Source organism: Mustela erminea, chromosome 5 (assembly GCF_009829155.1).
Source record: "Mustela erminea isolate mMusErm1 chromosome 5, mMusErm1.Pri, whole genome shotgun sequence".
Taxonomy (NCBI): domain Eukaryota; kingdom Metazoa; phylum Chordata; class Mammalia; order Carnivora; family Mustelidae; genus Mustela; species Mustela erminea.
In genome coordinates, this window is record NC_045618.1 from 44,491,532 (window position 1) to 44,735,324 (window position 243,793).

Consider the following 243,793-nt stretch of genomic DNA (forward strand, 5'->3'; position numbering starts at 1 on the left):
TTACTGGTGGACCTTCAAGCACTCTGTCTAACTAGTTCTTAGAACCAGTCTGGAGCCTGGAAACCTTCAGATACAAAGAACGATTAGAGCAGCTGGAGAAGGTTAGCCTGCAAAAGTAAATGTTAAGGGAAAACGAAAGCTGACCTCACATAGAGACAGCCCACCAAATTCATATGTCCAATTTCAGAAAAGATGCTCTTTTTAAATCTCCCATGATTTTTTATTTCCACAATTTCTGATAATTTCCTTTTTACGTCCTTATGTTGTTTCATTTATTCCTAGTTTTCTCATAATCCCTGGTTTGTTTTGTGAATACGAAACAAAGGATTCTTTGAAAGAACATACTTTGTTTTCTGTCAACCCACTGTGTTTTGGGGGGGTTTCTTGGGGCTTTTTTAAAACCAGAGAATGGCCTCTTTTTTTTTCTCTTTTCCTATAGATTGTTCTACTGCTTTCATTTGTTTGAGGTGATTTCATTCTTTTTTGTTTTTTTGATGGGCAGCAAAACAAAGTTTATTGACAGTATAAAGTTGCCAAAGAGGGAGGAGACCCAAGAGGGTTGCCCATGATTTCACTTTTTGATTCTTGATTTTGTTGCCAGTATTTCTTAGAAGTATTTTCCTTCAAATGTTTTAGAAAGTTGGTTTGAGGGTTTATTTTAGTGAAAATTTATTTCCTTTGTCCTTTTCTTTCTTGTCCTTCTCCTCTATTCCTTTCTTCCCCCCTCCCCTCCCTGTGTAGTTGTTTACTTTTCTTCTATCTGGTTTCTATGCCTCCCTGTCCAAAGCAAGCTAAAACAGTTGAGTTCTGGCCTCCTGACCCACAGCCATACATCTGCCAACTGCTTGGTTTGGTTGCCTCCTAGGTATTTGGCTTGCACGGAGAGCATTTATTCTTCAGTACCTTCACAGAAGCCATACTTCGGGTGGCCTCTTCCTGGTTCCACACTATTGGAAGGCTACCAGAAACTTAGTTCTTGCTCTCTGCATGGCTCTGTGCTTCTGTTCTATTTTTCATCCAACGAGAGGTACAGAAGAGTACATAAAATATATATGTACAATTTTTAAAAGCATGATAAAGTGAGCACCCATTGTAACCATGACTAGCTATGTCTTTTACACTTTCCTCTTGCTGTCATATGCTTGGAGTAGTGGGGTTCCCAGGATGGGAACCAACAATACCATCTTGACAGAATGCACCTGTCCACTCTAACTGCAGGTGGTGCTCCAGAAACCTCTGTGAGTTTCAGTGCCAAACTCCCGAATCTTAGGATACCCCGATTTCTTCCGGTTGGCAGCTTTGTTAGCAGCCCCAACACTTATATTTAGCCCCAGTATCTCCTGACTAGGTGTGGTTACCATTATTGCCTTTTAAATAATTAAACAATTAACTTAAGATGTTTACAGCTTCTTCTCCTGACAATATCTTGTCAATTCAAATCTGTGAACTCTCTATGTATGCATTCCACCTGCAAGGGAACACAGGGTCATTATAAACATTGAGTATATTGCTCCTGTACTTAAGGACTAGAAGCTTTCAAAAAATGTGCCTGTGGGGGGGGGGGGGGTACCAGGAATGGATAAATGTTTAATTATCTTCAAAATTAACATTGCCATTAATTGTTCAGTTAGGATTGTATACATTTTACATATTGCAGCAATTTGACGTTAGATTTCTTATTTCACAAGACTTTCTGATTGTCTACAGATGTCAGAAATCATAGCTAATTATAAATTATATTAATTTTGTCTTAAAAATTTTCAAGTGCAAAACAATTTTTTAATGTTTTCAGCAAAAAGAAAAATTGTTTTTAATAAGTCCACATGTAACTTAATGTTTGATGTGGCGTGGCTCTGGACCTCCAGAAGTAAGAGATTTTTTTTTTTTTTTCAGAAGAGATTTTAAAAGGGCCTTAGGGAAATGGAAGGAGCTGAAATGAGGCACAAAGAAAGGAAATGGCAAGAGGGAGTGAGTCCTAGGGACCAAGAAGATGCCTACTCAGCGGCTGCTGTGTGCCAGCGCTGTTCCAAGAGCTGATGATCCAGAAGTAAAAATCACGACTCTCTAAGGAGGGCACAGTCTGGTAAGTTCAATGAAACGAAGTGTTAAGTGTTATTAAGGAGGTGTGCGCGCTGACGGGTCAAAAAGGTGTGGCGAGTACTCCCATTTAGATGCCAACTGGGAAGGCTTCTCTGAGGAGGTGACACTTGATCGGAGCAGAGGTAGAGGGAAGAAAAGCTGTGTGGGGTAAGATGAAGAAACACTGAGACAACGCAAAGAGAGAAAGGGAAAAGAGGAGGAAAGGCTCGATGCGATCGACGCTCCGGCATCCGGCGTCGACTGCTAAGGTCTGCGCGCGGTACCGCCCCCTCCCTTCTATCTAGTCCCCTCCCCTCGCCGCGCCTCCCCCGCCCGCCGGCCTGCGAGAGCTCTGAAGCTGCCGGCTGTCGGTGGACGCCATGTACCGGCTCCTGTCAGCCTTGACGGCCCGGGCCGCGACCCCCGGGGGTTGGGCCTGGGGCTGCGGAAGGCGCGGAGCCCACCAGCGCGCCGGGCTGCCGCCGCTCGGCCCCGGCTGGGTCGGTGGCCTCGGGCTGGGGCTGGGGCTGGCACTCGGGGTGAAGCTGGCGGGCGGGCTGAGGGGCGCGGCCCCCGCGCAGTCCCCGGCGGCCCCCGACCCCGAGGGATCGCCCCAGGCCGAACCGCTGCCGCCACAGGAGCAGCCCCTCGCTCCGTGGTCTGCACAGACCCCGATGTCGCCCCCATCCCGGCGCTTCGCCAGAGCCATCGACAGCAGCCGCGATCTGCTGCACCGGATCAAGGTGCGGAGACGCGGGCGTAGGCGGCCGGGAAACCGGCGCTCCACCGCCCGCGACCCCTCGGAATGAAGCCCCTTGGTGATCATCTCCCGGGCCCGAGCGGACCCCATCCCAGGCGGTGGGATGCCCGCGGCCGGCTTCCGAGAAGGACTTCCCGTTCCCTGGCTCCCCGGCCGTGGTCAGAAGCTCCTGCGGGTTGCCCAAGTTGGGGCGGAGGTCACACCGCCCGCCCGGGGAACCTCCCCTACGCCCTCAGTGCAGACCAGGCACGCCCCTCACCGTTAGAGCCGGGGCTGGCGGAGCCGAGGTGGGCGGGGCCCGGGCCGAGGGGCAGGGCCCTGACGGAGGGGCGGGGCCTCGGAAAGGCCCCGGAGCTGCGCGGGGTGCGCTGTGCGAGGCGTTTCGGCTTGTGTTTGAACTGTGTCCTTTCCCCTTCGCTTTTAGGATGAAGTGGGCGCCCCCGGCATAGTGGTTGGAGTCTCTGTAGATGGAAAAGAAGTCTGGTCAGAAGGTGGGCTCAGAAAACCGTTACTTACTGGCTTGTTTTGTGCCAGCTGATGAATGAAATTTTGATTTCATGAAATGAAGTGAAATTTACTGCTAGGTGTAGATCCCATGAAATGTTCAGTTTTTATAAAGCCGTACTTATTGTAGACAAAACATGTCTAACAGTCAAGAATCGGGCTTTCTCACAGTCTTAAATGTGACTCTTGAAGTCTTAAAGATGGCTTGTTTCTAAGGCTGGATTTATTGTTCTGAAACTTGTAGATAGAGCAATCTGTTACCTGCATATTTGTAGGTAACTCTTTCTTCTGGATAAAACGTCAGAAGTTTGTTTTCTTTTTTTAATTAACAGTTTCATTAACAGGTTATTGAGTCCCCTATTCTGTAAAATCCACTGTACCAAGAACTAGGGCCATTCATGATTCCTTGTCTAAAGGAGTTTATGATCTCCTTTATTACTTTTTTTTTCTTTTTTCTTTTTTTTTTTTTTTAAGCCGGGCAGAGGTGTTAGCTATTTTTTTCGAACAAAAGCTAGAAGCTTTGGGAAAGAGATTTTTAATCATTTTATGATAATTTTATCAAAGTGTATTTTATAATTTGATTTACTTACCCATTGCACATAAATTGGTCCAACTGGTCATCCCAGGTTTTTAGGAACCCTACTTTTAGGAAGTGTTTCAGACATCATGTAAAGGAATTAGTACTTTTAGAAGGTTTAAGAGCAATAATGTTTTGAATTTAAAGAAAAATGATTCTTCCCCCAAGTATAGCCTAGTCAGCATACCCAATTTATGGGAAATGCTGTAATCAAAAATTACATAAATGTCAGCTTTATGGGTGAGGGCTTTTTTCCCCTGCAAATATTTTTCAGCATAATCTATATTTATAGTTTAAAAACAATTATTACATATCTTTTCATTCTTTTTAGATCTCAGGTCTTATCGATTGGATTTTCACAATTTCAGCCTCCAGAAGATGAAACCAGACTTTTAAAAAAAAGTCTCTAGGAGGTTTGAATTACTAGTACTTTTTTTTTCCTGGTTTGCAGCTGAGGTAAACTGATGGTTACCAAGATTGGGTTTGCAGGACACCTTTTCACATTACCTTTTATTGGGTGGTTATTTTAAGGAATCTAGTGGAAACTCAAGAATCAAAGTAAATATAACCTGAAGAGCAATGATTTTTTTTTAAAGAACATAGAATAACTTATGTTAAATGTGGGATGACTAAATTGTCTAGATAAACTAAGAAAAATTAATATCTGAACCAAATGGAAAATTACTATTGTGCACAGAGTGCAATTTCAATTTAGTTATAAGATTAAGTTGTTAGGCTTACTGTTGCCAGCATTACTAAGACTTTCACCCACTCTTAATTAGCTTATAAAAGTGAAGTATCTTTTTCTTTAGATAAATACATGGGTTGTTCTAAGATAGAATTATTTCAGTTTTTGAGGACTTCTTTGACCATGAAGCCTGTTATTAGTGAATTTTTGCTTTTCTTTTTCTAAAGGCTTAGGTTATGCTGATGTTGAGAACCGTGTACCATGCAAGCCAGAGACCGTTATGAGAATTGCCAGTATCAGCAAAAGCCTCACCATGGTTGCTCTTGCCAAACTGTGGGAAGCTGGGAAACTGGATCTTGATATGCCAGTACAACATTATGTTCCTGAATTCCCAGAAAAAGAATATGAAGGTGAAAAGGTAATGAAACTCACAGTTCATTTTACTAACCACATGTTAAATTGTTTAAAAGGTTTCATAAGATTCTTTGGTTTGTTTTTAACTATTGTTAATGGATTAAAGGGGTTTCTTAATTCAAGTGATAATCTATTGGGTATTTTTCTGAAACTTAAAGCTGAAGATGTGTATATGACATGTTTTTCAGTAACAGTTTAAAATGGAAAATATTACTGAGGCATTATTCCAAGGCCACTAATTTCTTATTTTTTTAAAGATTTTATTAACTTATTTGAAAGAGAGAGAGAAAGAGAGCAAAAACAGGGAGAGATGGGGAGAGGGAGAAGCAGTCTCCCAGCTGAGCAGAGAGCCTGACGTGGGGCTCCATCCAGGGACTTGAGGATCGTGACCGAAGCCAAAGGCAGACACTTAACCCACTGAGCCACCCAGGCGCCCCTGCTAACTTTTTATTTTACAGTTTAATATTGTAATTGAATTTCCATGTTTTTATGATTAGGTTTCTGTCACAACAAGATTACTGATTTCCCATTTAAGTGGAATTCGTCATTATGAAAAGGACATGAAAAAGGTGAAAGAAGAGAAAGCTTACAAAGCCTTGAAGATGATGAAAGGGACAGTAGAATCTGACCAAGAAAAAGAGTTCAAAGAAAAAGGAGGCAAATGCAGTGAAAAGAATGACTTTGTTAAAGCTAAGATAGAGCAAGATACTGATGCCAAAGGCCGGAACTTAAAACCTGGCAAGAAAAAGAATGATTTTGAACAAGGCGAATTGTATTTGAAAGAAAAGTTTGAGAATTCAATTGAATCACTAAGATTATTTAAAAATGACCCTTTGTTCTTTAAACCTGGTGAGTGTTAATTCCTTCTCTTAACAAAGTCATCATTACTGAAGTATTAATTTTCAGAAAATCTGAAATGATCCCATCCTGAGGGCATTGGATGTGGTTGATGGTTGTAGCATGGATTTTGTTGTCAGCCCAGTGTGTGCCTTCGTGTCTAATTCTTGACGAAGCCTAGCATCCAGGTAGCTAGTTGTTTAGATTTAGAGCCTCAAATTGATTTAGTGGATTTTTCCGGATCAAGCTATTTGTGGAAAATTATGGAGAAATGTAATAATTGTTCTTCAAATAAAATCTGGACCAAAGAGGGCATGATAAAATATTGCTAATATGTCAGTATTTAGTTAGTGATCAATTTAGTATTTAAATTTTTCAACTTATTTTGTGCCTTCGTTCCTTAAACAAATTGGTTTTCGTCAACTAATTTTATTTCCCAAAAAACTGATCTATAAAAATAATTTTTTAAATGTATTTTTTGATACAATGCCTATCAAAACCACTTAATGTCTTTCAATTTACCATAGGTCTATGTACTTGTATTCCTTTTTTTTTTTTTTTAAGATTTTATGTTTTGTTTTGTTTTGTTTGACAGAGACACAACGAGAGAGGGAACACAAGCAGGGGGAGTGGGAGAGGGAGAACAGGCTTCCCTGCAGAGCAGAGAGCCCGATGTGGGGCTCCATCCCATCACCCTGGGATCATGACCTGAGCCGAAGGCAGATACTTAATGACTGAGCCACCCACAGGCCCCTCCATTTTCATTTTAAAAGTTTTTTTTTTTTTTTACCATGAATAGATATAGATATAATTAAAAAGGGCAAAGAAATATATTTATGGATTTGTCTTAAAATATAAGGTTCCAGTTATTAGTACAGATCATACACTCTATGTGTCTAGAATCCCAAATGATACAAAGGTATTTATTTGAAACAGTAGCTGTATTTGAGTATGTATTTGTATTTTAATATTTATTTGAAATTGTTTTTATACTTACATATACTTTATTAAAATAGGAATGTGCACAACTAATTTATGCCTTGAACAGTGAGTTTAAGATATATTAAGAACAAAATCATCAACTCAAGAAATCAAATTTGCTTTTCTTTCCCTTCCTGTTTTAGTACCTTTTTGAAGGATTTTAATTTAGTTTTGAGATAGGATTGATTTGCTTATTTCATTATCATGGAAAGGAGTAGAGTCATATGCTGATCATCATTAAATCATGAAATAAGCAGGGTCATTGCAAAGTTGACTATATTTGTTACTATATCATCCGTGATCTATTTCTGAATGCTGAAGTAAAAAGATAAAGGTATGTCAATTTTCAGTGGGAAATATTTTACATGTTTTTAAATAATAATGAACCATTTTCTTTTCTTCCCCCCTTTGCAATGATGTCTCAAGGTAGTCAGTTTTTGTATTCAACTTTTGGCTATACCCTACTGGCAGCCATAGTAGAAAGAGCTTCAGGATATAAATATTTGGACTATATGCAGAAAATATTCCATGACTTGGATATGCTGACAACTGTGCAGGAAGAAAATGAGCCAGTGATTTACAATAGAGCAAGGTAAATGATACCTTTGGTGTGTCTCACTATATCACATTTTAACACTGTGCTATTCATTAAAAGTCAGACTTTCATTGTCTCCATTCCAAAAATCATACTCCACATTTTGAGAGCTTTTCTACATGTCTGTTTTTCCATCTATAAAGTAAGGGAAATTGAATGTATTTGCTGCAAAGTATTCCAGGATCCTTGAATGAGAGACAGCAATAATAATTTAAACTCATGCATAATTAAACCAAAATTGCTCCTATCGTGTGTATTTATCTATAATTTGCTCTCCCATCATCCCTTTTTTTATGTTGTAACTAATATTTTGTTTATCTGTTACTATTTTTAACTTTTTAAAATTTTGAAATGTTTTAACCCTTAAAGATAAATTATAAAACTAAATACAAAGAATTCCCATATACCCTTCATCCAGAATCCCCAAATGTTATCCTTTTACCACATTTGCTTTATCTGTTATTTTTTTCTCAACCATTTGGAAATAAGTTGCAGACAGACCTTTCACCCATAAATAATTAAATATGTTTTTTTTTTTTTTAAAAAGGACATTCAGGAAACTAATATCAGCACAGTACTATATCAATTCTATAGACCCTATTCAAATTTTGCCAGTTCTTCCACTAATGTCCTTTATAGCAAAAGAAAAGGGAGAGAAGAAAAATTTCTGCTTCAGGATGTAGTCCAGGATCATACATTACATTTTGTTGTCATGTCTCTCAGAAGTCACATGAAGTCGTTTTGTCCCATTATTGGTGGTGGTGATTTAATGGCTTTGTTGAAGTGGTACCTGCTGGGTTTTCTCCCTGTAAAAGTTTAAGTCGTTTCTTTGAAATATAGCAAATTAAATTTGATCATAATTTTTTCTAAATTATGATTTGTAAAGGGGGCATTGGGAGAGAATTTTGAGACTAATGACTACTATGAGTTTTATGGCTATGTTTTCCATTTTACTCATTATTATTTGGTTCACTAGAAAGGTAAGGTTTTTAACAAATCAACTGTTACTTTTACTTTGCATATTTTTCTTAGTACATGCTTTGCAGATGGCTTAATGGTACTTGAAATAGATGAAATTGTGGGATTATTTTAGCTTTATCTTATCCCTATATTAGGTTTGTTCAGTCTTCTGTTATATTTAGTTAAGTTACCATTTTTAAATTACAAGTATATTTAAAAGGATTAAATATGCATTGCAAATCAGCCTGAAGGAGGTTTTTTTGGACTTAAAAGAAATTAGGTTAGCAGCAAGCAATGAATTTTAATTTTAAAATGGCCTGTAGTTCTCAGCCACTTCAATTAGTGTTTATTATTTTGGGATCCAACATTACATTGTACTGGAAAGCATAAGAAAAACTGACAAATACTGGAGATTGCCAATTGAGTATAAAAAAAAAATTCTTTAGTAAAGATGGTGTGGATGCATGATTTTTTTTTAAATCATTTTTTTTAGATTTTTATATTCCATTGTCATACAACACATTTTTTTTTTAAGACCTTATTTATTTATTTGACAGACAGATCACAAGTAGGCAGAGAGGCAGGCAGAGAGAGAGGGGGAAGCAGACTCCCTGCTGAGCAGAGAGCCTGACATGGGGCTCTATCCCAGGACCCTGAGATCATGACCTGAGCCTAAATCAGAGGCTTTAACCCACTGAGGCCCCCAGGCGCCCCAGGATGCATGATTTTATTTTGATTTAAATCTAGATGTTTGATAATGAATGCTTACACTTATATGTAAGGGAGAGAAGAACATTAGGTATCATCACTGAGCTGTTTTCTAAACTGAAAATTAAGACTCTGTGAATGTACAGAACTGCAAAGCAGTTTGCTTTTTTCCTAATGAGTAATTTATGACTTGCAAAAACATCAAAATATGGCATATGATGGTGAGTTCATTTCATTCTATTGCCCATTCTTTGAAGAAAAAAAAAGTGGGTTTTCTTTTCTTCTGTTAAAGGTTCCTATCAGCTCTGAGTTTGTTAGATTTGGAAGTATCGAATGGTGCTAAAGGGGTAGTTGATTCATATTAGTTATATTAAATGGGCTGCTGAAAAGGGCACTAAAAAAAGAAAGAATGTTTCACAGGAAAATGGTCTGTCCACTCACTTCACCTTTATTTTACTTGATGCAGTATCTACTTGGGACTCTAAAACTCTACTTTGATTCTTTTTTTGTTAATAATTATTTTAAAAGAACTTAAAGGCACCAGCTTTTTAAGGGAGTTCAGGGAGTAAAAGGAAACTTCAAAGACAAGTATTAAAAAAAAAAAAAACTTAAAGTAAAGCTTAGTAAATGCATATGTTTCTATTCGTTTATGTTTGTCATTTTGCAGGAAATAAAATTTCCAGCAAAAGTTTGCAGCTTTGTTAGTGTTTACTCACTCCTTCATAATAATTATAAATTAAATATATTTATATTATCCTAACCTAGGCTTTTTAGAGTTATTGTAACCCAAGAGTAAATACTTAGCATCTTTTTGCTCCTGTGTGTGTGTGTGTGTGTGTGTGTGTGTGTGTGTGTGTGTGTGTTCAAAACAATCAGTCCTAGTGTCTGTCACCTTTTTAAGATATTTCCCTAGAATCCTACCCCAAAATACTACTTATATTTCTTTGGCCAGAATTTTAGCAACAGGCCACACTTAGCTGTAAGAGATACAGAGAAATTAGTTTTTAGCAGGGTACATTGTCCTGAATAAAACTGGAACTTTCTTAAATGGAAGACTAGGAATATTGACTTAGTATACACAAATAAATATACTGATTCTATATAACAAGTATGTTCTGTATAGGCAAGTAAACTAAAATAACCCTTGAAGCAAATGCCCATGGGGAGTGGACTGATTGTTCTTGACACTGAAAGACATTCTGTTGATAGGGGAATCCCTAATCAATGCATTAGCTTATTTTTAGACTCTGTTCATATTCCCTGATTTTAGCACAATACTTGCAACAAAAATGTCTTTTATAATTGGATGGGACCAAAAGCAAATACAATGGATATTTTCTGAAGTATTTGCTGTGTTTTGGCACTATAGATATGGTCTTTACTTTCTATTATTACCTTTGTGATTATTATTATTATTTTTATTTGTGAAAGTGTTTTCTAAAATTAAGCATTTTTTAAAAGATTTTATTTATTTGACAGAGAGGGAAAAAGCAGGGGGAGTGGGAGAAGCAGGCTCCCACTGAATAGGGAGCCTGATGGGGGCTTGATCTCAGGACCATTGAATCATGACCCAAGCTGAACGCAGATGCTTACTTAACCAGCTGAGCCACCCAGGCATCCTAAGCACTGTTTTTCATGAAGCTCTTTTCTATGCCATAAGCTGATAGACTCTATAGTAATAGGCTTCAAATGTTAATGCTAAATGTTAAATTGGGATTGGTTTTTATTATATGCATTTTAAATTCTGTGGGTTTTTAAACTTCTCATAATAATAAAACACAAACCAGTACATAATTATTACTGAAGGCATTTAAGAAGCATTGCAGAAATAAAAGTATTCTGAATTTCTAAGTTTGTAGTTGTAGATATTTGTAGTTATTCAGTGCTCTAGTGCAGAATCTAGAGATTCTTAAATAAATAAGAGGCTCTTTGTTATCTGGCAGTTTTGCAGTTACAGAGATGTCTCAGTAACTTACTCAAGAACTCGTATCTATATTGCATCCTTTTTACGGCAGAAATTCCTTAACAGTTTGGAATAGTAAACTTATCTTTTAGTTGAACAAAATTATTTCCATGAAAAGCCATTAATTGTCCTCTGTGAAAAGGAATCAAGAGATTACAGCCTAGAATTTGTTTACTTAAAAATATAGAGTTCTAGACTGAAGTCTAGAATTCTCCACATTTTTATTCCTCAAGGGAAGAATGACTAAGAATCCTGATTTCCAGCCTTGACATAAGTGGTTTGGAATGCTTTACTGTTAAAGTTATACAAAGCTGATTATTAGTGAAAATATACAGGTAGTTCTCTCCTAGTTTGCAGGCTCAGAGTTCACTGTAAGAAATGTATTTGTCAGCAGGAAAATGTATTTTTATTATGTGGTTTCTTTTAGATTCAGTTGGCTGGAATTAGAAGTATAATCAGAATGGAGCACCTGGGTGGCTCAGTCAGTAAACTCCCAACTCTTGATTTTGGTTCAGGTCGTGATCTCAGGGTTGTGAGATTGAGCCTATCATAGGGCTGTGCATTGGGCGTATAGCCTGCTGAAGATTCGCTCTCCCTCTCAAAGAAAAAAAAAAAAGTGTAATCAGAGTTCAGAAAGAAAGTAATGAGGACCTAAAATATAGGAGAGGTCATAGGAATGAAGGAAAGGGAAAAGGTAAGTCACAAAGCGAAGATTAAATAATAGGATTTAGTATCCTGATGGATATGAGAGTTGAGGGCAAGAGAGACAACAAAGGTTGTAATTTTTTTTTTTAAGATTTTATTTACGTATTGCCAGAGGGAGAGAGAGACAGAGCATAAACAGAGGGAGCAGCAGACTGAGAGAGAAGCTTGCTTCCTGCTGAGCAAGGAGCCCAATGTGGGACCAGATCCCAGGACCTGGGATCATGACCCAAGCCAGAGGCAAACACTTAACCAACTGAGCCACCCAGGTGCCCCTCAACCAAGGTTTTAAATAATGGAGAGGAGAAGTAAGAGAAGAACATTTGGAAGAGATTAGTTTTAGACATGTTTGTTTTGAGGGGTGCCTGGATGGCTTAGTCAGTTGGGCCTCTGACTCTGTCTCAGCTCAGGTCTTGATCTTGGGGTCATGAGTCCAAGGCTCCCAGCATGGAGCCTACTTTAAAAAAGAAAAAAAAAGTTTATTTTGAGAAATGAGAAGAGCACACACATTAAGTCATTGGTTTGGGGTTTTTTTTTTTTAAGATTTTATTTATTTATTTGACAGAGATCACAAGCAGGCAGAGAGACAGGCAGAGGGAGAGGGAGGAAGCAGGCTCCCCTCTGAGCAGGGAGCCTGATGCAGGGCTCCATCCCAGGACCCTGAGATCATGACCTGAGCTAAAGGCAGAGGCTTTAACCCACTGAGCCACACAGGGGCCCTTAGTCATTGGTTTTCATGAGAGCATATTTAGATTCTCTGTGGGCTTCTTTTTTTTCTTTTTAATCTTCAAAGCACATGCCTTTGGCCACCCTTGGTTCACCCAGTATTATGACTTGGACTTTTAGGGGACATGGAAGATTCTTGAAGGAAGAAAGGAGTAAGTTTTCAAATTATATATGCCCACAGACCTCCAAAGTTATGAATTTTGAGGGAAGGGTACATGTTGAGAGAGGAGGCCCACAGGTGATTCTGAAAAACAGCTGTCCTGCCCTTCTCCATACCAGATTTGAGAATTACTAATGCTAGTAGAGAATCTGATCGGGAAGAAGGGTTGTGGTACTAATGCAGACCTAAAGGTTTCTCTGTAGAAGGGAAGACCTGGGCACATGGGGCTGCAGTGATTAGGGGGATGTAGGAAATCATAGGTTTGAGATCTAGAAGAGAGAGCTCAGAGCTGCAGACTAGCCAAGATTGGGTATCAAGGAAGTGCTGGTTAACAGTGCTGCAGGAGGGAAATAGGATATCGACTATACAAGAGAATTAGAAGAACCTTGAAAATCCAGAAGAAAGCTGTTTAGTGATGGTGGGCCAGAAGCCAGATTTTAAGGAGTTGAGTAGGACTAGAGAGGGTGAGTGCCTGGAAAACAGAAGGTCTGAGCTGTGTAGTTTGGCAGTAAATGATGAGGGAGAAAGGAATGGCAGCTGGAAGATATAACAAGGATAAAAAGATAAAAGTTGTTTTTCCTGGGACACCTGGGTGGCTCAGTTGGTTAAGCTGCTGTCTTCAGCTCAGGTCCTGATCCCAGGGTCCTAGGATCGAGTCCCACATCAGGCTCCTTGATCAGTGGGGAGCCTGCTTCTCTCTCTACCTCTACCTTCCACCCTGCCTGCTTGTGTTCTCTCTCTCTCCCTGACAAATAAATAAATAAATTTTTTAAAAAGTTGTTTTTCCCTTAGGATACAGAAAACAGCATTTTTTAAACTGAAGTGAAGGAGTCAAAGTCAAAGCTTCTAGCATGGCACAGAAAGTCCTTTGTGACCTGTCCCCTCTCCGCTCTTCCAGCATCACCTTCTACCACTTACCCCACAAGCTCTCTGCTGTAGCCAAATGGAACTGCTTTGCTCCCCAGCTTGGCCTTTGTAATCAGCCATTTGAACAAGGCTCACTCTCACTAGCGCTCAGGACTCCTCCCATCCATCTTGGTAGTCACCCTACAACCTGTTCCTTGAAATGTGGTCCAGGCTCCAACAGTTTTGACATTACCTGGGAGCTTGTTAAAATTGCAGAATTTTGTGACCCCTTCACAGACCAGCTAAATCAGAATCTTCATTTTAACAGGATACCCAGGTGATTCATATAGTGCTTTGAGTTTAGAACTGTCTGACAAGTCTCATAGTGCCTTGAAAGCAGCTACAGAGTATTTTTTACCTCCTTTAGTCTCTCCAGTGCCTTGCAAGTTGTCTCCATTAACTATTTGGCCAACAAATGATGCTTTCATGTGTTGAATATTTTTTTTGTTTTTTTAAATTTTTTTTAAAAAATTTATTTACTTAAGAGAGAGAGAGAGAGCACAAGCTGGGGAAGAGGGCAAAGGGACTCCCCACTGAGTGCAGAACCTGCCACCACTGGGCTTGATCCCAGGACCCTAAGATCATGACCTGAACTGAAGTCAGATGCTTGCACCAGGCACCCCTAAACATGTTTAATGAGCACTTAGTGGGTGGCAGGTGCTGTTCTAGGTAGGGGAATCATCAAGGAGCAATACTGGTAAGGCTCCAGCCCTTATGACTCTTACATTCTATGGGAAGAGACAAACATGTAGACGAAGAATTTCAGATACTGATATGAAGAAAATAAAACGAAGCAATGTTATATAGAGTAATAGGGAGAGAATGTTGGGGATCTATTTAAAATACATTTTAGACATGGCTGATAAGGAAATCCAAATTGCCTTGTTGCAAATACAGAAATAAGTCTGACATAAAAAGAAGCAAGGCAAGATGTTGTAAGTGATGAGAACATGGAAGTAAGTAGGGGCTAAATTGCATTGGACAGTGACTCTCAATGCCATTAGACACCCCCCCTTATTTGTCTTTTTTTTTTTTTAGATTTTATTTATCAGAGAGAGAGGGGGGAGAGAGCGAGCACAGGCAGACAGAATGGCAGGCAGAGGCAGAGGGAGAAGCAGGCTCCCTGCCGAGCAAAGAGCCTGATGTGGGACTCGATCCCAGGACACTGGGATCATGACCTGAGCCGAAGGCAGCTGCTTAACCAACTGAGCCACCCAGGCGTCCCACCCCCACCTTATTTGAACAAGTATTTTATACCTCCTTTAGTTTCCTGAAATGATCTATATGGTTATATGATCTATAACCTATACTCACTACTCCTTTTTTTCTCTTTTTTAGAGATTTTATTTGACAGGGAACACAAGCAGGGGGTGTAGGAGAGGGAACAGTAGGCTTCCCACTGAGCAGGAAGTCTGATGTGGGGCTCGATCCCAGGACCCTGGGATAATGACCTGAGCCAAAGGCCAATGCTCAACGACTGAGCCACCCAGGCGCCCCCATATACTCACTACTCTTTTTTTTTTTTTTTAAAGATTTTATTTATTTATTTGACAGAGAGAGATCACAAGTAGGCAGAAGGCAGGCAGAGAGAGAGAGAGGAGGAAGCAGGCTCCCTGCTGAGCAGAGAGCCCGATGCAGGACTTGATCCCAGGACCCTGAGACCATGACCTGAGCCGAAGGCAGCGGCTTAACCCACTGAGCCACCCAGGCACCCTATACTCACTACTCTTAACTAAAATAAAAAATAAGGGGCATCAGGGTGGCTCAGTCAGGTAAGCGTCTACCTTCAGCTCAGGTCATGATTGCAGGGTCCTGGAATCGAGCCCTATTCCCTGCTTAGCAGGGAGTCTGCTTCTCCTTCTCCCTTTGCCTCCTGCTCATGCTTTGTCTCTGTATCTTACTTTCTCTGTAAAATAAATAAATAAAACCATTTTTTTAAATATGTAAAATAAATAAAAGAAATATAATTTATAATTATAGAAATTTTGATATATAAGGTTTACTCACAACATTAGAAGACATGATAAAGTCAGATACAACCTAAGACATAAAAGCATCATAGATGTAACAACTGTAAATGCAGACCAATATGGGTGTGTCATATTGGTGCCTTTGGTGGCTACCTCTGGCTAAAGCTGTGAGCGAAATCCAGTGCAGTCTTTCTTCGGTTTTCACCATGGTTACTTTCAAGAAAGTTAATGTAGAATAAAAATGTCCAAAGACTACTTTGTGTTTATAAATAAGATGGAGAGGGTTCTAATCTCAGCTCATTATAAACAGAATCTTTACTTAAATGATTACCGGTAGGATAATTGAAGGTCTTCCACCATAAGGGAGAATATACACTACTGTGTGGGACTTTTCCACACGTCGTAGGACATTAGGACCCTTGAGCCCCCCGCCCACTAAATGTTAGTAAGAGCTTTCTAGTAATTGTGACATCTAAAAAAAGGCCTCCAAAAATTTCCCTTAAGGAGTTGGTACTGCTTCTGTTGAGGACTGTTGATTGTATTGTAGGCCATCATAAGAAGTTCAGGTTTTGTAATTACACTGGTAATCATTGGAAGGTTTCAAACAGATGGAAGAAGGGTAAGACAAAATCTCAGGCTTCCACATGGAGAATGGACTGGAAGGAGATAAAATAATCTATGAAGTATAACTGGCGAAACAAGGTTGTACAGGAAAAAAGGCAGTCAGGGATTCAGGTAGTAGAATTAGTCATAAAAACAATGGGAAATTTTCTTAAGTGACTGGAGAGAAGGAAAAAAGAATGCATAATAATGTAAATGCATTTTATTTTTTTTCTTTAAAGATTTTTCTTTATTTATTCGACAGACTGAGATCACAAGTAGGCAGAGAGGCAGGCAGAGAGAGAGAGGAGGAAGCAGGCTCCCCACTGTGCAGAGAGCCTGATGCGGGGCTAGATCCCAGGACCCTGAGATCATGAACTGAGCCGAAGGCAGAGGCCCAACCCACTGAGCCACCCAGGCACCCCCATAAATGCATTTTAAGGTAAAGATGGGAGTTTGAGGCCATCTAAGTTGTCTAAAGTACTCTGGAATCTTCACAGTAAAACAAAGAATATAGTCGTCTGCCGGCTGGCCAGAGGTGGGGCTGAGGACTGGAAGAGATTGGGACTAGCTGTTGTGAGGAATAACCAGGAAAAGAATGAGATTTGGTAGCAGCAGTGAAGACCCTTACCAAGTGTGAATCGATACCAGTCAGCTTTGTAATGTGAATATCTGCAGCTTTTCTCCCCAGATAAAGAACCAAAGAAAGGGGTACGTAGATTTATTCAGGATTGGCAGATTGGTGTTCTGTCAGGTTGGGTTGGAAGAGTGGGGAACCCAAAGGTGCTAGTGAGACCACAGCTGAAACTGTTCAGGCTAGAACAGAAAGTTCGGTGAAATTAGGAACTAGAAGACCTAGGAAATTGGGAAGAGTTAAGGGGAATAGATGGGGGTCACAATGAGGGCACAGAGCAGGCTCAGTTGGAGAGTTGGCTGGATTGGATAACCTTAGTTCTAGGAAGAAATGTCTGAGTTTGAGACCTTACCCATACAGTGGGTGAAAGTGATGGTGAGATTCAGTCTGACAGTGCTTACGAACAGCCATGGTGGGATGAAGATGAAGATCCTTACGGATGAGAGAGCACTCTGAAAACCTCAGGACACATTTTATTAAGAATCTTGAAAGAAAGGATTCTCTTAAGCTACATTTCATTTTTGGTTTAATTATTTTGTGATTTCATTTCATTTACATAATACTAGAATAGACACTTTATGAAGTCAGGCAGTTTGTCTCTCTTGTTTAACACTTTATTCCAGCATTTCAAGCAGTGCCTCCCACACAAGAAGTGCTCTACCAGTAATTGTCGAATGCATGAGTAAGTAACAGCTGTCCTTTATTAGGTAGCTACCAGAAATATGTAACGTGATTGATACATGTTTTCCCATCTCTGCAAAGAAAATATTTTTGTCACCGCTTCCCAAATTAGGATGCAGAAGCAGAGAGGCAGCAGACCACCTGGGTTCAAATCCAGGTCTGCCACTTACAAGCTGTGTAGTCTGGGACAAGTTATTTCTACTGTCTGTGCCTCAGTTTTCTTTTCTTATTTTTTTTTTAAAGATTTTATTTATTTATCAGAGAGAGAGGGGGGGGGAGAGAGCGAGCACAGACAGAATGGCAGGCAGAGGCAGAGGGAGAAGCAGGCTCCCTGCTGAGCAAGAGGCCCGATGTGGGACTCGATCCCAGGACGCTGGGATCATGACCTGAGCCGAAGGCAGCTGCTTAACCAACTGAGCCACCCAGGCGTCCCTGTGCCTCAGTTTTCTATCTGTGAAATAGGAATTATAGTGGTACCTACCTGTGAACCTTGTTACAAGAATACATTAGTTCATACTGATACAGTTCTTAGAACAATGTCTGGCACGGAGTAAGAATTTTCAAGTGTTAATCAGATAAAACCAGCATATTTTACTAGCTAGTAAGGGTATGCTGCCGTTCAAACAGGTTTGCAAGCTCCAGCTTCTCTCAGTACACCAAGAAAGTCCACGTCACATCATGACACATCGTATTCCTATGGCATTTTTAACCAGGAGGTATAGTTTCCTTACAAATATTAATCTTAAGCGTCTCAGTGTGTACTCTTTTCGTTATAAAACTCACATGCAACATATGACTCACTGAGCCCAAGGACTATAAATATCTACCAGACAGTAGTGTTTCCGCATATGTACCAGGCAAATGTATCATATGTAATATTAATTCATTTTTATAGGGATTGAAAGTTTGATACACTCAAAATGGGCAAGCCATGCCAGTAGATAAAAAAACAACAACCGCTTTCTATGCTTTATTTACTCAATTATCGATGTTTTATTAGAATCTGAATCAGACTGAAAATGAATATTTTCTCAGAATGTATGATCAGTACATTGAAACAACCTGTCTCATGTACATATCTTCCCATTCGTCCTCATATGTAAAGTTCATAATAGACTATTAAGTTTTTAATGACCATTCTTATTTCATTTTAGATTTTATGTTTACAATAAAAAGAGACGTCTTGTCAACACACCATACGTGGATAACTCCTATAAATGGGCTGGTGGTGGATTTCTGTCTACAGTGGGTGACCTTCTGAAATTTGGGAATGCAATGCTGTATGGTTACCAAGTCGGGCTTTTTAAGAACTCCCATGAAAATCTTTTACCTGGATATCTCAAGCCAGAAACAATGGTTATGATTTGGACACCAGTCCCTAACACAGAGATGTCCTGGGATAAAGAGGGTAAATACGCAATGGCGTGGGGCGTTGTGGAAAAGAAGCAAACATACGGTTCTTGTAGAAAGCAGCGGCATTACGCCTCACACACCGGAGGTGCGGTGGGTGCCAGCAGTGTCCTGCTGGTCCTTCCCGAAGAACTGGATGCAGAACCTATAAATAATAAGGTTCCCCCAAGAGGAATAGTCGTTTCTATCATATGTAACATGCAGTCTGTTGGCCTCAATAGCACTGCTTTAAAGATTGCTCTGGAATTTGATAAAGACAGAGCTGACGTATCTTAACAGGTGCAAAAGGAGCTGTTTTGTTCTTGTTCTTGCTGTTGTTCGAAACATTCAAATCCCAAAATACATGAGATTTTTAAAAATAGATTTGTAATAGAGTATAATTGAATGCAGAGAATTATGTACTTCTAATTGCTTAATTTTGTAATTGTCTTTTATTGTAGGATTAGTTCTTTATACTCAGGGAAGTAACTATATTATTTTTACTTTTCAAAAAAAGTGTTAATTCTTGAAATAAAATATTCTGATAAAAATAGATTTTTTGAATGTGTAATATTAATAAAATCTCATTCAACAGGGAACTTTAAATATTACTATTTTAATATGACAGCAGAAACAAGTTAATGAGAAATGTATATTAGTTATGTATTGCAGCTTCAAAGAACAAAAAATTATCTCATGGTTTCCAAGGCTCAGTAGCTTGACTAGGTGAATCTGATACCATTCTCTAATGAGGTTGCAGACAAGATGTTGTGATCGTCTAAAGGCTTCTCTGAGGCTGGAGGACATGCTTCTAAAGTGGCTTACTCACTTGACTGGTGGCAAGTATCAGTCCTCTGGCTTGTGAGTAGCAAGAGGTCTCAGTTTCCCTCCATGTGGGCCTATCTGTAGGACTGCTTCAGTACCTCAGTGTCACGTTAATTGGCTTTTCCCAGAGCGAGTGATTCAAGAGACAGTGAGAAAGGGAGGGAGGCCAGGAAGGAGAGCCATGAGCCAGGCAGAAGCCAATGTTTTTGATAACCTAGCCTCAGAGATTACTGGGGATCATTGGGGGTCATCTACCATGGTCTGACCTCTGGTCCCTAGTGATTAATGTCCTTCCTACCTCCTCCCAAGTTTTCCAGAAATTTCATTCCATTATAGTATCAGCTCAAAACTATCACGGAAGTCTAGGTGTAGATGAGGTTCCTGGGGGTAGTTCCATAAGTATAGTTCCTCTTTATCTGAAGACCTGTGAACTAAAGACAAGTTACCTGCTCCCACATGGGCAATATACAGCAGGCAGCATACAATGGCACAACATAATGCAGTTACTGCTATGGACCCTATGGGAGGAAATGGAAGAGACATTCTTGCAATTCTGAAATCCAACCAAACACAGGTTGGCAGCTCCTTGATTGGTACTCAGGGCCTGGGGATAATTCTTGGCTCTTGGGCTATATTCTCCGGCTCACAGTTCTACCCTCTGACTTATTATTTTTTTATGAAAGGTATCAGGTGTTTGTAGCTGAGTGGTTTTCCCAGCCTGCTTTCTGCTTCTATAAATTTGGAGGTTCAAAGGCCTCTTTTGTATTCTGTCTCTCCTTTCAGTTTGAGTAGTGTTCCTGCCCATACAATTTGTTTAAACTTGGTAAGTATCCTACAGATCCCACTGGGGTCCATGTTAGTAAACAAAAGGCATACCACCAAATGTCTTCAAAGAAGGCCCTTCTGTAACTTAGGATTCTGCTGAGACAATTGGAGAAAAAAAGTTGTTTCTAATAAACCCTGTTGTTTATATAGCTCTCTGAGACATCATCTTGGTTCTTTTCAGCAGTCAAATGATTTTAGTCAGACCCTTGGTTTCATTTAAAAATTTTTTAAATATTTATTTATTTTATAGAAAGCAAGCATGTGTGAGTACAGGGAAGGGCAGTGGGAGAGAGAAACTTAAGCAGCCTCCTCACTGAGCTTGGAGCCCAACGTGGGGCTGATCTCACCGCCCTGAGATCATGACCTGAGTCAGATGTTTAACCAACTGTGCCACCCAAGCACCCCTTCAGCTTCATTTTAGAAAATGTTTTCCTGGAAGTGCCCTCAATTTTATCTTTGCCCTGAAGCCATTTTGGTTTCATTCACCATCCGGAGATTCTGGGAATTTTCTAAACCATCCAGTATTCTTTTTGTCTAGTAGTCCTTCCTTTAGCTTATATCTCTCATGTATTTTGATATAAGCAGTAGGAAGAAGCTAGGAGACACATTCAACACTGGACATCTCAGCTGGATCACCCAGTTCATTGGGCACAAGTTTTACTTTTCCTGTCCCTGCAGGCAACAGTGTTGCTAAACTTTCTAACACTACAAAATTCCTTTTCCTCCAATTTCCAGTAAGATCTTCCTTACTCTCATTTAAGTCCACACCTGCAGCCTCTGGAAAGGCCATCATACTTCTGAACAGTTTCTTCAAGGCTCCTGGGGCTTTCACTAAGACTTCAAAAGACTTCACTCCAACTTCTAACCACTGCTCTGTTCCAAAATCACTCCCATATTTTAGGTTTTGGTTAGAACCTCACTCTACTTCCAGGTAACAAATCTGTAATGTAAAAAATACATATTTCAGATATAATTCAAAACTCATATACCTTAAAGTGTACAACTCAGTAGTTTTTAGTATAGCCACAAGGTGTATATCCATCCCAAAAAAACCAATATTCTACCCATTAGTCTTGCTTCCTGTTCCTTTCCTCTGGAAACCACCAGCCTACTTTCTGTCTCTTTGGATTTACCTATTATGGACATTTTGTATCAACAGAATCCTACAGTATGTGGCCCTTTGTGTCTGGCTTCTTTCATTTGGTATAGTGTGCATCAGTAATCTATTGTGTAACAAATTATCCCATTCACAATTTCTGTGTTTCATAAGTTTGGAAGCAGCTTAGCTGAATTGCTCTAACTCAAGGTCTCTCCGAGATTTGCAGACAGAGTGTCAATCATCTAAAGGCTGGAAGATCTTATTTTAATATGGTTCACCCAAGGGCTATAGGTAAGAGGCCTCCATTGCTGACTTAATGACTGTCCTATAACTTTCTCCAAATTGAGTAATTGAAGAGAGAACAAGGCAAATATCACAATGTCTTCTGTAATTTAGCCTTGAAAGTCATACACCATCACTTACACGAAATTCTTGTGATCACACAGACCTGCGCTGATTCAGTGTACGAGACTGGCTCCACAGATGGCTTGCTAGAGTGTTGACATCTGAGGAAATTTTGTTGTAACAGCCTTGGATGAGTGTAGTGGAGATTACACTGAATTCAGGAAAATTCAAGAAGAAACCAAAGTTTTTCTACACTCTACTAAAGGAGGGGTTTTCTATATTTCTGAACCCTAAACCTGTTCTTCACTTTCTGCTTTGATCTATAAGGGTAGATGGATGGGCAATTCTGAGTTGGTTGAAGTATAGAGAAAGCAGCTCCCTAAAACAGATCTGCTTCATCTCCTCTGATTTCTTTCTGGCTTCTGATCTCTATGTCTTCTATTTGTATTTGTCAAAGTTTTCCATCTGTGCCATTTTTTTTTATTAAAGATTTTATTTATTTATTTGACAGAGATCTCAAGTAGTAGAGAGGCAGGCAGAGAGAGAGAAAGAGAAAGAGGAGGAAGCAGGCTCCCCACTGAGCAGAGAGCATGATGCAGGGCTTGATCCCAGAACCCTGAGATCATGACCTTAGCCAAAGGCAGAGGCCTCAACCCACTGAACCACCCAGGCACCCCTCATCTGTGCCATTTTTTATAAACATAAAAAGGTCATTCCTCCCTTTAATTTATTAGATTTAATTTAATATTTAAATTTTAAAATATGTTTTGACTAAAAATAAAAATGTTTCTGATAGTGAAAGAACCATGGTTCTAATTTGATCATGTGATATCAGTATAAGCTTTGAACTTTTGTGTAGACCACAGAGTGAACTTCTTGGAAGCTCCAGAGAGGGGATCTTTAAATTGGGAGAAAAGGATGAGGCAAGAGCATGATCTAGGTGTTGGGGAGAAGTGCACTGTGACTAAATTATAGGTGTGGGAGAGTCCACAGAATGTGAAGATCCCCATGAATTTAGTGAATGTGTATTATGAACAAGGCACTTGCCTTCATTGTTTTTCATCTTTTTTAGGATTCTTGAAGCTCTGAGAAGAGATGGGAACTTTTTCAGAAAATAAGATGATATGCAAATGTCAGGGATTTACAGACCCTAGATTAGGAATTCCCGTTTCAGGTATTTCTGCCGTGATAACTTCTTTTCTCACTTAATATTGTGAGAAATTGTATTGATAAATTCACATATCGCTCAAAGTAGTATCTCGGTGTGGCTGATCCTTAATATTAGGGGAAAGAACTTGGCACAAGTTTCTTGTGTTTGGATTTGGGGGGGGGGGTTGTTTTGTTTTGTTTTTTTACCCCTGTAATTTACAAGTTGCGTAGGCTGTCATTAGCTACAAATGATTTGCTTTACCTTCCTGTATCAGACTGTTCTTTTATATTTTGTGAAATTAAAAAGAAAATGCCAGAAAGCACAAAAGATTCACATGGCAGATGCTCAATATAGTCTCAATACCCTAAAATGTTAACATTTAGTTACATTTCTTCATTAAAAAATAATAAATATAACATAAGAGATAAAGCTTAAGACCCCTTTCACTGCCACCCAAAGTTCCAGTCCCTTTTGCCTTTTAGGCAACGGCTATCAGGAGTTGGCATATACCCTTCCAATTCCCTGTTTAATTCTCTCATAGCCATGTATGTATCCATATCTAATAATAGTATTAATTTGTATTATTTATAGCCATACAAATAGCATCATAGTATACATGCTTTCTACATTCCCTTTTTAAGTTTAACATTATTTTGTGGTCTGGTCAGTGTATTTTAGCTGCTATAAAATACTACGTTTATGACTATTTTATACTGTTTTCTTATTGACAATTTTTTTTAATAGGCATTGCTGTAAGGAACATCCTTTTTTTGGTTGAACCATATGAAATTGTTTTTTTAGGTCAAAAATATTTGAGTAGGGACAATTTTTTGTGGTTGAACATAATTCTGTTGTTGTATGCCAACAGTAACTTTTAATTTTGGACTATACGGTGAATGGGAAATGGTACCTGATTGTTTCTACTTGCATTTACCTATTGGTAAAGTTAGACTGTTTTCATATGCTCATTAGCCATTTTGATTTCTTCTAATGTAGATTTCCCACCTATATTCTGTGCTCATCTGGAATAGGGGAAATGAATACAGCATTTCTTTAAGTATTTATTGTGGACATGTTAATGGACCAGGAAATGAGTAACCTCGAAGTTCTCCCAAAGTGTGGTAGTTTTCCAATGGCCATAAATTCCCCTTGTTCCATTGTGTGTACTCCTTTGTAATGTGCTTTTACCTTTCTTCCGAGCCAAAGATGGAATCTATTTCTCTACTCTCTTCAATCTAGGCTGGCCTTGTGACTTGCTTTGACCTATAGAATGTGGTGGAAATAATGTTGTGTAAGTTCTAGACGTAGTCTTTAAGAGCCCTTCCAGCTTCTCCCCTGAGAATACTGCCCCAAAACCTTGTTTAAAAAAAAAAAACAAAGCCAGATTAGTTTACTGGGGCATGGGAGGCCACACAAAGGAGAACCGAGATGCCCTAGCTGACAGCCAGCACCCACTGCCAGACCTGTGACTAAAGCCGTGTAGACCTTACAGTCCAGTAAGCCTCTTGCTCAATGCGGCTGCTTGAGTGAGCCCAAGTGAAACCAACCCACAGAATCATGAGAAAAAATAAATCACCATTAGTTTAAGTCATTAAATCTGGGGGTGGCTTGCTTTGTAGCAGTAGTTAACATAACTGTGCTCACAAGTACCTGGTTGGCTCACTTGGTAGAGTGTGTGACTCTTGGTCTCAGTGATGTGAGCTTGAACCCCATGTTGAGTGTAGAAACTATTTAAAAGTAAAATCTCTTTTATAAAATAATTGTGTGGTAGCGAGATGGGTAAATAATTTGGGAGAGAAAAAGAGAACTTCGAAGTACTTGATTTTTAATGGTATCCTTTTTTATTTAAAAAAATGTTATTAACCAAGTGCTTATTATGTGTTACACATTGTGCTAAGCACTTTGTATATTATCTAATTTTATCTTCAAAACAACCATATTAAGTAGAAGTTATTCTTTATGATTTTATTTATTTATTTGAGAGGGAGAGAGAGAACAAGAAGCGGAAGGTCAGAGGGAGAAGTAGACTCCCTGCCCAGCGGGAGCCCGAAGCAGATTCAATCCTGGGACTCTAGAGTCATGACCTGAGCCGAAGGCAGTCACTTAACCAACTGAGCTACCCAGGCGCCCAAGTAGAAATTATTCTTATCTTGCTGGAGGTCATACAACCATTAGCCATTGGAATGGATTAAAGAATGAATAACCTCATATTTTCAGAATCTCTGTTTTCAAATCTGGGATAGCATTTTAAAATTTGGTTTTCTGTGATAGGCAGAACAGTGGCCCCCTACAGATGTCCTAATCCCCAGAACCTGTGAATAGGTTACCTTACTTAGCAAAAGGAACACTGCAGATGTCATTAAAGTGAAGATCCTGGATAGGGAGATTGTCCTGGATTTTCTGGGTAAGCCCAATGTAATCACAAGCGTCCTTGTAAGAGGAAAGTAGGGGTACCTGGGTGGCTTAGTTGGTTGGGCATCTGACTGTATTTTGGCTCAGGTCGTGATCTCAAGGTCCTGGGGTTGACCCCCAGGTCAGGCTCTGTGCTGAGTGGGGAGTCTGAAGGATTTCTCGCCCTCTTCTCCTGCCCCTCCCCCTGCTCACACGTGCAATCTCTCTCTCAAAAATAAGTAAATCTTTAAAAAAAAATAAAAGGAGGAAGATAGAGTCAGAAGAGATGTGAAGACACTAGAGGTAGGACGATGTGGTCCACAGACCAAGGGATGCAGGCAGCTTCTATAAACTGAGAAAGAAAGGAACTAGATCTTCTCCTAGAGCCCCCAGAAGGAGCATAGCCACACCAACACCTTGATTTTTAGCCATTTTGGACTTAAAAAAAGAGAAAAATCATATATATGTGTTGTATCTAGAATATATAATAATTCTTTTTTTTGAATATGTAAGAATTCTTATGATTCAATAAAACCCAACCCTATTAAAAATGGGCAAAGGATCTGAGTAGACATTTCTCCAGAGAAGAAATATGAATAGCCAGTAAACACATAAAAAGATAATCAACATAATTAATCATCAGGGAAAGGAAAATCAAAATCAAAGTGAAATAGCTCTTCACCCATACCAAAATGGCTATGATCCAAAAGACTGACAGGACCAACTGTTGGTAGAGGGGCACCTGGGTGGCTCAGTGGGTTAAACCTCTATCTTCCGCTCGGGTCGTGATTTCAGGGTCCTGGGATCGAACCCCGCATCGGGCTCTCTGCTCAGCAGGAAGCCTGCTTCTCCCTCTCTCTCTGCCTACTTGTGACCTCTGTCTGTCAAATAAATAAAATAAAATAAAAAAAACTGTTGGTGACGAAGTGGAAAAATTGTAACCCTTGCGTATTACTAGTCAGAATGTAAGATGGTGCAGCCTCTTTGGAAAATAGGCAATTCCTCAAAAAGTTAAACACAGGATTATTATAACCTCGCAATTCTACTTCTAGGTGTATTACCCAAGAGAATTTAAAATGTCTACATAAAAAAGTGTTTGGGGGGTGCCTGGGTGGCTCAGTGGATTAAGACTCTGCCTTCAGCTCAGGTCATGATCTCAGGGCCCTGGGATTGAGCCCCACATCAGGCTCTCTGCTCAGCAGGTTGTCTGTTTCCCCCTTCTCTCTGTCTCTCTGCCTACTTGTGATCTGTGTGTCAAATAAATTAAAAAAAAGTTAAGAAAAAAGTGTACATACACATTTGAAGTAGCCAGAAAGTGAAAACTCACTGTCCATCAACTGATGGGTAAATAAAATGTATATTCTTATGACAGATATTATTCAGTCATAAAAAGGAATGAAGTGTGATGGCCATCTTAAATATTATGCTAAGTCAAAGAAGCCAGACACAAAAGGACACATATTACATGACCCCATTTACATAAAATGTCCAGAATAGGCAAACTGATGGAGACAGAAAGCCTATTAGTGGTTGCTAGGAGCTGGGAAGAGGAAAGGGGAGAGAATGCTAATGAATATGGAGTTTCCTTATGAAGTAATGAAAACAGTCTGGGATTACAGTAGTGATGGTTTACACAACCTGTGAGTATACTAAAAACCACTGCATTTTACATTGTAAAAGGTTGAATTTTATGACACCTACATTATATGAATAAGAACAAGAGCAGGAATAAGAACAAGATCAAGAACAAGAAGAATCTTTACTGATGATTTCCAGGAACACCAGGTAAGAAAACCATTTGTCATCTGATCAGGCCAGAAGCCAAGAATTCCATTTTCATTTTCAGTTATCTTTATGTAACCGGATTTTCTACTTATAGACATAGAAGTTTTCCTTTAAAAAGATGTTTACAGGGGCGCCTGGGTGGCTCAGTGGGTTAGGGCCCCTGCCTTCGGCTCAGGTCATGATCTCAGGGTCCTGGGATCGAGCCCCGCATTGGGCTCTCTGCCAACAGGGAGCCTGATTCCTCCTCTCTCTCTCTCTCTGCCTGCCTCTCTGCAGGCTTGTGATCTCTGTCTGTCAAATAAATAAATAAATAAATAAATAAATAAAAAGATGTTTACACCTGGGGTGCCTGGCTGGCTTGGCTGGTGGAGCATGCGACTCTTGATCTAAGGGTTTTAGGTTCAAACCCCACGTTAGGCATTATACTTAAAAAGAAATGTTTACATTAAAAAACAAAGTCAATATAAATAATAGTATTAAAGAAAAACAATCAGTAAATAACAAAGTATGTGGCAGATTTCGAAGTTTATAAGTCCTTGTGTACTATTATTTTTCAAGCCCAGTAATACTGTTTAGATTAATAATGGAAAAAAGCTCAATACATCATTCACTTCCCAGTGCCAAGTATCTCTGTAACTTAATCCTTAGCTATGTTCTTCCAAGTGCAATCCTTTCAGTAACCTCTCCAAGGAAATTTTCAGGTTATTTGCCCTCTAAGTTAGTTATCATAGGTTTTGCTCCTTTCCATATCCATAGCCTGCCATCCCCACTGGTTCTTCTTGGGGCCAAGGTTCCTAAACTATGCAAGCTAAAGTGAGTTGGGGCACCATAGCAAAAACACTGATCCTTGATACCTTTTATATACGACGCCTAATTCCAGTCCCAGGTAGTTCTGTTACATTACATGGTACCACGTTCCTTTTGATGATGTCATATCTTTGTGAAGCTGGGTTTGGGGACATTGCTGTGATAAAAAACAAGTACACCAGAGCCACTCAACACACATCTGTAGTCAGGAGTGCTCATGTGTCTGGACCAGAGAATTCCATGTCATATGCCATTCTCAGCCAGTATATCCTGGCTACTCCCAATGCCTCCTCTCAAGTTGCCTACCCCAAAAGGTGCTTCCTACCATTCAGACCCCAGCTGCAGTTATCTACTAAATTATGCAATATGTTAAGGCCACATAAATCCAAGGCATTACACTGTAATTACTGTGTAATTATACTGATTGTTAACTGCATTAAATATGTACTTCTGGACATGTGTTTCCATAGTTACAATGGCAAAACTGTATTTAGAATTACCAAATAATGGACTTCTTTCCATTTTTTAATTATTTAACCCATTCACAGCAATTTGGAAAAGGTCTGATAATCAAATATTTATAGTTTCTACTCCTGAAATGAGACAGATCAGAATACACTTTTTTAAATGCTTATAACGAATCCACACACACAGTATATATAAACATATAGCATATTCACACACACTAAAGATAAAAAGGGGAATTTGCCCATAATCAAAACTTTATTGAAAAACTGACACCAAAATAGGAGATCACTGTTGTAAACCTTACAAAATTAAACATAATTACATTATCTTGGTAGATTAACTGGAATTACTGAACTGATAAGGCTTTCTGCGATAGAACACAAATTCAAGAGGTTGTGTGGATCATTAGTGTTGCTTTCTTCTAAATGAACACCCTGCAAAGGAATCATGAGAACATGTTAAACACAAGTGTACACCATCTCTGCTATAGTTTTAATGACAAAAAGTATGTTTTCGGTAAAAAAAACAAAACGAAGTTTTAGGAATATTAGAACAATATTCACATATAGGTTATTTATCCTTTTATGCCAGAAATTTACTATAATAAGTCTTGTATATTTGAATTTATTCTGATGTGACTATAACTGTTATTCCTGCTTCTCAAATGCTGTATTAGAGTCTATAAACCATGAGCCTAAATTCAACAGTTAAAACTTTAATGCAAGCTGTCAGGAAATGTAATCTTAATTTTTAGGAATTATTCTGAATTACTTTCCTAAGAAACTGATTTTGATTAGAATTCTCTTCAAATCTATTAGGAAAACTCTAATACCCTATTAGTCATCCATGGGCACAAAACTCCAAGACACAAATGCTAAAAACATCTTGCAAGTATGCTTTTGAGAGCAATGCTGCACTTAAATATCATATGCCAACTCTGTACTTACATCTCACCAGGACACACAAAACAGATCTTGGATTCACTGCCAAATCTACTTATAACTCTTCTGGTGAGAACAACATGGAATTTACAACACCCCTAAAATTCACAAGCAAACTTCAAGTATCATTATGAATCATTATAAATCTATAAGTACTACTATGGAAAACAATATACATAATTACTATTTTTTTCTTAATGCACAAAAGTGAAAGAGGAATTAAAATGGGATTTTTAGAGGCACCTAGCTGGCTCAGTCCGTAGAGCATGCGACTCCTGATCTTGGGGTTTTAAGTTTGAGCCTCGCGTTGAGTGTAGAGATTACTTAAAAATAAAATCTTTTTAAAAAATAAATAAAATGGGAATTTTATTTAACAATTAAGTAGATGCTCTGACAAATCAAACTGCTGGCATTTTGATTGATACCTGTTATCTGTTGCCTAGCTAGCAATGATAAAAACTCTTTAGCCAAATGTGTGAAATACATATAAAGCAAAATATTTACAAGAGAATTTTAAAAATTTATGGGTTTGGGGGCGCCTGGGTGGCTCAGTGGGTTAAAGCCTCTGCTTTCAGCTCAGGTCATGATCCCAGGGTCCTGGGATCGAGCCCCACATCGGGCTCTCTGCTCAGCAGGGAGCCTGCTTCCCCCGTCTCTCTCTGCCTCTCTGCCTAATTGTGATCTCTCTCTGTCAAATAAATAAATAAAATCTTAAAAAAACAAAAACAAAAACAAAAAATTTAAAAATTTATGGGTTTGAAAATCCATTATGTCCTATTGTATGTACTTATTCTTTTGCTCCATTTGGGCTTACATTTAATATTCCAAATTAAGCGAACTAAATAACTACAGAGAATTAGGTGTTCCAAACTAAGAAAAACAATAGTTCAATGCTTTGCGAAATTAAAGGCATAAACTTACCCATCTGAGCAGAGCACTCTTTACTGAAAGCATACAACTAAAGATAAAATTCTTTTGGTACTAATGAATTTAAGATTTCTTTTAAACTGGCTTTTAATAAAGGCAGATATTTAAAATAATAAAACCTCAGCACTGGGTTAGAAAATGCCAAATGAATACCCTCTGTGAGTCTGGCCTTTCCTCCCGTTGGCTGGCACAGCACTGTTGAACAGCCTACACAAAGAACCACCGTCTGAGCATGGCTGAAAACCGTGGTAATCTTGTAGCAACCTAGAAAAAGGGCAATGTTAAAAGTGAGAAGCAGAAGAAAATAAAGCCTATTGTTCACCAGAGTTCTAGCAGAGACCTTGTAAAAGATGAAGAACTTGAGTGCTGTGCAATAGCAAGCCACATATTTAACTTAAACTTTTCCAGTCATCACATTAAGAAAAAAGTTTTAAAAGAGCCAACAGGTGAAGTTAATAGTACTTTATTGAACTCAGTATTTCCAAAGTATTATTACCATTTCAGCATGTAAGCAATATGGTTTTTATGTGTGTGATATTAAAATTGGTATTAAAAATCCTGTGTATATTTTATACTTAAAAAGTATTTCCCACTGTGACAAGCCACATTTCAAGTGCTCAGTAGCTACATACAGCTAATGGCCACACACTGGGCAGCACAGCTTAACAGTAAAGCATCAACATACTTTTCACTGCATCATGAAAAAACTGATGATCAGAACAGTTTAATGACTTAGTAAGTCGAATGTCACCTCCCCTTTGGAGTCTCATCCTCTACCACCACCCCCTCCCACCCACGAAGTTTCTACAATGGTTTGGGTAGTTCCTTAGGAAAATGTCCCTTTTGACATTTCCAATTCTGTGATCCCACTTCTACTCAACACAAAGTCCTAACATTTGTAGCTATCTAAACATAACACACCACACTACCAATTCCTTTAGAAATTTTCCTTGGGAAAGGAATTAAGATTTGAAATTTTACCTGGGCATTTTACATCCATAAAATAGGAATTTGGGCTTTGCACTAGCCGTTTCTTTTTATGTTTTTTCTTCTCCTCTTCCAAGGACGGGTGTAGTAAATCTCTAGCCAACTGAATAAAAAAGCATATTATTATCGCTAGAAGGAATCCACAGTTCTGGCAGATTTAACCGTGTGTGAAAGATACATGCAAAACAAGGAATACCAGTCATACTCGGCAGATGCGACACGCCAGATGTTATTTATTCAGCCTGTTCAGCAACTTTAATCAGTACTTTTTACAATGCTCGTGTTCTCCAAGTCCCGGTAAAGGAACTCTATGACGATCAAGCAGCATATGGTACGGTTAATCCCGCTCTTCTTTATTCAGCGGAGTACTAGTCTCCGATAAACACACTGTGGTGCTAAGAACTTGACCCCAACCCTGCGCCAGCCGAGAGCAGAAATCGCTGAGGCAGACCCGAGAGTGCCAGCGCTGGGGTGATTTTCTGCCCCCTGCCCCCGGGGTTCAACATCTGATCTGACAGGAACTCTGCGTGGCTGAAGCGTGACTGTCCTGACGGAGTTAACGTGCCAGGCAACTGCGAAAACAGTTTTTTAAAAAGGAAACCAGCCGAAAACCGCTTCCGAGAGGGGGCGAGAACCAACCAGCGCAAGAAAAGCAAAAAGACTCCAAAGACTGCAGTCTCACGGGCGCCCACCAAAACCCAAAATTGATATTTTGGGTGTCACCCGAGGAGCTGCCCCCTCCTAGTCACTGAGTCCAGACTTGAGCCCAGGGCGGCCCCGGGTCCTCTCCGCTCCACGCCCAGAATAGGGCCCGACACGCCGCGCTGCCCGGGCAAGTCCCAACAAGTCCGCCACGCGCGGAGGAGCTGCGCGGCTCGTAGCTACCGAGCCGTGTTCGACAGAGACCTCTCCCCCGGCCCGCCGAGGCGCCGGGCTAACCCACCCGCGGGACCCCCCGACACAGAAGCCCGAAACAAACGGAAAGCCAGAAAGTAAACAACTCACAGGCATGTTGAACCTTTCGCAATCCCGGCCAGTCCAGATCTCTAAGGCGACACCTCTAGCGAGCAGCACGCGATCTGGAGAGCGGCATCAACTTCCGGGATAGAGGAGGCGGGGCGGGCGGGCCCGTCCGCTCTAGGCGCTCCTCTCGGTGGTGGGGTCGGCCTTGGCCGTGGCCGGAGATTCCCGGCCGCGGGGGTACGTGAGGGTCGCCTAGTTACGAAAGCCTGGACCGCGCGCGGCTACGGGGCTCCCGGGAGAGGGCCGCTGGCCCCAGGGCTCTGCCTCGGACAAGTGGTGCCCGGGGCGAGGCTTAGGCGGTGTGGCCGGACTGGGAAGCCGCCTGGGGCTTAGGTTGCGGAGAACGGATTGCCCTTGGCCACCCCAGCCCGGCGGCGTAGCGGAACCCGGGGGGACCCCCAGCTCTGCGACGGTTCTGCGGAGCCGCAGGTGTCCGCTCGTTTGTTGAAACTGTAGCATTAATCAAAACTATTAATCCGTGTCCGCGAAATTATGAAAGTTTTGTATACTTGTACATCCAGCTTTCAAGGATCGGTTAAGTTCGGGGAAGGCGGCTCTGCCTTGGATTTGCATCGTCCTAAGAAAGTTTTAAGCACCGGATTCGCTACCGAGCTTAGTTCACCGCTCGACTCCTTCATGCCTCTGAAAATTATACTTTACAGAGCGGACAACTCTGGCCTGAAAAAAAGGCACGGAGAGCCACACTTGAAAATATTTTTGATGAGGACGAGCTTGAGGGATGGGTGTGAGGGAATATGATCAAAGGCTAGGAAACCAGGCTCTCTCTGACAAATAAATAAATAAATAAAACCTTTAGACAAAGCGTAAGAGACTCTTAATCTCAGAAAACAAACTGAGATTTGCTGGAATGGAGGGGAATGGGAGAGATGGAGAGGCTGGGTGATGGACCCTGGGGAGGGTATGTGCTATGGTGAGCCCTGTGAATTGTGTAAGACTGATGAATCACAGACCTGCACCCCTGAAACAAATAATACATTTGATGTTAATTTTTAAAAAATAATAAAAGCTAGGAAACCAGGGAAATGCTTGACCAGAAGAATGTCCTAGATAACATTCTCCATCACCTTTTATTTCACACATTTTGGGAAATGCAGAAAAAAATGAAGAAAATTAAAATTACTATCCAGAGATAAACACTTTTGACAATTTAACCTATAACCTTCCAAACATTTTTTATTTACTTGCATATAGGTTTGTTGGGAGTTTGGGTTTTATATATCATCTTGTACATATTCTTTTGTAGACTTGATTCCCCCCACCCCACTACTTCTAATGAACCATGTTATTATGTATTTTCCTAGATTATGACTTTTAATGAGCACAGAGAATTCATTCTATGAATATATATCCTCCTTTCATCTGTACACTAAAGTGGACATTGGGTTTGGGTTTTTTAATATTTTGTATTTTAAATATGACAAAATATTAAATATTTGAAGATAAGTATATGGAATAATACAATAGTGTGTCAGAATAATGACCCCCCTCCAAAGACTTCAATGGCCTAATCCCCAGGACCTATACATGGCAACTGGAATTAGGGTTGTTAATTAGCTAGTTAGGAGTATTATCTGGGGAGGCCCAGATCACAAGGGTGATCTCAAAGTAATCAGAAGGGTCCTTAAAAGTGGAAGAGGAAGACAGAAAATGAAGACTTAGAGAAAAAGATTCAGGGATGAAAGAAAGGTCTGAGAGATGCTGTGTTGCTGGATGTGAAGATGGAAGAAGTGGGGCCAGAGCCATAGAACGTGGGCAGCCTGTAGAAGCTAGAAATGGACTCTGACCTGGAGTTTCCTGAAGAAACACCATCCTTCCAGCCCCTCAGTTGTAACCCAGAAGAACCCAGGTCAGACTTTGAACTGTAGAACTGTGAGATGAGAAATTTGTTGTTTTAAGCTGCTAAATTTGTGGTAATTTGTTACAGTTGGAAACAAATGCAATAATGAAAACCCATGTAGCCAGTCCCCAACTCTGTCAAGTCTGACCATTCAATACTGCCTCTCTCAAGGATTTGTCATTTTAAAAATAATACTGTAGTAAATACTCTTGTCAGTAAGTCTCTAGGCACACCCTTGATTATTTCCTTAAGATAAATTCCTAGAGGGGGCTCAGTCGGTAAAGGGTCTGCCTTCCACTCAGGTCATGATCCCAGGGTTCTGGGATTCAGTCCTGCATCAGGCACCCTGCTCAGTGGAGAGAATGCTTCTTCCTCTTCCACTGCCCTCTCCTCTGCTTGTGCTAGCTCTCTCTCTCGCTCTCCCTCTTTAAAAAGAGATAAATTCTCCCTCTAAAAAAAAAACTTTAAAAAAAGATAAATTCCTGAGTCAATAGTTATGTATATTTTAGGTTTTATAATATAAACTGACAAATTACACTCCAGAAAAATCAAACCAATTTACATTCTAATTGTTGTTATTGTTGTTTTAAATTGTATTTATTTGTCAGAGATGGGGGGGTGGAGAGAGCAAGCACAAGCAGGGCTAGCAGCAGGCAAAGGGAGGAAAAAAGCTCCCCTCTGAGCAAGAAGTCTGATGAGGGACTCCATGCAAGGAGTCCAGAATAACGACTGGGGCAGAAGGCATACACCCAATCCACCGAGCCACCCAGGCACTCTTATCTTTCAGTTGTAAAAGTTTGAGAATGCCCTCTTTCTTTGTACCTTTGACAATAGTGATATTATGTTGTTCCTGACGTCAGTCAGTCCTGAAGAACTGTATGGTATTTTATCATATTTTACTGTTATTTTAATTAATATTTTTCATGAATTTATTAGCGCCCAGCATATTTCTATTGAGATGATAATCCATTACTTCCTTATGTATCCTCATTGGTTTTTTTTTTAATTAGGTAGGCTGCACGCCCAATGTGGGGCTTGAAATCAAGACCCTAAGATTAAGAGTCACATACTCTACCGAATTAGCCAGTCAGGCATCAGCCCCCAGTTATGTATTCTTTCATATTAAGGCCATTAACCCGTAATCACATATGCTGCAAATATTTTTTCCCAACTTGTTATTTCCTATTAACTGTATCCTATTAATTTATGGGGTGATTTTAAAACTATACAGAATTTTTAAATTTCACATACATATATTTCAGACCTATTGGTGTTTCCTTTTTTGCATTTGTGTTTTGACAAGCCTTTGTCACCTTAGCATCCGCTAAACTTTCTGCGCATTCTTTTGTTAGGATATTTATCCTTTAACTTCTTGGTACTTGATGCGTAGTCTCAGAACACTTTCCAATGATCACGCTTAATTACTGCTTCAGTTCCTTACTGATGCCCAGGGCGGTGTCGAAACGCTCAACTTCTAGGACGCTATACCAGCAGAAGGAATAAAACTGAAGGTCAGGGAGACCTGGGCTCTATAACTCTGCCTCCTCCAAAGCTCAGTGTCACCTACAATGTCCTCAGGTCCTTGCAATGCTGGCGGAAAAACGGACCTGGAGTCACTTTGCCTTAGGCAGCCCGCTTTCAGGGATCTCGTGGAAGGATCTCGCGGAAGGATCTCCCACTGGCGCCCCCACGAACCATGAAGTGCCCGCGGGAGTTCTGTGTGCTGCTGAGAACTTCCCCGCTGTTCTATCTGGCCACGTGTGAGAAGGTACATTGTTATCTCCAGGTGTGCACCAGCCGCCTTCACCTGCGAAGTGTGCAGCCATCTCTGCTCTCTTCCGCCTTCATCAACTTCAGACATTGGGAAAGCTCACAGGTGTTCCAGCTAAGCCAGGAGCTTAACTGGTGCTAAATTTCAGGCTCACCCAAACCTGTTCTAAATAGCTCAGAGACCTATTTGCCTCTGGGCTGACGTGCCTACCTCAGGCTTGTGCCTTTCTTCTCCCAGAAAGGTGGTTGGAAATTTAGTTGTAAGAAATTCAGGGTGTGGGGTGGAGCCCCAAAGATAACTTTTTGCACTCCTGCCTCAGTATTGTTCTGAGAGACTCAGAGAAATCTGTGTCATCAGCAAACTGTATAACAAGGCTGCATTCTTTTTCTCTCCTCTGTGGTTCATTTGTTTGTTGTCAAGAATCAAAGCATGTGTGGCTTATTCTCACGTTCCTGAAATCAACGGCAACTGCTGAAAGCCCGCCTCTTCTCTGCTCCCTAGTTCTCCGCAAGGTCACAACCTTTGTCCCAAAAGCTGCGTTGTCAGGTTGAAATCCATCTGTCACTCATGAGGATGTCTGACACACTCAGGTAAACTCCCATCTATAAGGGGTAAGAGTCTCAGGTGTAAACGCTGTTGTCCTGTTTTTTTCTTTTCCATGCCAACTTAATTTCTGACTGAAGCTGAGCCAACTGGGGTGGTACTTTAGGCTGGATGTTTGTGCCCCCCGAAATCCGTATGTTGACTCTTAACCCTCCAGGGTGATGGTATTGAGCAGTGAGGCTTCTGAGAGGTGGTTAGATCCTCAGGGTAGAGCCCTCATGAGTGAAATTAGTGCCATTATGGAAAAGGCCCCAGAGTGCTTCCTCACTCCTTCTACCCTTTAAGGATACAGTGATAAGACTTCTATCTGTGAGTTAGGAAGTGGGCTCCAAATGGGCCCACACTATTGATCTTGGACTTGCCACCCTCCAGAACTGTAAGAAATAAATGTTTGTATTTAAGTCACTCGGTCTATAGTGTTTTGTTAAAATAGCCTGGACACACGAAGCAGGCTGGCCTGGTGGAAAATGTCCCCTCATTCTTGGAGACTGTGCTGGGTTTTCTCCATGTGTCCCTCACCTGATCTGCTCTCCATCTGTCCTTCATCCTTCTCTGTGCCCACAAGGCTGATCTCGACGGGCTGCATCTGCTGAGTTCTCTTGTCCTCTGGTTTCTAATTGAGTTGGCCCAATGAGGTGCATCAGTAGGAAATCACAAAGTGGGTGAGGAGAAATAGTGGGGTATTTACTCCCCTGGTTCTATCCTTGGTGGGCCGTTTTCTTCCATATGGCCATGTTACTCTGAAGGAAACAGTTGCTTCTGGTGTCCCTTTCCTACAGCTCGTAAGGGATTCCAGTCAGTACTTCCTCCCCTTTTGGTTCTTTTGCTTGAGGGGTGGTATTGCATGGTTTTTGTTGATTTTTGTTAACTGTGCTCAGCCTTGTAAATATACCTACGTGAAGCTATCTTCCGTCATCTCTTTTGAGTGGGCCGTTTGCAATCTGCCAGTATCCTGACATGAGGATCCCCTGCCAGGATGTGCTCCTCTTTAGCCTGCAAGGCTTTGTAGATTTGTAGATGGGCTCTGTCTGCCCTTCAGCCATCAACCCAACCAGGTCACTGCAGGGATGTCCATTATCCCTGACTACAGAATCCTTCATGTGTAACAGGTTGTGGCTTGAGATGAAAATGGGAATCTTGAGACAGCCTAGAGTCCTAGCCATGAAGATCTTTTGCCACATTACAGACAGCATTGGGACCACCTAGGAACTTGTTGGAAATGCAGACTTGGGCCCCAACCCCAGACCTCCTGAGTCACAATCTACGTTTTAACAAGAGCCTCTGGCAATATCATTCACATCTCAGTGTGAGAAACACTGTCCTAGGGGCGCCTGGGTGGCTCAGTCTGTTAAGCGTCTTCGGCTCAGGTCATGATCCCAGAGTCCTGGGACCAAATTCCACACCCGGCTCTTTGCTCAGCCAGGGAGCCTGCTTCTCCCTCTCCTTCCCCTCCCCGTGCTGTGCTCTCTTCTGCTCTCTCTCTCTCATTCTCTCAAATAAATAAATCTTAAAAAACAAAGAAGGTTTTAAGAAAAAATAGAAAGAAAGAAACACTGCCCTAGATTTACCATCCCAGCATTCGCAGCATTCTCTCTGGAGTCTTCTTACTTTTCTGTGTGACTATAAGGAAGTCAGAACCTAGATTCCACGACTCCAGGTAACAAATCAAAGATGATTCTCTAAATTGGAACAGGGAACCCCCCCGCTTCTCCAGGATGTTTTGTCCATTTCAGCAAATCTTATTCTCTCTTACTATGTTGAGGAAACCTTTAAGTCAATGATACTCAAACTTGGTTACACATTAGAATCCCTAGAGGAGCATTCTAGGTTAGTTTTAAAGCATTTAGGGGTGGTACCCAGGTGGTAGGGTTTGTTTGTTTCTAGGGGGAATGGGGCAGGGAGGGGCAAAAGGAGAGAGAGAGAGAGAATCTTAAGCAGGCTCCAAACTTACCACGGAGCCTGACGTGGGGCTCAGTCTCACAACCCTGAGATCATGACCTGACCCCAATCAAGAGTTGGATGCTCAACCTACTGAGCCATCCAGGCGTCCCAGGCTGCAGTAGTTTCTAAAACTCCCCAGGTGATTCTACGGGAGGCAAGATTGAAAGCTACTATTCTCAGTTCCTCAGAGCGCTCAACTGTTTCAAAAGCAAAGCCCAGGGGTGCCTGGGTGGCTCAGTGGTTTAAGCCTCTGCCTTCGGCTCGGGTCATGATCCCAGGGTCCTGGGATCAAGCCCTGAGTCGGGCTCTCTGCTCAGCGGGGAGCGTGCTTCCCTCTCTCTCTCTCTGCCTGCCTCTCTGCCTGCCTGTGATCTGTCTGTCAAATAAATAAATAAAATCTTAAAAAAAAAAAAAAAAAAGCAAAGCCCACAAGAACTATAGGCAACTCCTCCTGAAAGGTGGGGGGGTGGGGTGGGGGTAAAAACCATTGCTGTTCAGCTTGTCCAGAGCAGGTAGCCAGATGGGGTGTCCCAGCACTGCACTGCCTGCCTTGAGGATCAGGTGGCAGGTCTCCTGGTCTCTCCAGCTGCTGCTTCCTATAAACGCTCTCAGAGCCTGCCTGAGTCTCTAGGGAAGACAGTGAGCTATTCAGAGGCCAGAGGCCAGGTGCTCTTTCAAACTTTCTTGTCTCTCCACAGCATCCAGTGAAGACATTTTACAAAGATGCTGAGGTCAGCAAAAATGTATGCAAATGCAATTGCTCCCTTTACTGCAGCACTTACCACCTACATTAATCCTTTCTCAATAACCACTGCTGTCTCTGGTGGTTTTTCTTTGCATGTTCTTGTACTACAAATTCATGATCCTTATGTCCATGTTTCTTTGGGTTCTCTTCCCTAAAAGTCCGTAGGCTTCTTAAAATCAGGATGTGTTCATTCCCCAACTTGCCTAAGTAGGAGAGCAGGTGCAGAAATCTGTCCCCTGAGCCCCATACTCAGTGTAACTGGTGTTATGGTCTTTCTTTGAGAACTAACTAGTCTGCCTCTGATTTATCCAGAACTTTGCTTTTCCTGTGAGAACTTTCTAGGTCCTTCTCGAGGCATGCCTTTTGTTTTCCCTCTGCCTCCAGTTAATGTGATGGAAAGACTGAAGGACCACAGAGTCCTGGCTAAGCCCCAGTTTACTTGTTTCTAAAACTGGAAAAACAAGTCTAAGTCATTATAGGGTTAATGGGATATTATAGTGAGCTCTTCCCTTGGAAAACATGTTCAAGCAAAATAAATGAAAATCATTCTGTTTTCCCATTAGATAAAAGCTGATTAAAAGGCTAGTGGGTCAGCAGGCTCAGAGTATTTAGAAGAACGGTGCTCTATTTATTCACATTTTACAACGTATTTACGATTTGTAGAATGTCTGCTATATACAAAGTGGAAGAAATGTAAGCCCTGTTACCTGGGAGCACAGAAATCTTTTAAGTCTAATAACCACTTAACCTTTGTAAGCTCTTTCCCCATCTGTTAAATGAAAATAATATGCATGTCTATTTCATAAGGTTATATGAATGCATAATGAGATACTGCTTATAAAGGGCATAGTATTCTACAGATGTTCAGTAAGTGCCAGCTGTAATTCCTAGAGCTTGTTGATGATAAAGAAAACAGTTGGCTCTGGGAATCTTGGGCTGCTGGTGATTTCCTTCATGGTGACTTGTAAAATGCAAGGTTTATAGAATAGTTCTGACTTAGGGAAGATCATGAATTTGTTCCATCTGCAGAAAAGACTTGCTGGAGTCTTACCTCTTTTTTTTTTTTTTAAGATTTTTTTATTTATTTGACAGAAAGAGACACAGCAAGAGAGGGAGTACAAGCAGGGGAAGTGGGAGAGGGAGAAGCAGGCTTTCCATTGAGGAGGGAGCCCCATGAGGGGCTCTATCCCAGGACCCTGGGATCATCAGATGCGTATCAGCCGAGCCACCCAGGCGCCCCTGGAGTCTTACCTTTGAATAAAAAACGAAGAGATTGTTCTTTCAAAGTCCAATAGGTGGCACAAGGAGCCACTTGTCATGCAGGACAAGCACTGGCCAGTAGAGAGTTTTATCTTCCCTTTTCCAAAGGCCTTAGTCCTGGCTCTGTCCCTCTAGTCTGTTATTCAGTCACTCCCTAAGCAGCTGTGCATAATAGACTCCAAGTATACAGACAGGGGTTATTGTGAGTTTTTCTAAAGGAAAAATACATATAAGACTGAGTCTGATCTCCAAATATTTTCCCTTAAAAAAATCCATTCTTCTGAAACTAGTTAACTGTATTAAACTATTTAAGTTCCAGATTGCCACTAGGTGAAAGTTAAATACCATTGGCTCTACATATATTTTTCATAGAGATACTTAGTCCAAAAATCTAGTAGAATTGTGCCAGCTTTGTGGTCCTTATGTAGCATAGACTCTAAAGCAGTGGGACACAAGGAGCTAGGGGAGAGTTGGATTGCTGATCTGTAGTGTTTGCTGACTTCATAAATGTTTGCACCATGGTCAATTTCAAGTACTAAAGTGAAAGGACTTCATACAGAGTGGAGAAGAGAGGGACACAATCCTCTTGATCAGATAATGCCAGAGTCTTATTTTAGGAATATTTCCAGTAATCAAACTGCTAATAAAATATCCATATTGACGCTTTGGCATATCCTTTTCTCTTACATCAAAAGCAGGAATGAAAAATGGGAGGGGCACCTGGGTGGCATAGTGGGTTAAGTGACCAACTCTTGGCTTCAGCTTAGATCATGATCTCGGGGTTGTGGGATTGAGCCCCAAGTCATGCTTGAGTTTCTCTCTCCTTCGTCCTCTGCCCCTCCCCCCTGCATGCTCTCTTTCTCTGTGAAATAAGTAAATAAATCTTTTTTAAGATTTTATTTATTTATTTGATAGAGATCACAATTAGGCAGAGAGGCAGACAGAGAGAGGAAGGCAAGCAGGCTCCCCGCTGAGCAGAGAGCCTGACATGGCGCTCAATCCCAGGACCCTGGGATCCTGACCCGTGCTGAAGGCAGAGGCTTTAACCCACTGAGCCACCCAGAGGCTTTAACCCACTGAGCCACCCCTAAATAAATCTTTTTTAAAAACGGGAGAAAGAATGGGCTATTAGAAAACCCACAAACTGGATGGTTGGCCTTGAATAAAGAAGAGTTGACTGACTTGATCGTTTTATCCACCTGAACACAGCCCATTACTCAGAACAAGAGCTCTACAAGCCATTGCTCTCAAGCTTGCTAATACTGTAGTAATATATTAAATATGGAATTTCAGCTTAGGAAGGGACAATGCATTTCTCTTTTCGACAGCTTTAATTGTTCCTTCTATCATGTCGAAGTCAGCTTGCTTTTAAATTCACCTATTGAATTTCTGGCCTAGGAAGGGGACATAAAAAACGCATGTCATTCATTTTCCAACCGACAGCCTTGAGCTAATTGAGGACAGGGTTTCACCCCTTCTTAGAATTTACTTCTCTAGGATGCATATCATAGTATTCACAGTTTCTCATCACCCTTTTTATATTTCTTTGGACATGCTCCAATTTGCCCACATCCCTCTTAAAATAGGCCCAGTGACCAAACACATTGCCAGCTCTGAATCACAGGGAACTGGTACTTGCCTTGTTCTGATCATCACATGTGTATCAGTTCAGCCCCATATCCCATATGCTTTTTTGGCAATGTGATGGCATCCCACTGTTGATTTACATAACCTTGTAGCTGACTAACACCCTAAGTCTTTTCAAGTGTTACTAAACCTCATATTTCTCATGCTCTAATTGCATTTTAAGAGATCTACATCCAGTGAATATTCTAAAAACCAGTGAATTGCACTCTTTGTCAGTGGGTTGTATGATATGTGAATATCAATAAAGCTGTTAAAAAGTATAAGTGCAGGAAAGAAAAGCCAATGTGTTTTATCAAATAACCACGAAATCTTGCCAAACACAGTATTTCACATAATCATTACAACAATCCTTTGGCGTTCTGGAGGAACTAAGATCCTTGTGTAAGTGGGGGAGCAGGGATTTGAACCTAGATCTCCTCAAGATACCCATGCTCCTTCCACCACACTGCTTCCAGTCACCCTGCTACGTGCTAGGCACCGTGATCGGTGCCCAGTTGAAGTTAGAGGAAGGAGGTCTTCCAGGCAAGCAGGACCGCAGGACCGTAGGGACCCGCAGAGGGCTAGCAGTTGACAGGGTGATTTAGAGAGATTCAGGCACGAAAAGGAAGGTGTCCCATAAGTGAAGCAAATATGATTGCTGAAAGTGGGGGTGGTAGAGCTGGGGGAGGTGTTGGCAATAACTGTGTGATTAACCCAGAGTGGCAGTGTGGGTCACACAGGACAGATTGCGGGTAATAGGGTCTCAGCTTGATCTGTGTTTCCAGTGGGTTACCAAGGAAGAATAGCTGTATGCACATGGGAGTACTGATTTTGAAGGGGTCAGGGTCCTGGCAGGGTTATGGCGGCAGAGACTGAAGCCTATGGCATACAGGAGTCAGGTCCTACGACACAGAATCAAACTGACTCAATCCCGGGATGAGGCTGAAGCCCAGAGTCCAGAACCAGAGCATTTGATGAAGCAGGATAAGTCCCAGAGTGACCTGACATTGTCCCCTGAACTTCTGTACCAAGGCTCCTTGAAACCTTCAGCTAGAGGAAGGATTTGCCACTGAATCTGGGGCAGAGCCAAAGCTATGGGCAAATGTCCAGTGGCCCAGAATGGGGACTGACAGAACGTTAAAGCGATCAGTGCCTATCCGGTGTTTGTTTTGTTTTGTTTTGTTTTTTCCCTGAAACATGCATGACCAACGACAGCTGCAGTTACACAAACCCCTGCAGACGTATTCAGGGTTAAAACATTCTGGGTGGGCTTTTCAGATGCCACTTTCTTCCCTACTATACAAGAAAGGGTATCAGGAAGTGACAAAAATGTATTTCAGGAGTAGCCGTGAATCTGTCCCATCCATTTCTGTCATCAGCAAACATGGCTGGTGTGCATGTCCGGTTAGGGCAGCCAGTGTGATGGGCTCTCCTGGGTGGGCAGCAGCAGGCAGACCCTGCCTGTGCAGCCAGAGTCTCTGGCTTAGCCTCTTTCTCTCTCTGCCACCCACTCTGCAGCCAAGCCTCCTTGGGTTTCACGTAACAGATATATCTTCAGCTTGCCTGCACTCAAATGGAAAGAGTGCTGGAGGTGGGCCAGGGCAGGAAGGGCAGCAGGGCCTCAGGGTGGGGGTGGGGGGCCAGAACAAAACCCTCAGAGGCCCCGGGAGTGGAGACAATTCTTATCTTGCCACCTCCCTTTTCCTCTTAGGGGCGACCTGGTTTCTCATCTCTCTATTTCCCTTCCACTCTTTTAACCTGCTCTCCCAAACCCCAGTTTTTCTGCTTCTCAGGACACATAGTGACAGTGGCCATGCTAGTCCCTCATTGTATGCTGTCCTCATCCCAGGGCCAGTAGTGACCAACCAGAAGACCTGGGTCCCAGTTCCAGATGTGCTGGCGAGGGAAGCTGGTTGTCTCAGCTTGGGTCAGGAGTGTGGGTTCCAGTAGTCTCTGGGCACTTGGAATGATAGTGACTCCTAGGGCCTACCCCAGTGGAAGAGAGTTGTGGGAGCTCTTAGGAAAGGAGGCATGGTTTGGACAGAGACTCCATAAGGTTGTCTACTCCCTCCAAACCATTGTCACTACTGCCTTTAGCAAGGCAGCTGGTGGTCTAAGTCCTCTCCTCAGGCTGCCTTGCTATTGCTCTGTCTTCTCCCTGAAGCAACAGGTTATTTGCTAGATGAGATCTGTTGACTAAAAACACTTTCTCCACAAACTTCAGTATTGAAGTTTGTATTCAGCAATGAATACATATGCAGTAACATTTTTTTCATGTAGAATAATCAAATCTAGAGACCACGTTCAAGGAGAGATACCACTTTTTTTTAAAGATTTTATTTCTTTATTTGAGAGAGAGAGAAAGGGAGAGCACAGAGGGAGAATAAGAGGGAGATGCAGTCTCCCCACCAAGCAGAGAGCCTGATGTGGGGCTTGATCCCAGGACCCTGAGATCACGACCCAAGCCAAAGTCAGATGCTCAACCGACTGAGCCACCCAGGTGCCCCGAGAGACACTATTTTTAAAAAGATAATTATTTTAGAGATAGAGAACAAAAATGTGGGCAGAACAAAGGAAAGAGACCAGCAGATTCCAGGCTGAGCATGGAACCTGATGCAGGGCTTGATCCCACGACCCGAGATCATGACCTGAGCCAAAATCAAGAGTCCGATGCCCAACCAACTGAGCCACCCAGGCACACACACACACACCCCTTTTTTTTTAGAGAGAGAGACGGCAGCGAAGGGGCAGAGGGAGAGGGGAAGAGAGAATCTTAAGCAGTTTCCACCCTCAGGTTAACCAAATGAGCCACCCAGACACCCCCAATGGAATACCATTTTAAAGACATCCCAAGTACATTGGAAATGAGCCCACTTATAAGGATCCACACTGCCTGGCAATGTATTTTTACAACCAGCCAAGTGCCTTTTTTTTTTTTTTAATATTTTACTTATTTATTTGACAGAGATCACAAGTAGGCAGAGAGGCAGGCAGAGAGAAAGGAGGAAGCAGGCTCCCCACGGAGTGGAGAGCCCGATGTGGGGCTTGATCCCAGGACCCTGAGATCATGACCCAAGCCGAAGGCAGAGGCTTTAACCCACTGAGCCACCCAGGCACCCGCCATCCAAGTGCCTTTTAAAACAGTCCTCATGTTATGTCTGAATGAGAACTATCTTACTTATACTTCAAGTCTCTAAAGAATAAAATCTGCAAGCAGGGGCTAGGAGCAGAAGATTTTGAGTTTCTAACCTAAGCAGGTTCCTGCTTCATATTTCCTAAGCCGGCATTGAGAGGAACTCTTGGGTAAGCAGTTAAATCTGATGGCTATCCTTGAAGGCTCTGCGAGCAACCAAGACTTCTGACCCTATAATCTCCAGTGGTGATGACAGTGATATTATCTGAACACTTATCTCTTGTCAGGTACTGTGCTAAGCACTTTACATGGATTTACCTCAGATAATCTTTACAACATCTGTAGGAGATAAATAGTAGTGGTATTCCCATTTCATAGATAAGGAAACTAAGGCACAGAGCTTGTTAAGTACCATTCCCAAGACCTCATGAATGCTAACTTGCAGAACTAAGATGTAAACCTAGGTTTGGCTGAAGCTCAAGAATTTTGATCTTAACCAATATAATATACTTAGAAATTCAGATAAGAAATCTTTTTTAAAAAATAATTTGAGGGTAGGGCACCTGAGTGGCTCAGTCACTTAAGCATCCAGCTCTTGGTTTTGGCTTGGGTCATAGTCTAAGGGGTCATGGATTGAGCCCTGATTCTCCATCTCCCTCTCCCTTTACCCCTCTTCCCCCATCTTTCTTTCTAAAAAAAGTTATTTGAGGGGTGCTTGGCTGGCTCAGTCCATTAAGCATCTGACTCTTAATCTCAGCTCAGGTCTTGATCTCAGGGTCATGAGTTCAAGCCTCGCACTGGGCTCCATTTTGGCACGGTGCCTACTTTAAAAAAAATTATTTGAAAATGAAGCACCCTAAGAAAGAAAGAGGAAGGGAGGAAGGAAGGAAGGAGCCCCCTAGTTTTCCATCATTTTCATTACTCCTTAGGTCTTTTCATTTTTCACTGTATTTGATTAAGTGAATTTTTGTGTATCCTATAAAGAAGGCACTGATGTCAGAAGGGATGTAAAGATGACTAAGACCCTCTTGGGATTTTCAAGGAGTTTAAGGTCATCTAATAATAAGGAAAGGGCTGCATAAACATAATTTCAATGTATGATACACCATCCTAGAAACATGAAGTCTAGAGGAGATTAAGGGAAGGAGCAATCATGTTTGCTTACTGTATAAAAGTAGTGATTTAGGGTACCTCAGTGGCTCAATTTGTTAAGCGACTGCCTTCAACTCTGGTCATGATCCCAGAGTCCCAGGATTGAATCCTGCATCGGGCTCCCTGCTCAGCAGGGAGTCTGCTTCTCCCTCTGACCCACTCCCTCTCATGCTCACTCTCACTCTCTCTCTCTCTCTCTCTCAAATAAATAAAATCTTTTTAAAAGTTATGATTTGTTGCACATGAATATTGTTAGATGAATTGTAGAAGAGAGACAGAATCCCATGTTAACCAAAGTAACCAAATTTAACCAAAGTAACAATTAACCATTTAACCAAAGTAACAATTCTGAAGTGTGCTGCTTAACAAGACTAGGGTGACTTCTGGTAAATCATGCAGTTATGTCTTAAGGAAACCATGGAATGTCACCCTTATAAATAAGACCATGACTTTAAAGGAAGAAATGCATCCTCGATGGCTTGATCCTTGTTGCATATTTTCAGTAAACACCTCTAATGTGAGCTGTCAGCCAGCAAACCAAGGCAGGGAGAAGAAGAAGAGGGGGAGGGGAGATCTTTGGAAAGAGCTCTTTATTCAATGTGACCCTTTAGATCTCAAGAATCTTTCTAGAATGGTCCCAGAAATAAATGGATACACCTATTTCGGGACTTTGATTGCAGAAACTGGTCTATCATCTGCCACCAGCTGGGCCCAGTGGGTCTTGGTGCTGCTTGCTATCCAGGAATCTGAGATGTGCACTGATTCTTTGCCCTGTGCTCCACTCCCATTGCCAACCCTGCTTTCTTTTCAGGTAATGCAAGCCCAGCTGTGCCTCTCTGTCCCCCCTGAAGTGTGTAGCTTCACCATGGCAGTGTAAAGCAGGATGCACTCCAGACTTTGGAAAAAATAGCTATAGTGCTCCTTTTCATTTATGTACGACTTTACATTACAAAGCCCGTCACAATCATCATTAATTAGACCTGCCACTCATGGCCCTCTGAGGTAGGACTGAGTTAGTCTGCTTTTTTTACTCCTGACAAAAGAGACAGAAAGGCTTAGGGATTTGCTGAAGTGAAGTGGTTCAATCAAGGAAGCTTGGCCCAATTCTTTTTTCTAGTTCATTCCTTTTTGCCTGGAAAGAGGCCTTCACGGTGCCCAGCTCTTAATTCCAAGCAGCTTAAGGAAGTCAACTGGGAAGAGCTTCTTGGCAGGGAAATGGCAGCAATCTAGAGCAGAGCAGCAGTGTGGGGCTTGAATTATTTGAAGACAGCCAAGTCATATTCTTCTGGTCCCACTGGATGTTAGATATGTGAGTACATGCACACACACGCACACGCACAATTTCTCCCATTAGGCCAGGGAGCCGGGCCAAGACACGGGGACATAGTTGGAACATTGCTTTTGAGTAATGCTACATCTGACCTGCTGACAAAGCAGCCCACACACCACCCATGTTTGAACCCTCTGTTACCGATCCTTTGTATTATGATTTTAAACAAACTCAGAATCAAACCTATTCCGAGAGCAGGCCTAGTGCCATAATTTGTGGGGGTTGAGGTGAAAAAAAAAGTGAAAATAAACAATAACAAGAAATAACAAACACAAAGAAAAGAGTGAAAATGGGGTGCCTGGGTGGCTCAGTCAGTTAAGGTCTGCCTTCAATTCTGGTCATGATCTCAGGGTCCTGGGATCGAGTCCTGCATCTGGCTCTCTGCTCAGTGGGGAGTCTGCTTTTCCCTCTGTCTCTGCTGCTCCCTCTGCTTGTGTTCTCTCTCTATCTCTCTGTCAAATAAATAAATAAAATCCTAAAAAAACAAATAAACCAACAAACTGAAAACAGGCCCACATATCTTGTGTCTAAATATTTAAAAATTGTAAGCGAAGATAACAAATTTCCTGCCTTGACAGATACATGTTTATAATGGCCTAAAGAATGATAAGAAATTTAGAATATTTTGGTTCCGCAGAACTCCCTAGCAGAATGTGGTGATTCAGGGAGCGCAGTCCCAGTCTGCCCTGATGCCCTGCTTTCCCACCTCCAGGCAGGACATGATCACTAAGGGCCTCATACACAAACAGTGAGGATGCCAGACCATGTGTTCAAGTTCTGGCCATGTTAGCACCCCCTTTTGGCCATTGCTTATGCCTGTGGGGCCACACCAATGGCACAGTGAGGAAAAGAGCCCCCTACCATTCCTGGAAGCAGGGTTTTTGGCAGGGAATTCTGAGGTCTAGGTACCTAGAGTAGGTTCTAGAAAGTGAGCATGGCTCTGAATGAATACACCCACCTAGCCTGTGGATTCTTCACCCAGTGGGGAGTAGTGACCAGAAGAGGGCAAGAGTAGAGCTCTTTAAAGAACTGGCCCCAGGGGAGGGGCCCGTCTTGCTTAGACATAAGAGCAAGTAATATCTGGCTAAATAATAAAGAAACCAAAAGTGTGAGTTAATATTGGAGTCTGCACAAATCTGGATACCATAAGAAATTGCTACCTCAACTATAAAACACACGGGCATGAACTGCTTCAAGTGTTTTGCTTGCTCTCCTCCCACAAATAATTTATTCTGGGCAGTAGGCATAGTCTCCAGTAGGTATAGGGCCAGAAATCAAATGAATAAACTCCATAATCAAATATTTTACTGGAGAGGTTGTGCTCCCTTGAGAACCCAGATACCAAAGCTCTAGGTGGTAATCCTGGCTTGGGTGACCTTTTTGTTGCCTCCCCAAAATGACCAAGTAGAAAGAAGAAGAGCAGTGACTTCCCGGGCCCTGGGTGTGTGCTGCCCTGCTCTTGGGTCAGCCAAGGTTGCAAAGAGCTATGGGACCAAACCAATCCCTCCATCTGCCTGATTTCCCTCAGAATCAGAGTCATGATCTCAGTCTTGGCTTGACATACAGAAAAGTTAAAATTATGAGTTTCTTTGTTAACTCGTATTTCGACTTCATTTAATGATCTACAACATTTAATTAAAAGAAAACTGCTCATAAAAAAATATTTTTAGTCTTCAATTCTCAAGGCAAAAGAGGTAAAGAGTAGAATGTATAAGATGTATACTTTGATGATAGTTTGTTGTTGTTGTTGTGTATTTCAATGGTAAGAGCATTGGATTCTGGATTCTTGGCTCAGATAAAGGCTTTAGTTCAGCCTTCTTTGACATCATCGTTCCTACCGTGTGAAAGACCTATTTCCGTAATGATGTTTGGATGTTGGTTACATAAATAAATTCCTTAAAATTTTTTAACGGAGGTAAAAACACAGCCCCAGTCAGAAATAAGAAGTTAATTCAAACCATCGGGTGGTGGTCACTTCTGGGGTGTGGACAGACAGATTGTCCTCTGGCTCTCCCAGCCTTCTCCCCCACAGATACACTTTGTTCAGACAGAGCCACTCTGTGAGCCAGGGACAATTCATGATGCTTATGCTGACCTCATTTCTGGTTGTCACTTGACAACTTGACCCATCTATTACTAGATGATCCAACTGTTATGGCATTACCACCCAAAGTACCCACCTTCCTGCAGGCATTGCAGGCATGCCCTCAGCCTCCCCACCAGTTCCAACTCCCATGGCATTGTGATTGATCCTCCTTAACCAACCCATTCAAGTGAATTATATGTCCAAGTAAGTGACTTAAGGCCAGTCAAAAGATCTTGCTGGGATGGTCCTGTCCGTCTCTCTAATAAGAAGCATAGCTCTCAGATGATGCTGATGACCATAAAGCTTGATGTCCAGGATGCTCTTTATCTAGAAATCTGGGAATGGGGCATTCTAATACACTGGGGAATCTGCTGAATTATAGACTACCAGTTTTGAAAGAAAAATAAACTAATTAGGAAACAACTGCAAATTAACACAACAGTGCATTACTGACTTATCATAATTTTACCCAGCATTGTAATTATGTTCACATGTGCCCCATCTCTCATGCAGGCTTCTTGAGGGATGGTCTGTACCAATTTCATCTTTGTTCCCTTTATAGTACCTATGGATCGCTTTATGTATTGTAGGTGCTAAAAAAAAGATTTTTATTAAGTGAATGAAAATATAGAACACAAATTATAATTTGCCAACACTGAATCCTTCTCTGATGACTCAGGCCTTCCAGGGTTCAGGCTTATTATTACATGTTTTATCTCTGGCAATATTTAATACAGGCCAAGTGGCTGACAGGGGAATTCGACAATAGCTGGAAGACAGGACTTGGTGTCTACTGATTTATTCCATTTCTAAGTCTATGTGCATGTATTTAAAAGTAAAACAGAAGTGATCCCACTTATTATTCCCTGAAAGAAAAGCCACATCACACAGAAGATTACAAATAAAGAGTGTTAACTAGCTTCTGCTTTTAAACCTTCACCAGGTCAAGGAATTTATCTTTGAGATTTTTGTAAAGGTAGGATGTCATTAGTACCATTAATGTATTGTAGCTGTTATTTTATTAAAGTCTAATCATCAGATTATAATTTACTAATGAATGCAAACATATTTATTGCTATGCACCTAGTATATGCCAAACCCTGTGTTAGTCATTAGGGACACAATATGAATATAATTTATACCCTCAAGAAATTTAAATAATTTATCTTTAAGAGCATTTTATTATACAGATTATTTTACAGAACTTTAGATGTCACTGTAGAAAATTAGCCTGGCTGTGATGTGACCCTCTAACATGTCCCATAACTCACTCAAAATACAGAATAATACAAAAGAAAAAAAGCAAATGTTAGCTGAATTACTTGACAGTAGCCTTTTTTTTTTTTTCCTGAAAAACTCTGCCTCCAGAATGTTCATTTAAGAATCTAGTTTTTTGGGGTGCCTGGGTGGCTCAGTGGGTTAAGCCTCTGCCTTCGGCTCAGGTCATGATCTCGGGGTCCTGGGATCGAGTCCCGCATCGGGCTCTCTGCTCGGCGGGAAGCCTGCTTCCCTCTCTCTCTCTCTGCCTGCTTCTCCATCTACTTGTGATTTCTCTCTGTCAAATAAATAAATAAAATCTTTAAAAAAAAAAAGAATCTAGTTCTTTGCACTTTTTGAATACTGGGTAAATTTCCTTCTGGACATAAGGCGATTTTCATTTCCATTCAGAACCATGTCTGTCCCCTAGGACTTGGGGGCAAGGCAGCTGCCCCAGGGTAGGAGAAAGGAGCCATCCCATCAGCCCTGCCCCCTGGCCAGTCTCTCAGTAGGTGGGTGCAGTCGTGAGAAATGACAGGAGGGAGCCCTGCCCTGGGATTCAGGAGAAACCAGTTCAGTTTGTCAGCTTCCTGTAAACATGCTGATTTTCATCATGACAGTAGGAATTTACGTTATTCACTCTTCATATCTGGTACTAAGGGTTTAGATGCAATCTAAACCAACATATATTTTGCTAAACACAGGTCCCAGAAGGTGTTCCAACAAAAAGTGCCTCAGAGCACAAGTGTGAGGAAGGCCGCGCTTTGCAGCCAGTTTGAAGAGTCAGTCACAGAACACATCAGCATATTAAGGACTCAGAGAAACCATATCATCAAAACACTGTGAGAGCAGCATCTCTTGAAAGCATTTGGCCCTGAAACCCATCCTTCTGACTTCACCAGCTGATGAACACTGGGTACTCCGAGGCACAAACTTTGGAAACAATAAATGATCTCATATATTCATTGGTTTTATAGCATCTTAAAACAGAAAATAGTTTTAGAAATAGTCAGTCAGTGGCCAAATTAGGTCCCTTTCATTTGTCAACTTCTTACATTCCATATGCCAATAACTCCAGTGAATGAAATTCTATTGCGAGGAGGGCTCCAAAGAGCATCAGTAATTGAGATCTACAGATTTTCGCTAAGCTCCAGAGTTTCCACTTTGGGTTAAATTCTTGGTTGAGGTTATTCTTGATTAAACAAAACTAATGGTGCATATCTATAGGCTAGGGAGATGTTACTGAGCAGAGAATTATCGACAATTCAAGAAACTAATGAGAAGGGGGAAAAGTGAAACAAACAGCAGAGTCCAAAGCCCAAGTAATTATCTCCTGGGTAACTAAGAGTAAATTCCTTTTTTTTTTTTTTTCTATTCTGATACTGAGTTCAAGGCAATCCTTTGATTTTTTTTTTTTTTTAACAAGTATTGAGTCATTTATTCCTTTGGTTTCAGGATTAAGAAAAGAGAACTGATATTTGCTATACCAGCCTCAAAGTCCAGTGTTCTAGATAGTGTCTCCTTAATGCTTACTTAAAAATAGTCTTACAATCACTTCGTAATGGACTTTGCCTTGAGTTTAAAGGACAAAGATAGTTTTAGGCTTTGCTTTCTTTTCCTGCTGTTTGGTCGTAAAGAATTCTGTAAGTTGGTAGCTAAGTAAACAACTGTAGGCTCCTAGCGGTGAATTGGGTGTCCCACAGTCCCAACTATAGTGTAGCCTAACCCCAAAGCAATTAAAGAACCAAGCAATTTGCATTCTTTTTCTACAAAACTACTCTTGAGTAGCAGATGGCAAACACAAATGTTTTGCTCTAGAGACATATGGAAACCTCTCTGTTTCATAAAAGCCTCAATGAATATTAAACGCTGAATGATGCCATTCATTGCAGAAATAAGATGTTGTGATAATCTCCCAAACAGGCCTAATTAGGCCATATAGCTACTTGAGTTTCAGAGAGTAATACGTGGGAAATTACTATGTGATTAGGATTTCATTAGCAGTTTTTCTTAATCTGAATATTCATCCTGGCCCCAAAGAATCACCTATTCATCCTTATTTCTAAAGCATTCTGTTGTATTGCAACCATCACTGATAATTGTAAATCTTAAAAATGAGTAATCAAAGACTTCTGCTTGATTTCATATTAACTGCTTCAGTTCTGTCTGAACAGTGATAGCAAGGAATTCCAGGAGAGATCGGGTGTTCTGTCATAGGTTCTGGAGCGTTCGACATGTTCCCTAATTAACTTCGTTTAAGAAGACTTGCTGCTGTTAAATTAGGGGAAAAAAAGGAAGTCTATGTGTAAGGTTGTTCAGGAAATGATTATCCATATTGGTAGGAATTGGAGGCAGGAATATGACTGGATATGGCTGAAAATACAAAGCAGAGTCTCATTTTTCTCCTAAACTTTTAGATTGGCACTGTCATAAATTGTTGTTGCCATCACAGAGAGGACTGAAAGGTTGTACTCCTTGGAAAGAGAGAAGTACCGGTAACTGAGTCATAGGGCGAACTAAATTCTCTTTGGAACAAGGAACTAGGTATCTTGGGCTCCTTTCCCAGCACCACGCCCTGCCTGGCCTCCAAGAGACCTGCTAGGCCTTGAGGCTGTTGATAAATCCCCTTGATTCACCAGGGTGTTTGGTCGGCCTTGGAGGGTCACCTGTTATGGGGTTTGGATTCAAGAGCCAAAGTATTCCACAGACAGAAAGGGATTATCTAACCCAGCCCCCCCTCACTTTACAGATGAGGAAATTGAGGCATAGAAAGGTTGTTGTCCTTGTTTAAGGTCACAGAGCAGAGCTAGTTAGTGGCAGAGCTGGGAACAGAACTCAAGTCACCTGGTGCTTAGTTCAATCCTCTTTCCATTACAAAACCCCAGAACTTAGAAAGTTTGAGCCTGAGATGCCTGGGTGGCTCAGTAGATTGAGTGTCCGACTCTTGATTTCAGCTCAGGTCATGACCTCAGGGTTGTGAGAGTGAGCCACTGTCGGGCTCCTTGCTCAACAGGGAGTTTGGTTGAGATTCTCTCTCTCCCTCTGTCCACCCCCCCCCCCAGTCTCTCTCTCTCAAATAAATACAATAATCTTTTAAAAAAGAAAAAAGAAAGGTCAAGGCTGGCAAAATGGTTAACCTTTGCTGCTTGCTTTGAGTTGAGAAAGAGTAGAGAGGAGCCAGGTGGCTAAGTGCCTATGTTAATCTAGATTTGGATCACCTATCCCCTCTTTAGGCAAACATTTATTTGCTTCTTGCCTCTTTTTTCTGGCTCAAAATCAATCCACCTGTTTAAGAGAACAAGTCAGAATTTTCCTGGATTTCAGCTCCATTACTTCTCTAGAAATTCCATCATAACCAATCACTTAACAGTACTCAGTGCACATATCAATGTGCATTTGACACTGAAACAGTTGGTAGTATTCATTTGTTGCTTCTGTAGTCTTGTCTCCTGTTTCCTCTGTTTCTCACGGAGCCCATGACTTACGTTGAGCTTGACCCTCTGCTCAGCCCCACCCCGGTTTGTCTAGGCCAGTCTCTTGGACGCTAGGATTGTTCCCTGGCAGGGCAGTCAGGTCCCAGGGAACTTGATTTTAGGGGATTTTTAAAAAAACTTTTGAGGATGAGGATTCTCTACATTCTGCTTTGTTGAATGTGGAAGCAAGGAGTTTGGGGAGTTTCAAGACGACATCTTGCAACCACATTGGGCTGGCCTGTTGAAATATGTGTTACTTTGAGGAAGCATTGCTTGGAAGATGAGAGAGAGAAAACCCAGGTCCCAGACACGTCATTTGAGCTGCGGGATGACTCACCTGTCATTAGTTTTATATCTAATTATTTCAGTATGTGATTCAGTAACTATTTCCATTATTTAAGCCATGCAGTGTTCTATTATTTATTGCCATAAGCATCTCGGATCTGTCATGATACTGATTGTGAGTTTCAGTGTATCTTCATTTTGCCATCGAATCAGAGTCCATTTTAAAGTTGGTCCTAAAATGCTTTCTTAAATTACTCAAGCTTACAAGGAACTCTACCCAAATGCACAAGATTTGGTGTATATGTCTTTTTTTTTTTTTAAAGATTTTATTTATTTGTTAGAGAGAGAGAGCAAGAGCGAGCACAGGCAGACAGAGTGGAAGGCAGAGTCAGAGGAGAAGCAGGCTCCCTGCGGAGCAAGGAGCCCAATGTGGGACTCGATCCCAGGATGCTGGGATCATGACCTGAGCCAAAGGCAGCTGCTCAACCAACTGAGCCACCCAGGCGTCCCTGTATATGTCTTATTTGACACAAAATCTTGCATAGCAATGTCTAGATTAGTGAAAGGAATGGATTTTACTAAAATATTTCATCAATTTTGTAAAATATTTTATTGTCAGAAACTTTATATCAGAGAAAGAAATAATGTAAGAGGTTTTTTTTTTTGTTGTTGTTGTTGTTTTTGTTTTTTTAAAGATTTTATCCATTCCCTTGACAGAGACAGATCAGAAGTAGGCAGAGAGGAAGGCAGAGAGAGGAGGAAGCAGGCTCCCCGCCAAGCAGAGAGCCCGATGTGGGACTCGATCCCAGGACCCTGAGATCATGACCCAAGTCGAAGGCAGAGGCTTTAACCCACTGAGCCACCCAGGTGCCCCTGTAAGAGGTTTTTGAATGGATTCTTTAAAGCCCACCCTCTAGTTGAGTACAATATTGATCCCAATTCTCTATGCAGGCTAAGCCTGACTTCCCCTTTCTGTCAGCTGGACCCCACCCAGAAATGGAGCCACTCAGAATTGTGGCAAAGCGGGTGGCTTCCTCTGCATTCTAGATGATTAGGTATTCACTCCTGACACTCAAGAAAGAGTTTTACTTTCATCTGGGCATAACCATGGTCCTTGCCCATATTCTAAGGCCTATGCCCTTAGAATATGGCCTCCCATTCAGTCATGTTCATTAACTCATCCCCCCTACACCTCTGTTATACACCTACTGACTCTGTTCTAAGAAGCTAGGTTTGTTGAAATGTGTTAATCAAGCAGATACCGTACTTTCAGGCAGCAATTTTTGGTATTATATCATTTTTATCTAACTTTTGCGTCTAGTCATGGTATGCAAAATATTTAATAATCTATTTGGCATGAGCATTTGATCAATCAGGTTGGAAGCCTGACCAATCAGAATGTATGCCCAAATAATAAAAATGGACACCCAACCAATCAAAATGGATGCCTGACCAGTCTGAATTAAAAGCCAACCAATCAGAATGAATACTTGACCCATCCGGATAAATGAAGTGTATACAACCAAATGCTTGTCTTCCATTTATCATTGAACTTTTCACTTGTGGATTCTCCTCTCAATTAACTGGGAAGCAAACTGAGGGCAGGAATCACATGATAGATCACTTAGTATTTTCCAAGTGGCCTTGCTGAGCTGGTTTCATAGTGAGCTTAATGGATATTTGTTTGAGTGGACATTATTTATCCTGTGATTACTCAGAAAAGATCAGTGGGTGGGAAGAGTACAGTTTGTCTCTCTCTGATGAAGGTGATTATAGAGTTATCCTACTGGAATATCACTAAACAAATAGCATGTTTTTGGATAACACACAGGTGATAAGAGAAATTGGTATTTTTGAGGGATTATCATTCAATATGATCTTGACAAGCTAGAGAAGTAAGATATAATCACACTGACCTCTTAAACACAACAATGTATAGTATACTTACAGAATGAATAACATTAATACAAGATAGCATACAACCAGAAAGGTATTTGTGAGGTCAAAAATACCTAGGTCTTACAGCGAATAATAAACTAAAGGTGTCCCAGCTAGTTAAAAAATTAGAAAACTGGCATGATAGTCAGATCCAGATAGTTTATTCATTTATTTGACAACTTAATTGAGTACCTGCTCAATTACGGCATCATGCTAGGCATGCTGGGGGCACAGTGAGAAATTAGCAATGTCCTTTCCCTCAAAGAGCTCAAGTTTTAAGGGAGAAGACAAAGAAGTACACAAAGTATTGGATAACAGAGAACTTTATTCGATGGCTGAGTCATCAGTCAGTGAAAATAATCACCATAAAGGACATCTTTGTAGCCCACCGGGGCAGCTGTGCTCAACAGATGGCAGAGGACCAGAATGCAAGAGTATTTAGACAGAAGTGTCAACACTGACGGGTGCAGGCTGATGACCAGAAGCTGCTTTGCCCCTAATTTTTCAGGACCATGTAAGCTCCTGATTCTTATACGGTGCAGTTAAGAGAAAAGCCCCCAGTAATGATAGATACCAGTTTTGCCAGCCCTTGACACGTAGGGGTCTCAGCCAAATTTAATTTCATGTAAGCAGTTAAGAAAGGTAACTTTCCTTACACGCAAGTTTTACAGACCAATTTAAAACAGTTGAAGAATGCTGGAATTAATTTGAAAATTTTCCTAGCGAACACACCAACCCTCAAGAATATGTATAGATTCTTGGGGGGGGGGTCTTTGGTCCCCAAATGAATAAACTATAAGAAGTGAATAATCCCTTGGCATCGTGCAACATGGGCAAAGGCAAGGCAGCTCAAGGACAGAGTAAACGTGCCGAGGAGGACAGGGAAAGAAAAAACAGGAAAATGAACTAAATCTCTGATCAAAACCAGTCTGAAACTCACACAGACCTCCTACCATTCAGACCTCCTTTCAGCATCTTTACCCCACCTCCTTAGAAAATTCACAGGGAAGAACTCAGATTGAGCCAGCCTGGTCTTATGTCCATCTCTTTGGCTGGAGGAGTGAAGTACCATGATTCACAGCCATCAGAGGGAAAGGAGGAGCTTTCCAAAAGCAGGAAGAAAGCGTGCTGACCTGACAAAAATCACAGAGGGTGAGCTCCTTGGACATCCAGATTTCTGTAAGTCAAGCTGCTATACCCACATTAACCTTATCAAAGGCTTCAATAATCATTTACGGAATCAGATTGAATGTGTTAGTCTTCCTAGTGCTCTGTAGTGATGTAGCATTTCAAAGATGGGTTTGGGCAACTGGCAAAAAACATTAATGTGGTTTCCTCAGAGCACAGTAGCACGGATTTTTAGAAAGAGGGTCCTCCAATGCCATTTGGAGAAAGAAAAGAAGGTGGCAACCAGCAACCTGTTCCATGTGATACCCTCAGCTCTACAGATATATTTATTGTCCAATCCTTTGAGCAAAGTACCTTGACTTAGTAGTATTGTTACTACCACCAAATCTGTATTCTAAGAACATTGCTGTATAAATATAAAAATATTTATACAATATTTTTATACAATATTCATACAATATTTAAATATAAAAATAATCTATAAAGGGGAAAATTTGGATTCTTCTTGAAATAGTGTCCATATATCAAAATTCTTAAACTATGATGCACAGACTTACCGCCTAGAAAGTCCCAAAGTTATATACACTTGGTAGCAAAGAAAAACCAGGGAAGTGAAAATAAGACAGAGTTGGGTTTTTTCCTTTAAATTCCCATCAATTAACAAAATTCCCCTAAGGAAATTTAGGGACTTTAAAATTCCTAACTAACTTCTTTCTGAAGTTCTGTACCACATCAGTGTGTTCTTACTCATTCTGAAAACGAATGCCAACAGTTGCATGCAGATAGTGGGACTGAAATATATTTTAATCAATACACATTTTAATTTTTTTTTTTTTTTTGACAGACAGAGATCAGAAGTAAGCGGGGGGGGGGGGGGGGGGGGGGGGGGGGCGGGGGGAAGCAGGCTCCCTTCCGAGCAGAGAGCCTGATGCAGGGCTTGATCCCAGGATGCTGGGATCATGACCTGAGCGGAAGGCAGAGGCGTTAACCTAACACTGAGCCACCCAGGTGCCCCAATACACATTTTATAAAAGAAAGATTTCACTGGTCTTGGAAAATTTTTTCTCCCTTCTTTTCCAGAATGAAGGTGAAGGTATAGAACTGAACTAACTGTTCATGGTTGTTCAGCCCCAGTTGAGGCCAAATTCACAGACTTGTCCAAGAATTGGCTGGGGCAAAGAGGCAGAGGAAGGGGCCCTTCTCTTGAGGGGACAGAAAATGACATTGACATCCTTAGGAGCTTTGTTCCCATCTGTGGGCTTTAGGAATTAGTTATTAGATTAGCAGCAACTCTCTGGGTACTGTGTTATCAATAAGTGTGAGTAAATCACACATTTCCTCTTCTTTCCACATAAAAGGTGAAGGCCAGTACTAAGACCAAATGAATATTCTGACACAAGACCAAGAATGGAATATCACTGGCACCATACATGAAGTCACAAGGCACTCAAGATGTGTTTCAGAAAGTTTGTCTTGTTTAACTAACTGTCCCAAGTTTTTTCCTTGTTCCACTAATGGTTGAGCCCATTGCCTCCCTTAATACCCTCCTCCAACCTTTCAGAAAGTTTTTACTTAGATCTAAGGTAAATGCCTAGGCTGGTGGTTCTCAAATATTTTGACTTCAGGACCCCTTTGTCCTCTTAAAAATTATTGAGGAACCTGAAGAGCTTTTGTTCATGTGGGTCTTATCAATCGATATTTGGCATATTAAAAACTAAAACTGAGAAGGGAGAAGAGATGAGAGACAGAGCCATGACTGGATAGAGCTTCTGGTTCTAGACGTGTGTGGCCATTCCTGGCCCTTTGGCTTTATTTGAACCATGAAACCTCCTCCCTTCTAAGAGAACTTGATCTGGATGGGTTTCTGTCACTAGCAAATGAAAAAGGGCTGACCACTATATCCACAAAACAAAGAATAGTCTAAACCAGTAAATAAAGTTGTAAAGTGAGTATAACAGAATGCACCCTCCCCTGCCTTGTCATCCATTGAGAGCCTCCAGAGGGTTTAAGAAGGTAACCTTCACCACTAACATTTCTACAATGCCTATGGATTTCAAAGTGCTTTCATTTTAAGCATCTCATTTCATTTTCTCTACAACCTTAGGAAGTAGCTTGCTTTTTACCCATTTTACAGATGAGAAAACTGGGTTGCAGTTTTATGAGAGGGAGCAGTTAAGCCGCCGAACCAAAATCCAGATCTTGTTCTTTAGATTCCCACAGTCATAGTTCCTGCCTCACATAATGCATGCCACTTTATAGGACACAGTCTTGTAGCGCAAGTTTTAATATTTAAAAATCCCAGATTTTTATCCACCGTCTTACTGGGGGGAGGGGAGTGGTCTGCATAACAGATCCTCTAAAATACCAATCCTATTTGTCTCTGGTCTGTATGGTGTGAAGAGAACATGACTGGGGTTCAAGTTAGAACGGCACTCATTCTTTTCGAGATCTGTAACTGAGGGGCTGAGGAAGGGGGCACAGAGGTGGTGCCGGGCAGGAACTGCAGGCGAAGCCAGATAACGCACCCTGCAGATAATCCACAGGCTGCGCCACAGCCGCGTGAAGCAAAGAAAGCATCTCTGCTCCGGGTCCGGGCGGAAGAGATGCGGTAGTCCTGGGACTCAGATTCAGAGGTCTGGAATTGAAAGGCGCCCACACACAAAGAAACCGTGAAGTTGAGTTCCGGCGGCAAGACACGCAGAGTTCGAAATCGAGCCTTCCTTCCCGGCCGGGGTGGAAACGTCTAATCACCCACTCCCCCAGCACCCAGCGGATCTTCTTTTATCCCCTGGGGTTGCTCGGACAGCCGGTGCCGGGCACGCCCGAGGCTCCTCCAAGGAACTACAAGTCCCATCTAACCCCGGGACGCGGGCGATGATGACGAAGCCCCAGCCGATTGGCCGCGCGGGGCGGGGCGCGCAGGCCTTCTTCAAGGGAAGGGGCGGGTCGCAGGGCGGGGCGAGCGGCGGTGGCGAGGCGGACACGCCCCCTCGTCCGCGGCCCCCTCCCCGCCTCTCTCCGCCGCTTCTCTCGCTCCCCGGTCAGAGGGCCGGAGCGAGAAGATGGCGAAGACGTACGATTATCTGTTCAAGCTGCTGCTGATCGGCGACTCGGGGGTAGGCAAGACTTGCCTCCTATTCCGCTTCTCCGAGGACGCCTTCAACACCACCTTCATCTCCACCATCGGTGAGGGAGGGGCCGCGGCTGGGGACGGGGAGTGAGAGACATGGGGGGCGGGTGCAAGCGGGCCGGGGAGAGGGCTGGAGGAGAGCTTGGGAGCCCCAGGGAGGGGACCCCGGGGACGGCACGGTGGCTAGGGCAGTAGGAGAGAGTGAAGGAGTGAGGGAGAGGGGCGGGCGGGGACGTGAGGTTGGGGGGGGGCGGTGAAGAGGGAACTTGGGGGCAAAGAAAGGGGAAGGGGAACCAGAGCAACAAGGACTAGGGGTATTGGGGGAAGTGAGAGGGTTGGGGGAGTGACAGGGAAGGGTCTTAGCGGGACAAAGTGGGGGGCGGGAGACACGAAATCTCATAGAGAAAGAGAAGGGGATAGTGGGTGTGAAATGGATTAAAAGACAGGAAAGAGGAAGGAAATGCGAAGGGGGAAATGAAGCTTCGGGAGGAATGGGAGGGACGTGAAGTAAAAGAACAGAGGACACAAGGGACAAGAGGCGAGAACCCAACAATCGGAAGGGAATTCAGAGGAATGAGCTATCTGGAGGTGAGGGATGAGGGGCACTGGCCGCAAGAGGTCTGGATCTCTTGTCATGGAGGGGGTGCAGAACAAATATTGCAGGATGGGGAGAAGAGTTCAGAGGATCAGAGGTCAGAGCGAGGACAGGTGGTGGAGAAAGTAAAGGAAAGCTGGGTGTGAGATAGAAAGGAAAAGGAGAAGCAGAATATACAGTTCAGAGGTTAAGCAGAGAAGACAGAGAAAATGGGAAAGGGAGAGGAAGTGGAAAACGTGGGACACCGGACTTTCTCCAGTACCTGGGAACCCTGGTTACCATTTTCTCTCTCCCTTTCCTTTGGCTCAAGTGCAGGAAAAAGATCAAAACGTGACTAATGGTGGAATAATGCCTACAGAGTGTAAAGTGTTCTGTGAGCATTAACCGGTGTTAGGAGAATTGGCGACTCTTGGGAATGGTGTGATCAGGAAAATATGGTTCACTCCCTTACTACCATCTCCTGAGAAGCAACACTTCTCAACTTTGTAAATTCTTGGGCTTGAATGTTTAATAACTTCTCAGCGGAGGAATTGATCTTACATTCTGCCTGACTCCCTATGCGTTTTGCCTTGGTTTTAATTATTACTTGCTGGATGAATCACAACACAACAGTGTACCCCCAATTACTTTGAATTGATTAATCGTTTTACCTGATCTTGGCCGGGAGCTGTCTTTTCTACTTTTGTCCTGGCTGACTTTGTGTTCAGGTAAGGAGATAAGTAACTTACCATAAACTGAAGAGCAAATCAAGGCTGGTTTTAAACTGCCTATGCAAGTGACCTTAACATCATTTTCTTTGTTAAATAGCTGCAGTTAATTAAATACCTTAAGAATCTTATCTTTCAGTTGTCTGGGTGATGTTTGTAGTTTCTAATAGTAGCTCACTTAAGCACCTTTCACATGGTTCTTATAGCATATTTCACTGTGAATTTTTGGGATTATTATGGTGCTATGGTAACAATTGTATTTGAATACTGTGTGTCTTAAGGATAATTTACCATTTTAAAAAAAGAATATTTAGGTATGGAGCGCTCTTAAAATTGAAAACTAGGGAAGTCTATGGTTGGTTGGTTTGTTCTGGCCTCTTTCTTACAGACTGAGTGCTCTGAAACCTCCCCGGTGTTATGCTGTCTGGGCTTAGGGAAGTTTGAGTTGCAAGTTCTTGGCAGTCATTCTTGAGTGGGACTTTTTCTTTTCTGAGGAAGCAGATTTTAAATGTCATGTCTCAAGTATATTCCTAAGAGATTTGGTGGGAGCTGTCACAGCAACTAAAGGACGTTAGTTTTGGATGCTGGTACTAATTTCAAAACCCCGAATAAACCTTTTACATTGTTGAATGCATAGTGCAGTCCAGATGGCAAAGGACAATTTCTAACAAGTTGAGTGGGTAGCCTTTTGTCGTTTCTCTCTGTGTGTGACCCTCCCAGAAGCATTCTCCTGTGTCAAAAGTGAGTGAGTCTCAATGATGCGGTTTCTCTTAAGCTCCTTGGTTGACTTTCAGTCATTTGAAATAGCTTTATTAGCCCCCACCCCTTTTGCCTTAATTTTTGTCCCATATTTCCTGTAAGGGTATCTGCTTCCTTTTGTGATAGTAGCTTTTAACAATTACTTTTCTTGGGGCGCCTGGGTGGCTCAGTGGGTCGGGCCTCTACCTTTGGCTCAGCTAATGGTCCCAGAGTTATGGGATCGAGTCCCACATCAGGCTCGCTGCTCAGTGGGGGGCCTGATTTCCCCCCCCACCCCCTGCCTGCCTCTCTGCCTACTTGTGATCTCTCTCTGTCAAATAAATAAATAAAATCTTTAAAAAAAATACTTTTCTTGCAGTTGGCTTAGAATCTTTTTTGTGTGGATTTTTTTTTTTTTTAATTGAAATTGGTTCTGTAAAGGGTTGCAGCTATGAAGGCAGGAAAACCAGTGTCCTGAAACTGTGTTGAACAGAAGGCAGACATTAGTCGGAATGAGTCTCAAATGTGATCTTGGTCTTCATATTTTCTGTGAGGTGGATGTGGTTAAAAGAGGCTATGAGCTGCATTTTCAGTTGACATGGAGGAGGGGAAAGAGCCCTCAGAGGGGAAAGGAGCCACAGAGCCTGACAGGAAGTGGTATCGCACTGCCTTCAAACAGCAGAAATTTTTTTTTACCTGAAACCTAATGCTTTGCATTTGAAATTAAGCTGGGAAAAGAAGGTGAATATTAACAACATGCTCATGAACAAAGTTCTACACATTCTTCACTAACCGCACACGTAGGCATGGAGTGTCCACATCTTTAGCAGCAATATCCACTCCCTGCCCCCCTCTCCCCCATCCAGTGGTCATCTGAAATTGTTGAGGTAAGAGTTGGGACTTAAGAGTCCCAGTCATAATTATTTTTTGAGATACCTAGGTGTATAAGTTCTGGGCTTTTCTGACTGGATTTTTGACAGGGTCTGCCACAGCCTTGCTGACTAAACTTGATAAGGTCAACATCACAGGAAAAACTCATTGCTTAATACCTGATGTTTGTGTGTGTGTGATTTGGTAAATATGCATGTGTGCTTGTGTCGTCCCATGCAGATACGTGTTTAGTTTTGATACTGCTTTGTCAAAGTTCAAGTCATTGTTTAAAAAGGCATTTGCCATCTTTAGATGGTCTTTGATAGTGGTTAGGCCATCATGAAAGGAAGGAGACAGTCATTTTGATTACAGATAATGGCTCTCTCCCAAGTACTTTCTTCTCACTTCTTTAAGGTTCTGCTACCTTCTCTGAGATCCCAGCTCTCCTCATTTCCTTTCTGCTTTTGGGGTTGGTGGAAGGTGCATTGTCTTCCACCTGACCCTTTGTGAATCTTTCAGTTTATCAGTGGGATAATACTCGTTAACTACTGAGTAGGGAGGGTATATCCATTTGAAATTATAGGCCCGGGGTGCCTGGGTGGCTCAGTGGGTTAAAGCCTCTGCCTTCAGCTCAGGTCATGATCTAAGAGTCCTGGGATCGAGCCCCACATCTGGCTCTCTGCTCAGCGGGGAGCCTGCTTCCTCTTCTCCCTCTCTGCCTGCCTCTCTGCCTATTTGTAATCTCTGTCTGTCAAATAAATAAATAAAATCTTAAAAAAAAATACATAACCTCTTAACATGAAAAATACATGTTTCCAAAACAAAAATAATTAAAAAAAAAAAAAAGAAAGAAAGAAATTACAGGCCCAGTGCCTACGACCAACCAGCCTTCCAGTTCAGAGGTTTGAGAACTGAAAGAAGTTTTTCTGTTTCTTTCTTTCTGTTAAGATTTATTTATCTATTTGAGAGAGAGAGAGACAGCAGAGTGAGAGAGAACACCAGTGGGGTGGGTGTGGGGGGATAGTGGTGGGAGGGATAGAGGGGGAGGGAGAAGATAGATAGAGGATAGAGGGAGAGGGAGAAGCTGACTCCCCACTGAGCAGGGAGACTGATGGAGGACTGGATCCCAGGGTCCTGGGATCATGATCTGAGCCTAAGGCAGAAGCTCAGTCAACTGAACCACCAAGGCGCCCCTGAAAAAAGTTTTTTGATGAGCTCCCCCAAGCCTCCTGCATAATCATAATTAATCTTTTAAATGTCTGTAAGATGTGAAGTTAAGACAACTAGGAAACAGTAATACAGTCACCTGTGCATTATATTTCCTGTGGGACGTGGGTACAGTTTACTGTTGATAGGAGGCCATACAGACACCTTGGAATGGCCTGTACTGTGCAAGGTGCTGCTAGAACAGAAGAGAAAACCCAGCCCTGTCCTTTAACTGGACAGTGTGAGCGTCATTCCTTTGCTGTCTCTCCCCACCCCTCCCCCCTCTTCCTGTCAGGGTATTTCCTGAGTGGTTTCATTATTTAGTATGGTCGTAGTTTGACAGTAGAAGAGTTGGAGATTATCAACTTTCTAGCCCTGCCCCAATTTTGTAAGTAGGAAAGCTAAGTTTGAATTGACAGTGTCAGGATCACACAGCTGGTTGTTGCAGAACTTCCCATGAAGCCCCTAATTCAAGTCTGCGCGACTTCTCACTGCTGCTATTTCTGATCAGTCTGTCAGTCTGATCGTCTCCATAAATCCAAGTCACCACCTTTCCCCGGGGAGGAATTAGGTTTTGCACTTACACTTTTCTGTGAGGATTTCTCCTAGGATAACTCTGCATATGATAGCCCTCTTTTGCCTGTTTCTTTTGTGTCCCTAGTTACAGGTTGGGAGATCAAAGTGCATCCTGTCATTAAAATTCCTTCCACGTGCAAAATAGCTAATGAAATCATGTTAATAGCAGTATGCTGGTTAATTGTTGCCGCCTGGTCTCATCAGAGCACTTTTAGATATTTTATTCTGTAACGTTGCATTTTTTTCTTGGATTCACTTTTCCTAAAATCAGGGGTTGGCAAAGAATGGCCCTGGGGCCAAATGTGGCCTGTAGTTTTTGTGCCCATTGACAAGCGAAGAATGCTTGCTAACATTTCTAAGTGGTTGTTAAAATGTAAAACAAGGACTATGCAACAGAGACCATATGTGTCCTACAGAGCTTAAAAATATGTACTCACTGTTCCTTTACAGAAAAAGTTTGTCGACCCTAACCTAAAATTAAAAAACTTTTTTGGGTGGGTAACAATTCAAGGCTGTTATCAAGAATTACTGACTGAAAAACAAACTTTGTCATATTTACATTTTTATCCAAAATGTCATCAACATTTGACTAAGCATCAGCCAAATATGTAGAGTAAGTGGATTTTAATTTTCATACTTGTTTTCCTTGGTTTCAGCCTCTCACACAGAAATATGCAAGGAACATGCAACTTCAAATTGAACATTTTGTACATAAAGCCTAATTTTAATGTCATTGTGTTCTCTTGAAGCTGTCAGGAGATTTTCCATCCAAGCCGTAGCTTTCCTGACAATACTGTTTCAGAAAAAGTAGAGCTTAATGCTTGATAATAAAGGGTTAAACCTAACCTCCTCAATTCCTGTTCTAGTGAGGGAGAAAAGCCATTCAGCAAATAAAAAGTGGGTGTGGGGAAACTGAGTCTTGGACACAATATGGATATGTTTTAAGACTAAGCGTACTTTACAAAAAAGAGTTTTGCCAGCTGTTCTGCCTGGCAGCAAATCAGGGGGAAGCTTTGTTTTGGACCCACTGAGAAAGCTGTGGGGAAATAGGTTTGGATATTGTCTTCAAGGGAAATAAGCCTAGCCTTTGAAACCCAGAAAAAAATTAGCAGTTGATTTTTGAGTTAAATCCGATAACTGCATTTGAAAAGAACCATGGAACCAGAAGCAGAAGACCTCCGGGGAGCTGCTGGCACGGCCTGAGGCTGGGTCTTGTTGAGGCCTGCCTGCCTGCCCGCACGTGGAGCCATTCTGGGGACCAGCTCTCTTGTGTGTATTAGAAGTGGGAGGATTCTGCAGGAAAGAGATTTCATGCAGAATGAGGAGAGGCTTGGAGTGGGGATGGGGAAGTAGATTTCAGGTGGCGATTAATACTGTGGAGCCTAACATAATAGGGAGCTTCTGAAATGTAAGTAGCCATTGAAGTGGACTGTTTCACGTCTGGTGTTAGGGAGAGAGCATGGTGAATTAAGGGGAGTAGTGGGTCTGCAGTCAGTTTACGTCCTGGCATCTGCCATTCCTAGTTTTCTGGCCTTGGTGAGTCACTTGTCCTTCTAGAGCCTTAGTTCCTTCATCTCTAATAGAGTCTAATATTATACCAACTTTTCAGGGTTGCTGTGAATTCCCTAGGGCAGAAATCAAGCCTTATTTACCTTTTAAGTCTCCAAGGCCCATGTTAAATGACTTTTTTTTTTTTTTCATCAGCTGGATGAATGAATGGCTTGGTGGATAAATTGTGAAAGCCCTATATGAGCTATAAAGCATTGCTTGAATTTTGGTTATTATTCTCTTTCATAGTATTATAATTAGATTATGTCTGAGATACGATCAGAATGCTTAATTGGAATTCTTACCACAAGAATGGTATTTTCCCCAGTATAAAGTGTTATATATCTTTCTATTATCTGTTTTAAAGGGATGTTTTAGAATAGGTAAGATATCACTTATCTTTCAGTCTTCATAATAAGCTGTTTGACACCCGGCTTCCAATCCCCCACTGACATAAATACCAAATAGAAAATGAGTGAAATCACTGGGTTTGCTTTAGAAGAGCCATTTCAGCTTTGTCTCTGCCCATTAGCTTCAAACAATGCAACAGATGCCTGTTAACAGTTTCATGCCCAGTTTTAATTAGCAGATGGAGCTCTGTTTGTGTCTGTATTCTGCCCAGTGCTTGTTTGAGTGACAGGGTAGTGAGTGGATTGGAACTGGGCTGGGCATTTGGGTTGAATAAAGCCAAATTCTGTTTTTAAAGAGATGAATATAAACATTTATTGTATAGAACTTCTTGTGTATCTCACTAGAATGGCACAGGGTCTAGAGTAAAATGAATGTTTCCAGTTATGTTTTCTGCTCTTATTACCATTCTAAAATTACATAAGGTAGAAAAAAATGACCACTTTATGGCTTAGATGAAGGGCTTTACTGTCATGAAGTGGCTTTCTTTGAAGACCCATTTCAGTATTTCAATATTGGGCAGAGTATGTTGAGAAATATGCAAAGCTGGGATGAAACAGACTTCAGCATGAATGTGAGCATGGGCAGGAGTGGTGGCGGCCACCCTCTGCGCTGTGTGGTGTAGAGCACCGAGCTAGGGAGACCCCGGGGGAGACCAGGGGCTGACGGGTCCCTGACCTCTGCCTTGCTAAGGGAGGGAAAGGGCAGGAGAGGGCGGGTGGCTTTGCCCTACACATCGGCCATCTCTTCTTGCAAGGGAATAGGTTTTGCTGTCAATCATGTGAGGGCTAAATTTCAGTATTAAAAATACTGTCCGGGGATGATAATTAGATGTGTTGTATCTGGAGATGTGTCCTTATCCTCTGTTCATTTTGTGTTTGGGGATTTTTCTTATTTTGTGTTGAATTAATAGGAACCTTAAAGAAAGTAGGTACCTGATTGTCTTTAGAGGAAAAAATGTCTGCTTTTTTTTTTTTTTTTCCTTTAAAGTTACTAAGTTACTTGGGACTTCCTTTGAGAAGCCACATAAAGTGGTGGGGCAATTGGAAACTGTTCTCTGCAGCAGACCTGTTACTTGGCAGTGATGAAATATCTCTTTTCTCGTTGTCGTACCTATAGCATTCTGCATCAGTGTGATTGGGTGCTTTGGTATTTACCTTTTGCTGAACCATTGGACATTTTCCAAGTAGCTCTCATCTTCCTCAGCCCTGAATGTTAATTCTCAATTCCCGGGAGAAAATGCTAAAGCTCTCTATGTCCTCACGTTCATCAAATTTAGGCTTGCTGTCCCTAAGAGAGAGGCTAGGACAGCTCTAGTTGCACCCAGTGACAGCATTGCAGGACTTTAGAGCGCTTGGTTTGCAAAAGTCCGGTTAGGGATGGAATCCCACCTCATCACGATTGAGGAAAACCAACTGCAAAGCAATTAAGCAATATGTCGTGTTGCATAGCTTTCTTCTGGCAGAGCTAGGACTGGCACGACTTCCCCACATCATGTTGTGATTTTGCATATTTTGGCAAAGAACTTGGCAGTGATTATTTTAATAACTTATAGATGTTTTCCTGATATACGAAGTAGAGGGACACTCTCATACCCAGTCATGTTTTGACATGAAATATCGGGTGATCTATTTAAAAGTTGAATTGTAAGAGTCTGTTTCTTATGGCCCTATGCAAAATTTTTCTGGAATAGGTATTACAAAATATTCCAATCTCATACACAAAAATACACAAGCTCCATCACAAAAAAATAAATAAAAGGGTTTGTATTGTGAGCAGTCAGTGACTAACCCTACTGTAATTTGTATGTTGCCTGTGAATTTGGATGGGGTAACTTTATGGTTTTCAACAAGGAATTTTTTACTTTTTCTTTTCTAAAGGTCTCTGAATAAAATCTTGAGATGGAATGGAAAACAATTTTTTATTGAAAGTTAACTCTTTCAGTTTTGGAATGATTCAGACTACTATCTCAGTTCAGACTCCACTAATACTTCACCCTTATCAGTTTTTTGGGGGAGAAGGGTTGGATTGGGAAGGGGAAAAGAATGAAAATAACAGGGGCGCCTGGGTGGCTCATTGGGTTGAGCCTCTGCCTTCAGCTTGGGTCGTGATCTTGGGGTCCTGGGATTGAGCCTCGAGTCGGGCTCTCTGCTTAGCGGGGGGCCTGCTTCCCCATCTCTCTCTGCCTGCCTCTCTGCCTACTTGTGATCTCTCTCTCTCCCTGTCAAATAAATAAATAAAATCTTAAAAAAAAAAAAAAGTTACCCAAGAATGAAAATAATATTCTACCCTCCACCCCTGTCCATTTCTTTGGCTACTCCTTCAGTCTCTTGCTTTTCTTAGTAGTTGGAGAAACTATTGGGAAAGGAGTTAGAAACCTCTGCCTGTGAGAGTGTGAGGACTGGGGCACCTGGTTGGCTCAGCCGATGGAGTGTGTAACTCTTGATCTCGGGGTTGTAAGTTTGAGCCCCACACTGGGGAGAGATTACTTAAAAATCTTTAAGAAAAGAAGTAAATAAAAGGGTGTGAGGATTAGTAGTGACTTTTGACTTCATTGCTGTCTACATTGTTTAGAACTAGTTAGTAAAAATTTGGTGCTTGTTTCAGTCACAAACAGTAACAAACAGTGACAGATGAGGTTGTTGTCCACAAAAAAATAATTTGAGTGCATTTCCCGTTTTGTCTACTTACTATTGTTTTGAAAATTTCCAGTCTTACAGAAGCATGAAAAAATTGGTGGGACTGGCAAAATCTCTTACTTCCAGAAAATTCCACCATAATCAAATTTTAAAACATGCGTACATAATATCAGTTGTGTCTCTATCTTTGCCCTTCAACCTTCAGCTTTGACAAATACCATTACATCTGAAATTTGTATTGTGATCTAGAATATGATTTACCACAATTTTTTGTTCAAATCATCTATTATTGCCAAATATGTAATACTGTGAAAAACAATTGGTGTGTGTTTGCAATCAGCCCTGTTTAAGCACTTCCCAAGGAGTGAGACTGGGCCTGTTTTCTCATTGTGAAAAGCAGATACAGGCTTCGATGGTTTTCATACTCTCTTCTGGCTGCAGCATTCTACGAATCTATGAAATCAAGTAGTGTGTGTAAAGAAAGAGGGTTTGTCCTTTATTTCTTCAGTTAACCACTATGGGCAAGGGTTCTTTCTGCAGGTGAACACTAGTGTCTTGATGTCATGAAGTCAGAAGGAAGAAATAGTAGCCCTAGTTAATTCCAGCCAAGCCTGTGTTGATCTTGTAAATCAAAGGTTTTGTAGTCCTAAAGAGATTGCTTAATGAATTTGAATCCTGTGCTCAAAAAAATGCTTGGGTTCAGGGCACCAGGGTGACTCAGTTGATTAAGTGTCTGGCTCCTGGTTTCTGCTCAGGTTGTGACCTCAGGGTCATGAGATCGAGCCCCATCTCAGATTCTACACTGAGCCAGGACCCTGCTTAAGATTCTCTCTCACCCTCTCCCTCTGCCCCTCCCTCTTCTAAAAAATGCTTTGGTTTGAATAATAAAGCTGAATGTCACCAAAAATATAATCACATGAGAAGTTGGAAAAATACTTCTTTGAGAAGAGATGCATAAAGTATTTTCAACTTATCTCATTTTCTTTACATAAAACATGGTGAGGTAGGTGAAAAATAATCCAAAAAGATAAGAAGCTTTTTGCTGCTTAGGTTTGCTGGTACTGAACTTCCATTTGACAGATAAGGGACAGAGGCGTGGAGACATGGAAATGGCTCTAGGTCACACACAGCCAGACCTTAAGCAGCAGGTTTTGGATTTCAAGTCTCCTTTCTCTTACATTTCATCTGCTTTTACTTCTCTTGCTATGAAAATACATATAGTATAAAATCTGGACATAGCCAACATCTGTAGAAAATTCAGGGATTGAACCAGAGATATAGGGTCCAAGCACATCTCTAGAGTCCTTGATTAACGGAATGCTTTTGGTCAAACCTTTTAGCTCCTTCTCATGATCTTTACTTTCTTACCAGTTAAAAAGAGAGGCTAGGGGTGGGGCGAGGTTGCTTGTGAAGTGCAGAGTGGGAACTGCAGAGATTTTGTTAGTCATTTCCCAATGTAAGAAGTCTTTTTCATTTTCTCTAAATTCACTCATTTAGCAACATTGTTTCATCCACAAAATTTTGAGAGGGGAAAGAGTAACAAGTATCCAGGCAATTTAACACAATGATGAAGAGGGCTCCAAAGGGGTAAAAAAAAAAAAAAAAAAAAAAAAAAGGTTGTGAAAGCTTGGAGGTGAGGTAGAGGAAAGTTTCTAGGAGGAAATGGCATTTAAGCTAAAATCAGAACCTGGAGGAGGACTTAGTTGGGTAGAATGAGAGTGTGGGGGGACGGAGGGCTCCTCCCGCAGGTGCACCAGACAGCACAGCCCTCTGGAGGAACTCAAGACATCCTGTTTAGCTGAAGCCTCAAGTGAAATGGGAGGTGAAGTTGAAGGTAATTAAAGGGCAGGTTGTAATGGGCTTTCAGACCTGCTCAAGAGTCTGGACTCTGTCCTGAGAAGGGCAGGAGCCACTGAGAATTAGATTAGCAGACAGTATCTGTTGCCTTCTACGTCACTTGGACCCTTATGTTCACCAAGTGCTTTCACTTATATTTCTGTTTAAACTGCTCAGTAATGAAATCTATGGCTAGACATTGCTATCTCCCTGTTCTGGAAGCTCAGGTCCTGAGAGAGTAATTGACTTGATCCAACAAGTAAATCTTAGAGGAGCCCTGACCTTACTTTTGTCTACATCAACCTGCTCTTCCCAGAACAGGTTCTGGAGTTTTCCATGGGAGGGACTGTACTGGCACTGAGGCTGGAGTAACAACCATGTAAAGTGACTTGAGAAGTGTGTTGCATGGAAAGATGAAATCATCTTCTCCCCAGAGAAGTTCTTATACAGCTCACGCCAACATGCTTCACCTTGCCTGTTGACCCTGGGAGGTCAGTGGACCTGTGGCTTGGGGTTGTCTCCTGGCCTCTAACCCCGTCCCTTAGGAAGCAGTCAGATATGTGCACAGCAGAATGGAGGCAGGAAGGGACAGAGTTTAATTATGAATCCAACTCTCTCATGAAAAGGGAACTAATTGTAATGGCAACGCAGCACTGCCTCTCCACATGGGGCCATTGGTTGTTACACTTGTATGTTGTTGGCCTTAGACTATAATGTGCTAGGAATAGCTGCTTTAATTGTAAGCTTCTTTCCTTTGGCAAAGTTTAAACTTTGTGCTAGCCTGTCCTGTTCTTTTCTGCAGGGTGAAATCATCTCTACTCTGGGTTTTGTTTGTAAAGCCCTGTTTGGCAGTTTTCCTCAGAATCACAGGGCATTGTAGACTGGACTAACACCTGATTGGTTTGCTAGCCCTGAGTTTCCAGAATGCTGCTGTGAGCCAAAAAGGAGAAAGGCTGGAGCAGCTAAACCTGATAAAACAAAGTCCCATCTGCTAAAGCTCATGAAGTTGCCTGCTAGGGGAGGCCCTTGGTCTCTCATTTTAGCTTTGCATTCTGGGTTTTTACAGTGGTCATTTGTTTCTCTGAGAGATTAGGAGCAGAGCTGAGGTCCTCTGAGAGGCAGGCCACCAACATCTAAGAGGAAAAAGTGGCAGTATGCCACTTGCAGCAGGGATACTCATTATAGGAGTGTGGGCAGCTCAGTAGTAAACTTTCTGGGCTTCCATTTCTTCAAAGCAAAATTAGAGTGTTGTGAGCAATACACTCTAAAGACCCTTCTAGAAAAAAAAGATCCTGAGCGATAACCAAAGGATTCACTGACAAAAGGAAAAATAGACTTAACACAAAAGAACATGGTATGGATAAAAGAACTTGGGCTTCTGAGACAAGTTCAAGTTCAAGTCCTGTTTGAGAGCCTTGGGCAAATGATTTAAGCATTTTCTTTATTGATAAAGGAAGGATAGTAACTCCATTTCAGGATTTTGGTTTCATTTTATTTTGAGAATCAAATGCACCATCATGTGTATATTATCTTCGGCATATGGGACACACACACGAAAAGGCATGTGCAGGAGTGAACTCATTCCCAGTTCAGTGAGGTAGGCCCAGACAGCTGTGAGGGAGGACCTTGGCAATCCCTGGGACTTCATTGTTAGAGCACTTGCTTTTAAAAGAGCTAACGTTTATTGAGTGCTTACTATATATACTAGGTACAGTTCTGGGCATTTTACATGGCTTACCATTTTTCATGGATTGATCCAATTCGTTCACGAGACTACCTCTTAGGTACATTCTGTTATTCCCATTTTCCAGAAGAGGTATGGAGTCACAAAATGGTTGAACAGCTTCTCAAGGGCACGTAGCTGGTGAGTAGTGAAACCAACCCAGATCTGAATCCAGGCAGTCTTATTCCAGAAACTGTTTTTAACCACTGTGCTTTTCTACACCACCAGTGACTCAGAAATATTAAAAAAAAAAAAAAAAATTAGTTATCTTCAAGGATGCAGTGTGGTGCCAGGTGTCCTGACCAGCTGGGCGGTATCACCAAGTCTTTTGACCTCCTTGGTATCAGTTTTCCTTTTGCCAAGAGGATGGCTGTGAGGTGCTGTAGTGACAGTGCTATAGTACAGTGCTTAGCACAGGGGCTAGTGTGCAGCGCAGCTCAGTAGTTGGTGAGGGGTTTTGTTTTCTCCAGGTAATTTAAGAGGCACTTGTTAGAGTGAGTTCCATAAAATTTATGAATGGGAACATTTTCGTTACTTTATGGGGTGTGCTTTTTCTAGAAAATTCATACTGAAAGTTGTGGCCCACATGGATTTTACAAAGCCAGAATTAGAAATATTTGTCTTGAACCTCCTTCTCAAAGTGAAGGGAATTGTCCCTGGCCTTGGCTGGCTTTAAGAAGGTGTCCAGGAGCAGCCCTTGACCTCAGGGGCAACATGTCAGTGTAATGTAAGGAATAAATCTTGTGCAGCCTTCTGGCTACTGCAGACTCCCAGGGCATCTTGAATTCTTCCTTGGGGCGAGAACAAAAACAAAAACAAGACACAGTGCTCAGTACCCTGTCTAGGAGGGACAAATGTTTCAATTTAAATATTCCAGCTCAATGTCCTCTGTTAGGGCCCTGAATTTTAAGTACAGCGAGTTTCTGAGTAAAGTCTCCTGAATTTTAATGAGTTTGTTTGCATACATGAATTTGAACAATACATTAAATCTTGAAACACCGTAGCTGATTTTAATGGAGTAAATTACCCAACTTGAAAGTTAGTTGATAGGCTTTTCTTTACCAAATAATCAAGATGATGATGCTTTAATCTCAAAAAAGTCATTAATCACATTTTTACAATAGCGATACATGCCATTAATTTTTTTTAATCATTGAACTATCTCATCAAGAGAATTAGGGGAATAAATGTGTCAGTATGAGTGTAAAGCATGATTTTCCCCCCTTGTGATAGTTAGTACTTAACAAATGATTACATGGACATGGTAAGCATAAATTTGAAATTGGGTTTGGTTTTGTACAGTACTTGCTTTGGAGCAGGAAGGTGAGGTGAGATGCTCTTGGCTAGCTTGAAAGTGGTTTTTTGTTTGTTTGTTTTTAAAGATTTTATTTACTTATTTGACAGAGAGAGAGAGATCACAAGTAGGCAAAGAGGCAGAGAGAGAGAGGGAATCAGGCTCCCTGCTGAGCAGAGAGCCCGCTGCAGCACTGGATCCCAGGACCCTGAGATCATGACTGAGCCGAAGGCAGAGGCTTAACCCATGAGCCACCCAGGCGCCCCTTAAAAGTGTTTTCAAACATTAAAAATATACATATAAGGCTGGTACAGGAGGTGGCGGGGTCCACATGATGAAGGGCCTCGAGGGCTAAAGTAAGGAGCATAGATTTTTTTTTTTAAAGATTTTATTTATTTATTTATTTGACAGACAGAGATCACAAGTAGGCAGAGAGGCAGACAGAGAGAGAGGAGGAAGCAGGCTCCCTGCTGAGCAGAGAGCCTGATGCGGGGCTCCATCCCAGGACCATGGGATCATGACCTGAGCCGAAGGCAGAGGCTTTAACCCACTGAGTCACTCAGGTGCCCTAGGAGCATAGATTTTATTCTGACTCTAGTTGAAAGAACATAGGCAGAGTGATGTGCATATAGTTTGTAATTTTAAAAGCTGCCATGGTTTTAAGAAAGTTCATTTTGGGGGCACCTGGCTGGCTCAGTCAGTGGAGCTCATGTGACTCTTGATCTTGGGGTTGCAAGTTTGAGCTCCTCCTTAGGTATAGAGATTACTTAAAAAGAAAATCCTTTAAAAAAAAAAAAAAAGTTTGGGGCGCCTGGGTGATTCAGTGGGTTGGGCCGCTGCCTTCGGCTCAGGTCATGATCTCCGGGTCCTGGGATCGAGCCCCGTGTCGGGCTTGCTGCTCGGCGGGGAGCCTGCTTCCCCTCCTCTCTCTGCCTGCCTCTCTGCCTACTTGTGATCTCTGTCTGTCAAATAAATAAAGAAAATCTTTAAATAAATAAATAAATAAATACATAATTTAGAAAGTTCATTTTGAGGCTTAATGGCACTGAAAAACCATGCTATTCTAGTCCATTCCATAACGTAATGTTGCGTCCAGAAGAGTATCTTGTTAACAACCTCTAGATGGCCAGAGGCTTACCCTATAGTAAAGCGTAAAGGTTGTGATGGTGGGTTCGGCTAATGCTCCAGGCAATGAAATTTGCCAGATGGTGGAAAGAGTACAAGCATTCAGATCATCACTTCTGATTGTGACCTTCTGGAGGACAGCAACCGTGATATGCCCCTTCAGAGCTCATTTTTCTGATGCTCAGGCACACAGGATTTGTTTGTGAACTAAGTCAACTAACACTATCCATTTCCTTCTGAGGAATGGATCTTGGGCTCTGGCAATAGTGCTGTCTCATCCATTAGCACATCCATCCGCTTCAAAGGATGTGTAATTATCACCTGTTACTGCTTATGGTCTTTTTCTAGATGCAAGAGCGAGAAAATCAACCTATTTCTCTTTTACCCAGAGAGCAAATGCCTGCTAACTTCATTTATGATCAGGCATATGTGCATACTCTCTTGCACATGGAAGGCCCTCAGGGAATGTTTGCTGAGTGAATGTCCAATTGATGGCCGATGCCCTCTCCCCAAGTCCCAGCTGCCCATGGCTACCTCACATCTCTTTTGTAGTTTCCAGGAAAGATCCCACCACCCCCAAACAGGAGTGTCCTCAACCTTTTTTCTTGCCATCTCTAATTTCTGGGTAATCTTCCCTCGCTTCCTTTCCCCTTCTCTCCAAAGAGGCAGTGTTGACCTGTTGGTTGATTTCTTGTAATACCTTCCCTCTCTCTTGGGACTGCCCCCCCCCCATTATCACTTTCTCTCTTACATCCTGTTTTTTTCTTTCTCTTCCTCTGTTGAAATTGTCCCCATTCTAATAAGGAGACCTTATAAATGCATGACTTTCTCAAGTCACCCATCTATCTCTCTCCTTTCCATTGTTGTTTGACTCCTTTAAAGAGACGTCTTGTGCGTGGGGGTTGGGGGGGTGGACATTGGGGACGGTATGTGCTATGGTGAGTGCTCTGAATTGTGTAAGACTGATGATTCATACACCTGTACCCCTGGAACAAATAGTACATTATATGTTAATTTAAAAAAGAGAGAGAGAGAGAGAGGTCTTGTCCCCTGCACTTTTTTCTGTATCCTCATGCATTAACACCTTGAAATCTGCTCCACCAGCTTCAACACTGTGTCTAGGTCATCCTGTCATCCTAATTGAACAGGCCAGTGGGCCTTTCTCCAAGCTTGACCCCCTTGGCTTCTCAGCAGCATTTGACACTGTTTATTACTTGCTCCTTGAAGCTCATTCTTCTACCAGCTTCCAGGAATTGTCTGCTCCAGTTTGCTTCCTACTCTTCTAACTGTGCCTTCTGTTTCCATTGGTAGCCTCATTTGGCCTTTTAGTTGAAGTCATTGGCCAAGTGTCTGTTCTCGATTTTTTTCCTTTTTTCTCTTAGAATTTAGGCATTTTAATTTGTAATCATGCTCATCTGTGTGATTACTGCACGAAGTTCTGTCTTCCTGCCACATTGTCTCTCTCTGAGTGCAGGTAGCGGCTCTGTTGTTTTTCACCTGTCCCTACCGCCTAGTACAGTGCTTGGCTTGTAGAGTTAAAAAATCCCCAAGTGATGAAGGTGGTAGGCTTGCCCCCTTCTAAGTCTTCCAGGTAGGACTCCCCAGCTTCATATCTCATTACATCCCCAGCCTCTCCCAACCTGCTGTGCTGCCTGTTCTACCCCAAAATGAAGTCATTTCCTCTTCCTATCTCATACCCTTTCATGAATTTTCATGTGTCGGTTAACACTACCATCAGCTTTGTTTTGTCTTGTTTTCATTTATCTAGGCTCAAAAATCTTGCATATAAGTTGTTTCCAACCCCTTTCCATTATTTCTTCTACCACCCTCATATAAGGCCCTCCATGCCTGGACTTTGCAGTGTCCCCCAGGTGGCTTGGACACTTCCAGACTCGCTTGGACAATACCCCTGCCTCCCATTCTACCTGTGCACTTAGATCAATTTCACTGTAGAGCATAGCTCTAGATATTAATCATACTAATAATCCCTTACCTCTCCTCTTAAAAGTCTTATTTTTCACTTTGCCTAATTGAATGCATCTTTCTCAGTCTGTCCTTCAACATTCCCTGTAGTGAGGTATCAGCTTGTATTTCCTTCTGTTTCTTATGGGAGTCCTACACTCAAACCCAGGGCCTCCTAAACTGGTGTACCAGCAGGCTGTGGCCAAGCTTTCACTTGACCAGTATAGGTTTCCTAGCTGTCCTTTTGTGAGAAGGAACGCCATTTTTCAGTTCCGGAAAAGACGTACATCCTACGTTTTTGGAATTCAAATGTTCTTTTACTTGTAAAATGCTGGTGATAATAGATGGTCATTATTTATCTCATTATCTTTTGCAAATTAAAAAGATAAATTGCAATGAAATTCTTGCAATTTTGTTTTTCTGAGGGAGAAAATGCTATTTCTAGCTCAGTTTTCTCTCCAAGCAGATTTTATGGGATAACAGTTCCTAGTTTAGTAGAGCCCTTCTTTCAACTTTTCCATTCCCCCTACCACCACCATCTTTTTTTCTTTCCAGTTCACAAATTTTACCAGTTCACAAAGTTCAAAAGTCTAGGAATCACTGCTCTACCCTGAATGGGTTGTTTCATGAACACACTTCTTATCTGCCTGTTGACGTCCTACCTTTCCTTCTTTGTTTTTGTTTTTGTTTTTGGGTGTTTTTTTTTTGTAATGCATAAGCAGGTTTTCTGACTTTATTTATTTTTATTTTTTTATTTTTTATAAACATATAATATCTTTTTATCCCCAGGGGTACAGGTCTGTGAATCGCCAGGTTTACACACTTCACAGCACTCACCATAGCACATACCCTCCCCCATGTCCATAACCCCACCCCCCCTTCTCCCAACCTCCCTCCCCCAGCAACCCTCAGTTTGTTTTGTGAGATTAAGAGTAATTTATGGTTTGTCTCCCTCCCAATCCCATCTTGTTTCATTTATTCTTCTCCTACCCCCTTAACCCCCCATGTTGCATCTCCACTTCCTCATATCAAGGTCCACCTTTCCTTCCTGATGCTCCTCAGGATGTTCCTTTCATGGGACACCATGTCAGAGCCTTGTCCCCGCCCTCCCCCCACTGGAAGATGCTTTCTCTTTCCTCAGAGGTACTTTGTACCCTGTAGCACTTCGGACTTTTGCATGACATCTTCCATGTTCTTCCTGTGTTCAAGTAGAACTGGCCTCCTCTGCATCCCCACCTCCCCACTCCCACGATAACTTTCTTTAGGACAGAAGCTTATTTTTTCTCTGTGTTGTTTGCATTGCTAGATGTTGTAGTTGGCTCATAATTGGACAAATCATCCTAGGACTCCAGTTCCGTGATAATTCTTTTGAGCAAAAGAATTATCACGGAACTGAAGTCCTAGGATGATAGTGATGAAGGGATTAGGTAAAGCTCACATCTTCGGGGGGAAAGGATCTTTTAAAAAAGTTTTAGTTCAGACTTTTTTTTTTTTTTTTAATGACTCTGAAATTAAAATCATAGTTGCTTACTAAAACATGTTGAGAATTATTGCCCATTTATCTTTACCAACCTGGGGTTGACCCCACGACCCTGAGATCAAGACCTGAGCTGAGATCAAGAGTTGGATGCTCAGCTGACTGAGACACCCAGGCGCCCCTGCCCATTTATCTTTTAAAGACAAAACCATCTTAGACTGTAGCTCTAGTTATCTCAAGCATTGGATCAAGGTCTCCTGTGGTTGCGGTGGTTAAAGTGAGAAATTACACATTTGACATCTTCTGTGAAACCTGTGAAATCTTTGTTGTAACGTTGATTTAGATTTCATTTCAACAGAAGAGGTCCTGAATATATTCTTTCCCCTAGGTGATAGGCCAGTTTCTTGGCCTCTAGCCTTCTCTAGAGTTTATCAGCACTCTGTGAACTCAGGCCTGATCTAGATAACGAGGCTTTCTCTGTGTCTGTGAGTAAGCCATCTATGAGCCATATATGAGCCTGTCACTTTCAGTTTTCTTTAAGACAATTTTTAAAAAGTGAATTAGCTTTTTCTTCCCACTTTGTCTGCTTCTACCCACTGTCCCCCTCTTAGATCTTTGGTTACTGAGTTTGAATTATGCAAAAGCATACCTAGATGAGAAATCGGACAGTGGCCAGGCCTCCTTAGTATATGTTTGAGGCAACCTTCAGTGCAAAACACCTTCCACCTTTGGGTCCTTGACCTGGTGAGGTTGGAACGGTGTCTCACCATTTCCCACAGAGGCACTGAGATCATTTTCGACTTGGAGAAAATGGCAGGATTTCTGACATAGAGGACCTTGGCAGGAGAAGGAAGAGCTTGCCACTACCTCTTTGGGCGCCCCTTTTTTACTAAAGAAAGGCTGGAGGAGGGTAGCCAGGGGCACTGGCAGTGGTGGCAGCCACAGCTGCAGTCAGTGACCACTGGGCCAGATCGTGGCTGCCTTTTTTTAAGCTCTGCTGGTTTTCTATCATGAGTAACTGGTATGTAAATAAAAGATGAGAAATTGAGTTGTCTCTTGGGGAGAATGAAAGTTTAACATCATGCCACAGGCATTTTCTCGCAGCGTACTAACAGTACTATGTGGTATGGTTCTAATTAACTCTGAAGGGCCAGGCCTTGACTCAACCTAAGGAAAGTTCTTTTGCCAAAAGATACTGCTGCGTGGTGACCCACTGGAGCCCTTGCAGTATTAGAGGATAAAAGCAGAAACAGAGGTTGGGGGAGGACTCTGTGGTTTGTTGGAGATGGGTGTCTTATCTGCAAAAGCCCAAGTAAAAGACAATGATCAACTCTACTTTCATTGGCTTAAGTGTTTTACTTTAAAATCTCTTTTGGCTTCTCCAGCCTACCTTTTCTTTTTTGACTGGGGACCAGTAATTCAATATCCTTTGTACATCAGAAGTATAGAAATTGCTGAGATTGTGGGGAAATGATGACACTACAGTGAAGCTCTTGCCTCTTTATGTGTTGAGAAGTTGGGAGATTATTGTCTCACCTACTGGAATATTATAATTGTGCTCTGTTCCAGGCTGTATACACTCACTGTATCTCTCACTGACATGCTGATTTTACCCTGTAGTATCTTAACTCTGTTGGCTATTTGAACAGGAAAGAATGTGTAAGACCTTAGGGAGAGGCTTAATTTGAAATTTTCTTTATAAAACTTCTTGATACTGTGTTTGGCAAATACTTCCTTAAAATATGTCTTTTAAAAAAAATATTTATTTATTTGACGGAGACACAGCAAGAAAGGGAACACTAAGCAGGGAGAGTGGGAGAGGGAAAAGCAGGCTTTCTGCAGAGTAGGGAGCCCGATGTGGGTCTTGATCCCAGGATCCCAGGATCATGACCCAAGCCGAAGGCAGACCCCCAGTGACTGAGCCAACTAGGCGCCCTGTCTTTTTTTTTTTTTTTCTTTCTAAGATTTATTTGAGAGAGAGATAAAGCGAGAGAGCATGCAGGGAGGGGTGAGGGAGAGAAAAACTCAGGCAGACATCCCCCTGAGTGCAGAGCCTGATGAGGGGCTCAGCGCTATGACCCTGAGATCATGACCTGATCTGAAGCCAAGAGTCAGACGCTCAACCAACTGTGCCCCCAGGCACCCCTAAATATCTTCTTAAAAGTAAAAATGAGAGTGGTAGAGTTCAAAATTAACCTCCACTTAAATCCAGTTATGGTTTTGGTGATTTTTTTGCCAAGCACCACATTTTCCTTCATATTGCTTCATATTGACTGACCATATCCCTCATATATATCCTGTCCGGAGGTGAAATTCCCCTATTAACGGCATCCCTAGGAGCCCTGTCTTCCCAGCGCAATACATTGTGGCCCTGCCTGAGTTGGTATAAAAACATCCTTGGTGTGTAACAAGCAGTGCATGCAGAAGTAGTTCACAGCAAAAAAAAACCCAGACAGCAACAAAAGCTTGGTACCCAGGTTGCTGTTGGATAGGTTACCGTGTTTGTCATTTTTAAACCCCCAGGTTGTGAGATAAGTTAAGGGAGGGATTTCACCAGCCCCTTTTCTGTTTCAGTTCATGTTCATCGTTGACTCATACTTATTCTAGTCAAACCCCATTTTGCTTGGAAATTTTTTATATTAGAAAATGTCACTTTCAACTAGGGGAGGGGAAATTCTGATTGAGCCTCAGAAGTGATTTAGCACTACTTTTGACTCAAGAAAAAAATTAGGGAATCCTTACAAAGAAAAGTGTTGTAAAGTACAAAGTGATTCTTACAAATAGGGCAAAGAAAAGTCATTTCTGAGCTTTACTGGGTGAAGGAGGGGGGGTGGGGATCAGGGAAATTATTACAATTTTTTTTGTTATTATTAAATTATTTCAAAATTTTTCTACATGGTGGGGAGATAGCCTTCCCCGTGGACTTCCTCACATTTCCCTATTCACTAAAACAGCTCTAGTGAATTGCCTCCCAATTGGTGTATGAATAGGAAGAAAGACACCAGAACTCTTAAACTTGATCTTGAAAGGCCCGTCTTCACATATAATCATCCACAGATGTCTGTATGTGATTATATATTCCCGTAGAGAAGGAATGATAAATGTAAATGAGAACCATGATATAATTTTGCCTTGCTTGCTTGCACATTTTCAGAATATAATTAAAAGCACATGCCACTGTCAGTAGTTAACTATGAGGTTTATGTTAGGTTTTTGTAAGATTCTGGCAGAAACATAAAGCATGTTTTAGCATCTAAGTCTTCCCTCTCTCCTCTGTCCCTCCCTCCCCACTCTTCTTACCTCCCTTCCTTTTTCTTCCCCTTCTCCCCTTTGAAATCAAAAGGGAACTCTCTAGGTTCTAACTTACATCTCTTCAAAACTAGAGATCATTTAACCTTTAAGGCACAGATTTAAAAATTATTCATTTTCTGCTTCTAGTGGTACCTGCCATTGTAACTAAGTTGTACTAGATAATTGCTTTCTGACTTCTTTCTTCAAGTAAAATCCGTTGAGGATAAATGTCTTGTAGGCACTATTTCACTACCCAAAACAAGTGGCTTGTGGGAAGGGAGGTAGAGGTGAAGTTATGGGAGCAATCATGATATTAATTAGGTTGCTGGATTTAGTAAATCATGGTCCTCCAAATAATGCCAAATGCCCAGAAAAGCCACTGAACCGCCTAAAGAATTTCTGGTTCATTTAGTCCCTCAATTTATGCTTAAACCTGTGACTTGTGTCTCTTTTAAATTCAGTAGGCTGTGCATTTATGACTTTAGATGATGCAGCTTTCACTTTAAAAATAATGATAAAAGCTTAAGTTGTAAATTTAAATTGTAATATGGACACTAAAAAAAAAAAAAAAAGAAAAGAAAAGAAAAAAAAAAGAAAAAAGAAACCCATAAAAAAATAAAACAATTTTCTCTGGTTAAGGGCAATTCTTACATGAGTTCTTCTCAACTGCTTTTGTTTGTGAGTATGAAAACTTGAATGAGTAAATTTTGTCTTCCAAGTAACTTTCTACATTTTCCACTTATTCTTATCTCTATGTCTCATCTGCTCTTAAGAACAAAATAAAAAGTGGCTTCCTTTTCTGCACCAACTTTGTCAAATGTAGAAATTTCCAGTGCTTAAAAATTCAGACTGGTCATTCTTTCCACGGTGTTACAGCCTGGGAGGTAAAGGGTCTGTCTGATGTAACTCCCCAAGAGCTTAATTTCAGTTTGAAATAGGAATTCTGCAGTGGTGTTGAATTCCTTAGAAATGGGTGTGCTCAGTTTCTGACTCTTTCCAAAGCTTGTGCATCTGACAATGGATGTGGCCCCAGGCGGGGTCTCCTGCCTCCAATTTCAGTTCAGCGGTTCATTTCTCTTTTCTTGTGTAACCCTTGTGATGCGAGTTTCTGCTTTTGAGAGTTCACCTTTCTGGTTTTTCCCTCCTAATTTAACAACTGTGTGTAGGGGTGGGTTTTTTGTTTTTTATTTTTTTCCTAAAGGAAAAATATTTTTATTTTTATTTTTATTTTTTATTTTATTATTTTTTAAAGATTTTATTTATTTATTTTTTTGTCAGAGAGAAAGCGAGAGCGCAAGCGCACAGGCAGACAGAGTGGTAGAGGGAGAAGCGGGCTCCCTACGGAACAAGGAGCCTGATGTGGGACTCGATCCCAGGACGCTAGGATCATGACCTGAGACAAAGGCAGCTGCTCAACGAACTGAGCCACCCAGGCGTCCCGGAAAAATATTTTTAATGAAATACATAGTATTTATATGTATTTTTCTTGTTTAATAATTAAGTTCTTTCAAATTGAACAGGGTATCTAAAGCTCTTCTGTCCTTGTAACTTATGTCTCATTGTCACAGAGTCAGTCATCACAACTGCCTTTTCTATAGTTTCCTTATACCTGCCGTTGCTGTTTATGACCAAATACAACCAAATACCACGTTTGCCCCAAACCAGCAGCTGGGTCTCAGGGAATCTGGAAGTTGAAGACTGGTGTCTGCATAATTCAGTTCCAGGGCCCTTCCTCTTGCATACACATCTCTCCTCCATGCCTTGATTTGGACATTTGCCTTCCTCCATCCAGAACTCATTTTCCTCTTGTGTAATATGGACACATTAGCCCCCCAGGCAGGCTTGTTATGAGAGTAGTGATAAAATACAGTAAGTTTGCCTAGCACAGTGCCTGGCACTAAGTGGACTCTTGAGAAGTGATAGCTGTTTTTATTAGTGATGACCTATATCATTATGGTTGTCAACATCATTATCTATTGAGGGGGCGAGGGGTCTCAGGAGAGATTCTTGAGGGGTATTAGTTGATTCCATTATACAGAGTTATCTAATCTGATGCTCATTTTGCTTGACATTTTGTTCTTTGGTACAATTTGTGCTGTAGCCATTCTGGACTGATTTAAACCGAAGTCCATGATTTTGTAGTCAATCATTTCCCCATTTAAAAGGTTCAGTCCCATTCCATTCAATTGGAATGAGGTCAATTACCAATCAGGATTGAACTCTTCTACTTTTTTGTGATGGGCCTTTCTCTCTTTTGCTTCTTGGCCTGAGGCCGATGGATTTGAAGCATCTCAGGTGATGGAGGAAGCAAAACCTCTGGCAAAGTTATGCTAAAAAAATCGGGCATATGGCCCAGGCAGTATTTCCATTATTAGAATTCTCCTTTTTCTCCTTTAAGGATTGCTTGGCTCCCTGCTCCTTTGTATGTTTCTTTAACCACAAAACAGAAAGAACAACACGCATACACTCTCTTTTTAATGGCTTCTTACATTTAACACATTTTTCAGTCCTTAGTGGGCCCTGAAGTTGTCTTTTGTTTTTTTCTCTTTCTGTCATTAAAAAGTGAAGCTAGAGTGGCCTCTCCTTATCAGCAATGGATTTTTTTAAAAAGTAAGAAAGAGGGCACCTGGGTGGCTCAGTGGCTGGGGCCTCTGCCTTTGGCTCAGGTCATGATCTCAGGGTCCAGGGAAGAGCCCTGCATCGGGCTTTCTGCTCAGCCCTGCCTCTTTGCCTACTTGTGATCTCTCTCTCTCTCTGTCAAATAAATAAATAAAATCTTAAAAAAAAAAAAAAAGAAAGAAAGAAAGAGCATGTGACCTTTGGTTGACTTCCAGAATGATCTTTAGGCCAGCATTTTTCAGTATGGGTTGTAACCATTATTGGGTCATGAAGTCAGTTTAGTGTGTCCAGACCAACTTTTTTAATTTTTTAATGGAGGGGAAGAGAATAGACCAGAACACAAGAGAACAGAAAATATAAGAGTCCCTTGTATGTATAAAAATAACAAGGGATGAAAGTCAGCTGCCGTTTTTGAAACTTTTGTTTCAGTTATATAACATGTATAACATGCACACGTATGCATATATGTGTAACGTGCTGTGATGTAAAAAGTATTTCTCAAAAAAAAGTATTTCTCAATTGTGGGTCAAAAAGGCTAGAAATCTGGGGCGCCTGGCTGGCACAGTTGGTTAAGGCAGCCAGCTCAGGATTCTGGCTTCGGTGGTGAGCTCAGTGCTGTGAGATCTAATACCACATAGGCTCTGGGCTCAGCATGTAGTGGGCTTGAGATTCTGTCCTTCTCCTCTCCCTTTGGCCCCCTCCTCTGGCCCCCCTTCTGCCCACACTCTCTCTGGGGGGAAAAAAAAAAAAAAGGCTAGGAAGCCACTGCTCTGGTTGCATTTGTCACTGAAGAGTTAAAAAACAGGATTTTTTTTTTTTTGAAACAGCAATTATCTGGAGGCTGTTTAATTGGATAAAACCCCTTTTTCCCATGAAAGAAAACTGGGCCTTTTAACTATCAAGGCTTTTATTGATGGAGGGCTTTGGCTGATGGTTTGACTTGCTCTGTTTTTGTTAGGGTCTTTCGGGTAATGAGCCTGTTGTCTCTCTCCTCTTTTGGTGTCCTGCTTTCTCTTCTCTAAGTGGCCTCTGGAAGCCATTCTGGCTGGTGGAGCAATGGCAGAAGTTCTTATACAGCAGAGACTTCTGTGACATATGGTTTTGTGATTGTTGCCAGAGTTTGAAGAAAATTGTGGTTGGGGGAGAAAGTAAAACTCTCTAACCAAGATAAAATATCCAATTCTTTCTTCCCCCTGGTGGTAGCACTTGTATTATTGTTCCTCCTGATTTAATTACAGAATTGGTTTTTATTTACTTGCATGTGGATTTTTAAAAATCACCTATGCCCCTAAACCTATCTAAATTAACATGTTACTTTAAGAATTAGAATTAAGACAATGTTAACAGAACTTTTAAAATTTTTTTTAAAGATTTATTTATTTATTTATTTATCTCTGTGTGTGTGTGTGTGTGTGTGTGTGTGAGAGAGAGAGAGAGAGAGAGAGAGAGAGTTTGTGTGTGTGTGAGTGAGCCCAGGAGAGAGAGAGAGAGAGAGAGAGAGAGAGAGTGAGTTTGTGTGTGTGTGAGTGAGCCCAGGCAGGCAGAGTGGAAGGCAGAGGCAGAGGAAGAAGAAGCACGTTCCCTGCCGAGTCAGGAGCCGGAAGTGGGATTTGATTCCAGGATGCTGGGATCATGACCTGAGCCAAAGTCAGCCACTTAACCTACTGAGCCACACAGGCATTCTGGTAACAGAACTTTTAATTCAATCCTGTATCTCTAGAAGAGACTGCCTTGTTGTCTTTTTTCCCATTCTAAAATGAAAAGACATCTATGTTATGTTGTGATTTGTTCTTTTAACAATAATGAAAATATTTTAGTGTATGTGTGTGTGTTTGTCTTTTCTTTAGCGCCTAAAATTATCCAAATATGTAACTTAATTTGTCAGTCATTAAGATGGCATTCCAAGAGGAATAGTTTGGAGATGTGTGAACCTGATTGTATTCAGAAGTTATTAATCAATGTCAAGGAGTATTTTTTGAGTACCTGTAGTGTACTCAGCAAAAAAGAGGGAGGTTCCGAAAGAATTGCTATTAAGTAGAGGTTGAGGCTCCTGCCTCATAAGGACTTACCTCTCATTCACCCTGTAAACATCTTACTCTGCTGTATCACTGGGCTCATTTGTCTGCCTAAATCTAATTGGGAAGGCGAAACGTGTCCTGTGAAATAAAAAGAACAGTTAAATGCCATCTCCAATGGTACTTATTCTAAATTCTCTAGGAATTTGGGGCAGAGAGTGAGCAGAGTCAGTTACGATAGCTGGAAGACAGAGAAAGTAGAGTTACTGAGTCTTGAGCCGTTGCCAATGGGAAGGATGGAGAATATTCCAGACAGTGGGGGAATCCAGACAAATGCTTAGAGGTGGGGAATATCAGAGTGGAGCATGAAGGAGGCACTTCTGAGCGTGTGTTCTGAGGAATTGGGAGAAGTAAGGCTGGGTATGTTGGGTGGAGATCTGTATTTTAAGGTGGATGGATAATTTTAGCATTTCATAAGCTGAAAAGGTACCCCACATCCTGAGGGTGCTTACAGTCTACTTTGGGAGAAGGGAGGGATTATAAATAGAGATGAGGCTTCCCTGTAAGTGCAGTGCTGGAAGCCAGTCCTGAGATGGAATTATTATAAGTAGGAAGCTTGGAGTCACCCTGTCCAAAGGCACCCTTGAGCTATATTGGGACTGCTTGGGCTTGGGGCTTGGCAACATTGCTGACTCAGTGACAGACTTCCTTTTTGGAACAGGCCTGACTCCTGGCTTGCCAGCGTATGACACTCAGAGTTCCCCAGGTCATCCTATCCCCAACTGCCCAGTTGACTGTCTGCAAGATCGCAATAGCCAGGGCTGCCTCCCCCTCCAGCTGGGGGTCCTGCCGCATTCCTAGACGGGTTCCCTGAGGGCTTCTCCTTGAACACCAGGGCATGGTTGCAGATCGATGCAGGTGCTTGCCCTCTGCCCCAGGCCCACAGATTAATGGTGGCAATTTTTTCCTCAAAGCACTTATTGAAAATAATTAATAACATTATCTCATGGTAACAGGAAATCATGTTTGATTATCATTCAACTTGCTGTTACTTGGCTCCCAGGTCTCTGGCATGTAATAGTAACACATTTCATTCATGCAGCTAAGGGTTAACCGTATCCTTGGTTAGCTTTCCTTCAGCTCTATTCCTCCCTCTTTGCCTGCCCAGGCTCCTGGGTTAGGTGGCTTCAGACTGGGTTTAGACAGAGACACTGTCAGGAGATGTGAGGGGAGGAAACAAGGAGACACTAGGGTATTTCTCCTTTTGCCTTTGTGCCTCGGGTAGCTTCTTTAGGAGAGGAAGCTACTGTTTCTCTGGGACTCCCGTTTTCACTGGACAGGACCACCCTCTTATTGGGCAACACCTTCTCCTCCTTTTGCCTTTCCAGCTTAGTCCTGGTACTGGCTTCCTGCTGTTGCTAAACCCTTGACCATTTCCTCTGGTTCTCAGCAACTTCATGGCTTGTTGTCATCAATTCCCTGCATTAAATTCTTTATGTAGTAAATACTTGGAAGTGGTTTCTTTTTCCTGATTGGACTATAACGTATACACTGCTCCAAAAAATAAGTTTTTCTTCTATCTTTTACAGTGTTTTTTTTCTTTTATTCTCCTGTGGTGCAGCCTCAGAAATAGGTTTAAAATAACCCATTTCATTATCCAACTGTCTCCTGATGAAGCAGTGTGATGTAGTGAAATAGCACTGAGCTTGGCGCTTCAGTGATGTCACAGAACTGCCTATGACCGTTAAAATTTTTATGAACACTTGTAGTTATTTCCATCATAGTTTCTTTCTCATTATAAACTCAGAGTTGGAAGTCCAACCACAATTAGATAGAGACGAGTTATGTAAAGCATTCCTCTCATGTTGGAAGACATTAATGTGCATTTAAAAGTTATCCTCCAAGTGGCCAGGAAGTACATTTGACCACTGATAATACCCCAGGCATCCCAAACTTTTTTGGTTCTTCCTAGCTTTCCTGCAGAACCACGAGCACGTTCCCTAGGGCAGCATACGTGTCACAGCCCCTATCTTAGAGACTAACATGAGATGGATTTCAGTCATAAGAGCAGACAATTGCCTCTTCTCTTTTCTTCTGAACTCCCCTTATTTGGTACCTTGCCTTGGGGGAAAGATTTAATTTAATTCAAAATAGACTTGCAGTGATGGTGTCTTTTCCAGTTTGGAAGATGCCAGGATGATCAGATCTTTTTCAGATTAATCCAGAATAAGAATTTTTAATGCAGTGACTGCACTGTGCATACTCCAAGGACTCAAAGATTGAATATCTGATGTTCAGGTCTCCTCAGAGTAGACCTGTTTTTTCTTTCCTGATACGGAGAAGACCTGGAAATGGGTTCAGCTTTCAGTTCTCTGTTGGAAACTGGCTCCTCCCCAGTCCTTTGTAATCTGAGTTAGTAGCACATGGTGGGGAGGGCCTCTGGAAGGTGAACCCCCTGTTCTCACCACTTGAGCCACAGAATTCTCGTCCTTAGCATAGTGGATGGCCCAATGAAGGGAGCTGGCCAGACCTAGCTCTGCCACTCACCAGCTTGTCATCTTAGACAAGTTACATGACCTCTTTGAGCCTCAGCTTCCTTCTGGGTGAAATGGAGGGAATGGTAGCTATTTCCTGGAGTTATACTTGGCACATAGTAAGTTCATAGTAAATGGTGGCTCTTTAATGTGATCTCATGGTGCATATCAGACAAAGGACTTTGGAGTCAGGAACTCAAGATTACAGCAGATCTGCAGAGGTTTGCTGAGCTCCCAAGCCTTTGCCAATATAAATTAATACTGGCAGAGTTTTTAATACTACCATTCCTTGTGAATATTATGTTTGCTCATTATGATTTTCAGCTCGTGTTTAAAGTTCTTAGAGTTCAGAGAAAATTTCAAACTTGACCAAGACGATAGTATCAATACTGGAGTATTGGCAGGGAATGTGAAGGTGATGGTATAGTGAGTATCTTTTTTTCCTTTTAAAGTTTACTTTTTTATTTATTTAAGTCATCTCTCTGCCCAGCATGGGGTTCGGATTCACCGCCCCTAGGTCAAGAGTCACCCACTCTGCTGACCGACCGAGCCAGCCAGGTGCCCCCTCCTTTTTCTTTTAAATTGTCTTGAAACCTTAAGTCAAATTGGTTTCTAAACAGTGAAAACTTGCCTTACCGTGTTTGCCATTTGTGATAGACAAATGCTACTTGTTTACTTTCAGCCTTTGGGGAGATAATTACACGCTTGCTTATGGAAGTGACAGAATTGAAGCAGGCAGTTCCCTATCTTAGGAAATCGTGTATTCTGTAGGTTCATCATCTGTCGTTGGTTCCTGCTCCTGAGGAGCAGGCCTTAGAATGTTACCTTTTACAAAAGACAGAAGTGAAGCATAGGATTTTCCGGTAAGAGAGTGTAATGACCAGTCATGGCCTAGGAACTCTTTCAGGCCTGTAACTTCATCTCTGTATTTCTCAGGGCCTGCAAAGAGTCAAGCTCATGTCAGGCTCAAGACTTCTTATCAAATTACATATTGAGGGGCGCCTGGGTGGCTCAGTGGGTTAAGGCCACTGCCTTCGGCTCAGGTCATGATCCCAGCATCCTGGGATCGAGCCCCACATCGGGCTTCCTGCTCAGCAGGGAGCCTGCTTTCTCCTCTCTCTCTGCCTGCCTCTCTGCCTACTTGTGATCTCTGCCTGTCAAATAAATAAATAAATAATCTTAAAAAAAATTACATATTGAAATTTGTCCTTTCATTAATTAACTTGATTTCCATTTGACTAAGCTAAACTTCACTGTGTGTCATATGTGGCTGAACACTCCTTCGTGGATCTTTGTGTAGCTAATCAGTTTTCTGTTTTGTAATTTGAGTAATAGACTGTACTCATACATAGAATTGGAATTGGTTGCACAGTTGAAAAAGGGCCAAATCTGACATTTCTCTGCCCTTTGTATCGTAATATCCAAACGTGGACTCTAGCCTTGAGGCCCATAAAGGCATATCTGAAGTAGATTAAATATCAGTTTTTCTGAATGTACCGGTTTTTTTGTTTTTTTTTTTTTTTTTTTTTTTTGCTTTCTTCTGTTACTTTCAGAAATTCATGCAAAGAATTGCACTCCAATGGTTATGATTTCTTCTTTTCTCAAAATGGCCAGTGACATTTTCCCTCATGCTCCTCAATCTGCTGACAGACTGTTTGGGGTTAGAAATACATAGTCATTGTGTATCATGTTTCTTATTTCTTAAGTCCTTTGTCGTACGCATTTCCTGATCTAATGGCAACGCTGCCCAAACTGGGCGTACTCACATTGTAACCACCAGATGTGGAAATCCTGCCCCAGGCTTGCCTGAGGACATCCTTGAAATGACAGTGTGTCTGTAAAGTGATCATGTGAGTGGGGAGTTCTGTTTTTGCTTTTCATAGTGATAACTGAGGGTTACAGTTAGGGTGCTGCCGGGGTACTTTTGGCTCTGCCAAACACTGGGTAGATGTTGGCAAATACCACCTTGTCATTTGCAGAGGTAAAATTTCCACCTCAGTGGTCAAGTGGATTATGTTTAGCTTTTTCTCAACTTTTTATATATGACAACAGTCTGGCTCAGTCTATATGCCATACACCCAAAGGCTGGAATTCTCTATCCACTATATCCCTGTATTTACTTTAAAATAATCTGTATACACCTGCCTTTTTTTTTTTTTTTCTAAACCACAGTGTAATGTGGGGCCTCATGAGTAGAAAGATGAGTTAAAAATACACAAAGCAGGGACGCTGGGTGGTTCAGTGGGTTAAAGCCTCTCCCTTCAGCTCAGGTCATGATCCTAGGGTCCTGGGATCAAGCCCCGCATCGCTCTCTGCTCAGCAGGGAGCCTGCTTCCCCCTCTCTCTCTGGCTGCCTCTCTGCCTACTTGTGATCTCTGTCTGTCAAATAAATAAATAAAATCTTTTTAAAAATATATACAAAGCAGATTATTCACCAAGGCCACTTTTGCCCTTGTGTGTGTGTGTGTGTGTGTGTGTGTGTGTATGGGAATTTGCCTTGAGCCTCAACTGAGCAGCTTTTAAAGTCCAATGAGCTCACTTTTATTAATGCTAGCTCTGTTGCCCTCTCCTGTTTTACAGCTGATTAGATTAATTGAATATGATTAATAAATTACAGTACGGCAGACTCAAAATTATCTGCGTTAATTAAGGACAAGGATAGCATGGGAAAATGAAATCTTCAGATGTCTTTCTTCTTGGCTTTGTTTCTGCAGATGCCACAAAGACACATCACGTGAAAGCAAGCTCACATTTCCTTATCCCTTTCATTGTCTTCCCATACATTCTTTTGCAGGTGACAGCAAATAAACTGAAACTGAAGAAATTAGGGAAAGAGAGACAGATTTGTCCAGTCTCCTTGGTAGATAATGGTTACAGTCTTTAGTCTCCATCTTTCAGATGGAGTATGTGAATTAGTTATTTGGTGTGCTTTTTAAAATACCTTTCCCCCCCCCAGAGAAATGGCATATACTCATTTTACTTATTTAATCTAGAATTTGAAGTATAGTCCTAGTGAGTACTACTTCAGCTATAGCATGTGGAATTTTTTTTTTTTTCAAATTACTGAATGTTATAGACCTAGTTCATTTATATCTCGTTCCTTTTGTAATGTTATAATGTAACTGCTTTCCAAGTTTCTTTATATGTTCACAATGACCAAGGGTTACTTTTAATATATTAAAATATAGTACTCTTAATATATAATATATCTATATATACTTTAAAAATATTCCTTCATGGTGAAAAAGACTCAGCCTTTAGTGGCTACTCTAGTCTTGGGAAGTAGAGGGTGGGGATGTGGGAGGTGTGTGTGTTATTTTCAAGAAAGTGTACACTCAGGGGTGCCTGGTGGTTCAGTGGATTGAGCCTCCATCTGACTCTTGATCTCAGTTCAGTTTTTGATTTCACAGTCGTGAGTTTGAGTCCACAGTGGGCTCCATGCTGGGTGGGGAGCCTACTTAAAAAAAGAAGAAGAAGAATAAAAAGAAGAAATCACTCACTCTTCGGTATTCTGTAGTGGGAAGTAAGGGTCATTGCCCTCCAGGACCCAAGATCAGGCTGAAGACTGCCAACCGTCTTTTATATCTTACTTGCATGCCTGTCATTTGGGGCAGCCTCCTGCTTATGACCTGTTAAAAAACATATTTTGTATTGGTAACTTTGAAAAACTTGCCTGAGAAAGATAGGTGCTAACATTCAATGATCCTTAATGCGTTCCTCCAGGATTGGGAAAGAGTAGTCTATTTTGGAAGAAGTGGGTAAAGATAAAGACAAACATAAGTGAATAATTCTTTTATTCAAGATTGAGGGCTACAGAGTGGAAACTGTGCAGTTAGTTTTCTTGCTCTGATGCCTGGGTCCTTTTTTTAGTTATTGGGGATGGGGGTGGAGAGCCTTGAAAGGGGTGTTCCGCTTTGAAATCGGTTTAATAAAAATAAGCTGATAAAGTATAATTTGAAATTTTTTTGTCAATTTTAGGAAAATTATTTCATGTGGTACTGGGTGATTCTCTGAGCCATTTAGGTATCAGGATAGCTTTTTAGAAATGATCTCTTGTCCATATTGTTTAGGTTTTCTTTCCTCCTAACCCCAAATACTGGGATTTGGAAATAGGGAGCATAATGATCAAATGAGAAGTCTGAGGGTAGCATATTTTGATAGCCAACTCATTTTATGCTTTGATAGAGTTATCATTCTTTGTCTTTTTAAAAAACGATTTTTTAAAAAAGATTTTATTTATTTGACAGAGATCACAAGTGGGCAGAGAGGCAGGCAGAGAGAGAGAGAGAGAGGAAGGGAAGCAGGCTCCCTGATGAGCAGAGAGCCCGATGTGGGGCTCAATCCCAGGACCCTGGGATCATGACCTGAGCTGAAGGCAGAGGCCTTAACCCACTGAGCCACCCAGGCGCCCCCAAAAATGATTATTTATTTATTTAAGAACGAGAGAAAGAGTATGAGCAGGAGGTAGAGGAGGAGGGAGAAAAGAATCTGAAGCGGACTGTGTGCTAAGCCCAGAGCCTCCTGCAGGTTTTGATTCCACAGCTGTGAGATCATGATCTGAGCTGAAACCAAGAGTCAGACGGTTAACTGACTGAGCCACCCAGACGCCCCTCATTCTTTTGTATTTGAAAGTTAAAGTGGCAGTAGGTGGGGGAAGAGGGAAACAAAAGAAAATATGATGTATTCTGTCCTTCATCAGTCCAGACTGCATCCTGTAGATCTGAAACGTGAGTAAGAGAGGATCTGGATTTACCAACCCAGTTGGTACTGGGTGTTGGTATCATTGTATTCTGTTAAAAGCCAACCCAAAAAAGTAATAGGTGACTATTATATATATATATATATATATAATTAAATTATATAATGATATATAATTATATTAATTATATATAATTATATATTATATATAATAAATATATAAATAATAAATATAATAATTATTATATAATAATTAAGACATTTTACTTACTTTAGAGAGTGATAAACATTCTGCCACCTATTATATAATAATTATTATTATATAATAATTATATAATATATAATTGTTTAGATTTTCTTTCCTCCTAACCCCAAATACTGGGATTTGGAAATAGGGAGCATAATAATCAAATGAGAAGTCTGAGGGTAGCATATTTTGATATATAATTATTATATAATAGGTGGCAGAATGTTTATCACTCTCTAAAGTAAGTAAAATGTCTTAAGTATGTAGAGGTGGATAGCCATTTATATATATATAAATATATAAAAATATATTAATATAATTAAATAATATAATATATAATAATTATTATATATTATATAATAATTATATAATATATAATGTAATTATATATATATATATGATAGCATTGTGGGCCCATGGAAGTCTTCCTTTACATGTAGGGTTACAGTGCTGTGAACTTTAAACTTTGGTATTGTGAGGGAGTGTGTTTACAAATCCGGGTGATATAATCATTTGTAGAAGTTTTTCATCTTTGACTGGGAAAAACTATATTCTGTTCCTTCCATTTTTATTGATCTTTGTGTCATCCTTTTACTTGCATATACTCCCATCTGTTTGTTTTAACCTTACTCATTAGCAGTAGCTTATTATAATTACCCATCTGTCACCCTGGCTACAGTGAGCTGTAAATGCTGCTTAATTTTACTATACTTTTGTGGCATTGATGCTGGTTTTGATCAAGAAAAGGCTTTTTTGCTAACTAGACTCAGCATTATGAGTTTGCAGTTATGTTTTTTTACTTTATAATCTCTGATCACTTTTCTTTTATCTTGAGAACAATCAGTGGGAGAAGGTGGGAAGGGGTGAGGTAGGTGCTGCAGGAAAGAGATTATGACTTTTGATGATTCTTCAGCCTACCGTAATTTGGTATAGACGCTTACCCACTTGCTCCCCCATTAAAAAAGAAAAGTTGGTTTGTATTAACTTGGTGAGGAAAATTACTCATTTTGCGTTTTGGACCAATATCAGCTGAAATCTTTTGTAAATAAGTGATTTGGAAATTTTCCTGAAAAATAACAAAATTATAGCTAAAGTTTATTTCAGCCCTAGTTGTTAACTGATATATTACATCGATAAAATCTTTTTTGTTTTTCTTAAGAACTCATTCTCAAAGGAAAAAAAAAATACGTCATTTGTTTTTAGTTAGTTGCAACACATAATGTTGTTACTTAGTTATATTATTTTAATGTATTATTTTCTTTTTAACTTTCGTTTGCCTCCAAGTGAATGGAAAATATTATACAGTCAATACTTGGAAAGAGCCAAAGGATCAGTTTTACTGCATTTTTGGTGCAACATCATTGGAATGTAGTTGTAATTTTTTCCAGTGATAATTCCAGTGATTTGGCGGTAGAGTTTTCCCACAGCAACAGTGTGTCAAATCAGGGATTTGCTTTTCTGTTTTCATTTTCTGAATAACCACAGTATTCCCTCACCCTAAATGAAACAGACCTGACCCTGAGTTGTCAGAGACAAACAAGGAAATTCCAGGTTTAGGAAAGTGATAGTGACTCAGACTGGTGGGGGTTGCCTGCTACAGAGGTACACTTTCTCAGAAACAGTGGCTGGAGCAGAGGAGATGTGGCTGCTTTCATTTATTTGGGAGCAGTTTGGTTCTTGAGATGGTCATGAATTAATAATGGGGAAAGGAATGGAAATCTCCGAGGCATTCTGAACTTTTATTTTTCAAGAAAGCTTAATTCATATATTAGGCTCTTTATGAAAAGAGGTTTTTTTGAATGTAAAACATCTGTTCATTGAAGACCTCTAAAACCCACATTTTAACAACTTCAAGCACATTGCTACTTCCAGATTGAGTAACACTTAAAACACATTTCCTTTTGAAAATGCAAGATTTGCAAAAGGGACTTGTCATGCATTCATTTGGCCATTCTCAAGTGGTGAACTGAATGCTGGATAAGCTCTGCTGGCCCCTTAATCAGATTTAAAATTCTTGTCCTTCCTAGGTGTTCCTGCATACTTCATCTGAGTGATAGCTGTCTTTTTGCACCTCATTTGCTATTTCCGGGTTGTTGTTTTTTTTTCCTCTTGATATTTTTGTAGTTCTAGCATTGAAAACTTTTTGTCATTCAACACATAGCTTATTTTTAGCAGTTATCATTTGGTACATAATGAGTTGGTTTTTTACCTTTTATTTCCCAAAGACATTTTAAGGGTTAATTAGATCTTTATAATTTAATCTATAAAGTCCTTTGAGACCTTACTTAAAACTGTTCTTATCTGCACTGTTTTTGTATCTGCCGCACGTACATTTATGGCTCAAAAAGGTAAATTCTTCCTTATTTCTAAAATTAGTTTATGAGTTAATCTTTTGTTGGTATGATTAGATTGTATAGGTACAGCTGTCTTAACGCCAAGAATGCCAAGAGGTGACTTTAATTCGGCAACAAGTAGAAGCTTTTTCTTGTTTTAGATTTTATTTATTTGTCAGAGAGAAAGCATAAGCAGAGGGAGCAGCAGGCTGTCCACTGAGCAAGGAGGCCTATGAAGGCTGGGTCCCAGGGCCCTGGGATCATGACCTGAGCCAAAGGCATTAACCCATGCTTAACAGACTGAGCCACCCAGGTGTCCTGACATGTAGAAACTTTTAAAACAATGTAAAGATGTGTAGCTTTTTCTGTAGGAAGGAGTACTGTCTGTCGCTATTGATTTATACCATAAATGAGGTTTAAGTTATTGCTTCCTATTCACAGAATAGAGGAACTAAAGAAATCTGAAAACTTCTTTCTTCTTTTTGGTATAGTAGGTGTCTTTTTAAAAGGGCAGATTATATTCACAGACCACTATGTTCATTTAAACTGTTGTTAAATGCCTTCAGAGCTTACTTTTAATGTTTTTTTTTTCTGCTAAACTTTAAACTTTCTGATTTTCAGAAAGGAAACCACATTATAAATTTGAATATAAACAAAACAAAAAATTAAATGATTCTGAATATAGGCGGCAAAATTGGTACTTGGTGAACATGCTTTTATGAACTTACAGAATGTGTATTTACAAAAGAACAATGCCTTGAACTCCTCTCTTTCATTCTTTTCTTTTCTTTTTTATTTTTTTTGGAGGCGGGGGTGGGGGTGGGAGTGGGGGCGTTGAGGGGGTAGGGCCTGCAGTGGGAGGTGGAAGAGAGAATCTTAAGCAGGCTCCACCCCCATCACAAAGCCTGAAGCTGGCGATCTCAGGACCCAGAGATCATGACCTGAGCTGAAATCAAGAGTCAGACACTTAACCGACTGAGCTGCCCTGGGGCCCCGATCTAAGTTACATTTTTTTTTTTTAAAGATTTTATTTATTTATTTGACAGAGAGAGATCACAAGCAGGCAGAGAGGCATGCAGGGAGAGAGGAGGAAGCAGGCTCCCTGCTGAGCAGAGAGTCCAATGCAGGGCTCGATCCCAGGACCCTGAGATCATGACCTGAGCCGAAGGCAGCGGCTTAACCCCACTGAGCCACCCAGGCGCCCCCTAAGTTACATTTTCTTAACTTTGTTTCTACTTCAACACATTTTCTCCAAGTCCTTTATTTTGGGGGAAAAAAAATTTTTGAAGCTTCAATCTGTGACTCTTATTTTTTCCCATTTCAGTACTCTGTTTTTCTAATTAGAGATTTTAGCTAATTGTCCTAAAGTCAGGTACTCCAAAACCCATGTTTAAAAGTCCACATTTAAAAATCCACATTTTTAAAAATTTTATTTATTTATTTGACAGCGATCACAAGTAGGCAGAGAAGCAGGCAGAGAGAGATGAAGGGAAGCAGGCTCCCCACTGAGCAGAGAACCCGATGTGGGGCTCGATCCTAGGACCCTGGGATCACGACCTGAGCCGAAGGCAGGGGCTTAACCCACTGAGCCACCCAGGTGCCCCTAAAAGTCCACATTTAAAAGTAAACCTCGGTGTTTAAAAGTCCCCCCCCCCAAAAAAAAAGCCTAAGTAAAATGAAGTTGTCAAAGTTGCAAAATAGCAGTATCCATCTATACTGCATCTTCATCATGAATAATAAAAATCTCAAGTAAGGAAGTGAAGGTAGCATTTCTCTGAAGTAGATTTCAATATTTAGGACAGTTTTTTCTATTTCTGGAATACCTCTGACATGTAAATAGACCAACCACATAACCCATATTCTCATAGTTTGGGATCACAAATGTTTCTAAATGTACTTTTGAAGCAAAGTATATTTTTCCCCTTTTAATTGTGAAAGTGCAGTGTTGGACTTCTGCTTCTTAAAGTGGGTCAGAGGGGATAGATACCCTGTGTTTTTTGCTGTTGATACATGGCTCCATGAGTAATCCCAGCATTAGAATTTTGCATTGCTATCATTCACTGAAATGCTAAGTGTCCCAGAAATTTGACTTTTTTTCCCCATGGATATTTTGGCTGCAGCCCAAGTGGACTGATTATAAATGCACTTGAGTGGGAGCCAGGTGTGAAACATGTCAGTAAAAGGTCTCTGCTGTTCTCTCCCTGCCCTCCCCTCTCCGATTGTCCTGGGTCAGCCTACTTCACCAAGTAACCCAAGACCGTTGTAAGGTAGAAGAGAGAGCTCTGTGTGTTCTAAGCTACAGGACCCACAGGGCAAAAATGCATCCAGATCACTGCAAGGTCAGGACGACTAGCTGGCTCCAGAGTTGTTGAGGCCTGGAGCCGATGTCCTTCTTCATACTCTTTCCACACTCCCGCACAAACCCAGAACAACCTCCCTAGGCTCTGAAAAAAGAGAAGGTTGTTAGTAAATAAACATCTGTTGGCTGACTAATTGACATCAGTGTAAAATAATTTTGTCCTTCTGTTCCCTCCCTGTGTTAAATTATATCTAATTTGTGGAATGAAAGGGGGCCCAGTACTGCTCATTCCAACCTTCTTTGCCCTACTAGGTCTGTTAATTATGGACGTGGGTCAAGTTCAAAGGTTCCTTCCCTCTGTTCTGCAGGCCAGGCCCTCCCTTCTTGGCTGCTTCCAACCACACTGCTGGTTTCTGAGAAATATCTGATAAGCAATGCTTTAGGCGAGCTCACGCCACATCTCCCTAGAGCCTCGCTGCCGGCTCTTGTTAATGTGGGTCACCCTGGACAATGCAGAGGCCTCAAGTACAACTTTACCTACTCCTCAGAGGTACGGGGCACAGCTCCCTACCCGAGTTCTGAGGGTGGAGGGAGGATATCCTCTTCCTTCTCCCACTGGAATGGAAAATCAGATTTCCTTTGTTCTTCTCCTAGAGTGCCACTCCCAACAGTGACCAAATGTGTATTCTTTCATTATTCTTAGCCCAAACAGAACCTTCTTTTTCCTCCAGGCTGGGAAGGAAATGCCCCTGAACTCCCTGCATAAAATCGGAGCGGCCAACACTCCTTGCTACCCCAAGCCCCTAATCTGCCCCCTCACTTTCTGAACTTGATCCAGTCTCGCTATCGCCCACACCTGGTCACTAAGGCTCACAGGCCCTCTGTATACTGAGTAGCACGGTATGGAGTGGTGCCTGCCACCCACTCCCTCCACCACTGCTAGCTCCCACTATGTTTTTAAAGTTGCCTTTCATGTCTAAATTTGGTTAGATTTTTCTGCTATCATTAATGAATATCTTCAGATACCACTTTTTTTCAAATAACTACTTATTGCTTCTTAAAAATTAGTAAGAATTTCAGGCATACAGAGTATACCTACTATAAAACACTCCCATATTCAGATACCACCATGCAGTTTTAGAAATAATAAATGATTGAATTGAAGTCCCTCTGAACCTCTCTTTAATCACCTCTTCTACCATTTCTCTTCACAGGTAACAGCTATATGGATTTTGTTGGGTCATTCTCATATGTTTTTATACTTTAATTACACATGGATGTATGTATAAATGATACGTTCTATAGTTTTGGGTACTTTTGAAATTATATAGGAATGGTTTGACTCTGGGAAATTTTGCAGTTGGCTTTTTTCACTTCATATTATGTTTTTAGATTCAGTCATGTTGATACATGTGACTCTTGGTCACTGTTCCTGGATATCCCCTGTATACCAAGGTGTTCTCTCACTGGGGGCCATTTCCGTTGTTGCTAACCTTTTGCTATTGACCCTTAAAGAGCAGGCCTCCCCAGGGAGATACGGACATTCTTGCACACATCTCTTTAGAAGGCCTTTGGAAGGATCTTTAAATGACAAGTTTGATTTTAGACTCTTTTGAGTTAGTCTTTGTGAATCTGGGTAAGTTGCTGTGGCTCCCTGGGCCTCAGTTTGCTTGGGCACACAGGGCGGACTAAACTAAAGAACCTCTAAGTTTCTTTCCAAGCCTAGAATTCTTTCTGGCTTCTCTCCCTCCTTACAGAGTATAGTATGTATCAGTGATGATACATAACTGCTTAGCATGAGAATCAGTTCAGGGGAAGGGGGAAAAAAAAAACTCTTGTGTGTCTGTGTGCATGTATTTAAATTCAAAATGAAAATGACTTTGAGTCCCTTGGGAATGTTTTCTTACCATGTAGATTTCCTATTCTATTGACTAGATAAATATTAATGACAAAACTGGCACTGCTTTAAAGCCATCAAGAAGTTAATGGTCGGGCTTATTCTAGTAAACATGGAAACAGTGTTGGAGTCTTGTCTCCTGAGAGTAGATGTTGGGCTGTGTTGCCAGCTGGGCAGGCCGAGGGATTGCTCATGAGTTGGGATGACTCAGGGTCGTCATTTTGAACATGAATTATTGTATTATGTGCTGCCAAGAAATGATGCTTTCTAAAAGACTGTTGAAATATAAAGGGCTTTTTTTTACTCTAAGCGTAATGCCCTTCAGAAGCTATATTTTTGAGATCGTATGGTCTTTTTAAATTAAAAAAAAAAAAAAAGTTGCTCCCTTCCTGCCAGAATGAGCTGCGGTTCTTGCTGCTGTTGATCTGACAGCCCCCTCCTTCTTTGCAGTCTCTCATCACCTGAGGCTAGGATACAGGCCAGTGCTTTGGAACTAGAGTCTCAGGGACTCTCAGGCTGTGAAGATCGTGGATTAGTGCAGAGATGTCGTGGCAACTACCTGGGTTGCTCATTGTCCTTTTTTTCCTTCATATTGTCTGTTAGTGGCTGAACGCTAGATGAAGTACTAGAGTTATTATCAAACCTGGTAACCTACACATCAGGCTGTTATGATTTGTCCATTTCCTATAGCTGTGAACACAAAATTTTACTAATTGATAGATTGGAGTATCATTCTAACAGATATCGTGATCAATTCAACAACTTTTCCATTCTCTCCTATTTTTAGGGAGGAGTTTAGCTTAATCCAATCTTGGTGACTGCCCGTGGCCGAGGCTGGTTCCGGAACTCAGCATTAGCCTCTAGAACATGACATTCTCATAGCTATAGTTCTAGAAGTGAAACATGAAGGAAAGGTCGCTGGAGGTTTTGGGGAAACATTTCCTCACTTTGAAGTGAGAGGCACAGGAAGATGATCTCTTTTCTTCTCGGCATTGCTCTTGTGGTCAGGAACCATTACCAGTCAGGGGATGAAACTGACACTCCCAAGAGGGCAGAGCCAAAGGAGGTACAGAGAAATGAGCCGGAACTACTGGACTGAGCCATCCCTGAACCTCAACTCATCACTGGGCTTATTATATGAGTCAACAAATTACCTTAAGCTAGTTTGATTTGAGGTTTCTATTATTTGCAGCAGAGAGCATCCTAATTGATATAATTACATTACTGTATTATGGCTGGTTATTCTAATTCTGGAGTAGTCTCAGGAAGTTATCTTTAAAGTGAATATTAATCCACCTGTAGTCTACTGCTGTTATTGTCAAACTAATTATAAGATCTTGATTTTCATATTGTAATAGATTTCTTAGCATCCTTACTATTGTTACTACAGTATGCTAAGAAAACTTTGAACTTTCAAGTTGTTCTTAGTTCTCCCCATACTTAGTAGAATGTGATCTTTACTTACTTATTACTTAGATGAGAGTATTTAACCTTTTATTATCTACTGTATATGTGTTTCTGAATGGAGTCAAACTATCAAAGAGAGGATGGACCCTTTGCTTGATTTGAGAGTAATTCAGAGCAATATGGTAACAAAACCAAATAACACAGGATTAAGCCAGGACTTGTCATGTCAGGGATGGACGTGGCCAAGGAAAGAGCTGAGGGAGGAAATGGGGGAGGACCCATGGGTGGAGTGTCATCTTCAGGGAAGGCTGCTGCATGAGGTAGCCAGGCATGTGCAGAGGGGAAGAGGTGGGGGGGCAGTTGGAGAGAGGCTCTGAGGGTGGCAGGGTCAGGAGAGCAGTGCCTCACAAAGGCTGTATTGCCAGGCAGAGGAAATTGACCCCACACCTTAATAGTGAGGTGCCATTACCTCAGAGATGGTTGACAGTTACCCTCACAGTGGCATGGAGAGGAGTTAGACCAGGGAGAGAGGCTGGCACCGAGTCCTGGGAAGCTGTTACCGTAATTCATGCGTCAGGTGACAAGAGCTATAGGATAATAGCATCTGAATATGTAATATCTTACATTGATACGGAATTTCAGAGTTCCCAGAGCACATTCAAACATGTTATTTAATTAAGTCCCCTCACCCTTTTTTTCTGGATGAAGATACAGAGGTTCAGAGCAGTTAAGAACCTCCCAAAAGGTGTCAGTGACAGAACCCAACCTATAGTCTAGGTCTTTGGACTTTCAGGTCTATTGCTTTTCAATAATAATATAAACGACATTTTCTATTATTAGTGAACTTCTAGTTGTGCTAATTTGGCTCTGCTCTGTGCATTTGTCTATCAGCTGGCTCCTGACAGCAGTGTAAACAGAAGCTAAATACCACTGGTCCCAACTCTTCTAAACACTGAACACCTCTGAATAGTGAAAAGATGGTGAAGTGTTACAGATAATGGTAGAACCTCCTCAGATTACAGAAAGGTGATTCTTCTAACAAGTACAGAAAACAAAAGGCTGGATCGGGAGAAAGTTTCCTAAATGTTTTAAAGGAATGGAGAGTGACTGAGATTTTAGTGAGCCTCCAAGTGGCAGTTTTTTTGGGTACTCTCAATATTTATATGTAGAAACATTGTAGTAACATAGCTGTTGAAGGCTTTTCTCCTCCCAGCATAACTGCATTTAATGTCTAAGTCAATTTAGAAGATACGTAATTGACACGTTTTCTTGAAATATCATGGAAACTGCTTTTAAGGGGTTCTGAACAGAATGCAAAAGAATAGAAAACTCTGAAAGCTGAGTGGCCAGATGATAAAGATTTAGCAAACTGCATCCAGGTTGTATTCATTAACTTGTTCCTTCAAAGAGTAGCCGCTTATTCCTGATAAGTGCGGAGCATTCTGATATTTGTCAAGGACTTTGTGGTTCTTTGTAATTGAAATTTCTAATAAGTTTCGAACTACCATAGTGCAGGGTTGGGGGGGTGGATGGGTAAGAGAGGGTTGGACTTTTAACTGCCAGGGCCCCCAAACGTCTTTTACATGGAACCTGTCTGGCCCACCTGAGTGCTACTTACAGGTTAGAATCACCTGGAGAGCTTTTAAAAATTACCAATGCATAGATCCTACCCCACCTTTTTTTTTTTTTTTTTCCTTTTTAAAGATTTTCGTCCTTTATTTGAGATAGAGTGAGCACATAAGCAGGGGATAGAGGGGGAAAGAAGCAGGCTCTCTGTTGAGCAGGAAGCCCGATTTGGGTCTCAATCCCAGGACCCTGAGATCATGACCTGAGCCGAAGGCAGATGTTTAACATGCTGAGCCACCCTGGTGCCCCAGATCCTACCTACCCTTGACCAACGAAGTCAGAATCTCAGAATTTGGGGAAAGGAACAGACCTAGTCATAAATAGTTTTTAAAGTTCTCCAGGTAATCCTATAGTTCAGCTATTTCAGCTCCAGCCTGTAAGCAGCAGGAAATGTTTATCAAATTGTACATAGGATACTTGGTAGCTGTATAAAATAAATATGTAGGTTTTCCCGTCTTTGAGCTAAATAGGCCAGTTTGGGGCCTTAGGGTTTTGTTTTTCTCCTTAGCCACTTTTAAAGAATACATGGCAGGAAATGGAGGAAGACATTCTAAAGAGGTCTCATGGCATTTTTTAGGGAAGACTGGGGCAGGAAGGGTAGGAATCATTGTTTGTATATATTTCAGGAAGCCGAGAATATGGCATGTTCTCAGTCTATCTAAATTATGTCACTTCGAGGGATGTGATCCATTTGTATCAAAATAATGAGGCATATAATACATTGCATTTAACATGTGTGGGAATTCTTCGCAGAGTAATTAGAATTCCTTTCTTCAGCCTGTATTCAGAGGAAACATACCATTCACACCCTCTCTGTGTTCACATTTTCCAGTGCGTTGGAGAGCTTTTTTTTTCAATAGAAATCTTTGTCCTTTTCCTAATAAGACTTGGATTATAGTTGGAGAAATTTAGCATTTCTTTTTCTTTTTCTGGCAGGAATTGATTTTAAAATCAGAACGATAGAACTGGATGGAAAGAAAATTAAGCTTCAGATATGGTAAGTAAAAAAAAAAAATATACACAGAGTTTCTACCTTATTTGGAATGGAAAGTGGGAATTAAAATGTGAATTGTGGTAAGTTAGTGGTAAACTGTGAGAGCTAAAACATCTTTTCTTTACCACAACCAAGGGGGAGTGGGTGAGTATTGAAAGGTATCTCCACCAAGAATGGGAAGGTAAGGAATGGTCTTAAACCTGGAAGAGATCTGAGAACTCATTCTTCCCAGACACTAATTTTGTAGGAAGGAAAGAAAATCTAAAGAGTGTACACACTTTTTCACTGTACTTGTTGCAGCTTTGAAATCAGATAAGGCAAAAGTTGTCACATGGTAGGAACCCTAAGCAGGTTCTTTTTAAGTACAGATCTAGATTCTAGGTTTTGCCTCTCAGCTGAGGGCTTGGGCCAATTGCTTCCCTTTTTAGGTCCTGTTTTTCCTCATTGGTTAATTGGTTGGTGAGCCTGAAGATATCCAAGAGCCCCTGTAGATCTAACATTTTATTATTTGCTTTCATGTTGCTTCTCTTTAAATTAAAAAAAAAAATGAGGACCACTGAACCCATCTAATATGTGATGATGACAGCAGTAGTCAAAGCTTAGAAATTCAGAGCAGGCTAGATTAAGAAGCAGGCAGGGCAAAATAGTAAAATAATATATATCAGCTTTTTCCTTAGGCCATTCTTCTTTGAATCTCAGAACCAGGGTATAACTAGAGCATCATGTTGAAATCCACTGGTCCTTCTTTAAAGAGGAAGAACCTAGACTTAAGAGTGGTTAAGTCCATCTGAGGAATTCTGTCTGGGTTACTGATAAAGCTGAGACAACTCCCCAGATCTGGAGCATCTTGACAGCTTTACATATCAGCCCAGGATAATAGTTCCTTGTATATTCATTGGGAAACATAGTGAAGGTTACTGCAGGTTGCCCTTTTCATCTATTGATATTTCGTTAAGAGACCAAATATTTTGAAGATCTAAAGAAAAAGTCTAAGGGAGAAGCAAAGAGAATTTCTGACTCAATGCTGAACGGTCCTGACCATGAATAAGAATTGAATAAGAGTTGTTATTAGGAGCCTGTGGGTAGTCAGCTAATTAGAACCAAATGTAATATCAGAGCATTCTTAGCAGCAGACTCCATTCAGTCTTCACGACCTGTATTTAGTATGGCAGGGGTTTCTCCTCTGTCCTCACTGCAGAGCTGATTCTAAATCCAGTAGTGTGTGAGACCAAAATATGGTTAACTGGCTCCAAGATGCTTGGCTTCTGTTTTCCGCATGGTGTGTTTGCCATATACCAAGCAGGTGCTCTGGGTATCTAATCCTGATCAGTGAGAGAATGGCAGAAGATGACTGTGGTGGGAAGCCTGGAGTTGCCCTAAACCTCTGAGACCGAGGATGCTTGAGGTTCATTCAAGGGGCTGAGCCATTTAACGGTTCAGTGGTAGACCATAGCCCAGCGGAGCCTGTTGCCTCTTCTACAGAATGAGGATAAGTGTCTTACTGCTACACTGGGCTATGGTGGGTCTCACATGAGCACAGACAAATGTATTTTCTAAGGTATAAATAAACATTAAGGTATTAATGTTTTTAATTTGCTGTATTTCCCTTGGGCCTCCATCTCTTATTTGGGTTGGTATACCAACGTGTATTTCCACAAACGCCTCTCTTTTGTGGAATTAAGTTGTACAGTTTCGTTTGCCTTAGTAGCACAGGGAGAGAATTAGTTCTGGTGGTGCATAGCAAATTTAGAAATACTGATTTTCCCAGATATCAAGGAAATTTGACTCCCTTTATAGGGATCACTTCAAGCAAAGTATGAGAAATTTTGAATTTTTCAGAATGAATTTTAAGAGAATGCCACCAACCAGAAAGCAAGAATACATGAACGTGTATATAATCTTGAGGTGGTGTTCATATCTTAAAGTGTTCAGAAACATTTTCAGCCATTCTGTGTGAAACTCCAGGCTCCCATTTAATCCCAGGCTCTACAGCTGACAAAGTTCTTGAGGAGATCCATTTTAGTGTGCTCTGCTGAGCAGAATTCACACAGTAGTAAGTGCAACCCCATTGCTTGCTTTGTACAGAAATCAGACTCTGTACAGAAATCAGAGAGCAAAATGCCTTAATCATCGGGCATTTACAAAAAGGATTATAACAACTTGCAGGGGTCCAAGAATTTAGAACTATTCTCTGTTCTCTCCCACATGTATTTGACTAATAGAACATGCCAGTTCCTAGCAGGGCCATGTATTTTCTCGTTGCTGCTTTTATCATCAAGGTCCAAGTTTCCCACCAAAGTCATTGTGAGCTCCTGACAGGCCTCTGTGGCCACCTCCGCCTCTAGCTCACAGACACACAGCATGTTCCCTATGCGGCTCTTTTGCCTTGCCCTTGAAACCATTGCCTTTGTGAGCCGCCCAGAATTCTCTCTACAGCTTAAGGTCTCTCCTCAGCAATGCTGGTGACAATTCTAAAACCACTTTCTCCTTTGTTTCAAATTTTAGGGACACAGCAGGTCAGGAAAGATTTCGAACCATCACAACGGCATACTATAGAGGAGCCATGGTGAGTGTGTTTGAGAGTTTTTATAACTCTTCAGGTGAGAGTAAAACATGCATATTCATTTCTCAGGGTTTTAAGATCCAAGCTACAATCTAGCATAATGCGGGAGATAGGTTTTGGGATGTGAAAACAAGACATTTAAAGGGTTTTTCTATGCTCTCTGTTCAGTAACTGCATGCTTTGACACTGGTCTTCGTAATATTCATCAGGTTATTAGTTTATAGATGTTTTGGAACTCCTCCACACATTCTGAGCAGTTGTATATCTTAGTGGAAGCTGGGAGACCAGTTAAAGGCAATGACGGTAATTCAGGCTAATAGACGAGAATAGGAATAAGACCGGGCTTAGGAGTTGAGGGGTCAGAATCGGGAGATCGTGTGGTTTTCGGGCCTATAACAGGTTTTAGTGACCCTGGCTGTGAGGAGGTAAGTCTCAGGGTCTGCTTGGGCTGGCTGGCAGGGTTGTATCACCCTTTATCAAAACAAGGGTATAAGGAGGAAGACAGGATTTAGAGGGGACAAAGACAGCCTTGTGTTTTACTTAGTTGAGTTTTTGGTGACCACACGGGACATTTGGGAGCTGCTATCTGGTCATTGGTCTCCAAAACACATCTGACCGTGTTTTCTTCGGCTTCGTCTTGTGCCGTTTTGCCATTGGATCTATGAACTCTTACCAGGCTGCCTCTTTCACTCAGTCCAGTGGGTTCTGGGCCATTCTCGTCAGCAGGGTACTTAACATTTCTGCTGTGTGCCAGGCACTGTGGGCTTTCCCTCTTCACCGCAGCCTCAGCCCTATGGCCCAGTTCAAGTCTACTCAGACCTCAGGTCTTGGCTTTACTGTCATTTTCTCAGGGAAGCCTTCCCTGACCACCTCATCCCTTAGCCAGATTAGCCACATCTGTACTCAAAATTCCCCATACTACTTCATAGCAACTGTCAAAGTTGTAACTAATTGTGTAATTATTGGTTTATTGTTTTCTTTGCTAGCTGGCCATAAGAGGAAAGGGCCTTGTCTATCTTGTCAACTACTGGTAACACAAAGTATAAGATCAGGCACGTAGTGAGGGCTCACTAAATATTTGTTGAATGGACAGACAGATGGGTAGATCTAGCACTTAATACAGGAGGGTGGTCTGGTGATACAGATTTTGGAATCGTTACCATGTAAGTGTCAGTTGATACATTTAGGAGATAAACTGTTTAGAAATACCAGACATGGGGTGCCTGGGTTGCTCAGTGGGTTAAGCCTCTGCCTTCGGCTCAGGTCATGGTCTCAGGTCCTGGGATCGAGCCCAGCATTGGGCTCTCTGCTCACCAGGGAGCCTGCTTCCCCCTGACCTCTGCCTGCTGCTCTGCCTACTTGTGATCTCTCTCTCTCTCTGTCAAATAAATAAAGTCTTTAAAAAAAAAAACCAGACATGAGGATCTTTAAAAATACAGTGACAATGCCTTTCAATAAACCCGTATAACAAATGTATTATGTTTTAAGTGTCTGCAATTTATGTAGACGGATAGTGATATTTTGATCAGCCCATATTTGAAGAAATGATTTTATTTTTTAAGTATAAAAAGAAATAACTTTATTTTTTTACTTTATTTTTTTAAATATTTTATTTATTTATTTGACAGAGAGAGAGAGAGAGATCACACAAGTAGGCAGAGAGGCAGGCACAGAGAGGGGGAAGCAGGCTCCCCGCTGAGCAGAGAGCCCAATGTGGGATTCGATCCCAGGACCCTGAGATTATGACCTGAGCCAAAGGCAGAGGCTTAACCCACTGAGCCACCCAGGTGCCCCCAAAAGAAATAATTTTAAAACAGTATAGTTACGATCTTAGTATAGGAGTAAGAAGCAAGACATTTCTACTTGCAATAATAAAGTACACAACAGAAGTGATTACCTTTTTCTCTAGTCACTATCTCTGTTTTAACTGAAACACTCCTTTAGCTCCATTGGGTACTGATTCTTACAATGTGCAGTCAGGTAGAAAGGGTGTATCACCCTCACCATAATCACTAATTCATTAAAAGTAAACTGTAGAAAAAATGTTTACATACTATTCACACAGTGAGACAGTAGAATTTGTTTTTCCTTCTTTGTACTTTAAAATTTTAATTATAAATCTCTTAATTAAAAAGACAAAGGACAAAGAAAAGTTTTCTGGAGGGTAGGAGTACACTGACACTGTATTCTATAACTTTAAATGTATGACGTACTCAATAAAGGTTTTTCTTACAGGGAATTATGCTGGTCTATGACATCACAAATGAAAAGTCCTTTGACAATATTAAAAATTGGATAAGAAACATTGAAGAGGTATGTATGAAGGAGAATGATGATACAAGAGAGGAGTCCTTCTGGGTGCTTGCGGAGGACTCCTTCTTTCTCTGGAAGAGGCAGCTAAGCTGCTGAGAAGTACACCAGGGGCAGCTGAGGCTCCCTTGCTCTGAGGAGCACAGCCAGAGTGATCTCTGGTGCCACAGGTCGAACCACTGTATCCAGTAGGGAGCTACACATAGCAGAGCAGTCTCACTAAATTTTAAACGTGGGTCGGATCTTGAAAATAATTTAATCCAAGTCCCCATTTTACCCATGTTGAAAACTGAGGCCAGAAAGAAGAGACTTGCTTGTGCTCCTCTAGCTTTAAAGCCTGACTCCCAGCCTCTTGCTGTCTGACTGGCAAAGATGTCTCCCTGTTCCATCAACTTAGCATTTTTCCCTTCTAACCTTTTCTCTATCATTAGATATTTGAAATTTGGTTCAATTCCAGATTGACTGGTATTAAGACTTTCTTTTTTAATGTCTTTAACATTTCAGAAAGAAATCTGACTTTAAAATCATTTTGTACACATTAATAATAACTGACAAGATTTCATATTTTAAGTAGTTCAGAATCCAGAATACCATCCTCATTGGCTTGCTCAGTACTTATTTTCTTCCTTCTTTGACCCAAATTAGTATTTGGAAGTTTTGTTGTTGGATAACCAGAAGTTCTACTTCTGTTTGTTCATGTACCAAAAAAGGCACAAGAATGACTGTAAGCCTTTGGGGAAAAAGTTCACATAGGCTCTTATGCTGTACCTTTTCCCTCCTCCCATCTTTTAAATTTTTCCCTGCATCAGGCTTTGTGTGGAGCGAAAGATTCTTTTTCTTATTATTAAATGTATGGATATGTTTCTGACAGGTTAGGATTTGTCTGTTGAATAGCTGTGTTTTGCTCTGGCTGTTTTTACAACGTACTATTTTCTCCCCATAGCATGCCTCCTCAGATGTCGAAAGAATGATCCTGGGTAACAAATGTGATATGAATGACAAAAGACAAGTGTCAAAAGAAAGAGGAGAGAAGGTAAATTTGAGCAGAATGCGTAAAGATCAGAATCTATTCACACGAAGCAGTTATTTTCTTAGTATTACTTAATTATTGATTTCAGTTTGAAGAATATCTGTATTTTAATCCTTTTTAAAAAAACAACAAAGAGATGTAATCCATACTTGAATAGTATGAATTAGTATTCGAGATCCAGCTCCATATATTGTGTAGTCATGACTCATTCCTGAAGAATTTGCTGTTTTCTGGGAGATACAAATTGGTCCTTTTTCAGATTCCTGCAGCTGAGAGTTCAGGCTATTTCTTCCATATCCGTGTGAAAATGCCCAGTTTTAAAGGGCAAATAAATCATTCTCTTCAATTAAAAGCGATCAGATAGGTGAAGCTTAACCAGTAATCACATTCCAATTCATTATTTTTTGCCTAAAACTGTTTTACACCATATTAGATTTAGGTCATTATGATTAAACTACTTTTAATTCATCAAGCTGTGGATGTCATTTATGGTGTTTTCTATTTTGTACCCTGCAAAAAAAGCAAGAATTTATTACATGTACATATTTATTTCTATAACATTTTCTAAATTAACTTAGAGTCTTCAGTTTTTAAGTCTTAGAATTTTGCTTTGGCCTTTTTTTAGTGATGCATGCAAAATGTATTTTGTTTTTAAATCTGACTGCAAACTATTTTTCTGTAAGAACATTCATTTAATCTTGCTATTTTAAATAAACTGGGAACTTTTGGGGAGTAGATGGAAATAGAAACCAAATAAAAACGAAAGCAGTGAGTACTTAGTATTTTAAGCTTTCATTCTTTATGTACCATTTATTAAAAAATAATGAAAAGTCAGAATAGTAACTGTTAGAGAGTTGTACTTTGGGAGCAGGTGAAAGGGGTCAATGAATCCCAAATTAATGGAAGGAGCAAGTATCTGTCTCACGCTTTTTCTTGTAAGCATATTAGAGAACTAAAGCATAATAGAACAAAAGAATAATTTAAGTCATGTCTTGAGTGGAAGCACTGCCATTTTACTTATGATGATTAAGTTAGCTATCTACATTTCAAACACATAGAAGAAACCAAAGAAATTTGAGAACCACAAGAGTTTTCAACTAGATCCTCTACCGTTGGGACTTTGAACAACCTAGAAAAAGGAAATGCTTTATATGTTGAAGCAACATGAACAAAATTTAAATGTTTCTGTTTGCCTTTCAGTTAGCTATTGACTACGGGATTAAATTCTTGGAGACAAGTGCAAAATCCAGTACAAACGTAGAAGAGGTAAGAAAGAAATGTTCGGTGACCTGTTATGGGGTAACGTTAGAGCTTAGATGCTTATGTTCAAGCAACTCTCCAAAGTTGTCATTTTCTTAGTGAATGCCTTCTGTGAGCTCCCCCTCCATTTTGTGAATTTTTGTGCTTCTGATTTTTATGGGGACCCAGGTTGTTGAATTTCTAGCAACCAGCCCCCACATGGGCTATATGAGATTGCTTGATTAAGATTCACTGAGCAGAAGGTAGAAGTTCCGTTCAAGCTCAGCTTTGCCCTTTGTTTAGGAAGCCAGAAATCCTGCACTCGCCGAACAAGCACAGTGTTTTCTGCTCATTTATCATGGTTCGTGTCATCCTATAGTAGCCTGTAGCAGGAGAATCTTAATTACTTTCATGTCTGTACTCTCTCAAGAGAGAATTAAACTGATTATTGAACAGATTTCCTTAGATTGAGCATGATACATTGTAACACAACAGCATTTAGTAGAAATAAATGTGTTTATCAGAGAGTAGTTTTAATAAATTTTCAGTAAGTTGTTAAAGATAAATCATCTAGAGTCTTCTAAGAATAAATTTTCTTTACCAAGGGCAGTTGTTGATAATATTTTCTTTTTTAAAAACATTTTTTAGGGAAGCCTGGGTGGCTCTATTGGTTAAATATCTGCCTTCAGCTCAGGTCATGATCCTGGAGTCCTAGGATCGAGTCCTACACTGGGCTCCTTGCTCAGCGGGGAACCTGCTTTTCCCTCTGCCTGCTGCTTCCCCTGCTTGTGCTCTCTCTCTTTCTGACAAATAAATTAATTAATAATTTTTTAGAATTTATTTGAGATTGAGAGTGAGAGAGAGCACATGAGAGGGGAGAGGGTTGGAAGAAGAAGCAGACTCCCCACTGAGCAGGGAGCCCGATGCGGGACTCGATCCCAGGACTCCATATGACCTGAGCCAAAGGCAGTTGGTTAACCAACTGAGCCACCCAGGCTCCCCATTAATAACATTCTTAAGACTTGTAAAAATGATAAGTGTGTGTTAATACGTGCAACTGAATGAACAGTAATACTGATGGTTTTATAGACATTTCATTTCTTAGACTACCACCATCCACCATAACCATTACGGCTTAAAATTCAGATTTAAGTGACTTTATTAGCTAAGGGACACGGTCAGAACTTTTTCTTCATGTTTTTAATAACTACCACTAATTGTTTCTGGTTGGCTAATGGGTGTTAGGAAACAGGAAGCTTCTGTTGATTTATTTACACAAGCATAGAGGAGCAGAAAAATGCTTCCTTCTGCTGCCACTAAAGGATTTCCTTCCATCAGAAAGAGGGGAACCTCTTAAGTAGAAACAGGAGAAAATTTGTGCCCTGAGATGGCCCAGGTAGGGTTTCTTCCACAAAGTGAACTCTGTACCCTGGCTTAATGGAGCAGGTTTAGGTCTCTGTTTGTGGCTGCACTGTGATGGCATCTGAGGCTTACAGATAGCTGTGAGCTATGCCAGTACAGAGCTGGGAGTTGCCCGAGCTGTTTATTCTGACCAGGTATTTGGCAGAAATTAGTAGCTTTCCCAGAGTTTTAATTTAGTGTCGCTAGCTTTTCCTAGAAACTGGGATGAGCTTCCTTCGAAACTTAGACTCACAGGTAACCAGTGTGACAGTGCAACATTGGTAATAAGTGAGGAGAGTGGTTATCATGCTGTTTCTCTTTGACTTGGTTGGACATAAACCTTCTCCTGAACATCTTTGGGGGCAATAGGGTGGTTGGGAATAAAGAGACCGACAGTTGTGGGTTTAGCATGGAGACAACAGAAGATTCTTTAAGAGTCTTGGCTCTGTAGAGAGGCACCTGGCTGGCTCAGTCAGTGGAGCATGTGTCTTTTGATCTTGGAGTTGTGAGTTCAAGCCCCATATTGGGTGTAGAGATTACTTAAAAATAAAATCTTAAAAAAAAAAAGTCTTGGCTCTGTAGAAACAAAGTAGAAATGATAGGTTTAAAAAATACTTCATTTGGGTTACAGCACACTAGGCACAAAATGTCACTGAGATTACTCAGATTTTTCTTCTTTCTATTTGAACTTAATTCCACGGTAGGGAATTGAGCTGAGCTAAGACATAGAAGATGATACAATTCTCAGGTACAAGAGTGAAAGCAATTTGAAAGAGAGGATATTGGGGATAAAAGGTAGAGATTTTTGTGGAAACAGATTCTAGAGCTCTAGCATAATTTATTCAATTATTAGACATATTCAGCATCTCCAAGACAAGACACTGCATCCTGCTCTGAGGACCTGCAGTGATCTAGATTCTCTGCCCCCACAGGTGCTTTTGTTGCACTGAGGAAGGTTCCTATAACTCAGCAAGTGTCGCATGAGGAACTTGTGCTAGGTATTATGTGCAGAAAATATTTGATGAGTGAATGAATGACAGGGTTTTAATTTAATTTAATTTATTTATTTTAGCAAGAGAAAGAGCACACATACACGAGCAGGGGGAGGAGCAGAGCGAGAGGGAAAAGGAGAGGGAGGTAATCTCCAGCAGACTTCATGCTGAGCACAGAGCTCAGTCCCACGACCCCAAGATCACAACCTGATCTGAAACCAAGAGTCAGATGCTCAACCTACTGAGCCACCCAGGTGGCCCATGATTGACAGTTTTTTAATACTGGAAAGGGTTCATGATATCATTGAAAAATAAGATACAATATTCAGGTGTATACTACGATTACAGTTATGTTCTTTTCTCAATTAAAAAGTGTCAAATAATATTTTATAATGAAATAATGATAACATTCTACATTTCTATTTTATAAAATATAAACATACATTAATAAAATTTTTGGTTTTACCTTTAGGCATTTTTTACACTTGCACGAGATATAATGACAAAACTCAACAGAAAAATGGTTTGTATCACTTTTTTTACTTTCATTATGCTATTTGTTAAATTTGTTTTTCTTATTTTTGCTGTTTATTTATTTGATTAAAAGGATAGGGCTGTTTGTAACATAGTCACAGTGACTCATTTTTTTCCTGACTCACATATTTACCTGATTGAATTTTGATTCTTATTTCTGTTTCTTATGAACTGTGGCTGCTTCCATTCTTTCATCTAATTCTGTAGGCGGTCTTTAATGGAATTTTGACCAGCATAATTAAAATAATAATGACACAAATTACATTTTTGCCAAGAAATTTTCTAGTTTAGTTTTAACGTGACAGGTATTTATACGTACATGTAATGATGATCTTAAAGTTGCTAAAGTTCACTTTTTTTTTAAACTTTTTTTTTTTTTTAAAGATTTTATTTATTTATTTGACAGACAGAGATCACAAGTAGGCAGAGAGGCAGGCAGAGAGAGAAAGAGAGAGGGAAGCAGGCTCCCTGCGGAGCAGAGAGCCCGATGCAGGGCTCGATCCCAGGACCCTGAGATCATGACCCGAGCCGAAGGCAGTGGCTTAACCCACTGAGCCACCCAGGCGCCCCGCTAAAGTTCACTTTAATTAGAAATGATGTCAGTGATGAATTGTTAAGAGCACCTTGAAAGTTTGTTTTCGCCAGAATCCTTAATATAACTGCATACCTTTCATTAGCAACTGTTCTTACCTCTAGCAAGAGGATTGCCTATACCAATATCCTAACATTGTTTCCATCATTACCCTTGAAACTTTACACTCCAGTGGCTATTTTTCTGAACTGGAAATGGGAGCTTCCCATCTAATACATTATTAATTTAAAGGTACTAGCCTAAAATATGTTTCTCATTTTAATCCACAACTTCCAAAGATAGGGACAACATCAGAGCCTGACAAGTCCCCTTTCTAATAAAATACTCTACCAAAGACACATTTGTGGCATAGTTTGACATTTGTACATTTTAGATAATCGGGATCAAACCATGAAACTTTTATTTCCTTGGTAACTTCATCTTCCCTTTCTTCCCTTTTTTAGAATGACAGCAATTCATCAGGGTCAGGTGGACCAGTGAAAATAACAGAGAACCGATCAAAGAAGACCAGTTTCTTCCGTTGTTCGCTACTTTGATGAACTCAGTTTCTGAGAGACTGCAGCACACCTAAAGGACCCTTTCCTGCTTCTCTGAAAGCACAGGTCAGCCAGCCTCAGAATCACACCGCCTGGCTGCTGCTGAGAGCACCACTGAACCTAGACTTCTCGACACAGAATGCCATGTGGATTCCAGCCTCATGGCCTATCAAGTTAACAGGCTCCTTTTTTCAAACATGGAAGCAATGAAGTGGAGACATACGCAGGACTTAACTTGTTTTTCCTTTGGTTTGTCCCAGAAGCTGCTATCTTTTCTTTTTCACTTTGCACATCAGTGTTAGCCTATCCCTGCTACAGCACAGTTTCAGACTCATATTTGCACACTTTTGCCTCATTATAAGTTCTAGACAAATTTGTGCACCTGGGGATGTTTGGAAAAGTAAAACATTTAAAGCAGGTTAACATACTAAAATTAAAAGAAGTTTAGTCTGGGTCGTGTGGCCAGATAGAATTTTTTTAAGGGCTCTAATTTGTGATTTCCTTAAATAAGAATCATTAAATTCTGATAAAAGTGATCTTAAAAATTCATTTAAAATGTCCTTCTATTCATCAGAGGCCATAATTCCTTTATTTCTTCAGGTTATTTAGAATTTTGCTTCATTCCTGACCTTTTTGTTGGAAAGTTTGGGTAGCTGAATAAGTCACTTTTTCAATTGATTACCTCTCTGATCACTAGAAGCTACATTTGGAAATCACCTTAATATTGCGTTTCCTGGGGGTTATATTTACTGTTCTCTCCTATGTTTGACCTCTTGTAACTACTCAGTAATCAAAAACATAACGTATTTGAACATTGTTGTCTGTTTCTAATTGTGAACTTCTTGAGCTGAAATTTTACATAGGCAGAGAGATGTACCATTTAGATCTTATTTTAGCATCTTATTGTGGTTCTGTCATATCAGCATCATAATACATGCAATGTATTTTTTCTTAAGTTCACTCTTTAACTTGCTGGTTTCGTTTGTAATACCCAGTCTCTACTGTGATCCCTGTCTGCAAAAGTTAACAAGTATTGGATTTAGATTTTTGTTTGTAGAAAGCTTACCTATAGGGAGATAGATTAACTTGTTGATATCAAGTGTAACAGAGGTAGCTCTTAGTAATGGTAAACAGAATGATTTTTTGTTCTGTTTTTACTTGAGCTCCCTTCTTCTTCTTCTCCCTCTCCTCCTCCTCCTCCTCCTCCTCCTCCTCCTCCTTCTTCTTCTTCTTTAAACAAAGGTAATTAGACCTAGTACAGCCTCTAGGAAAAGTCTTGCCTTTTTGTTAGAGAAAATAGGAGCAAGGTTTTCCATTTTAAAACATCTGTTATTGAATGTGTAGAACCTGGTTCCATCTGTTTGGGTTTATTGTTATAGAACTCGGTCCAGTCATTTGGGCCAAAACCAGCCAAAAGCTCACCTGCCTTTCTAACCAGACAGTGGTACTGGGATACCTTTTGTAGATGAAACCTTCACATAAGAAAAAAATAAAAAGCTATTTAGCGTTAACCTATGTGCCAAATTCAGATCATGTTGTTGTTATTCTAGCCTTTGATGTCATAATACAGCAGGGAGTAATGAATAGGTGATTAGGGAAATGAATTCTGCCAATAATTATCCTTCCTGTTAGGCTTTTTTTGTTTCATGAAGGTTACCATCATGCTTGAGAGTTGAGAGTGAAGATGAAAATGGAAATGGATTGCTTGTTCAAGCAATGGATTCAAGCAAATGGATTGCTTCAGATCAAGACATAACTAATTGGAATGCTTGGACCCATCAGACCTTTACTATTGTTTGAAAACTTGTGTACAGTTTAGCAGCTGCAAATATACCAGAGCTATTTTTGATGGATACGCTAAACTTCATGTTGGCAGATCTCAGCCTTCTTGATTTTGTTTGTTTGTATTTACCTATAGGCCTACAGGCACCTGGTTATGTCCCAGTCTAATCAGTAGTTGCTTGATTAAAAATTGATTGTACATCTACCATATTAAAATTAGCTCAATTTTTGGAAAGAAAAAATAATTTCTTAGAACCATCTCTTATTTACTAATTTTCTGAAAAAGATCCAAGCAGTTAAGCTTTCTGAATGGTAACGAAATACTTTCTAAAAGGCAAGTGCTAGGACACCATGTATGAATGTAATTCTCCTAGTAATTTACCTCTGACTATTTGGTGTCTTAACACTTTGGTTTATATCTCAGGGGTTGTCTGCAAACCAAAACTGACATATTCTGTGGTTAGCTTTTGTTTTTTTGTTTTTTGTTTTTTGTTTTTAAACACAATGCTTTGCTTTTGTTTCATTCCTTCTCTCTTCTTTTGTCTGATGTGGGTTAATAGTTAGTCTCCACGATCTTCCCTTTGAAAGAGCCTGTAAAAGTTAGATGAGTCTAAAAGTGCTCTTTGAAGTAGCAGCTATTTGGAGGTAGATCCTCTGTTATATAGAAATAAATCGTCCTTGCTATTTTCTTACGTTTAGCTTTGCTAAATTGTATATAATTTGAGCTAAGACCATAGGAAGTTCACTTTCTGCATGGTAAAATGACCCAATAAATATTCCACTTTGCTTAATAATGTACATATAGTGCATTATTTTTTCTATGTGTAGATGAATTTAGTGACAGATAATTGTCTGTTCCCTGCTGAAACTGAAGAAAGCTAGTTTGTGTGAACATGTTTGTGGTCTTACGGACAAGGTACAGAAAGGCGTTGGCAGCAGTATTTGTGGTTCGGGGGCTGCACGTGACTATCAGTGTGCTGATTCTTGACAATGATTGGACTAGACCTTTTCAAGTAGAGTCTGAGGATTTCAGACACTGAAAATGTGCTGTAACTCAGTAGCATGTAAACCAGTTGATTGTAAAATGTTTCACTGGGAATTTATTTTAGCTATGTTTTACTTCGTACAGATTATGAGAAAATAATCCACCTGTGCATCGGTTAGGAGGTGCCGCAGGGTTTCTTACTATTTACATGAACATTTTGTGCAGTCTTTGTTATAAATGTTCAGAAGACTATACTCTTTACTTTGAAGGACTATTTTTTCATTATACCTCATTTAGCTAACTAGTATTCTAATACCTGGTAGAAAACCAGTGAGCCAGCCTTGAAGCCTCCAACACCATTTAGATTATATGTTTTGTTTTGGACTAAAGACATCATTGGAAAAGGTAGGAGATAGCTTACTCTAGAATAGAACATACATGTCATAGCCACTAGTGCGAACAAGGTATGATCTCCCTGTCTCCCTTAAGAAATTTAGCTGTGCAATATAGATGAACGTTTGCAGAAATTTCTAAGTAAGAGATTATAATTCCATTTTACAGATTCTGAATGCTGAGAATCTGTATTAAGACTTATATAAAGTTTTTCCTGTGAACAGTAAGTGATGCATTTAAGCAGATTTTTTTTTCTAGTTCATGACTTAGCTTTCTTTATAAATTTAGTACTTAATCTTTAAAGATGAGCTTTTAAGCTTCAAATTTTAATACAGCATTTCATTATGTTGGTTTACTTATCTCAGATTTTAAGCACTCATTTCTGCCATCAGGTTTTTTAGAATTTTTCTTCTAACAGAAAAGACATTCCTTTTCCCTTCTTGTTATATGCAAAGAAGGGAGGGAAATGGAATGTCCAAAAAAAAAAAAAAAAGAGAGAGAGAGAGAGAGAGAAGAGAAATTTCTTGTCCTAGAGGGACCTAGAGGGAATATGCTAATAAAATTTTAAATCCCAGCACAATTTTACAGAGAATCAGTCTTTTTTTTTTAAGACTAATAAAATTAATACGAGTCCTGTTCAGTCTGAAAAAATTCTAAATGACTGAAATTTACAGAAGTGAATATCAGCAAATAATTATTTTAGGGATATTTTCAAATTTTACTTCATTTTTTGAAATGCTTGTGCCATATGCGATTGCATTTCTTATTGCCAAGAACTAATAGAACTTCTGGTTTCATTTTCTTTTTAAAAATGTGAACTTAATTATTATAATTCATTCCTATGGCCTTACAGATGGGTTATATTTTGTTTTTTGCAGCTGACACTGCAGTTCCTTTAGTGCAAAATGCCATAAACTATTTGACTAAAATCATGCCCCCAATGGGAAATACTAGTTTTTCCATAGATTTATCCTTCTGTATATGTTTCAGCATATTTTATTTTTGCTTCAACAGCTTAATGTGAAAAGCTCCTGCAGATAAAGTGAACCTGTCATGTGGTTAATCTTGTTTAAGCCAATTCATTAACTGTATACTGATACTGATGCTGTGGTTTTGTTTTGTTTTGTTTTTAAATGGATTTTATTCCAGGTGAACTTTTTTTTACAGTAATGTTCGTCTAAAATAAAAACTACATAATGAAAATAACTCATGACTCTGAAATGAATTGCACATTAAAAAAAACGTTTCTTCAGATTCTTCAGAATCTACGTGTATGATTCAAACCATGGTAGGCTTGAGATATTTTAGCAAACTTATCTGACTTGGAATTGCTTAAAGACTCAGAAAAATTGAAGTACCTGGCTGGCTCAGTCATTAAGCGTCTGCCTTTGGCTCAGGTCATGATCCCAGGGTCCTAGGATCGAGCCTGCTTCACCTTCTCCCAGTCCCCGTGCTTGTGCTCTCTCTCTCTTGTTGTCTCTCTGTCAAATAAATAAAATCTTAAAAAAGAGAGAGAGAGAGAGAGAGAGAGAGAGAGAGACTCAGAAAAATGGCAGATCTCCTGCTCTTACCTAGATCAGAATACATTGAGGTGATTCTGTTACAGAATTGTTACAGAATGGCAGTCTTAAATTGATCATCCTTCCCTTCTTAGTCCTGTCAAGTTTAGTTTCTGTTGTTTGGTTTTCACTTCCAAATGCCACAGTTTGAGACCCCAGCCCTGTCACTATTCTCCCACAATGGTTGTGCACGTTCCTGGTCGTAGCCTTTCACGTTCATCCCCAGCACCATTTTGAAACTTCACTGTTCTCAAGTTTCCCACTTCTCTCCCTTTACTCTTGATAAGTCTTTCAGTTCTTGTTTCCCGGAGAAAAGCCTCAGTTAGCCATCTCTTCCTCTCTATCCTATGGCCTACCAAGGTCCAGCACCCAACGCCACTCATCCCCACTCCCTCCTCTTGGAGCAGAAGCATCCCTTCTCTTCGGTGCCTTTCTCACCACTGCTGCTTTTCTGCACTCATCCTCCCACCTCTGCCCTTCAGAGAACTTGAAGCTCTTTCTCTTCCACCTTCACACTCATCCCATGTTACACCTGGCCCCTCATCATCTAAGCACCCTAATGCCACAGATGTTGGCCTCGTGTCTCTCTCCCCTATTGCCCTTTTTTCTCTTCTTCCTGTTGTAGCTAAGCTTCTTCAAAGAGTTGCCTACAGTTACCATCTTCACTTTTTCGTTTTTCCTTCATTTCTCAGCCTACTCCAGTCTGGCTTCCTCCCCAGCCACTTCACTGACAGTAGCCTAGTTGCTGAAGTCGCAGACAATTTTTCGTCCTTATCTTGGCTAACCTCTTGGCGGCATTTGACCAGTATATCTCTTCCTCCCAGAAATGTACTCATAGCTTCTGCGACAGTAGTCTCCTGATTGTCCACTTTTCCAAAAATAAATTCATCCTTTTTCATGGCTCTAAATGCTCATAACTTCTGTGATCGGGGGAATAATGGCCCCCAAGGATGTTCATGTCCTGATCCCTGGAACCTGTGAATGTCACTCTACATAGCAAAAAGGACTTAACAGATGTGGTGAAGGTAAGGCTTTTGAAAGGGGAGGGATTGTCCTGGATTATTGCGGTGGAGTAATATGTAATCCCAAGGGTCTTTATGGGAGGGACACAGGAGGAGTTGGAATCAGAAGGAAACTATGAGATGACAGGGAGTGAAGGTATGAACATGCAGGCCTGTGAGCTAAGGGAGGTAAGTAGCCTCTGGAATTTGGAAAAGGGAAGGGGAAGAGATTCTCTCCTAAAGCCTCCAGAAAGAACCAGCCTGGCCCTGACACTGGCTTTAGACTGGAAAAGTCATTTCATAATTCTGGCCTCCAGAACTCTTAAGAGAATAACTTTGTGTTTTTTTAAGCGCTACATTTGTGATTATTTGTTACAGCAGCAATAGGAAACTAATATGGCTTTCAAGTTTATATCTCTAGCCCCGCCCTCTTTGCAGACAGGAAGATTTCCAAATTGATCTGCCTATTGGCCATCTCCCCTGGGATCTGCTACAGGTACATCAAACAACATGTCTGTGTCTTAACTCTGCTCTCCATCTTTCTTGCTCCCCAGCAGTTCCCACCAACAATCCTTAAACCCAGGAGGAGAACGCTGTTCTCTTTCCTCTTTTCTCCCTCATGGTAGATGTTAGCACAATCATCTACTTAGGTCGACAAGTAGCCTCCAAATCTTATAGATCAAACACCTTTATCTCTTCCTCATCTATCCACTTGTCCATTGTTTCTGCCCCTGTCTGTGTTCCATCTTTTGCCTGGATCTCTGCAACCTCTCCTAACCAGTTGCCCAGTCTCTACTCTTAGTTTCCTCCAAGCCAGTTTTCACAGCACCAACAGGAATCTTCTGTCACTGCCAAATTTAATCCTTCCGTGGTACCTCACAACCTTGGGGTAAAAGCTAAACTCTTTAGCCTGGCAAACAAAGAGCTTTACCACCCCCACATCTTTTCTCTCTGGCCTGGGATCTTGTCATACCCTAACTCATACCCATTTTGCACGTCACCAGTAACTGCAGTTTCCCAAACACACCACCATGCTTTCTCATTCCTTCGCTTATGCTGCACCTTTTACTGACTTCCTACCCTTTTTCCAGCTAACTCTTTCATGTCTTTCAGGACTCAGTAAGGGTTTCTCTGGGAATACTTTGGGCACAACCCATCCAGGTTAGGAGCCTCCTCCCATGTGTGCCCAGAGTTTCATCGCACTGGATTCTAACTGTCTGCTTATTCTCTTCCCACTAGACTCTAAGTTCCTGTAAGCATGGGGACCAGACTTTAGCTTTGTATCCATAGTATCCAGGAAGGAGTCTGGCACATAGTAGGTGTTTAATAAGTGTTAGAAGAGAATCAGTGAGCTTTAGCAATCATCAAAATTAACATGTTGAAGAAAGCTATGTCATTTTGGAAATTTTGTTTTCCATTTACTTCTTAATTGAAAACTTAAGGAGTAGGGATGCCTTGGTGGCTCAGTTGGTTAAGTGTCTGCCTTTGGCTCAGGTCATGATCCCCGGGTCCTGGGATCCCTCTGCCTGCCACTCCCTTTGCTTGTGCTCTCTCTCTGAAAAAAATAAAATCTTTTAAAAAACCAACCAAGCAAACAAAAGGAACTTGAGGAGTCAATGGCACTGTTACTTAGCCTCAAACTCCTCTCTTATAAACAGCATTGTTGAAGTCCATGTAAAAGGGCTTTTTAAACAGCAATGCCCTATATAAGTGTAAGGCACTATTATTCGGAGAAAATTTGAAATTAGTTTTTCTAGTAAATAACCATGAATGCTGAAGATGACTATTTTACTGGTGACTTTGTCAGTTTGGTCTAGCTGCTTTCTTCTTTTCTATTCCAGAGGACATCATTAAAGATGTCTTTACTGATTGGGGGGCCAAACTCATTACATTTTGCATTACCTTCCCCCCCCCTTTTTTTTTTTACAGATTTTATTTATTTATTTGACAGAGATCACACGTAGGCAGAGAGGCAGGCAAAGAGAGAGGAGGAAGCAGGCCTCCCACTGAGCAAAGAGCCCAATGCAGGGCTCTATCCCAGGACCCTGGGATCATGACCTGAGCCGAAGGCAGAGGCTTTAACCCACTGAGCCACCCAGGTGCCCCTACCTTCCCATTTTTTAAAACTAGGTTTGAGGACTAAGATCGAATTGATATATGGTCAAGATACTATGAATACAAATTCCCTCAACTTATAGTTCTGCGTGTTGAGTTGCCTACTTCCAAAATATTTGAAGCAGCTTTAACCAAGACACATGGATCTAGTTACAGTTGGGGTAATCAAGTCATTAAAATAAGGATAAAAGAGTAACTCATTTTCTGAAGTCATTGCAGTAAGTATAACAGAAACCCAGAAGATAGATTTAGCTTCTAGTTTCTTGGAGTCAAGGCCTGAATATGATGAGTTAGCACTCAGGTATGCATTTGTCAGGAGAAAACAATTTTTTTTTTCTAGCTTCAAACTCAAATAATAAAGCATGGGTCTATTAAAAATATTCAATAATGATAATTAAATGTTTTCTTAAAAAAAGATTTTATTTATTAGAGAGTGAGCATAAGCACATGTGCATCAGCAGAGAAGGGCGGTGGGAGAGAAAGAAGCAGATTCCCTGCTGAGTGGGGAGCCCCATGTGGAACTTGATCCTAGGACCCTGGGATCATAACCTGAGCTGAAAGCAGACGCTTAACCTACCGACCCACCCAGGCACCCGATAATTAAAGTTTTATAAAATGTACAGGAAAAATGTAGATGGTTGTTTGTCGGATAAAAATCTTAATTTATGCTAAGGACCTGAGTATATTACGCTTCTGTGAAGGTATTTCTGCATGGAGCTGAAGTGATGGAACTGCATTTGATAACTTTGATTCAGGATAGAACCAAAAGAATCTACATAATGGTGAGTCTATCATTTTGCACTGTTGTCTCAGCCTGAGTTTCAGTAGGTGCTGTATAACCCATTTCAAAATGAAGGATTTTGTGGAGTGAATGAGGTCAGGTTGCAAGATGGGGCTCCTTAGTGGGCCTGGAGACTGCTTACAATTCTCTCTTCCTCTCCCCTGCTCCCCCCTCTCTAAAAAAAAGCACAACTTTTCCAAAGACTTGGGGGTGTGCGGACAAAACACACACACAAAAACAACCCTGAGGACAGCTTCCCTTATTGCTATTTCATTCTTATACTATTATGAGTTATCGCCTGGGTTACCGCTATATGGGTATTATATATAACAGAGCAGGAAGTGCCCCTAACTGTGCCAGTAGCAAAATGTGCCTTAAAAAGGACAAGTTTATTTAGAAAAAAACTTAAAAAGTAGAAAAGACAACTCTATTTAGAACAGGAATCCTGCTTCTGTCTGCAGCTGCTTTCCTTCATTGGATCTGGAATCTTCCCGTTCTGGCTCCAAAGCGGGCTGAGGAATCTCCTCTCTTCCTAGTGACCTCCCAGCCGGCACCGATGGCCTGATCAATGTGCACCAGCGAGTGGTGCTGGTAATGGCGGGGATCGTGGCCCTCAGCTAAAGTCGCCAGTGAACAGAGCCTCTGCATCAGGGCGGCCATAGATGCCAAGTGGAGCGGAAAGCTTGGCGCTGAGGCCGCCCCCGCCCCGCCTTCCAGCCTCAGTCGTTACACCCCCTCTCCGCCCGGCCCCAGCCCCCGGCGCCCTCCGCCCCGCTCCGCCCAGCTTCCAACCCCTTCCGCTGCGTCCCAACCCCTACCTCCGCTCCGCCCTAACCCGCCCCGCGGCTCCCGCCCCCACTCCTACATCCTCCACCGCGCCCCGCCCCTCCTACAGTTCCCTCCGCCCCTTCTCCGCTTCCCTCCGCTCCTCCTCCCACTCCCTCCCAGGCTCTGCGCTCCGCTCCGCCCCGCGGCTTCCAGCTCTTCACACCCGGCTTCCAACCTCCTTTGCCTTGCTCCCTTCGCCCCGCCTCCAACCCCCTCTGCCCCGCCCCAACCCCCCTCTGCGGCGCTGCGCTCCGCCCCGCCCGCTCCAGCCTCCTCTGCCCCGCCTCCAAACTCCTCCGCCTTGTCCCGCCTCCTCCGCCTTGTCCCGCCTCCTCCGCCTTGCCCCGCCTCCTCCGCGTCTCCTCCAGCCCCTCCGTCGCTCCCGGCTCGCACCCCCGCGCCGCGCTCAGCTCTGTCAGCGCCCGGCGCACCTTGCGTCCCTGTTAGGCCTCCCGGCCGGCTTCCGCGGTCGCCATGACGGCGGCCGTGTTCTTTGGCTGCGCCTTCATTGCCTTCGGGCCTGCACTGGCCCTCTACATCTTCACCATCGCCACCGAGCCGTTGCGCGTCATCTTCCTCATCATCGGGTGAGGCGGTTGCTCCGGGAAACCCGGACTTGGGGCTCTCCTCCCCTAACGGAGGTAGCGGCGACCCCGGGCGTCCCCGTCAAGGGGCTCGACCTTGTGGGCTTTGGAGGGGAGAAGGGTTGGGACCGGGAGAGCCGAGATCCCGCTCCTCTGGTACTCTTCGTCCTCCGAGGGTCGGCGGGAAAAGAAAAAGAGCCCCAGGACCCCACAGGCCGGGCTTTGGGGAAGGAGCTCAGAAAACCCTGATGTATGGCTCCTGAGTTTTTGCCGAGTAGGTCTGTGGGTGGGTTCTGGTGAGTTGTGCAGCCATTAAAATTGTGTGAAAAAATTGTGGGTAAGTTCAAATTTTTCATCTTTTATTTTACTGGAGGGGGTCCCTAGTTGCCCTCAGATTCTCACAGTCATCTGTAATCAATCCCAAATGGGTTAAGAGCACATTAGCCCCCGGAGCTTAGGTGCTTTAAAGCATACCCGTGCCGGACCCCTACCCCAGATCAGCCAAATCGTGATGTCTAGGGGGTGGGATTCGGGCTACGGATTTTTTTTTTTTTTTAAGCTCCCCAGTTGATTCAGGTGTAGAGCCAAAGGGTGGCAACCCGTGGCAACCCGTGAAAACACCGAAGCACCTGTCAGTGCATCTCTTTGCAGGAGCTTGGTAAATACTGAACTCTTGCGGCGAATGTGGTCATAATCCCGGTTTTCACCTGTCTGGCAGCTCTTCCGGGGTCCCTCCTCCTCCCCCCTCCCCCTTTGAGATTCACTTAGTACTTGGAGAAACAACCGTGGTAGGCCAGTGATAACCACCTTTTCTGAGCTGCTTCACCTCTCACAACAGTATTGAAAGTGCCGCATCAGATAGGTCATTTTAAAAAACAATGGAGATTTGAGCAAAAGATTTGTAAAGCTTGTTATAATCATTAAAATCCTCTGGTGTGTCGTTGAAGCCAAGCCTGGAAAGCTGACTTAGATTTCAACAGGTTTTCAACCTCTGAATTTTGTACCAATCACTCCGTTAATAGAGATGTAGACTTTTGCGGGGGGGGGGGCAGGGTGGTGGGGGAGAGAAAGATACGAATTTGCATATGAATGGGCAAAGCACTAATTAGGAAGAGTAGCAAATAACCAGGTTTTTAGCTAGATAGTCCTTGACATATAGTTTGCAGATGTACTTTAGAAGGAGCAGAGCCACTGGAAAAAAATTATTGCTAAGGAAAAAATCTCACATTCCTCTTGGACTGGATGTTTATCTCACCAGGGAAAATGAACCATTGATTAAGAAAAAGGGATCTAGGGGGCGCCTGGGTGGCTCAGTGGGTTAAAGCCTCTGCCCTTGGCTCAGGTCATGATCTCAGGGTCCTGGGATCAAGCCCCACATCGGGCTCTCTGCTCAGCAGGGAGCCTGCTTCCTCCTCTCTCTGCCTGCCTCTCTGCCTACTTGTGATCTGTCAAATAAATTAAAAAAAAAAAAAACCTAAATAAATAAATGTTTAAAAAAAATTGATCCAGGGCATCAACTTAAGAAGACCTTTTTCCCCCTCTTATAAAAGAGTCAGGAAATCTGTTCCTTCTTAAGTAGGGTTTTCTCACTTTTAAATCATTATGAATCTTATTCACTTACACCTTTCTCTATTTTTCAGAGCTTTTTTCTGGTTGGTGTCTCTGCTGTTTTCCTCCCTTTTTTGGTTCATGGCAAGAACCATCACTGACAACAAAGATGGACCAATACAGAAATATCTGCTGATCTTGGGAGTGTTGGTCTCAGTCCTTATCCAAGAAATGTTTCGGTTTGTGTATTATAAACTCTTAAAGTAAGTTAAATATTTGCTTTACTTTTTTTCCTATTTATATTTGAATTATGATTTAATAGTTTGAAACCTTAATATAGTGTGGTATTGAGGGTCTGTGCCTTCCTATAGAGTTGTAAGTCAAGGGTTTGTACATTTCCAGTCTGAAAATATTGAGTATTTTTTTTAAAGATTTATGTATTTTAAAGAGTGCATTTGTGTGGTGGGGAGGGGCAGAAGGAGCGGGGGAGAGAGGGAGAATCTCAAGCAGACTCCCAAGATGAGTGGAGCCCACTCATCTTGGGGCTTGTTCCCACAACTGTGACTAGAGCTGAAATCAAGGGTTGGATGCCCAACCGACTGAACCACCCAGGTGCCCTGCAAATACTGAGTATTTTAACCATTTCTTCCTTCACTCATTCAAAAAAACATTTCTTGAGAATTTACTCAGTGCCAGGCACTGTCCTAGGCACTGGGGATACAGGATGATTAAAAGACCATCCTCTGTCTTCATGGAGGTTATGGTGGAAAGAGCCAATACTGAATGAACAAGAAAATACACAGTATGCTAGAAGATAATAAGTGCCCTGCAGGAAAATAAGCTAGAGAAATAGTCACTGAAATAACAAGAAAAACTGTTCCAGCTTAAAATTAATGTGTGCTTCTCTTTGCCACCACTGAAAATAAATAATTCTTATGGAGATTATGCCTACTATTATTTTGGCTGTATTAGGGGAGAACAGGGGTTTATTTTGTGATGTTTCATGTGATTTCATGTCTATAATAGAAAAATATATTTAAAAAACCATGGTTATGAGTTCTTTTTTAAGGCCAGGAAGTAGGTCATCTGTAGGATCCATGAGGACCTCACATGAAACCGTGGACTTGAAAACAGCTTAAACTTAGAACCATATTTTCTTTCAGGCAGTCATGAGGTTGGCTTTGATTACATAGTAAGCCTTAATAAAGTGATGAGTGTGCTCTTTTTATTTCTGCAAATGAGATAATTAAGGCATTCCACAAATTTCATGTATGCAATCAAGACAGAGTCTCAAAAACATCTCTTGTAATAGGCTTCTGATAATTTGTTTTTGCCAACATGCCAGGCCTTCTGTATTTTTTTACTTGTTGCTTTGAAATATTTTATTTATTTATTTATTTATTTATTTAAAGTATGGGGGTGGGGAGGGGCAGAGGGAGAGAGAGAATCTTAAGCAGGCTCCATGCTCAATGTGGAGCTTCGTGTGGGGCTCCATCTCATAGCCCTGAGCTCATGACCTGAGCTGAAATCAAGAGTCAGAGGCTTAAACAACTGAGCTACCAGCTGCCCCTACTTGTTGCCTTTTTCTTTTTTTAAAGATTCATTTCTTTATTTTAGAGAAGAGGGTGGTGGAGGGAGAGGGGGAATCTCAAAAGGAATCCACACTGAGCAGAGATCTCATGAGATTCGATCTCATGACTGTGAGGTCATGACCTGAGCTAAAATCAAGAGTTGGATTCTCAACCAGTTGACCCACTCAGGCGCCCCCTTACTGGTTGCTTTTAATAATAGTGAAATTTAATAATGAAGCACTTTTAATTACAAATAGCAAGCCAGAAAGACATTGCTTAGAAGTAAAAATCTTAGAAAAGGTTTAAAAATGAAATTTCCATTAGTTTCTGAAACTATCAAAGAGCAACAACCAAGTAGGAACAATTTAAGCTTCCACAAGAATATAATCCTTAATAGATGGAACATCTATTCAGCTGTGGTTGAATGTTTTGTGATATACAGCAATTACTTTAATTCCAAAATTATTTTTAACTGTACAATATATTCAGGTAATCAAAATCTCCCTCTTTCTGATCTCTGCCCCACAGAGCCAAATGAAATCTCTGTTCCATGGTTGTCATCTTGTCTCTTTCAAGGCTACACATACCTCATTCCTTTACCTGGCCCTCAGAAGACGTAGATATGGCTTCTAAACCTTTCCATCTCTTTTTTGTCAATAGACACCTGTTTTTGTTAGTGCCTGGAGTTTACCTGTGCTTAGGACCCAACACAGTACCCTTCTGTGGTCGAAGTCATACAGAGAGCAGTGGTCTTTCCCACCCTTGCTTGGGCACTGTACTCTAAACTCAGTCTCAGGTTGCACTGTTTTTTTCCTGTCAGCAGTATCACTGGCTCATGTTGGTTTTGCATTTTCACATATGTTCATCCTACTTTTGGAGCAGACCTAATTTTGAATAGATTTTCACAGTTTAGGGACATGGGTTTAACAACTCCCTAGGATATTAGGTTCTAAAATCCGACTTACCTGGAATGACTAAATCTGCTGGTTTTTACCACCTTGTTTCTTCATGGATTATACCTGGCATGCAACCTTTTATTGCCACTGTCCTATGGTTCTAAAGGACTACAAGCTGAACATAGCTTGCTATTTTTAATGAGGACAGTGAGGGAGTGGGGACATACTGGAAAGGAATTATAGGTCTGTCAAGGCTCCCATGCCACCAAGTTCAGAGAAGCCTCTTTGGCCTTCTTTGGAAACCATGATTATTCCTCTGAAAGGGCCTTTGGAAATTAACAAACAGAAAATAGGACAAACCTGTACTAATAGGTGACTTGACTTCCCATTGCAAAATGCATCTTCACCAAGCCTTTGCATTATTGTACAATATTTTTCTAGCAAATTTTAAGAAATGGTGGCTGTCATGTAGTTATATGTTAAAACAAGTTTGAGAATTATTATGATACTTTATTCATGACCAACATATAAATATGTTTAACTTGCTCTCGTGCTGTACTACATTCAAACATAGGAACTTTGGTTTAATTAATATATTATCTATCTCCACTTCCAAAGTAGGTTTTCAACTTTAAAGTACTGCTCCAAGACAAACCCTAAGAGACTCTTAATGTCACAAAACAAACTGAGGGGGGCGGAGAGGTGAGGAGGGAGAGGGTGGTGGGGTTATGGACATTGAGAAGGGTATATGCTATGGTGAGTGCTGTAAAGTGTGTAAACCTGGCGATTCACAGGCCTGTACCCCTGGGGCTAATAATACATTATATGTTTATTAAAAAAAAAAAAGTACTTCAATCACAGTTTTGCTATCTGAATTTGGTGCCAAGATTACAATATGAAAGTTTTTTATATATATGAAATTGAATCAAAATATTTATCACTGCAGTCTCATAGATTTATTTCATGGGTCAGGCCTTGGGAACGAGTACTTCCTCTTGAAGAATGAATAAATGAATTGTAACTTTCAGCATAGCTAAGAGCGGTACTGTGAGAAACTGGCATGTGGCCACAAGTGATAGTCCTTCCTATAGTAGTTTCTATAAAAAATCCAAATTATGGTTGCATATGTTGCCTAAAACATACATTAAACATTTTTTTACTTGGAGCTTTTGTAATTTAATCCAGTTTTGTCTTATAATGCTGATACCATAAATATTTCCTAATTTTAGAACATCTTCCATTTGTAGAAAAAATGTTAAGATAATCATTACTACAATTTCTTTTTTTTTTTTAAGATTTTATTTATTTATTAGAGCATGAGTCAGAGGTAGGGAAGAGCCAAGGGGGAGAGAGAAGCAGAAGATACTCCCTGCTGAGCAGGGAGCCTAGGGTGGGGCTCTATCCCAGGACCCTGAAAACACAACCTAAGCAAAGGCAGACAGTTAACCAACTGAACCACCCAGGTGCCCACACAAAGTTTATATTTCAAAAATTGAACTTTGTCTTTTTTGTTCTTGGAAATAGTAATAAATGTAAACAGAATTTTCCCCTTCAGTAAAATGGTCAAATTAAAAACACTGTCCCAATAGCCCAACTATGGAAAGGATGTCCATCAACGGATGAATGAATAAAGATGTGGGGTGTGTGTGTGTGTGTGTGTGTGTGTGTGTGTGTGTATAATGGAATATTATGCAGCCATCAAAAAGAGAAATCTTGCCATTTGCAATCACGTGGATGGAACTGGAGGGTATTATGCTAAGTGAAATAAGTCAATCAGAAAAAGGCAATTATCATATGATCTCACTGATATGAGGAATTTGAGAAACAAGACAGAGGATCATCAGGGAAGGGAGGGAAAAATCAAGACAAAACCAGAGAGGGAGACAAATCTTAAGAGACTCTTTTTTTTTTTTTTAAGATTTTTTTTTATTTGTTTGACAGACAGAGATCACAAGTAGGCAAGAGGCAGGCAGAGGGAGAGAGAGAAGCAGGCTCCCCGCTGAGCAGAGAGCCCGATGTGGGGCTCGATCCTAGGACCCAGGATCATGACCTGAGCCGAAGGCAGAGGCTTTAACTCACTGAGCCACCCAGACACCCCTTAAGAGACTCAATCTCAGGAAACAAACAGTTGCTGGAGTGGAAGTGGGTGGGAGAGATGAGGTGGCTGGGTGATGGACATTGGGGAGGGTATGTGCTATGGTGAATGCAGTGAATTGAGTAAGACTGATGAATCACAGACCTGTACCCCTGAAACAAATAATACACTCTGTGTTTTTTTTTTAAAATAAGAAGAAAAACACTGTCCCTTACATCATGTGTTCTGTCCATCATGACCATGGAAACTAATGGTGTTTTCTACTTTTCTGTTTCCTAATGTTAGTGTTGAGAACTGTTTCCATAGACCTTTCCTCTCATAAACTTGCAACATAGAATGAGGAAGTTTATTAGACTTTTGAATTTATATATTTAATACATTTGTGATACCTTGCTATACCAGATAGCAAAAATGTTTTATTCATTATTGAGCAATTTATATAAAACAAATCCTCTAAAATTTGATTCTGTTGTGCCATTATGTCTACTTGTTGATAGAGATTGCTATCATATATGTCTCTCAGCTTTAGCCTTTTTTTTTTTTTTTAAGATTTTCTTTATTTATTTGACAGAGATCACAAGTAGGCAGAGAGGCAGGCAGAGAGAGAGGGGGAAGCAGGCTCCCTGCTGAGCAGATAGCCCGGTGCTGACACAGGGCTGGATTCCAGTACTCGGGGATCACGGACCTGAGCCAAGGCAGAGGCTTTAACCCACTGAGCCACCCAGGTGCCCTTTAATTAGCCTATAACAACATTCCTGTCACAGGTTATTTTATTTAGGAAAATTGAACATTTTGGTTGGTTACTGCTCCAGAGAAAGATGATACAGCCACTTAAGTTTTGATTAATGTCCTTGCTACCAAGTAATGCTTATAAATGGAGTGCCCTGAAATGGCAAATTGTTTCTTTTGAGTCTAGAAAAGAAAAAGGTCCTTTTCATTATTCTTATTACTACTATGGTTGAATTCTACATTGCCTTAATTTAAAGTAACCAATGGTATTTATATTTATGTAATGAATAGGCCTGCTATATTGAATACGAATACCTTGAAATTTAAATTAACACAATGCCCAGAGTATACGTATCTTCTGGTTAATTAAATTTTCTACTCTTAGAGTTAACCTAACTCATTTTGTTTCAGCCCTTGGTGAAAAATCAATCTAAAATGTTTGGTTTCTTTATTGCTTTAACAAATATACCTTCTTGTAAATACAATGTAAATATCCTTTGAGTCAGGATCATTGTTGCAGAGTTTCTAGCCAACAAATGTTAGTAATCGTGACAGTAATAGAACTGACAGCTACACCTTGCATTCCTACCTAATACATCTGCATGGGAGTAGGGACTCAAGATAAGTTTGAGAATTGTTCCCAACAGAAGCACAGATATCACTGCAGATTATTTCTTAGTGACCAGTATTCTAATGTTTCATTTAGGTATTCATTTATTGTCTTTCTAGCATCTTCTCTGATTAATTCCCCCCTGAAGCCTGATTGGGATATGAAACAAATATGTAGAATATTTTATCATCCGAAGATCATATGATTAAGTAACCCTATGAGAGCTCAGATCATGGGCATTCTAGGATTGAAGAGTAAGGAGAGATTAGCGATTATCAGTCACTGGTAGAAATGACTTTGAGAAAGTGCTTACTAAAAGAGACTTTGGAAGATGAGTATAATTTAGGTTCTACAAAATGGAAGGTAAAAGGGAGGGTAGCAAAATAGCTATAACCCTGGTGGGATTGAAGGTCTAAGTACTTCGTAAAAGGGGACAAATTCAGAGTGATAGATAGGACATTGAATTAAATATTTACTGAGCTCAGAAAATAGTCAGAACCATTGCTTTTTTTTCCTTATAAGTTCAATCCCTGATGGCTTGTTTAGTTATATTTTTCTTATTTTTTCCCCTTCTTTGTGAAAAGTCAGATAAAAGGCAAATTGGTTGGAAATTTTGGTTGATATTAGTTAATTGAAATTTTGCTGGGTTTAGTTTAAATGCATTTTGTTTTATTTTGTTTACTATTTTTAGGTTTTACTTTTATTCCAGTTACCATACAGGGTAATATTAGTTTCCTTTCTGCAACGCAGTGATTCAACACTTCATACATCACCAGTTCTCATCTCAACAAGTGTACTCCTTAATCTCTATCACCTATTTAGCCCATCCCCCAGCCACTTCCCCTGGGGTAACCATCTGTTCTCTATAGTTAAGACTCTTTAAATGAATTTTAGATTTAAGGTATAACCTGAGCAGAAGCCTCAATAAGTAGATTTTGAAATACCTTGTGAATTTTCCTGATATACTGCTTTTCCTTTTAAAAAATTGTGTGGTTTTATTTTAGAAAAGCCAGCGAGGGTTTGAAGACTATAAACCCAGATGAGACAGCACCTTCTATGCGATTGCTGGCCTATGGTAAGTTGGAACTGCATGGTGTCATTAAGAGAAAAAGCCAGATTTAACATAAAAGCCATTTTAATTTTTTATATCTTTGTAGTTTTGTGTTTTCTGTTTTTTTTTTGTTTGTTTGTTTTTGTTTTGTTTTTTTGACAGACAGAGATTACAAGCAGACAGAGAGAGAGAGGGAGGGGGAAGCAGGCTCACTGCTGAGCAGAGCAGATCGATGTGGGGCTCGATCCCAGGACCCTGAGATCATGACCTGAACTGAAGGCAGAGGCTTTAACCCACTGAGCCACCCAGGCACCCCTGGTTTGTTTTTTTTGGAGAAAGATTTACCCATTTGAGAGAGAGAGAGTGCTTGCACAAGGTAGCCATGGGAGAGGAACAGAGGGAGAGGAAGAGGGAAAGAGAAAATCTCTAGCAGACTCCCCACAGAACATGGAGCGCAATGTGGGGCTTGATCCAATCCCATGACCCTGAGATCATGACCTGAGCCAAAATCAAGAGTCAGAGACTTAACAGACTGAGCCCCCTAGGCACACCATCTTTGTAGATTTTAAATAGTATTTTATTATTGCCTTGACCTTTTGGTGCACATTATTTGTTTTTCTAGCTTTCCAGGACCGTTATGTAAAGAGAAATAATTACAGGTGACCTGTATGTTCATTAAATAGTTGACCAGGTTTGAAAGTTGGGCTTTTAATATGCATATACTCTAGTTAAGTTTTTAATATGCTTTTAATACTCTAGTTAAGCTTTTAAGTATTGTTACTATTTTCTCCGTTGGGTTGTTACCCTAACTTTGGCTCTGATAGGAGGACTTTCTATATTAATATAGTTAATATCTCTGTAGGATTTTCTTTTAGAATTATGTTTTAAGATTGGTTCTAGATCCCTAAGTTGAGTCAACCTAGTTTGACCCAGAAATTACTTTCTACTATAGACAGTCATCCCTCAAGCTTGGTTCCAGTTTCAAGCCCTCATACTTAATTCTACGGACTGTAATCATAAACCAAAGCCAGAACTGCAGCATTGTGTCCTCTCTCACCTATTGTTTCTGTGCCTTTTTAGATCTTTTTCTTTTTTCATTTCTCTGCTATATTCCACTGTTCATTTCCCTTCACTTCCCTATTTACACCCTTTTCTGTTTATCATTTCGCCAAGCACAGTTTTCCCTGCGCCAGCCTTCCACTGTTTCTCCAGCAGCACATATACCGTTTGCCTGTCAAAATAGTGTTCTCTAGTCCTTGGAAACTTGATTTGAAGAGAAATCTTGGCGTGAAAAGGGTCTAACGTGTTTCTTCCTCTTTAGTTTCTGGCTTAGGCTTTGGAATCATGAGTGGAGTATTTGCCTTTGTAAATACCCTTTCTGACTCCTTGGGACCAGGCACAGTGGGCATTCATGGAGACTCTCCCCAGTTCTTCCTAAATTCAGGTATGTGCCAATTAGATGTGAATATTCAATCTTCTGGTCTAAATAATCATCCTTATTTGAGTTCCTTGCCTTAGGAATTCACAATTTAAATTTATATGATAACTTGTGAAGGGAAGATACTATTAAATAGCAGAAGTAAAGGATGTAGGAAAATAAAAATTTTGGCTAGAGTATTTTAGAATTTTAGGGTAGAATTTAGCATATATAAAATTTATTTTTATTTTGCTATACTAATAATGTTGGATGTGTAGTTGATGTATTATAAGTGAATTTTTATAGGTTTTATACCTTTTTGTTTTCATTGGTTTGCCTTTATCTTCAGTAAAAGCCTTAGTCTTTAATTTGTCATCTTGGCCCACTTTTGGGATAGGCAGTATAACTGAATTTTGAAATTGAGAAGGGGAAAAATGTTTCTTATTTAATGTAAAGTAATGTTATGCATCTAAAATGTACATTTAAACATATCTGTGTCATTTAACAACTGATCTTCCCTTTTTCTTAAAAACTAGAACATTAAGAGAGAACTTAGAGTCCCTTGTTTCTCATAGTTTTTCCCCCACAGGTAACTATTGCCCTGATTTTGTGTTATCAATTCCTTAGGTTAACCAGGTTTGAAAGCTAGGATTTTAACATATATACATGTTTTGTTTTGAAGGTAAAACATGAAACTTTTACCTTCATATATATATCTGAAAAAATTAATAGTTTTCCTTCTTTTGAACATTTAAGAATAAATCATGCTGTATTCTTTGAAAAAATAAGTTGAGAGGAAAAATGATAATACATGAAATGACCTTTTATCCAAAAATGTAGGAAAGGATCAACTCGTTTCAAACTGCTTTTCATCCACCAAGCAAAAATTATCATCATGAGGCAGTGATCATGCATTTGACAGTTGTAATGTACATAATTGACATAAAATTTCTCTTAAATTTCTGAGAGGATTCTTTTAAAAATAGTTTTAAGAAAATTCTTCTGTGTTTTTTGTTATCTCCACAATTTATATTATTAAATTAAGTGACCCCCCACGCACATATCCTATTAATTATTATTTATTTAACATCTATACTAAAGGAATTTCTGTCCTCAAGGAGCTTACCCTCTAATAGAGAAAATAAGACTAAACACAAGTGAGTAACTATTTTAGTATAGTTTAAGATAATAATAGAATCAGGTAAAGAAATTGTGCCCAGATTTTAAAAACTGCTGCATTAGTTTATAGTCATCCTGCTGCTATGGTGATCCCTAACCCCGTTGGACTTGTGTTCCTCATTTTAGTCTAGGCCTTGGTATCTCCTGTCTGCATTACTTCCGTCAACCCCCAACCGGTTAGTCTTTCCTCAACATACTTTCATGTGAATCTGGCATGTACACAGCCACCAAAATGATCTTCCTTGTACAAAAATGTATAATGACTTTCCAAGGACTATTCTTTGTAAGGACTGAGTCACAGCCCATTACATCTGGCTACAAGTTCATGGATTGGACTTATTTAGTGGTGCTTCCAATAAAGCAAATTTTCTTCATTTTAAGAATTCCATAATTAGAACATTTCTGACAGTTTTTTGATGAATTATAATAATGAGTGTTAGGTTTTTAGAACAAATGTAATGTTAATAGCTAACATCTGTTAGAGTCCAATATAAATAAATAGAACATAATCAGGAGGGGTATTACTGCTACAGTTTTCTATAATTTCTGAAATTGGTCTATTATACTGCTACATGTACAATTTTCTTTTGGCTCCAGTAGCATTCTCCTAATGGAATTTATTTTTCTGCTAGCTTCTTTCACTAGATGGTGCTAATCCCCTTCATAAGACTAGCTTAAAGTGATTCTTTTGGAGGAAAGTAAAAGAAAGATGTGCTAGCAGTTTGGGGGTTGTATTTACAATTTCTATAAATTCAAGGTAAAAGGCAATATTCAGAAGAAAATAAAATGTTTTAATGTCTTTAGCTTTTAGGATAGCCGGCTGATCATGCTATGAATATATACTTATAGAGTGAAAGAACATTTGTTTTATTATATGCAAGAGTTTATATAGCATTATTCTTTGGAGCATGAACTTTGAATTATACATTTAAGAAGTTACTTTTCATTGCATTTTAAAATAATAATCCCAAATTTGTATATATTTGTGTTTATTATATATATTATAGCTAATGTTGTTACAACTTATTTAGGCATGAGCTCATTTGTAACTTGTCAGTTAAATCTGCAAGTTTATATGTTTATCATATTTCATTACAAATGCCTAACTAGTTATCAGAATAAATAAGGTCTATGGGGTTACTTATAGTATATTTATGTTAGTATCAGAGAGACACTGTATGATACTTGTGTGTACATAGATTTTCATGTTACAAGTAGGTATAGTTTATCAATAATATGTATGTATAAGTTAATTATTTTTTATTTGTAGTTGTGTAGCAGGGTAATATTAACTTTTCTTGGAATCATTACCATTTCTTCGTAATGCTATATAAAGGCAAAAGTATGGAAATTGGAGTCCTAAGTTCAAGTCTTATTCTGGTTCATTAATTTAGTATTTTGGTCAAGTTCGTTTGATTGTTTAATCACTCATTCAACACATTAATATTAAGTATTTGTGTTAAACAGAAGTTATACCAAGCTATGACAGTACAGTTTAGTTAATGCCTGTACTTTCCACTCACAGTGGGGAATAAAGTGTGGGTTAAAGACAAACAGCTAATTATAATTAAGTGTGCTAAATGCTGTGAGGAGGAAGAGCTGTGAGCACACAGAAGTCAAGCTCTAACTCACACTCAGGTGGTAATGTGCTTCTGTTCTGTAGTGCTTCCTGCGCTTGTAATTAATTGGTTAACTGTGTAGTTACTTAAGTTTTTCCAGCCAGATGCTAAGCCTTTTAAGTGCAAGGACTGTGTGTGTTTTGTTCACCCCAGCACCTTTTAGAGTCCTTTACTGCTAGATGGACTCAAATATTGATTCATAAAATGATAGCTAGGCACAGCTTATGGAGGAAGTGCTATTTGACTAGAAACTGAAAGGATGAATAATAGCTAGGCCAGCAAAAGAAGGAGGTTGTCAGGGAGGAATGTTCCTGGTGGAGGGAAGAGGTGTCTTTCCTACTGGCCTAGAGTTAAGAAAGACATTGTTCACTGCACTTCTGTCTAACCCTCAATTTCCTCATCTTTCAGGAAGAACAAAAATAATACCTAGCTCAGAATTGTAATGAATTAACTGAAATTAATTTAGAGAGTTTATATTTAAGTGATTTAATAAACTTTAAAATGGCCTAAAGATAAAGAATGTGGTTCTTATCAGGGTAGAGAATTTGGTTCTTGAAATTAAAAAACAGAATTTAGAGGATAATTTCTGGAATATCCCTGTGTCATAAGCAGTGGAATCTGGGTTTATCACTCTGAATTGCCTCTCATGCTTTTTTTTTTTTTTTTAAGATTTTTTATTTATTTGTCAGAGAGAGAGAGTACAGGTAGGGGGGGCAGCAGAGGCAGAGGGAGATACAGGCTCCTCACTGAGTAAGGAGCCTCAATCCCAGGCCCCTGGGATCCTGACCTGAGCCAAAGGCAAATACCTTACCAACTGAGCCACCCAGGCATCCCCTCCTTGTCTTATGCTTTAGAAGAAAAATGTCTTTAATGTCTTTCCCTACTCAGTAGGGAAGGGAAGCTAGTATTTTATTTTTAAAACTTTCCCAAATCAGGGCACTGGGATGGCTCAGTCAGTTGACTGTCTGACTCTTGATTTCAGCGCAGGTCATGATCTCAGGGTCAGCAGATCAAGCCCCACGTTGTTGGGCTTCGTGCTCAGCAGGGAGTCTGCTTGAGATTCTCTCCCGCTCCTTCTGCCCCTCACCTTGCTCATGTCTGTGATGTGCTTGAACACGGGTGTACATCTCTTTCTCTCAAATATTTAAGAAAAACCAAAACTTTCCCAAATCATTTCATTTATATTTTCTTGGCAGTGCTCCTCTCTAGGTAAGGTTTTAAATTCTTTAGCCATTCACTAGGAGAAATCAATACAGGTCAGACCCCATGTGGAGTATCATATTCAGTTCTGAGCATTGTGATTTAACAGGAGTACTGAAGGACTAAAATTGGTACAGAAGAACAGTGTGAGTATGGTGAAACACCTAGAAGCAGTATCTTATGGTGACTGATCAAAGTAAGAGGAATGTTGAACTTGAGGGAAAATAAAAGTAAGAGGAATATAGGAGATTCCATTTTTCCCAATTTGTCATTCCCTTTTGTAGAATTATACATCCACACCCTTGTATGGCCTCATGGTGGCCAGGATGTACTTCCCTGCCCCTGAGATTGAACTCAGTTATGTGGCTTGAACTCAGTTAATTAGGGAACATAAGGAAATCAGAAGCTCAATTACTACTTGGATGGTTGTGCCTGCGTTTTTGGACTTATGAGAACGTGTCCTACATCGTTAATGCCCACTTGACCTTGACCCCAGAGTGAACATATATAGAGCAGACCTGTGTGCAGCAGCAATGAGGAGTAAAACCCAGCTGTACCAGCAGTCTACAGCAGTGCAACCCGGTTGAGCCCAGCCATATTCAGCCAAAGCGCAGTCAACCCTCTGACCAATGAGCATGAGAATAAATTCTTGGTGTTGTAACCCAGTGAGTTACTTTTTTCATTCATTCATTTTTTTGCTGCAATATTTTAAGTATAATCTTTGTAGTATGTCAAGTTGGTTACATGTTTAGACTTTTAAATGAAGGCTCTTTGTAAGTTTCTTTGATAACTACATCAACAGTTCTAAAGTAGTAGGAAAAAATATAACATCTGTTAATGACACAAAGAAAATTTTTAACAATAGAGCTTAATCTGCAATTCTTACTCTTTTTGGAATGTATTAAAATCTTAATTTCTTATAATAAATTATAACTAACTGCCACTGCTTATGACACAGGGATATTCCATATGCTGTACTATGTCATCAGTGTTGTCATAAAATATATTTTTTCATTATGTGTTTTCATTCTATCTGTAACTGAGAATGGAAAATTATGCTTTTGGTTTGTCCTTTCTCTAAATCTTGGCTTGTTAGAGACCAGCAGCCTGGGATATGTTCCCATGTGTGCAGAGCGCAGGTAGCCGCCTTCATGCAGTGTGCAAACAGGCAGCTCAGTGGATGGCTTCACAGGGTTTGGCTAAAGGAATGACGCAGGCTGTGGCTCCTTGAGATATGTTCCTGTCCACTCTCCGAAACACTGCTGTCTCTCTCATCACACGGCTGAGTGGCCAGCCCCTGTGCAGCTCAGGCAGTCTGATGGCTTCTGCTTCTCATTTCTTCTTCATGTGTGAGTCTGTCATTTTCTTCATCTACTGCTACCTTTAATTTTTTTGTTTTTGGGGTTTAGTTTTTTTTTTTTTCTTCTTCTTAGAGAAACTCCCAGGTATATTTTTCTTAGTAGTGAGGGGCAGGATACTGTGTATGGATGATTTGCACTAGAAAGAAGTAACATTTTTGGAATATCATCTAGCATAGTTTCTTCTTTCATTCAGTCCCATAGGAATATATATTTTATCCATTATATCTAATATTTACAGTTTGAAAGGGAGAGAAAAACTACCTTGTTTTCAACTTTATTGATTAGTCTGGCCTTCCTCAACCACCCCAGCTTGATGCTATGAAGCTCCGTGGCTCTTTTGGGAGCATTTGCATCTGTTCAGTGCCTACTTCTCATCAGCAAGGATGCTCTTCACTGCTGATACCACTTGTACCAGTTGACTCCTCTACCTCCCCTCATTTCTTCCAAAGAGAACTAGAATGTTCACATCAGGGCTGCTGCATTGCACAATTCCTGGGGAAATCATTCACATTGTAATGTGTTTCATTAAGGTACTCTGAGGTTTTCCATTGCTATTCCTGGAGGATGTTTTAGCCAAGTTCCTGAGACCAGACTTTTTGTATTGTATACATAAATGTTCAGAAATCTTTATGGTTCTTTTTTAAGGAATCAATCCAACCTTAAAGTTTATTTTAAAGAATAGATTTATTTGGTTTTATCAGCTTTTCCATTATGCTAAAGTTCTTCACCACAAATTAAGTTGAATATTTTGATTCACAAAGAATTACTTAGATATTAACTTTGAATAGTGAATATTTCAATCTTGAGATTAAAGTCCTGGTTTCAGATGGTAGACTGTTTTTCCATATCTAGGGGAATTTTTTTCTCCTTATATTCAGTGAAATAATGATTTGAAAGACTGTTGACTTCTCTTCAGAAATTCTGGCAGACAGAAGACGGTGGAACAACATCTTTAAATGATGTACCTCTGAAATCTTCCTCCTTTCAGTTGATGCCCTTCCTGTTGCATAGGCCAAAAACTTTGAAGCGGTTCCTGATTCTCCCCTTTTTCTTATAACTCACATCCAATCCAAGTGCAGATCTTATCTCCAATTTTCATTTAATCTCCATCCAGGTTCTTTTGTGCTTGGTTTTGTTTTATATTGGCATCATGGTTTGAGGTCTTGTTTGGAGCAAACACTTAAAGGAAAGATAAATCTGATGGAAATGAAACTATTCTAGGCCAGAAACAAACATGGAAACATCCTAGTTAATTTCATAAAGCCAACACAGCATTAATACAAAGCAGTAGGATCCTGAGAGCCCACACTCCCTGCACATTGCTAGAAGATGGGTTCCCCATTAGAGATTTATACCCTAGGTATAAATCCAATGCTCCCAATGGCAGCAATAGCCAATAACTTTTTTTTCTTTTTAAAGATTTGATTTTTTAAGTAAACTCTACACCCAATGTGGGGCTCAAACTCACAACCCCAAGATCAAGAGTCAGATGCTCCACTGAGTGAGCCAGACAGGTACCCCATGCTATAGTGAATGTAACTGTTGGCATGGTTTGTTACACACCATTTTGGTGATAATAGCTGAGTAATACAGAGAGTTTCATTTTTCAATTTTTTTATTAACATATAATGTATTATTAGCCCCAGGGGTACAGATCTGTGAATCGCCAGGTTTACACACTTCACAGCACTGACCATAGCACATACCCTCCCCAATGTCCATAACCCCACCACCCTTTCCCTCCCCACCTCCCCCCAGCAACCCTCAGTTTGTTTTGTGAGATTAAGAGTCTCTTATGGTTTGTCTCCCTCCTAGTCCCATCTTGTTTCATTTATTCTTTTCCTACTCCAAACCCCCCACGTTGCATCTCCCCTTCCTCATATCAGGGAGATCATATGATAGTTGTCTTTCTCTGATTGACTTATTTCACTCAGCATAATACCCTCTAGTTCTATCCACATCATTGCAAATGGCAAGATTTCATTTCTTTTGATGGCTGCATAGTATACTACATCTTCTTCATCCATTCATCTATTGATGGACATCTAGGTTCTTTCCATAGTTTGGCTATTGTGGACATTGCTGCTATAAACATTCGGGTGCACGTGCTCCTTCGGATCACTACATTTCTATTTTTAGGGTAAATACCCAATAGTGCAATTGCTGTGTCGTAGGGTAGCTCTCAATTTTTTTTTTTTAAATGTGCCACATGTGGGAAAAAAAGAGTTGACTTGTGTTTCTTCAAAAAGCCTTCCTAGGATCAACAAGCAGCAGTTGGAGCAGGGCTTGTCTTTGGCATTATTGACATTTGGGGTCAGGTAATTCGTTTTTGGCAGGAGATGGAGGGGTGTTTTGTGTAGTGTAGGGTATTTGACAGCATCACTGGCCTCTATCTTTTAGATGCCAGAAGTACCCCACCGCCAGCTGTGGCAACCAAAAATGTCTAAAAATATTGACAAATGCTCTCTGGGGGCAAAATTGCCTCACTTATGAATCATTGAGTTAGAAGGCAGATTTGGGTTCAGTTTGAGAAGGAACTTTCCCACAGCGACTGTTGTAATCAAGTAAACTTCTAACTGGATTTGAAGTGGATCCTGTGGGATTTATTTTTTCATTGCTTACGGATTAGATCAGAAACCATCTAATAGGCCTCCCAGTGCTGACTCTCCACACTGATGAACTAATCTGAAGAGAGAATTTCATCATTCCTTAACATATGCTAGGGAGACTTAAAATCATATTTTTGGCCATCTGTTCAGCTCATGAACATACTTTAGAAGCACTTTCATAAATATGAGATGATAAATGCTATTTACACACCAATAATTATTCAGATTGCTTTCAGAATACCTCCTTTATGATCTGACTGGTGTTAGAAGACAGTATTACACCTTTCTTATTGCTATGTAGTATGAGATGGTTTTCAAGGTATCTTTTTTAAATCTTGGAGAATGTTATTTGATCAGTAATATATATACTTCTATATTATAATAACAAGGTCACAAAATTTTCATGCTTTTTAAAGCAAAAATTTTAAGTTAAATCCCTATTATGGGAAGGGCATTGTCAAAAATATTTAGTTCTGTAGCTAGGCCGTTGGAGATCCTTTAAGAATCCAGAGTTTCTATAACCAAGAGGTATGGAGGAGAGTCCTTCACTGCACAGAACCTTGACACCCCAGACTCTTCTCAGAAAAAGAAGCCAGAAGCTCATTAGTAATCATATCCTGTCTCTAGGCAGTTGAGGCTAACCATTGGCTTTGCAAAGTCTTCCTCTACCTGTTGCTGCTACCACCTAGCAGCCGCCCTTGGCTCTCTCTGGCATAGTTAGAGATTCTATTAAGTTGTCAGAGGAAGACAGGTGATAGTTTCTGTACTGGTAGGATCTGGTGTTAGAATCAGTAGCTGTCTTAGGCCGTTATCTTTGCAAGGACAGAAAAGTAAATATTAGGAATAAGGAAGAGAGAGACGAGCATGAAAATGACGATGTTTGTCGGTCTCTGTGTTAAAACATTTGGAGTATATTCAAGGAGAAAGAACCAAATCGTAAATGTAGGCTCTTTTTTTTTTTTTTTTTAAATTTTAAAGACTTATTTATTGTTTTGAGAGAGAGAGAGAGCAGGAGTGAGAGGAGCAGAAGGGGAAGGAGATAGAATTCTAACTGCAGACTCCATGCTGAGTGCAGAGGCCAATATAGGGCTGTATCCCAGGACTCTGATTCCAGGAATCTGAATTCGAAATCAAGAGTCAGATACTCAACTGACTGAGCCACACAGGTGCTCCCAACTATAGCTTCTTAAAGATAACTCTGAAACATTTTGCTTAGAAATAGGTTAAAATAAAACATTCTTTACCAAGAGGATTTGACTTAAAAGATTGTTAGAAGTTCATTATCAAATTGACAGCTACAATTTCACAAACAGATGTACAATACTTGTTAGACTCGTTCAGATTTCTTTTTTTTTCTGTTCAGACTTCTTTCTTAACTCCCTTCCACCCTCCTTCCTTCTCTTCCCTTCCTCCCTCCCTTCTTCCCCTCCTTTCTTTCTTGTCTTTCTTTCTCCCTTTCTCTCTTTCATTCTTTCTTCTCTTTTAGAGAGAATGCATGGGGTGAGGGAGAGAGAATCTTAAGCAGGCCCCACATGCCCAGAGCCTCTCACAGAGCTCGATCGCCCAACCCTGAGATCATGACCTGAGCTGAAATCAAGTCAAACGTTTAACTGACTGAGCCACCTAGGCAACCCAGATTTGTTCAGATTTCTGATTAATGTTCCAAAACATTAGAAATTAGGGAAGCTCCTTTTATTATTCTGGAATATAAATGAATTGTGATTTTTTATAATGAATTTGGAGGGTTTTTTTCCTACTTTTACAAATATTAGAACAAAGCAAATTTTATAGAGTTAGATTTACTGAAGGACTTTTAGAATTTTATAGTTAGGAACATGAAATGAGAAAGTTTTAGTAATTAAAAGATAGTTTCCTAGAAATACTATTAGCAAATCTTCATTTCTAATTGGAATTAATTCCATTTACCGGAGAAAAGTAACAAAATTGTATGTACCTCTAGCTCCTGTGTGTGGCGGAATAGATCTTCAGGCCTCTGTTTCTGTTGGACCTCTGACCAGTTGCAGAGGGAATACAGAATGAATCCTAATATTCTAAATGGCATGTTGTAGTAGTAAAGTCTTAGGACGATATGGCAGCCAGCCAGAAATTAATGCCAGCAGAATAAATAAGCAGTCAAGTAAGGACTTACAGTGTTTCAACAAATGTCTGGGAGATCCCCTTTGGATACTGTGTTAATAAAACAGTAAACTGAAAGGATGAGGCAGAGTTCCATGAGATTGTGTTTTGTGCACGGTGATAGCCCCAGTGCCCCAAAGAGTGTTTATCATAGTGGATACCAAATAAGTACTTGTTGTATGCAATGAGGAAAGAGAGGAGGAAGAAAATAAACATAAAAGTAACACAAGGTCGGGGAAAGAAATAATCTGTAAGAGTGAAGAAGAGTACATTTTCAAACAATGCACACTACCCACACTACTACTGCTACTCTGCCTCATTTTCCCGCCTGACGGTACAGCTCACTAAAGGCCCTGCCATACTCATCTTTGAATCCAGAGACTGTGGCACATAGTAGTAGTATTTATTGAAAAGCCGAGGTTTACAAAACACTGTTCTTCCCTGCAACTGCCCTTTGAGGTATTATTGTCCCTGTTTTAGAAATAAAGGAAACAGAAGGTGAAAGAGGTTACATAGTTTGCCCAAAGCCACACTGTGGAGCCTGCATTCCATCTCGAGATTGTGTAACTCCCGAGCCCTAGTACAAAATCTTCAGGCCAGACTATCCAGGTGCTCAGCAAATGTGTGCCGAGGGTTCTTAAAAAAGTGAAGAGTGGGTGTCAGAAAGAACTCACTAAGGAGGTGGCATTAAGCTAGATCTTAAAGTAAGATTTGGATGTTGTGAGATGGCAGGGGGATGATGAGTATTCAGGCAGAAGGACAGTCAGTTAAAAAAATAAGTAAAAGCACAGAGACAGAGAGTATAAGATTTCTGGCTTTCTGCCATGTGGGCTGTATTTGAAGATTAGTTAAGAATAATAATTTGGGGGGGCGCCTGGGTGGCTTAGTGGGTTAAGCCGCTGCCTTCGGCTCAGGTCATGATCTCAGGGTCCTGGGATCGAGTCCCGCATTGGGCTCTCTGCTCAGCAGGGAGCCTGCTTCCCTCTCTCTCTCTCTCTGCCTGCCTCTCCATCTACTTGTGATCTCTCTCTGTCAAATAAATAAATAAAATCTTTTAAAAAAAAAGAATAATAATTTGGTTCTAGGTTATAGAGGGCCTTGGATGATAATCTGAGACATTTGGACTTTACTTTGGATACAGTATCAAGTCATCCAAATGTTTTTTAGCAGGAACGTGCCTTAGGTCATTTGAATTTTAGTCTACCCTCATCCCAAAGTTATATATTTTTAAAATCCCTCCTCTACTTAAAGTATTTACCACCACTGACTGAAATGATGGCACTCTGTCACTAGATAGGACACATCACTTTCCTCCAATCAGAGTAGTTATGTCCTTTTAATATTGTTTTTGGATGTTTTTGACTTTGTATAAATAATGGGCATCTTCCCTCAATATGGTTCCCCCCCCCTCAGCATTACATTCTTGAGATCATTTGTATTATAGATCATATACCATTGTGTGAATACACCACAAGTCATCCATTCTTGGTAATGATGAAAATTTTTTGTTATTACAAACAATGCTGATATAAATATTCTGGTATATATCTAATTGTGCAAATGTGTTAGTTTTTCCAGAGCAATAGTTCTCAAATTTGACTACTTTGGAATCACTCTCAGGGCTGTTTAAACACTAGTTGTTAAGCTCATTGTTTGATTCAGGAGGTCTGGGGTGGATCCCAAGAATTTGCATTCCTAACAAGTTCTCAGGTACTAGTGATCTTTTGATCTAAGAACCAGTTTCTTCAGAGTATAGATATAGCTGTGGAATTGCTGGAATGAAATAGAGAATACATATTCTCAACTTTACTGGGTAATGCCAGATTGTTTTCCTATCTGCAGTGTGAAAGAGAATTGTCAGACTTGAATTTTTGCCAGATTGGTGGGTGTTAATTGTATCTTAATATGTGACTGAAAACGAAAATTGATATGCCCTTTTTTCCATATTAAAGCTTTCAGAATATGCGGAAATTGCCCATTTTAAATAATGTTTCCAAGGTAGAAAAGAAATGCGCACGCACGCGCGCGCACACACACACACACTCTCTCTCTCTCTCTCTTCCACAGAAAAACCTGGTTGTGCTGATCAGATTCAGTTTGAGTTGCCTAAGAAGAATCTAAGATAATTATTGCAATTTTTAATATTTTTATACTTCCATTAGCATTTTTTTTTTAAAGGAAAGAACACAGGAGAAATTTCAGTTTGGTGAGAAGATTTGTTTAAATTGAAGATAATCCATTTAATTCAGGAAAGTGCAGAAGGCTAATTTGGAAAGATTTGACTAGATACTATGCTAGTTTTATTCCCTTCCTTAGCGAAACTTCTTGGAAGTCAGTCCAAGCTGCCTTTGGTTTAATAGGTTCACATTCTCTATGACAAGCTGCTGCAGAGCTGACCCTGTGTTCAGAAGTTTTGCTTTCCAAGTTACTATTTGAGCAAATATGTGTCAGTATCCTGGTTCTGGCAGGTGGTGTTTGAACTCTCACAGTGGTGTGGTGTACCCCAAGAGCTTGTGTATCATGAGCAGGTGGTCAATGGGCTTTGGTATCTGTTGTCTGTATGACTGGACATTAATGGATGACTATCTTTCAGCTTTCATGACGCTGGTTATCATATTGCTGCACGTGTTCTGGGGTATCATATTTTTTGATGGCTGTGAGAAGAAAAAGTGGTCTTCCCTTCTTGTAGTTCTGCTGACACATCTGCTGGTGTCTGCCCTGGTGAGTATTGCCACTGTCCTCACATTGTTTTTTGGAACTCAAGTCCCCATATCTAAAATGGTAGGTTCTACACTAAATGAAACACAAACTCAGTGTCAAATGAAGAAATTCCAAAAAGTTGATGACTGAGTGAATGAGTGAAAGGTAGATAAATAAATCATCTCTCTTCCTACAGAAAGAAACCAATTAATTTGTTGGTTGATTTCATTAAAGATTTCTTTCTTTGTACTTTACTTTTATGGGTATAGTCAAACCTGAAGTAGTCTTGTATTATGCTTATGTTAGGTAACACATCTTAAACAATTTCCATGATATTATAAACCCTTTTAATATGTAAATTTTAATAGCCTTATATTATTATATAAAAATTATATTACAGTTTGCTTAATTGATTGATCATATATTTTTCTACCTTTGCTTCTTATAATGCTATCTTGAATATCTTTGTACATGGAAGTTTTTCAATATGATATTTAGCTTCCAAGGAATGAAAATATTAAATGGTATGAGTATTTTTGAAGTCCTTGATGTCCATTGCTAAAATACTCTCCACAAAGTTTGTACCATTTTTGCTCATTCTGATCAATAACAGGAGTGCCCAGTTACCCCCTCCACAGTGAAATTATGCCAGTTTTCTAAATAAAATTTAAAAAGAAAACTTGACTTGATATGCTTTTTAAGAAATATTTAATGCTTTGGGTCTGACTTTTATTGTAATTTGTCATATATTTATATCAGAATTATCCCCAGACCTTGTCCAGACCCTTATGATTTCTCACTTCAAAGTATTGAAGAGGTTCTTTCCGGTGGTGTCCTGCCTCATGTTTCTCTCTTCTCCATCCATTTAGAATTCATATCAGGTTTTCTCATACTGGGCTCCTTGACCTCTGATCCATCTAAAGTGCCATCTTACAGGGGTGCCTGGCTGGCTCAGTCAGCAGAGCATGTGACCCTTGATCTCAGGATCATGAGTTGGAGTCTCACGCTGGGCACAGAGATTACTTAAAAGATTAGATAGATAAATAGATAGATAGATAGATAGATAGAAAGAAAGGAAGAAATGCAATCTCACTGCTTCCCCTACCTAAAACTTTTCAGTGGTACAGGATGTTAAAGTTACCTTTGATATGATGGCAACTATGAGAAGCCAAGTCTTCATTGGAAAAAAGACTAGAAAGAGACTGCATTAAAATATTAATAATGTTTCTCCCCAAGTGGATTCTTTTTTCTTTACAGTTTTTGGCATGTTCCAAATTTTCTATGATGTATACTTTTTTTTTTTTTAAAGATTTTATTTATTTATTTGACAGAGAACACAAGTAGGCAGAGAGGCAGGCAGAGAGAGAGGAGGAAGCAGGCTCCCTGCTGAGCAGAGAGCCCGATGCGGGACTCGATCCCAGGACCCTGAGATCATGACCTGAGCCGAAGACAGCGGCTTAACCCACTGAGCCACCCAGGCGCCCTATGATGTATACTTTTATAATCAGAAAGGAAATTACATGAAAAAGCAGATGTCCTTTTTATAGATCCAATTGGCTATTGATTCATTTAACAAATATTAACCGAGTGCTTTCTGTGTTCCAGGCACTGGTCAAGGTAAACAAAGCAGTTTAGTGAACAAAGCAAAGATCTGTTTTTACAGTTTAGTGGGGAGAGAGAGGCTTTAAGCAGTAGGCATAATAAATTTTATAGTGATAGGTGCTGTGGCCAGTAGCATAGGCCAAAAGGAATCCAGCATGTAGGGAGGCAGGAGATGTCAAATTTTTGAATTAGATGGTCAGAGTAGGCTTCATTGTGAAGGTGACATTTAAGAAAGAAGGGAAGAAGATGGTCATGTAGCTCTCTGGAGAAAGGACATCTTAGACTGCACAGCCAGTAGCAAAGTCCTAAAGATCAAAGAACTTGCTTGGCATATTTTTTGGAAGTGAGGGTGGCCAGAGCAGAGTGAGCCAGGGGAAAGTTAGTAGGAGATACTGTCACAGAGTTGAAGGTGAGAGAGAAGTAGAGGTTGGAAGTGAGAACCACATCTAGGTAATGTAGGACTTTGACATTTACTCTCAGTGAAATGGAAGTCAGCGTAGGGTGTTTAAGGAGAGGGACATGATTTTAAAGGATCACTTTGCTGTGTTAAGAGTAAACTGTAGCAGGGGAAAAGATTACAGTCATCAAGAGGAGGAGGGTGATAATTTGGGTGAAATAGCAATGGATATAATGAGAAATGATCAGATTGAGGACATATGTTTGAAAGTAGAGCCAACAGTATTTCCTGACAGACTGGATAAGGCAAGGCACAGGAGAGAAAGAAGAGGAGCGAGCCAATGGTGCCTCCAGGGTTTTGGCCTGGGCAGTAAGAAGGATGGAGTTACCATCAGTTGAGATGAGGAAGCTTGTGAGGGGAGTTTATCTGGGCACATTATAAATGTAATAGAGATGCCTATTGGACATCCAAATGGAAATGTTTGTTAGGCAGTTGGATGAAAATGTCTGGAGTTTGGGAGGAAAACCCAGGGCCGAAAAAGTGATTACAAGGAGTAGATTCAAGCAGACAAGAAAAGAGGCCCAAGGACTGAGCCCTGGGACACTCCCATCTTGAGACTGGGGAAGGAGGAACCAGCAAAGGAGACTGAGAAAGAGCCACTAGTGAGGCTGGAGGAAAACCAGGAGCCAGGTATCCTGGGAGCCAAATGTATTGAGGTAAAAATGATCAGCTGCAGCAGATGCCTGTGGAATAAAACCCAGACTTCTTTGTTTGACCCAAGCCTCTTTTCATCCACACTGGTGCAAAACTTACCTTTTGCTGCTGCCCACAGATCACATCATGTACTCCATCGAAACTGATCTGTTGTGGCTACCCAACAGCATGCCTTGTGCATGCTGTTTTATCTGCAGTGACTTATCTCCCCTTAACCTAAGTCAGTTTGGAAAAGTGCTAGTTCAGTGTGAAGCCTCCCTGGCAAAGGTGCATATTCCAGACTCAGCACAGTCACTAGACCTTAATACATAGCTGTGTTATAACACTTATCCTCAGAGAGTGTTCTTATCTTTAATATAGTTCTTATGTCTCTCCAACTAGAGTTCCATCATCAAGGATGGGACCTTTCTTATCAATCTTTGTTTCTTCAATCCAATAAATGTTGAATATTGAATAGTTGATACTCTCTCTAATGATTAAAAGAACCCAGGAAAATAAGCTAAAATAAGAAGAACCTAGGAAATTTGAAAGATGATATATCAAAATGTTAACAGTGGTTTCAGAGAATGTCTAAGTAATTGTTTTATTTAAATACACCTACAGAAAAGAATACAGATCAGAAGCATCCATCTTGATGAATGTAACCTATGTAACTTGAACCCAAATGAAAACAAAAACATTATCAGCACTCACGAACCTCCCGCCACGGTCCTAACTTCTAACGTGCAGCTTGTCTTGCTTTTGGTATTTTATATAAACAGAACCATTTAGTCTGTGCTCTTGTGTCTGACTCCTTTCATCAACATCGTGTTTGTAAGAGATTCATCTGTATGTATAGGTAGCTATTAATTGTTCATTTTTTTGTTTTTAAAGATTTATTTATTTATTTATTTATTTATTTGACAGGCAGAGATCACAAGGAGGCAGAGAGGCAGGCAGAGAGAGAAAGGGAAGCGGGCTCTCTGCTGAGCAGAGAACCCGATGCGGGACTTGATCCCAGGACCCTGAGATCATGACCTGAGCCGAAGGCAGCGGCCCAACCCACTGAGCCACCCAGGCGCCCATTAATTGTTCATTTTCTGCAGTATAGTATTCTACTTTGTAACTGTACCTTGCTTTATCCATTCTACAGCAGAAATGGTGTCTCCACCTTCTAACTGTTGTGAATAGTAATGCTTTGAGTATTCTACTATATGTCTCTTATGAATGTATGTACACATTTCTTTTGGATATATGTGATATATGCCTAGGAGTGAATTGCTGGTCATGCGGTGTATATATGTCAACTGTTCATACCACCCAGTTTTTCAGAGTAATTGTATCAGTTTACATCCGCACCATCAATTTGTGAGTGGCAGTTCCTCACCCTCATCACCGACAGTTAGTGTGTCACTCTCTCTATTGTTATACATCCTGCTGGGTGTATCGTAGTATCACATTGTGGTTTTCTTTTATTTATTTATTTTTTAAAAGATTTTATTTATTTGAGACAGAGAGAGAGAGCACACATGATGGATGGGCAGGGGCAGAGGGAGAAGCAGACTCCCTGCTGAGCAGGGAGCCCAATATCGGACTTGATTCCCAGTCTCTGGGATCATGATCTGAGCCAAAGGCAGTCGCTTAACCAACTGAGCCACCCACGCGCCTGCACATTGTGGTTTTACTTTGCATTTCCCTAATGATTAATGAGATTATGCATGTCTTCATATATTTATTGGCCATTTGGATAATTCTTTTGTGAAGTGCCTCTTTAAATCTTTTGCCTATAATCCTATTGGATTGTCTTTTTGATTTCTAGGAGTTCTTTCTGTATTCTCTAAAAAAGGTCTTTGTCAGATGTACCTATTATAAATAGCTTCTCCTATAGTGTGGTTTAACTTTATATCCTCTTTATGTTGTCTTTTTTATGAGCAAAAGTTCTTTATTTTGATGTAGTTTAATCAATTTTGCTGTATCATTTATAGTTTTTGTTTTCTGAATATTAACCTATCTGAATTTCAATTTTAAAATTTATTTTACTCATTTGTGTATTTTAATTTTCTACAACAATCACATATTGCTTCTGTAATTGTTTAAAGAAGAAAAAATTTTAAAGAAACTAAAGAGAAATACAAAAGAACTTAGCACCCTATAAAGTAAGTTAAAATTCAGTGGATTTCCAAAGAATCCAGAAAGTGCTCAATGCCTGCTTCAGTGTGCTCAATGTCCACAGTTGCCTCTTGAGAAAAGCACTTTTTCTGCATAAGGTGCCATCTCTGCAAAATCAGCCCATTTTCCTAGTCAGAGCTGATAGGCAGGGTCGGTATCTTAACCAGGAGCATGTGCAGGTAGGGTGAGGGTAAGAACAGTGATGAGCCATGGAAACACTCCCCTTGAAGGCTTTTATAGGCAGAGGTCTATGGTGACACGTTGACCCAGTTAGTTCCTCTCCTTTGTTAAGTGTAAGTTCTGGGCTAGTTGGGAACCCATCTCCCCACCTTACTCTGGCCCAGGAAAGGAAGTATTTCTCCTTCTCTCTAAGACCAGTCCCTCTACCTGGGCTCTACATCCAGTTATTTCCCACAAGGACCTCACTCTGATTTTGTCCTTGATCCCACATCACCAGTTTTCCTTCTCGTCATTATTATATAGATGTATCTTAAAACTCTCCACTATTGCCTTTCCCCCATCTAGCCATCATTCTCTTTTTTTCTGTTCCCCATCACAGCAAAATTTCTCAGAGTTACCTCCACTAATTTGTCTCCACTTTTTCACCTCTCATACTTCTAGTCCAGTCTTGGTTCTCCTCAACCACCCTTCTAAAATTGCACTTGTGAAGATCAAAGGAAATCTCCATTTCCTGAAAACACATTGGGGTTTTTGTTTTCATCTCAGCAACCTTTAAAAGAGTTGACTACTCTCTCTGTGAAACATGTTCCTCTTTTGACTTCTATAACACATGTCCTGCTTTTCCTCTTACCTCACTCTTTGCTCTTCTCAGACCCCTTTGCTCTTTTTCAGTAAGAGTCAAGAGAATAGAATGTTGTCGATACTTTTAATTTGCTTCTGCAATACTAAACAGCACAAAAAATTTATAAATGTTCTCATGGCTTTGTCCTGACTTCTCCTTTCCCCTCTCTCTGTAATAGCTCCCTGGGTAACTGCATTGAGAGTCATGGCTTTAAATACTGTCTGTCGTCTGTGCTTTTAGCACAAGTCTCTTTCTTTCCTAGCACAAGTCTCTCCTCACAGCCCCGTATTCGCATGCCTAATGCTTTCCTGACGTCTGTCCTTTGAAATCTCATAGGCATGTTACTCTTAGCTTAACCTCATTGGACTTGATTCTCACCCATCACTCTGAGTGTCATCTTTCCCCAAGTCTTTGTCATCCCATTAAGTAGCACTACCGTTTACCAAAAGCCACAAACATGGAAGCCACTTTGGCCTCTCTTTCCCTCACATTCCTTCCATCAGCAAGTCCTGTCCGTTCATATCACCCACTCTCCATCTCTACTACCACCGCCCCTGATCTAAGTCACCATCCTATACTCTCCTCAACCAGTGTAAAATCTTCTTCTTATTTATTATTAATATATAACATATTATTTGTTTCAGGGGTATAGGTCTGTGATTCATCAGTCTTACACAATACCCAACTCTCCCCACTGTCTGTCACTCAGCTGCTCTATCCCTCGGACCATCTTCCACTCCATCAGCCCTCAGTTAGTTTCCTGAGATTAAGAGTCTCTTACGGTTTGTCAGTGCACAGCCTTCTTAATGAGTCTCCCTGCTTTCACAATTGCCTCCTTTAATCCATTTTGTGCAGTTTTAAACATCTAAATCAAGTCACTCAGCTCCCCTACCTTGACCCTTTCTGTGACCCCACCCCACCACATTGCACTGGGGATGAAGTCCACACCCCTTACCAACATGCTGCATAACTGGTTCCTGCCTTCCTCTCTTGACCTCATCTCATGTGCTGCCCCTCCATCTCTACACATGACTAATATCACTCTTTTCAGGTTCTCAGCTGCACCAAGCTCTTTGCCCTCCTGTGGTTCCCACCTTCACTCTACACAAGGCTGGTTCTCTCCAACTATATGTCAGTATAAATGCCACTTACTCAGGACTACCCCTGAGCAACCTGAGTAGACGACCTTGTTCTTACTTATCTAGCACCATCATGATTATAATTATTCTGTCTAGCATTCATCATAATGTATAATTATTTGATTCATTTATTTGCTGCTGCATTCCTTACTTGTTTCTTTTACTAGCATATAAGCTCCATTAGGATCTTCAGTGTTACATAGCATAATACCTCTTGGCACTCCTTCAAAGTTTTTTAAGTGAGCTTTTGGAACCCTCTTCAGCTGTGCAGGTGAAAAAGAGATGCTGTTCCCTTGAATACTAAGGATTCATCCTGAAGTTACTTGGACTTGTCTTACTTTCTTGAAAATTAAGAGCTGGGTAACACAGAAATTGTTATAAACTGGGCCCAGGTTGTATAACATATATCTTCTATTGGGTCTTCCATTTAATTCTGACTTCTAGTTACCCTCTAGCCTTGACATTTGAATATAGTGAAGCACACATCTATGGGCTAGTGTCTGTTGACAAGGTTAGTTCTGTGTGTCTTTGTGGTACTCAGTGTGCGACATACATCATATGTTTGGTGAAACACAGCCCAGCTATTGAAAGTATCCTGTATTTTCCTTAATCTTTAGTTACTCTACATGCTTAATGAGCATACTGTTATTATACAAGCTGATTTTTTTTTTTCAGACCTTCATAAGTCCTCATTACGGAATAAATCTGGTATCCACATATTTAATCATGGTACTCATGGGCATCTGGGCATTCTTTGTTGCTGGAGGCAGCTGCCGAAGCCTGAAGCTCTGCCTACTCTGCCAAGACAAGGACTTCCTCCTTTTCAACCAGCGCTCCAGATAACCTCTGAGAACCGGCACCTGTCAAACAGTAAGCTGCATCTTTAGAGGAAGCACAACTGTGCCTTTTTCTAAAAATTCCTTTTCCTGGTGGAATTTAGAAAAAACAAAACCATCTAGATAAAATATGACATTCATGCCACAGCCCTCTGAAAGGGATACATTAGTGAGTGTGCATGTCCCGGCAACACATTAGACTGTCACCTGGGGAGGCGTAGTGAATACTGGTACCTGGGCTCCACCTTCCACATTTAATTGGTCTGGACATTCGGTAATTTTTAAGATTTTATTTATTTGAGGAGAGGGAGGAGCAGAGGGAGAGGGACAGGCAGACTCTGTGCTGAGCGTGGAGCCTGATGTGGGGCTCAGTCTCAGGACCCTGAGATCCTGACCTGAGCTGAAACTAAAAGTCCGACGCCAAACCGACTGAGCCACCCAGGTGCCTCTGGGCATTTGGTAATTTTTAAAAGCTTCCCAGATGACTCTGAAATGCAGCCAATTTAAGAACCATCCGTGTCCAAATAGGAGCTTCCTGAGAACACTGTAAATGAGTAAAAGTCAGGTGTTCAGCTGTCTCTCAACTCAGCTTGTGCTGAGCAGGTAAATCTTTGAATGTCAAATCCTGCTTGGTATTTGTCTTTTTAAGTCATGAAGTCACAAAAGGCTAAAGGGCTTTCATCCCTATTAACTGTTTTCGTGTTCTTTACTAGGACCCAATTTTATGAGAACATGGCAGGTTGTGCTTCTACATGCAATAGTAAATCGCACTGACTTTCTGTGATGATTTAGCTAGAGTAAGCTATTAACAAGCTGCATTTTTTCTGTAGTTTTTACTCTGGATTTTGCTTTTTGAGATATTACATGGTTTTTGAGCATAGATTCAGTTTGGTTAATCAAAAAATTATTTTCTGATTCCTGGGTAGGTATTATAAACCAGGAATTTTTGTGCAACTTCTGTAAGTCTTTCCTGGGTTTAAGGCTTTTTACAAGCTCTGTCCCAATGCCGTGTTTACCAGCCAAGTGTGGATAGGAGGGCAGGTTGAGGTGAAGCCTGTTCTATCTCTGAGCAGTTCTGCTGATTGCTGAGTGATGTGCCCTGGGACAGACTTCACTAGAGCGGTGAAAGAATCAGACGCATGAGGAAAACAAGCAAGTAGAGTGATGTTGACACTTTTATTTTGCTCCTGTGATACTAGCCAGCACTCTCCACCCCCTGCCAACAAGTGATATAGTGTAAAATTGGAAATGTCTGAAACTGCCAAATTCGTGCTTTTACAAAATCCATATAATCTTTAGATTTAGCAAATGTCTCTGGGCTTTAGTAGCAGATATAACCTTCCCTTTATAGGAATACCCAACGCGTTTGTTCAGCTTCTAGGCAACCCTTTTGATTTCCTTTATAAAGAGGAAATGCCAATGAATTGTGCCTTTACTAACTAGAAATTGTTCCCCATTGATGGCTCTTAGAGAACGGATGGTGCGAAATGAAAATTCCCTACACATTTAGGTGATAAGCTCAATGGATCCCACATGTACAGTAGAACAGCCAAAAGAAATAGGAGCAGCAATGAGAGGGCTCACCAGTGCCATGACAGATGGAAGAACTTCACACTTCAGTGGTGGAGAGGAATAATGAACATGTTTAAAATGGAAAGGTGGCCAGTATTTTCAGCTGGCCGCACATCATTTCAGGGGCCAGAACCTCTCACATGGACTAGACCTTTATCTGGGAAATCCCTTCCCATGGTTAAATAACTAGAATTTCTTAATCTAGTGATTCAAGAGAAATAGGATTTTCCAGCAAGGCTGTAAATAGTCCCTAGCAGTTACAGTTACTCTCCTGAAGTTTACTTCACAACACCAATACCAACGCTTCCACCAGAGTTTGTGGTTTTCTACCATTATACAAAATTTTCCTTAGACTAAAAGAGTCATAGAAAGAGTCAAGGACAGAGAGACTGACGAGTGAAATTTACTGTGCAGGGGAACGAGATACCTGTGGAACTTGGCTGTATTCCTTTCGGAACGTGGTGTTCTTTGGTGGACAGAACAAGAAAAATATATAGTTGGTTATCACTATTGACGTACAAATCTCTTAAATGGATAGTCTGATAAAATATTTGATCTGTAAAGTACTGAAAATATGAGAATATTAATATTACTCATTACTGTGATCTGAGGATGTCCTCTGTACTTAATATTAAGTAAAGAAGCTGGGATACTGTAAAATCCCATTTATAAAAACTTATCAGGCAAGAGAAAGTTTTTCTTTTGGTGAGACGCTTGTCTGAGGAAATTATTTAATAATCTTTGACTCCCTATACATAAAGGAACTTTGTACTGCTGATTTCTGTTAAAATGTGAGCATTGCCGTAGTCAGTTTAGGCACTATTTTTACAAATAGCCCTGCTTTGCCTGATGCCAATGGTGCCCAGAGGGAGAATATAGTTTTCTTCTGTTGCTGTGTATAAACTGAGATGCCTTTTTTTTTTCCCCTCTGCATTTTTTATCTATGAGGATCCTTCTGAGCCCTGATAGTATTTGACAGCAGGTGGTGTTGATAGTTTATGCTCTCCTCCACACAGTGCTTTCTCAGTTTGGAAGGAAATGTGGGTCAAGTTAGAGTTGACCTTGGAATGTGAATGTTGCTGCAGTCCTTGACTATTTTGCCATGTGATTAATAGAGATTGATTTTGTTGCTCTCTAATAAATTTGTATTTATTTTTTTAATCATTTAAGTTAGTTGTTGTAACTGGAGAAGTTTAGTTACCTCAATCCTGGCCTGCATGGCTCATAATATAATAGTAGCAGCCTGTTTTAGAGCATCTAATGAAAACGTGGCCGAAAGGAAGAAACGATGGTAACCACAGATTGCATAGAGAATGGCTTTTGTTCTCGTTGTTAAATTTTTTTTTTCTTAAAGCACATTTCAGTGTTTGCTGAGATTGGCAAATTCACATAAAAAATATTAGGTGTTCTTGTCCATAAAGTTGGGTACAGGATAAGTAGTTGTGACAGGAGCTTCCTCCTACGTGTACTCCTCCCACTTTGCATCACCTCAGACTAGCCCGGAGGTAGGGGTTAGCAGTCACTGTGGGCCTGAGGGCTCCAGGGGGGCCCGGGTGGTGGTGGCCTGTCTTAGGCAGCAGCCCCCAGCTCCCTGGGAAGAGCTCTTTGAAAGTGCTAGCTCTCATTATTTAACTTTTTCTTGGGTCCTACAGGGTCCTAACTCCAGGTGGAAAAAGTAGATATCACAACAAAACAATTTTAAAATGCTTTGCTTAGAGCATTTTGTTTAAGATTGCAGTGTTTACAGTTCTTCTATAATAAAAGGCGTTACTTCTATTAAATTCTAGTGTTTAGAGAAATGGCTACTATATGTATCATTTTATATAAGTATACAATATGTATCATTTTATATAAGTTATGCTGTTGTGTCTATATACTTGTAATATCAGGCCTTGCATTCAGTGCACAATGCAATAGACTCTTTTCAGACCTGTGTTTTTCAGTGAACAATAAAAGTGTTGTCTGGCACCACTCGTCTCCCATGTGTCCTCTTCTTTGGAGCAGTGTACTCTTCAGTATCTGTTGTTACACTTTTTGTCTCCTACAAAACTTGACTGCATGTTCTGTTGTTTATGACTGGTCAGCTCTGAGACTTTATAAAGAGAAATCTTTGTTACCTCAAAATTCATAAGGCCTGTTTCATTTCTGTGTATTCAGAAACAGTGCAGAGAAGTTCTTTGAGGCTCAAACCAAGTAGAAGATTATTCTCAAAGATCCTAGAAGCTCACCTTGAAAAATCTGTTCTAAGTAATTATAAAACGGGGAATTTATAAAATATCATATAATAGTCACTAGAGATGGCAGTTGGTTGACAAGGAGAATAGTTTAGTTTTTACCCACTGATCCTGAGCAACCTATAGAATCCTTTTGTTTTTTCTCCCCTTGGTGTGGAGACAGTGCAGTGAAGGGGTTGAGCTTCTCTTTCACCATCAGACAGGTTGTATAGACAATTATTATGGCCTGAAACTCAAACCATGTGATGCCTGTTCACTCTGGTTTGAAATGAGGCTGCTCTAGATTTATCTTGACTGTGTTATTAGATGGAATATCCTCAGGGACCAAGAGCTTTTTAGTCCTCACTTGTAAGCCAGTGGAAGAGGTGTGCATTTCTTAGGTAACAGGCCAGATTTGTGTACAACTTCTTTGGCTCTTCCCCACTGAAACTGTGGCTCTAGTTTAATTGGTTTGTTTGGTATTTAGTTGGAGCAAGGACTTCCCCCATGTCCAGCCTCAACACATGAGAAACCTCCAGTGGAAAGAAGTATATATTTTATCCTCACCTCACTGAAAATGCTGAATAGATGAACCATTCAAACACTCAACTGGCTTATGGATTCAGTCTCAGCAAAAGAATTTTTAAGGATTTGACACCTTCTGTGGGCATTGGTGGTTCAGTGGTAGAATTCTCGCCTGCCACGCGGGAGGCCCGGGTTCGATTCCCGGCCAATGCAAACAAAAGGATTTGACACCTTCTAAGGTGACCATAATAGTTGATGAGCCCTGAGCAGGTCCTGGCTTTAAGACTCAGGAATAGGAGGTACTTGTTGTGTCAGTGTAATCACTGTAAATCCTTCTCTACCTAGTGGTGAATGCATTCATTTTTCAGTGTTTGAGCAAAATCAGAGATGGGGTTTGTAGTGTTTGTAGTGTTTAATCAGTGTTAAAAAAAGGATGGAAAAGAATGAGATAGTAGAGGTCTTTATCCTCTGGGAACATATAATCTGACTGCCTGGATTAAAATATATAAATATTATCTAGTATGTTACCAATTATGAAATAATATAGACTAGCTGGAGTGCATGATACTTGAAATTTTAGCAGTAGATGAAAGGCCCCTGGGTAATGGATGTAGATCCAGAGGAAAAGGTGATTGAGGACTGAATACTGGGGCTCTCCAATTGAGAGGTTGGAATGGGGAGGTGGAGTTGTCCACTGAGGAAGGAAGGAATATCAGGAGAGTGTGGTGGCCTGAGAGGGGAAAGAATGTCAAATGCTGTTGAATAATGAGAACAATGAGGAGTAAGAATTGATCATTACATACGGAGAGGTAGAATTTCAGTGTAGGGGTGAACACCTAAATGGAGTAGATTATAAGGACATAGACATAGCATATCAAGTACAGAGAACCATTATAAATATAGTAGGGGAATGGGATGATAGCCTGAGGAGGTTGAGGGGGAAACAGAGAAGTGTTTTTCTCCCCAGCTCCCAAGTAATACATCATTATAACAGCATGTTTGTATAAAGATGACAGTCACTCAGTGGAAAGGGAAAAATTGATGATGCAGGAGATGGGGGGATAGTTGCCAAAGCAAAGTACCTGAAGAAGGAATAGAGTGAAATTTTTAGCATTAAATGTTTATATTAGATACGTCAAAATATTTAAAATCAATAACGTAAGCTTTCTCATTAAGAAACTAGAGAAAACAAACTAAAGCTAGAAATAAGTAAAAGAAAGGAAGTAACGAAGAGAAGAGCAAAAATCAAAAAGCAGAAAAACAATGGAGAATTTCAATAAAACAAAAATCTGGTTCTTTGAGAAAATTAATAAAATTGATAAATCTCTGGCCAGATTGGTAAGGGAAAAAAGTACATATAAATTATGACTAGCATTACAGATTCTACATTTATTAAATAAAAATGGAATATTATAAACAACTTAATGCCAATAAATTTAAAACTTAGATGAAATGGACATACCACTTAAAAAAAAAAAAGCTCACTCAAGAAGAAATTAAAGGGGCGCCTGGGTGGCTCAGTGAATTAAGCCTCTGCCTTCGGCTCAGGTCATGATCTCAAGGTCCTGGGATGCAGCCCACATCGGGCTCTCTGCTCGGCAGGGAGCCTGCTTCCCCCTTGCTCTCTGCCTACTTGTGATCTCTCTCTCTGTGTGTCAAATAAATAAATAAAATCTTTTAAAAAAAGAAGAAGAAGAAATTGAAAACCTAAGTATCCCTTCAGATATTCAGTAAGGCATGTTTTTTCTTGTTAACATGCCTTGTAATTATTTATTAGAAGCTGAGCATCATATACTGAGTAACAGGAACTGAAATAGGTTTTTAGTATAAGTTTTATGTTAATCTAGGCAAGAGTTGGACTGTATTTAATGTTTGTTGCAGCTCTCAGTACCAGAGGCTTCAGATTCCTCTAGTGGCCTTGTTTTGTCTGCCACCAGGATTTTGGGCTTCCCTATATGCTCTTCATCAAAGAAGGTCTGTGTCTTACAGCTCTTTCAGCTATAATCCCTGATTATTATATTGGAAATCTATTGGTGTGGCAGTGAGATGTAAGAGAAAGTATGTGTCCTATAATCTTAAGATTAACTTTAGTTTCTTAGGAGCACCTGAGTAGCTTAGTCCTTTGGATGTCCGATTCTTTGATTTTAGCTCAGGTCATGGTCTTGGTGTTTTGAGATTAAGCCCCACAATGGGCTCCTCACTGAGCATGGGGCCTGCTTGGGGTTTTCTCTCTGTCTCCCCACCCTTCCCCCGACCCTGGGCACCCCTCCCCTGCCCTTGTCCCTGCATTCAGATGCTTTCTCTATCTCTTAAAAAAAAATTATCAATTTTTTTAGTGAGCTTGCATCCTTAGTCTAAATGTCTCATAGCTTTTTACCCCATAGGAAAGACAGGAAAGACAAAGAGGGCTAGAGTAGGAGAAATGCCCTTTCCCCTAGATACGCTAAGGCTCTTAGAAGGTCTTTTTCTCTGGACAGGAGGTCTTTGTTATGGAGAACACTGGACATAGTTTACAATGATTGCTCTTATCCTTACCCTGCCACAACCATGGAAGATTGACTATGAGATTCTGGTAGTGTTGGAGGTAAAACCTACAAAAATATGAGCCTCCTAAGATTGTGTGCTAGTCTTGGGAATTTCTGACTGTTACACTATTCCACAATCAGACTCCAGCAGCTTGTCAAAATTAACATTTAAGTGTCCCTACCAATTTATGGCTCTAGTGGCTTCTGCTCTAGGCAACCAAATTTCAGTTGTGACTCTAGATTCACCTATGTCTCCAGATTTCAGGGTTATGGCTTGTCCTGAGGACTTAGTTCTCTAACAGGTACAAGACATTATTGATTTTTATTTTGTTTAGTGTTCTCTTGTAAGGATGGGAGTGACAACTTCCAAGCTCTTTACATGTGGGGGCTAAACTAGAAATCCCCTATATCTATTAAAGAAATTGAATTTGTAGTTTCATGAGGGAAATTCCTAGAAGCCTTCATCAGAGAATTCTACCAAAGAGGAAGAAACAATACCAATTCTACACAAACTATTCTAGAAAATAGAAGAGATGGTACACTTCCAATTCATTCTATGAGTGTTACCAAACATTACTTGGTTAAAAGAAAAAAAAAAAACAAAAAACAGGCAAAGGTATTTTATTATAAATGAAAACAAAAATAAAAACAAAACTACAGACCAGTATCTCTCATGTATATATATTTTTTAAGATTTTATTTATTTATTTGACAGAGAGAAATCACAAGTAGATGGAGAGGCAGGCAGAGAGAGAGGGAAGCAGGCTCCCTGCTGAGCAGAGAGCCCGATGTGGGACTTGATCCCAGCACCCTGAGATCATGACCTGAGCCGAAGGCAGCGGCTTAACCCACTGAGCCACCCAGGCGTCCCTCTCATGTATATTTATGTAAAAATCTTCTTTCAGCATTTGCTTTAGTTTCAGTGCCTGAATCACAGAAGGGTCCATGTTCTAGAAATCAAAGCAGCGTTGAATAATCAGAACCCTTCTGCCAGATTGTCTAACATCAACTTGTTTTCTGGCACTACTTCTTCCATGTCTCCTTCCTCGTTGTCTGGCACTGGTTCCAAAGCGCTCATCTCCATCAAGTCATCTTCCGATCATTCCTCTGATGTGATGTGTATGAGCTCTTGAGTTTCTCCAAGATCTATATCTTGAAACTCTCACCTTTATTGCCATATCCACAACCTCCTTCATGATTTCTTTGGTTGGTTCTGTCATAAATCCTGTGAAGTCATGCGCAACATCTGGGCAGTTTTCTCTAGGAGGAATTTATTGTTTCTGGCTTGATACTTGCATGGTTTTTCCCTGAACAATGATGGCATCTTTGATGGTATGATCCTTTCAGACTTTCATGATGTTTTCCCTGTCAGGGCTTTTTTCCACAGTGTTAACGGTACTTTCCATAAGATACTATGTGTCATGAGCCTTAAACGTCTTATGACCTCCTGGTCTAGAGACTAAATTAGAGATGTTGTTTGTGTTTGGGGGTAAGTAATCCACTTTGACACCTTCTGTGTTGAACTCATGGGGTTCTGGGTGACAGAAAAATTGTTCACTATCAAAAGAACTTTAGGGGGCTAAGGAAATGTTGAAAAAGAAAAACAAAACTGGGGGCATCACGTTACCTGATTTCAAGCTTTACTACAAAGCTGTGATCACCAAGACAGCCAGTTTTACTGGCATAAAAACAGACACATAGACCAGTGGAACAGAGTAGAGAGCCCAGATATGGACCCTCAACTCTATGGTCAAATAATCTTCGACAAAGCAGGAAAAAATATACAGTGGAAAAAAGACCGGCTCTTCAATAAATCGTGCTTGGAAAATTGGGCAGCTATATGTAAAAGAATGAAGCTCGACCATTCTCTTACATTGTACACAAAAATAAACTTGAAATGGATAAAAAGACCTCAACATGAGACAGGAATCCATCAGAATTCTAGAGGAGAACATAGGTAGTAACCTCTTCAGTATCAACCACAGCAACTTCTTTCAAGATATGTCTCCAAAGGCAAAGGAAACAAAAGCAAAAATGAACTTTTGGGACTTCATCAAGATCAAAAGCTTCTGCACAGCAAAGGAAACAGTCAACAAAACAAAGAGGCAACCCACAGAATGGGAGAAGATATTCACAAATGACAGTACAGACAAAAGGTTGATATTCAGGATCTACAAAGAACTTCTTAAACTCAACACACACAAAACAGATAATCATGTCAAAAAATGGGCAGAAGACATGAACAGACACTTCTCCAATGAAGACATATAAATGGCTATCAGACACATGAAAAAATGTTCATCATCACTAGCCATCAGGGAAATTCAAATTAAAACCACATAGAGATACCACTTACACCAGTTAGAATGGCCAAAATTAGCAAGACAGGAAACAACGTTTGTTGGGGAGGATGTGGAGAAAGGGGAATCCTCTTACACTGTTGGTGGGAATGCAAGTTGGTGCAGCCACTTTGGAAAACAGTGTGGAGATTCCTTAAGAAATTAAAAATAGAGCTTCCCTATGACCCTGCAATTGCACTCCTGGGTATTTACCCCAAAGATACAGATGTAGTGAAAAGAAGGGCCATCTGTACCCCAATGTTTATAGCAGCAATGGCCACAGTCGCCAAACTGTGGAAAGAACCAAGATGCCCTCAGCGGACGAATGGATAAGGAAAATGTGGTCCATATACACTATGGAGTATTATGCCTCCATCAGAAAGGATGAATACCCAATTTTTGTATCAACATGGACGGGACTGGAAGAGATTATGCTGAGTGAAATAAGTCAAGCAGAGAGAGTCAATTATCATATGGTTTCACTTATTTGTGGAGCATAACAAATAGCATGGAGGACATGGGGAGATGGAGAGGAGAAGGGAGCTGAGGGAAACTGGAAGGGGAGATGAACCATGAGAGACTATGGACTCTGAAAAACAATCTGAGGGTTTTGAAGGGGTGGGGGGGTGGGAGGTTGGGGGAGCCAGGTGGTGGGTATTAAGGAGAGCACGTATTGCATAGAGAGCACTGGGTGGGGTGCATAAACAATGAATTCTGTTACACTGAAAATAAATAAATAAATAAATAAATAAATAAATAAATAAATAAATAAATAAAAAGAACTTTAGGGGCTCCTGGATGGCTTGGTCAGTTAAGTGTCTTACTCTTGATTTTGGCTCAGGTCATAATCTCAGGGTCTTGAGATTGAGCCCCTTATCCGGCTCTGTGCTGGGCATGGAGCCTGCTTAAAATTCTCTCTCTCCCTCTGCCCCTCCCTTCCCCCCCCACCCCCAAAAAAGAACTTTAAAAGGCAGTCATTTACTGGGGCACCTGACTGGCTCAGTTAGAAGAACATGCAAATCACTATCTTGGGGTCATAAATTCAAGCTCCATGTTGGGTCTAGAGATTACCGAAAATAAGTAAGTAAACAAACAAGCTTTAAAAAAAAAAAGAAAAAAGGCAATCGCTTACTGGCAAGGTACTTTCTGACTTCAGGGGCGTTGATGGAACCAATCCAGAAAAAGATTTCTCATTGTCCAAGCCTTCTTATACAACCAAGAGACTGGCAGCTGGTATTTATCTTTTCCTTTCAAAGCTTGGGGCTTAGTAGCGTTATAGATAAGGACTGTCCTGATCCATAAACCTGATTGCATTTGGACAAAACAGTAGTTAACCTATTACTTTTTGCCTTAAATCCTGGTGCTCAGTTCTTTATTAAGGAATGTCTTTTGGGGCACACCTGAGTGGCTCAGTCAGTCAAGCAGCTCCCTTTGGCTCAGGTCATGATCTCTGGGTCCTGCAATCCAGTCCCATGTTGGGCTCCCTGCCCAGTGGGGAGTCTGCTTCCCCCTTTCCCTCTGCCCAGCCCCTCTTGTGCTTGCTCTCTCTCTCTCTCTCTCAAATAAATAAATAAAATCTTAAAAAAAGAAAGAAAGAAATATCCTTTGGGACTTTTTCTTCTAGGATTGGGCACTTTTGTCTGCATTACAAACCCATTCAGGCAAGTATTCTTTCTCAATAATGATTTTCTTAATGGTGAGTGGGAGCTCATCTGTTGCTTCCCTTGTTATCATGGCACTTTTTCAGCCAAATCTCTTTCTAAAATTATCAAGCCCCTCTCTGCTGGCATTAAGTTCTCCAGCTTTAGATCCTTCACCTTCCTTTTGCTCTAAGTTATCATATAATGACTGCTTTTCCTCAAATCATTTTAGAATCTATAGGAATGTCTTTCTTATAGCAATGCTGCGCTCACATAAAAGCCGCATTTTCAATACAAAATAAAGGTATTTTGCAAAAAAGTGCAAGGATTTTGCACCTACTAGCATAGCCACAGTGACAGCTTTATGAATTCCCCACCACCACCACCATTGTCCTTACACTGGATTAATTTACCTTGAAATGGCAGGCAACCATAGCCGCAATCTCAAACTATGGTACATATCAAGCAATGCAGTTTTTCCTCCTAATGTCATGACTTTTTTCTGTGTTTTGGGAGCACTTCCAGCATCACTAGTGGCACTCCATAAGGGTCCCCTAGTGTTATTCAAAGTTTATAGTATTGCACTGAGCATAATGGAAAATATGTGAGAACAGGAGAGCCCACCTTTTACTGTGAGATGCAATTTTACTGGAGAAGTGAATTGGTCATGCGGTGATGATTACCATCACACAGCATTTTAAGCTGATAAACTTGCCACACTTCAGTTCGTCTAAATAGCAGCAGGAGGTGGCTGTGAAATTACTATGGTAGTACAATATGTACTGCAGTAGATTTCATGCAGTGAAGGTTTAATACTGCCTCTTTATTTGTTTGCCTTTCTCCATGTACAGTCTCTGCATAAATTGTGATAAATTTTAACTTCTTACAATAGATGTGTATATATTTTATGGAAGTAAATGATAAAGTAGACTAGTATCTATATCTATTTTATGCATGAATCACCCAGCATTTTAATTTTTTTGATAATTCCCATCTATGCAGTTTGTCTACAAGTGTTTTCAAATTGTTGCAAGTCCTCAAAAATTTTTCAATATTCTTATTGAAAAAAGTCTGCCTATCAGTGGACCAGCCCAGTTCAAACTTGTGTTGATCAGGGGTCAACTGTAGTTTCATAATCTTAAGGTGGATAGAGTATTCTGAGCACTTCATTATAAATTGCAAAGGGAAAAAAATGGACAGATTTGACTTCATAAAATTCAAAAGATATCCTAAACAAAGAGGACTGGGAGAAATATCTTTGGCTTATATTACAAAGAGTTGCCACCTATAATATATAAGAAACTTCTATAAATAAAAAAAGATGATTAGTGAAGTGGTACATGGAGATAAACAGATAATTCACAGATAAAATGTAATAGCCAATAAATATAAGATAAAATGCTAAATTATTAATAAAAGAAATACAAAATAAGCAAATAATTTTTAAATTATCAGATTGTCAAATATGATAAAGATTGATATTATCAAGAATTGTTGAACATATGGTAGAAGCAACATGTTGTGAGAAAGCAAATTAGTACAGCCCTTTGGGTAGAGATTTAGCATAATTCATCATATCTACAAAATTTTGAGATATGCATATTTTGAACCAGGAATTTTTTTTCCAGGAATTTATCCTATGGAAATATATTCAAGTGCAAAAGCAGTAGTATTGTAAGGGTAAGAAATTTTCAACAGTGTCTGTCAGGACATAATAGACCTTGAGGAGCAGAATACTTTACAGCCATTAAAAAGAATGAGGATGGGGATTCCTGGGTGGCTCAGTTGGTTAAGCGTCTGCCTTCAGCTCACATCATGATCCTGGGTCCTGGAATTGAGTCCCACACCGGGTTCCTTGCTTGGCAGAGAGCTAGCTTGCTTTTCCCTCTGCCTGCCCCTCCCCCTGCTCGTGTGTACTCTTTCTTTTTCTGACAAATAAATAAAATCTTAAAAAAAAAAAAGAATTAGGATATTTGGAACATGTTAGAAAACAAAAGCAAGATCATTCTTTCATTCACCAAATATTTCTTAGGCCAGACACCGTGCTAGATATTGAGAATGTGAGAGTGAAAGTAGGTAGGCATGTTCCTAGCCCTTGTAGAGCTTAGAATATGTATCCTATTGGCCCATTTGATGAAAAATGAGTATTAAAATATACACACAGGTACATAAAGGCTGGAAAGATGAAGCTGAATTGTTAACAATGCTTATTTTGGGAGTCGGGATTATGGGGGACTTTTGGCTCTCTATATTAATTTTTTTTAATGAGTGTACGTTGTTTATATAATCAGATAAAACTATACCCTAGGCACCATGATTTTTGTTGTCCTTATTAGAAAGTGCACATCGTTCAAGGCCTTTCACAATCTGATCGCAGCCACTTTTTCCTGCCTCCTACAGTTCCCTATCTTCCCTCTCGAGACATTCTCAAGCACATCCCTAAGATCTCTATTATGACACACGGTGGACTTTCATACTTCCACATACTTGCTTTGGTTAATTCCAACCATAAAGAAAGCATCCTATTCCTCCTCCAAGGTCCTGCTCAAATGTTACCCTTTGTGAAATCGTTCCTGATCAGACTCAAAGCAAGTCACTTTGTCCACTATTACCCTTCAGCATATTTTTTTATAAATCTAGGAATAATTTGCATACAATAAAATGGACAGATTTAAAGTATACCATGGGATGAGTTTTTTTATATATATATTTTATTTTTTATAAACATATATTTTTATCCCCAGGGGTACAGGTCTGTGAATCACGAGGTTTACACACTTCACAGCACTCACCAAAGCACATACCCTCCCCAATGTCCATAACCCCACCCCCCTTCTCCCAACCCCCCTCCCCCCAGCAACCCTCAGTTTGTTTTGTGAGATTAAGAGTCACTTATGGTTTGTCTCCCTCCCAATCCCATCTTGTTTCATTGATTCTTCTACTACCCACTTAAGCCCCCATGGGATGAGTTTTGACAAATGGATACACATATGTAACCACCAACCCTATCAAGATATAGAACACCACCTTTTCCCAGCTGGGTCCCTTGTGCTCGGTTCTAGTCAATCGACCCCACCTTCTGCAGAGGCAACTGCTTCTGTCACCGTAGATTAATTTCCTTGTTTTGAACTTTATATAAATGTAATAACACTAAATGTACTCTTTTGTGTCTGACTTCTTTCATCCAACATACTTTTCTGAGATTCATCCATATTTTTGTATATCAGTAATTTGCTACTTCTTGATGAAAAGCATTCCATCTTTTGGATGTACAGTTTGTTTAGCCGTTCTTCTGTTGATAGACATGTAGTATTCTTTGCCGGCTGCTCTTCTGTATACTGTGGTTAGTGGTTTCTGCTTCCTTCCCCAAGTGAGATTGTGATACCAATTATCATTGAATATAGGAACTCTCTGCATCAGGCTTGACTCCCCATCACTTAATCTGTGCTCAGCAGACAGTAGTTATTCATTAAATTTTTGCTTTTGACTAAGGAGTTATGAGAAAGGAGGTCAACTGGAAGTTACCTTGAATGATAGAAGAGAGATAAAGGAAAATGCTGTTCTGACACCAGTTGTGTGAGCTTTTCCACACCATGCAATTCAGTTCTCTGTGGATACTGACTATAAGTTCTACATATAGTAGATTTAACTCTTTTCTGGCATTCACTACCCCAAGTTAGTACAGACTCCGCAAGTTAAGGGCTCAATCCCACAAGACTGCCCCCACTTCAGATACCAATTGCAAGTTCCAGGTTGTCACCTCTACTTCTGACCAACCAGCTATAAATTGTGGGTTCCCATGACTGATGATATGCTAGAACAGCTCACAAAACCCAGGGAAACATTTACTTATATTTACTGGTTTATTATACAGGATATTGTAAAGAATACAGATGAACAGCCAGGTAAAGAGGTACATAGTTCAAGGTATGAGAAAGGGGCACAGAGATTCCATGCCCTCTCTGGGTGCATCAGCCTCTCAGTCCCTCCATTTATTGGAAGCTCTCCAAACCCCGTTGTTTAGGGTTTCCGTGGGGGCCCTGTTATATAGGCATGATTGATTAAGTTATTGGCTATTGAACTCAGTTCCCAGTCTTCTCCTGGAGGTCAGGAGGTAGGGCTGAAAGTTCCAGCCCTCTAATCACATGGCTGTTCCCTATGGCATCCAGCCCCCTATCCTCCAAGTATCACATTTAGCATAAACTTAGGTATGGCTTAAAGGAGCTTATTATAAACAACATTTGGGAGCTCTGTGCCGGGAACTAGATGCAAATACCAAACACATATTTCTTACTACATCAGAGTATCACAGTAGATTAATTCTGATTTCACCCAGTGACTAAGAGGAAGTGATAAGTTCCTGACCATGCTTATTCTCCATAGAAAGATTGTACTTTATTAAGGAAAACTTTTCAAGTGGTTATTTGTTGGGTGTTTGGGAGGGAAAGAAACTAAGATGCACGAGGTCTGTTGTTGGATGTCTAGGTATCTTGGGAAACTAGTTTCAGCAGATGAACTAACTGGTCATGTTACCTGCCTCACCAGAAGAGTCTTTGCCTCTTGCAGAGAAGCCAGTAGACTCTCATTACTGACACAGAGCTCCTATAGAGGTCTAAGTCTGTCCTTGAACCCATAGCCCTGTGTTTGTTGTCTTCATTGCAGGTAATTAAAAGTTAATATTTGAAACTAGTGAACTCAAGCAGAAATAATGACTTTGACTTAGAGTATCAAGAGGTCATAGCTGGCCATGTGAATAGACATCACACTCCTTCCTGGGCTTCCAGGGTGGGTCCCAGGGAAGGTGCCAGTTCTGGCAGACTTCTTCTAGATGGATCAGGAGGATAAGCTCTCAAAGGAAATGCCAGGACAGGGCAAGGTGTCATTTGGTTGTGTATAGGAGGTTTTCTTTTTCTTCTTCTTCTTTTTTTTTTTTTTACAGTTTTATTGAGGGATAATTGTTATAAGATAAATGACATGTATTTAAGGTGTAAAATTTGAACCGCGTTGACCTATGTGGGGAAACCATCACCACAAACAGGTTAATGAACATATACCTGACCTGCGAATTTGTGGTACCCTCACCTTCTACCACCTCCTCATCCCTAGGCAACCACCAGTATGCTTTCTATCACTGCAGCTTATTTTGCACTTTTTAGAATTTTATACAAATGGATTTATAGAGTATGTGCATGTATATATTTATTCCTTCTCTCCAGTTCAGCCTTAGGAATACAGAGAAGTTCAATGAATGTATCCTTGGGACATATTTGGTTTGCTGAAGTAAGAGGTGAGGATAACATCCCAGGAGCAGAGCTGACTCCTTTGTCTACTTGCAGTTGACAATCTTCAGTCAGACTTCTCCTGAACAGAGGCCAGGGTTTAACATTACCAGGCAGATTGGAGACAGGAGGTTGTTGTTGACTTTCTAGAAATCAGGGGCACAATGCCTTGAGTGTCTCTTTAGCCTTTGGGGCTTCATGAGGTGGTGGCATGATTGAGATAAGCACGGTAAATTCTATTATGATGTTTCCATGTCACTGGAGCTGCAAAGGGCAGACCCCATCCTGTCACTGAGGATCAGTGAGCTACAGGAGCTGTGTGACCTTCACTTAGCCCTGGGCAAGAGCCCTTGTTTGGTTTCCCACTTAAAAAGGCAATGTTTGGGCACCTGGGTGGCTCAGTGGGTTGAGCCTCTGCCTTCGGCTCAGGTCATGATCTCAGGGTCCTGGGATCGAGTCCCGCATCGGGCTCTCTGCTCAGCAGGGAGCCTGTTTCCTCCTCTCTCTTTCTCTGCCTGCCTCTCTGCCTACTTGTGATCTCTCTCTGTCAAATAAATAAATAAAATCTTTAAAAAAAAAAAAAAAAAGGCAATGTTTCCTCTTTCCCTGGGTTGTGGGATAATGGAGTGAAGGTGCAGTCTAGAACATACAAGTGGGAGGCTTACTGAATCCCTGATTGACCTGCAGTCATAACATTATGCTGACCTGGTCATAATAATTTGTTTTTATGGTGAATAATTCTGTATCACAAAGCACTTAGGTCCTTATCCCTGCCCAATCATTCTGAAATGAGAGGGCACAGGTAGAGCATAGGGCCCCTCCTTTCCAGCACTGTCTGGGCTTCACACCTTCTCCCCTACCCTGTCATAGTTGAGTCTGAGCCAGAGCCCCAGAGTAGTTCATGCACGTCTGCCAGGCTGTATGTGGTGTGGAATGGACGCCAGGTGCCCGCTGCAGCTCAGCTGGCAGCCACAGAGATCTCCTTTCCTCTTGTCTCAAAACTTTTCCCCTCACCCTGATGGGAGGCAACTTGCAACTCCTTCCAAACTGAGGGACTAAGCCCAGTTGACAGTTCAAGAGACACTCAGGTTTCAGGCATTTGCTCCCTTCCAGCCACCTAGCTCCAGAAGAGTGGAGACAAAGCAGGAATGTTTGGACTCTGAGGATATCAGGGAAGAGGTGTTAGGGAGACAGTCAGAACCTGGCCACTGGGCCAGGGTCCTGCAGCGAGGTCCCCCAATAAGTTAACCAGGCACCCTCATGCCTTTAGCTCATGCTCCTGCAAAGGCACCAGAATGCTCTCGATCGAGTCACTACTGAGCACCGGGACCCCAGGACATGGCCAAGAGACAAAGCCAGGGCAAGGAGGGCTGGGGAACCCCCATAGAGCTACAAGAAAAGGCATAAAGAGAAGGGGAGCTCTGCCTAAGGTCTTCTGGTCTGTTCACCTTGGCCTGATTTTCTGTCTGCGTTCTTTTCTTCCAGCCTTCATATCCACCTACCTGGATTCCCCCATCCTCTCTCTCTCACCCCCATCTCTCAGTCCCCAAAGATTTCTTCTCAGGTGGATTTTGCATGAAGGTTCTCTAGGTTTAACCCTACCGAAGGGTATGTCGAAGGAGAAGGTCAGCAGTCCATATCTGCACAGTGGCTGTGTTGGCCTCTGGCTACATGTGGCTACTGAGCACTTGTGTCTAATGAAAGTGAGAAAACATTTGATTTATTTTACTTTAATCAATTTAAATTTAAAAGCTGATAATTGCTTCAGGCTTTGGAAAACTTTTAAGTGTGTTTGGAGCCACTCGGGCATGTGAATCTGCGTTTTCCACTGTAATTTTGTGAACTCTAAATACAGATCAAATATATTTTTTAATTTTTTATTTTTTATAAACATATATTTTTATCCCCAGGGGTACAGGTCTGTGAATCGCCAGGTTTACACACTTCACAGCACTCACCAAAGCACATACCCTCCCCAATGTCCATAACCCCACCCCCTTCTCCCAGCCCCTATCCCCCAGCAACCCTCAGTTTGTTTTGTGAGATTAAGAGTCACTTATGGTTTGTCTCCCTCCCAATCCCATCTTGTTTCATTTATTCTTCTCCTACCCACTTAAGCCCCCATGTTGCATCACCACTTCCTCATATCAGGGAGATCATATGATAGTTGTCTTTCTCCGCTTGACTTATTTCGCTAAGCATGATACGCTCTAGTTCCATCCATGTTGTCGCAAATGGCAAGATTTCATTTCTTTTGATGGCTGCATAGTATTCCATTGTGTATATATACCACATCTTCTTGATCCATTCATCTGTTGATGGACATCTAGGTTCTTTCCATAGTTTGGCTATTGTGGACATTGCTGGTATAAACATTCGGGTGCACGTGCCCCTTCGGATCACTAGGTTTATATCTTTAGGGTAAATACCCAGTAGTGCAATTGCTGGGTCATAGGGCAGTTCTATTTTCAACATTTTGAGGAACCTCCATGCTGTTTTCCAGAGTGGTTGCAACAGTTTGCATTCCCACCAACAGTGTAGGAGGGTTCCCCTTTCTCCACATTCTCGCCAGTATCTGTCATTTCCTGACTTGTTGATTTTAGCCATTCTGACTGGTGTGAGGTGGTATCTCATTGTGGTTTTGATTTGTATTTCCCTGATGCTGAGTGATATGGAGCACTTTTTCATGTGTCTGTTGGCCATCTGGATGTCTTCTTATAGATCAAATATTTTTAAAGAAAATTTAGCATCTGAATCATGCAGTGCTGTTAATGTAAAATACACACTAGGTTTCAGAGACTTACTACAGAAAAAGGAATGAAACGATCTCATCTCAAAATATTGATTACATGTTGAAATGATAGTATTTTGGATCTACTGGGCTTTATAAAATATTACTAAAATTGATGTCACTATTATTCTTTCCTTTTTGGGGTGTGTGGCTACCTACCATACCTTTAAATTTTCACATGTCTCGCGTTGTATCATTATATATCCTATTGAACTGTATGCTCTAGATTGTCCATATAGCTTGATTCACATGAGGAGGGTAATGGCCAACCTGAAGAAAGACTTGAGTCTCCCCCGCCAGTCCATGGCTCTTGCCACCACATGTCCCTGGTCATCAACCCCAAAGAATCTCGAGTTCAAGGAATGGGGAGCAAGGCTATGGAGAGAGGAGAGGGAGAAGACTTCTGTTGCTCAGTCCAGACTCACCCGCCGCCGCCCCAGCCCCAGGGCTATGGGAGCAGGTGTAAAGGAATGAAAGTCACTCTGGGGGTGCCTCGCTCCACCTGTCTTCACCTCTGAAGGATGCTAAAGGGGGTGAGCTGAAAAATACTGCGTCCTCACTGAAGAGACTGTCAGAACCTGGAGGGTTTATAATGTTTCTGTTCTGAAGCTGGGCCCACTGCTTTATCATCTGCTGGAGCAAAATTACCTTTGGACAGTGCATCTGTTTCCATCCTTGGGCAACTGAACTGAAAATTGGAAGCTTTCCTAAGTAAACAAACAATGACGGTACCTATTTGTAACCGCCACAGGATTGCCTTTTTACCAAACCAGAAGGTGAAATCTGGATTTGGATTTACAAAATTCTACGGAAGATGGTAGCATGTTTTGGAGAAAAAAAAAAAAATCCAAAATAGGTTACAGGCAACCAGGAGAGGCTTCAACCTACTAAATGCAATACCTAGTGAAGTAGAGAGACCATTTTTTATATTAATGCCCCCTTGTTAGGAATGCCCCCCCTTTCTATCCTGTTCAAATCTGACTTCTTCTGAGGCCCAGCTTAGATAACCCCTTCTCTCTGAGCCTTTCCCTGATTATTCTAGACTTCCCAGCTCTGCTTACTAAGCAATTATGTGACCCCAGAGCTGAATACTCCATAGGCCTCCATCCTCAATAAAATGATTAAGTCCATCAGTGTGTTTTCCTTTGGAGCCAGGTTCTAAGACATTATAGACAAATGACATTACTTGCTCTAATCAGTTACCTGTCACCATAGACCAGGAACTACAAAGTGCTTTGCCAACAACAATGCTTTAACCTCACCTCCCAAAAAAACAGTCTGTTGTGAAAAACATTTTATTTATAATTTCTCATATTTACAGTTTATGTCTTTATTACAATCATTCTTACAATAAATATAGAAGTGCTAAAGAGACCATCATCACAGTGGCCTATGGTCCATCCAAGGCACAGGGACAGAGGAGTGCTGCAGACCCCAGTGCTTCCCAGTGGTGGCCTTCAGAGAGTTTAGTGAAGGGGAGAAGAACTTAAGGTCTGAACTTGAAATGGGATTAATAGTCAATGCAGCAAAATCCTAGGATATCTATTAAGGAAATAGGTGTAAGTTTTTACTATTTTTATCAAATGATCCTAAAGAAACAGAACAAAAAGACTCAAGCTGTCCCATTAGTAAGAAACAAAGAAACCAGAGCCTTCCCTGTCCTTTTCCCACACGGGCCTTGTCTTTGTGATCTCTACCTGTAGTGCACCCAGTACAGCACCTGGGCCCTCCAGGGGATTTGAGTGAGACAGGAAATTCACACACCACAGTGCTGGTTTCCTTCAGTGGTGACTGATGTCAGTGGAATGAGTGAGAAGCTGAGCAAAGGCTTCCCACGTCCTAAGCTTGGACCCTAGGAGCCCCATAATGATTAGCAAGGAAGCTGACAGTGTTGATTCTTGGAGCTTTCTGTCTGCCTCCCTGGCTTTGCTTTATCTTGGCCACAGGGCAGGAGAAAATGCCACTGTTTTCATGGCCTAGTTAGTCTCCCTTCTTATGAATAGCCGTTGCATCAGGTACAATGATCTCTTTGTTCTCTTGCAAGAATTGCCCATAAAAGGTAGATAGTCCCAGGGCTCTGGAGTAATTTATGTTGGTTTCTGATGGGCAACTTTGGGCCAAGTCCAAGGAAGCATCATCTAATTCAGGTCGCTCTGTCATGAGGCTTCTCCCTGCTGTCATTTGGTCAGCATCAGGCATGCTAAAGGCAAGGTGAGGATGCCACCCAGACTCCCAGGCTGTCAAAGACCTCGTGCACACACACGTCTGAGTGTTCATTAGGCCTTCTGTAACTCGGTTTAGCAAACTCACTACAAAGCCTTGGGGGGCTTGCCACCGCTATAAAAAGTCATGATGGTAGAGAAGGGAGAAGACTGTTCTCAGAGTGAGAGGGAGGAGTAGAAGGAAAAATATGTTATAAAGAAACTTGTGCTTTGATAGGACATTCCGTGCTGTCAAAATGAGACCAGGAATCAGAAAGTTCTCCATGAACTGCAAAGTGCTGGCCATGAGAGAGGTTGGAAGTTGGTAGTGGAGGCTCCTCCTCAGTCATGGAACTAACTGGTCTTCACGGGGCCCTTGCATCAATGAAAGAGTTAAGCCTTCACAGAAACTGTGACTCAGGTAGAAGACCATGAAGTATCTTTGTAGCATTCCGTTGTTATTGGTCCCTAAATACCATGATGTCCCCACCCTGCACAGATAACTTCCTGCTTTCATATCTTGAAACAGATTTCAAGCAAGCTGTGACTCAACATCCTCCAAGTCAGGGAAGTAGGGACGTCTCGATTCCACATTGGCAGTAGGGACACCACAGAAGTGGCCGAAATGAAATCTGGGCCACAGACAAAGCTCTTCAGTCATTATACTTCTGCCTATTCCCTCTAGATTCAAAAGCGGTTTGGGTCATCTCAGAACTCATGTCTACTCTAGGATAGAGAAAGCAACAATGCTTTTCAAGGAATAGCCTGATCATTTATCAAGTCTGTAAAGTACAAAGCATAATTGCGCTGCTGACAGGAGGTTGGGCTTGGGCTTAATATTCTGTTGTCCTCATGCTTGTGACTTGACAGACAACTTCTGACTCCAGTTTTGACTCCAAAGTGAGTTCCTCCAGACCTTATGTGTCTTCTCAGTCTCTCTATCTCGAGTCCATTCAGTGCTTTTGATCCAAAGGACAGGACTTTGGATATGCCTCTACTGTGTTTCAAAGAATATCTTTTGTTTTCTTTTTGTCTCTGATACCTTGAACCTTCCTGTATCATTCTTCCTCCCAGTTGTAAGGTCAGACCATAAGTTTTGTCACAGCAGAAGGAATCAGAGGAAGACAACAACCCCCCCCCTCCCTTCCCTGAGGAAAGAAACTGAGTCTCAGAAGCAAAATCTAAGCAAAGGGTATACTTCTGGTCTGAAAACTTGGACAAGAAGCAGAATTTCTAAGATCCTTGAAACCACACTAAAGGGAATCCCTGGATGAAAATGTTTTCTGACCAATCACAGGCCCAGTGGGTGACTTGGTTTATACCCCCCAGAATCTAAACAACTTAATGGTCTCACACAGATGAAGCAGAAAGCTCAGAGCTCCTGCCTCTTTAGCGAGTTCTTCCCATCCACAGATCGTCCTGGCAGTGGCTGTGGCATCAGGATGGCAGGGCACCCACCTACAGACCCCCCATGGGTCTGGGGCATTTGTGGGTTGGGCTTCAGAGAACCCTTAGGTATTTCAAAGTTTAGGGAGCCACAGTATGTAGTGTCCAAAGCAAAGTCCTTCCTTGGATGTGCCTGAAATTTCTGGGGCCTCAGGCATGGGCTTCAGTCTCCTTCTTGATGGCTGGTTTGTAAATGACTCCTTTGTTGTCACTTTTTTTGCTACTGGAACAAGAAGAACACACGAGTCTCAGTTAAAGAGAAGAGATAAGCAGAGAGCAGCCTGACTTAGGTATGGGGTCAGATTCCTCTCATGAGAACCCTTCCCCTGTTCTGTCGGTCTTGGGAGGAATGACCCCAAAATAAAGCATTAACCGAAAAGGAACCCGGTCATTTTCCAACTGTTCTTTTATAACAACTGATGATAATAGACCTGCATTTTGAAGAAGGCCTCATTACCACCCCAACTTTAAACCTTTGATTCTATAACAGGATTCCTGGAAACTATTTTTTATACACCCCAGAAAAATAAAATGGTTTTAGAAAAACAAAACATCAATAAAAACATGAGCAATGGGCATTAATAGCTAATGGGAGTGATACATCAAATTTCCCTTCATTTTCCTTTTTGGATTCAGAGGCAAAAAGAAAAAAACAAAAACAAAAAACAGATATAAAGATGTTAGAAAGAGGACAGCCTTGCTGCTTGTGTTCAGGCAAATGGGACCTCCCCACCCCCAAATCAAGAGACTTGTCTTCAGGTGTTAGCCACAGCCACAGGCACATCTCTACCTCTAAGCCTAATGGCCCAGGGTCTCGTGCAAAGGAGGCTGGAGGCGATGGTGTTTGGGAGAGAGCACTCCTAGGATCAGCGTTGGTACAGGTGATGGGGGCTATTCATTCTGCAGACTGCCTTCCCAGACAGATCAGTCCTTGTGGACAAATAAGCTACCCAGCTCCCATTTTGAACCCAAACCAGCTCACCTCTTCTTTCTTCTGAAAAGCCAAATGGACACTGCCAGGACAACACAGATGCCCAGAACGCCAGCCAGGACCACTGAAAGGATGATGCCTGGGGAAGAGGCAGTGAACAGGCATTACTTTACCCCCCCGCCCCCCGCCGTGTTCATCTCATCCCATGGCACTTGGATGTGAAGTCAAGTGACAGCTGTGGAACCTGCCACAGAAGGATGTAATTTCCCCATTTCTGTTCTCAGGTTCTGCTCTTTGGCTTCGTAGAACTGGCTGAAGTACTTAGAGCCATTTTCAGACTGTAGTGATACCTCAGCAAGGGTTTGCAAACTTGCACCAGGATCATCTGAAGATGATTTTTTTGAGCCTGAGCATCAAAGACTGATACAGTCTAGAACAGAGCCCAGGAATCTGCATTTTTATGAAACAGCTGTAGCTGATGCTGACGTACGTGGTTCATAAACTACGTACTTGGACCACACTTGGAGAAATCCTAGGTTACAGAATGAGAACTTACTCTGTCTTGGCCTGCTGGAGTTAAGGCCCACTGGGAAGTCTCTATTGACTTTGCTCCCAAGCTCCACTGCACAGTCCTAAGTAGTCCAAAACAACCAGGAGCCCATTGCCAAGATCGCCTAAGCAGTCACCCAACCTCCACACTGGGCGTAGTCCTGTTCTTAGGCAATGGCTTCCCAGCATGGCCAACAGAGGTGTTGTTTCGGGTCATTGAATGTACACATGCTGTAGAGTGATTAGGTCTTTCATTATGGAAGCATTTGATTGGTATTTCATCTTTGAATCATTGAGTGATTTGAAGGTAGGACCCACAGCAAGGAAAAGGGCCCGTAGCCGGAGCAAGAGCAGAGAGAAGCAGGGAGGATGGGCTTGGAAATATCACAGGCCCAAATCACACCAAGAATCATAGCAATCACCCAGCCGCAGCATGCAAGGCCGGCAGGCCACATACCCAGACTCAGTCCTGCATACGTAAGGTCTTGCACTTCAAAGGGAGAGGAAAAGGTTGAAAATTAACCAAGTCAAACCATGGTGAATTTGCCCAGTGTGTTGAGCGAAGCCCCCCCTTTTGTTTGGTTGGAAGTACAGGGCTTATGTAGACTTTCTAGGAGTATTTCACTCTCAACTCAGGTGCCTGATGGTACAGAAGGAATTGCACACCTTGGGAATTCACACTGTGATCTCCATCTCCAGTTCTTCTTTATCACAGCAGTCTCTTTGCTAGGGCAAGACTTCAGTTTTTAGTACAGCATGACTAAAGTAGAAGCTGAGGAAGGGTAAGGATCAGAGTCCACTTGGGCAGGCTATTAAGTGCCTCTCGGATCCCTACCCCTCTTCATCGGTAAGGAACCGGCCAGGTTCTGGCTGGCTGGGCCTGGCAGGGCTTAGTTGGAGCCTGTCACTAGACTTTTGCCTCCTCCCTATCCAGTCTTGTGGTCATATTTGGTTCTGGTTTTGCTTTGGCCCCATGGGGAAAGCTGGAGAAACCCTTCCCCAATATCCGCCTCCCTTCTCTGCTTTGTGGAACCAGACGATTGTGTTTCTCTCAGAGAGTTATTGTTGGGATGAGTAAGGAGTCCTCAGTGGGGCTGAGCTAGTGCCCAGATATCTGAGGTAAAATCCCATAGTCAGCCTCCTAGGGACCTCATTGGGGGAAGGTCACTGGTAAGCCTATCTTCTTGAGTAAGACAGAGGAGCCCAGTCATGAGGCTCCCCCTGGGTAACCCCAGCATACTTCTTCCAGGTTCTTAGAACTACTTCCTATTCTTCCAGGCAGGTCCTCCAACTAAAGAAAGTCTCTCTTACACATTCCCTCTTGTCTGGTGGTTTTCTGACGTCAGTAGAAACTTCTAGCACGTATGTGCCTGTGTAGTGTGGGTGCAGTTCTGCTGGAAGCCAGGGTTGTGCAGATAGTGGCCACCCAGCCTGACACTCCAGTGAGCCTGTGCCCACAGAGCCCACTATGATGACTCAGACCCTGGGAGAGCCCTGACCAGTTGTGAGACACCAGCAGAGGGCTAGGGACTCACACCTGGGGGTACCTGACCCCTTGGGGAACCAGACCCAAGATTTGGGAATGAGATTTATGCTCACCCTCCTTTCCTGCTGCATGACCAGAGTCTAGTTGGGTCCTCTGGAGCCATCAGTCCTGTGTCCTTTCCCTACTGTCCACTTCCACAATCTCATATGGAGTGTGCAGACTCCCTCACTCAAGGCTGGCACGAGGAGTCTCTGGTCTGGCTTCCCCAGGGGGCCCCAGGCTATTGTAAGGATAAGCGGAGCAGCTGTGGAGAGGAGCTATCCACAGAGTACAGGGTGGCCTGTTCTCTTGGCTCTTGCTGGCCACCATCAGCAGCCCATGGCCTCCCAAGTGGTAGAGAGAGTGGCTCCCGTGGCCTGATTCCCTGCCCCAGGCCTCTTCTTGTAACCTGAACACAAGGACCAGTGTGTGGCTTAGGGAGACACTCAGGATGGGAGTCTCCCCTGGGGAGAGTGTCGGGTGTTTGCATAGCATATGCTGGGTTCTCTGCATAGCCTGTGGCCTCTGCACACTGTAATTTGGTATTTTGGGGTTTTTTAAGGTACCTAGAGACAACCAAGGCTTCTAAGATTTTAAAAACAACCACCAAAACCCCGCAACTCGTTGTGGTTTCTTTTCCAAGCCTTTTGATGAAATACTCTTTTGTTCTTTGTTCCTAAAGCTCCAGATGCTGGTGGTACCAAACTAGTTCTCGCCACATAAGACCACTAGTAAGCCTAACCACTTGGCTAAGCCATCCAACCTGGACAGTTTCTAAAGTTGTCAGTTTCACAGTCACCTCAAACATCCAGAGAGCCACACAGACCCCCCCATACAGCTAAGAAGCCGCACTTCAGGCTGGAGGCGCTACCCGCAGGGAGCTTGGGGGCAGAGCCAAGTCTACAGAAGCAAGGCCGCAGGAATGGGACTTTTCCCAAGAGCCCATGGCCCAGGTTGGTGGCTCATCTGGAGGGAAATCTGACTGCCCTTGGCTGTATTAGGCGCTATAAACAGCAGCCTAATTTAATCCAGGGCTCTAAGCAGAGTTCCTGGCTCATGGATGACTACTTGTGAGGGTCTAAGTTGCCTCTCTATGGAAATAATGAAATGAGCAGGCAGCCACAAAGACAAGGAAAGCCCCAGAGCCTGGGACAGATGCTTGTCAGCTAAGACTTTGGTGCTGCAAAAACAAAGCAGCTTGACTGAGCAAAGGAAGAACAGGGAAGAGGAGTGGCAATGAGGGTATCACCTCATCAGAATTCTCCCCCTAAAGAAGCCCAGGGCAGGAGGATGTTGGGATGCTGCCCCGTGTCAACTGAGACAGCACCAACCATCAAGGAAGCAGGACTGTCCTGCAGACAGCGATGCAGTGCACAAGGCTTGGGTCCCAGTCTACTAACTAACAGGAGAGGGAAAGTCAGGGAGACCTCGGGGAGCACAGGGATAGATGGTGGGGCAACTGAAGAAGTAGAGCCCCGAGAGAGAAGCCTAAGCCTGCATCACAGCCAAGCCTTGGGGATGTTGTAGAAAGAGCATAGGCCACAAGGAGGACGGAGGGAGGGACACACAGCCAGGGACATTCATCTGCAGATTAAACAAGCAATGGTTTGTTTCTAATCAGCAAATAAGACAAGTAGTTTCCACTGAAGAAACTGAGACAGGAGAGACCGAGACAGGCTGATTGACTGCAATGGCCCACAAGAGCTACTGCATGAGAACACAGTGAAGGGGCTTCTGAGCTGGGTGATAAGGGCTGCATGGCCCACAGATGTGGGAGAGCTCCCTGCAGTCCATCAGGCGCTCCCGTACGAGCCAGGGCGAACAAAGACAGGGCAGTCTGACAAAGAAGGAAGCTGCGCAGATACAGAAGACCTTGATTATCACAGGCCTCTTCCAGGAAGGCACACCCCCGGAGAAGACAGAAAAGCTGCTTGCCACAGGAGCCTTGCTACCTGTTCTGGCTGGCTCAGAAGTTACTGCTTCCACTGCTGTCTGGCTGGACTCAAGGATGCCAGTTAGCTGCTTCTGCGGTCTTCTGAAGCCTCATGTGCACCCACAGAACAGCCGAGCGGAAGGAACAAGCACCCCACTTATACAGCTTGCCCCTCCTGGAACAATCCTGGCATTTTTTAGGTCCATTTGCAGTTCTGTTTATTCAAACAGAAAATAATCCTTTTCCTTTCTAAATATGATTTTCAAGTATGGATTGTTTTGTTGTGATGTCTTATATAGTCACACATATGTATATTTATATCTTATGTATATGTGTATGCCTTTAGCTGTCTCCAGTCTTATAAAAGATACAAGTGGAGTTTTGGTTTAGCAGGGATTTGATAATTTAAATACATAAAATCCCCTTTTGGATGATAAAAACTCTCATTATTCTGTTTAATACAAGTTGGGGACTGAAGTAACTGAGATGCTAGTCCCATCTTTGGATGAGGCTTTGGTAGGAAAAGCAGGGAAGCTGCCCCCCGTGACCACAGGACAGAACTGTCTTTGGAGAACATACCTCACTGGGGAGCTTTTCTTATTGACACTAGGGAACCCAAAAAGAAGTAATTTCTACAAATAAATATGCCAAAGCGATACCGCCCCATTACATGAGGGAGCTGGTTCGGGCTTTGCCTTCCAGAATGCAGGATTGCAGGCCCAGGACAGAAAGCCACATTGCTCTGAGGAGCCTAAATCCTGGAGCAGCAGGCGTGGATTACTGAGCTTAGGTACTAATGCTTAGTACTCTCAGGTCCCTTTCTTGGCCAGGCTCAGGCTATCTGTGCCGAAGGAATGGTAGTTGCCAGGACTGGCACCTTTTATTCCTTTCAGGCCAGAGCAACAGAAAAAAGGCTTCACAACTTCCCTCAGCAACTCTCTCCCAGGACTTTAAAACTTGATAGCTAAGCTCTGATCTTTAATGTTTCTTAGGCAAATGGATTGATTTGAATGCTGCTGGCAAACTGAAAACAAAGCAAAATGAGACCTACAACTAAAATGAGCCAGCTGGCCAGGCTTACATTCAAATCATTCTCCAGAGAAGACCCTGGGGAGGAGAGAGGCAGGCAGCCGGAGTGGGGAGTGGTAGGGTTTACATTCTTTCAAACTCATCCTGAGCACCAGGCACAATGTCTGCCACAAGAATAAGATGCCAACCATCCCTGTCCTTAGGGGGCTGGTAGTGTGTGTGGATAATCTAGACATACTTACTCTAGTTTTCTGCATGGCACTAAGTCATGACCCTGTGATAGGCTGAGAACAGTCACAGAGATGAACGAGTTATTCCATTTGCATTGAAGGAAACTCTAAGGCACCTTCAGGGAAACAGGGAAGATTTCTGGAATGTTATTAATAGAGTTGGGTCTTGAAAGGATTTTTCAGGTGGAAGAGGTGAGGGGCATCCCAGGCACAGGGAATTGAGTGTGCACAGGTGAAAGCAGTGCTATGCTAAGGGAGGCACTACAGGGCATGCACAGGGGCTGGGCGGGAAGTGCTAGGAAGACAGCCGGGGCCACCTCGCCAAGAGGGTCCGGCTTGCTGACTTCCTGCCTGGTCTGCTCTGTGCCAGAGGCTTGCTTAGGCGCCAGAGAACATCCATGCTGGGGTTTTCTGTTCCCCAGAGTGCCTGACTTGGGGCGTGTTCTGGAAACACATGACCTATTATACTGCACTAGATGAAGGGACTAGGGACTTGTTGGCACATTTGATGGTTGCTCCCGACTATTCACCCCCCATATCCAGGAGAAGTTGAAGGTGGAAACTCCTCCGGTCTTTCATTTGGATACCTTGGTAGACTTGACGATACCTTCCATCTAATAGATTTTATTTAGAAATAGGAACTTTCAGAAACATAACGTTAGTAACCAAAAAGCATACATTCTAGTCTCAGAATGTAGATAATTAGCCATCTTAGCTTTCTAAGATTTCTTTCCTCTTTTGTAAAGGTTTTATAAAACTACCCAGGTCCTGCAGCATCAAGCAGCTTCTCATTGTGTTATCCGCATAAGTACCATGGGTGAAAGCCAACCCCCGCCCCGCCGTCTGCTGCCCAGTGCTCCTAAGTGTGCCTCTTCTGGCTCTGGGCTCTGCAGCGGTGACATGCTGTTGCTCAGAGCAAGCCCACTACAGACATGATTATAGAAACTCTCTGGCTTCCCCTTGTCTCTCAAGTTTCCCTTGCCCTGGCATATTAAAAATAGGGCTAGGTAACATGAACATTTTGGTTTGCTAGGCTCTTCCTTTATGACCCATCACCATCAGGACTCAGGACTGGTATGTTTAGCTAGGAAGAGGTCAACTCAAGGAACCAAGAATCGGGCCCCTGGTCTGTAAATCTTCCTCTGCCATCTCCCAGAGGGATCGGACTTCTGTGAGGTCCAGTCTGCTCACAGATGTGTTCCCCTCTCTGGGATCCCTCCTTGAGGACAATGAGTCTTGTGTCCTCTCATTAGCTCAAGCCTTCTATTTGTGCCCCTTGGAAGAGGCACTCTCTAAGAGTTAAAAAAAAAAAAAAAGTGCCTCACGTGAGTTTCACCTCTCCACAAAGAGTGGGCATTTTAACCAAAAGAAACAAGAAACAACACATATGAGGGGGGAAAAATGGTAAAAAAGCAAAGGAGAAAAATGATAAGGAAATTATAAAGCAAGTCGCTTCCTCAGAGGCCTCTGGACCCCTGATAAAGTGGTTTGTATGGCTCTCCTTAGGGTGGATAGTTCTCTGCCATCCACTTCTCTTAGCCTTGGGTGTACCCAATTGTATAAAAAGAAGGTATATTCAAATTCTAAAGGAAGATGGGGAACAGGGTTTTTCTTGAGTTTGGTTGTTCTCCTTAATAACCCAACAACCTTTTGGTTTCAGGGGTAACCATCACCAGACTGAAAAGGTCATGCTGTAGGGGTACCTGGGTAGCTCAGTTGGTTGAGTGTCCAAATATGATTTTAGCTCTGGTCATGATCTCTGGGTCATGGGACTGAGCCCCGTGTGGGGCTCCGTACTTAGCACAGAGTCTGCTTGTCCCTGTCCCTCTGCTCCTCCCTGGCTTGTGCTCTCTTCTCTCTCTCAAACAAGTAAATAAATAATCTTTTAAAAGGCAATTTAAAAAAAGAAAATGTCATGCTGTAATAAAGACCAGGGCATTTGATAGAAAACTCCAGAATCCTGTGATATGAATGGGGGAAAAAGAATCAGTCGGAGCCTAGCAAAGGCTCTGTGGAATCCCTGAGCAGTGGTTCTCAATTATGCCTCTCCTGCCCTGGAGACATTGGCAATGTCTGGAGGCATTTTTGGCAGTCAGAATTGGGGGTATATTATGGGCATCTGGAGGGGAGAGGCTAGGGATTCTGCTGATGCCACAGTAATGTATATTATGTACACAATGTACATCATACAATGTACAGCCCCCCACTGAGAATAATCCAGTCCAAAAGGTCAGTAGCTCCAAGGTTGAGAATCCCTGCACTAGGGCCAAATCATAGTACAGACTAAAGTCTGTCCTTAAGGACAGACTACTTCTTTATTTTTCTTTTTTCAGCATTTTAGTTATTATTTTTAGAAATGTTTTATTTAAATTCAGTTTAGTTAACATATAGTATAGTATTACTTCCAGGGATAGAATCTAGTGACTCATCAGTTGCATAGAACACCCAGTGCTCATTCCATCATGTGCCCTTCTTAGTGCTCATCCTCCAACTACCCCGTCACCCACCCACCTCCTCTCCATCAACCCTCCGTTTGTTTCCTATAGTTAAGTCTCTTACAGTTTGCATCCTTTTCTATTTTTATCTTATTTTATTTTTCCTTCCCTTCCCCTATGTTCAACTAGTTTGTTTCTTAAACTCCACATATGAGTGAAATCATATCGTGTTTGTCTTTCTCTGAATTATTTCTCTTAGCAAAATACTCTTTAGTTCCATCCATGTTGTTGCAAATGGCAATGAAATGGCAAGATTTCATTCCTTTTGATGGCCGAAGGACAGGCTACTACCTCTTAAGGACAGAATTAAGGACAAGTTCTTTATGCCTTTTCTAAGCACAGTTGAGGAAAAAGCATGGTCAAGCTAAATGATTCATTCCTAATTGTTACAATTTGGCTAACCCTCAGAGCCTAATCTCAAAGTCCTTGCACTTTTTCTCCTAGAGGATTTCCTTGACATTACTTTTCTCCTAGCAAAACAGTCCAACTCTGGGGGTGCCTGGGTGGCTCAGTGGGTTAAGCCTGCCTTCAGCTCAGATCATGATCCCAGGGTCCTGGGTTTGAGCCCCACATCGGGCTCTCTGCTCAGCAGGGAGCCTGCTTCCTCCTCTCTCTCTGCCTGCCTCTCTGCCTACTTGTGATCTCTCTCTCTCTCTGTCAAATAAATAAATAAAATCTTAAAAAAAAAAATCCAACTCTGTAGTTCCTACTAACTTCCAGAGAAAACCCTGAATAAATCAGACCCTAATTACAAGCATGCCTCAGTGGAAGAGTGTATAAATACTTGAGTCTGAATTGCTCAAGGTCCACACTGACAAACGGGCTCATCCCATAAACCTGAAATGGCATGTTACAGTCTGAGGCCCCTCCAAGTTGGTGTGAGAGGCCCCTCATGAATGCAGGTGCCCCCTGAGGGGTGAGATTTGGGTCTTCACTCCTTTGGGGCTGCCCACCCCGCAATTGCTCCTTGGGAAACAGCCCTGTTAGCTGCCTGTGTCTTTGAGAAGTGAGCAGGAGGGGACATTTCTGGCCAAGTTTCTATAATCAGCCTCCAAATGAACAGGTTTGCCTTTGACTGCCGTGGTGTCTCACTCCAAGGGGAGAGCTGGGCCCAGCCTGGGCTCCATGAAACAACATTTCTGGGTGAACCATTCAGGAAAGGCAGTGGCAAAGCTGCATTTGGGCTTTGATCCTGATGTCCTTAGCTTGGAGTCAGTCTCCACGCTTCTGTTGAGAGGCCCCTCAAGCTCCGCAGCTAGACTAGGAGAGTCTACTGAAATAGCTCTGCTACAGGCCTGACCACACTGCCCCCTCCATGAGCGCCAGCTTAGACCTGAGACGGTCTAAGAAGATGGCTAATTATTCCCAGTGCCACAATCCATTATTATAAGAGGAGGTTACTTTGGGATGTCATTCTCAAGTTCCTGCATGGTTTCTTCTGATCCTCTGTAACTGTCCTCAAACACTGTCCCTGCAATGTAAAGTGAGGATGAGCAGTTGTTAGTGTCCACTTAGAATCATATAACATGTTAGTACTAAAAGGATGTTAACTCACCTAGCCCAGCCTATCATTTTATGGCTGAAGAAACCAAGCCCCCAAGAAGGGACATGATTGGCTTATATCATATAGCCAGGAGGAAATAAACAGAGGCCTTGAACGTAGGTCTTTTGACAATAGGAGGGGGAACACCCAGTGTATCCCCAGTGGCTTGTACAGACCAGCCCAGAGAGGAGATCTGATTACAATCTTTGAATCACAAACAAAATTCTACCTTATATATGTCGGCCAGTCCTTTATCTCCAGGTAGAGTTTTTATGTTTTTATTTTATCTAAGAGTTGAAGTGTTTTCCATTTAACCCTTGACTACTACATATTCCATTTTGAAGAACAGGAAAAGAGAAATTTATATCTAAAAGATCGTGAAGGGATAATTCTGTACATTTGAAGCATTTCCTAGAAAAGAAGTTGACAGTTATCATCATATAGATTCTTGATTTTTAGGAAGGGTCATTGTTCATGGATTCAGTTTTCAGACCAGGAAACTGAGGAAAAGAGAGAAATTACCTTAACCAGTGGCATCTGGAGAGGAGAGCACAAAAGATAAATTCTTGGGCAGTTCTCGATTCTGTAACTGACAGAAGAATCTAATTCCGACCATAGGTATGGGTCCGTTCAGAAGGGCACATTTCTAAAGCTTTTTGGCAAGGGCTTCGAAATACAATCTTCCTATGTTTAACTAAGCTTAGTCAGAGGTAATTATAATCTCACACAATAAGAAAGGAACAACAACAAAAGAGGTACACCAGAGGAGACCTGGTGAGAGCTGACAGGTGAGTCAATGGGGTCATGTTTAGATGTGGTCACCTGGCCCAGTTCAGTGACAAGTGATGTACAAGGATAAAGTGGAACTTCCACAGACCTACCCCCGCTTCTGACCACTTGCGGTTCCCTTTTCGAGAGTGGCTCAAGAATCTACAGTGAGAAAATGAACTTAGAGCTTCAAAGAAGAGTGTGGGTCCCAACAGTGTTCTCTTACCTATTTCCCTGGACCCCCTGGCTTCCAAAAGTATCGACACAGATACTGAACAGATAAAGATGTTCAATGTCCTTCTGGGGAGTTAGGGTTACAGATGTAAAAGAAGAACTGAGCTTTCATAGTATTAGGACTAAACCAAACTTCACGCTTCATTCAGTATAGCTCCTGTGTGCCTGTGCTTAAGGAGATGAGACCAAAGGGCAGTGAACGCAGACACTTTCTTGCCTGACGGGTCCTGCTATATTAGGCTGTGAGCTGCTGTGGCTGCAAACGTGGATTATGCCCCTCTGTGAATCCTTACAAAGGACCTTCCCGGACATTGGTGATGCTGGCGGTGCTATGAGTCACCCAGCCAGGCTAGAGATGGGCCTTAATGCCAAGAAAGCCTAGGGTAAGAAGTCAGGAGTTTGGTCTCATGAAAACAGTCCTATCATGTGTCTTAAAAGAAGGGTAGTTCTCCAGAGCAGAGAGGTCCTCCAGAGCATCCTCTCGTCCCCATCTGTGGGAGACTCCAGATTTAATGAGGGCTCTGGTCCAGACACCTAGAATCTCTGGCTAGTGTTTCCCACAAAGGCTCAGGGAAGTCAAGAGCAGAAGGGCAGCCTCAGTAAACCCACACACAGTAGCTTCTTACACACTCTCATTCCCTTGGTAGCCAGAGTGCTCTTAGCCCAATTCCTAAGGGCATCGGTGACAAAGCCGGAGGGTAGCCACCCAACATCATATAAGATGGGTGTCTCGGCACCACAATCCCCACACACACACCGCATCTTCTCACCTTGTCGGAAAGAGATGTACACCTGCCTCTCCTCAAACTCCTGGACCCGCCGGAAGTTGTTGACCATTTCTCTGGGGGATGGGTCATCCACGTATGTGTAGTACAGAGCAGTCTCCAAAGCCAGCAGCTGCAAGAGGAGCAGCAGAAACATACCCCGTGGGCAGAGTGATGCTCTCTTGCCTGACCTCAATGGTGAAGAGAGCTCTGGGGCTTGGCAGGAGGCACATTAGAAAGCCAGAGAACCGTGCCCCTCGCCAGCAGGTATGGTTGACTGGGCACTGGGTGAGCTGGTCTTTCCTCTCCTCCCAATGCTTGGAGGAAGGTTAGCGCTATTAGCTGCTGAGTGGCAGAGGGACTCCTCAACCTCCCACAGAAATAGTGTTCCTCTCATGGGCCCAATTTGGAACCCAGCTCTAAATTGGAGGGACCTAACGCTTATTCTGATGGTCTCATCTAAAGGAACAAAAAGAAGGAGGCAAGAGTTTCACAGGCCCTCTGATGACTGGTTCCACAGAATTTTCATACACCCACATAGATTATATAATCAGTTTCCAAGGCAGTTTCTAGGTTAGGGTATTACCGTTTCCCTGAACATTTCATCTCTTGATTCATCACATCTTTATTCCTGTCCGCCTACCTGTTGCCATTTATCTACATTACTCAGATCAGTAGCTCATAGTAAAAAAGAAGGAGCAACAGAGAGTGCCTTCCTGGACTCAGGGAGAGGGCCAGGGGGGCGGGGGCACCAGGGGCCCATGTGTGGCACTGTCTGGGCCGTGTCTCCGGGACAGCCAGTTTTCTTCTTGATGAATTTCTGGGGAGCAGAGGGATGGACAGTGACCAGAAACTCCGGTCTGCCTTTGGGGCTTAGCTTTGTGGCCAATCAGTGGGCGATCCCACAAGCTCCCTCATCTGTTTACCCCTCACTTTCATCACCTGTAAAATGAGAGGGTCAGAGATGATTGCTGAGGACTCTGTGCCCCGAGTTTTGCACTAGACTTTGAGATTCCTGAGGGCAGAGACTGTCGCTTACTTACTCCTGCAACCCCAGCCTTCTGGTTTGTTAAACCATCTAACTGGCTCCGTCTTTGTTCCGCCCTATAAAGGAACTGTGCTCTCTCCTGCCACAGAGGAAACACCATCCAGCCACTGAGGGAAATGTTAGGAAATGCAGCTTAATAACTCTTTTGTAAGGAACTGTGTACCCAGGTTCATTTTCCTAGCTTGACTCAATAACTCCACTCTGCAACTCAGCCTGTCCTTTCTGCCATGCTGCCAGGTGCCTGTGATATTTGCAGAGGTTTGGCATAGCTGTCAATGAAGCTCTAAGTGAGGAAACCAAGTTATTGATGATGATCTGGGTGATGGCAGGGACCAAGGTACCACGTGGTCTGTGACTCAGAAGGGCACGCAGTTACCTGCTCCTGGGAAATTTGCACAGCGTTCCGGAAAACTGTCCAGAGCACTGTGGGGTGGCAAGGGGGTGTGGTCAGGGACCCTTTGTAGCGGTAGTACTCATCGGGCCTCTCAGGGAGCAGCTCTTCAATGCTGAAACCTGGAATGAGCACCTCTTGGCCTGTAGAGACATGGTGGAGAAATGGTGTCAGCCTTTCTCCCCACGGCCAAGGTGCTGCTGCACCTATGACCAAACCTAGAATATGAACCTGCTCGCTGCATTCATTTTTCTTCAGGTCACATGGGAGTGACTCCCTCCTTCTCCAACAGAGGGCAAATATGCATCCAAAGACCCCTTACCTTTGTATCTTACATCTTGAAGGTGCTTGAAGATCTTGTCATAAGACGGATTGAAGGAGCCTATCTGCAACAGAGATAGGGCAGGCTGAACTAGTATAATTCTGTTGGCTGAGCCTGGTTCGATTGCCGCTCAGGGACGGGCTCAGCTTGGCATATAGTTCCCATTGCCAAGATCCTCTCAGGAGGATGTACTTTACCAGGACAATTATGAAGGATCCCTGGGCTGTTAGGGATTTGGGGTGATGGTCCTGTCCTCTTGCTTCTCAGGATCCAAGGTGCTGAGCACTCAAGGCACTGGGGCCTGTGTGTCCCAGGGCAAGGAATGTGGCTTGCGCTCCTGATCATCGGGCTGTGAGCCGGAAAGCCACAACTAGCATGTTCTCTAACCAGAACTTAAGGGAGCTTGAGTTCACACAAGCCAAGTCAGGCAAGCAAGCATGTTGAGAAATGAGGTACATGTTGTCTTATTAGGGTGAAACATGCAAGCAAATCAGGAAACATTCCCATTTTCTGGAACTAAGGAAGTAGTTCACTCCAGGGTCCATGTAAAGAATGGAACTTGGATATCAGGAGTTGTGTAAGGGATTCAGATACCTGATGAGGCAGCATTGCATGATCCCCAACCCCAACCCCTACACTCAGGTCCTATCCAATGGGCTATTTTGAGCTTTATGCAACAGGGCTAGGAACGAGGGCTCATTTTTTCCAGTGTTGCAAAGGACATGCCCATTTCCGCTGCCCAGCTACAGAAAGTGCCGCCTCTAGGCCAAAAGAGAATGTACCCCATGGGGGAATACCTCCATCTCTAGAGGCAAGACACGGCCAACGAGAGTGGGCCATACACATCCAACAGACAGGAATTCATGGACCAAATGCTGAGTCTGATATCCTCCTGGCTTCAAATTTCACATAAAATCCCTTTAAACATCTTACCTCTATGAGAACAGCTAGGACGGCGAGGCCCTCTGACTTGTTACTGGCGCTGCTGGCGTTGGGGTACAGGTCTGAGTTATAGTGGACGATATGCAGCTGCAGTGGAAGAAAAGCCGCTCACAGGGGATGGACGACTCCTGAGAACCCTTGACTTCGCAGGAGACTCAAATCCAGTGGGGAGGACAGAACCCCTCTACCCCTGCCCCAGGTAGATTAGGCCTCTCAGACCCTTTCCTTCATGGCCTCCCCAGTTTTCCCTTTTCTCTTAGTCCTCCAGACCAAAAACTCTACCAGGGCACACTGTCCATCTTATTCACTCATTGTATTCGTGTCTGATACGTGCTTGGAAAGTACCAGGTATACAACAGATATTGAATGAATGGGTTTTTCTACTAGCCACAAAAAAGCTTGGGTTCTTTGGAGGACTTCTCTCTTTTCAGTCTTTCTTTCTACCTTTTCTCCTTCCCTTCCTTTCTTCCTTCCTTTCCTCCTTCCCTCTCTTCTTCCCTCCCTTCCTTCTCTCTCTCTCTCTCTCTCTTTTTTTTTTTTTTTAGGGTGGGAGAGAGATGGGGAGGAGAGGCAAAGAGAGAGGGAAAGAGAGAATCTTAAGCAGGCTCTACATCCAGCACAGAGCCAGATATAGGGCTCAATCTCAAGACCCTGAGTTCATGACCTTAGGCTGAAATCAAGAGACGTTTAACCAACTGAGCCACTCAGGCGCCCCCTCTGATTTTTTTTTTCTTCCCAACTTATTCTGGAGCCTATGGGAAAAGAGTCTCATGTAGCCTGTTCCAGCCTCAGCCTGGACTCTCTGCATTTGATCTGGAAGTAGTAGTGGCTGAGGCAGGAAACCTCCAGTGGTAACTTATTATAACTGTATCCAGAGTAGGACTCCTGTTTATCCCACAGGTGGACAGAAAAAAAAAATCACAGCATGGGTTTTACACAGCTTTAATCAGCCGTATTTTAAGATAGCAGAAAACAAGAATCTTACTCCCTGAATATAGATTCTTACCTTGAAAAAATGAAATTCTAAGCTCATTTTTTTCAAAGCAGGAATTACTTGTCATTATTAAAGTGAGGAAAAGAGAACTTCCCAAGAAATCTTAAATTTAAAAGTCTAAGTATTAAGACATTGTTATAACATATTCTGATGATGTTTAACCTAATTTTTAATCCAAAAGGTAGTGTCACCTATCCTCCAAAAAATTGTATTAGTAGGTAGGTCTATATATATGATACACATTTTTGTTGATTCTTTGCCTCTTGGGACTATAACACATTGAGATTTTCTCTCTTTTCCTTTTCTTCATCTCTTTTTCTGTCTTCTGTGTTTGTAAATAGAATTCAAGCATATTTTATTGAATACAGCTCAATGTTCTTCAAATTTAAATGACCCTTTCTAATTTTTAAAAACTATACAAAATTGTTTTTTCTTTTAAGTAGTCTTCTATTAAGATTTCTTAGGAACTCTTACTTTACCATCTTTCCCCGTGAAGGATACAGCCTGTCATGTTGCCCATACCATGTAAGCTTGGCCCAGCTTTGAGAAATGGAGACCTTTATATGGCTAAACCTCTGAAGGTCCTATACCCTTATCTCTATAGCTGCCCTTTGTGCTCATGGTCTGTTTCACCACTTTTCTTACTGTGTTCAGATTAAATCAAGAGGAGATGAAGACTAACACAGACAGAACAAAATTCCCTGCCGAGATTAAGAGAGTCTTCTTTACAGGACTCAATCCAGAAGAACTGCTACACTTTCAGGGACACTCCACAGAGAATCTGCCACTTTGGGGTCACCTTGATGTATTTTCCCTATTATAGACATGTATGGTCCACCTTCACCAAGCCCATGGTGATGGATGTGGCTTATGAGCAGAAAATACACTAACTAGAAATATTTTTAAATGCCCAAACTCTCCCAGCCTACACCCTAACTCCTTCTTTATTCTCTATAGGTAAGTAGAAGCCTCCACATTGCCATTAGCCTGAAAGAAATTGCAGTCCTGGAGGGTCAGAGATGGGTCTGGTTGAAGTACGTGCACCTCCAAGAGTGCCATCCTATTGGGCCGGAATTATAGCCCCTCCACACTTGTAACTCGACCTATAATTAGCCTGAGACATTAAGCAGTTTAGCAGTAAAGAAGAGAGAATGGTCATGTCATTATTTACCTGGCTGATCAGTAGCTTTTACCAACTTGTATTTATTGTCCTGTAAATGTTCAAAACCATAGGCCCAAGTTCTATCCCTTGGGAGCTCTGAAATGGAGCAAATCAAGCACCCTGCGTCCCCCCTGCACACCTGTGGGGCAGGCACAACGCTCCACTCCTCCTGTTTTCGTGTGGCCTTTTGGGTCAGTGCCGCAGGATGACATGACATAACACAGTGCTGTGCTCACCTCCCAAACTATCCTGGTCGAGTCTGTCACTGCGCTGACGTCCAGCCATCCCTCGGCTTGCGGCCAAGTAGAAGAGTAACCCTGGGTCCCAAGGTTCCAAGCATCACCCATGCCCAGGGGAAAGGAAAGATGGGAAGGGAAAGGCCTATGCAAACATCATGGCATGTGAAGAAAGACTGAGAAGTCTGCAGGAGCGATTAGCCCAGTATGATCCAGCAGTGGGATACATACAAAATAGTATATAGAATGGGCTTCCTGATGCATATTCTCAGATCCTAACTCAAGTCTAGGGTAAGAGGCTGCCCCAGTTGATGATACCTTGTGATCTCTAAGGGGTATTACACTGATCAGACCCTTATAACCGGGGTTATCCACTGTTTTTCCATTGACTGGTGTACCTCACACTTCTAACAGGTTTGGCCCTTGGCCATAGGTGGCTCCGTGGTACTGGAGCACACAGATACCATAGTCAAGATGCTATTATGTGTCTGGGATGACCTACGTCAGCCAGACAAGCTGGTGGGATCTTGATCTGTGCAAGCAGAAAGGCAATGTCTAGAAAAGGGGTATGTGCATCCCTCTGCCCTCCTGGGAGCACTGCCTTCTGAGCAGTATCATTCAATAAGTGGCAGAGAGACAAACTCTGTGTGTTGAGGAGAGGAAGAGGACCAGGACACTGCAAATGAGCTGCAGGTGGCCAGAGTGGCTCTACCTTCCTGTGCTGTTGACAGCGCCAGGCGTGGGCGTGGCGAGCCTAAAGGCAGCCCCTGCTTGTGCTCCGATCTTACCTGTCCACCATCCAGGTGGAAGGATGCCAGACCACCCACCGCCAGGCAGCCTCTGCCAGCCCCGTGGCCGCCCGCACTCACCTCTGCGGCAAAGTGCTTCCCACCGACAGTGTGCTCGGAGCCGTGCGGGTCATTCTGGTTCCCCCAATGCAGGTGCAGCTGTGTGGCAGTGTAGCGGGACCGGAGGCCCTGGAGGTGCATGTCCGGGGTCAGGTTCAGCCTCACTGTGGGGAGTGGAGCCTTCAGAGCCCTGGCCCGCTGAGCACTGCCTGAGAGCAGTGAGGGAGGCAATACCCGCCTGGGCCCAGACAGGAGGCAGGTGGACTCAGCGAGCAGAGAGACACAGCCTGAGGATCAGAAACTTGGGCTCTTCTGAGAACGGCCCCATTTCCCTAAACCAATTCTAGCAGCGCCAACACCTTCTTGGCTCCCCTGGGAAAAGGATGGCAGGAGCGTGAACACTAGACCAACGGGTGGGTGTTTTCTTTCCTTCCATGTATTACACACCCATCTATGAAGACAGAAGTTAATGAAGTATCTGCCAAGCCGTAGAATATAACAATAACAATAAAAATGACTATTTATGAGGCATCTACCATATTCCAGATCCCAACATACGTAATCTCTAGTCTTCACAATACACATCAATATGCCCATTTCCAGACAAAAACTCAAGGAGGTTAATATTCTTACCCAGAGTCTCATGACTTCTAAGTTAGGAGTCAAGCCAGGATTCAAATCCATGTTTGTCTGACTCCAGAGCCTGGGGGACCCCACAATGAATTGCATGACTCCTGGAGTATTTGAGCCAAGGGACCAATGGGCTCAGGCCTGTCCACTCCCCCCTCCCAAGAGATGTGCTTCTTCTGAGAGGTGCTGGCCTGGCAGAGCAGCCCCCGCATCTCCTGAATGGTCCAGGCATCCCTGGGCTCCCCTGGACCCGCTGCCCCCTCCCCTTCTGGATACATCCATGGAGCCCCCTCCCTGCCGATGGAAGAGAGCAGGCCAAGGAGCTGAGGATGCTCAGACAACCCCTTGCAGATCGCAGAGATCTCTCTCTCACCTGAATGGCCGTCGTTGGTCAGGATAAACTGCTCGTTGTCAGAAACATTGTAGCCTTGGAACCCCAGGGGCACAAGGCTGGCGTCGTACTGGAGAATGTCACTGTGCAGGTCTATTGGGGACTGTAGCATACCCCCACATGCCGGGTACTTCTTGGACCAGCTCTTTTCCCCATCGGGACCTGGAAGGGGAGATTCAAGCCCAAAGTTTAGTCGGTTTTCCACAAATGTTCTTTCCTCCCTTTCTAATTCTGTGTTCAATAGGATCCACTGCTTTTCTCCTCTTCATCCCCAGAGGGATATTCTTCAAGGCCCAGAGAGCTCAGCTTACTGCTCACTTGCTCTTAAAGTGATATGGGGAAAAGACTAGAGAAGACCCCATGCCAAGGACTAGGGCCCACCAAGCTCCATTTGAATTTTACATTGTTCATATTTTGACACAGTACATATCTTCTCCACATGAAGACCTACTGATTTTCAACAATTTTGCATCTGTTTATGGAGCACCTATTATGAGCAGGAACTACTCAGTCTTGGGGCCGCCAAGTTGAACACAGCAACAGGGCCCCTGCTTGCCCAAACTTGAATCCTCTGGGATGCTTCAGGCTGGAAAAATTGGCCACAGCTCCAGGGAGGTCTCTGGGGTCAGTGGAGTTATAGGTATGATCTTCCTAGTAGGAAACCCTGGAGGACATTGACATACCCACATCTAGAGCAAGTATAAAACCCCACCTGTTAGGGATGCTTGAAAAATATCAAGTAACTGAGGTGCCTGGGTGGCTCAGTGGGTTAAGCCTCTGCCTCCGGCTCAGGTCATGATCTCAGGGTCCTGGGATCGAGTCCCGCGTCGGGATATCTGCTCAGCAGGGAGCCTGCTTCCCTTCCTCTCTCTGCCTGCCTCTCTGCCTACTTGTGATCTCTCTCTGTCAAATAAATAAATAAAATATTTAAAAAATATATCAAGTAATTATATGGCTGGAATCACAGAGCTAAGTGCAAAGTTTATACTGAGAGAGTGTGACAATACTAGGAACTAATTCCAAACTACCAGTGAGCAGGAAGAGACTTAAAAAAATAAATCCTCCAGGGCTCAGGCTTCTTGCTAACTACCGGGTAATTGTTCTTCCTCTGGAAATGGCAATAAACAATCCAATCCCATGTTCAGATAAACTTTCTCACTCCCACAGGGAAAAGAATCTTTAAAGAATGTAAAGCTGTGTTTAAAAGATTATCTCCTGTGGTAATTAAATGGATTTTCAGGCAGAGGTTTCTCCAGAAAAGCAAATAATTAGCATGTCATGGCTCGTTAGGGTAGAGCCATGGTGCCCTGTGGGCTCTCTCCGAGTTGGGACCCAAGTTTTACCATCTGGAATGACAGTAACTGAAGCAGAGAGGAAATGAACACCACTTCTTCCGGGACCCCATCCATAGACAGCAGCACTATTTCACAATACACTGGCCTCACAGAATCCTGGCTCCTTACCCCTTGTTCTCTAACTAGGGGACTTCATCTGAGAGTAAGGAGAGTCAGAAGAAAAACTTGGTGTCCAGGTTCATATAAAATGCTATGAGAAGTTGATCCGAGGTCTGGACATGCACAGTAGAACCCTTTCAACCTTTGGATATACCTTCTTGGAAATGTTAGAACTTAAAAGGATTTCAAAATGTCCTGTCCAACCTTTCACTGGACACCAGTTTTCTCACTTGCCCATGTCAGTCAGGGTCTTCACTGAGCTGTATTTTAATTTTTAAGACCTCAGAGCCCTGGATTCAAAGCAGTTCAACTACACCAAGATGGCAGAGGGAGAGGGAGCCTGGAGGACATCAAAGTAAGACCATTACTCAGCTAAGGACAAAACCAAATTCCTGGGGCACCTGGGTGGCTCAGTGGGTTAAGCCTCTGCCTTCGGCTCAGGTCATGGTCTCAGGGTCCTGGGATCGAGCCCTGTATGGGGCTCTCTGCTCGGCAGGGAGCCTGCTTCCATTCCTCTCTCTCTGCCTGCCTCTCTGCCTACTTGTGATCTCTGTCTGTCAAATAAATAAATAAAATCTTTAAAAAACAAAAACAAAAACAAATTCCTTAGGGACAGCAGAAAGCCGAGAGGGAGCAATCCTGCGGTATCACACAAACCCTCAGGTCAGCAAGAGCGCAGATACCAGGAACAAGCCTTCTAGAGTGAGGCTGCCAGCCTTTTTTCTGCTCACAGTGGCATTTGGACCCACAGGGACCCACAGGGTGGCAGAAGCTGCCAGCCATGCAGGAATGGAAAACTCGGTGGCTAAAGAGGTACAGCAATAAAATGATTTCTCCTCAGATGCATGACTAAAGGGAACTGGGTTAGAAGGACTTTCTCTTCCCAGAACAGAGGTTCCAAAAGGTTTCATGAAGAGAGCATTCTGGTGCTAACTAAACCAAGAGCTCTTTGGGGATAGGAACATCTCATTTTGATCCCTGTGAGCTCACATTGTGATTAGGGCCACATGAATAACAGACATTTGGTAAACACTTTGCCAAAGAATAAAAGATCTGAAAGAACAGAGAGCTTAGGAAAAGGTTATCAGGAGGAATTTTTCTTTTTCATTGTGCCCTAAATACTCTTTATTGGAACTAACACTAAATTGGGTATTTGGGAGCAGGAAAGGCTAGGGATATAAAAGGCAACAGAGCCAGTGTTGGCAAAACCTTCTTCAGAAAGAGAAGCAGTTATGTTGGACCAGAAGAGTCCAGAAAACAAGATTTCAGCACCAGCCATCCCACCACCTCAGTGAGTGACCTTGAGCAAGTCACATTCCCTGCCTGAGTCTCCTTTACCCTTCATTCAAATGAGAGAATTGAACACTGTGTTCGGGAAGTTCCGTTCTGGCTCTGAGCTCCGAGATGGATGGAGATTACTAGGACTAAGCGCTACACCCTCTGTATCAGGCAAGTTTGAACAACTTGGAGAGAGCTGCTCATGCCAAGGCAGCTAGCTCCCGGGCATGTGACAAAGTGCCTGTTGGGAAGGGGCTGTGGGACTGAGAGCACAGGGCACTGCTTCTCCCGGGGCGGGCAAGCCACCCACCTCAGGAAGCTGCCGCAGTGTTAGCTGCCGTCACCAGGGGGCGCTCGTCTTTGATCACTAGCCACAGCCCTTTACCGGCAACAGGATCTAAAAAGCCTTTTCTACTACTCCTGCTTTATTATGATCATTTGTAGTAGTTTGGGCCCTTACAACTCTATAGTATCAGCAAGGTAAAAATCGCACCATTATAGATGGTGCATTCAGGCTTTCATGGCCTGAAGCACCTCAGCCTGTGAAGGCCTTCAGTGGCCTTCAGACCCTTCCCAGTCAGCCACCATGGTCAGCCTGGCTTCCCCACCATTATAGATGAAGCACTGAGATTAAATGATTTGCCCTAATTAGGCCTTGGCTTAGTTACAGAGTTAACCTCCCTGGGTCACAGAGCCTCCATGGCCTCCTGTGTTAGTATTTATCCGGGAGATCTGGGGCATGCCTGTGTCCTCCCTCCCCCATGCTCTCCCTGAAGACAATGTTACCTTCACCCCTGCCTCTCCCATGATGCCTGGCACAGAGCAGGCCCTTACCTGTTTACAGGGCCGTATTCTGATGCTAATTGTCTGCTTGTTCCTCTCCAGGGACACATGCCACTTTATTAATCCCCCTAGTTTCCCAACCACCCCATATCACTTTTTTTCTCATCAAAAAAGAAAACTTAGGTCACTTGCTCAGGTTCAGAATTTACCTTCCTAGCTTCCTAATTTGCCTGCATGAGGATGTGTTCTGTTTGGGAGCAGTCAGTGAGAAAGAAATCTGGTTTACTCCCCTGTGGCCTGGGAGATGACCTGCCAAGTATGGGGCTTCATAGCAGTTCATAGGAACCCCCTCCACCACCAGCATGATAGCCAGTGTCCCCTTCTTGCATGGTTGGGGACCTTGTCAGAGAAGCCTCCCATCCTCGTGGCTTGTGAGTGAGAGGGGTATATGGTGCCATGAGGGTGGGCACCAGGGAAGCAGTGTTGTCAGGAGACATCTTTCGACCCCCCACCCCTAGCCTCTGCCTGGGGGATGTGTGACTTGTTGCCAAAGTAACGCTGGCCTTTTGCAGGCAACCACAGCCCAGACTGTGGCTTTTCAACTTGGTCTCAACTTTCACACTTATGCCAAGTGCCCTGGTGCCAGGAAACCTCACTTGGGACTGATTCTTCCATAAGAGGCATTCATTTCCAGCTACCGTAAACACTCCACTTTTCTCAGTTTTGACTTTGCCTTTTCAGTTAATTGGATTCCTCACATGATCCCGATAAAGGAGATCATGTGTATCTCCCGGTTTGTTTTTCCAAGCAAAGTCAAAGCATTATTTCTTTCCAGCTCGTGTTTTTCTGCTTTAGGCAAAACAGAGTTGGGCCAAACTTCTGTTTTGAAATGTGACAGGAGATTAACACGGCCTAGCTTAAAATGCCTCTTGTGATCTCCGATTGGGAATTTTGAGGGCACAGGATCCGCGTTACCCAAGGACAAGAATTTTTTGTCCTGGAAAATTTCAAATACATACAACAGCAGAGAGAACAGCAAAATGAACCTCCACATCCCCCAGTTTCAACAACTAACCACCGGCAGAAACAAATCAGCCTCATTTGTATTGTACCCACTCTCCCCTATCCCTGGATAATCCTGAAACAAACCCAAATCATTTCCATCTGTACATACTTCAGTATGTGCCTCTAAAACATAAGGACTCTTGAACCCACCTTACCATTACCACACTTAAAAAGTTAACAATTCCTTAAGGTTATCAAATCTCGTTGGAATTCAGTTCTCCAATTATCTCATCACTTTGTAATGGTTTATTTGTAACCTTCAGGATTCTAGTGAGGTCCGTATGTTGCAGTTAGTTGACGTGTTACAGCCTAGATCTCAATTTGGTGGCGTGATGCCTCATCAGAGAACCACTGCCCCCCGGCCCCTCCTTCTTCCAAGGCTCATAATCTCAGAGCCAGGTTGGCTCCAGTTGTCCTCACTCGGTCATGGAGTCCCACGTTTCCGTTACCATCACCACCTCTACCACCCCAGGACCCACCCTCGTCTTGTCACACCGCGCAGGCTTCCTGCAGAGTCCCTGCCTCAGCCTTTCCTAAATTCACCGCCAGGCTCCTTTCTTGTTGAGACCAAGTTTAACCAGATGTCACCCTGCTTCAAGGCACAGCGGGGTAGTAGCCATCTTTCATGCCCTGAAGCATCTCAGCCCGTGAAGGCCTTCAATGGCCTTCAGACTCTTCCCAGTCAGCCACCATGGTCAGCCTGGCTTCCTTACCCTCAAAACACGCTGTGAACTCAACCTTCACAAATGTTCTTAAGGCTTCAAATGCTGCCCTCTTTCCCCTTCTCCTTTCCAAATCTTGTCCACACTTGAAGTCCATCTCAAGTCCTGCCAAAGCTACTCCAGCGCTTTCTCCTTGCCACGGACTCCTTAGCCAGCCTGCTGGGGGTCTGCACGGCGGTACAGTGACGGGAATGCTTCCTTAAGCCAAGTGCATGACCACTGTCTCCAGACCAGCCCCTCAACCTGCTCCAGATAGAACTCTGTCTGCAGCTTTCAAAGTCCTTTGGGGGACTAGAGCTTTTTGTCAGATCCCTCCCGCATGTCTGACATTGTGGCCCTTATGCAACACTTAAGAAATTGATTTGGAGGGTTTCTTAAGCTAGTTTCAGAAATCAAGACGTAAAGGGATGAGAGAAGTGTGTGGATGTGTGCATGTGGTTATAGGAAGGTGAGGGTAACAAGGAGGGATTTGTTCTTAACGGATAGAATTCAGCATACTTCCATACAGAAGGGAAAGGGAAAGAGAGAGGAAGGGTTGGATCCCGGAGAAAGAGGAGCCTATGAACGGAGTGTGGCCCTGAGAAAACAGCGGGCTGGGGAAGGTTCAGCCAGCAGAGGCAGAAATTAACTCTGGGCTATTGAGTGAGGCACTCAATGAATGTTCATCATATGGATCAAGCAGAACACTGAAGCCTGCCTGGAAATGAGGCCCAGGAAGTAAAATCCCAGTCAGAAATCCAGGAACTAGGACACCTGGGTGGCTCGGTGGGTTAAGCCTCTGCCTTCAGCTCAGGTCACGATCCCAGGGTCCTGGGATCAAGCCCCGCATTGGCAGGGAGCCTGCTTCCCCCTCTCTCTCTCTGCCTACTTCTCTGCCTACTTGTGAACTTTGTCAAATAAATAAATAAAATCTTTAGGGGGAAAAAAAAAAAAAAGAAACCCGGAACTCAATAGGCCTATGAACCTGATCAGAGAGGACTGGCTATGGGAAGACAAAGCCATCTGGTTTTCCATATTCCACAATGCACCAAAGTGTACCAATAAGCCTAAAAAAGTCAATGTGATTTTTTTTAAATAAACTTATATTTCACTACTTTCTTAAAACATATTGTGTTTTTTTTTCTTTAAGATTTTGTTTATTTATTTGAGAGAGAGAGCAAGAGAGAGCTCAAGCAGTAGGGAGTGGCAAGGGAAAGTGAGAAGGAGACTCCCCACTGAGCAGGGAGCCCAGTGTGGGGCTCAATCCCAAGACCCTGAGATGATCCTGAGCTGAAGGCAGACACAACCAGCTGAGCTACCCGGGTGCCCCAATATATTATGTGTCTTGTTTTTAAAATTCAGTTACAGAAAATTTCAAAGTAGGTACAAAAGTAAAGAGTATGGGGGCATCTGGGTGGCTCAGTTGGTTAAGTGTCTGAATCTTGATTTGGGCTCAGGTCATGATCTCAGGGTGGTCAGATCAAGGCCCACACTGGGCTCCCAGCTTGGAGCCTACTTAAGATTCTCTTTATCCCTCTCCCTCTGCCCCTCCTCCCCTCTCTCTAAAAAAATAATTAAATTAAAAATTTAAAAAGTAAAGAGTATCATATAGTGGCCCCGTGTACCCATCTATCTACCCGCAATGAGTTTAGTTCAGTCTATCCTCCTCCACTGGATTATGTTAATGCAAATCTGTGGATGCTTATCTAAGGATAAGAGGTCTTGAAAAATAACTACAATACGATTTTCACTTCTTAAAAACTGTTGGCAGTAATTTCTTAATGTCCTCAAATATCCAGTGAGCGTTCTGGTTTCCCCAGTTGTCTCATAAACTCGTTGAACAGTTTATTAGAATCAGGGTCCAGAGAAGGTCCATGTATTGGGACTGGCTAGTATGGCTCCTGGCTTCTCTCTGTCCACAAGCCCGGCTTTCATCCCTCCCCGGTACTGGTGTGTTTACTCTGTACAAATATAGGTACAAACTTACTACTGCCCCAGGCAAATAATCATTGATGCAAGTAAATGCAGGATCGTTTTATTATCTTTTAACCTGTTTGCAGACATGGTATAGGGATAAGTAAAAAAACTTTTATGAGTTGAGTGATTTCTTATACACCTGGTACATGCATTGTAATCATAAAAGCACAGAGAGCTCCTTAAAAGACAAGTAACTGCTAGTTTCCCACTGGCCATGCTTTCTCACCGACTGTACATCCTCTGTGCTCAAGAATAATTAACACTTCAATAAAAATATTGTTTGTAACTTGGACCCTATCTGATGAGTCTGGACACACACAAAAGCGCATTTGTGGTTATCCTATTTTGAGGTTTGTCTTTTTGGGCCTTTCTGAGTCGGTCCCTCAGATCTGCTGTTGCCCCTGACCTCTCCCTGTGGTCACATTCTCTGAGGTACCCTCTTGCCTGTGTCCATATGAATGTGTGCAGACAGCTGCCTCAGAACACACTGTCAGACCAAAACCTGCCCCACCGGAAAATACTCTCATGGCAAGGTTTACATATTCTGAATGTTGACACACTTTTTTCTCGATCAACAGTCAAAGTTTCAGTCCAATAAGAGCTTTTGATTAGTCTCCCAAAGTTTGTTTTCTAAGGGGATCTGACTGTATAATAAAAATGGACCTTGTCCCAGCGTGTATATTTAAATGGAAGCGATGACAGATTGTGTGTAAAATTTGAATACACATTTAGGGAAATGGATTACATTTGTCATTAAAAATGCATACTCAGATGTTGACTAAATACTCTTCCTTGGAATGCTGCTTAATTTGGAAGTTCATTCATTCATTTCTTCAACAAATGCCAGGCACTGTATTAGGCACCGAAGATGTGCTAGGGGAACAAAACTGATCTGGTCTCTGTCCTCATGCAGCTTACATCCCAGTGGAAGAGACAAGCAATAAATTGCAAAGAAACAAACCAATACGTAACTAAAATTATTCCAGTCTGCAATCAGTGCTGTGAAGGAAATAAGCAAGGATGAGGACGGAGAAAACAGAAGGATCATTATGGACCAGATGCTACAGGAAGGCTTCTTGGAGGAGGTGCCATTAAAACTAAGACTTAAGGAATGGGACTGAGCCAACCATAAGCAAAACCAGAGGAATGGCATTCCAGTGACGGGGCATAGCAAGTTTAGAGGCCTTGCTGCAGCAAAGAGCTTATGTATTTTATATGCATGTGATGTTTCAACTCAGAAAGAACCAAGGATTCATCTGGCTTCCCCTTTCCCCAGCTGGGCATCGCCCTATGACAAGGCAGAGAATCACCCGGCATCATCTGCTCACATACACTCCTCTGTTAGAAAGGTCCTCCTTTCAGGGGGCTGATACATTTCTTTCCCTGAGGGCCAACAGTCACGGTCCCATGCCTAGAGCCACCCAGAACACAGCTAAGCCCCAGGACCCCATTCAGAGGGGAAGGCAGCCTTCAGACCCCTCTAAATCCATATTGAAACCACACGTCCTCAGGCTATTGTTGGGATGTGGAAGCCACGTTTAAAAATATGTTTAATATCGGGGCATCTGGGCGGCTCAGAGGGTTAAGCCTCTGCCTTCAGCTCAGGTCATGATCTCAGGGTCCTGGGATTGAGCCCTGCATTGGGCTCTCTGCTTGGCGGGGAGCCTGCTTCCTTTCCTCTCTCTCTGCCTGCCTCTCTGCCTACTTGTGATCATCTCTCTCTTTGTGTGTCAAATAAATAAATAAAGTCTTAAAAAAAAGTTTAATATATACTTTATAGCTCCTGCAGTTTACTTCCGAAGTTGATTAAAAGACACAGCTTCTCAAAGAAGTCCAGGGGATTCAGCCTATCAGTAGAATCGAGTTCCCGCAGAGTCCACCTGGCTGGGTTCTGTCCCCACTGCACAAGGCCACATTCTGCCAATTCTTCCTGTTTTCCTGCCGGTCAAGTGGAGAGGCATGGCCATAAAGACCAGGATCCTGTCCAGGAGGAAAGGAGGCTAGCAGGGGTGTGGGTTAATGATTGATGGAAGAGGTCTTTTGATTTTATTATAAACAAGTGGAGGCCAAGGAATCAAACTGACATTTTCCTTTGTTAATGTTGCAAATGAGTCAGAGACAAGGCAGTGAGTCAGGGGCTAGAGAGTCAGGGTTACTTGTTATTTACAAAGCTTAAAGGGAGATTGCTAAAGGCCATTCTGCTTTCTTGGATTTTATGCTACAGGTTAATACAAAAGGGAAAGTTTTCTTCTTCTTCTTTTTTTTTTTTTTTAAGATTTTATTTGACAGAGAGAGAGGGAATACAAGGAGGAGAGTGGTAGAGGGAGAAGCAGGCTCCCCGCTGAGCTGGGAGCCCAATGTGGGGCTTGATCCCAGGACCCTGGGATCATGACCTGAGCTGAAGGCAGTCGCCTAACAAACTGAGCCACCCAGGCGCCGCATAAGGGGAAGTTTTCTAAAGATGCTTTCATATTTACTCTATGTGAGACTCTCCACTTTGTTATTTCAGTTCGTGTTTGGGCCAGCTTGAGAGGAGGGGCTGACATTGGGGTGAAGCAGGGTTTGGGGATCATTTCTGGTTTAGCCATTTCGGGGGAGGGGTGGGATTGTGAGGAAGAGGTGAGCTGTAAGACTGGCCACCAGCTCAGTTCTCTGTTAGCCTTCAGAAGCCCTTTCCCCTCCCCAGTAATCTGGAGGCACTCCCCTCCCCAGTAATGCTAGGGTTGTGAGGGAGAGGAGAGGTCCAAGGGCAGATACCTCTCCCTGCCCATCTCACCCCCTAAAGCAGGACAAACTGTCTCTCTCCTCTGTGTATTTCTCTTTTCCTAACAACACCTACACTGTGTTGTTAATACTCTGTATCTTCCTACCCCAGGAGACCAGTGGTTCCCAAAGCGTAGTCCCTGGGCAAGCATTATCATCATCATCATCATCATCACCACCACCATCCTGGTCACCTAAGAGCTCATTAGCAATGCAGATTCTTGGCCCCAACCCACACCTGAATCAGGCACTCCTCGGGCACCCAGTGGCTGTCATCAAGCCCCCAGGTGATGCTGCTCCTCCTGGAGCCTGAGAATACTGCACTTGGCTTTCAGCTTGCCTCTCTCACTCTTGGGTCCCTGACTCCTACCCCAGAGCCTGGCAAACTCTAGTGTCCCACAAATGGTTCTTGAGCAACAGCTGCGACTAACCAGTAAGTTAAACAAGTTGCTACATTGGGAATAGCCTCAGCCCAGTGATGAAACCTGGGCAGGCTCCAGTTACTGGTCAATGCTCAACCCACGATCTTCCCTTCGGTCTTCCTTGACTCATTCACAAATGAATCGTGGTGTAAAACTGTGAAGTCCACAGTCAAGCCAGATGTCCTGTTCCACCCTCTTTAAAAGGAATATTAAAAATATTCTTCTCCATGTTCAAGCATCTCTGAATAGAAAAGCCTGCAAACATCATCTTTTTAATGTACTATTAGATGTGTAATTCTGGAAACATGTGTTTGAGGTAATTATTCAATGTTATTAGGAACATAACTTCCTTTTCTCAAACTGTTTTTATGGCTCAGTTCATTTTTAAATTTTTTTTATTATGGTAAAATATACACAAAGTTTACATTTTAACAATTTCTTAATGAATTCGTGCCATTAAGTACATTCACACTGCTCTGCAACCATCACCACTATCCGTTTCCAGATCTGTTTCCATCACCCCAAGTGTACGTCACCAGTGGGAATGTGAAATGATGCGGCCAATGTGGAAAACAGCGTGGGTGAGATGGGCAGGGAGAGGTATCTGCCCTTGGACCTCTCCTCTCCCTCACAACCTTAAAAAGTTAGAATTACCATACGATCAGCAATTCTATTCCTAGGTAGATACTCAAAAAGAACTGAAATCAGGAACTCAAGCACATACGTGGACATCAGTATTCACAGCAGCATTATTCCCAGTTGCCAAAGGGTGGAAATACCCCAAGTCCACATTCATCAGCACATGAACAGATAAACAAAATGTACAGACATATAATGGGATACAATTTTTCCCTAAAAAGACTTATCTCATTTTAATGTACAATTTCTTTTCCTAGAACCCCACCTAGTAGATGTTTAAGGAGAGCTGAGGTAGGTCTCCATATTTGCACACCTATCACAGAACCAAAATTACAGTAGATGCTCAGTAAACCCTCACTAGTTGAGGAAAGCTCTCCTTAATTTCTTCTTGAGTCCAACCTCAGAGCAGTTGTCAAACGTGAGTGAGCATCAGAATCTCCTGGAGGGCTTGTTAAACAGACTGCCGAGCCCTGCTCCCACAGCTTCTGATTGGGCAGGTTTGGGGTGGAGCCCCAGACTCTGCATTTCTACCAAGTTCCCAGGTGATGCTGCTGGTCTGGGGACCACACTTTGAAAACTGCTGGTGTAGAGTGGTATTTTTTTTTAATTTTATTTATTTATTTGACAGACAGAGATTACAAGTAGGCAGAGAGGCAGTCAGAGAGAGGAGGAAGCAGGCTCCCTGCTGAGCAGAGGGCCCAATGCGGGGCTCGATCCCAGGACCCTGGGATCATGACCTGAGCCGAAGGCAGAGACTTTAACCCACTGAGCCACCCAGGCGCCCCTAGAGTGGTATTTCTTAACTCTGGACCTACTCTAGCATCTCTGAGGGCTTTTAAGTTTGCCCCCGGCCCAGCCCCTGAGATCTGGTTTAATTGGTCTTGGGTGGGGTCCACACACAGGAAGCCTTAAAAAGCTGTCCAGGTGATTCTAACCTGCAGCCACAGAAGAGAAGAGCTGATGAAAAGCCCTCCTCAGATCAAAGGCCTTGACGTCAGAGCCAGAGCTTTTACCTTCCCTCTCCAAGGTAAGATTGCTTTTTACATTTTTAATTAATCGATGTTTTCTTGTGGTAAAATATATATAATATAAATCTACCACCAGTGACATTTGGTGTGTTCACAGAGGTGGGTAACCATCACCACTCTTTAGCTCTAAAACGTTTTCACCACCCCACAGGGAAAACCCAACCTCAGTCCCCATGCCCCTCCTCCCCTCAACCTCTGGTAACCACTCATCTACTTTCTGTCTCCATGGATTCGCCTGCTCTGTACATTTCATGTCAGCGGAATCAATATGCAGCTTTTGTGTCTGGCATCTTTCACATAGTACAGTGTTTTCATGGTTCATCTGTACTTCCTTCCTTTTTATAGCTGAATCTTATCCCCTTGTATGGACATAGCACCATTCGTTTATCCATTTGTATCATTGCTTCTTACTATAGTTTAAATATTTGACTCTGGTTAAATTGCCCTGTTAGTCTGTAAAATAGTTGTTGACTAGAATCAAGCAGCAGTGTTTCACCTGTGTGCGTTTTAGAAGAGCCTGTGACTACGGGGCACCTGGTAGGCTCAGGTGGTTAGGCGTCTGCCATCAGCTCAGGTCATGATCCCAGGATCCTGGGATCAGGACTCTCATCGGGCTCCCTGCTCAGCGAGGAGCCTGCTTCTCCCTCTGCCCCTCCATCACATGTGTGTGAGTGCACACACGCTCTCTCGCTCGTTCTCTCTCTCTCTCTCAAATAAAATCTTAAAAAAAAAAAAAAAAGGTCCATGACTAGAGCCAGTGTGAAGGCAAGATGAAGAAGTCTCAGCCTGGTTTCCTGGAAACATGGGTTCTAGGGGTCAACGAGGCTATTATTTGTAACAGGCTCCCAAATGAGAAGGGGAACCCTCACGTCATAATGCTAATAGAGGCGTATTCCATACAAGGTGGTGTGGCAATGTTTTCTGGCAGTAGAAGGAAGTTGGTGGGAGAGCAAATGATGTGGGCAGAAGCTGCCTCTGTGCCTGGCTCTTTCCCTGGCAAGAAGAGGTCTGGAAATGTCTCAGGTGCTTTGAATCATTGATATAGCCTTCTCCTCTAGCTGACAGAGGAGGGTTGCTCGTCTTTGTTAAAAGTGTGAGGCTGCGGGGTGCCTGGGTGGCTCAGTGGATTAGGCCTTTGCCTTCGGCTCAGGTCATGGTCCCAGGGTCCTGGGATCGAGCCCCGCATCGGGCTCTCTGCTGAGCAGGGAGCCTGCTTCCCCCTCTCTCTCTCTGCCTGCCTCTCCACCTGCTTGTGATCTCTGTCTGTTAAATAAATTTTTAAAAAAATTAAAAAAAAAAAAGTGTGAGGCTGGGGGTAACCCACCATGACTGCATTCGGGACTAGACAGTAGGTCAGGGACAATGCTGGATATCTAAGCTGAATGTGATCCCCACAAGGAATTTAGCTGTGGACTTCTGATGTCTGTTAATAGAACCAGTACCTCCCCTTTCGCTTTTACTGTGATCTCTCGCCTCTGTTTTGCAACCAAGCATCTTCCAAGAATTGCCTAAGCTGCTGGCTTGTGCCTCTTTACTTCCCATTCAGACTCGCTGCTCTGTGACTCTGACTTGAGGCCCACGCCTCACTGAATTCAAACACATTCTTCAGTTCTTGTTTTTCTTGCAGCCCTTGGCCCCAGTGTCCACCACCACCCCGTTTCTGAAACCTTTCCTCTCCCACTACCTGTAGCTCCCTGCCCCCTAATGTCAGCCTTCCCATGGTTCCGTCCACCTCTGCCCTACCCAGTTTCCTCCTGAGCTCCAGAACTGCTGCCTTCTGGATGCCCCTACTGGATGCCCTTGGCTTCCTGAAACCAGACATGGCTGCAGAGGGAGGCAGATAGACAAACAATTAAAAAAGAACAACCAAACTTGCCATATTTTCCTCTCTGACTGTCCTCCTTCCAAAACTTCTCTCGCTTTCTTCGAGTTTCTCTGTCTCAATGTATGTACCATTTACCACACCAAAGCCTAGAATCGAATCTTCTCCTTTGATCCCATTGCTGGGCACAGGGAAATAATGATTTTAGTTTTATGTGTCTTTTTGAAAAGCTTATTCTGACAAATTTTTAACGTACAGAAAAAGTTAGAAGAAAAGCACAATCAATTCCCATATACTCTTCACCTAAAACACTAGCTGTTAACATTTTGTCACACCTGCTTTATTACTCTCTCTCAATATATACATCTATACATACATTATTATTGTCATTACAGTTCTTCCTCAGCCTGTGATGGGATTATGTCCTAATAAACCTATTGTAAGTTGCAAATACCATGTAATTTGAAAATGCATCTAACTTTCTGAACATCACAGCTTAGCCTTGCCTACCTTAAGCATGCTTTATACTAGCCTACAACTGGGCAAAATTATCTAACACAAAGCCTGTTGAATATCGCATGTAAACTGTTGAGTACTGTGCTGAAATTGAAAAACAGAGTGGTTGTCTGGATAAAGAATGGTTATAAGTGTGTCAGTTGTTTATCTCGTGTTGGGGTGGCTCATGGGAGCTGGGGTTACTGCCTCTACCCAGAGAGGATCACACCAGGTATCACTAGCCAAGGAAAAGACCCAAACTCACAATTCCATGTCTAGTGTCTACTGAATGTATGCCACTTTCACACCATCCTAAAACTGAAAAATTTTAGGTTGAACCATCATTAAGTCAGGGCTCTCTTTTGAGAAAAAGTGTTAGACATCATGCTCTCTGGTACTTAAATACTTAGATGGCTGTCTCCTGAGAACAAGGATACTTTCTTACATAATCACAGTACAATTCTCCAAGTCAGGAAATTTAGTGATTAATATGATACTGGTATATAGTATTCAATCAATCAAATCATACCAATCAAATTCAATCAGTATTCAAATTTTGTACATCCAGGCTCAAAGGATCTTCCCACAGATTATGTATGATTTATAAAAGGGAAACATGATAAAAATGAAATGGAGAAAGCTACCAGGCATTATCTTAACTACATGATCAAAATGATCACCAACAATGCCATCAAGTGCCTCCTGATGAAATGCACAGGCAGGGACACATTACTTCTGTGATGTTCATGCCAAAATGTACAACCTGAATCTCATGAGAAACCCCTGGACAAACCCAAACTGAGGGACCTACGAGGAGTTTCAGGAATGTCACAGCATGAGAGGTCTAAAGAGATACCAAGAAACATGGAATGAGTTATCTGGATTGACTTCTGCATCAGAAAAAGTACTGTCAAGGGTCACATCAAGATTCTTTCAGACTTGGCGTTGCTGTGTCCCCACCGGCACAGCCTTTATTCAGACCAACAGCTCCATATCTGTGCCCCTCACGGGCCCTGTTTCTTTGGGCTTACCCCACAGCCCTCCCCTCTCCACGCTAATGCACACCACATTCGCACTTTACTTTGCTGAAAGGTCTTCAGTCGCTCCTCAAGGCTTTAAGAGTTATCCCAAGATCTGCAGTGCAGCCCTCAAGCCCGCTGTGATCTCACGTCCTCCAACCTTGGCTTTCCCCACTGCCACCTGTCAAAAATCTGAGGTCCGTGGGCAGGGAGTGGAGGGGGGCGGAGAGCTAAAATTTCACCCAAGCTAACAAGTTATGCTGCCACAGCTTCTTTGCAAAGACACAAGACTCCTGAGTTGGAGAGAAAGGACAGTTTATTACTCACAGCAGTAGCGGAGCAACATTTGCGCCTGTTTGCCAAGCCCGGTTCCACGGGGCGCCACGACGAGGGCTGGGTGACACCTGCACGTGCCAACTGCTCAGCATCATGGCCATGCAACTCCCCGTTTAGGAAATCCCAATCTTCTAGAGCGGCAATCGGCAAGCCCACCCAACTTTACTCCCAAGGGAGACCTTGTCTTTATCTTACTGGGCAGCAAACAAATCTGCTCTCTGCCCTGCAGGGAGATACCCCCTCTAGCCTATAAAATGATCTGCTACGTAAACATCCTTGAAATGATAGTCTGGAACCAAAGCCATCAGCACCTCTTCCCACAGACTTGCTGAAACACCAGAGACCCAGCAGTAAGTCTCCCATCACCACTCCTCCAACACTAGGCAGCCGACACCTGATTGTGTCTGTGCCATGTGCTCTCACTCCCTCTTCAGACCTCTGTGGTCCACCATGGAAAGCCCTGCTCTGCCCTAATTGCATCTGCCCATCCACAGTAACGTTCCCACAGACTCCTTGCCTAGCTCCTTTGTCTTTCAAGAATCAGCTCCTCAGGCAGGCCTGACAGCCACTCTCTCCCCCAAACGGAGGCCTTTCGTGCTCCCTTGGTGTCCACAGCACCAGTGCCTTGGTGTACCAGCACTTAATTTGCTCCACTGTAATTGCTGGCTCACACGGCTGCTGGGCCCTTGGCTGTCAACCCGTTGAAGGCCAGGGCTGTGTCATGCTTATCTCTAATCCCAGGACCAGCCCACCAAGAATAATAAGTTCAGGGCAGGTGGAAAGAATAAGTGAATTGGTGAATAAACCCTTCTTTTCAAGCCACCAGCGCTTTCTTCCTGTCACTTGAGGTCGAGGCAGATGTACAAACTGATGAAGCTGAAAAACTGGCCTGGATGAGGGGTGGGCAGGTATGGGGTTCATAAGCAACTTCCAGATTCTGGGGGAGGAAGCAGAAATGGGTTCACAGGGAGGCCCTCCCCATGTTGCCGGATGGAACACTTTGACCAGCCTTCTCCGCTACACGGACGTGAGGCAGGGCCCCACCCAGGGTCTCCCTGAAACCGTAGCTCCAGCCGAGACCATCCAAACAGGGTGCTTCAGGCTGGGATGCTGAGTGTTCTATTTAGTGATCCAGTGATACAAACTGGATGCATCTTTCACAGGTCTGCGTCCATGCCAAGGACACTGTTTTTCTAAATATGTATTTAGGTGTCTTAGTCAGGAATGTTGTTGTCCCACTTGTGATGGTATTTCAGACTTCAAGTCCGTATTCTCAACATTGTCATCTGGCCATGTCTAGAGACATTCTGGAGCCCTGGCTGGCAGGTGCTACTGGCACCTACGGGGTAGAGGCCAGAGATGAGGCTGTATATCTTGCCATGTGCAGGACAGCCCCCCACAACACAGAATTATCCTGCCCAGAATGTTTGTAGCGCGAAGGCTGAGGCGGCCTGGACTGGACGGACTATTGGGACTGCCTCATTTGGGCATAAGCAAGAAGGGCCAGACCATACAGCGTGGAGGTTTTTCTTGAAGGGACTGGGTACTCTCACTGTGAATCATCCTGGGCCAGAAAGAGGAATAGAGGCCTGGAGACAGGGAAGAGGGAGCACACGAGGACTCTGGGCCAGGAGAGCAAGACTGGTGCCTACGTGATGGTGGGGGACCCATGGGCAAAGGAATGATCATTGCCCTCAGGGAGTACTGTGCACAGACACATCTGTTGAGGATTTTTCTTTTAGACTGACTGTCATCCCAGGGTCCAAACTGAATTTTTTGCTCAATTCCAAGGCTTAATGAGTTTTTTTGGTTTTTTAAAGCTACCATGTAAGGAGCACTCACTAGGTGCCAGGCATCATTCTGTATCAGAGGTTGGCTGCCATGTTCTGGCAAAAGGCAAGATGGCCAGTATTTTATGATTTCTGAGCTGTACGGTTTCTGTCACTACTTGCCAGCCTTGCCTCATTTCGCCACAGCCTCCCAGGAACTGTGTGAATGGTGAGTATGGCTGCGTGCCCAGAAAATTTTATCTACAAAAACAGGCAGTAGGGGGTGCCCGCTTGGCTCAGTGGATGGCTAAGTGTCTGCCTTCGGCTCAGGTCATGATCCCAGGGTCCTGGGATCAGGTCGCACATCTGCTCAGTGGGGAGCCTACTTCTCCCTCTCCCCTGCTAGTGCTCTCTCTCTCTCTGTCAAATAAATAAATAGAGGAGATGACAGAGGCACAGAGGTCTGATGATATATGCCCAAAGTCACAGTGCCAGTAAGCAGCAAGGATGGCCTCCGACCCCAGCCCTTCACACTGGCCACTGTGGCGGCTCCCAAAGTGCCTTAGCGGACACGGAGCCCGGGCAGTGACAGCAGTTACAGGCTGGTGAGTGGTGACCCACAGGTACGTCCTGGGTGTCTGTCCAGAGCCAGAGGGGAAGAACAGTGATGGAGGCATCTGTGACCTTGTCAGTATTCCCTGGGGACTCTGGAAATAATGAAGAAAAGGGATCTGATAAAAGACTCGAACTTTGTACAGTCACCCACAGGGGAACCTGAACTAAAGCAAAGGGTGACTGGCCTCTAAACCTGGACCCGATGTTGACTCAGTTCACTTCCCAGCTTTCACAAGGAGGAAGTGCTTTCCGATAGCTGACCTATTGCCCTCTTGCTGTTTTGCAAAGCTACTCCCCCAGTTTTCCTTTTTTAGTGAGAAAACTGGCTTTTGCATGGGTTTCTCTCACCTGAAATCCTTCTGCAGGCTACTTCCCATCTCCTCTCCCAAGAGGCACAAAGTACAACAGGAAGGTCATGGGCTCAGGAGCCGTCCAGCCAAGGTGCCCATCACAGCTCAGCCACCTACAAGCCGTGCGACCTCAGGCACATCTCCCAGTCGCCCTGAGCTTTGCTCACAGAAGGAAAGCGGCGGCCCCCACCTCCCCCATTCCCATGGTGAGGAATGCACGTGCTAGCATCAGATCGCTGTCCAGAAGTGATAGGCTCCCAAGACATACTGGGCCCCACGTCCTTCTGAGCTAAATTGTCTCAATGCTTCATTTCTCTCTTGAGGGCTGTTTGCCAACCATTTAGAGCAAGCCCTCCCCTTCACCTCACCGGAAAACAGATCCAGGGTTCCCTGTGGTCTCCCTGTACTTGGAATGAGATATGCATGGTGATGCAGCACTGCTTTCTACCTGCTTTAGTCTCGGAAACCCTATCACTCCAGATCAAGTGTTACCCTCTCCCTGGTGCCTTCCCTGACTCCCAGAGTCAAAAATAAACAGAGAGATAAACCGTTCTTCTACATTCACTCAACAAATGTTTCCTGAGCACCTTCCCTGGGCTGGGGTCTGTGCATCTGCCTGAGCAGCCCCTGGGCAGCTACATCCTTTTTCTGGATGACTCTCCCTGAAGCTGGGAAGGGCTCCTTGCTCACCCCCCTGTACCCAGCAGAGGCCCTGGAACACTGCCCTGCTTGCAGCGGGCTTATGCTCACAACAAAACAAAACAAAAAGGAAAACCGCCATTGAGAGAAAAACTTCTCCAGTGGTAACTGGATAAGTTGATCCTCACTGGGAAGCAAGCCCCTGGCTATTAATGGAAGAAGTATCTGTGTTTCATACAGCAGTTATGTGCAAGAAGAATGTTAGGCTCCTACAGCGGAGTTTTCTCCAAGGTGTAACAAGTTTGCTGACCAGGCAGCTTTGCACACTCAGTGTGATTTGTACGCTCAGTCTCACTCAGGGATGGAAATTTCCCAACATCATCCTTACTGGCGGCAGCATCACCAAAAGGTTTGCCAGCAGCCGGGGAGACTCTCGGGGAGCTGCCAGGAGGAAGGACTGAGGAGTCCCTTGGAGATTTCACCTGAGGAGTACCTCTCCGAGCAGGGGGATAGAAACGCCCATGCCATAAGTCAGAAGCCAGCTGAGAGGCGAAGCCCAGTTCCCTGGCTAGGGGATGGCCGTCGTCGTGTGTGCGAGTGTAGACGTATCCCAGGATGCAGCCATGCACATGACTACGGATGCAGGCATGCGTGTGTGCGAGTGTGTGTCTGTGTGTGAGTGACACACATGCCCTCCTTCCCCCAGCACCCAGAGCGGCAGAGCACAGCAGCCTGGCATTCAACATCCCTTCAGTCTTTGCAGGCTGCCCTCATCCCGCAGCGGCCACACTCGCTCAGGGATGATCCTTCTGCCCCCGCCGCCCAGCCCACTCGCTCTGACCCCCTTGTCTGACCAGCTCCACGGTGGTTCCTTCCAGCTCCCATCCCGACTCCCACCACTACGTTTCTGTAGCTGCCCATCCTCTTCCAAAGAATCTGAGAAGGAAATAGATTCAGGGTTACCTCTAGAGGAACCCAAACCAGAGTAACATCCATGTGTTGCCAACAGTAACAATGGCTGGAATCTATTAATTTTTTTCCCCCTAGCAACCACACCGGTCTTTGATCTACATTTCCCATGAGAGTGGCATAAGGAACCATATCCAATGTTTATTATCTATGTCAAAAGGTATTAAGTCTATTGTGTTTTCTTAACCACTAAGCCTTTTGTCCCAATGAGGGGAAGAAAAACAAGTTAATTTGGCATAATTTGTTCTTGGCAAATTCGATTATTTACTTTAAAAAAAAAAAAAAACAACCCTCGCCTTTCCTCAATGGCATTTACACAGTGTCATGATGTGTAGTGTAGGGCACACAACACCTGCTATGAAATAAGCATCTGCCGAACAACCAGGAAAGCACGTGGGATTGGACTCCGGAGACCCAGGTTCTGGTCCTGGCTCGGCGCCTCATCCTCTGTTCGGGCCACTGCGGAACCCTGAGTTTCCCTTGCCTCATTCATAAATAGGACTGTGTCAGTTTCGTCCCCCTCCAACCCCACCCCCCCATCCCAGGGTCACACCTAGGCAGTACGGCAGCCTGGATGCCAGCTGGAACAGACAGACACTCATCCACAAGCAGGGTGCATTGCGTCTACATTTCTATGAGGTGTCAACATTTCCAGCTGAATTACCAACAGGTCAAGACCCCCACTGCCCCTCCCTTGGTTCAGCACCCCCAAGCCCCTCTCCCACATCCCTCTGAACTCCCTGTCTAGCGTTTCACACTCCTTTCACTCTCCACCCTGCGGCCAACGTCCTCCTTCTAAAACGCTTATCTGATCCCCTCAGGTTTCGACTTGGAACATTCCAGCAGTCCCCAGCTGCCTCCAGAATGAGGCCCCCACCTCCTCAGCCGGCTCAGGAGCTCCTCTCGCTCTGGCCCCAGCCTGTTGCCCCAGCCCCTCATGTCGAGTTCCTTGGTCATTCCCAGAACATACCAGCCTAGGTGGTCATGGAACAATTTGTCCCTCAGCCCCCAGTGCCCTTCCATGTCCTGCCCGTCTCCTGGCGAGCTTTCATCTGTCCTCCAGGTCTCAGCTTAGATATCCCCTCCTCTAGGAAGCTTTCTCTAGTCCTTTCCCCAAACACAAAGTGGGGTCTCTTCCGTGCCGCTTCTTTCTGTACTGGAAGGCCCTATCCAATTCATGGTGTCCTCCCAGATTCCCAGTCCCAGCATGACAGATGCCAGCCTCAGGCACCATTTCTTCAGCATCTAGTCCAGTCCCCGGCCCTCAGGATTCATCAGTATGGTAGCATGAGTGTGAGCCCATTACCTTGGGCTAACTGAAAACTTTGATGGGCTTCTGTGTCTGTCTTTGAATAATAACAAATGGGGACAATTAACTATTTCACTAACATATCAATTTGTTATAGAAAATCTTTGAAACAACAGTATCCACAGAGGGCTGTGGAAAAAAAGAGTGGTAGAAAAAGAAGAGTATTACTCTTCTAAAGTCCCTTCTAGCTAAAAATTCCCCAAATCTATCTGCTATAACAATTTGGCTCAGGAGCAGGAACAATAATCTAGAACCTGGAAGGGTAATAGGAGAAAGGTTCTTTAGATCTCTGGGTCATAGGACAATAGACAGTTAATCAATTTGCCCTAGGATTCCTGGTGGCCAAAACTAAAAGGCAAACACAGTCATTTGCATGACTGCCTCAGACTTGCTACAGAGTATCTTTATCAACCTTCAGTCACCTTTCCTCCCTTCCCCACTCCACTTGCAGGTTTCCCTTCTTCTAAGGGACCTTAGAAGAGTGATACTTTTTATCTTTTTACCACCAGGGAGCGGCTGCTATATCACTGGCCAATGTCAGCGCTGCCTGCTTTAGGTAAATCTCACTTTCATCATAACCAAGGAGGCTTTCCGGAGCCAGCTGTCCCAGAAGGTGGGGGAACTGCATGAACCCTTTGCCCGGACTGCCCAGGTGTCCTTCCAAGATCCAGACGGGTCTCATCCAGTTTGCCCAGAAGTCACACGCTGATCTGGTCACAAGTTAATGATTGCAACACCATTTAAAACGTTAAGAGGAGCTTAACAAACTGTGCAGGGCTAGACCAGCTCTGAGTCAACCTTTACAGACAGAAGGAAGTGCTGTCCTTGTATTTGTTCCTTCCTGGTTGGCATAAAATCCAGTGCTTGTCAGGGATTTAGGGAGCTTGCCTGGTCCTTAAAGAAGAACTTTTATTGAAACACACACATACACATATACAGAGCACCCAAATCACTTTGTTTATATACTTGCAATATTATTGAACACTACCAAAAAGTGTACATGAATTGAAAATTGGAAAAAGTTACAGTTGAAAATCAAATATGGTTCCCCATCATTGCTATGTACTGTGTTGGACACTGTACATACTGGCCATTAGTCTTCGACCTCTTTGCTCTTACTGTTTTCACTATTTAATTGTGGAAATTAATCATTTCAGCTCCTTTCCTTGTGTTCTTGGCCTGTGACAGAGGGCTTCTCAGCGAGCATTCGTGGATCAACTACCCTATTTCATTGCTTCCGGACACCACTGATGATCTACCCCTATTTGAGACGCTAAAATATAGGGAAAAAAATGTGTATCTGAGAATCAATGAATTATCGTCTTTGTCCATGGCCACCCGGTGTGGCCCCCGGAAGTCTGGCTGTGCTTCTGGGCTCCATAGTGATGCCTGCACCCTTCACCCCTATGGTGGCCACTGCACAGGAGGACAGCAGCAGAGCAGAAAAGAGGGCCCTCCCTCCCTCCCCAGGAAATTGCTGGAACAATCTCTGATCCATTCTCTTCTTCGTGGAAAACCAGACTTTCCAGTCCCTGCCTGGAGCCTCCTTCACACATCTGCTTTGAAGTCAAGCCTTTTTGGCTTAAATCTTCCTTTGGAGCTAGTTTACCCCAGAGCTCATCTCTCTACGTGCTGAGGATGGGTTGCCAAGGGCTTTCACCAGCTCCTGGAGGGCTGTGCTCTGCCCTCACCTGGATGCCCGGGGGGCACGAAGCAGAAGGGGCAAGTCTAAGCAAAGCCAGAGGCTGACAGGACCCGCTCCTTGCTCTGGTCAGCCCACTCTCACCCTGCAGTCCTAAGGCTTTACTCTGCCTTTGGTGGGTGAGGGCTCCTGCCTGGGGCTGGGCTTACTTAGCTCCAAATCCTAACAGTCCAACCTCTGTTTTCTTCCCAGGTTCAGGGCCTCCACCCTGGCTCCCTTAAGGATCAGCCGTGAGGCTCCCCCGGGGGGCTGGGCTGAGAGGCTGAGGATGTCTCAGGGACTGGTCCCTAGAGGCCAGAAAGCACCAGGGAGATGAAGTCTGACTTCACCGTGGCCTGAAGGACATGGCTAGAAAGAACATCCTGGCCTGTAAGGAGTCTGTATTTTTTGCTTAATCCCTTTCTTACAAAGGAAATGTCCTATTTGTTCAGTAACCCCCTTGCTATTAAAAACTCAGGCAATTCAGCAAAGCATGAAGAAGCCAGCCCTTTCGAACACAGCTCACATTTGTCTGGGGCTACAGAGCTTATGAGGCATTTTCCCACATATTAGCTACTATAATCCCCCCACCCCCATGTGGCGGGGGGCAGGGGGGAGAAAACGGTGATTAGCTGTATTACGTGCTTGCTCTGTACCAAGCACCACCAGCTTCTTTCCCCACATTGTCTTACTTAATCCTCCCTACAGCGGGCCGGTGCTTCTCAGGCTTGGACTGGGGCATCAGAAGCCCCTGGTGGACTTGTGCAAAGAGACTGCAGGGGCGCCCAGCCCCAGCGTTTTTGGTTTGTGGTAGATCTGGGATGGGCCCAAGAATGCGCGTTTCTAACAAAATCAAACAAGGTGCCTTTGCGACTGCTAAAGGGCAGGAGTGAAGGGGTTGGGCTTTTCTCCCCAGCATCCCCCCCAACCTGTTTCACTTCTAGTTCTTCGAGTTCGTTCGGGAAGGGCATCCCAGTCCCCGGGGACACTGAGGCTGCTGAGCCAAACTTCCATTTGGTAGGTGAAAACCCTGAAGTTCAGAAGGGAGTTAAGTTACTTTCCAACAGGTTAAGTTACTTTCCTAAGGCCATTCAGCCAGAAAGCAGCCTCGCAGATATTCATGGAGGTCTGCCTGGTTCTGGGCTCTGTGCACTCTCCAGTTCTGCCTCCCCTTACTCCCCTGCCTCTATACCTACCTCTAGGAACCAATCCTAGCTTCCCTGTTGTTTGAGCCTGCTGGGAAGGCCAGATGCGAACACTGAAATGCAGGCCAAGATGCCCCCAGAACACACAAACCTCAATTCTGCAGCTCGGAAGAGATGAGAAATAATTCTGAGTTGGTGGACCAACCATACCACACCACACCACACCACACCACACCACACCACACCACATCCTAACAGAGCCTGGATGTCCCAACTTCAATTAGCAGTGACTGGAACTACAGCACAGATCAGAAAAATGATAGTGGGTTGGATTGCTAGCCTTAGGGGAAATCCCCCAACACACAAGGATAGGGATTCAGCTCCCTGGTATGAAAAACACGTTCTGGCCTTTCTCGCCTCTGTCCTCAGAGCTCTCTGTGCCTCTTCACATTCATCCTCAGGACGGCAGCTGGACTAGGGGAGAGCTCACGGGGGTGTTTGGCGTTGGCTGACCATCTCTACCTTGGGTAAAGCCGAGACCTGTTTTGTTTTTTTTGTTTTTTGTTTTGTTTTGTTTTTTTTAATTTGACAGAGATCACAGGTAGGCAGAGAAGCAGGCAGAGAGAGAGGAGGAAGCAGGCTTCCCACTCAGCAGAGAGCCCAATGTGGGGCTCGATCCCAGGACCCTGGGATCATGACCTGAGCCGAAGGCAGAGGCTTTAACCCACTGAGCCACCCAGGCGACCCCAAGAACTATTCTTAATGAAATCAGCCTTTTAGTTGCACGTGCCCCCTCACTGCTGTCTCAAGTTCACCCTTGAGCTCCGAGTCTGCCTTCTGAACTGCATTTGGGTGTGAGGCCACGCGGCACCTTTATCCCGACTACAGAATAGAAAGCTGAGAGATTTCCCCCCACCACCACCAGCCTCCCTCCACGTTTCGCGTCTAGTTCTTAGGGTTTGGGAAGGATGTCACGTGCCAGGGAAAGTTTGTGGCAACCTAATATTCCAGCAGATTTGGGACAGAACGTGGGTGGAGGCGGAAGCCTGAAGAACCAGAGGGGTTTGGCTCCATGAAGGATCCCTTCCTGATTCTCAAAGGAAATCCTTTAAGACCGGGAATCTCTGGTCTGGGATGAAGGAGAGAGAGCAGCACGAGGAACGCAGCGGCAGTGCCTGGGTCCTGCGGAGTCCTGCCGGAGCCCAGGACCTTGCCACCACAGCAGAGAAGCTGGGCAGGAGGGCCTGTGAGGGGCTGCAGCCCACTGTCTGGCATCCCCAGGCCAAGCCACCATCATTCCTGAGTTCCCTGCGTGGGGATGGAGGGGCTGGCCCCGAGGGGTACCTACCCTGCAGGTAGGGCCCTGGACTCCAGGAGAGGTGGATGTCTCCAGGAGGAGGGCCTGGCTTCCCTGTTCCCCATCCATCCCCTCTCCTTTGAAGGCTTATCTTATTCCTCCCAGATCTCTAGAGACAGTGACATCTGCTTCTGAGCGAGCTCACATCTGGGGAGCCCCAACGCAACGTCTGGTGTGCTCAGGATTGGAGCACGGGGCCCACTCTCTGCTCACATGATGTGCTCTTAGGTCCTTAATGCCAACACAGTCATTCTTTTTGGTTGCTCTGTTGTTTTGAACACACTAGGGTTTTTTTGTTTTTTTTTTTTTTTTGGTTTTTGTGGGGAAGGGCCAAAAAACCTTCCAGGGTAAGGATGACTCTCCCTGCCAGCTGGAATTTGTTAACTCTTTTATTGACTACAACAGACATACCCAACAGTGTGTCATCAGTGAACAGTGAACAGCTTGATGACTTCTCACCGCCTGAACACAGCCCCCACACCAAGGAACAGAACATAGCCCGCACCCACCTTGTACCTCCTTCCCGTCACCCCCACCGCAGGAGGGCACCTGCGACCTTGACTTCTAACAGCAGAGATTTCACTTCGGCAAGCTGGAGTTGATCATTTGCTCACAGGGCAACCTGACTTGCCACTGCCCCCCGGTTCAGGGTGGAGGAGCTGCTGGGGCCCAGCAGGACTGATTTGGGACTGGTTCCCGGTGGGGATGGCCTGCTCAGCAATTCTAAACCCAGGACACAGTTACCTGCTGCTTCAGCCACCCCAGAGAGGTGCACAGGGGCAGGGTGGGCCCCAGCTTGACCACCAGAAGGTCCTCCCGTCTCCAGGCAGGTCACCAGGAAATCAGCCTGGTGACTTTGTGGAGGGGAAACAGGAGTAGGGTTCTCTTTCCATGTGCTTCTGGAAGTCCTACCCTGTGTTCCAAGCCATGGGAGGCCTCTGGATCAGGATGACTCAGCAGCATCTACGTGCAAAGTAGCTGAGGTCTGCACCCTGGGAAAGCCAGCACGTGACATCTGGCTCGACTTGCCAGTGCCGCCCTCAGGGCTTGGAACCCGTTTCCCCCCCAACACCTATGCCAGGCCCTCTGTTTCCCTGTATGACTCTGAGCACTGGTGCCAGCTGCCAGCCTGGACCTGTCTGCCTCCGCCGCCCTGGCCTCCCTGCATCTGTCCTCCTTCACCCAGCCCCCCGAGGGCTGACCCCACATCATGTGCATTCAGTGCACTCAACAAAAGCCAGATTTTCTCTGCACTCAGCCTATGCATGTCCCACACCATTCGACTCTGCCCTCTGCTTCCTCAGCACGGCTCCAGTGGTGCAGGGGATGTGGGAGGGAGGGCCGGCCAGAGTGAGCGGTCAGGAAGCAATGCTTCTGCGCTGCTCCCGTCACCCCCCAACATGGTCCAGACTCTGCTGAGTCTTCCTGAGTCAAGTATTTTTCCTGCCTCTCCTTCCGTCTGCCTGCTATCCCCAAGCTGGATGGGAAGACATCAAATAGGAACTGTGCAAAGGCCAGAGCTCTTCCTGTCCCCCATCCTTCCCACTTCATTCCTCTCTGCCACGTGACTCTCCCTAAAACACAGATGACTCCCTGCGCTGCCCCTTCATCTCTGGGACAAAATGGGAAGGGTCCAGCCTGCCCCTGCCCATGTCTTCCCCTGTTCGACCCAACATCTCTTTCTGACCTTAGAGTTAATCGCTTCCCTAGAACACTTTCTGTGGATGTTGCCCCACATCCCCCAAATACCATCTTGTTTCTTGCCTCAGCTCATGGGATCCATCATCATCTTGGCCATCAGCACTTCCTTCCTACCCCCACTGAATCCTCTCCATCCTCCAAGGTCCAGAGGAAAGCCCTCCCCCTCCAGGAAGCCCTCCTTGGCCATCCAGCCCGAGCACTCTCTTTCCTCGGAACCATCAGAGCACTGAACCTTTATTCCCTACCTGCCATTTTCAGCTTTGAACCGGGAGCTGCAAGTTCTTCCACTACAGAGCACAGCCCTTCTCATCACCCACCCACTTAGCGGCATTTCTTGCACAAGTAAGTACGTAAGGGATATTAGTAACGATGGAGCCATGCAACGCCAGAGCCGAGGAGACCTTGGCCTGTAGGTGGTTGGTGAATTAGCACAGTGAATTTTCTGTGCCTCCCAGGCTAATAAACAGCCAAAGCCTAGCTTTTGAAAATCTAAGTCAGACCTTTCTGTGGATTCTGCTTCTGCTGGGATCAACTCCTCTGCTGGTCACCCCTCCTCCTGTGTCAAGGAGGCCAGTTCCAGCCTCCTCTTTCTGGAACAGTCTATCTTGCCCAGTGCTCCTGACTGCCCCTCACAAGACATGAATGTCCTTGCACTTGTCCGTGCACCCGGGGCACCACCTCCCATTCCCACCCCAGTTGATGACCAGGTTCCCAGTTCATTTCATAATACCAGCTGAACTGATTGCAAGCTGCTTATTTTGCTGGTCTGCCCGAGATGTCAAATGTCGTTCTTGACCCAATCCCCCCAAACCCCGCTGCATACATGGTGTCCCAGTAAGGACGGGCCCTCACCACCTCGGAACTCCACGTACTGACGAACATGGCAGCAAGACGTTAATTCTAGACACGCGGACAGCTGAAATTCTGGGGCCTGAGCCAACTTCCAGAAAGGAGCCCTTTATTCTTTGTTTATTGTAGAATAAATGTCCTATGGTGGAGAAGGTCTCTGTCCCACCCAAGGCCCCTGCAATCTGGAGTAACCTAGGCACAGTCACCTGGGAGGTTTGGTAGAAATCCTTGCAGGACTCTGGAAAGCCGAACGCTAGGATTCAGAGTTTGAGTGCACAGGGCAGGCTCCTGTGCTTGGAGAAAGTACCACACACAGCCTGTGCGAACAGTTCTTTAGAGAAGCCTTCTTATTCTCTTCATGATATCAGAGTCACTATTCTCGACCTCCGCGATAACCTCCGCAGATCACAGCATTTTGGGCTTTTTCATTAAATACAACGGTCTCCTCCAAAAAGTATCTAAGGGGACGCCTGGCTGGCGCAGTTGGTGAAGGGTGCGACTCTCAATTTCGACTCAGGTCATGATCTCAGGGTCATGAGATCGAACCCCATGTCAGGCACATGCTCTATGCGGAGTCTGCTTGAGATTCTCTTTCTCTCTGCCCCTCCCCCGCCCCGCTCGGGCTCTCTAAAGTAAATCAATCTTTAAAAAAAAAAAAAGTATTTAAGATCTCTACTTACCAAAATAGCTCCACTTGGATCCTGCAAAGAACAAAACAAAATAAAGTAAGTACCACAGAGCTTGAGCCAGCGAGAGAAAACGCTATAGATCGGATTTTGAAATGGGTGCGGCTGGAAAGGAGGTGGATGCCCAGATGGCAGACTTTGTCAGAGTCTGCGTCAGATCAGCCGCTTCCCAGAGCCGCTGTACACCAGAGGGGGGCACGGGGCAGTGACTGGGAGCCGGGACTCACGAGTGAAGGAGGGGGCTCCTTGATTAGAAGCCTTTCAGATCCTAGAGAAGCCAAATTTTATCTTCTGAATATGTGTTTAAAAAAAAAAAATTCACAAGTTGCAAAACCCAAAAACTCCCAAAGGGTACACAGTAAAAGCTCTTCCTCCCACTCAATCTCCCTGCTTCCAGAAGAGAGAGCCAGTTTGATGAGCTGCTGGGAGCATTTTCACAGTGTGACTACTCACACGTACGTAATCACATTTTTTCTGCCCATTTCTGCACACAGATGTCAGCATACTGGAAACACTGTTAAGCCTCTTGCTTTCTCCCACCAAACAAACACACCCTGGAGAGCCGTTCACATCAGTCCGTAAAGAGGAGAAAACTTTCCTCCAAAGGAAAAGTTTTTCTTTGAGGAAGCTGCCACCCTCCCCCGAGTTAGAATTCCAGGGGTGGAGAGAATGCGTAGGAGAGGCTCTGCCAGGAATATCATGGAAGTCACCTACCACCTCCCACTGCACACCCTTCACGCACAGAAGTCCCCCGTTCCTACATCCAAACATACTTAGGAAAAAAAAAATGTTGCAGGTTGCATGCTTGGTACCCTGCCTGAAACCTCCCTCTTCACCTCACAGAGACCCTGAGACTCAGGGTATCTCAGAGGACACACCCAGTGAGAGGGACTCTTCAAATTCCAAATGCCTCTCCTGGCTTCTCATGGCACCACGATGCCTGGCCCACAGGGTACAGTCAGAAGTGGAAGGTTCTCACCTCCCCTTTCTCTCCTGGGAACTGATTTGCAGTAAAACCTAACTGACCAGCAACCTTCAACCTTAACCACAACTGAGCATTACCTATTCGAGTCAATGGTGATTTTTAAAAGCGAAAAGAGGATTTTGCTGCTTTTGCAGAGCTAGTTTAATCTCATGGTTTTCTGTAGTTCTGGTTCCTTTCTTTGCCTCCATGCTTTTAATTAATTTTGTTTTTAATTTTGAAAATGGTAATAGCCAGTTACACTTGGACATGGTTTAAAGCATCAGATGGTTCTACAAGGCTTTTTAATAAAGCAGTCCCCTGAACCCCTCGCTAGTTTCCTGGTCCCTAGGGCACCTTGAAGCCTTTTTCAATTTGGACAGTATCTCCAGATCCCAATAAAACAGGCCTGTATGGTTCCTCCCTGATTTGTGTAGGGTTGAGGTATTACCGACCTCCTCCCCAGAAGAGAAGCAGCGAGGTCCCCAAGGGGCCACCTGCAGCCATCACCTTGCTTTATCCATAAGCAAATGAAAGTCCCCTGCCATGCAGTGGAAGACCAGTGTCTGCGAAGAAGTGTCTCTGCACATTTGCCAGGCCCTCCAGTAAACTCGGGAACTCTCTGAGTCTCCTTCTCCATCTTTCGGGTAGTGCAAGGAGTGAGGAGGCTGGTGTTCAAGCACCTTTGAATATCTGGTGAGTACTTCCAGACCTCTTCCTCACAAAAATGCCCACAGGCTTGGACACACAAAATTTCATGTATGATTAATTTCAAGAGGTCCACAGAACCCCCTAAAACCTGCTATGCACCCCAGGAGAGTTAAGAGTCCCAAGATTAACCGGAATTAGCAATTAGATGAAGACAGGCAGAACCAAACCCCCCAGGGAATGAACTGCCAGCCTGTTGGCTGAAACGACCCTAAAAAGGAACAAGGAAGGCATTGCCTTGGAACCAAGCTCCAACCTCTTTTCTGAATCTCTCCAGGCATTTTTGCCTGAAAATGTTCTGGATTTCAGAACTAGTTCTGGAATTCAGAGCTAGAAGAATCCAGACCATTGCCACTTAGCTGGGCAGAGCACTTGGAAGCTCAGCACACAAACATTCACAAGTAATCGGGGAGTCCGTCCTCACGGCCACCAAAAACACGACTGCTGCCTCCCAGCCGTCCGGCCTGGGCCAGGAGTTTAACGGCACCTGCCCCCGAATCAAATCATCGCCTTTACTATTCCACCTCTTCCGAGCTCTCCCTACCAAAGCTTGCTACACCGTCTCCCCTGTCGGTCTTGGCTCATCCTCAGGTGTGGCATCCAGGTGATACTGCAGGAAGCTCGGGGACCGGGCCACAGAGTGGACATCGGGGACTGAGACCTCCAGTGGTGACACAGGACCGGGGACGCATTCTTTAAAAGTTGCAGCATCCGGTGTAAACTTTCCTGCCTTCCTCTCTCTGAGCAAGCCCACCTGGTCCTCAGGCCTTGGTGCTTTGGGTATAAATGACAGTGTCTGGAAGGACTGGGGAGCTGGAGGCTGGAGAGAAGCAGCTCTGTCCAAGGAAAGGGGGGGGGGTCCATCAGATGAAGGTCAGGACCCAGCCTGGTCTCTCTTCAGCTCAGAACTGACCGGAGGAAGACTCCCTAAGGGATATGCATATGCACGCGTGTTTGTTTTATTTGGAAATAGCGCCTCACGGTTCCCGCCTCCTGTTTAGGGCAGGAGTCCTGACCACACGCAGGAGGCAGGCCAGGCCAAGGCCCCTGCAGCTACACCTTGGAGGCTTCCTGAGGGAACAGGCTTTGCCAGGAGGGACATTTTGTCTCTTCTGTGTGGGAGACCTGGGAGGCCCAGCATGATGCCTGTTAGAACCTGCAGGCCTACTCTGTACCGGGCAGGGAGAAGGTCTGAGTGCTCACCTAGGAAGTGGGACAGACAAGGATCCAGGCCAGGGGTTCAGGGCCCTGCCTGCTTCCTGCTCTGGATGCTAGAACCTTCTCTGAGGAACCGTCACGAGGACAGCCAGAGACTGCCCAGCTCTCCAACCAGGTTCAGGCAGAGCAAGCTCCACAGAAATCACTGAAATGTTTCCCACAGCAACTAAGCATTCCAGGGTTTTCTCCAGAAGACATGTGACCTCACCTTCTTTTGCTCCCTCCTCCCCACTCCAGTCATTTTTTTCACACATTCCCCGGTGCCAAATGTTGGGAGTTTAAATGCTCGGGGAGGGCAGACTACACTTTGGCCTCATTACCTAGCTTAACCCCCTCCACTCCCCACCTTGGGTTAATACTGACACGCTACATCTCGGTGACCTTTGCTTTGACCTTGTCCCCTGAGGCAGTTAAGCAGCCAAGAAAACTACAGGAGGAATAACAGAATAAAAACGGTGTTCTTAGAACCTGGGGGTAGGCAGGCTGGCTACTCAGTGTGGGGTGAAAGTGGCTTTTTGCCTGCAAGGTCCCCCATCCCAACTGGGAGAATGGGGAGGGTGGGAAGGCAAAGGAGGGGCGGGAATGGGAAAGGGCAGGCGCAAGGGCAGGGGCTAGGGAGAGAGGGAGGAGAGGGAGGGAATGACAAGGCAGGGGAAGAGAGGGAAGGGGGGAGGAGCTGCCCCAGAGTGAAGGCAGTAACAGGCCTTCTGGAAAGAGCCAATGAACGGCTGTTTCTCGCCCGTCTCTGAGCACCTTGGAGCAGAACTTCAGATCCCTGTGCAGTTTTCTCAAAAGAGGAATATATGTCAAAGTCTACAGTTTTAAAAATTAATTTCCACTTTCATATAACCACTTTCTCCCACCAAAAAAAAATTTTTTTTTTTTTTAAGAGCCGAGCATAAGGTTTGAACTCATGATCCTGAAATCAAGACCTGAGCTGAGATCGAGTCTGGTGCTTAACAAACTGAGCCACTCAGGTATCCCCCAACCCTCTTTTTCTCCCGGACCAGACAAGGGAAATAATATCAACCAAATCTTGCCAGCCAGCGGATTTAAGTTGAATTAAGAGTAATGCCAACACTGCGACAGGCCAGCTCCCCCCCCCCTCCCTCCCACCCAGCCTCCTTGACACAGTGACCTCCAGCAGAGAAGGAGGCTCTGAGTTTTCATGCTACAGAGCAGGATCAATTTCCCACACCACGTGTCCGGTGTCCGGCAAGGGCAGATCCATTTCCAGCCATCACAGTCACTTTCAGCCCTCCTACAAATGTTTCAGCCTAACCTCAGCCCAGGACCTCCACTCAGGAATGGTGGAACCTACAAATGTCCTCACAACTTGAAACAAACTCCATCAAGGGCAGGAGCTACCATTAGTTACCCTGGAAGTTTCCACAAAAGTCACTACCTACTCCCAGAAAAGTGCTCCCCCAGCAGTTGGAGAGGCAGGCAAAAGCTTGGCATCCTCTTATTGCTCCTAAGGATTAACTAACCCTGACCTTGGCCATGCACCCAAACTCACGGGAATTAACTAACCTTGACCTTGGCCACGCACCCAAACTCACTGCCATGACCGGAGCCTCCGGTTCAGGTCCCCACACCTCCTCCTGCCATCCCGTTGGGCACCCTCAGCCTCCAGCCTGTCAGGGTTAAGAGCCCTAATTACACTCAGAAGTGAGGTGTGTATGCTCTTCTGAGTGCACACACACTCACGGTCAAGATAGTAGAGCCCTTCTGGAGAAAAACAATGATTAAGAATGGGATGCATCATCCCCTTGACTTGGAGGTAAAAATGGTAAAGAAAAGCATCCACCACTGTGGGGAGGTGCTGCAGCTGGGGCCCGGCAAACCCTTGGGGCTAATCAGGCGGCTCCAACGCCACATTCACTCCTCGACCACCTGCACATGGATCGTGGATGGGGCACATTTTAAATCTTGGTTCCCTTTCTCTTACTCTTTAGCAAGCTCCCCACCACCCCTCCAGACCTGGGGAGAGCTCCAAGAATTCACGAGCATGCTTTCATCCCAAGACAACGTGCTTCCGCCCACTGCAACAGGTCGTGCCCGCCTAAGGAAAACGAATTTTCCAAAAACGCCTTTTCCAATTTGTCCAAAAATACGCCCCTGGAGAGTATGCTTCCCCGAAATGATTCTGCTTTTGCATTAGTGAGGCCCGCAGGCAGTCCTCCAGCCAGGTATGGCTGCGCGCTCGGGACCGAGGGAGGAGGAGGCGGACACTTTACCGTGGAGCGGGGCCGGGGCTGCCGGCTGTTCCAGTAAGCAGAGGAGCAGGAGGACGGCGGCGGCGGCGGCGGCGCGCAGGCTGCAGGACATCGCGCGTGGCGGGGCAGGGCAGGGCAGGGCAGGGCAGGGCAGGGCAGGGCAGGGGCCGGGCCGGGGTCAGGGCCAGCGCGCAGCCGGGGTTCCCGCTGCGTCTGTTCCCGCGCTGGGGACCTTGTGCGCAGCCCCGCAGTGCGAGCGCGTCTGCTCTGTGGGCGCCAGGCGCCGCGCGGGCCGCTTTTATAGAGCTACTCAGCCCTAAACACATGATGTCACCATGTGCGGGGGGCGGGAGGGGTGGGTGGAGAACGCCCTGCCCGCAGCAGGTCCCGAGCCCCGGTTGCGAGGTGAGTTGTAGCCTGACTTCAGCCGCGCTCCGCGGGACCGCGCTCACCTGGGAACCCGGGTCTCTCCGTGGGAGCGGCGGGCAGGGCTGGGGGAGCCGCCTATCCTCCCCGCCCCACCCCAGGAAGGGTGCGTCCTGGCTCCTGGGGTCGCTGCCTTGGTCTGTCGCAGACCTTACTGACAAGCCCCCTAAGTATAATGCCACGTGGAAAAGAACCTCCTTCAGATCCCCCACCCCAGTCGTGTCCCAGGCCCACGTTAGGGACTGGATAGGAGAGCAGAGAGGGTGCGTTCCAGCTCAAACTGCAGATGGTACAGTGCAGCCTGATAAGGTCTTGCATTTTCCTTTGGACACAAAGAAATTCATTTAGAATAGGTAAATAGCACAGCGCGGGTGCGCGGTGAACAGCTTTCCGAAGCAATTAGACTGACCCTAGTAACACATAAGTGGCTTCACAATATCGGTCCGTTCTCTAGGAAGCTGGGGGAGGGGGAGCCCTTCTGCGGGTTAGCAGTGGAAGAAAAAGACCTGTTTATTGAGTACCTAGGATATGTCAGGCACTGTGCTAGGCGTTTTGCATTGGGGTCTGGGTTTGGCTTCCAGTGCATATTATCATCACCTGTTGCTCATTTCTGCCCGGTTTTCACACATTTGTGTATTAAGTATACGTAGCATACATGGAGTCAGATACGTGTGGCTCTGATCCCCCTTTGAATTCAGTCCATGTTCACTTGTTAAGTCAGAGGTTTTATTAACCTAGTGATAAACCTTCCTCTTGCTGTTACTGCCACTTACTGTGCCCATTATCCTTGTCACTTGTGCTTCTGGCTTCCCTGGGCCTCCCAGTGTCTGCTCTGCTCCCCATGCTGGTCTCCGGTTTCCTTCCTGCTCTGCGACCTTGCCTCTTCTCTTGGCTCCTTGCTGCCTATAGACATGCTTGACTTGTTTGACCTATAGACATGCCTATAGACTTGCTCAACCACATGGTCTGAGGAAGGGTACTCACCCAGCCCTGGTACGTCACCCCTGATTTTGCCAGTTGGCCCATCCTGCCCTATTCTCTTGGCCACCGCAGCCTGACCAGCCTCAGCTCTCTCCCGTCTGTGCTGACTCTCAGCCTACGCGGACTCTCAAGCCGGCCTCAGCGCCCAGGGAAACCACTTGTCCAAGCAGGGTTTGGAGGGATAGAGCAGCTTCCGTGAGAGAGTCACCGGGAAGCACATGCCATCCGCATTAGAAGGGGTGCTACTGTTCTGTCCCTATCAGCTCAGCGATTGTTTGTGTTCATAAAGAGCTCCGAAGTCTTTTTAAGGAAGTAGTTACAAAGACAATCTTGTTACCAGCACTTCCAGACCACAGCAGGCTTAAGGATGACCTTTTCTGCTTGCAACTCTTGATAAAGAACCTTGAATGAGCTCCAGAGCAGTGAGAGAGCTGTTCACTTGTGGCTCTTAAGACATTCCTGCCTCTGATTTGTCATCAAGGGCTTAAGGAAATTTACTTGAAGGACACAAGAGATAGAGAAGAGCCCCTGCGGCTTTGGAGATGCACAGACTAAACCCAAGCAGATGAAATCATTCATCCCCAGCTCACGACAAGACACAGGGAAACTGGGCCACGTACACACATTTGGTTACTCTCAGTTCACGTGTTTTCCCATTATGTCTGGTAAACATTAAGTTTAGTTTGTCCTGGAACATGCATCCCCAAGTGTTCTTCAAGAATCCCCAGAGAGGGGCACCTGGGTGGCTCAGTGGGTTAAAGCCTCTGCCTTCAGCTCGGGTCATGATCCCAGGGTCCTGGGATCGAGCCCCGCATCGGGCTCTCTGCTCAGCAAGGAGCCCGCTTCCCCCTGTCTCTCTGCCTGCCTCTCTGCCTACTTGTGATTGCTGTCTGTCAAATAAATAAATAAAATCAAAAAGAATCCCCAGAGATGGGGGAGATTAGATAAAAGTGGGGGATGGATGTAATAGAACAGTAAGGCAAGATTGTGAACTGGGTTTGTTGGGGAAAAAGGAGAGGGTTGGATGTTTACTCCTTGTCTGAATCAGAGATGTGGTTAATTAGTAAAGAATGAATAGCAATTAAAAGAGAATTGAGGGAAAAAAAAGAATTGAGGATATAAACTGAGACTCAATTGCCCTAAGTGCTTTGGGTTTTTTTTTGTTTGTTTGTTTGTTTGTTTTTGTTTTTGCAGGGCATCAGAAGGGTAGAAAAGCAAACAGAAATGGATGGAATGGCCAATCTTCTAAAGTACTGAAGCTGAATGTCAAGCACCCCCCTCGCCCCTGCCCCTAACAAACAGCACAAACCTAACCGACTTAAGTTCCCAGCTCTGGGAATCTTTCCTGCCAGGGGCTCTGCTCCCTGAGGCCCGTGTAGCCAGACACGTCTGGGCTCGCTTTGCCATCATCAGATGGGGCGCTCGTCAACCAATAACTAAGCCATTGCTCAATGGACTAAGGTGGAAAGGAGATCTTCAAGCACTCAAACTGTGGCAGCTGGCCACCAAATGACATGCCCAGACAGAAGGCTCCAAGGAGAGGAACTCCTATACAGTGTCACCACTGGAATCAACAAGAGGGCAAGGCTGACGACTCAAAGGGCTGAGGAGTGCAGAGGAAAGGAGCCCACGATGTGGTGTCTGGAGGTCTGGGCAGAAGGGCCTGTTCTACCACTACTTACTGAATGGCCTTGACAGTGGTACCACCTCTCGAAACTTCAGTTTCCTCATCTCTAAAGTGCAGATTGTCATCCCAGCTCTTGGGTCGCTAACAGAACTGAGATCTGGCTGGAAGGAGATAAGGCAAGTGGGAACTTTTCTGTTCATTATTCACCCTGGGTGTGCCAGGCACTGTGCTAGGCTTCATCCTTGCTCTCGGAGAGTGTATAGATGTAAAATGATCTCATGAACAATTATATAATTATTATGAGAATAAGTGTGATACAAGGTTGATTTATAGCCAGAAGGGATCCCCTCTGTCCCGGTTCAGTGAGGGGAGACATCAACAATGTAAGAATTCGATTCTGTGACTTCATAAAACCTTTGAAATGCATAGTTAATACCGGGCTTCTCTTTCTCAAAGCTGGCCCCACTCGCCCACACTCAAGCTAGCCTTGGCCTTCAGACATAATAAAGCCCGTAGAGAGACTGCAATTTCTCAGGGTAAGAGTTAACCCTTCAAATGGGGTCACTCAATTGGGAATCCTAAAGAAAGGACTCGTATGAAGAGAATTAACATTCATTGAGTACCTGCTGTTTGCTTGACACTGTGCTTGGGACTTCATTCTTCCAGCAACCTGTGGGGAGGGTGTTAGGTTTACCGTTTTACAGATCAAGTATCTGAGGCTTGGAGAAGTTCAGTCCTTTCCTTGAGTGAGGCTTTTGAGTGGTAGAGACTGAGATGATGAGACTCGACCAGATGATTCTCTGTCTCCGCTGCCCAGGAACGCTCTTCTCACAACTCACCTAGCAGATACCTTAGATGGGGCTGTTCTGCTTCTGGAACCTGCTGAGATGAGGTTGCTCAGATCATTTATTTGATGATGAGGGACACAGTGCACCAGTTCTATGAAATCATGCTCAGCATGGGACACGGCTGTGTCCTTCTCCCCAGTCCCCATGGGGTGACTGAAAGCCTCTGCCCCCTGATCAATGCAGAGCACACCTGCCAAAGTGTGGGACAAGGAGCCTGAGACCACAGAGCTCTGATTCTGCACAGTTCTCCAGTCAGTGAGAACAGGAGCCTGACTGCATTGTTCCTGGTTTTGTCAGTGAACTCTGCTTTGACCAAGGAAAGGGGGATGGAGGAAAGCGGGGGGGGGGGGGGGGGGGGGGGGGAGGAAAGGGAAGTAGAGGGGGGAAGGGAAAAGAAGAAAGATGGAAAAAGCCAAGGGATTTCCTTTGACTAGGTAGTGACAGGTCTCACATGGACCCGTTGATCCTAGTCTAGCAAATGTCTAGGTCTCAAAATGCAGTCACTTTTATAGCTTTATTCATATCCACTCCGGCGCTTGTGCAGCCGTGGCCTGGAGTCATCACCTCTGTGTGAACCCTGGGTGCCCTGCTCGGTTTCAGGCAGGATCAGCTGCCGGGCAGAGCGACCTGCAGGAGAGAATGCTGAACTTGTGACTCTGCCAGGAGCGATCTCTAGGCCCATAGCAAATCTCCTGGCTAGCGTCGGCCTCGGTTTTCGGATCTCTAAGTTGAAATAAGAATGTCCGACCCCACACTGGGTTGTGAGTGTGTGGCGAGACCGGAGATGTGGAAGTGCTTTGGAAAACCAAATAAGAGGACCTGACACATACAAGATATTGCTGAGAGAGAGAGGGCTCGAAACAAAGGTGGTTTTGATCTCAGCCTTGGTTTACCAATCGAAGGAAACAAAAAACCGGATTCCAACAAGAGACTGTAAGTTCTCATTCTGCCCCTGCCCCCAGTTACCATGGCAGCTTGTGACTCTGTTCCAACCACTTGTCCACTGACTCCTGTCACGATTGCTTCCACTGAGTGGGGAATTGTGGCTCACCATCAGGATTTTTATAAAGCCCTCTTCGTGATTAATAAAAAAAAAAAAATGACAATAATTTAAAATTCTCTGCCCAAAAAAAAAAAAATTCTCTGCCCAGGGACTCAGTTAACTTAGCATTTTGAGTGAAAATAAACATCAGTGCAATATGTTTTCTTTTTCCAGGCCAACTATTCTGAAGGCCATTGTCGGCTGACAAGAGACCCTTTAAGCGATAGATATAATGAGACTACAATAGCGTAAGTTTTCTCACATCTCTTTTCACTGCTGCTGGTTGGACCTACTCTTCTCTAACCTCGGGGGTTTGGTCCAGATCCTGGTCTTGTTCTCAGTGGGAAGCCCTGTCCTCCCTCACTGCTGTCTTACAAACCAGCAGACATAGGGCACATCCCAGCGAGTGCACGGTGCCAACCTCCAGTGAGTCCCCCTGATAGCAATTCTGACAACTTCCGCCTGAAGTTAGGAAGGACCAGGGACAAGCGGGAAAGTGTTTGGCGTCACATGAACCTGGGTTTTGAAAATCAGCCCCACCACTCACTACTCCTGGGAAATTGGGCAAGTCACTTAACCTCTCTGAGCTTCAATTTCCTATTTTCCTTTTTAAAGAGGTGAGGGCCCTAGACTAAGTATACTGCCCAAAGAGCAATAGGGAGAAATAAATATGAAAAGCTAGGCCTGTAAAGAACTTAGCCCAGTGGCACATATTAATGGTAGTTCTCTGGTATAGAAAGGCCTCGATGGGGCGCCTGGGTGGCTCAGTGGATTAAAGCTTCTGCCTTCGGCTCAGGACACGATCTCAGGGTCCTGGGATCGAGTCCCACATCGGGCTCTCTGCTCGGCGGGGAGCCCGCTTCCCCCTTCTCTCTCTCTGCCTGCCTCTCTGCCTACTTGTGATCTCTCTCTGTCAAATAAATAAATAAAATCTTTAAAAAAAGAAAGAAAGAAAGAAAGAAAGGAAGAAAGAAAGAAAGAAAGAAAGAAAGAAAGAAAGAAAGGCCTTGAATGGCCTTGAATGACTGTCTCACCCATAATTCCTAGGTTAGGCAACCCCATCAACTTCCCTCATTTGGGCAACCACACCAACTTCCATGAACCCTAAGAGAAGAATGAATGATGATTTCCAGACATCTCTTTTCTCCGAATTCTACACATTGGCCTCTCAAAGAATATCACTTTTACCCTAACAAACCAGTCTTCCTACTGAGGCAATAATGCCTTTTAATCAAGTAGACTCTGAATTACTTTATCACAAGAAATGCCTGAGCACTAGGATCTTGGAGCTGGGAGGTATTCCTGAGCTCAGAGATAGTGCATGCTATTATAATAAGCTGGTAATTTCCCCTTGCTTAGATACTCTTGTTGGGTACAATCGCAGGAATCAACAACCTGATCCCTCATTTCCTTTCCTTTCAAAGAAAAATGGCAAGCCACCCCCACCTTCCTTCGGCCCCAGTGCCTGACAGAGAGCTGAGTGGGCTGGGACCCTGGTGCAGTTAACATTGCTGGTTTCGAGGCATGGACGGGCGGAGGCCAGGGAGCTTCCTTCCAAACCTTTCAAGTTCAGTTGCTTATCTGGCCAGAGCCCAGCCGTGGCAAGGATCCAGCTGGGATCCAAGAAAGGGCTCAGGTGTACCCAGTGACCAGGAGAGTGGACAGGCAGCCAAGGCATCAGAGTTCTGTCACCCAGGACAGCACGGCCAGTGAACTAGGGAGACTCCCCTGAGGAGAGGCTGCGTGGTGAGCTCACAGAGTAAAGAAGTCTTACCTAAGGAGCTCACTCCTTTATGCCTTCCCCATCCCCCAGCCTTGAAATTAAGAGTGTGGGGCTCAGGGGAGAGGAGAGGGGCTGGAGGTTGAATCAGTCACCAGTTGCCAATGATTTCATCAGTCAGGCCCATGTAACGAAGCCTCCATTAAAAAAACCAAAACGACGGGGTTTGGAGAGCTCCTGGGTTGGTGAGCACGTGGAGATGTGGGGAACGGCGGGCCCTGGAGAGGCACGGCACCCCTTCCACAGACCTCACCCTGTGCCGTTCTTCCATCTGTTCCTGAGTTATACCCTCTTGTAATAAAAGGGTGAGCTAGGGAAAACAGAAAAAAGAGTCTGAGGCTCACTTTGCAGTGGAATAAATTATAACTAAATTCTGTACATCTGCATTTCAGTTTTTAAACAATGACATGCAAATGTTAGTTTTTTTTTCAAATATTTTATTTACTTGAGAAAGAGAGACAGAGAGCAGAGGGAGGGGCAGAGGGGGAGAGAGAGGGACAAGCAGACTCCCCGCTGAGCATGAAGCCCGACTCAGGGCTCGATCTCCTGACCCCCGAGATCATGACCTGAGCCGAAACCAAGCGTCAGACACTTAACTGACTGTGCCCATAAGGCACCCTTGCAAAAGTTATTTTTGATAGACACAGCTGTGTTTTCTCGACTCAACAGGGTTTCGCGGTGGGTAGAAATGATGGCAAGAGACAGAGTCCTTAAAGGATGTTTAGAGAATTAGAAAACTAGAACCCAGAAACTTGGGGGTTCTCTCCCTTCAGATTCTGTTTCCCTTGGAGGTGGGGCTCAGGAAAGAGAAATACTTCAGATACCTCAGTCAGTCCATTTTGTAACAGAGACTATGCCACTTAATTCCAGTGAGAATTTGTAAAATTCTTTTGAGACATTTAGGGAGGATTCCATACGCCATAATTACAAAGTATATTGATGCTTGCATCTGTAAAGGTGTTTGTCTTTAGCAAAGGCATCTGATCTGTGATAAGAAAGATCTCAGAGGTCTCTATACCTCTGAGAGAAAAGCCATGTTAACACGGTTCAAGGGAAAGAAATAAATTAAGAGATCATGAGTAAAATAAATGCATACACACACACACACACACACACACACACACACACACACACACATCTGTGGTCTTCCACCTGGGGGGTGGGCAACATGGTGATTCTGTGAAGAGTCAAGAGTCCGGTGCTGGACAAAGCAGTCCCCGCCAGGACAGGAAACAGAACTCTCAACATCGAGCTAGAACAGGGAAACATATTGGCCAAATGATTTTTATGAACAAAATTATTTAGACGGGGACATCTGGGTGGCTCAGTTGTAGTGATCCCGTCATGATCAGGTCATGATCCCAGGCCCTAGGATCAAGTCCCGCATCGGGTTCCCCACTCAGCGGGGAGGCTGCTTATCTCTCGCCCTCTCCCTCTGTGTGTGCTCTCTCTCTCTCTAGCTCTCACTTTCTCTCAAATAAATAAAATCTTTTAAAAAATTGCTTAGAGGGAATTCATAAAAGGAAAAAGAATTGTCCACTAATCCATCCTAGCTGCACATTCCATTCTTGTTTTTGTCCATGACAACAAAAATATTTATCCAGTTACCATCAATTAAATATGCTATATTGTATATACAACTTTTAAATTAAAAAACTAGCATTGGATCACAGCATCTTTCTACATTTCTACATGATCTTAATGATCTTAATACTTTTTACATCAACAACATCTTTTTTTTAAGATTTATTTGTATTTTTTAAAAATAGAGGGAAAGAGAGCAAGCAGGAGGGAGGGGTAGAGAGAGGGAGAGAGCCTTAAGCAGACTCTGTACTGATCATGAAGCCCAACGTGGGACTCAGTCCCATGACCCTGAGGTCAGGACCTGAGCTGAAACCAAGAGTCAGACGGACGCTCAGCTGACCAAGCCACCCAGGTGTCCCTACACTGACATCTTTTTTTTTTTTTTTTAAGATTTTATTTATTTATTTGACAGAGAGAGATCACAGGCAGGCAGAGGCAGGCAGAGAGAGAGAGAGAGAGGGAAGCAGGCTCCCTGCTGAGCAGAGAGCCCGATGCAGGACTTGATCCCAGGACCCTGAGATCATGACCCGAGCCAAAGGCAGCGGCTTAACCCACTGAGCCACCCAGGTGCCCCCCCTACACTGACATCTTAAGACAAGTTTCAGGAAGTCATGAAACCTGGGAAGACAAGCAATTTAAAACAGGGAGTCAAGTTTCTTGACGGACTTCCTCAAGAGGGTCAAGAAATTCCTGGAAGAGCAACAAAGTTACAATTTGAGGGATTCAGAAAAATATGACAGTGGGTAGATTGTAAGTCAGTGGCTTGATGGCTTTGGGGACAAGGGGAAGTGATTGTATACATAGCACTGGCCAGGAAGTGAGCCCGTAAGGTGGGGTCCAAGTTCACAGCCAGGAGCTGCCATAGTGCATGACCATGAATCTTCATTCTAAGTTCACGTGGTGCTCAGTGTTTCATCAACTGGCCCTCTAAAGAAGCTTCTGGGCCTCAGAGCTCCTAGAAGAACCCAAGAGCCAAGACTCAGAACCAAGGACAAAGGGAAAAGTTCGGGGAGTCATCAGAGTCAGACATCCAGGACAGACACTTCATTCCTTGTCCCACTTCCAGGCTGCCCACCACCCTCCTCCCACTCACTGGTTTTGCTTTGGCTCTTCTCTTCTCTATTTCACTTCTTCCTCCCCCTTGAACTTTCTCCATCTTTCAGTCTGAAGAAGCAGTGGGCTGTGGTCTTCCAGTTCCATAGATGACGAGCTGTCCTGGGGAACCTAAGGCAGAGAGAGGGGAGGGAGGAACTCAGACCTGGAGGAGGCATTAGCTAGGGCGACAGGAAGTAAAAATTTTGAAAACAGTGTCCCAAGAAACAAGGTGACAATTTTACTTGTTACACTTCTGTGTTGTTTGAGGTTAATTCTTTTTTTTTTAAAGCAAATCTGTTACAAATTGAGTGTTACACAAATTAAAATTTAAAAACATTGCAAGAGGCAAATGTTTTCTTTTTCTTTTTTCTTTCTTTCTTTTTTTTTTTTTTAATGAAAGAAGCAATAGACCAGAGTCGAAGAACAAAAATTCCCTGGAGCAAATTTGAAGATCTAAGTGGCTTCATTAAGCAATTAGAGAATCAGGCAGCATCCCTTCTTGCAAATGGAAGGGAGCTCCCCAGAGCAGTTGTACCAAATGGAAGGTTTTTATGAGGAAAAGAGTGGGACAAAGAGGTTATTAACAAAAGAAAGGATTGGTCCAGGCAAGAACACCTTCCCTCAGGGGCCGGGGCAGGGGTTTCCTCCTGCAGAGTACTTTATCTTCCCTTGGGGGCGGATGAAGAGGACCCACAGGGCAGATTGCATCTCCCTGACAGACCACTGAAGACTATCTTTCTAGGAGAGGTTGAAACTACAGTTACGTTAGGTGTTAAGTCCTGTTTCAAGACTTGGCCTCAGTGACGCCATGTTGAACCTGTGGTTCTTTGTCACACTACCCAAGGAAGAGTCAACAGTGCCAACCAAAGCAGCAGAAAGATCCTAAGTGGCAAGTGCAGAGAAAAGGTCTTGGACGATAGGTGGTCCTGGTCCATGCCTCGGAGAAATCCAGTTCTGCAAACACACAGAGTGAGAGAAATGACTGAGAAGAGACGGGCCATTTAAAAACATCAGCAGGGAGGACAAGGAGACGGCACCAGAGCAGAGGGAGCCTCTAAGATTTGGAAAACTTAAGGCAAATAGGGAGAGTAAGAGGAGCTACCATTTCTGAAGCCAAGAGGGAACACTCCAGACAGTAGAAAGTTGGAGAAAAAGGACCTAGAGGAGCAAGGAGAGAGCAGTTGGAGGTGAGGTGGGGTGGGAGGGGTCACTGCAGAAAAACAATTCAGATTTTTTAAAACTTTGTCCTAGGGCAAGCTTCCAAATAGGTATACAAACAGAGGGCACAGGCGCCTGGGTGGCTCAGTCAGTTAAGCATTTGCCTTTGGCTCAGGTCATGATCCCAGGGTCCTTGGATCGAGCCCTGCATCGGGCTCCTTGCTCAGTGGGGAGTCTGCTTCTCTCTCTACCCTTCCCCCTGGTCATGCTCTCTCTATCTCATTTTCTCTCTCTCAAATAAATAAGTAAATCTTTAAAACAAACAAACAAAAAACCCAGAGAGTATAGTTAGAATGAAGCCCCATGTACCCATCACCCAGCTTCAACAATCGGCAACTCATGTCCAGCCCAGCTCCTTATACACCTT

General features: G+C 42.8%; 5 protein-coding genes, 1 long non-coding RNA gene and 1 other non-coding gene across 17 annotated transcripts; 5 read left to right on the top strand and 2 right to left on the bottom strand.

Annotated features, from left to right (window-relative positions):
• Window positions 1–2,380: 2,380 nt before the first annotated feature.
• On the top strand, window positions 2,381–19,385 carry LACTB (lactamase beta). Of its 2 annotated transcripts, XM_032342751.1 has the most exons (6): window positions 2,384–2,822; window positions 3,264–3,330; window positions 4,836–5,026; window positions 5,520–5,871; window positions 7,267–7,432; window positions 18,600–19,385. In XM_032342751.1, exons 1-6 carry the CDS (start codon window positions 2,460–2,462, stop codon window positions 19,129–19,131), a joined length of 1,671 nt encoding a protein of 556 aa, XP_032198642.1. In that variant the 5' UTR covers window positions 2,384–2,459; the 3' UTR covers window positions 19,132–19,385. The 2 variants fall into 2 exon arrangements, with proteins under 2 accessions (XP_032198643.1, XP_032198642.1); XM_032342752.1 differs by lacking the exon at window positions 7,267–7,432 and having other exon boundaries at window positions 2,381–2,822; window positions 18,600–18,833.
• A 9,370-nt stretch (window positions 19,386–28,755) lies between these two features.
• Window positions 28,756–32,505, bottom strand: RPS27L (ribosomal protein S27 like). Its single transcript, XM_032342776.1, has 4 exons — window positions 32,390–32,505; window positions 31,379–31,487; window positions 30,551–30,661; window positions 28,756–28,963 (listed from the first exon to the last, which is right to left on the bottom strand). The coding sequence occupies exons 1-4, from the start codon at window positions 32,393–32,395 to the stop codon at window positions 28,935–28,937; spliced, it is 255 nt and encodes an 84-aa protein (XP_032198667.1). The 5' UTR covers window positions 32,396–32,505; the 3' UTR covers window positions 28,756–28,934.
• Window positions 32,506–60,952: 28,447 nt separating this feature from the next.
• RAB8B (RAB8B, member RAS oncogene family) lies at window positions 60,953–121,136 on the top strand. 2 transcript variants are annotated; one of them, XM_032342789.1, is made up of 8 exons: window positions 60,953–61,179; window positions 105,730–105,790; window positions 108,293–108,353; window positions 110,586–110,663; window positions 111,604–111,693; window positions 112,891–112,956; window positions 115,795–115,845; window positions 116,892–121,136. In XM_032342789.1, the coding sequence occupies exons 1-8, from the start codon at window positions 61,056–61,058 to the stop codon at window positions 116,982–116,984; spliced, it is 624 nt and encodes a 207-aa protein (XP_032198680.1). In that variant the 5' UTR covers window positions 60,953–61,055; the 3' UTR covers window positions 116,985–121,136. The 2 variants fall into 2 exon arrangements, with proteins under 2 accessions (XP_032198680.1, XP_032198679.1); XM_032342788.1 differs by lacking the exon at window positions 60,953–61,179 and adding an exon at window positions 103,483–103,744.
• Window positions 121,137–121,691: 555 nt separating this feature from the next.
• Window positions 121,692–126,452, top strand: LOC116590670. The gene is made up of 3 exons (XR_004285697.1): window positions 121,692–122,728; window positions 123,143–123,200; window positions 125,521–126,452. It is a non-coding gene; the product is annotated as an uncharacterized LOC116590670 (long non-coding RNA).
• Window positions 126,453–126,788: 336 nt separating this feature from the next.
• Window positions 126,789–160,911, top strand: APH1B (aph-1 homolog B, gamma-secretase subunit). Of its 2 annotated transcripts, XM_032342786.1 has the most exons (7): window positions 126,789–127,015; window positions 128,653–128,823; window positions 135,466–135,536; window positions 136,834–136,956; window positions 149,627–149,754; window positions 157,211–157,405; window positions 159,358–160,911. In XM_032342786.1, exons 1-6 carry the CDS (start codon window positions 126,903–126,905, stop codon window positions 157,376–157,378), a joined length of 774 nt encoding a protein of 257 aa, XP_032198677.1. In that variant the 5' UTR covers window positions 126,789–126,902; the 3' UTR covers window positions 157,379–157,405; window positions 159,358–160,911. The 2 variants fall into 2 exon arrangements, with proteins under 2 accessions (XP_032198677.1, XP_032198678.1); XM_032342787.1 differs by lacking the exons at window positions 128,653–128,823; window positions 159,358–160,911 and having other exon boundaries at window positions 157,211–157,742.
• Window positions 160,912–161,823: 912 nt separating this feature from the next.
• On the top strand, window positions 161,824–161,894 carry TRNAG-GCC. The gene has a single exon. It is a non-coding gene; the product is annotated as a tRNA-Gly (tRNA).
• Window positions 161,895–177,532: 15,638 nt separating this feature from the next.
• CA12 (carbonic anhydrase 12) lies at window positions 177,533–233,083 on the bottom strand. Of its 8 annotated transcripts, none has more exons than XM_032342777.1 (13): window positions 232,992–233,083; window positions 232,847–232,961; window positions 227,714–227,734; window positions 198,850–199,029; window positions 197,868–198,010; window positions 194,598–194,693; window positions 193,665–193,728; window positions 193,328–193,485; window positions 191,910–192,036; window positions 189,996–190,065; window positions 181,840–181,872; window positions 180,885–180,972; window positions 180,021–180,122 (listed from the first exon to the last, which is right to left on the bottom strand). In XM_032342777.1, exons 2-13 carry the CDS (start codon window positions 232,935–232,937, stop codon window positions 180,111–180,113), a joined length of 1,083 nt encoding a protein of 360 aa, XP_032198668.1. In that variant the 5' UTR covers window positions 232,938–232,961; window positions 232,992–233,083; the 3' UTR covers window positions 180,021–180,110. The 8 variants fall into 8 exon arrangements, with proteins under 8 accessions (XP_032198672.1, XP_032198669.1, XP_032198674.1 ...); XM_032342779.1 differs by having other exon boundaries at window positions 180,035–180,125; XM_032342781.1 differs by lacking the exon at window positions 189,996–190,065 and having other exon boundaries at window positions 177,533–180,122; window positions 232,992–233,082.
• Between the last annotated feature and the right edge of the window lie 10,710 nt (window positions 233,084–243,793).

Coding starts and splice junctions, on each gene's coding strand:
- LACTB (XM_032342751.1), top strand. CDS start 2,460: ATGTACCGGCTCCTGTCAGCCTTGACGGCCCGGGCCGCGACCCCCGGG. Junction 5,027..5,519: donor AAGAATATGAAGGTGAAAAG/GTAATGAAACTC, acceptor TTTTATGATTAG/GTTTCTGTCACAACAAGATT. Junction 7,433..18,599: donor GTGATTTACAATAGAGCAAG/GTAAATGATACC, acceptor ATTTCATTTTAG/ATTTTATGTTTACAATAAAA.
- RPS27L (XM_032342776.1), bottom strand. Junction 30,662..31,378: donor TATGGATGTAAAATGCCCAG/GTAAAATTTCAA, acceptor CCCTTTTTCTAG/GTTGCTACAAGATTACCACG. Junction 28,964..30,550: donor AAAGGCCAGACTCACAGAGG/GTATTCATTTGG, acceptor ATTCCTTTGCAG/GGTGTTCATTTAGAAGAAAG.
- RAB8B (XM_032342788.1), top strand. CDS start 103,498: ATGTGCAGAGGGGAAGAGGTGGGGGGGCAGTTGGAGAGAGGCTCTGAG. Junction 110,664..111,603: donor GGATAAGAAACATTGAAGAG/GTATGTATGAAG, acceptor TTCTCCCCATAG/CATGCCTCCTCAGATGTCGA. Junction 112,957..115,794: donor CCAGTACAAACGTAGAAGAG/GTAAGAAAGAAA, acceptor TTTTACCTTTAG/GCATTTTTTACACTTGCACG.
- APH1B (XM_032342786.1), top strand. CDS start 126,903: ATGACGGCGGCCGTGTTCTTTGGCTGCGCCTTCATTGCCTTCGGGCCT. Junction 128,824..135,465: donor GTGTATTATAAACTCTTAAA/GTAAGTTAAATA, acceptor GTTTTATTTTAG/AAAAGCCAGCGAGGGTTTGA. Junction 136,957..149,626: donor CCAGTTCTTCCTAAATTCAG/GTATGTGCCAAT, acceptor ACTATCTTTCAG/CTTTCATGACGCTGGTTATC.
- CA12 (XM_032342777.1), bottom strand. CDS start 232,937: ATGTCCTGCAGCCTGCGCGCCGCCGCCGCCGCCGCCGTCCTCCTGCTC. Junction 198,011..198,849: donor GACCAACGACGGCCATTCAG/GTGAGAGAGAGA, acceptor CACTCCCCACAG/TGAGGCTGAACCTGACCCCG. Junction 193,729..194,597: donor TCCTAGCTGTTCTCATAGAG/GTAAGATGTTTA, acceptor TCTCTGTTGCAG/ATAGGCTCCTTCAATCCGTC.